The 288,358-nt window shown below is 37.3% G+C and overlaps 5 protein-coding genes across 5 annotated transcripts; 3 read left to right on the top strand and 2 right to left on the bottom strand.

Annotated features, from left to right (window-relative positions):
* The first annotated feature begins 37,123 nt into the window (after positions 1–37,123).
* LOC140245296 (uncharacterized) lies at positions 37,124–45,748 on the top strand. Its single transcript, XM_072324880.1, has 5 exons — positions 37,124–37,274; positions 39,108–39,174; positions 41,327–41,487; positions 42,404–42,643; positions 43,362–45,748. Exons 1-5 carry the CDS (start codon positions 37,124–37,126, stop codon positions 45,746–45,748), a joined length of 3,006 nt encoding a protein of 1,001 aa, XP_072180981.1.
* Positions 45,749–64,537: 18,789 nt separating this feature from the next.
* Positions 64,538–69,891, top strand: LOC140245328 (uncharacterized). Its single transcript, XM_072324908.1, has 2 exons — positions 64,538–64,762; positions 67,616–69,891. The coding sequence occupies exons 1-2, from the start codon at positions 64,756–64,758 to the stop codon at positions 67,987–67,989; spliced, it is 381 nt and encodes a 126-aa protein (XP_072181009.1). The 5' UTR covers positions 64,538–64,755; the 3' UTR covers positions 67,990–69,891.
* A 6,972-nt stretch (positions 69,892–76,863) lies between these two features.
* On the top strand, positions 76,864–99,251 carry LOC140245021 (myosin light chain kinase, smooth muscle-like). Its single transcript, XM_072324611.1, has 12 exons — positions 76,864–76,942; positions 82,589–82,618; positions 83,082–83,381; positions 88,028–88,057; positions 89,345–89,429; positions 90,247–90,346; positions 90,850–90,953; positions 91,441–91,582; positions 92,276–92,469; positions 93,067–93,219; positions 93,689–93,809; positions 95,994–99,251. The coding sequence occupies exons 2-12, from the start codon at positions 82,609–82,611 to the stop codon at positions 96,042–96,044; spliced, it is 1,290 nt and encodes a 429-aa protein (XP_072180712.1). The 5' UTR covers positions 76,864–76,942; positions 82,589–82,608; the 3' UTR covers positions 96,045–99,251.
* Positions 99,252–104,447: 5,196 nt separating this feature from the next.
* On the bottom strand, positions 104,448–235,607 carry LOC140245295 (protein Obscurin-like). Its single transcript, XM_072324879.1, is given in 28 exon segments — positions 104,448–104,708; positions 105,908–106,057; positions 106,583–106,661; positions 107,145–107,331; positions 108,143–108,425; positions 109,078–109,276; positions 109,730–109,894; positions 111,810–111,941; positions 115,236–115,529; positions 125,571–125,832; positions 127,153–127,230; positions 128,826–128,871; positions 129,466–129,618; positions 131,552–131,751; positions 133,059–133,197; positions 143,107–143,307; positions 144,804–144,888; positions 145,605–145,886; positions 147,056–147,340; positions 152,094–152,387; positions 168,527–168,607; positions 182,222–183,044; positions 185,773–185,900; positions 188,451–188,596; positions 206,269–206,380; positions 207,457–207,626; positions 215,746–215,998; positions 235,595–235,607. Coding segments are annotated over 28 exon segments (5,445 nt in total). The 3' UTR covers positions 104,448–104,503.
* A 27,402-nt stretch (positions 235,608–263,009) lies between these two features.
* Positions 263,010–265,044, bottom strand: LOC140245293 (uncharacterized). Its single transcript, XM_072324878.1, has 2 exons — positions 265,002–265,044; positions 263,010–264,469 (listed from the first exon to the last, which is right to left on the bottom strand). The coding sequence occupies exons 1-2, from the start codon at positions 265,042–265,044 to the stop codon at positions 263,010–263,012; spliced, it is 1,503 nt and encodes a 500-aa protein (XP_072180979.1).
* Between the last annotated feature and the right edge of the window lie 23,314 nt (positions 265,045–288,358).

Raw genomic sequence — 288,358 nt, 5'->3', positions numbered from 1 at the left:
AGGATTCTAACAAGAAAGCAAAGTGAAGAGTCACGGTTTTGAAACAGGTTGGGTGAAATCTCTGTTTGTTTGTTTTTTATTTTTATCATTCATAAGGCATTAACGTGACAACATAACAGCGAATTGAATTTTGTGAGTGAGCCAATGAAAAGACTGGAATGGTAAGGAGTGTAAATAGTTTGATACAAGGACCATATCTGAATGCGAGTTGGTGTGCGTTTGTGTCATGTGACCACTTCTTTTTCCGATCACTGTAAACACTTGCCGACTGGACATAAAAGTGCCCTTGATAAGCTATTTCGTAGTTCCACTTTGCGCATGAGCAGAAAGAGGTCATTTGTACCAACAGACATTTTGGATTTTAAACTCACTGAAATAAGCAGTTTTGATATACCAATAATGTAATCCATAATAATGCTAGCCAGCACATCCACTTGACAAGAAGTCTGGTATTTGACAATATTATCAGACAAAACATTATTTGTACATTCAATGCAAAATAATAAAATGGATGCTTCTCCAAGTGTTAATTGATAGACCATTATGGTCACATGGTATACGCAAGTTCATTCTGGTTGATGATTTCCATAAGTTGTTAAAACGGGCAAGCTTATGTATCATGTCACTTTGGAAACGAGTGAAGCGCCTTGAGAAAAAGGAGAGATCATTCCAATGTGCACATAAGCTACAAGCCCCGAACTGACTTATTCATTATGTGGAGAAACATTTCCTTGTTTTGAAAGCTTTGTGCAGTATTCTTGGTCTACTGTCATCTGCTATTCTCTGTGTCTCTGTAGTCAATGTCCCCTCTCTATTCTCTTGTTGATCGCAGCAAGTGGTATCCTAGTAAAAACGACCCTACAATGGTCAACATGTCGAGAGAAAATGAGTGCACCTGTTATCTTAAAGGGACTGTACAGTACTGGTTGAGGTGGGGATTCATGTTTTAAACATTCCTAAGTGAGATAATGAAAAGCCTCTTATGAAATATGAAAGAGCATGTAATTTTAAGAAGGATTCAACCTTTATTTGATGAAAATTGGTTTGCAAATGGCTGAGATATTCAAAAAAGTGCATAATAAAAGGCGACATGCCACAACTTTATTACGATCTCTTTGTTTCACCTTGTTTTTGGATATCTCAGCCATTTCAAAACCGATTTTCATCGAATAAACTTTTGATACCCCTTAGAACTGTATGGTCTTTGACATCTCATAGAGTGGTTTCTGAATATCTCGTAAAACGTTAAAAGCTAAATCCTCACCTCGACCAGAACTGTACACACCCTTTAAGTGTAATAGGCTGAATGAGGGGGCATAATCAGTATGGCTTTCATAATTTAGACTCCGCTTTGGTTGCCATGGCAATAGTGTACCCTAGCAACAGCATCATTCTCCCCGGAGACCAGGAATCCGCTATCCGTACGTAGAGCGATGCTGGGGCATCATTTGGGCTTTCATTATCCGTTTTCGGTTGATCACAGCTGGTAATGTAGCCATGACAACCGTAGTGTTGCTGGCATGGAACATGATTGTTCCGAATACTTCAGTCAATTTAGAAGTACTTTTGCTCGAATTACTTTAGAAATTGTCACGACGGCAGTGCAATCCCGATCATCAGTCGCACTATTAGTGGTTCTGTACATCTTACTTCTGGTCACTTTCATTATCATCATTATTATTGTTTTTGTTATAATTACTATCATTATCATCATTATTTTATAGTTGATTAATGACATTCCAACTCTGTCGCATGTCTGTTACTATCTTGTTACTGTGAGCCACTGCACGGTTACAATCTGAGAATGGGCAGATGTATCGTACTGCAGATGACTTGTTACTAAAAGGCATTTTGAAAAAAAGAAATAGGTCTTTATCAAAACTGTCTTGTAAATACTCATGTATAAAGTATAAAGTAGAAGTTCATACCGGAATGTAGGGGTGACTGTGTACTCTTTTCAATCAAATCAATAATAGCCATTCATGCAGCACTTATACATAAATGCACTTTTTGCTTGGTTGTCTTAAACTGCTCTTCTAATTCAAAGATTAATCTGTCATGTTTGGCATGTTTGGTTCAGAGATCATTCCATTTCTAAATATGAACGGGTCTATTGATTGTAGCGATAGTATTAGTCCTACAGAACTAAATATCCCTCTACTATTACTGCTATACACTACTACTACTACTACTACTACTACTACTACTACTACTACTACTACTACTACTACTACTACTACTACTACTACCAATACTCATATTAAAGGTACAGACATCGATGACGACGATAACATAAGTAGTAACAATTACCGTTGTAGACATTATGAATGTTATCATCACCATGGGTAGAAATAGTAGTAGAAGTATAGACTACCAACTGATTGTTTTCTTTGCCATTACTAATACTGTATTATAGAAGGATATATTCTATCTCTGCTTCACATTATTGTCATCTCTCTATACTTATATTCTGTTTTGTATCTGAGGTTGCTCAGTAATTATCAGATTGACTGACTAGACGATGACTGTTTGGATGTTATGTCATCATTACAATGATCACAGCTGTCACCGTCCTTACACCTGCTATTCATATTTTCTCACGATCGTATACCTCAGATAACACGATGCACTGTTTAAGGCAGTCGTTTATATACCTTATCGCTCTTAACCGACTCTATTGGAGACAAGGATGTGCAATATTAATCAAACTGCCAATAAAGGGAGGCACATAAAAGCGTCTTGGCACTCTCTCTTATTGAAAATACCTCTCTTCTCTGAAAGGTTATCCTACCTCCGATGATACATAAATATTTCTCCCCCTTCACGGTAGCTCTTACATCTCCCCATCTGAGGCTTAAAGGCGCCCTAAAATAATCTCTCTCTTTTTTAGCACTACTAGTTTTCCTTTCATATCCTCAGCATTTCTCTTGTCCAAGGGCTGGCTTTAAGCCCGGATCGTTCTCATTTTGTTATCATCTGCTCGATCTTATAGGTTCATCTAGCCCTCAGGCGAGTTTTTGGCGGTGGCTTTATCTGTCTTGCTTTGAGATTTCATTACCTACCTGGGTTGTGACAATAATAAAACAACATTATCATCATTTCACTATGACCCCTTCTTCATTGGACTGTACGTGTTGGTTTGTTTTTTGTGCATGTGTGTGTGTGTGTGCACATGGCGATAGAAAGGATTTACCTTCCCTTTATATGTTTATCATGAGAGTGTAGTTGTTCATTTCATCAAACTGTGGCATATTGGATAAGACTCCCGTCTCCCAATTGGGGGACCCGAGTTCGATTTCCGCCCCAGTGTACATGTCCTCGGACAAGATGTTTTTATACCCACCACGTCCCTCTCAACCCAGGTGTATAAATGGGTACCTGGTAAGACTAGGGTAATGATATAATGGTAGGGCCCTCTGGTAGAGTAGTGACAACACTGAAGAGACTACCCTGGATAAAAAAGACCTTGTTATTATTACTCAAGAGTTATCCATTCTATATCTTAAAAGCGTCAGCTCAGTTTGGTAACACGAATGTCACGTGTTCATGATTCTGAATTTAAGTTTGATGCTAAATGAAAAAGCCATTTGAAGCTCATTGTGCTAATTTAAAGCCATTTAGGCAAAAAAAAAAAACTTTTGGGGAAAACAAAAAATGGTTGGGCAAGTAATACTGTTTTGGGGTGGTGATAGGATTAATCATGTGATTATATGTGTATGTAACTTCATTACATTGTTCTTGTTTCAAATCAAATCGAAATTGATTTCCACTATTCACAGTAAACTGAATACATAGGCCTACATGCTTGGAACCTGTGTTCGTCATTGCATTTTAATGAGAATTTGGAAATAAATGAAATGAAATGAAATTACAGGTAACTATTGTGAAAGGAAATACAGTGACGAAAATGTGAAACAATTAAATTAACGAGATTGAGTACAATAGTTAAGAAGCGAATATACAATCTACTAGATACAGTCTGATAAGCTACATGACTTTAAATATAACGCATCCGTAGGAGGAAAAAGGTGTCTATGCAGTCCAAAGGAACTTACTCCTATTTTTGAGAGAAACCTAATGAAAACTAATAGCTTGTATAGAACAGTCTATGGTACATTACTTTCAATGTAAGATAGCCACGGAAAGAATTTTTTTTTTTTTCTGTACGAAGAAACTTACCTCTTTTTGTTAGAGAAACCTGGTGAAAAACTAATAGGTTGTGTAGAACATGGAACATGACTTTTCATACCCTTGGACTTTTTGTTGGAAGGACTTTTATTCTGTAGGAAGGAAATTACTTCTTTTTGTGAGAAAAACCTAATGAAAACTATGATAGCTTGTATAGAACAGTCCATGGTACATGTCTTTCAATGTAGGATAGCCATGGAAGGAAATATTTTTTTTTTCTGTAAGAAGGAACTTACTCCTTTTTGTGAGAGAAACCTAGTGAAAAATTAATAGCGTGTATTTAATGGCCCCTCATGAGATAAAGAGGAAAATACCAGATAGACAGAGTAGATGGTGAAAAGGTAAATCCGACATGTCAATACAGACACACACACACAAAACAAAAAACAAAACAAAACACACACACACATTGGAGTACACACTTGAACTTGGAGTACACACTTGAACTAGTTGGAGTCAAAAGGGGCCTGAACTTTCGATCCTAGCAGAATCTTCGTCAGAAGCAAAATGACAAACAGGCAGGGAAAGCAATCACATATGGACTACACACAACAAGAGCAGTCAGGGGAGGGCTAGGGCCACAGAACAAGGAGAAACAAAAGGGAAGGGTTGGAGGTCATGGGCAAGGAGCCAAACAGGTAAAGTGAGGGGGTTAAAGCAGGAGGGTGGACAGAGTTCACACATCTAGTATACACAGTACACACAGTAATGATATTATGCTTCGCTCGTCTACATTTTCATTTATTCAAAGCATAAAAGTTGCATAGTGAATAAGAAATATGGAAATAATGTGTAAGGGAAGGCGGGGAGGAGGAAAAAGTCTGATTTTTCTTCCTCTCTTTTTTTTTTTTTTGGGGGGGGGGGGAGGGGGGCAAACGCAGGGGCGGATCCAGGCAGGGGTGCACTGGGCGCGCGCCCCCTTTATTTCTTGTTAAAACAAAGGAAATAAAAAGAAAAAACGGGGTGGGGGGGGCGTGCGCCTCCCCTTTAATTTTGTAAAGGCGCCCCCTCTTTACGGAATTCCTGGATCCGCCCCTGCAAAACGGGGATGATTGCATTATGTAATTGATTACAGACACACAGACACACAGACACACGGACACACGGACACACAGACACACAGACACACAGACACACAGACACAAAATAACAAATAGGCATGTATTCGTACATAGACATGACAAAGACATGACTGAGAGATCTAACAAGAAAGATGGTAAGATGGAACTATGGAGAGAGAGAAAGAGGGGGGGGGGTGGGGGAGAGGGAAAGACACCGTAAAGGGATTGGTGGAGATGACGATTGGGCTTTTGATTTTTTATGAGATACCAAGAAACCACACTTGTGATGATACACAGCACACCGTTCTAAGAGGAATTCAAAGTTTATTAGATGAAAATCAGTTTTGGAATGGCTGAGACATCCAAAAACAAAGTAAAACAAAGTGATCCTAATAAAAGTTGGGTCCCACCTTTTATTTCGATTGCTCTGTTTTGGACATCTCAGTCATTTCAAAACCGATTTTCATCAAATGAACGTTGAATCCCTCTTACATGCTCTTTCATATTTCATAAGAGATTTCTCACTATCTCACCACAAAAAAAAAAAAAAATGTCAGAAAGCTGAAGTTAGGTCTCAACCAAAACTATACGATGCCTTTAAAGCAATCAATTACTGACATTGAAACACTCTTTAATAAATTTCAGCTACCATTGGCTACCATTGTTATCGCAGGAGCGCGCTTCACGAGACTTCACCTTTCGACGCCCTTCAAAATGCGATCGATGAACTTCAACCGCTCAATCTCCTGTCGATCGAATATATCGCAGGCGAACCAGTGGCTGCGATCTGATTTTTGTACGATAGCGATACATCCGCTCTCTGTCGCCTGGATGCATTTCCCGTCATTCCTCGTCGCGTCTATCGTACACGTTGACTGACATCCCCGCTCTTCCCGCACCCGCCTGTGCGGACTTTGTGTCATCAGCTCGCAGCGCGCCGTGTACGTGAACTCGCTGCCACCACTGATATGATAATTCTATGACTTTCATAATCAAACAGATGACAGGGCGTCGAGTCACGAAATTGTTGATCTTGTTACACACCGGTTATGAATAGGGTTTCTGACACTCTTAGTTCCTATGGATTGGAGCGCAGTATTGGTGGAAGCTACTCTATTTCGAGATGAATCAAACTACTCATCAAGTGTGTGAAGGGAAGTGGTAGACATGTCATCATGGCGTCTCGTCGCCTGGGAAACCCTGGAGGACACGGCTGAAAACAAGGTTCGAGATGATAGTGGTGGTGGAACACCAAATTATACTGGAATTGTGACTCTGTAACAAGGGTCTCTCATCATTCGCAGAAGGTCATCGTAGATTATACACTTTTCGGATTCATGGTTTGCAAGGATTGAACACCTGGAACCATTCAAGACATGTAATAGCGGTATGTATACAATTTGCACAAATTATTGGTACTATTTAGCAGAAGCGTATAATGATACATTAAACTGTACACGGCACTGTTCTTACGTTGACTACGATTAAAAATGATATGATAGTTTTCACCTTTAACCTTGCCTTAGCGTAGTTTTAATGAACCTTGAACAGCTATGTCTGACGGAATAACTCGCCCTGATCGTTGCGGTATGGTAAAGTAAACGTGTGTCATCACAGAAAAACATCTCTCTGACATTGAATGGGACTGATAATCCTAAAGTGAGCATAATGACACCATAAAAATTAAGTTGACTACAGAGAAGTATTGTTCTGATATACTTGGGCGGGGAAAAAAACGACTTCGTTTGCCAAGTCTGAAGAGAAAATTTACAGAGTGCAACTTAACGGAGCTATATCAATAAGGAGAATGTCGCTTGCAGTGAAGCGCTTATCATGTGTTTGCACATGTAAGATTACACGTGCAGAGAATGACTTATGTGCAAAGACATGGTAATGGCCTGATGCTGAGTGGACTTTATCCTGTCATTCTCCCGGAAAAACGAAACCACTAAAGTTCCATGGAGTCTCTGAACTCCTTTATCAGAATAGAATGATTGCAAGGGTAAAGTGGACCCATTTCTCTTTTTTTTTTTTTACTCTAACTCCATGTATCATATTAAATGGCGATGATTAACTTCTTAAGGTCGAATGTTAGGTGAACATCAATTTTGCGATTCACAACTATTCAATTCAATTCAATTCAATTTATTAAAATTATTGAATAATAAGTACATTCTGTACACAATTAAACCCCCCCCCCCCAAAAAAAAAAAAAAAAAAAAATGCGTATACATGCACATGCTTACCAATCAACACCCAGGACCCATTTGAAGCAACTCGAGCTTGCTAGTGGGGCCCAAAACAAAATTAATCTTATACAAGGTATATTTTCTATATTCTATATTCATTCGTCGGAAAGAATACAGTATAAGCTGGCAAAAAAAAAAAAACATGTGAGAAATGGAAGTTTCTGCGTCTTTTCTCACATGGTAGATAAGATAATTTGAGAACGCTTGAGGGATGCTCACAATGAAACATTATGTACACATAATAATACTTCCCTATATGTATATACGTGTATGGAAAAATCACTTTATTTGTTTCTACATAATCATGTATACGCATTTTTGACATTTTCTTTTAAAATCTGTCTCAAAGATCGGAGACCCTAGATTAGTGTCAATTGATTTAAAAGGAAAAGATTATAATCACAAATGACGATGATGAAAAAGCAGTTAAGCGACTCATCGAAACACAGAGATATAGCACCCGAAACCTCCTTCCAGTAAATCTGAAGTGCAGTTTTGCATCAGGTCTAAGTTGTGACTTGAGCAAATAGAGTCAGGTCAAACAAACGGAGTCATGGGAATACTTGTGGTATAAGTTCAACGAAAGCGGACGGAAACGGTAAGGAGGTTTCACATGCTTTTAGCAATCGTGTTTTTTGGTCGCCAACTGTAAATTTACTGACTCGATGATGTCATCAGCATTCAACTGTTTATTTGAGTGTATATACAAGTATGTTAATTAAAACATCATATTGATAAAGCAACTACAATTTTCGTCTCCGAATAAAAAGAACCAACAACAACGACAAACAAACAGAAACAGTCATTAGATTGGAAGGACAAGAATTTATTTTTTATATCTCTCATACCGTAAAGGAGATCTCATAGTGTGTAGGCTAGTGTGAGACTTGCGAGGGCATGCTGTCATGTATAGTCTTCCTTTTGATTTTAATTTCGCTATTGATATCACGAGATTATTTAAAATCATGGACCTTTCTCTGTTTCTTATTTCAGGTCTGACCTGAACCATCCAACCATTCTGTTTGGTTCACGTTCACTAAAGCCGACTTGAACATGGTGTGGTGCCGTCCATTGTGCTAAGCTTGTGAGTACATTGATCATGTTGGCGTCAATACCATCTATATACATACGAGCGCAAACGCACAGATTGATTTATTAATTTCTCGAATCATCCTATCATCATATTTCATCATTCATCTTATCTATTAATATGATAGTTTCTTTATATATATTTATCAATTTATTCGTTTTCATATATTCTATATTTGTTTGTGAATATATTCTTTCATCTGTCTATTTCGTTCAGTTATATATTAGTTCACTTTATCCTTATCCATTCTTTATGTCCTATATCAATGATTCTAATTCTATCTATTAATCTATCTATTTATTCGATCTCCATCGATCTGTCTCTCTATTTATTTTCTTTCATCGATAAATCACTCAGGTCTTACAGGGATTGTTTAATTTTCCTTTCAGCTTGGCAGGTTCACAAATAGTGCACTCATACACACACATGAAACAATGTAATTATTATAAGCATGTATCGCGCATTCCATCATGACACAGAACGCATGTGATGATACAAAATAACATACAGCATGATTTTACTTCCATCATTGTGTATTGAGGGCAACGTTGAATTTCACATCAAACAACTGCTTTCCAAGGCTTCCTCTGCGATAAAATCCCCACTAATTAGCGAAAGAGAGACCTGTCATACCACTAATAGAGAGTGATTTATTTTCAATTTCTTCACGTCTGCGCTGTTGTTCAATGTACCCTCTAGCCGAGAGAAAAACTCATGCGTCATTCTTTAGTCATTTGTGAATGATCATACCCAATATACTGACAAAGCGTTGTGACTATTATAGCAGTCATGCAATATCTTTAAATGTTTATTATCACTTATTTATGGGTCTTTTTATGTTTGGATGATTGATGTTGAATTAGTGATCCGATCTGCTCTCGGTAGCTGATGCAGGAAATTTTCATCATCATACTTCTTGTCCATCAAATCTAGCCACAAATAGGGATAAGTACCAACCCACGTGACAAAGATAACCTGCTGCATTTCCTATTGTCATTATGACAATATGTTCTTTGTTGCCATATTTTACTCTCGTTCGTTAAATTGACGAGCTCGCAAATTATGTTGATATTGAAACTGACAGTCGAAGAGCTAATTAGCATGGGCGTCAATGGTGTTCCTACTTTGGCTTGTGATTCCTCTCTCATTTGACACCTTCATCTATTAGTGAATGGAGAGATGCACACGTGTCTTATTTGATTAACAAAGCTTGCGTTATGCACATGATTTCTCCATTACAATGCCCAGATACTCGTGTTTTTATTTCCTGGCAACTCTTCCCAACAGCATGTTAAGAGCGCGTAGACCTGTTGATGTACTTCAGTGAGGTACATATTATTGCTGTAGATGTTCTCGTCGCTGTTGTCATAATTCTAAAAAAAAAAAAAAGCAGAAACAACTGAAGGATTCATTTTTCTTTATTGTAATAAATCCATGTCATGGATATTTTATGTCTTTCCTTGGAGTTTCTACGAAAAGTGGCTTCCAATAGTGACTTTGATGTTACACAACAATGAGTCTGTTGTCGCAAAGCACATATATGGCAGCTTCCAAGAAGAAGTGATAGTTTTCCTGCCAAAACGTGTTTGATACATTAGTAATACACAGACTGTTTGCGCGATTTTGAGCTTAATGTACAGTGCACTCTTCAGTCAAAAATCACATTAATTCTACCACCTTACTGTTTAATCAACGAACTGTAATAGGAACATGAAACTTGTTAATTCAATATTCTCAGTTTTTGATGAACTTGAAATTCTAGCATGCAAACTGTAAATTAAGCGTTTCAAATCTAATCCATAACCCTACAGCGGCGTCGGATTTATATCATGATACAGAAACGTAAGAAGTGGGATGACTTAACTTCATTTGACTTTCTTTGATAACAATTAGTCTTAATCAAGCCTGCATGCAACAGGTTCATGCTGAGGCCACTGAAAGTCGTCTCATGTGAAAGTTATAAAGCAATTATTTCGTGTTGTTGTGATATCGGAGCTTGGGCAAATTTCGGATTCCAGTCATATGTTCAGTCTGAAAAAAAAAAAATATATATATATATAGATGATATACCCAATCCACAGATTAAAAAAAAAAATACTATAGAATGTATAGATAGGTAGATGCAGAGAGAGAACTGGTGGAATCCACTGGTATCAAACAAGTCTATCTAAATCAGTGTGCCAAATACCTGTAGAAAAATAATGAATTTTTCAAATTCATGAAATTCTTCCGTCGAGATGTTTTCATTGCAACTGATTGACAAATTGCCCTACATCGACGTAAATAAGCACTGAATTGATCAGTGTTTTAGTAGTAGCCATGATAAAAAATCATGGGCGTACATACTCGAGCTGGATAATGAATTTTCTCACCGTAGGCGTGCGACCTAAGAAATAGTGTCCCACTCCTGACTAAACCACACGCACATCATAGTTGCTTAAATGTTTACAGCTAATAATTTGCTAATCTGTTAAGCCTGCCGCACACTATACGACTCACGACTATAGGACTGATAGACTTTGGATCCGAAATAAATCACAATAGCCTCAGAATAAACACCGCTTGTTTATTTCAGATCAAAAGTCTCTCCTATTATCCCCCTAACCCACGAGCATCATGTTGGACCCCCTTCTTTTATTGCATTAACGTATTGTATCATCGGTTGCCAAAGGGTCAAGCTTATAGCTTATTATTGGCGACCGTTCTGTATGGTAATTCGTATCACATGTATCGTGATGTTGTCTTAAATGATTTGTAATTAAAATTGTTTAAATTGTTGAAACTAGCTGTAATGAGTTTCATATTTGTATATCATTATGTTTGATTATGTTGAAAAAAATTGTAAATTATGCCATACGGAGAATAAATAAATCAAATCAAATCAAATCAAATCAAATCAAATCAAATCAAATCAAATCAAATCAAATCAAATCAAAGTCTGTCAGTCGTATAGTCGTGAGTCGTACAGTCTGCGGCGGGCTTATTATACACACCATGGCTAAATACGATGCTCAATGACTATAAATGTACAGGGTGTTAGACATTTTATTCAGGTTAGTACGAAATATCGTACACTGCAAAAAGTCCGGTGTTAAGTAGTGAACACCGAGCTGGTGTTAAATTTTCGGTGCTCATTTATGGTGTTAAATTAACACCTCCGGGTGTCATTTCCAAATATAAAACCGTTTTTTGAAGAGTTTCTTAGTAACTGCACTTCTTGTTGAATTTGATTTAAAAAAGACGATCAAGAATTTTACATTAAAATACTAGATTGTTGAAAAAATGTGAAAATAAATTTACACCACAGTAACACCAGCTGGTGTGGTCTCTTATTGAAGCTGGACGGGTGTTAAACCATTGATATTAACACCAGCAATATCAAATCAACACCATGTGGTGTCATTTTTGAATTAACACCAGTACAGTGTCAAAATATCACCAGGTACAGTGTCAAATTAACACCACGAAGTGTCAGGTGAACACTTTTCAACACCATCACAGTGCATTTTCTACACCTGTGGGTGTGGTCCTCTATCAACACTTGATCGGTGTTAAATTTAACACCCATGGTGTTAAATCTAACACCGATGTTTTTACAGTGTAGCTGTTATTATTTTCTTTTCTACAGCAATTAAATGCTGGAACATGGTTGAGTCCTGCGGAGAAGGAAGTGGGAAGATTTCTTTATGGAAGATAGCAGGAATTCATCCTTATGCCATGAGATTGAGTGTTTTGATGACTTTAATTCGTAGTTTTATTGATGTGCGCTTTATCAAGCTCGGCAAACAATGCAAGTCTGAATTGATTTCTGATCTGAGGGAATTTTGTTCCTCACCGATCAATTTTCTGGTCAGACCTTACGCTTGCTAGAAAGCATCAAAGCGGGTTTGTTTTTGGTTGTTGTTGTTGTTGTTTTTTTTTTTGGTGGGCTCTATAACGATATAAATTGGACGCAGTAATGAATTTGCATTCAGCTCTATCATAGACAACCAGTTGATCACGTTTCCTTTGACCACCTGCGTTAGGTCTCTATATCCAGTGATAGAAGAAAAAGGTTTCTATTTGCACGGTAATTTGAATGTAATCAGTTTAAAATGAAATTTCTTGATGAAGGTCAAACAAGTGAGGTCGTCTCTACCGCCATCCTGATTATACGGTGGAATTTACATCTGATATGACTTTCATACCAGCATACAATAAAGCAGCAAGCTATAGACCGCAGATAGTGTGATAATGTGATGAAGTGTCCAAGCTTTTCAACCGTTATGATCTTAAATGCGCGAAACTCATCGTCAGAGCTAAAAACCCTCTAAAAAAGCGCTGTGATGGTGAAATTCGTTCCCACAAAATCTCTTGGATTACTCGTTTTTAATGGGAGCAGGAAGCCGCGGATTTGTCGCGGCTTGTAATCGATGAGGGAGTAATCCTTTGGTCTTTAGGCCCATCCACTAGACAAACATGGCTGACTATGAATTTCTGAAATGTATGATCCTAGGGTAGCCAATCTGTAGCGCCATTATTCTGTCACGCTACAATATCAAATATCAAACTCATCAACAAGTCGAATACTGTAATACGCGCGGACGTCATGTAGCTCACTTTGATAGGGTGACCTACGGACAAATATTCTAAGCTAAATTCAAGGTGATGAGCTATTCTTTCTGCCATATCTGTCATTGCTGCTTCTGCTTGTTGAATTGGTCTTGCATAAACTACTAGTCGTCAGATCAGGCAACTCAAAGACAAACTTCTGGAATGGCAATTGAGATAGATTGAGATGGAGACATCATACATAGTTTTGACACTTTGGTAATTTGGCATATGTGTCTATGGAGGCTGATACCTTAAAATGTTGGGTAAACTTCCCCGGGAATTTAATACAAACAAATCCTGCACACAAGTTCAAAAACTAATTACAGCAATGATGTTTGTGTTAGGTAAAATTTCTTTCTTTCTATCAGCCGTTCTTATCTGGTTGGTGGCCATTACGAAATTGATTTGATTTGATTTGATTTATTGGTTCCTGCATTATCATCGCACATGCACATATATACATACACATGTATATTATTATATATAATTTTTGATACATTTTTTCAGTGCAAATTATAATACCTCTTCTGTGATTTTACTTGTCCATGCAAGATATGACAAAAGTTTAAAACCACGTCATGTCAGTCCATATATCATTTGGTTAAGTACCACACTGTAAAAACATCGGTGTTAGATTTAACACCATGGGTGTGAAATCTAACACCGATCAATCTTCAATAGAGGACCACACCCACAGGTGTAGAAAATGTATTGTGACGGTGTTGAAAAGTGTTCACCTGGCACTTCGTGGCGTTAATTTGACACTGTAGCTGGTGATATTTTTGACACTGCGCTAGAGTTAATTCATTAATGACACCGCATGGTGTTGATTTAATATTGGTGGTGTTAATTTCAATGGTATAACACCCGTCTAGCTTCAATAGGAGACCACACCAACTGGTGTTGCTGTGGTGTAAATGTATTTGCACATTTTTTCAAAAGTCAAGTACTTTATCGGAAAATTCTTTATCGTCTTGTTGAAGTTCAGAATTTACAAGAAATTCAGTAACTAAAAAACTGTTTAAAAAAAAAAATTATATTTTGAAATGACACCCGGAGGTGTTAATCTAACACCATGAATGAGCACCGGAAATTGAACACCAGCTCGGTGTTTCATATCTAACACCATACTTTTTGCAGTGTACCTGTCCCGGAATCAGGACACTGATTGTATAAGAGATAAAAGAGTCAGACACCCATAAATGTCATCTTGAGGCGATTTAGTCAGAATTGAGGACACAAGAAGGAGCAGGGGTCAAATTTTCAGAGCTGTCGCCTCTTAGATGACGTCATGACAAATGATACTTCAATAGCTCTAGAGGTATAATCAATTGATAAAATCACAATTATGCAAGCCACTAGAGAGGGGGATTTATCTTGTTTCATATCAAAACGACATTATTTCAACACCCACCAAATGCAGGTGAATATCACCAAGAGATATTTTACTTTAGATAATTTTACTTTAAGAGTCAACATAGGTATGTTGACTCTAAAGTAAAATTGTCTGCAACACCAACGTGTTTACGTTATACATTAGGATTCTTGCAAATTTGTGCCCTGCCGCTTTCCATTAATGGGGATGAACTTTGGAAATTACCCATTTCATTCAGGCATTCCATACATTATCTTTGTGCCTTTGGCTGATTTTATGATGTGGTGTGGAAGTGAAAAACAACAAAAGCCTTTTGCTGTCGAATTTTTCAAATGATAAGGGAAGATTCGGGAAAAGTTGGAAGTGGAAAGGTGTATAGAACCGCTCATTTATAGTATGCAGTGTGAAATGTACTATTCACATTAGACAATGATACGTAGATGATTTTGACAGACCTTCTCAAACCTTGTTTTGTTTTGTTTGTTTGTTTGTTTGTTTGTTGTGTTTTTGTTTTGTTGTTGTTGTTGTTGCTGTTGTTGTTGTTGTTTTTTTTTTGGGGGGGGGGTCAAATTCGTTGACTTTTTATGGGGATATGTTTGTGATGCACATTGGTCCGTGATAGTGAAAAGGCCTACTAGGCACAAATAAGCTTAATTGATCATTCTGGAATTGAAAAGGCAGTGTGGAGAGTGAAGGATGCTAACTAATTAAGCCGAATGATCTAAAAAGGTCTGATTGTGTGAAAGAGATTAGTTTAGTTGGGAAAAGCCATGGTTTCAATCTAATGATAACCGCCCTTCTGGGACTAGATAGATGCCTGTGTATCCTTGGGCGATAATTATTTCAATGAATGTATCCTGAATAGATGAGTTGTGAGGCCAAGCTATAATGTAACTGGTTTCCTCAAGTTCGGCACCGACATTGAATATTGCTGTTCATAGAAGTGTATGAATTCTAAAGAACAAGGATTTCTGAGGTGAACGTGTGCCCCCTGATATAGTGTGTAAACGGAAAGTTAGATATCGCTCCTTCTCGCACAGTGTACTGCAGGGTGTACCGTCTTCACTGATACTGTGATATGTCTTGATATTTGTCGCACCTGCTTAGTGTGCTGTGAAGGATTCAGACAGACACGTCTCTTGTTTGAACATCTGACGATCTTCTGTTGGGGTCCCCAACCAAGCAGAAGAAAATGTACTCGAAGCTTAATGATGATAACAAAAGAACAAGCTAGAGCAAGACACGCAGGAGTTCGTAGCAATTACCCATGAATTTCAATGCATGCGAGTGCTTCGCAGGGATTGTGTACAAGCGTGCAGTGCTATAGCGCGAAGATTATGATTATATAAAGGAATCATTACATTGTCCATGACAATCAAGACTTGGTATTATCCATTTCATGCACTCATTGTTTTTATTCATATCAGATTTTATTCGTAAATCCGCTCATAGGACCTATGTCATGGCCAATATTCCATAATCATTCCTATTATCAATATGCTCAAACAGGAATATAGTTTAAAGTAGTAATAGACTTCACTTCCAGTAGCCATACTGAAATCCAATAGACTATCTTGAAAAATGTCTATACACTTGGAAACCGAGCTATTGTAAACAAATATTTTCATTGTCACCGGCTTTTTTTTTTTAAAATATATCTCTTGCAGGGTTTTTTTCTGCATTGATTTCAAAATAAATGTTAACAGATTGAAATGATAGGATCGACAAAATGAAATATCAATCAAGTGATAAAGAACAAAGAATATAGTGAACATGAATATATTTGATATACACAGTACCTTGTTTGATAAGATAAATACAGGTTTGATTGATGCAGACATAATCATTAGGTGGTAGAGTGTGAGACTATCAGAAGCAATTGCTCAAAGCAATAGTAGCCAAAATACATTGGGGACCTGTGTATGGGTATAGAGGGTTCAGCAAAATAAAGGTTATTATGACAATTTTGCACTTTTCTAATTTCTAAAAAAAAATTTTTTAGCTGTGATGTAAATGAATTGTACGGTGTACATATTGGTAGGATTTTTTTTTTTATCCTTGTGGAGTAACATTGCCAATAATTTTGCACTTTGTTTAATTTCTAAAAAATATTTTAGCTGTGATGTAAGTGTAATTGCGGTATAACTATTGGAAGGATTCTTTTAACCCTTGTGGAGTAACATTGCCATTGTTCAGAGGGGTTTCATTTGTTTTTGTTTAAAAAGAAAAAAAAAGGAGAAAGCGTAATTGGGTTTCATATTCAAATCAATATTCGAGTCAGGGCAATTAATTTCATTGTTGCATTTCCAACTTAAAAAGGAAAGAACGCTATATGGTGGAAAAGAAGAAAGAACACACACACACACACACACACACACGCACACACGCACACACACACACACACACACACACACACACACACACACACACACACACACTCCGGAGTTGCTTGCCAAAATGAATTCACTATTAACCTATACTGAGTTTTATCTGATAGATACGATGATACAAAAAGCAATCGCGTAGTAACCATGGCAACAAATGGTAATGGTGTTTGAAGGACGAGTTTATAGCGATGCCGATCTTAGTAGATACAAAAGATATCATGATCTATTCAATTGCTGCTGAGCAATGAACCAGGAAAGTTGCCTCGTACTCTGCCGCGGTACCTAGCTGTATGGGAACGTACCTCGTTTGTTTTCAAGGTCTCGTTCTTTCTTGATTGATCAAGATATGAAAAGACTAAAACATATCGACCTCAGGCAAACATTGAGGTCGCCACCGAAGCGCCATTTCATGCTTTGCGAGAAATAAATGAGATTTAGAGTAAAATTAGTGTACCAAAGGAAATAGTATTTTCAGTATTATTCGCCTGACCTTTAAGTCTCGTAGTAATGACTTCTGCGACTATCCTATTATGCTCCTACTTCTACCGGTAACAAATAATGATATTTAAAAGCAAGAATGACAGACACAGAGCTAGATTCTGAACATGCAATGGGTGCATGGTACAGCTACATCTGTAACTCACCTACTTGTAATCATTCACACGTTGGCATCACAGCCATGTTGTCTCAGAAAACATATACACAGTCAATATAAATGTGTAAACGTACACTGTGTTATGTGTACTTACAAGAACAGCTGGTCTGACAGACCCATGTTTAATCAGTGGAAGGACTTGCCAATCATTAGACAGCTGTCACTTAAAGCTCATTGTATCCGCATGACCATTGTGATTGTGACGTTTGTGAATGTAATACGATTGCATTGTTCTTTTATTTCACGGGATTTGTTATTCCGGGGATTATTTCACACTGGTTTGCCTCGTTTGTAAGTGTATATTGTTTATGTAATGATCTGATGCAGTTTTGTGCATTAAGGGCTTACTTTGATTACGTCAAATAACTACAATAAAAAAGTCGTATCGTCTGTTTATCTTACACTCTGTTACTATATATATATATATATATATATGTAGATTATATACAGACATGATGTATTGAAAGATACAGAAGGAAAGAGAAAGAAAGAGAGAGAGAGAGAGAGAGGGAGAGAGAAGAGAAAGAGGAGGAGGGGAGGGGGAGGGGGAGGGAGAGGGAGAGAACTCATAATTATCATTAAGAGATCATTAAATCTTTTTGTTTCTCTCCTCTCCCAAAATATACTTGCAGTAAGCAGGAGATCAATAGCTTTGACAGTATTCTATATGTTTGATGTCCTTGACATATGTGCTATCTTATTATGAAGTTAGTTGCGGGGTTATTTTGAAGTTGGAACACAGACCCAGTATAATGACAAACGATTGATTTTCAGAAGTTATCATTGTTCCGTTTGAGCTTCATAACTCCGTTGTCACTTAAATGACTCAAGATAGGCAAGAGACGTACAACACAAAATGTGTTTACCCGTCATCACAGAATGTCAACGTGGCGAGCTATGTATGATGAGTTCTCTCGTCAACACATTCAAGAGATGAAGCCACATCAACCTGCAAACAAGGACGCGCGCTCTGCATGAGAAATCTAAGGTTACCATAGCAACAGCAGAACGTATTGTTGCCATAGTTGTTGATGGATACTGCGTGGAGCCCGCGCAACCATTTCAGAGGATGCTATGTGCCATGATTCACAATCAATAGCTCTTGTTTTCAAATCTTCTCACCCATATGTAAGTCGATGGTGAATGTATACTGTAGAACATATTCAGCGAGAAAATATTGTGATATCTTGGCAGAATAAGACCAGTCATGTCAACAACGCAATTTACGCGGGAAGGAATTGTAGTGCGTAATACACTCATAGATCGATAAAGACTACGAACAGTCGCTGTTTTTAACTTAACGGCATGTTGCTTTGATATGCGATAAACATAATTGTTCAACTCCTACATTACACCCTGCTAGTCTTCATATATATATATATATATATATATATATATATATATATATATATATATATATATATATATATATGTATATACAAATATATACATACATACATACATACATACATACATACATACATAGACACGTATACAAGGGAGGGATTTAGATAGATATAGAGAAATAAGAATGTGGAAAACTGCCATGCTGACAGAATGAGGGAGAGAAAAAAATGTCCATGTCTCGTAAATACATTGACGCTTTCTACAATACTGTGCTCATTCTTTGGCCTCTATAGGCTATGACGTAGTTAATTAGATATCTGTTAGTGCATGTTATCGAGTATTTGCCATTGGGTCATGGGTCAAAGGATTTGGGGAAAACCCGCATAAAAGGGATGATCTATATTTGTTGTTTGTTTGTTGTTGTTTTTTTCAGATGGGGCTTCCGATTTCCAACTTTTTTTGTGAAATGATGAGAAACTTCTAATAGCATATAGCATATAATTCTAAGAGGAATTCAAAGTTTATATGATAGAAATTGGGTTTGAATGGCTGAGATATCCAAAACAAGGTAATCCAAATGAAAGATACATGAAGGTCTGTTAATAGGATCACTTTGTTTTTGGATATCTCAGCCATTCCAAAAATCGATTCTCATTCAATAATCTTTGATCTCATTATGCTCTTTAACAGTTCACAGAGTGGTGTCTAAGTATCTCGCAAAAAGTCAAAAGCTGAATTCTTATCTCAACCAATACCATATCACCTCAATAAAGATTGTGATGTATGACAGCATTCTTAATGATAGCTCTATTTACGGAGCTACAGCTCCAAGCTCTATTCAAACTTTGTCTATCTCTTTGCGCAACAGAACAGTAGGAAAACCACATTGACTCTCTGCCTCCGGAAATCCCTTTGACATGTTTGAGACCTCCTAGTGGATTGCAGAATAATGTTGGAACTACATTGTTCATATGACTCATTACTGATTAAGTGACAGTTTGTAAATTGATATTGTGGTTCACATAATTTCGATGCGGTAAAAAGGTGTTGGGTCGCGATATGTTACGAATAGAATCATGTCTTGACAAGACATTGCATTTACATTATCTTACCTGTAAAAGAATCGCCACTCTGTGGCCTGGGTTTGACTTAAAAGATGGCGTGAGGATATCCACTCATGTAAACACAGATCTATGTTCGTGTTGCCGATTTGGTATTTCCATGTGATTGGCAGATGGTGAAGCGATGTCTGACTGTGCTACCAGCTGGGTTTAACATGCCTATCATAGTTCGGTTGCTGCTCCTAACCATAGTCACCTAGCTTGACGATCCACTAACTATTTCTTCATCATTCGTTTTGCTTGTTCTGTCATCTCTCACCTTTCTTATCTTGTGTATCAAAAACAAGGGAAGAACTTGCAAGAAAATGACAGAAACGCCACTCTGTATCATTCTTGTAGGTGTGAATAATCAGTAGGATCTTTGTCCATCAATATTCCTTACCATACTCACAAACAATCCTCATAAACGTTATTCATGATAACCTGTGATAAGAAATTATGATCATGCACATAGTCTCGGGATATAAAATTGTGGAACGCGCATTCCTTGAACACGCGGTAACAGTTGGATTTTCCCTCTATATTGGTAGCCAAAATCAATGTGATATTATGTTCTGCCAAATTACTTGTTACAAAAAGGTGTAATGTAGCGGTAATTCTTCATTATGAATCGCCAATTATGTGTCATTATGGAGCAGCTTTAGATCTGCAACGCCGTAATATTTAGGACCCGACTCCTCACGCATGCGTAGAACAGCATTATTTTCCTCATAGCTGCGTCGCAAGATTAGTGTCGCAACTCGCTATCTAATACACACCCAATTGTAAGGATCATATCTAAAAGGTGAGCAAACAGCCATTTTCAGTCTTAATATAGATACCCATGTGTATTCGTCATGACGTAATAATGACGTCAGTTCATCAATTACCATGTTTGACTCGAGAGTTTTTGGTGCTCAATATTGTAACGAAATCCACCTTTCATGGATTCCACATTCATGTGGTTCCTTGTAGGCAGTTCTAATTCTGCTTCGATGAAAGCACTCAGTAAAAATGAAACACCGTTCGTCCTTTATAGCACGATCTTGTAAATCTTTGAAGAAAAGGTTTATGTGGACGACTTAATTAAGGCCGAACAAGGAAAAAAAGAAGAATCTTGGTGACGAGTGTCTCAAGAAGAAACTGGTATGATTCTGATGAGACAGCCTTAGGGAAACACGAACATTATGATATTGTGTTACATCATGTTCGTAAGTTACTATCATCTTATATCAATTTTTCATGTTATTTTGATTAAAAAGGTTTGATAAGATTTCAATATTTGATTCGTGAGCAAAAAAAAAAAAAACCCACAAAAAACAAAAACAAAAAACAGAATTCAGAAGACCACCAGGGTCCTGGAATGGCATGACCTGATTCTACAATGGTATGATAAATATGATATAACATGATATGTGATGTATTATGTGCATCTCAACGTGATATTTGATATGAGAGCAAAATAGAAATACAAATAGTTTTGTGGTGCTCGACATGATATCGCAGTTACTCACTCGCCGTCATTTAAAAAGAGTAATTTCTTTTCGTTTTATGGTAATGAGTACTACGATTTACTAGTTTAATGATAAGACACAACGTCCTATACATTGCTATATGTGATGTGCTGTGGCATCTGCAGAGCTCTTCGTTTAGAATCAGTTTAGTCTTGGTGATTGTGACGTAAGGGTAACTGACTTCCACTGTTTGATTCACTGAATACAGTCATCTAACCTAAACTCAGACATGCGTTGATGTACATATCAGTACAATGGCACCCAAGATCAAAGGGTAATTGTTCATATTTCACAGTCGCCATTCTTTTCCTCATACACATTTGAGGCTCGTTGTTTTGGCTTTTAGACTTATGACGGGTATAAAGTTCATCATCGTGACTGTCTTTCTTTTTTTCCCTCCCGACGCAAGCCGATGTTAATAGAGTGGAATTATTGGATTGTCATGGTGACGCCTTTCTGCAGTATAATCGACATGACAAATTTATGGCTTCTGAAATCCACCCGCCTCCCGCGCTTTCCACATACAACCGTTCACTGCACCGAAACACTTCATCTCTCCAGGCGTGCAAAGTTTAGGTTAGGAAGATTAATTCATCTCGCTTTTTGGTGGTTTCTTGGACTTGGAAAGAAGGCGTAATATCTACCATCTATATCGGTTTGAATTTGTCAGTGCGATTAATTTGATAGGGGGGGGGGTGGATTGGAATGCTCTGGCAAAGAAATATTAAATATCTGCCTTAATTATCGTTGTTCATAAGAATGTTTAATTCTTTGCTTGGTTTGCAGTGTTTTAGATTCACTAAATACCGTGAAAGGTCTGGTTTGATTTGATTTGATTTGATTTGATTTATTCCGTATGTCATTTTTTTTTTTCGAATACATCAATTTTCTGCAATTTCATTAACATAGTACAAAATAAAAGTAGTATACTAATCATTTTCATCTATTATACAATACATCTGTAATACAATTACATGAGTTACATCTTCGTTTAGGTCAGAAATTACTTCATTTGCTCCGTCGACCATTGCTATGTAATCTTTCCAATTAAGGCTTTGAAAAGAATTACATCAAATGAGTTACAGAGTCAAGACACGGTAATGCAACGTAGTTTATGTTTTCTTATCCACGTGTTTCATCAGCAATGAAAAAATAAGATCTTGGTTGAAATCCCTTTTCTCCGAAGACTGGTGGTTTTATGATATGCCATCTAGAGTGTTATTTTGAGACTGAATGATTTGTATTCTACCTTGATAGATGATGCCCTTCGGAAATAGCATTATTAAGCAATTATATTAATACATATAGGCCCGAATTCACGAAGGTGGTACAAATGAAACCATGGTTTAAACCATGGACAAAAACCATGGAGCGCCAAGTGTCGCACGGAATATTTCGCTACGAAATTGGTCATTTCGTCGACAAATTGACCGCTTCGTTAACTAAATTATCATTTCGTGGACGAAATGTTCATTTAGTTACAAAATGTTGTTATTTCGTTACAAAATAATCATTTCATCGACGAAATGACTGATTTCGTAACGAAATATTCCATGCGACACCTGGCGCTCCATGGTTTTTGTCCATGGTTTAAACCATGGTTTCATTTGTACCACCTTCGTGAATTCGGGCCATAATCTTTTATGCACAACAAAGTAAAGCTTCATGTGGCGATCATCGACCCATGGACCCTACCATATTCAAACAATGTATGATTTCCATCAAAATTGCTTAATCATAGTATTCACAAATATATAATTTTAAATCGACAAAACATCTTGAGGAGATCACTGTCATTTTACCATCTATGCCTGTCCTCGAGATTGAAATAACACGAGTTAAGGATTTAGGGAAAAGCCATGGAACTTTTTGTTTCGTCCACTGCTAGGAAATATGGATTTTATTTTTCCGGAAATAAGGCTTTTTATTCTTCCGCCTTTTCTACAAATGAGCGTTGTGTTTTTAATGTGCGCTTATTCTTTGCTAAGTCCAGTAACACCAAAATGTGAGTGGAATTACAGTATTTGTGATTTTCTTCAGAGGTAAGAGTCAGATACCTTGCAGGAATAAAAACCCCACCTATAGTAAACTGAATTCAGATATTAATGCTCTAACTATTGCATGTATGCGAATGGATAGTCAAAACACAGAAAACTGGACTTAAATGTGTTACAGGTTCGCACTTATACAGCAGCATCTTAATTGATGTCATTTCTTCCTGTGAAATTCACGATGCTGGAAAGTATGACTGTGAAAATTTTAATACTGCTTTCAGTGACCTGCCCAGGGATAAGAAGAGTGTTAGGCGTTGGGTGGGAACGTCGGATAAGGGCTTTAATCACTTGGCTGCGAGATGAGGGCATATCATCGCCACCGCCCTCAATCGTGGGGAAGTTAGCTCGAAAGAGCCGAGATTTCCTCGTTGGCGCTGCCACATGAATCTCTCTGAGTGGTTGGGAAAGGAGCGCGATTTCCCGTGAATTAGAGTTAGCGCGAACCAAGGCTAAGGCGTCTATCTTCTGTGTGGTGCTTGAAGATTTTCAAAAAATCTCATATCATGTTTTTTTTTTTTTTTTTTTTCTCGGTAGATTGAAGATGTTGTCAGTTGCAGCCATGTCATGTTATTTTAAGCGCAACCCCTCCCCCTGCACGCATGGATTATTTTCTTAAAAAATAGAACGAAAAGAAAAAAATATTGCCTCTTATAGTCCAACACAAAACTCCATGGTTCTTTAGTTATTTGAAACTATTCCGTGAGTCTACCTCTCTTAATTCTCTTTATTTGGTTGTTTACATCTTCATGGAGAAAATCGTGAGAATTTGGGACAAATGTTGACAAAAAATCAGGCTGGGCGTGAAGTTTGCACACGTCAAAAGCGTGAAGAAGCTAATGTATCCTCGTAAGTTGGCAAAGACATGATTTATGTCAACATGGTGTACCGATCCACCGCCACGCAGTGAGCGTAGTAATAATATTTATCACGGTATTCATGAACCCTTGTAGAAACTTTCCATGTCCACGTTCACCATTCCATTGAAAGATTGTGCACACTTTCTAATTTGCTTCTGAGGAGCAGGGCAGCTCTTTCGAGCAAAATGACCATTTTTCTTCTTCAGAGGCGCACTGTGTTTATCAGCAGTCTGTACGTGATACCTGGGCATCTTGTTTAAAACACTCTTTGGAGGAAAAGTCACGTACTGCTGAAAAAGGGGGAAATACAAAACCTAGATCCTAATTCGAATCAAGTAATAATGATATAAGTCCAGCTCTAGACAAGTTTCTTTCCTAAAAGTATACATTGCATCAGCAAAATAGAAAAGATGAAAAAAAATCATCTGCGAGAGAATGTAATAGTGGGAAATTTGATGTGTAATTTGGTGTATAAGAACAAGAGTGTGTCTATGGTTACCAGCAACACCAAGTCTTCCTCTCTTTTATGAATATTCATTTAACCTTTGACCTCTATAGTGACCAACAGTGACATATATTCCAGTCCTTAAATTTCTTTTGATATCTCATAAGTTATATGCAGCGTAATTACTTTAACACATCACACAGAAAGGTCGTTTCAGTAATGTCAATTCTTTTTCAGTCAGCAACAAAATTAGCAACAATTAATACATTCGCTGCTGCTACTATTGCTACCACCATCACTACTACTCTTACTACCACCACTTTTATACTGAAACTACAATGAAAGCAAGAGATTATTAAGCAGAGTGGTGACGGATGACGTAAGAGCTTTCTTTAATTTGTCTCCCTCTTCAAATGAAATCTACAAATGAAATCTAATTACAATTCTTTTTCTTCTTCTTCTTCTTCTTCTTCTTCTTCTTCTTCCTCTTCTTATTCGTGTAAAAGTTTATAATTCACATTACGTTTTGATTCTTGGCACGCGACATACGGTTCGCCCACATCCTTTCTAGGATTTAGCATTATTATGTGAAAATACTTGCATACTCTTAAAGGAGACCTCCGGATGATTTTCAGAAGTATAAAAGAACTATAAATTGGTTAAACTGGGTGCAGAATTTCATAATGTATAGTGATTTGGATGAGGAAATACGAGTGTTTTCAAAATTTATAAAAAATCACAATGAACAAGGATAATGACATGGCAGCCTCACTATAAGAATGCATGAGTAGCGGCTCAAGGAAGTAGAACAAAAGAAGAAAGCATGCATAAATTCTACACAGTTGAACTTGTTAAGCACGTGTTATTGCAATGGAATTATATTGCCTGACAGCTGAATCTATTGTTATGTAACACCTTGCTAGTAGTTTTTTTTTTGGAGAACATATATATATATAAATATATGTGTATATATATATTGTAAAATATGAGAAAGGAAGAAGAAATTGGTGCGTAGCTTTGACATCATTATTCCTCTCACTGTTCCTCCTTTGTTATATATATATATATATATATATATATATATATATATATATAAGATAAAGAAGTAGAGTGGTAATGCATTACCACTCTACTTCTTCATTTTTTCTATACTGGTACAGTATCATTATTTATATATATATCTATATATCTCTCTCTCTCTCTCTATATATATATATATATATATAGATAGATAGATAAATACAGATAAATATATTGGAACCAGAGCTGAAGAAAAAAAAAATCTTGTAATCAATATCTGTGTCCATAATCCAAGAACATCATGTACTACATTTGAGCCCTGAATAATGTATCTTTCTCAATTATTTCTATCCAGGAAGCTGTATGGCGTCCTGCTTTCCCAGGAGTACCAGCATGGAGGCAAGACAATCATTGTTACCGGCGAACACCTCGCCTGTCTCCATCGAGCTCACTTTCAATGGTGGGAAGAAAAGTAAGTTGGAAGTATGTTTGGATGTTTTCATTTGTTTTTCACATCTAAAGTTACTGCCTTCATCTGTAAAAGTAAATGCAAGTCGAGTTGAGTCTAGCAAGACTACTATCAGGAGGAATTTATCATCCCCTCCCCTCTTCTTCTTAATCTTCTTCTTCTCTCTCTCTCTCTCTAACCCGTATTCCACGAGCATCATGTTAGACCCCCTTGTTTTTCTTCATTTCAATGCTATTCGTTATTGGTTGCCAAACAGTCAAGCTTTGTGCTTATTCTTGGCAATCGTTCTGTATGCAAATAAGATGTAGCTCATATAATCATATTAGAGATGTATTGTATAATTGATGAAAATGATGATAATTGTTGAAAATATTCATACTACTGCAATTTTGTACGTTAATGAAATTCCAGAAAATTGATGTATTTGAAAAAAAATGGCATACAGAGAATAAATCAAATCAAATCAAATCAAATCAAATCAAACAAAGGGGGTGATTGAAGTTGCTGTAACTAAACATTCTATGCCAAGTGCCAGAAAGATATTCGACTGCGTTACAATCATAGTTTACGACATTAAATTTTACGACAATAATTAATCACATTAAAAGTGTCTATTGCCAGCATCAGCTATTGTGCTATAAAGGAGGTACAATCATGTGATACCTCTGCGGTAATATTCAGTGTGACCACCGAGTAATGTTGAACGTTTCCTAACGTCATCCTGTATGACAACTTAAAACATTTACCTTTTTTTTTGGAACGTTCATACACATGTGCATTTCCTTAAATTAGTTTTACTGTTGTCATAATATAGAATGCAATTAAACAGCCAAGATATTTAAGTTAATTTTCATTGTGACGAAAGCATTACCGAATCCTCAAATGTCGACTGTGAGACGGCTCCATGAATAGATGTTTTCTTTGTTGTGTCTTTCTCTGAAGGTCTCTCAAGACGTGACGCAATTTCTGCCATACAAGTCAAACACGACTCAACTGTATCACTGAAACTCATTGCTCCTAGACAACCCCGTTACCGATCCGAAGTATTCATCGTGCTTGATTCGAACTCTTCTTCAATATCCGGCCCAGTCACTCCTTCCACCGATCATAACAACCAAGTTCCTAACGAGACAGTTGTAACTACACCATTTCCCGAACGTGATCACCCTCTTGCAACCGAATGTCACGTTCTAGAATCATCAGAAACATTAAACTTTTCGTCAGAAAGTGATGGTAGTTCAACTTTGAAAAATCTGTCAGTACAAGATACCAATGAACAACGAGAGCACACAGCGAATACAATCACCAAAAAAGCGCGCGGTGGAAACTTGCTACGAAGACAGAAACACGTTAAAAGTGATGACGATGATCATATGACCAGCCATACATTCCATCCATGTAGTTCACAGACAGTGGAGGATTCGTCGACCACGCCTAGCAACCAAGCTGTGGACGAGTCAGAATATGTTTGGGATGCACAGGGAGCAACAAGTGCAGTGAGTATTGCTTCGATCGGAAAGCATAGCTCTTTTGATCAACTCCGAAAGTTGATACATGAGGAAAAGGAATGGCAGAGCACAGGTCGGCAAGATTCTACAAAATCAGAAGGAGTCATAGAGGACATAACGGTTGATGCAACCTCTCTTCAAGTACTTGATACAATTGCGAATAAAATCGAAAGCTTTCATACGTCAAAACACATTAGTGAGCCTCCTTATGTTTCAAATAGTGATGACTTATACTCTTCGGATATTTGCCAGCAAAATTCACATGAGAGAGAACATATGGACGAAAAGGGAGCACAGCATAATGTATCAAAAGACGATAGGAGACTGGATGTGAAGTTTGCACAACGTGATGGGTCGTCTGATCTCAGTGATGATAAAGGATCGTTTGGTTTCGAACCACAGTACAACGAGGATTTCAGCGGATACATCGAAGGCAAGGAATATTTCAAAAATCTCCCAACGTTTCACAATCTGTTGAAAAGCGTGGAGGAAACATCGCCTTCCGTGACATCTGGCCGCCAAAAAAGTGGAGACCAAGAACCTGTACCTCTAAATCAGACGACACAGATGACAGACCTGCAGACGTTAAGTGAGTATGCTGCTGATGCCAATACTTTGCGTTCTGAGCAGTGGGCGTGTCCGTTTCCTAGAACCAGCGATTCCGAGGATGTCCCGACTTGCATTGAGGACCAGAACAAGGTGTTAGAAAACATGAGGAAAAAAGTGAAAGCACGATTTAGGAAACCAGTAATTTCCAGCAGTGACAGTGGTTGCCAAGACACGGATGTTGATCACAGCTCACTTGATGAACCAGAAGTGAAACATCCGAATGCGGTGCGGAAGGCAAAGAGCTCTGAAGAATACACGGCAGGGAAGCATCGTAATCACTTTAGTCGAGCACGCACCACTGAGCCTAAACCTTCACTCGAAGAGCCAACCATGGAAAGACGTCAAGTTCTGGCAGGTTTTGTCAGACTTTGTTCTTCTTCCAAAGAGCTATTTAGTGCCCCAATAGGAATTGAAGAAACTCTACAAGCAATAATGAAAGATGAGTGCTTGAAACCCATTAGAAAAGAAATAAAGTCCGAATTAACAGACTCTAATGCAGGACAGGTCGAAAGGTATTGCGCAGATGAACTCGTTCACGAAGACCGAACCAGTGACTCTAAAATAGAACCGAAAGTACAAAGAATTGAGCTGTCAGAAATGGAAAGTGACCGACAATCTTTGTGCGCAAAGGGATCAGATGAAGATATAGGAACTCTTTGCACACCTGCAACGGACAGTGACATTGCTAGAACTGACCAGGCTGGGATAGAGTTGGCCATGCCGACAGCCAGCTCACCGCACGAAAAATCAGATCATCTCGTTCTTCATCATCGCTCAAAATCAGAGGATTCTGGAAGACTTGGGAATGAACGAAGCTTAAGATTTAAGAATAGCACGGCCGAGACCACTTCACAAGGTTTTGGAGCATTAGTAGACGGATTAGCGTTCAGTGACCCCCGGCTTTCAGGGAAGATGCAGTCGGGTTTTCGCCGAAGAAAGCTATCGAGCAAAAGGAGTATGGGGTCTGTCGAGGAGAAGGCTAACAGGAGAATCCACAGACATAGACTCTCAGTTGATTCTTCTCTCCCTCCTATATCCACAAACAGTGACAAAGATTTAGACTCTTTCAGAAAGAGTTGTCCGCCCATTTTAAACGTAGGACCACACTCTGATGAACATTTAACTCAGAATGATGCTCAGACAAGGACAGAAATCGAAACGGGGAAAGGTGAACTAAGATTTCCAGATATTTCTTCTTCTCAGGATATTTATGAACCTACGGAGAGCCTCACACAATCGGCTGTCAATGAAAGTGCATCAAAGTGTTCCGAAAATACTCATAGTTCCTTAGACCATCATCCTTCCTCAATTCTTTCATCGACGTCAAAAACGAACAAAAAGGACAGTGTCGTCTTAAGTAATTACACAGAACCACAGGAAAGTGCGTTGCAGAAAAAGGAAAAAGTACAAACAAATAAAGACGTATGTGACAGTAAACAATTTACACCGCCAGATGTTGATATCGATTTACTCAATTCTGAAGTGCAGACTGTTACAAAGAAGCTTCAGTCCGTGTTTCGCGCCAAAAGAAGCTCGTCTAAGTCGAGCTCTTCCACCAGTCATCAAAAGAGCTTGTCATCAGAAAAAGACCAACATAGTTTGCCTAAGAAAGATACATTGATATCAACCGTCAGAGGCAAGGATGAAAATGGAACCAAAGCGTCATCCCCATCAGCATCCGTCTCTGGAGTAGCAGTGGATGACGCAGATATCGATTTGGCTGACCCGGAAGTGCAAAAAGTGACATCAAAGTTACAGAAAATGTTTCGCATGAAGAGGGCCCCAGCTAAACCTTCAAACTCATGTCAAGCTAAACGTCCAGGTTACGTGCAAAGAAATGACCAAAGTTACCATGACGAAGACGTCAACATGTTGACAAATCATGCGTCAAATAAAATTGAAGCGAAGAATGTTTCAAACACACCCTGTAAGGACGCTCCAAATGTTCACGAGACAACCACACCAATGAATGCTAAACCACAAAGTCAACATACTTACCCGGGAGTGACGTATGCAGGAAATGGCAGGACAGCTCCAGTTCAGACTGATGCTACCAGAGCCGCCATAAGCTCTGATTCGGCTGGAAACAATACGAGTACGCAGACGACTTTGAAAAACACACCAAAGCTCAGTGATACTGTGAGTGAGCAAACATCAGAAATCCGTAACCCATCACAGCCTGAATGGCTGACTGCCGACAATGATTCCGTCGATGCAAGAGGTCAAGACACTTCGACATCTGAGCGAGACGAAATGAAGGAAGGTCGAAAGGAAAGCAAACCAACGAGTCTGAGATCGCGAAGAGAATTACAAGCTATCATGGGTAACACAGATTCGCAAATTAAGGACTCGGCAACAATGAATCAGTTCTTCTCCGAGGATGCACATATTCGGGGAAAAGATAAAAATGTCGTAAAACAGGTTGAGGACTCCTCCAAACAGACAGCATCATCTAATACTTACGAAAACCTCATTGTAGTGAAGTCAAGTGAGAAAGAAGTGCGGAAAAACGCAAATTGCTTGGACACGAGACATCAGGCCCTGACTGAATCTGATGTGTTTGGAGTCAGATGTTTGACAGCTGGGGGCGAAACAACGATTTCTACGGTGAGTAATAGCAAGCTGAACTAACTGCAGATGAGTTTCAAATAAAAGCATGATTAAACAACTAACATACGTTAATGTATGATATTGATTGCAAAACTACAGTTATTAGCTGAGTCCGAGCCATGTCAAATTGAAACATTAGGACTACATACCATATTGTGATATTTCACCAACTTATGAGATATATCACTTATCCTCACTACCATAAGACAGATGTTGAAGAAGCAATAACGATAAACGCACCTGTTTTTTTTTTTCTTCTTCATATTACCTTACTACCATGACTACCTTTTCTAGTACATGCAACAGTGTCAATGCGGCAACTCTCGGTATATTGTACTATATTACAGTCATCTTTGCAATTCTACCGCTATTCCTATTGCAATTTTCTACTCTTTTTTTCACAAGCACCACTTGAATTTCTAATTGCTTCTTCATAATAGCTATATAACAATATTGAGAAGTAGGAAGGAGCGTCAGGTTTTCAACAGGAATTGTATCTGTCGAGCTTTTTGATCAGCTGGGGACATTTCATGAAGCGTTTTGTCAGATATTTTGTTAAAAGCTACTGAAATCTTTGCATCTGATTGGCTGAGAGCAAATTTGTCCGACAAAGTTGTCGGACAAAATGCTTCATGAATTGTCCTCCAGGGCTGCATTAACACAAAAAAGAAAACGATTTCTTACAGCACTATTCTGCTTAAAACAATGCTTATGGGTATATAAATTGTGTGTGTGTGTGTGTGTCTGTGAAGGAGAGTTCTACGTTAGTTTTGATCGTCCACACAAGTTAAAAGAGAGGATAATATGAAGACTATAGTTTTGTTATTTCAAATTTTTCGGCAATAAGTCTGTGTCAAGGAATGACTTAACGATTTCAGTAATGCGGCACGGTGAATCACAGTGCTCCACAAAACTTGGGTGCAACTAAGTCTTGTTCTCTTCCGCTCCCTCTCTCCCTCTCTATCTCCCCCACTCTTTCTTCCTTTCTCCTTTTCTCTGTTTCCATGTATGCTGAAATTGATCGAATTAAAAAAAGAGTACATGTACTACAATCAGACGTAATCCGTTATTGAGCAAAATTTTAAGTTGATAAGTATTAATGGTGTAAAAATATATATATGAAGATTCAAGAGCATGATTTTAGTAGTAACAAATATATGTGGATACATAAATTAATAACATAACTGTAATATGAAAATATATACGTCTTTAGAATGTTATACGGCTTACTTGGTCAATCTAACTTTTTCGTTAAGGAGCGTACAGACCCATGTAAAGAGGAACTTGAACTCTGTGACCCGGTAAGCCAGAAGTCGGCCGAGTCATACGGACTGTGTCTTCAAAACCTGCGTGACCAATCCGGGACTAAAGTTGACTCAACTCATGACGTCACAAAGAAGTGTCATACTCGGACGAATCACCCAGACGACAAGGGAGGTATGCCTAAGCAACTGTTGTATGATTCGCGCCAAAGGAAGTTGCAGAATTTGTGCTAAAAAGAACGTTGTCATCATAGGGCCGTCGAATAGACCTAGACATTTATCGTTTCACCTTTCTCTGCAGAGAAAACGGGGATTAAGTATTCTCTTAATCAATCCACTTCAAAAGGTTAAAATGAACAGCCTAATTACGAGGGAAGCACTATGGGAAGTGCCACAATATCATATATTTGGTGAAGTCGATGCTCAGTGGTGTCCCTGAGCAAAAAATAAAAACACTGAGGGCTCGTGTGATTCAGTCCATCCCTAACCTGCACTCTTGGGGCATATCTCCCCACCGATGACGGGTGCTTACAGCAAAGAGCTTCCTTGCTTACAGGCTGTAAAGCAAGTTAAGAGCGTATTCAAGTTTCACGAAGAGTATTGTGATATGACATTTATATTCATCTATTTAACCGCATGCAAGTAACATATGATAAGATGCTTATTCAACTCCGATTGTTGTCGATGATGAAAAAGTTCGTCTAGTCGCAAAAATTGTCCCTGGAATAATTAAACGATGTGTATGCTTGTTTTGTGTTAAGTGTTTGTTGGTCTGTCCTTATAAGCACATTTGTGCAGTGTTGATGTGCTTGTGATATGGCTAGGTACATGAATTAACTTGTGACTTAGGGGCTGTTTAAGCATTTTGCATAATCCCCTATTCAAAATTACTGCAGACCTCCACGACTGAAAGGAAATCTGAATTACATAAAAAAGGCACATGCATAATCTGCAATGTGTGTCGCGAAAATTTATGTTTATGTCCTAAGATTGAAGTCTCCTGTAGCAGTACATGTGTAAACATGGACACACATTATACCGTATAATGATCGGTTACAGTTCGTTATTCCGAAGGTTCGTTATGCCGAAGGTTCTTTAGTCCGAAAGTTCGTTATTCCGAAGGTTCGTTAATCCGAAAATGTGATATGGTTTGTTATTCCGAAGGTTCATTGATCCGAAAATGAAATAAGGTTCGTTACTCCGAAGGTCCGTTAATCCGAAAATGACACAAAGCTCGTAATTCCGAAGGTTCATTACGGACCCTTTTTCATTTCGAATCAACGAACCTTCGGAACAACGAACCCTATTTCATTTTCGGATTAACGGACCTTCGGAATAACGACCCCTTTTTAATTTTCGGATAAACGAGCCTTCGGAATAGCGAACCCCATTTCATTTTCGGATTAACGAACCTTCGGAATAACGAACCTTCGGAATAACGCCACAAAATGTTCGGATTAACGAACCTTTTTTCATTTTCGAATTAACGAACCTCTGGGTAAAGGGAATTTGTGTGTTTCGGATTAACGAACCTTCGGAATAACGAACCTTCGGAATAACGAACAGCACCCTAATGATCTTACTTTTATCCAGGGACCTTCTCATCAGTGTAAGCACTGGTCTCCCTAGGAGCCTGCCCAAACATGGGAGTGGCCATTCAGCTGCATCGTTTGGCGTTCTCGAAACTGTGTTCGTAACTTGTCCATTTCCGCATGAACTCTTCGGAAATATGAAATGCTTAAAATATTATACACTTCGTTCAGACCTGATTATCACATATGATACGATGTATTTATCGATGTAGAACTCGGTAGTTTACCTATTGTGTGGATGAATAAACTATTCTGGGCAAAAACAAACCCCCTTAATTTACTTTAATAATCATAATAACATTGTATTTCCTGCACTATTTCTATTGTGGTCCATTCATATAAGGCCCTTCAAAAGGCTGTCAGAATTTCTGCACTATATTGTCTGTCAATGAAGATAGAAATCAAAACTAGTTGTGACAGATCTTTTGCTCAAACCAGCATTTTAGCAAGCCGTTGTGACAACTGCAATGATATATAATTTTCTTAGGGTGATTAGGACGCCCTCAGGTCACTTCAGTATTAGGCTGACTTATGCCATAGCGTTTACAAGTGGAAAGTTTGCTGCAACCACAAGCTATTATCTGGTTTTAAATTAGAACGAACCTGTTCTCTTCTCAAGGTCTCCCCTCGTCTCCACCCCAACTCAGTTTATCGAGAATGAGGATTACCTATCTAATAATGGTCACTGGTCTTGCTGGTAGTTATAGTAAGCATGCTGAGTGTTGTTACGAGAAAGAACCTGACGTTGAAACTTTCAGGCACAAGGCACAATATGAATCAGAGAGTGTCCTTGGCAGTCCAAATAAATCTGATCACAAAGTCTCCACTGTGACCACAGACGAAGTGTCTGTCCGGAGGAAAGGAAATACTCTGCCCCCTTCTCGCTCCCCTTTCTGTGAATGAAATATTGGAATACTGGGGCTTTCCTGACCGATCGCTGAGTAGCTTTCCGTGATACACTGACGGACTCTTTTCACTCAGATCCAAGGAGATCAAAAGCAAGGATTCACACCACACAGCGAACAGAGATTTTCACGTGAACAGATGCAGACGGCAGCTGTGATTTTCTCACCATTCGCTGTTGATCTGTGAATAACACGCAAATAGAAGCGCTGTTAGACCGGCAACCATAACAATGTGAAGAGTCCATCAGGCGTCCATCATACATACACGGTTTCTGTCGATTAAATCGAAAGAAACGTTTATCTATGCGCCCTGTACAACAAATACAGTGCCCGATTTGCTCGTGAGGGCATGAGGACCAATTCGATATGTGTCTTTGTGTGTTTGAGGAATGATCAAGCGTGCCTGGAAAGCGAGGGAAGGGCTTTGGCTGAGATGCGAGGAAAATGGGGTCGGCTTGCTGCACCGCAGGTAGGAATGCAGATCAAATCGAATTTACGCGGTATCAGCGCTCTGATTGCATTTACTCTCTCACGAGACACGTCTAAACATAGCATCGCCAATTCAAGACCTGTGGCAACACGGGGATGGAGATACAGCTCCGATGAGATTCATTTGTGTTGACATGATAGAGATCTTCATTGGATATCCTTCGGAGAAACAGATCCCCCCCACCACCGACAAAATACTATTAGTGAAAGATGATTTTGTCCACGGGGTTTTTGTTGAATTATTATAATGTCGATACTGTTAGAAATTGGGGAATTGATTGATAGACCCCTTTGTGTTCATGAAGAAAGTAATTCTTTGGACTTTTACGTTTTCAGTATGTGTGTGTGTGTGTGTGATTTTTTTTTTTTTTTTTAAATAAGGCTAACCAGAAACGTCAACATTAGAACGCCATGTGGAATCTGATTCAGATGAATACCCAAAGGACTACCATTAAACATATACCGGGTTTCCAGCTTTAAAAAATAATAGCCTCGTCAAGTTTTCTTCTCGTCGGTCTCGAGAGATAGACTATCCCTGATCAGTTGCCTCAAAGCTAGAATTCATGTAGACTATAGGTTCCAGACAGCACAACGATTCAAATCTTATTTTAGCTGATTTAATGCATTTGTAAAAATTATAACAAAGTAATTTAATCAAAAGAAAAAAAATGAGGTCAGTGTCTTATTCTGCCTCGTACGTGACGATACTCCATTCAAAACTCTGAACAGTTGTGGAGTAGACGCTAAATACGTGTGATACTACGGGGTCCACGCAACATCGCCAAATACTCTGTGACCATTACTGAAGCCGCTACTAGATGTTTGTGTGTGTGTTTGTGTGTGTGTTTTCTACGATCAATAACAGACAGATTCAGGTTCATGCGGACACTCAATTCATCTTTCATTAACACTATCGATCATATTTTGTGCACTGTATGTCAGATTGTGATTTGTCCGTGTATTGTTATTGTGGAAGTGTAACGTGTCTCGTGTCTGAGCATTATTGGTGTGTGCTTGCATGTGTGTGGTTTCATCTTTGCGACCCTCATTATTTGTTTACTGGTAAGAATCTTTGAAAAGAATTAAAGCACTCTCGTTGATTTTGTCCTCTCAAGCTGAAGTATTTCACTACGTCATCATGACGTACATTTTGAAAATAGAAGGACTTTTTATTGTTATGTCAATATTGCTTAATATTGTTTATTGAAGATGTTTTGTACTGACGTAAATTGAAATATATTCTCTATTTATGGGTAACTAACATAAAGGCACCATTTCATGAAAACGGCAATCACTATAGGTCACATATATTTGCACGTTGTATGTGTATTCGTATTCATATTAGGTACTGTGCTGGTATGTACTCAAGGTTTGTGTTTCTCTGTCCTGACTGGCTGAAATAAAAGTACGTCAAAAAATGTTTACAGAGTGAAAAAAAAAACGGTTTTATCAGATGAGCATCGACTTGTAACGTCTGTATCTTTATACAGTTTTCGTTTCTGACATTATAATTACGATTGATAAGGAAAGACTTAAATGTTCAATCATGTCTACTGTGTTAATCAGGAACCACACTTTAGTCACGGTTTTTCTTTTTCATCGCCCAGGGGAGAAGATGAAAGTAGAGCATTCTGCCATAACGTCGACGAACTCGAGCATCTACGAGTGTCTGGGACCGTCAATCTCTCGCTCGTCAACCAACGCGTCCCTGCTGTGGCACCACGATGACGACGTCGTCAGCTCGATGTCGAAAAAGAAACCACCACCGCTTCGTAAGCATGGAGATTCCTCATCAATGTCACTTGGGACGTCCTTTCCGAACTCCCCTCCACCAGCGAGAACTCGTTACGTCAATGGGCCGACAATGCTGGCGATGTCGAGTCCGAAGATGACCAGTATGTAACCGTAGTTTGCACATGCAATAGATTTAGATTCTGATTTAGAAAGAAAATTCCAACACAAATCCGCCTAAATGAAAACCAGCCCCCAGCGTTAGACCTCTATCGGACGAGTATCCTTGATTATAGGATTTAACCATTGACTGATCTCCATGGCAACCATTCACTCCTTTTGTCCCTCGCTACCCGCAAAGGAATGCAATGTTCATTTCCTGTGTGCTCACAGGGATGTTTCTCTAACACAACATTTCCGTTTTGCCTCCTTCACTTCATGTTAACAAAAATAACAAAACAGAGGGACGCATGCAAAGAGAGGACATTGTTTCAGCAGCCGATTCTTCTTTTTGTTTATCAGTTAATGATCAGTTAGCAATCTTTATCTACACTCTGTGTCTATCTACACTGTTTGTTTATTCAGGATATACTGACCATGCGTTACAATTATTGGATTAAATATTATCATCGCGTTAAAGTTGATTTAAGCTTTATTATCGTAAAATGTTTCCTTTGCTGTTACTGCTAGCACAGTTCTTGATAATGTCGTTATCTTAACAAAGTTCTGATGGCATAATGATGTTCCCCATCATCGTAATGCAATGATCCTGTAGAAGTAAGTCTTCTTGTGATCTTGGGAAGGAAATATTTTCTCTCGACGGAAATCACCAAGCCCTGGTTTTTACTAACCTGCCAAGCCTGGATTTGACTAACACCCTACATCCTCGATTAAAGTTTCCCCCAAAAGATTCAAAAGTCAAAGTCACGCAGGCTTTAAAGGGATTGTATAGTTTTGGCTCAGATCTAACTTCAGGTTTCTAACATTTTTGGATGAGATACAGCAAAACCTTTTTATGAAATATGAAAGAGAATGTAATTAGAAGAGGAATTCAACGTTTATTTGATGAAAATTGAAATTTTGAAATGGCCAAGATACCCAAAACAGAGCAATCCTAATAAAAAGTTGGATCCGCTTTTATTAGGATTGCTATGTTTTATTTTGTTTTTGGATGTCCTTGCCATTCTAAAATCGATTTTCATCAAATAAAGTTTGAATTCCTCTTAGAATGGTATGCCCTGTACTATTTCACAAGTGGTTTCTTGGTATCTCGCAAAAAGGTAAAAGCCCAATCCTCATCTCCACCAATACCATACCATCCCTTCAAAGGAAGTCAACCTACTTTGCAGACCTATGATAGAATTCTTGAGAGATTTGAATCACTGTAGAGTAGAATTATACATTTGTTATGATCATCAGTGAAATCACTCAACCTCTAATTGAGATAAAGATGTATTATGGTTTGAGATCGAGTCCATAGATTTTTCTTGTACCTATTCAAACAGAACTTACCTATAAAAGATTAAACAAAAACACTTGAAATTCATCTTTTCGTTAATTTTCATACCTAACCTTCAAACATAGAAAGTCTTATCTCACATGTTATGCATATGTTACCAGATTTTATCTAGTAAACATAGAAGGTATATATGAAATATTGTCCTCCTTTAATGTTATATGCGGCTAGTCTTTCATCAAGGACCCAACGATGCATGCGTTCATTTCCCGTCCAATGTTGAGTGACCGCTGGGGAGGTCGAATCTCTGGATGGAGTTAAGATTTAAGTAGGTCGAGGTTTGAAACTACTCACACCTGCATTCTCATTCTCTTCTCCCTGGGAGAAGATGGCAGTGTGAAGACTCTATACGTGACTTTATGGTTCCAGAGATTCGTCTGTCTGTCTTTCTCATTAAATCGTTCTGAGGTTTCCTCCGGGTCAAAGCCAAGGAAATCTGTTTTCTCATCTTCTGGGTTTGTGTTTACGTTTCCTACCATAGGTTTCCCTGATGTTACTTCAGACGACACTGAAGACTATGAGACCGCATGTTCAGAGCTGTCAGACCGGTAAGAAACTTTGACAAGTCTTTCAGTGTTTGTATATCATATTTTCAAAGCCAAGCGTAAATTCCAATTGTGCCAGAATCATCAGGTATCTCAGATATAAAGAGAAACTCGAAGATTTGGACCTTTGGATAATTATGAATTTAGTGGTATCACTCGCCACGCTCGCTACGACACAACTGCTGTGTTGCAGAGTTTAAGTAAAGTTACTAGAGCGCGAGACTGCAATACGGTAACGTGATAGTCCACGATACCTTCTCGGCTTCGTTTTGTTTATTAGTGTGAGCGTTGAGTGCAGGTATGTGTATGTGTGTGATGTTCTCTATGGGCTTATGCATTGGTTTGTGGACGTGTAAGTTTGGTAATTAGTACACAAACTTGTAAATACACGACGTCACAACGGAAAAGAAAATTAGCCTAGAAACAAGTGCAGCTTCACGGGACCTTAAATTAATAGAACCGCATTTTTTGGATAGAGTGGTTGTGAGTATTTTGAGAATGATCTTTAAAGGGAAACGAGGATTGGGCCAAAACAAGTCGTGGATTTCGATATATGCGTAGCACGATCTGATTGTTTGTAAATGTGATGTTCTTCCTCTTTCTAGACCTGTACCATCAACTTATCAACTTTTTTTTTTAAACATGAGGATTGCTCTAAAAACAGAAAATCAATGATATTATCTTTCAACCATATTACTTTGGCCGAGTTTATGTCTTTGACTGAATAATTCGGGAGGGTTCATATAAACATGTATCAGTCCGTCCGTCGAGGCAGACATCCAGCTTAATGGAAAACGTTACGTATTGCATTACATTAATTTTTGCCAATTATTATGTTAAAAGCTTACCCTCCGTCGCGAACAACCCAATCTACAGGCTTGAATTCAGATAAACTAACAAGTTGCTTCCTAAAGCTGTGGGATAGGCGTTACCAGGAGCAACACAATTAATTTCCGGTCTATAAATAACAATAAAGATGATAATTAACAAAACTAAACAAACAACGGCAAAATACACCCTGCACAGAGTATTTTGACAGCAGGGATTTACTCATCAATTTGGAAATTATGAATTTTTCTAATGGATAAATATTTCTTATCAATACGTTGATGGGAAAATATTGAATGAAGAAACCGAGTAATGCCTAATTCTATGTTCGCAATGAAAGAAGTTGTATTCATCGTAGTCTGAATAGAGGTGGGAACTCTTAACATTGCAGATGATACGAATGTGAAATGTGGGAAATGTTGAAACCCCAGAGGCTTTACACAGATCATCGGTTGGGATTAGTTTTACGTCTGTTGCCATTTTTAGACTGTTGGTGATGACCCTGTAATTTATGCATCGAAAGTGTAAGCTACATTTGTAGCGACGGAAGCTCTACTGCTCTGTAAACATGAATGAGATATAAACTGTACTGGAAAGATCTTGAACTAATCTAGACAGTGTAATAAAATCTGGCATTTTCTGTCTTGTTTAATGACTAAAAATAATCATTAGCAATCGACGTATTGGTCATCATTTGCTCCGATGAATTACCAAAAAGATTATTAATGACAGGGTTTGTGGTTATGTACGTCATCTCGCGTAATCGCCCCAATTGTCACTTCTCTGTGAAAAGACCGTAAACATTTGCATCGTCAACGACATTAAAAAACGTAATATCTGACGTCACAGAAAAAAGTCATTAAATTCCAGAGTGGAGACTATAATGTTTATTGTCACATCAGTTTCACTATTGTATTTTTTTCTTTTTGTCGCCAAGATAACGAAATAGAGCCAATTTTTATAATCATTGTAATTTGTTACAAACTGTTTTAAACCGTTCCGACACATTGTTACATAATAGTGAGATGGTTGTCAACAAAGACTCTTTTCATTTTCTTTTCGTTATAAACGCCATCTCTGACGTCACAGATATAGTCTAGAGGCTTGTAAATATATGTCTTTTATCGTCACATTGGTATCACTAATTTTTTTGCCAAGATAACAAAATACAGCCCAATTTTATCATTATTTAAATTTTTGTTTCATTTCGTGAATCAGCGAAGCATTTCAAGCCGTTCCGACACATTGTTACGTAACAATGAGATGGGTGTCAACAAAGATTCCTTACTTTTCTTTTTTCCTCTCTTGTTTTGATACATCCACAAAGAGGACAGGAAGATGTCTTAGAGAGAACCTTTACCTTTGACGACACAATGGCACAGACGGACTTCAGCAATTTACGTCATCATTCGCCTCGATTCATCATTAAGCCACGAAACAACACCTGCCCAGCTGGGGGCGAGGCTAGATTTGTCTGTTGCATAGCCGGTAAGTCGGGCCGAGAAGCGAGTGATAGTGTTAGTCGTCGGGTGCGCAGGGCACGTCCAGCGCCCCTCGTTGCCTTTTAATAGCGAGCGGATTCTACTTGTTAACACATGGTTCGCTTGAAAGGCTTTGCAGCAGTTGTATTTCTGTTTTAACTCGTCAGCTTAATTCGGTTAATAAAGTTTGATCACTCCTGTAATCCATTTCCTATATCAAGGAAGAATGAAACAGAAGGCGAAGGGAGAGGGAAGGATTAAAATTATTCATTCGTCAAAACTTTTACTGAAAACAGTGGAGTTAGGCAATAATTTGAATTTGGTTTAAACATAACATTATCTCCCCAAAGTTTGCCATATATTTTACAATCTCACTGACTTAGGGACATTTGCACATTCTGTGTAAATCTGTCCCTCAGAAGGATTCTTTTTTTTGTTTCTGTGGTTTTTTTATCTTTTCCAGTGGTGACAAATACCGCGTACCCCTTCCATACAACTAGTCCAGATCTAATTCAGAAGTGTTTCAATATTTCTTTTGCCCCACCATGGAACAATTGTCATTATTTACTCTAGAATAGGAAAGAGAGAGAGAGAGAGAGAGAGAGGCGCTTCCTTAATACTGTTATAAACCTCGTGAAAACATGTTAATTCTCATTGTAATGTGATTGTGCCTGCTGGGTGTATGATACATTTCAGATTTTCCATCATACGCAGGCATTAGGTATAAATGAAATACTTGCGGCTTTTCCATGCTGCATTCCCGTGCATCCGAAAATCTTAATACAAACAACAGCTGAAAAATCATTGAAAACCATAGCAAAACTTTTCATCGTCAAAGCTAAGGAGCGCATCATTGCTGTCAGCTATTCACACGGAAACACAGATAAGAAGATGTGAGCTATAATCTATCATTATTGCCTCAGGTTACCCCCTGCCGGAAATTAGCTGGTTCGCTTCAGGGAAAGCCGTCAAACAGGAAGCCTCCTGTCGCATCCGTGTTGCAAACTACGCCGACGGTGGGACCAGCGAAGAATCGGACGCATGCGCACTCGTTTCCATCCTGGATGTTAATGAGACTACAGTCCGTGATGGTGGGGAGTACACGTGTGTGGCAATTAATCCACATGGCCAGGCTTTCTGCTCATGTCTACTTAGAATAGAAGGTATGTCATGACGGTTCTGTGAGATCCTTTTGACTTACCAACGAACAAACAAATAACTGACCACAATATTATAAGAATACTTTCTGTTTGAACTGCAGCATACAATGGCATAATCATATTCAAAATCTGATTAATTGTGCACATTATTACGGATGTATTGCGTACTCAGAGAACGTAATATGTTACTTTCAAAATCCACTTGAAAAAGGAACAACATACATTGGAGATTACTGACTATGTCGAATGAAATGAAACTAGGTGTTTCTACTACGACAGTCTGTAGTAATGAATTATTCATAAAGTGTCTTTGGACGAAACCAGGGTACGAGAATAGACTGATTTGTAAAACATCTTCCTAACATACAAATTTTTAGTGTACGTATACTGTGGGTGTTGTAGCATTCTAGACCACAAGTTTGCCTTTGCCTAAGAGCCCATTTTCGGCCATCAAGTGAAAAAAAAAACAACAACAACCCAGATTGAAACTGACGTATACTCGAAGGTGACAAATAATGCAGAGACAGAAAAAATAGATATTTCAATTTATCCGAAACTATGTTTTGATATAAGATCATAACTGTTTCTCCTTGTTATTTCAAAACCTTGCGAAGGCCATTTCATGTATAAAAAGTACACTTTAATACTTTTGTTTGGTAAATGTCTTTTTAAATACAAGTTATTTAAATCTCCACAATCCACTCAATGTTTCCGTATCTAGGTGAGATCATCGGACCAAGGAGTGCGTCGCTTGTCAGTTCGGGGACACCACTCCCAGAGAGACTTGAAGATGCACCTGTTGAATCTCCATTAGTTATTGAGAGTGACACGGGTATCATCGCAAAAGACTACTTAGACGGCATCGACGACGAGCAGGCTCTAGATGTCGATGATGTCGCTCAGGAAACATCAACGGCCAACTGCAGCATCGCAGTGGATGTCGACACAAATAAAGATACCGAAAAGATGATCGAAGCAGTAATGGTATCCGAGTCGCCAGTAGAGGGAAGCAAATCAATACCCCCTGAAGTAGATCCTGCACAGAGTACGTCAGTGATAGAAGTTAACGGAAACGCTCAAGCGGATATAAACTCAGTGAATGGGGAAACTTGTCATAATGCAAAGAGAAATTCCTCCGAGACTCTACAAACTGACATCGCTTTATCTGAAAGCCTGACGACCCAAGATGCGAATAACTCCGAAGTCTTTATATCAGCTGATGCCAATGCAACTGATAGTTCTCAGAACGACATTAGTAGTTACGATACAAATCATCCGCAAAACATTAAAGCTTGCACAAAAGCACAGGAGACAAATAGTGAGAGGGGACAGAAACGAAGGTTAGTCAGACGTAGCTCAAGGTCTCCTGTAGGACTGAAGCAATCTGCAATGCATGATGAGAATTCCGAAATAAACGAAGATGATGTTAACTTCAGAAAACAATTCTCAAGGCCAAAGTCATCAAAAAGTAGGAAAAAGCGTCAAGCGAGTAGAAAGCGAAAATCTGTGAACCCCAATGAATCGGAAAGAGTGCGTCTAGATTTGGAAAAAGCTCAGGAGCTGACAGAAAAGGTAGACACTTGTTTGGACATCATTGACGACCTTCTCAATCTAACTTCTTACGATGAAAACGAGAACGAGGCAGAGGAGAAGCTGAGACAAAAATTAGACTCTTTGGTCCAGAGATTTCCAAACTCTGATACAGAAGGCAGTTCAAGAATCAGCACTCCGTCCAGGCGACTGAAAGGTAGACCGGCTAGGACAGATCTGATTCAAGTGTCAGACAGCAATGGGGAAGGCTTTGATGGATCAGATATGAACATTAATGCGTCCACTTACCAGGCAGATTCGGGAGTGTGGGGACAATGTAGCTTAGAGGATTCTCTGAAGGTCATGGCGGAACTTGTGGGAAATATCAAAGGTACCGTTCAAGGCAGTGAGACCAATGCAGGCGAAGTTAATCATTCCGTCATCTTGAATTCTTACAATACGACTGAACCAAGCCTCAACGGCAATCAGAACAACAATAACGTGGAAAAACATTCTGCCAGTAGACATATTGATGAAGGCAGCCAAGTCAAACGAACTCCACTTCGCGAACTCCTGAAGACTAGTCTGTTTAGTCAAGAACTCAAAACCCAAAGAACTCGTCGAAGGCCTTTACCAGCCACCAGGTCGTTAGACTTCGGAGGCGAATCCTTTCCAGACAGTGCCACGTGGAGCGTTCCGAAAACACGTGAAGGGACAAGGCGGCATAGCTGCGGTAGCCTTCATCAGCGGACTCGCTCCGGACGTAGCAGACACAGCTTTGCCACCAGGTCAAGATCTCGTATCTCATCTACCGATTCGTCTTCTTGTGACGAAAGTTACCCACCAGAGCTTGAGGGCGTGAGTAACTTGATCAAATCTTACTCAGAGAAAATCGTTTCTTCGCACTCCTTGGATCGTGAAGGCGACTCTTCACCAAGCAAACAGTCTGAAAACCTTCAAGATAAAAGCCAACAATTTCCACCCGGACAGACTTTGAGCTCCTCGTCAGATGACGAAGGGTTTCTGGCTATGAACTCCAAAAGGTATCACTCAGGTAGAGTTTCCCAGTACGATGCTGACTCGCCGCTCGGTCTCCTACAGGATTTGGAGGAGGAAGTGGCTTCTCATTCTCAGTATGGATCGGGCAACGAAGGTCTCGCTTCCTATCTCACAGAAAGGACTGTCAACTTGGAAAGCCAAACGCGAAGTGAATTGTGTCGAAATGAGCGTGCAATGCATGGGAACAGAAACCATGATAAGTGTAAGCATCGTGGTGAACCCACAAAGGGTTCTGTAGCGGAAAGTCAACTCGTTGAAGCAGATGAAAGTGAAGCAGAGCAGACAATGAATGTAGAACTCACCGCCGAAGGAAGCAAAGAAATAACCCTTCTAGTAACCAGCAATATTGCATCCATGGAAAGAAAACACAATGATGTACTCAAGTTTAGTTGCAGCACGTCGGACGAAGACGATGTGCGAACTAATTTACACCTGTCTAGGACTGACAGTGGTTTCAGCTCAGCGCACTGTCCGGGGGTACATGGAAAGAGCAAAGCTTCTGTACTTCAAGAACTTTAACTTTCAATCATCAAACCGTCTCCCTGTTCGTTGACCTGAAATCGTGTAAGGCCATATCTAATTCATCTACTTAATACGTATCTGGCGAGTATTTAAAAAAATAAAAGACAAAAATCATCTTTGTGTAGATGTGGCAATTGCCTGTGCAATACAAAAACATTCCTCGCTGCCTGCAGGTCAGTGCAATAGTTTGTATCATCTTTTATTTTTGAAAATGAGATCAAAGTGCGATTCTGAATTGTGACGCAGAAGATTTATTTCAGCAAAATACTGAGACACTTATTCTTTCTATCCATAAACGGATCATTGTGAAGCCAGATTTTCCAAGGAACTTCATTTTCAAAAGGATGAAAATTCCCTCACGTGTTGTACGTGATTCCTTACTCTGCGATCTTCGACTTAACAATAGTCATGTCCAGCACTGAAAAGGATGACATTTTGTTGAAGCGCATCACCGGAACATGGAACTACACTCTGAATCTTAAGTTTTGCAGTGCATTGTTATCATGTATCTGAGAAATACATGCTGCGGGAGTTACGGCAAATCTTTTCTTGTATTTGGTTATGTTCACGACCACATTCACCTGCCACAACTACATGATCCGAACTCGTTACGAAGACAGGACAGCTGCCGAGGATCCAGCAAACCAACGTCTTAACCTAAACATGGTCTGTCAAAGATAGATAAAAGCTTGTGTATGTGCAAATGCTGTCATTCGAATGGCTTTTTCTTGAGAGGGAAGATGCAGAAGTAGTGTACACGTACACCTGCAGAAACCTTAGTGGAGATGACTGCTACCGTAGAGGGCGTACTGCAAGAATAGCACAAAGACGGAAGAGACTGACGTCGAATGAAACCGTGGCTGTGCTTACAGTGAGTTGAAAAAAAAAAATACTCCTTACCGTTTGCATTTTTGTGTCATGATACACATGTATAGAATCCTGTAGCTTAGCTCCCTGTTTTCTTAATTTAAGAAATTGCGTTTTGTTTAAGGCGTTTGTAACTTTCCTTTTGTCTCTTTCCTGTAATGATCAAACTCCATTCCACTTCACTTATATGGAGCATTCAGCAAAAAGCAACACAGAAAGTTTCATTGAAATCAACATGAAGTGAGAAGATGAAGGAAGATTAACGTTTCACACGTTTTCACGAAACAATGAGGCCTAAAGAGTCACCGCACTTTATAACTCTGAAATTGACATTCTGCAATTACTTCTTTTCTAAAAATGTCATTTTCCATTAGACATACTGCGAATCAAATGACCCAAGAATTGTAATGCTCATACTGTAAAAGCAATATTTATCTGTTATTGGTGATGATTGCTAGATTATTGACGCGTCTTGATGGTTCAAATACAATTATTTTAGCGAGAGTTGCGAGGCGATGACATCTCGGCTTACTTTACTTGCCTACAAACTTGTGACCAATGTCATTCTTTTGTGATGATATTATCATGTGATAATATGAAGCAGCTGCTCTGCTAGTCCAAGACTTTCGTATTCTCACTTTGATCAAACTTCTTTACCCCTGGGGTTCTGCGATTCAGTTGAGGAAAGTGAAGTTGCCCTTGCTGGACTTCTTCCTCTATCGCCTACTTTCTCTCCTTCTGCATATTAGCTAGAAAATGGAGAAAATCGAATAGTGTAGAGACAGTAGAAACACCCCTTGTACTCTCAATTCTAAACGGAAAGTGGTTTCTAAACCCTTTCTAAATTAACGAAAAAAAAAATTCCAGAGTTAATCTCGAGATGGAAATTCCTACCTTAAATGGAAGCTTAGAGTAATTTGCATAAAAAAAGACAAATACATGTATGCTTGCTGGCGATACTACTGAATAGGACGCCCTGCAATATAAATATAGCGTGAACAGGAGACTCAAAAGTCTGCCAAGGGTTTTAAGGTGAGATGAAGACAGGAGACTGAGTTGAGTGGAATGCTGAATACAAAACTTATAAAAATTGCGGTAGATGTAGAAACATGCAGTCATACGCAAAACGTTTTAAAAACATAGCTTTATAACCCAGTCAGGGAGATTCTCACCCACTCAAATAATACATAACCTTCAGTTCGGGTTTGGGAAACGCTCCAGCCAGGTTGCTGCTTTTCATTAGCAACTAATGACGTTCATCTTTCTGTGAGTGGACCCAGCTACCAAACCCTTCACCTCGGGAGATACGAGGATTTAGTCTGTTGGTCAAAAGAGTTACGCCGCCTTAGTGTCATTCCAGCGATTGCACCCGAGTGTACAGAATACATTCTATGAGACCTATGAACCCTGCGTCGTCATTATCACCCTTATTTGACCAGTACAACAATACAATAAAACAATGTAAAGCATGCTCCTTGATAGCTTATTTCTTGTGTTTTTCACAACACACAATGTTGCTATAGATAATGTTGAGGGTGCCTGTGATTTAGCAGTGAGCCCTCTACGTGTGTAGACTGCGCACTAAGTCTTAGGCACTATACTGAGATAAACCCTAGAGGTTCTCGTCCGTTCAAGAGCGATTCAAGAGCATTTTTAAGTGTTTTATGCCAAACGGCATAAGTGCCATTTTTAAATATTTTTTTAAGTACGTCCATGACATAAAGTAAAATCAAACCTTTCCATTGATACCTTACATATCGCATGACATCGAATATTCTTGAGGTTACAATAGAAAAAAAAAATCCAATATGTCCTCTTTTGTTTTTTCCATTTTTTAGCAGGTTTAATCACCAATTTTTCAAATCGACAAGACTGGATTTAACTCATTTTGCGAGTAAACTTTTCATTTATATTTATAGCGACACTCACAGGGGGCTGCCCTGCAGTTTTCTTTTGTTCTATTGGATTCATGAAATATGATAAACAGATATTTTTAGTGAAATCCATCGCACATTCACGCTAATTTTGTGCAATGTCTGTGGAAAGGTAACTCCTTGTAAGTGTATTTTCCTTCCTTTTTTTTTTGAAGGGAAGAGGGTTACGTTCGCAATTTGGCCAGATAATCTAATATTTTGTTGAAATGGTCTCACCTGACCTTTTTGCAGTGTTAATATGATGCTTCATGGACAACTGTCTTTTTCAGCTCTTGTATGCTTTCGAAGGAAGGATGATAACTTCAGTATCGTTTTACTTTTGTAGACTAGTTTTGACTATGCATTCACAACAAAAGCTACTATTGTCATTCAAACAGATATAAAAGTAGATCTCATTGTCTAAGCTTTTAGATGTAAAGATAAAAACAAATCTTTAATAATTTATTACACTATTCAAACTACTTCGTTGTGATTTCACATGACTGGTGAAATAGTTTTCTCCCCTTAGTGGGAATAGATATAATGGTATAAAAGTGTGAATTTTAATACACCATAAAATTGTCTTTTGTAATTTCATAGGCACAGTGGAAATATAAATCAGACTGAAGAATATTTTATTGGAATTCATCGCACTTTTTAATTTTGTTGTATGAGAAAAAAAAAATCATCATAATATTAAGCCCATTTGATCTGAGAAAATATTTCCCGCAACAGAACTCACTATTGCTGTGTCACCGTAATCCGAGATCATAATTCGTTTACCCTTTTGTTCTAGACTTATGTGCTACTTTACCAGAAAAATGCGCACGATGTCTATAATGCGGAAGTAAAGGCAGGTGAAATAGGCTCTACCACGAATAAAGTTTAGACACAGAAGGATAAAAGTAGGACAAGTCCCACTCATTCAAATTCCCGTCTGCTCATGATCGGAGGCTAGTCATGATAATTAATTTCACCGCCAGACTTTGATGGAAAAAACTGTAAACGTGTGCCAAAGATGTCCCCTCCGCTCTGTTTGTTAAGAAAAGGTACACAAAAGTGACATGATTTAATCTATGACCGGCATATTCCGACAGACACAGCTCTGGCAATGTGGTCATATCGCCTGCTAGGTTAGTCAGGAAACGCTCCCTAATCTGCAAATGCTAGCCCTCTGGGCATATGCCATTTTGCGGAAATGCTCCTTCATTAATCAGTGATATGCCGCTTTAATGTCCCCCTGCACATTGAGAATAATGTTGTTGCAGACGAGCTGGCTCGTAATGTGAAATGGTATGATGATTACAGTATGTGGATTTCGATGGGAAACGAAACATGTAGAAAGCGGAATAAGTCGAAACACATTTTATCGTCTATGAATCTAAGTTGCAGGTGATCGATGTCTTTATTGGGTGATGGAAAACCATTGTCATAGGTTTTTCCTTTTCTTGTCATGTTATTGATTTCATTGTCAAATATGTAAATCACTATAAAATCAGCAGTGTTGACATCTAGTAGTTGTATGGTTATCATTATCGGCGCTATTACCATGACTGCAATTATTACAATAAGTGTTTTCTTGGTTCAAAGTCTGACTTTCTTATGATATAAATCCCAGTAGAGATGATGTAGAGGCAGAAGCCATTCAGACCGTGCTAACCTTTGAACAAGCTCCATGAATTAACTGAGGAGAGTGCCGCAGTCATTGGACGTTCTCTAAACTCGTCATGGCTCTCCTCGTATTTCAGCACCCGTTTAGATGAACGCTTAACCAGCGCATCTCATCCAGGGGTGCGAAGTCGAGAACAGTTGCGTCGCCTCCGCAGAAAATGGTACCCGCGGGGAGGATATGAGTGACACCCCTCACTCTAATTGATAAGTTCTGGGCGCGGTAACGCCAGCAGCGCGACAGTCTTCGCTCACAACGTTGTTATCGACGGGTCCCTCGCTCGGTGCGTGGATCGGAGTGGGACTCGGATCGCCCCTGAGGAGTCTCTTGCTTGTAGCGAACACGGAGAGAGCCTTCGTGAAAGGGATGCGCGGGCGGAGAGCCCATTGATAGCTAAATAAGGAAATGGCGTTTCATCACCACAGAGCGCGATACCCGTCGAGAGGCGTGATGGAGGACATATTTGGTTGTGGTTTGGCTCCGGAGTGCATCCTCTTCGAACCCTGGATGCAGCCAGCACCAGGGATCTCTCTTAATGCGCGTCCTCCATGTGCCTTAGGGGTCTTCTCATAAGTGTTTGGCCGAAATCGTATTTCGCATTGACAAGTTTATCCTGTGTCACTGCTGTTCCCATTAATGAGCCAGCTAAATGAAGAAAACAGTTCAGATGTTCTTCAATTGTTCGGAAGCTCACTCGTCTTGTTTTTCAGGATTGATATATGACTAGACACCTCTCCTTCTTTCATAGTGCGATGTAACTGACAAACCAAACACGTCTTTGGAGAACGAATTTAGGAGTGAAAAGAATGCGCTGTCACACATGTCAAATATTGATTAGGAATATACAAGACAGAATAAAAAACCTATGTGATATGTTAGCTTAAGATCAAGTTTATACAGACTAATGTGTCATTGGTCATTTGTAAAGCGCTGAATTCTACAGAAACGCCAGAAACTCCCTTCAAATTCCAGTCTAGCTTTTTAAAGATAGAAAGCACTTAGAAACATAATGATTTACGCGTGCAGGGATTGTGATACTGCCAGTTATCAACACAAATTCAGACTTACGGCTCTGAAATAACATATCGTCGGCTGAGAATGAGAAGGGGTTAAGTTGTATCGAACACTATTGGATGGCTTTAGTGTCAACTTAAGGCCCTTATCATACGAGAGATAAAAAAACACACAACGAAACAGTGATTTCTACTCATAAAGAATTCTTCAACAGACTCACAGTCAATAACGTTTTACCTTACTTTTTATATACTCTCAAATTACATTTATTCATATTCCAAACAACAATAACATCAAAATGTTTGTTTACATGTGTTATCAGGAAAAAATCAAACAAAATCGAATAACTATTTAATTGGGAAGATCGATATTAATGATAATAATAAAAATGATGATGATGGTGATGATGATGATAATAATAATAATAATAATAATAATAATAATAATAATAATAATAATAATAATGATAATACTGATAATGATAATAAGATCTTCTTTATCCAGGGTAGCGTCTTCAGTGTTTCCACTGCTCTACGAGAGGGCCCTGCCATTATTATTACCCCAGCGTTGTCAGGTACCCATTTATACACCAGGGTCGAGAGGGACATCATATAGTAGGTAAAAACATCTTGTCCAAGGACGTACGCACTGGGAGGGAATCGAACTCGAGACCTCCGATTATAGGAGTCGGCTGTCTTATCCACTAAACACCCCTACAAGATTAAACAAAGATCTGCCGAAACAAAACTTGTTTACCTCAGCCTTTTCCACGGTTCGGATACGAACGTCTCACTCTACACTCTCTATGGCCACCATCTTTATGATTGCGTAACACTATCAATTTATGAACACCCCCCCCCCAAAAAAAAAGAGGTATAAATAAAAGTAATCGTGTATTCCTTTTCCTCATTGCCGTGTAGCTAATGTGCAATATTGATGTTTTCATGAAAATGAAAAATTTGTTTGATTAACCAGGAGATATAATTCCAAACGCTCCTATTTCATCTCACATGTGACGAGGGTATGTCTTATATCCTCATCCGTTTGACAAACATTACATTCGTGATTATTTTCGACTTAAAAGATTTTTTTGTTTGTTTTTTAATCACCGATAACAAATTATACAACACTTTGAAACCGAATTCTTGTGAGAATTCCTTTTTAGTCTGGCAAGTTGAGTATATATGAAAAAAAAATCACTCCAGGTACATTTCCCCAAAGAAACAATACACTGTACTAGGTATATCCTCTTGATTTATCAAATCATTGTGAAAATATGTGGGTGTTACATCATAGTCTCATTACATTTTCCCATTTCTATGTGTAGAACAGTTATCAATAAAGCATTCTGTTCTCTGTCAATGGATATTTTGAGTAAACCAGACTTTCGGTATAACTTGGCGAAGTTTCGAATAATCAACAATTATTGCATACCTTTTGGTAATACCGGATGGATTTCCATACTTACATGACTAATAGGATTTCTTCCACCGTTTTAAATCCCTTAAAAACGTGTTCCAGCCTGATAATACCACTTTCAAACCATTCTTGTAAAACAGAGGCTTCTTATTGAAAACAATATTATGATTGTGCCATAAAAAAAGTATTTTCTGCAAGGAGGTTTTTTTTTCTCCAATGATCCATTTGTCATTCAAGGACCATACACGTATCATTTTGACATAGAACAGAGGCATGTTTCAGCCGGAAATGGACGTGACCTTACAGACTTAAAAATATCCCTATTCAATGGTCAAGATTAACTAACACTTTAGATAAATTCATTAATTTGAAGTAATAACAAAATATTAAATGCTGCTTACATTTTAGGCATTCTCTGCAGTGTGAATGGTATCATATCTTACGTAGATAACTATGCTGAAATTAACCAGTCTTACCTATGAATGCACACTATCTATGTTTGATAACCATTATGAATATGTAATATGTACACTGTCTTAATTAAAACATGTCTAAACTGAGAAGTTTGTTTAAACTTATTCAATTCAAATGAATTAACTTTCACAGTCATGTCAGTTCTTGACATTTCAATATCCAAAAAAAACAAGTTATTTTTCTTAATCTACACGAAATACGATTTTAATTATCATCAGACTCAGAGTCACTTTATCTCAAATCCTCGCCAGATGATGATGAATATGTCCAGGGTTACGTGTGTCATTTTCCTCCTCCTCTTCCTCTTCCTCCTCCTCATCGCTGTCACATTTATCACACCAATATCAACATCAGTAACATCTTTATCATTGAGGTTTGAATTTTCTTCAATATGTCTCCCTTTAACATTTGTTAGAGGGAAACAAATTGGAGAAAATTCAAACCTCAACCTTCACAACCTATTCTCTTGCATCATTAACATTATGATCATTATCATTCTCACATAGCTACCGTCACATTCATCATCACCACCACCGCTAACACCAAGACCACAAATTGAAGAAAATTCAAACTTCAACCTTCACCCTTCCCCTTAATATTCTCTTGCATCATTATCATTACGTTCATTATCATTCTCACCAAAGCTACCACCACATTCATCATCATCATCATCGTCACCGCTAACACCAAGACCACCAACATCACATGCAAGCTTGTCTGCATCTTGTCTTTCCTTTCTGCCCAATTTCGTTTCATCTCCATCACACCACTTTCCCCCGCGAGTACTCTCACCAGGAAATGTCGTTAACGTCCTTCCACTGAGATTCGAATATTTATCAACAGACATAATGCTTGCTTGCCTATGGGGGATTCCTCCCCACCAGTCAGTATGATGTCTTCTACCCCACCCCCTGTGTGAGAGGAGGGGGGGGGGGTGGGGATGAAAGCTAGCACCATTTACCTATTGTGTGAAAAACGACAAGCGCCGTTTTGAGTGAATTTCCAAGTCTCAAATGGCTAAGCTTCCAAAGTACTGGATACCATTATCAGCATAATGTTGTCAATATAAGAATGCATATTTTTCATTATTTACAAACCAAAGTCAGACAAAAATTCAACAGATATTGTTTCAGGCGGTATCTGGATTGTTTTGGTAAATTTTGATGTTTTGTTCTCCACCAGTCAAAAAGCCTTTTGATAATCAGATCACATTGACATATTGCTCGTCAACAAAGACCCACCAAGGAAGTTTGAGGTGTGTGAAGCTTTGAGGGGGATTAGATTATATGAATAGTATAATAGGGATGGTGTTTCTTTCGCTAGTGATGATTATATTGATTCTTTTATTAGCAGAGAGAGTTCAAGTATACGGAAACAACGTGACAGATATATGTTGTTGTGCCTTTGCAATCATATTGGTAGAAAAGAATTAGATACTCATTGTCTACGAGCCATATAATTTACCAGGGACTTGTGCATGATCACGCTATAATACGTTTTCATTCATTGTTCCGTAATACCCTTAAAGTAAATGCAATTACGCTGTGTGAATTGAAACGGATGATGATCATTCTTAGAACTGAAAGGCTGTGTGACATCCCTGGCATACACAAGAGTAAATCAAAGTGTTATGTTCATCAGAGAAAAGAGAGAGAAAGTACATGACCCATTTCTCTTCGAGAAGCCTTTAGCTGAGTAGCATTAGTTTATTCTGTAGAGAGGATCAGGGCTGATATCGTTTTTAATCAATCAAAGTATCATCCCGGTATACAGACAATGACGTGTGTTTACCCAAGCTGGCCACACCGTCTCCTCCGGAAAGGGCAGGCGATGGTTCGAGAACTTCCCTGCACCACGTTTCACCTCGCTCTCAAACTCCGTGCCCACCGCCCTGGTATTCGTGGTCGGTCGCCTGGCAGAACGTTTCCTTGTGACCCAGTAATGGGCTTTCTATACGCGCACTGCGAAAAAAAAAAGTATTAGCTTAAGAAAGAGACATGATCGCCCCGAAAGAGAAACTCTGTCGCATGTCTCAAGTCGACGTTGACAAAAGCAGTAAAATTAGACACGCAGATGAAGAGAAAATTTATACAAATTGGACAAAATGAATAAGAGAGTTGCAAAGTCTGAAAATTTCTCATATTTTGTCGAAGCAGAAACATGGACAACAAAAAAATAACAACGACAACATATACCATATTATTATGACTAGTGAGTAATGCAATGAGGAGAATATAATCGCCTGCTCTTAATCTCTCTGTTAGTGATAAGCCAAAGAAAATTTTATGAAGAAATGTCATCAAAATCGCATAATCCTTTTATCTTTTTTTTTCATTAAAAAGAACGAAATTTGCAAATTCTGTACTTTTGTGAGCTGTAGTCCATCTGGCATTACTGAAACGTATATGATCTTCTTTTATTTTACTCAGTTATTACGATTAACTTAATACGTTGTGTGCCTTGAGTGCCGATTGGCATACACACACACACACACACACACACACATACACACACACACACACACACACACACACACACACACACACACAAAGAAACCATAGCACAAACAACACACACTGGCCCAAGTCTCTGGCACAGAAAGAGATATACGAGGCCACGGACAGAAATTCTCTGTAAGTTGCAATGAACACTTTTTGAGAGATACGATGCCTTTTGAAAACGAGTTTGAATTAATCCGTACTCGACATGCTGCTGAGTATTTAAGAGTTCAAAATGTTATGTCGTGTGAGGGAGTGGACGACCAAGCTTAAAGATTTATAACACTTTTGAGTCATTGGTATTGACATATGCATGAATTGTATATTCTCACTTCCCAATTGGATAGTCATTGCTACACTACTAGCTCTTCACTGTTGTTATATCTATGATATCTCATATCATTTCACTGCGTTCTTATTTGTTTGTTGAATATGAACATGCTATGCTAGGTATTTTCTTTAAACATAGTTTGTTCGAGAGAGACTATCTAACTTGTATCTGTGGGATGCTCTCTCTCTCTCTCTCTTGAATATTATTGGGTTTTTTCCCCGACTTAGAACTATAGGTGTACGGTTTTGCGAATTATTCATTCACAATGAATGAAATGCCGTTTTCTCAGTTCACGTGTTTTTTTTTTTCTTCATTTCGTCAAGAACTTTACATGCGATACCAGGCTTCAGCATAATAGGACTTAATGAACAGAAATCCACAACTCGGTGCCTCGTATTCTCGAACCCAATTTAACACACATAGTTTATATAATATCAAACGATGGCTGATTCGGTTAGGTATGCTACGATGTGCAGAGGCATTCCAAGGACATGATTATTCAAACCAAATCATTTTGAACAAGACGTTAGTTCTCCATCTTGTTCATATTAGCACGAATTTGATGTTCGTTAAAAAGGAATGAATATAAGGGTATTTTTATTGGGTAACATCCATAGCAGCCCGGAGGTTGAATTGCAGACATTTTATACGAGTCAGTATGACAACATTGAAATATATAGAAAAAATAAAAGATGCATAGGACAAAAAAAAAAAAAGAGCTCAAAAAGATTAACTTGTGGGGACTCCACTGCACAACAGTGTCTTGAATTGTGACTCGATTCTTTTTTACCCTCTGCAATCACTGAAGCACAAGTTGGTGATTTTTAGGCGGATTCTGAAAAAATATGTGTGCTTTCATACAAGCTATCGAATGGTTCCCCGATCTATTAGCTCGATCATCAATTAAATTCTAGATTTATTCTACATTAGGGTATATATTCGGGTGCACGTCACGAGACCGACATCCACGAGTCATACAGCCCATGAGTTACTGCTCACGAGTCATACACTTCTTTAGTTCGACACTAAACTAACAAGGCCCACGAGCCGACACATTGTGTTGTATCTGTCGAACTTGTGGGCTGTTTTACCTTGTGTCGGTCTCATGAACTTTATTTGCCTAGTGTCGAACTCGTGGGCTGTAGGACTCGTGGGCTGTATGACTCATGGGTGTCGGTCTTGTGGGATGACCCCGTATATTCTTCCTCTAGCTCTTTAATCAACGGGAGTAAGAAGAGTTGAAAAGACGTGATAAGTCTCATGAAGGATCACTTCAAGCAATCACCAGTCAGTCAATGGTCTAGCTCCCTGGGCTTTGGCTATGGTTCAGCTGCTATATCGCCTGCCAAGGAATTTGTGGTGGCGGCGAGTCAACTCAAAACAGTTACGTGTCTGTTGTCACACTGGCTTGTGAACCGTTTCAATCCCCACTGCTGTCTTTACCCTTAGACCCTTTGAATACAAGATGATTTACAAATGAACCACAGTCGCATACATGTATTAACGTTTTTTGATTAAGAGTGAACTGACATTTTATAAAACAGTGCTACAAAGTTTAGACAAGTTAAGTTTTTTTTTTTTTTTCGGAGAGATGAGCGTTGTGCTTGATGTTCTCCCTCAGTTAATTGCCGAAAGAAACGAGATAATGACAAGGTGTGAAATTAATCGATAACAGCAGTAACATAAAACAACAAAGGGTCCATTAGATCTAGAAACATGCTCTCGATTGAAAAATGAAACGTGAGTTTGAAACGATACACAGTAAAAGAAGAAGGGCGTACAAAAGTGGTCTGTTTGTCATTAGTTTTTTTTTTTTTCTACAGTGGCTTTGTGAAATTAGATCCTTATTTGGAAATAAACATTCTTTAGCGCTACACAATGAATCTGATAGAGCCTGAAGAGTGTCTAAAACGAGGTTCCTTCGTACTAACCCTATGGGTGGCTTCCCAGTTCTCGTTGCGTGAGGTAGGGTGAGTCAAATTGAACTCGACGCGAAGCTATTAGCGTGCAAACTCATGCTGACGTACACGTACGCGTTGAAACGAGGTGAACAGATTTGAAACTCTGGGTCGTGTTAACATTGCCTTCCCGAACCACGATTTATGCCAGTCACAATATTATATCTATCTATAAAAAGGGTGCATGTACAAGAGAAGCAGCCCTTGTAGCATATTAGGTTTCCCTGCAGTTACTTCTGGGCTTTTTACGATAAAATTCTCAGCCATTGTACAGCAAATTAAAATGCCAAGGGAATTCAATCTAACTTTTTTTTATTTCTTGGTCTAATGAAACTAGGGATTATATGTTGCTTTAAAGTTTTGTTTGTAGAGGGAATTAACTCTGTATGGTTGAATTGACAGCATTTAGATCTCATAGTGTAATACTGGTGGCGAGAAAAATGTATTACAAATAACTGGAAAAGTTTATTCTGAATGGTTGATAATGTAATTTATAATTTCTCACATCGCAAAGTGTGCAGATGACGTTTCCTCAAACGATACATTTAAAAAGTATACCAAACCTTATATTGTGTTATGTAACACTAAAAAAAGACATAGATACATTACTTAAGTGTTTTAGATTTGGTCCAGAAGCAGAATTCTACTGTTATACAAAATTTTGATTTCACATGATATGAAGCCTTCTACCACAGCTTAGAAAACAGAAAAGAAAATATAACGTAATGAAATTTGAAAATTTGAAATTTGAAATTTGAATTTGAGATTCCAGGTGCGTTTGCATTGAAAGGAACACCACGCAAGTTTAACAAAAGTTTGGAATGTGAGGCAAATTCAGAAAGAATAATAATTTCATGCTTCAAGCTCATGAAAAGAAAAGGGTAATGTGTAGTCACTTTAAAACTGGGTATTTATGGTCTGTGTGAACGCAGCAAGGTTAACCGACTAGTGAACTCATCCACCGTGAGTCTGGCGAGAGGGTGTAACGTTCTCACTGGGCAGCAAACTGGGCTGGAGTGCGGTTACTACGAGGGAGGTTGCGGTTTTCTGCCAACTAATTATGGCTGATTGATAGGTGATTTACAATGCCTGGTTCATATGCACGTATATATATATATATATATATATATATATATATATATATATATATATATATACATATATATATATATATATATATATATATATATATATATATATAAATCATATAAGAAGAGTTTGATTGCAAAAAACAGATAAAAGCCATTTTCAATATTTTTCAGTAAGGTCATCATTAAAATGGAGAAAAATAAAATCCTTTCAATGATAATGCACTATATACACGATATATGTTACATGACGAAATTGTTTCAAAACATGGAAATGATCGTGTATTATACAGTATAATTCTTTTCTTTGTTCTTCATCAGCTTTAAATAATAATGTATATGTCTGGTGTTTTGTGGGTTTTTTTTTGGGGGGGGATTTAAATTCGTATATGCATATATAATCATATATACATACCAAGAACATTATAAATCCCCGTCGATCAACATCAAACAGCTGATCAAAATGCCAGATATATAACTTTTCCTGATAGAAAAGCCATCAAAGTAATGACGATCTGATACGCAATTTTGCTCTGAAATGTCACATAATGCATAACGGTACAGTATATCAATAGTACGAGCACTTCAGAGAAATATCGCTAGGCTCTCTTACATAACAAGCTGTATTACGCATGAATCGAACTTCAAATCAAGGATCATTTTCTAGACATTGCATCGTGCTGTGTTAAACGCCCATCTTTGTGTAATTGAAACATCCCATCAAATCGATTCTACTTTGGAGATCCTGACTTCGTTTAGTAACTTTCTGTGCACTATTTTTCTGCTTTGTCAAATTTGTTTTTAAAGCAGATCTTTCACTTTTGATAAAGCAAAGGTAATTCTTAGGTTTTGAGAGTAAGAAATATTGATATATATTTGCTTTATTGATCACCATCTACAAAACAGAATCCGTGACGTCATCAATTGAGAAAAATAATCATTGAACACGTCCCAGCGATGCCCCTCAACCTGTCCACCCAAATGACATGAGCCGATTGGTCCCAACGGCTGATCGCTACACCTTGTGGCATTTCTTATCAACAGCATACATAGCGGGTCTATTTACCCAGCGATGCGTGGTATCTTCTTAAAATGATAAACCCCCGCCGGACGTGGGTTGAAGCCTAAATAAAGGTGTTGTATATTTGTGCAATGTTGATTTTTGCTGCAAAAACATGGTTCTAATGCACGTCGTTAGCTGACAAATAACTTCTCCGCGACCTGCCGATAATGTTCATAATGACAAATATGTAGAGATTGTCATGAATGGCTTATTTTTCCATAGGCCAATCTTAGCAAGTGATACAGAATACTTACCTGAAAATCACAATTTAAACAAGGAGATATAAGAACGCAGTCTACAATGCCGACTCACAGGAATACTTCATGGACCAGAACAAGAAAGCGCAAAATGCTAATAAAATGATAAAGGTCACAACGAATCATGAAAATAGTAATGAAATGACGGCAATAACAATATTAGTATTACAATGATAAAAATTCTATCATGATATAATGATTATACGATTCCAATGAAACACATACTTATACAAGATAATCATAGTGTTCTTACACACAAATAATGACAAAGAAAACGTCAATGACAGACGTTGTTTTACATTAGCTATTGCCACGTTAAAATTACACAAGTTTCCATCTTTTTGTAACTGATTTTTAACTGAGCAATGAAAGAAAGCGTTTTATTCTTCCACTTTGATATAATCATAGAATAATAAATGACATAGTCATGAATTACTATGGTAAAGGGGTCTCTCAACAAACATTAGAAAAGCCAGCCACAACTGGCAGCTTAATGTTTACGGTGTAAGACTAGTGTTTGTGTGTTGCAGACGTTTCCAGTCTCATATCGATGGGTTTAGCTGATAGAAACCTACAAACAGCAGATACACAGTGAATGTGCGTGCAAGTTGATATCCTAAGAATGCGTCAAGGGAATTTTATGTTATTTCAGTGAATGTAGTCAAGGTATGAGCAGGCAGTACCACGGGGTGTTTTGAATAGTTTTAACGTTCATATGCCGACACTGTTACAGATACCGTATTTCAAGATCACATGCACTGGCATGTCAATTCGAGTGTCCATCTTTTCATATCAAACTTTGAACAATCATCTTAGGGTTAAGGGAGCTTCTGTGTCCCGATGATAATTCAGTGTGTGATCCGTGTTATGAATTCTTATTTCGTTATCTCTTTTGGTATTTATAGTCATACTGCATGATTGTGATATTTTTCATCTAATTCATTATGATATCAAATATATGAGGTATAAAATTCGTCTGTTGTTTAATAATCAACCGATACCCTCATAAGCATGAAGGCATATGAAGAAGCATAATCAAAATATGACTAGAATATGATTTTCTGAACTCCACTGAACATTTCAGTAAATCACTAACATTCGTGATCAACCTTCCTTAACTGTTGATCAATTGTTGACACATTGTTTGTTTGTTTTTATGTGGTGCCGGAGGCATTATGTTTTTCAGGTTGTCCGTCCGCCCGTCCTTCCGTCCTTCCGTCCGTCTGTCCGTCCTTCCGGTGGACAGCGTAACTAAAAAACCGTTTGAGGTATCCTAATGAAACTTGGCATGTATTATGTATGAGTGGACGAAGTTGTGCCTATCAATATTTAGGCCCACATGCTCAAGGTCAAAGGTCAAAAGGTCAAGGTCAAATGCTCAAAATTTTACTATTTTCCCCATATCATGCAATGCCTGAAGGTATTTTCTTGAAACGTAGTATATATATATATGTAAAGAATATAATTAAAAACAACAACAACAACAACGGGCAACATTACACATGTACGCCAAATGTACCTATTCGATGCTAAGAAAGACGAACAGCAGGAAAGAGGAATTGATTCAATTGATTTCTTTCAGCCAAGTCCATATGATGTGATATCACTAACTCTGACAGACATGTCTTTGAAATAGTTTGGATGAATTTAGCAAAATCTTCTAACAAACAGGTATGCAACGACCTAATCGTCGCATTTTAAATACAGCGAACTGCAATTCTGTTTTCTGAAGATGTATGCCTTTTCACTATGTCCACAAAATGGTCTCTGAAAAGACATCTCAAGAACTGTAAAATGAAAATACCCCTTGAGACCAAACTCATACACTAGGGCTTACTAACTGGAAACATGATTTTTATTAGATTTTTTTAGCGAGAGCATGATAGAATGTTAATTGTCACGTGACAATGAAAATAATCGAGTATTTCAATTGAGTAAACCTGCCATCGGCCAGCCATCAAAGATTTTGAAACGGCACATAGGTTTCCTTTGTCCTTTGCCTCCACCAAGAACAGACGTACTATTCACTCTCGTTTCATAGTTTGCTTGATTGCTTTAGTATGTCTGCGATTCTCGCGGTATTGCATTTCTTACTAATCACTATTTTCTCCAATCGTACAAAGTCTTTGGAGATACTAGATAACAGATAGCAGATTACAAATGAAACAAAAACGTAGTAATATCCGTTACTAATCATGATTTAATGTTTCATAAGGACAGTGGCAAAATTACACAATATACTCTCGGTGTCATCACTATTTCATATCATTGTATGTGCCTTATTTCTATCAATATTGATTATATTTTAGTTTCTTTATATAATATCATAAAAGTCCTAACGTTATCATCAAAAACATAAATCTGAATTTCAATTTATATTATCATCATCATCAGCTTTCGTCACTGACTTAAGTCCTATGCTGTTGCTGTTGGTGGAGCTGTAACTCTGCACGTTTATTAATCATTGAAGAAATATATGGGGGGGGGGGAGTTGGCAAAAGTTTACACATTCTCTCATTGACTTTGAAGCTTAAATATCCATTCCCGATGATATAAGAGGCACAAACAGTCATTACATGTAGGTCAAAGGTTATCAAATTACGGCCAATTAAAGCGAATCCTACTGCGCACATGTTACTGGTCAGATTGACAGGGATTGATGTCCATACCACAAACTATAGTGTAATACGGCCGTTTGTTGGAAAACATCCAGGGCTCCATTAATCATAGTTTTTTCTCCGTTTCAGAGAAAATATTAATTCATTGAGTCCCGAAATGGGAATATATCTTCTGAGTTACCTGACATATCAGTTTATTTTCTTCTACTTCGTTTAATGTCATGGATTTCATTTATACACCCTTTATGCAACCTACCAGCTTGAAGAGTTAAGATACTGAAATGAAAACATGTGCCACCAAATCTTCCGGATACAATGTCAAAGACAGGTAACAAAATAAGGAGGCAGATATACCAAGATAACACTTAAAAAAAAAAAATCTGCGTTGACTTTCGGTGCCTGGTTGGAATATAGTGATACCAAACATTCATCAATGATATCGGCCATAAACTCAGTAAATGAATTAGGATTTTTTTTTTTTTTTGCTTTGCCTTTCCTTGTTTACAAATCTATTTGACTGTGCAGATGCCATTATTCAACTTCCTATCCTTTGTGTTCGCAATGTGTAACAGATTGCCCAGAGCGCGAATTTAATATCGTTTTTCATAAATAACATCTGATTGTTTCAAATACAAGTGTACTATTAAAGAGAGAAGCTTAGAATAAGTGGTGCCTTCTCCGGTTCATTGATTAGTATACGTGCTTCATAAACTAGTATTTAATTCCGAGTTAGTTATTTGGTAGGCCATGTTGACCCCTCAAACAACGTTATACACAATTCGGTTCGACTTCAGATTTCCATGTACAGATACACCGATATTATGACTTGACCCACCATCACAATCTTCAAAAGCAGTATAGTTTTCGATAAATACATGCAGGCCAGAGGGATGACGAACTTTAAGTTTTGAATAAATTCAAACCTAATCTAAAGCCTGATCTAAACTCTATAATCAAGACGTTGTATGGTGACCTTCATGTTTGTGTACTTTGTTTTGGTCCAAGCGAAGAATGCACAAATATGGAAAGGTAGTCGATAAGAATTATCAACACAAGAGAGCTATTTATTAAATCCATTTTGTAAACTAGCAGGTAATGCCCATCGCACGCACAGCTTGAAAGCAGATGAACAGATGAACGAACGCGTCTCTTTGACCAATCGGCTTACTCGAAAGTAATGCTTGGAGCAAGCTTCCGACTCTCTGATTGGTTTGGCTAACGACTTTTTCTGTTTTCTTTCACTCCCCGTCTGTCCCCGCGTGTTTGGGATTCCTAAGCCTACCCGGGTATCGTGTACGTGTGCTTGTCTTTGTATCCGACAAGTGTGTGTATGTGTGTGTGTGTGAGGAAGAAGCTGATATGTGTATTGTGTGTGTGTGAGATAAAGTGCTCGTTGGTGTGTGCGTGTGTGTTGACTAAGTGTGCGTTTGAGAGTCGAGTGTGTCTCGAAACTTCGATAAGCGCCATACCTGTGCGCGTCTGTGCATGCCTCTATGTAGTATGTGAGTGTGTGTGCGTGTGTGTGTCTGTGTATAAAGGTGACCTTTAACCTTCGTTAAGATTTCAGTCTTCTCTCGCCTCCCTCCCCTCCTCCCTTCTCTCTCTGGCTGTCGGATCGACTGATGCCCTCCAACATACCTATTTCCATCACTGAGTGTCTGCCCAAACTTGAGTTCGCCACTCCGTCCGCTCGGCTCGGTCTCTCTACCAAGGGTTAGTGTAGTTCCATCGGTCGGGATTTTGCTTCAAATCCGTGTGGAGATCGCAGAGAAACCCATTTTCACTCTCAACATTCTTCATTTTGCAGATCATTACCGTAGATACATCAACCAAAAATGAGTGGTAAGATGCTTATTTTTTCCTCTCACCATTTTCTCATGTTCGTCACGCGTGCCGATCCTGCATGGTGTCGTCGTGCGCTAGGAGCTTAACTTAATCTTCACCATAATCCCTCCGGTTTGACCGTGACTAGCTACGTATTATGCCAAACAAGTCATTATCGTACGTTGTTCGCAGAAAATGTGGAAATTGATATTGCATTTGATTCAATGAGTTGATTTCAAAGTATTTAAAAGGAACAGTTTGAACTATTTGAATGGATGATTATTAATCTGGTGAAAGCAGGCGGAGAGCGAGAGGGGTGCGCGACCCCTCACTGGAATTCCTTTTATGGATCTTCGGCATTCGCCTTGCTCCTCCACTCCCTATCACGTTGCTTTCAGCTCGCAGCTGGAATGTTCAAATTTTGCATATCTTCGTCATTTCTTCTACTCTTTGCAAAAATTTAACATGGATACAAACACTAGGGTCACCTACTTCATCATAATATATATAAATCTATTTTCTTCGAGTAATATACCAGTTGTACTTTCTTTGCCACGCCTATGGTTTCAATCGCCTGACTTGTGTGGACGAGCTCCGGTATTTAGAACAACTGTTGTCACATTGGAATTCTTAGTCAAAATACCTTCAATTTGCCCCATTTGTCACCACCTACCGTTCCAGGCATCAACACTCATGTGTCTTATTCATTGTTGAAATGGAAGATTAATAGCTTTTATTCATCTGAGTCTTCATGTCTTCGTAGGTCAAAGGTCAAAAGGTCACTGAACTTATCAATTCAAATTGAATTATTTCATACACCCGTAACTCTTGAGTCATTGAATGTTAGTAAGCAGATGTCACTTCTGTGTAAGAACTTCTTTGTTTCTCGTTTTCTCATGTCGCTTTGTATTTCACTTCAACTGATCAACTGATTTTTGTTGGAAGCTGACGTAATTACGTATGACCCGATGATCGCGCGTTTTCCGGCAACACTGAATCTAGGAGTGATTCACGGTCATTCCGCGCTGCAGTAATACTTACTGCTTATTGTTATAATCTTTAATAGATGTTTTGATCAGTCCTTCTAGGATGTCACAGCAAGTGATTATTTCACTTGATACTGGCGTCATATGAAAAGAAATACTCACATAAATAAGTGTTATCCTGTCGTGCGAACTCCTTATGCAAAGGTTAGCTATCTTTTTTATTTTCTGTCGATGGCCATTCTGTGTCCATGTGTCATAATATTACAAAAGCGGAACAGGTGTCTTTTTGGAGGAGAGCAAGAAGAAGTTTGTATATCAGTCCTTGCAGGTTGATTTTTTGGTTTGGGAATAACATTCTGATTCGTACATTTATGATATTTGAACACTTTATCACATTATCTTTCCAAAATGTGAAGTTACGATAGCGCGCACGATGTCAAGAACCTTTGCACCTCAACATTTGACTTGCATGTTTTTGGTCTGCTTTGTTTCTATCTGCTTTCTCTTGAAGAGAATTTGCATTCTTGGCCAAACATACGATCTTTTGCGTCGAATGGATCCTGTCCTTACATCACCACGGTCGTCAATCATCAGATTATCAATTGTCGAATTATCTACACTCTATGCTATTTAGAGAACTGATGGTGGCTTTGTCCTATTCTTTTTTATTGTAAATCTATGAGATGACGTGTTATTTTCCGTTCAATGTATTTGATTCTTGTCGAAAGCTGTCGAAAGCTGTCGATGACATTCTTTCATACATCTTGTGATATTATCACCCGGACTCAAAGATTTGCGTCCTAGCTCATAGTTGATTTTGTGTATATTTCATTCACGATGAGATAAAGCACAAACGCGTTTACGGATGGCACCCCATGCTCAAGATTCTCTTCGAATAGTCCTATTGGAATGCCATATAAACATATGCAGAGAAAATCATCCTTGTCGTGTCTGTCTTAACCTTAGTTGATAAAGTGAACCTTTTGTGAACGATGCAGTAGAACACTGGTAGATTTATAGTTTCTGCGCTGAAAAAAAATTAATCATCATAATTATTTCTTTATTACTATAATTATCGTTAGCATTATCATTATTGTTGTTATTATTATTATCATCATTATTATTATCATTAGTAGTAGTCGTAGTAGTAGTAGTACAATGTAGCAGTAGTAGTAGTAATAGTAGTAGTATTTTTATTATTATCAGTATTATTATTGTTAGATTTTCCAAAGTTCAGGATTCTCTTTGCGTGGGTGAAAATGGTTTTGATACTTAAATCTGATTAGTCGCTCGTCCCCTCTTTTTATGTGATGCCCAGCCAGGCATATTTGCTGTGTAAGAGGGGTTTACAGGTTTGCATGTAACTCATTTTTTCTTGTTATAAGTGGTTTAACAAAAAACGACTGCAAATAACAACTGGGCCTATAATCGTGAAATAGTTACAGAGAAATTCTATGAAGTCATTAATAATTCAGCGTGCGTAAACTTTATATTACCCGCTATAAGAGGAAAGAAAAACGAAAGGAGTGAACATGATTATTCATGGCTTTAATATTATAGCTATAAGTACATGAGCTATTATGAAATTTTCTTCTCTTTTTATGTGTTCATAATAATGTTTATGTATTTTTTTGTGTGTTTACGTACATAAAAAATGAACGTATCTGTCTGTATATATATATATATATATATATATATATATATATATATATATGTGTGTGTGTGTGTCTGTGTCTGTGTGTGTGTGTGTGTGTGTGTGAGGATGTGTATGTATAGATGGAATGGTGCATAGAGAGAGAGAGAGAGAGAGAGAATATGTCTATGTATATATTTTTTATGATATCAGCTTGAAAAAGGTGCATTTTCTTTTCTCTTTTCCCCCCAGTGGTCTTCGCCCGTGCACTTCCTGACTCCACGCAGGTCATCGAGGAGAGCGGTGAGCGACTGGAGGTAGAGGTCGAGAATCCTGCCGAGGTCGGGAGCGTAGTTTGGAAGCATGCCGTCATCGACGAAGATGGCGACTACGGCGAAGAAACCCCAGTCAAATTCGACGGCGTTCGAGTGACACAAGAAGATTCAGCCGAAACCGGCATCTACGCCATCGTCTTTCAAGAGCTCAACATGTCAGACGACGGGAAGTACATTTGCATTGCCACAGACAAAAAAGGCGGGGAAACGAGAGTGGAGGGTGATCTAGTCATCGAGCCACTCCCAGACACCGCACGCAATCTAATCAAGAAGACGGAGCACAAAGCTTAATTTCTCCTCCCCCAAGTAGGTTTAATCATAACAGGAAAACAAATGCAAGTTCGTTATTCGTTTTAAGGGAAGCCGCAAAGACATGGGTATTCACGCTTCGCAAATTGGTTTTGAGAGTCACGCAATGGAGTAATTCCATCACTTGGGAGAACATGCCTCCCTCTCTCTAAATTCCACCCACTTACGAAATCTTTAAAAAAAATGTATGTGACGCTCAGAAAGAAACTACAGATTTGCAAAGCGTGGATCGAGATGAAGCCAAACCACAGAACTATAATACTGGGTTGTGTGTACTTGTTTACAATGTCATGTTATCCTAAGATAATGCTCGTATGTACACGTGCTGGAAAGTTCTGCAGGTATCTTTAAAAGCTGGTATTCATGGAGAAGCCTCTGAGCGTCATTCTCACACTAACCACTTACACCCAGACCGCAGGAGTACAATTCACCTTCTTTCTTTTGTATAATATTTCACTCAGAGCTCGATAAAACGTGTACATTTGCTGCTTCTTGGTAGTTTAGTATAAATATGGTCAGACAAAAATCGTTGAAAAGGTCTCACATGTCTAGACTTTGCTTTCTGAACAAAAGAAAAAAAAAAGACAATGCCATACATTCTCAGTGCCTTGTACAGATGAGAGATAAGAGGTGTCTTCATTTTTGTGTCCAGTAAGCAGAAAAGTGTGTTACTCAGCTTACAAAGGGACCGGTGCTTCACAAGGATTTACTACAGGTATTATCTTTCGTAAGGCAGGTGAAATTCATACCAATGTTAATAACATCAGAAGAACCACGCCCAATTTCCACGTGGTTCGTCTTAAAGGGCCGTGCTAGGTTATTGAATGGGGAGACACGTGTATTTTGTACAAAGACAAAACGAATGTCTTCCAGTATTTCTCAATGCTAGCACTCGTGATGTGATTTTCACCATGTCAGATACAAAAGTTTGAAAATTTCTATCAAATGTTTTAAGTATGTTCATGTGTGTAAAAATTGCAAAGTTCTTGTGCGAGCTATATGTCTGTTCACAATTTGATTTTTTCTTATTTCTACACTTTTTTATTTCAGGAGATGTCGGTTTGTACGAATCTATACAAATCATATTTTCAGGTTTTCAAACATAGACGGAGACGACTAGATTAAGAAATGAGAATCTATTTGGTTTCATATATTAAATGCTTTGCGTTCCAATAATTTTTCTGAACATAAAATGAATTAGCAATGAAATAATCCATCACGACTATTTGAAGTCAAATTAAACATTAACCCATACTGCACAATGAGAACGGAGATTGTGCAATTACAAAGCTGATACCATAGTTTACCTTCTCTGTATGGTTACAACTCAATAGGTGATTGGGATGAGGAAGTACATTAATTTCTGGTAGAGTATATGAGTAAAGTTGAATCGGTTTGCATCTCTTTATTTGTTTAATGTTGTCATTTTTTGAAGGTAGAAGAGAGCTAATGCTGATTTTGTTTTATTCTTAGTCGATACAAGTACAATTGTTTCTTTTCTAATCTATCTTGTGTTCTTGGTTAAGAATTTTTATTGTGTGTGCCCATATCATGAAAACAGTTTTAACCTTTAAATCTTAAAGCACCTTTTAATTTCAAATTAGCTTGCAGTTATACGACGCAAATATTAAAAATTCAGAAATGAACTCCACAATCATGATCGTAGTTATTCTTTTGATAAATGCGGTATTTCTAGTCATGTACTGACGTACAATCATCAATAATGGTTATGATATATGTCCGATAAAAGAATTTAGCAACACTAGGCCTTACACTCGTGTTGTTGTAAGATTTATTCCATTGTATGAGCCCCACATAGTAAAATAAAGTTTAGATAGACCGTGATATTCAATAAACAGGCCTTGAGTCACTCTGTAAATATGATATTCCGCTTCCTTCATGCATATTCTATTTCATACCCTCTAACCCTAACAGTCGAAAAGTAAATTTGGTTTAAAACATATAGCTATACCTACATAAAATTAGATCAAATCATGTTTTATCGATTTAAGCATGCAAATACAATGTATTCAATTATGTCCTTCTTTCATTTTGTGGTTGACGAAAGAACGCTTTTTATTGATTTCACACTGCGTCTAGTAATATCTACTCCATTTGAAGTCAAAAGGAAGAAAATTATGATAGGTGAGAATTTAAAATGGTTATGAAATTTGGCTACATAATCTAAATCGACTGAGATTGTGACTATCAATCAAATACTGCAGTTGACTGTTAGCAAGGTTAGAGTTCCAATATTAATTTCCGTTTACTGTAGTGCTGGTAGACCTGTATCTGTGTGTGCGCGCGTGTGCTTATGTTGAAAGTCTGCTGTCGATGTGAATGTTATGATTCATTGTTACCATGGTTACAATGAACCATGTGATAACCAATGATTTATGACGTAAGAGAGTTATTTAGTTGTTTTTTCCATCAAAACAAAAGTACACGCACTTACATACACGCACATACATTATATATAGGCTATGTATATATATATATATATATATATATATATATATATATATATATATATATAACATATATACTTACACAAACGTAAATACATACACACACACACACACAAATTTTTGAGCGATTCGCGCTTTCTTAAGTGTTCTTGATTAACTGTCGGAGATTACACTTCAGTTTTATTTTTGATGATAATGATGATTTATATATTTATATATATATAATTATATATATATATATATACATATATATATATGTATATATATATATATATATATATATATATATATATATATATATATATATATATATATGTATATATATATATATATATATATATATATATATATATATATAATGATGTTTGTAGTCAGCGTGTTGGTACCAATACAGAAAAGATGACGTTGTAGGGTAGTATCAAACGCATTTTAGTCCAACAGTGCTACTTATTCATGTCGACCCTGAAGAAGACGTGTATGCGTCGTAAATTTCTTTTGATTAAATGACACTGTTGTAATAAAATGCATTTCTGCCCTGCTTCGTCATCATTTATATATATATATATATATATATATACATGAAGAGTTTGTTTGCAAAAACCGATAAGTCCATTTTTGAAGATTTTGAATTACGGTCTCTGTCATAAAGTACAAAATAATACCTTTTAAATGATATATTGGTCACTACATATAAAGGTATATTTTTGAAGTTATGGTCAAAAGAAGCAAAAATTTTCTTATTATTCTCTTTATTTTTCTTGACCTATAATTGCAAATATCTCCATTTGACAAATATGGACTTATCGGTTTTTGCAAACAAACTCTTTATTGCAAAACGAGCTATCTCCATTCTTGTTAAGTTGAGATATTTGTGACTAAAGCTGCTAAAAAAAACGAAGAAAACAATAAAATACAGATATTAATCATAACTTCAAGAATATTCCTTGTTATGTCACAAGTGAGGTATTACTGGAAAGGTTTAATTTTGTTCTATCTGATGACAGACTTACTGTGAAATGTTCAAAATGGCGTTTAGCTCATTTTGCAATAAAATCTTCATATGTATTTTTATGAATGCATTTATATGCATGTAAAAGTAAAGTCACATATATATAACTACAAAATTGTCAGTTACCTCACTTGGAACCATAATAATGCAAACCTTAATTCATATTCACATTCACTCGTTTTTGTGTAAATACTTTCTTCTGCTGATAAAAGTACAGATAAGACAGTCACATTAAATTGTGTGAATGAATGATAAATGACTATGATAACAAAACGTCGTCAAATTAACCATATTCTTCATTTTTACACTGTATAAACACCGTTGGCAGGGTGCTGGTGTAACATTTGTTTTAGATTGTTAAAATATGAACGATATCGGATGTAAGATCTGATAAGTTGATCTGATTTTTTCTTCAATTCAATTCAAATTTCATCTCATTTCCATCAAATCAACAGAGAAAATTAAATACATTCTTGTACAATGTATAAGCAAGACATATTCGTAATGATTGCAAATCTTAACTTAAACACAAAATGAAGAAAACATATCTGTATGTTTTTAATATATGCATAATAATGCATAGTACACATTGAATAAGGATGGGAATGGAAATGGAACGTCCCTTAAAAGGAAAAGCTTGTACGGTATGGGACCCTCAAAGTTTATTCGATGGTGTTTGCTTTAGGAAAAATTAAGGACATGAGGGTCGCATGAAGACTAGCAAAAATTATACCCAGTCAGAAACTTGTCAGAAAGTATACAGGCTGATATCTACTGACACAGGTATAAGTGACTGGGGCAAGTTAGAAATCATGTGTGTGTGTGTGTGTGTGTGTGTGTGTGTGTGAGTGTGTGCGTGCGTGGGTGTGTCTGTTTGTGTGTGCATATTCTGGGGGGGGGGGGTGCAAGTGTATGCATGTGCATGCTATTTTTTGTGTATGTTTCAGGATACAAAATATGAATGTTAACATCAAACTGCCAGTGATGTTATCTAAGCCTTATTAACGCACAGCTATCTTGATGATTTTAGTGATAATGCTTTTGTATTAGTGTATTACCAAAAAGTGGCACGTATTTGTGCTAAATTTGATTGGATTTCGATGGCTGTTATATATGCGTAAAGCTCAAAATTTTATATATAAATCTACAAAACGCATGAAGTCACACAAGTCTGCGTAATATATACTTCGTGGATGTAAGATGCGCTCCTTGAAGAAACTTACATTTCAAAACTTAACGAAGGAAAACAAAATCATTGGTACATGGAAGAAAAAGTGAGACTTCAAGGGATTTTATAGTTTTGGTTGAGAACTAACTTCAGATTTCTAATATTCTATGGTGAGATAATGAGAAACCTACCCTCTTATGAAATGTGTAAGAGCTTGTAACTCTAAGAGGAATTCAATGTTGATGTGTGTGTTTTGTTTTTTTTTAAATTGGTTGTGAAATGGCCGAGATATACAAACAGAGCAATCCTAATAAAAGGTGGGACCCACCTTTTATTAGGATCGCTTTGTTTTACTTTGCTTTTGGATGTCTCCACAACTGATTTTCATCAAAGAAACTTTGAATTCCTCTAAGAATGGTATATTTTGTCGTATTTCATAAGTGGTTTCTTGGTATCTTGCAAAACGTTAGAATCCCAATCCTCATCTCCACCAATACTATACCACCCCTTTAAAGCACGTCTGTTTTTCTCACCTCCATTATTCTTCGGGAGCGAGACATCCAGTGTGGTACTGACCCTAACCAAAACTGAAACATCTAGAATATGATTTAGCTGGTCTACAATTTTGATCCACGTAAGTCACAATTTATATAATGTCTTCTCCACAATCTGACCCATACCTAAAAGCAAAGAAGCAAACAGACCTAAAAAGGCGATGACTCCGAGAAATGTTCGAAATGGTTGTGGGAGTCATTTACTTTGTCATTATCTTAAAATCTATGCGATGTTGAGTCACAAAAGATTTCTGCAAGTAAGGTTTCTCATTCTAATCAGCTTCGTCTCACTCAGCACAAACCACTATCCAACAATAATTACTACAGTCATCGCCCGCCTAACGTCATTAACTACCTATCCTCGAAAATTTAAAGGAGACCTCCGGATGATTTTCAGAATTTTACATATAAACAACTATGAAGTGGTTATGCTGGGTAGTGAGTTTCAGAATTTGCAGTGATTGGGATGGGGAATAGGAGTGTTTTCAAAATTTATAGCAAATCACATTGAACAGGGATGATGACATGGCAGACTCACAATGCATGAGTATATGCTCAAGTAAGTAGAACAAAAGAAGAAAGTATGCATAAATTCTACACAGGTGAACTTGTTAAGCACGTGGTATGTTAGTGGAATTACATTGCTACATTTCTATATAATGAGGCTCCTATGTCATCATCTTTGTCAGTGTAATTTGTTTTGGGCTTTTCGAGTATTGATTTCCCTGCTTAAGGACCACAATAAATTCCACAAATCTATACATGGATCTGTCGGTTTATGTACCACATGATGTGAAAAAAAAAACTGTCTGTAATGCCCCTTTAATGTCCCCAAGTTTGAGATGCCTTCCATTATGTATTGTAAGTAAATGCAGGGCAATTTGCTTCTTTATTTGTATTGTACTGTATCGTGTTTATTTTCACATAAAATCGGCACAGCAAGAATACACAAGTGATAATCAAACCAATCAAAGTCCAGGAAAATGATGTAAACAGCAACATTAATATACAAAAAATCCCTAAATTTCAGAAAATATCATGCAACCATAATAATTAGAAGGAGATATTACATGCAATAAAAATGTATTTATAAAATACTACATCCCTTCCCCTCGCAAACTGCCACCTAACAAAGATAAAGTTGAACAAAAAGTGCTGTGGATTGGTCAATCATTGATGAAAATATTGTTGAATAATCACAAAAACACGGAATAAGATAATTTATCACTTTGTTGAAAACGGTCAAACTGGAACAAGATTGCATTCTTGCCGTAAACCATTGTACCTGCAAGTTCTCCTGTACATAAACATTCTACGGTTCGGTCTTGTGACAGTTTCTTAGTAAAGAGAGAGAGAGGTAAAAAACTAACGATTAGGATGATAACAATAATGACAGTGATAACAAAACTGATACGGGTACTAGTTCTACTCTAATTCTAATTCTGCTACTGACACAATACTACCACTATACCACTCCCATCACTACTACTACTACTACTACTACTACTACTACTACTACTACTACTACTTCTGCTTCTGCTTCTTCTACTACAACTACTTTTACTTCTGCTACTACTACCACTACTTCTACTATTAACACCACAACTACTACTACTACTACTTCTATTTATGCAACAACAACATGTACTACTACTGCTGCTACTACTACTACTACTACTACTACTACTACTACTACTACTACTACTACTACTACTACTTCTACCTTTAGATGACCGCTATCAAATTTTTGATCAGAAATGAATCCCCTAATGATTGGTTGAAATACCTTCACGCGATTATATGTATTTTCAACTATTCCAGAATGTTGGTCTGTTTGACACTCCATGGCACACTATTTGGAAAATGGCGTCACTATCTATGATGACATTTTCCAAATAGTGCACGATTTGTGAAATGATGTCACAAAGCAATTCTGACATCGTGCCCTGCTTGGTTCAGCCACTTCGTAAAATGTAGCAGAGCAATTGTGACATCACAAAGCAATTCTGACAGCGCGCGCTGCTTCGTACGGTTACTTTTTGTTTTAACTTTTTGTTTTTAATAGTTTTAACCAGATTCTCTCAAGGCGAAATAATTATATTTGTATACTAGTAGTACAGTATTGCAAACGTACCAATGCTATATGGTCGTTATGACGATTAGACGTATGTAGAATAATATCAATATTCCATACCAGAGGAAATGTGAGAAATCATACTAAAAAAAAAAAAAAAAAAAAAAAATGCAAGCCCAGCACTCTCACCGTGGTCGGTTGGAACCTACTGTGGTAAGCTAAGTGTGGTTTGATTGATGCTTCTTAGGCAATAATCATAGGAGATAGATGTTATGAACATGTCAATGCACTCCTTGGCCATCCACACGGACCCACTGGAGTCAGGGTCATACAAATGTTGCGGTTAATATTCTCAGCCATGGACGATTATCTTGGGAATAATGACAGGGGCAAGGGGAGAGGATGACCTGGGCCCCGTTGCAAGAAAGTTGCAATCAATTGCAAATAATTGCTAATTTTGAAACAACCATTGTGATTGGCTCAGGGTCTGCTCTATTAAGAAGACATGCATGCAACAATGATTTTGATTGGCCGGTGGCAATCAGTTGCAAGTTGCGTTTAAACGCAAAGTTTCTAGCAACGGGGCCCTGGTCAAACAATAAGGGTTGAACCCCCGGTTAGTTACCCTGCCATCCGCGCTACGGACTACAGTGGGTCCGTGCGATTGGTTGGAAGTGCGCCCGCTCATTACCATACATGGACATGCATATCTTGCATACCAGCATTTAGGGATCATCGCCAACAGTTTCCCTCCGTGCACACAGAGACCCACGGCCTAGCCAGGTCCATGTACATACAATGTTGTTATCATTCTTAATGATAATGACAGGTTCGGAGTGGGTGAAGCATCACTGGTTTTAGTCTATGCTAAGTCTATGCTACACCACCATGATAAATGAAAATCAAACATTAGATTTTGCTTATGAATAACACATTGTGAATAATATCAAATTCAAAACTACAGAGTTGCACGATTCAGGAGGGACCACAATTTATTGTCGAGAAAGCAATGTTAGATGATCATATGAGAAATAAATTAAAAAGGCAATACAATTTTCAGGAAAAGGTAAGGTTAATGATGTTGGTGTGTCAGAATATTGAAGTGAAAGCTAGTCGTGGGAATATGTAGAGAAAAATAGACGTTTTGGGACAACATTAAATAGTTTTATTTCTAACGATGCAGCTAACTCGTCGTCCATCTCCTGAAGGAGACTCGGACATGTTTTAGAGGACTGAAGTAACGGTATAGTGCTGGTGTATAGCTGAAGAGGTTGGTAGGAGAAACTCGCTAGACTGAGGGACTACTCTCAGCCCATTCAATACACATAACAAAGTTTCACGCACACACACCAATACATAATCTACAAACACATCCTAACATCGTTCTTAGCATACACACACACAAACACACACATATATACACTCACGTACACTTACGCAGCCAGGGACAGAGACTCTCCAAACTCTATTGTATCGTCTTGACTACATCGTCGACTGCCATTTTAGCTCCTCCCATCATCCCTGGCTCGCAAAGCATTGTGGGATTGCCCGTATCTCTGACCAGCCGAAGCGAGCTCCGCGAAGTCAGCTTCAGTCGAAGGTAAGGGATCTAACTTCGGCTAAGGCCCGACGTTATCAACTGGCTCCTTTTCCCCTCAACTGGTAAGAAAATTCAGTTTATTTGCAATTTTATTCGTCTTTTTGCTTAAATATGTATTTTCAAGAATGACAAGTTTGTGTGAATGTGAGAGTGAAATTCTTTAAAGCGAGACAAAACTTGCGAATCAATAAGTGACTAGCAGCCATGACTACTCGATAACTCTACGACGGATACCTCGCTTCGCCATGTCCGCATCCCTATTTGGAATTTTAGGAATGTCTGCGCAAGAAACCATATATCTACTCGGACAGAACGTCAGCAATGTGGGGCAAGTGTATGGCCCAGTTCAGAAGCAAGCTTTACTTTATACATCAATTTACCTGTCCTTATATTAATTGTTATAATGGTAGAATTTCTTCATGGCGTCGGATACAATATTGCTATTTCAGAGCAAGCCTTTCGTTCTTGTATTTCTTTTTTTTTTGTACGTTTGTAAACAAGATATTAATCCCTCCGACCATTGTTGTCTGTATAGCAAAATTAACGTTTTATTTTGAATTGCTGAAATATAGATTTGATACCTATAGTGAGTTCGTGCAACTTTTCCGCATTGCATTGTTTAAACCGTTGGTAAAAACTCTCTTTTCGATACTTATTATCTTATCATAAAGTTGTCTGAGTTTGTCTGCTTTTGACATTTCTTTTCTTTCTTGCTTGATGCAGTCTTTTTTTCACAGTGTTGTTTCTTTCTTTGAATTGGTAATTTGATATGCAAGTGTAATCCGATACCGTCTTTGCTTTCCCAAATGTCACTTGTTGACCGATGGCAGTGACCATAGCGATTTTCTAGGCGCCTTCATTAACTTTCTGCTCTGTTACTTTCTCTCTCTCGATGCATCAAACAATTATTCATGTTGTGTTTTGTTGTTGTTTGTTATAGCAAGTGACACTTTCATACTTTCATACCTTGATGTTGTTTGTTTTAGCACTGCGCCACACTGTAATCTTATATGACCTATCAATCATTGTTTAACTCTGGGATTAGAGAGGAGTAGTTCATCACACCTGTCGGCTGTTTCAGACTTCTTGTCCAGATATCTTCTCAGACACGAAACGTGTTATATATATATATATATATATATATATATATATATATATATATATATGAACTGATTTGTTTCTTTGTTTTCATTTAAGGTCACACAATATCCAATTCTAACATCAACATCTTTAGTGTTGGTTTGAAATAGTTTTTAGAAATGGCATGGAATATTAGGTATCAATCTCTAAGCTTCCCTTTGAATTAGCACTAGACATACACGAATTTGTTTTGAATATTTCCTTTATCCCTTTCTATGGTTTTTTTCTTTGTTGGGGTGATACTTTTAAACGTTAGCCTCTTCAGGCACACCTCTGATGTTACACAGACCTTTAAATTAAATCTTTTTAAAAATAATTTTGGTGTGTGTGTGGGGGAGGGGGGGGGGGCACATATCTGTTAAACATTCCAAATAAGATTGCCAAGTCGACAGAAGAGGCAATCGCATCTCTCTCTGTGTTCAATTCTTTGACACTACATCTGAGTCTATATTGATAATATCCTATCTAATATAGCTGCTGAATGAAATCACTTTTACAGCTTTAAGAAACGACACAAAATAGTCTCTGTTTCCATTTCTTGTAGAAATTTCTAAGGGCATTGTTTACCATTACCAGGTGAACAAAAACCCAGCTTTAGTGATTCAAAATAGTTCTAAAATGTTAGTAAGGGATAAAAATAACCAATGTAAAAATGTTAATCAGTATAATCAATGTTAAAATATTGTTGAATATACAAAAAGTGAGCAATAGTTATAATAAAATTGAGTCTGGAATAAACAATCTACGCTTATTGTTTATTGAGAAAAATAATATCTCCTTATATTTAAGGTTTTATTGTGAAATATTTATATCGTAAGATATTTTGTGCAGTACAACTGACCTACACATCCATCAAATGTGATAACTCGAACATTTTTCAATTCGCAGCTCCCAATTGTGAACAGTACCTTTTAAGACACCTTTGACGCAACTGTGCTTATACTAGCCCAAGTATCTAAAATGACGTGAGTCATTATGGTATCAGCAGCAAAACCTGTGCTAGATCGACGATACAACTCGTTAATGAAGAAAATCAGAACATTGGCTTATTTCTCTTTATTCAGATTTTGGTATCAAGCTCCTCTGCCTGTTTGTTGACCCTCCCTCACTTCTCACAGTTCAAACACTTACAAAACCATGGCATTCTTATCCCATTCTTTCGCCAACTGGGGAACATAATAACATCACTTTAGTTCCTCCATTTGGTATCATTTGAATTAGTATTTCATTCACACTGTTGCTGCTTACTCTTCATCTCGTATAAAATTTTGCATGTAACTGTAACATCATGTTGAAACAAAATATAATTCTGCAACATCTCTGTTGGTATCTAAATAATATTAATTGACTTGAAGCACTATGGAGTAAATCGTCATGGGGGCATCTTATAAAATGAATTTCTCAACAAAGTTCAGCTGTTGAATCTGTCCGCATCCGACTGAACCGAGCGTGTTTAATCTTGTCTCAACTATAATACGTTATCTGTTATTGTCCGTCATTATCATTAAGTTGAATATCTATCTATAGCGTCCCTTTCGTTCGGAAATTGCAACACAACAGGGGGAATCTATTGAAGATGGTTTCAATTACCGTCCCCAAACCATGTAAAAAGTAACATCTGAAAATTTTATTCCGAAAGAGATCTTATTTTATCAACTGTTTTACAATAACGATCATAAGACACAATTAACAAACTATATATAAAATGACTGAGGAATATTCATACCTAGAAGGAAAAAATAAAGAAATTCTTACTGCAGGGATCTGTTAAAATATCACATCCTTCGATCTAACTTTAACTGATCGTCGTCAATGTCCGAAGTCATTAAATTTTGCACGACACTTTCATGGCCCCGTCAATGATTGGATGGGTAAGGTTAGACGTGGATTTCATCAAGACTCCGACACGATATCTTATCCTTCAGATGCATAGCTACGGATGTGACGTTTTAGAATGCTTTCTAAAACCACAGGAATTCCTGCAATGCGGTCACTTGCACCTTAAGAAGCTTTGAAAAAGTAAAGAGCTAAATACAATACAAAGAGAGAGAGAGAGATAGAAAGATAGAGAGAAGGGATGGATAGATAGGCAGAAAGAGAGCGAGAGAGACAGAATGACAGACAGAGAGAGAGGAGGAGGAGAGAGAGTGAAGGACTGAATGTGCACGTTGCGTGTATGCGTTTTTATACATGTGTGTGAGTGTGTGTGTGTGTGGGGAGGGGGATAGCCTATTAAGAGTTGACCAGCTATCTTAGTCCACTTTAAGCAAAGATGATTATCATTTTTCTCTTATCTTAAATGTAACCGGTTTCCACCAAGTCGGCGCAATATCAACTATGCTGATCTTGCCCATTTTGACTGGGTGATCATATTTGTATGTTTTCATGTTGTTGTTTTTGTTATTAATATCATTATTTGGTAGGGACAATGGTATCATGTATGGAAATGAAAAGAGTAAATAGTGAAACTACTAAGTTCGAATTAACAGTGAAAATGACAGAAATGACTCAGTATTTTCTATAATTTCTATGATGCAAAAAAGAAAAAAAAAAAGCTTTTAAAGCAGTACTCATTTTTCCAGAGTGATTCTTTTTTGCTCTAATATTTCCTGCTATTAAAATATACACTGGTAATGGGTACATGTATGCTGATATCTTGAAATATCATCATTCAATAGTGTTTGAAATGAAAGATTCGGTTCGTATACCTTTGTGTCTGTGCGTGTTTTTTTTTTTTGTTTGTTTGTGTGTGTATGTGTGTTTCTGTTAGCGTGTTCGTAAGTGTGTGTTTGTGTGCGTGTCTTTTTTATGTGTGTGCAGATTGTAATCGAGTGCAATACGACTTTCATTTCCCGGGAAAGAGGTCGGGGGAAGAGATGTTGTGTTTACGTGTTCATGATAATCTCCCATTACCATTAGACAACGTGACGTCACAGCCCTGTTGGAGTCGTTTCATTTGACCTTCCAATATCTAAAGCCTTGTATACCAATATGTTAGAGGAGGAATGTCACGTCATAGAAGAGACAGCGAGAGAGGGAGAGAGAGAGACAGACAGACAGACTGACTGACTGAGTGTAAGAGACACATCTCCATGATGTGATGGAGAACACTTCATCCTCACTTCTTGAGCACACCGTCCATTGACGAAGTTTTCTCGCGTGCACCAGTTTGGAAAGTCTTATGCATTTCCTATTGAAAACCGGGATTAGTTGTTCATGTCAATACACTGGTTTAACTCATCTGGTCATATTTCAGTGGTTTTTTGGTGTTGAAGGTTTTGAAATTTGGAACTTAATTCGCCAATAGCAACTGGAGACATTCTCGGACCAGCAGACAGGTAACGCCTTCTCTAACAAACAATAATACATCCGTTGGCATTGTTTTAGTAAAGTGTTTGAACGATGGCAAAGAAACATGTATTATTCTGACAAATTTATATGTTTAAACCTCTTATTTCTCCATCTTTTGAGATTATCGATATATGATACAAAGTTATGATGTGCTGTTAAAAAAAATTAACTATCAAATTTGGGGTAAATCACACTATATTGCTCCAAAACATGTTAATTTGAAAGGCGCTATCAGATTGATCGTCAAACTTATGTTGAAAGTTTAATGTGACATCTGGCACATTATGTTTGACATTGGCTTTTTTCATTGTTTTATTTTCCACTATGATATAGAATGGGGATAATCACCATTCATTCACTAACTTCCATATTCATAACATGTCTGTGTTTCAGACCTCGTGCATTGAACCTTTAGGAGTTGTGTTATATGATACAAAGTAGAAGCGGACGTGTATGTTGTGGAGGTACAGAAACTAGTTCGACAAAAGGTCAAGCACAATATGCTTCCATATCTTCTGCTTGTGTCATATTACGTTACTGAGATGACCCGATAAAGAGCCCTTAATCTGCGCTCTGTTGTGTCAGGTGCATAGAAGTTGACGTGGAGGAATAACAAACTGTGGACAACGTGACACCCACGGTACTTACTTCAGGGCATCTCGAAACGTCTTTATCCCCTCAGTACAAAACTTTCTGTCGTGTTTTTCTACTTCAGAAAAACTCTAAAATGATTGCAATGATCTTTCGTGATTACAAATATGAAACTCTTGAAACATACTTTGATTCTATGCCGTTTTGCCTCTTCTTTACCGCAATATGTTTTTATATTTCATGTACTACTAAAATTACTGTGTGTCACTCAAATTTGACTGTATATGCAAGTGTATGTGCGTGTGTGTATGTGTGTGTACATTGGTGCTTGTGTGCGTGCGTGCGTTGTTTGTAAATGTGTGAGTGTGCAATCAAATAGACATGTACCTCTATCATTGGACATACATTTTTCTTTCTCTTTTATTCTGTCTTTATCCCAACCCAAGGTCTTAAAAGACTGAAGATATCTTCTTTTTTTTTACACCGTCGACAGCGTGATGGACAGAGTCAACTGATTAAATGATCTGAATTATATTTTTGTATTGGTAATTCCTTGATGGCTTTTTTTTTCCCCCGAAATCATAGTAGGGCTTATTTATGATCCGCTGTTTTTCTATTTCTTCTAGAACTTTAACATCAGCTGAAGATGCCTGCCGGTGAGTGTTTTTTCAACTCCTTCCTCTATTAACGTTTTTGATAAACTATTATAATCCCGAGTTAATCTTGTATTTCAATGTGAACTCAAGCAAGACATTCTGACTCGAAAATTCCTGCAGTAAAAAAGTTTCATGAGAGCGTACATGCGTTAGATTTGTTTTGTTTGTTTGTTTGTTTTTTGAATAACATGGTTGTGTTACCTTCTCGAACAACTACATTGTCTTACCACGCTTAATTCGGTAACCTTTGGTGAAACTTGCCGGCTACATGAATTGGAACATATCACTCCTTACTCGTATATCAAACATGATATCTCGGGCACTCTAGCTTAAAAACCTCAATTTTGCGTTAGTATGTTTCCTTAATTCTGTTTTGTTCTTAATATATCTGCCACCATCTTATAGCAAAAGGTCATTGTACTTGTCATTACGTAATCTTTCTTTTGGTGCCCATCTCTCCCAGAGCCACCCGAGCCTCCAGCAGACAAGCCTTTTGCCGCCAAGTGCTCGTCGGACACCATCAACCTGGTCTGGGCTGGAACTACGTACGATGGCGGCAGCATCGTCACGGGTTACGAAGTCGAGATCAGTGAAGACGGCAAAAAGTGGAAGGTGGTCGCCGACAACGTATTTAGCACGAGCTATGCCTGCACAGGCCTGAATTCCGATAAGAAGTACCAGTTCAGGGTTAGCTGCATCAACGCCGTCGGCAAGTCGAAGCCAAGCGCCATCTCAGAGCCAATCCAACCCAGCGCGGATGCAGGTAAGACGAATTTCTTTCCTCAGTACCACAGGGAAAATGTTTGGTTGTGTGTACAAATATTGTCCTATGCTGTGTGGAATCAGTAGAGTTTTTCGATTTTTACTGTTTTCTTATGACTTTCTATTTCAGAAAAAAAAACACGAAAATTACAGTAATATGTTTATGGTTCGTTAGTTACAAAGTTACTTACAAAAAAAAAAAAAACTAACAAAAATATTCAAAAGTCTTTAGTTGTTAAACTGAACATCGCAGCTGTGACGTTACCACAATTCTTTTTTTTTTATTGAGTGACAAATTTTCTGCATTTTATTGAAGAATTGATCCAATAAAATAACTGTCAAAGAGACAATAGTTGTGTATGTGTGTGAGGGAGAGAGAGAGAGAGAAAGAGAGAGAGAGAGAAAGAGAAAGAGAGCGAGACCAACAGACAGACAAACAAGAGAAGATAGACACAGTCAACCGATGACCTATGTCTTAACGGGAGGGCACAGCGGAGGCCTGGGATGGACCGGGAGTTCGAGGCAGACGTATTAAGTGTCTGAAGAGTAGGAACAGATGACTTGATGCAAACTCAAAGAAAGGTGTAAACAACTGGCCGCCTCTCCCACTTCATCCATGCTTTCTTTGTTCGATCTGTCTTAAAGAACTGGTCTGAGGACGAGTTGAAGGCCAGGAGAGGTTGTTTAACCCACATGTATCTCTAGCTGATAACTGCTAACCCGGTTTTTAGGGTTCCCGTCCTTTCGATCATCTTCTGTCGGATATCTGATTCCCTCAAGGTTCACCTGACCTCTGTTTCTTTCCTTCAGCCTTTCCTTCCTTTCTTTTTAATTAGTTTGCTTTGTTACTTTTATCTTTTAAACATATCCTTTCCCTTTTTGTCGTTGAACTTTTTAGTCTATCGCAATGTTTTCTCATATCCATTCAGCAATCCTTTATATCATCAACATTCGTATTATCTTGACCTTTGTTTTGGTAAATGTTTACACTTTTCAAAGAACACTTTGCTTGAATTAAAGTAATTGAACCGTGGTCGAACTATCAGTGATTCAAGCTTCGAGGTTTAATGCATCTTTTACATTCATGCCAAATAACACATTTACTATCTCATGTTTATGTCATCAAAGTTTCCTTGCTGTTTAACTGATCATTCTTTCCGATTATTGAAGTTTCTGACGTCAGACGAAGGGGCGGGGAGGGCTCTAAATTTAGACCGCGCTAAATGTCAAGCAGGTTCTCTTGACGACTTCTACATGTCAGTTGTTTAGCTGCTCACGCATCGCCACCAGCTCCTCGACTGGAGCGAAGTATTCCGCGCAATGGCATAAATTTAGCTACGCGGAATGCGAATTTAAGTGACGATACAGACGTCGGTATGCTTCTTGCTAATCAAATGCAACCCATTGATATTCATTATGAAACCACGAAGTTCCTATCTGCGATCTAGCCGCAGTCAGGGAGGGTATAGGAATGCGTTCCAGGACTTGTCAGCATGAAACTCGGATGGGACTTTTCACGACTGGCATGCATAAATAAACTCTACCATTCCTTTTCAGATTTAGCTGACGACCTTCTTAACGTGGTTTCATAATTTTATGAATAGAATGTGTGAAGGATTTTTTTTTTTTGGTTGCTTTGAAATCAAGAAAGGAGGTTACACAAGAGAAGGAAAAGATGAAGGTTTGAGAGGCTTGTGTAATAGTTAGGGGTTCACAAAAATGCGTCCGGGGGCAAGGTTGCTAGAAACTCAAATTGCGTTTAATCGCAATTTCACATCCAACGCAAGTATCGCCCGCAAATTGCGTTCCTGCGTTCCATTGCTAGAAGAGACTTGCGTTTGATTTTTGGAATTGCGTTTAAACGCAAAGTTTTAGCAACGGGGCCCTGATATCATGTTACCTCTATGAAAAGAGAAAAATCAGCGAGGCAGATCGTTGGCATTTTGGGGAAAACGTACACATCAGAAAATTTTCACTCTAAAAATTAATAAAGTGAGACAACTCGGCAACTCTGTGTGTTCTAAGTATTAGACAGCTCTCCAATCGGTTTGTGCAAGATATTTCACCTATTTCCATTTTTCTCCTGAGATAAAATTTCTCCGCATCTGTTCTTAGTATGGGATAAGAGAAATACCTTTTTTTCGTATCCTGCTCAGCGATAAGTTCTGTGTACGCCCTGTTAATATTTGAGGAAATGAGCAAATGACGATTCGACAACAGACTGACTGATTCTATGGACGCAAGGATAGTCATAGCGTTATTGATAGGAAATGCATAAGATACTTGCAAATACATTCATTTATCTGTCAAGAATGTTTGTCAACCTTTTATATAGCAATTTATCAATGAATTGATAATGAAGCATTAATTAGATATTTTTCAAACAAATAATGGAGACAATTGTCATTGACATTTCAATTCAATTCAATTCAATTCAATTCAAACGTTATTTCACTTTTCGAAAAGAACATAAAATTTCATTTCTTCTGTAACAGAGGTAACATTATGCCATATTACATCCTAATAATCCTTTGACGCTTTTAACAGCCTGGGTATAATAGCATTGTCTGCCTAAGCATTGCCGTACATTGTCTATAGAGTTCGGAAAGCAAAAACGATAAAGATACACTCATCCCTCGAGAAGCAGACGAAAGACCCACAGCGTTGGATCTAAGCAGAGTGCGCCAGGGCTCTGGCCTTACAAGGCGGGATATGGAAGATGCTCCGACATTTGACTTGGTTGGAAGGGGGGCTCAGTGATGTTAACGATGACACCATCTGGGATCCGTGAAGCCTCCGTCCCCTATGTTATTTGGGACCAATGCTTCTCATCAGCTCCAGACACGAGAGCGTGATGAGGGCAAGGATGGGAGAGATCGGGGGACTAAGAGATAATTGAAAGGAATACGAGCGTCTGGAAAGGACAAGCATCTTTATTGCTGCAAGGCATGTACTAGTTAGATGTATCTACATTTATTATTTGTGTAGGTGTTTTTATTAGAGGGAGGGAGAATAAAAATGAACACAAATGAACATTGATTGAGTAAACGTCATCGTCATGCCTGATACTAATGTATTTCAAAGGATGATTTTAGAGTCTTCATAGGACTTACTCTGAATAGTTTATTTATTTCTCTACTATTATAGATACTGTCAGAATAATCGAATGAGGGACATTGCTCTTATCGAAAAGAAAATGAATACATAGGGACGGTGATAAGTGGAGTTATCAAAACCACCCACTGTTGGAATGACATTATCTATAAATACAGATTGAAGGGATATTCGTGAAACATGGTTTTTATTTTTTTTTCTCGTGTTCAAAGAATAAGCTTTCTTCAGACTTTCCAGAGTGATATTCGAAAGCTTTAATTGTAAGTAGCAACAGCTCACATCGTTACAACCAGCGCACTAATTTCACATCATGTAGCATACATAGCCTAATATGTTTATTAAAGAAAGATGGATTTTCCATATGGCGTATGTTACATTGAATATGCCTTGATGGTATATCTAATATATATATATATATATATATATATATATATATACATATAAATATATGCATATATATATATATATATATATATATATATACATATAAATATATGCATATATATATATATATATATATATATACATATAAATATATGCATATATATATATATATATACATATAAATATATGCATATATATATATATATATATGTATTAAGACACAAACGCCAAACACAAACAAAACGACAACATAACTGAGTTCTTAGTCTCATGAACAAAGTACAAGCCAAATTACAAAATAGTAGCATGACATAAGATTTCGAGGGAATGAATAGCGTCATCCTGCATACTGATGATTTATGACATTATCTTTTGGTGTTTTTGGACGAAGTAATGATTTCTGAAAATCATTTACTGATTGTAGATGAAATATTCTCTTTGAGCTTGTCTCATCTTTTATTCATTAACAGGATTCGTGAACAGTCATGTCCATGTGGAGATTAGCTGCAAATGTGAACTTTGATAAAGTAAAGCCGCGAACGATGGGTGGTATTTTTGTCTCAGCTTCTTCTCCACGAATCGTCTAAGTGACATCACGTGAAAATCACGTGACACTAGCGTGGTAGGATGGTGGTTTATTTTCCGACCGACTGGATGACCCTACTCCTGGATTCTACGTCACGGGCGATGACATGTTTTCGCATACTTGCCATACTCTTCCACAGGACATGAGCCCTTTTAGCCTTGGAAGAAGATCCGAACTTGATGAATGGATAAATTAGGCGTTTGTCCGCAAAGGGTACCTTCTCAGAAGAGATCATGCAGTTATGATTTACCCCACTAAACGGCGTAGTTATAATATTCGTTAACCAGACAGTAACAAATTGGATACATTCACAATGCAGTAGATTTTTTAAATGATAAAGCAGGTAATTATAAAACGCCAAATAACCCTCACGACCATTCTAATCTTATGCGAATAAGACTTAGGATGTTGAAGTATTTGTTCGAGTTTTTTTTTTACCCTATGATATCTATGTTCGAAATGAAGGATGTATATGTCTAAACTGATATTAATCAATGCAGTAGTGTGTATTTAAAGCCACTGTGCTTTAAGATGATCTGATCTTTTTTTTTTCTTTACCACAGGTGATGACGTTGACGAGGAAGAGGTGCCAGGTGAGTGGGAAAGGTCATGTCTGATATCGAATCAACTTCGAATTCTTGTCATTAAAGAGGAAATGCAGATACAATAATAGATGTACATAGTAACAACAACAACAACAGCAGCAGCAGCAGCAGCAGCAACAACAACAACAACAACAACACATTAACAAGACCAAGAGAGTATTGAAGAAGTTAAGGAAGAATAAAATTATGTAGCAAGGAAACACCAATAAACATGACGAGTAAAATTTTCAGTGAAAATCAATGGAACAGATTGCTTAACAGTGCGAGTTTTGTTTACCCCTGCCTTAATGGAGAGACCGATAGAAACGTGTAATAGAAACGCACAAGAGCAATGCTTTCATTGCCAGTCACATAGATGAAAACTTCATTGGCAATCACATGGATGAACATACAATAATAGATGCATATGGATAACCGGATATTGAATGCTAAAAAAATATGAGAAATAAATCCATTTATGTGTTACCCCTGCCCTAATGGAGGGACTGGTAGAGAGATGTGCAATAGAAGCGCACGAGAATATTTCTTTCATTGCCAATCATATATGAAAAATGATTTTGCACAGAAATTGAAATATGATTACTATACGTGCAAGTATGTGTCTCTGGTCCTTTCGTTGCTCCTTGTCACTCTCGGTAAACGTCTTGTGCTAGACTATTTCCACCCAGTGTTGCCAGGTCCCAACAGAGCAAAATCACCAAAAGGCATGTGAAAAATCACCAAAAGCCATATAAATTAATCATCAAATTTGGAAAATCGTAGGTAAGGCTTCAATTTCAAGAAAAAAAAAACATAATGTCAATAAACCTTTATCAAACACTCTGCACGAGTCTCGGTGCAATTTACGGCGCGCCGTAGTCACACACAAAATGCAAAATGTGTACGATGTGTATGGATATATGTGTGTTTGTGTGTGTTGAGTGACAAAAACGGGGGCACATGTTATGTTTCTACAGGAAATGAGGGGAAAAATTTGGGCAAAATGCATTTTCTTTTTCAGTTAGTGTGATTGTTTTTCATTGGTGTCAAAATAACCAAAAAAAGTTACCAAAAATCACCAGATTTTGATTTGGTTACCAGACTAAATTTTTTTTTTTTCACCAAACAACTTAAAAAACACCAAATTTCGTCCTTTTTGGTTACCAAAATCACCACCTGGCAGCACTGTTTCTACCCACTCTATCAACCCGATACCTGTTTTCGTTTTCCCCCTTCCCATCACGCTCCCCTCATTCTTTTAAAGTCTCCTCCTTTGATCTTCATTGTCTGTATCAGATGAAGCAGCCTTTGAACCTCGCGATGTGAAGGTCAGATCGGAGAATGTTAAAGAATATTACGAAATCAGGGAAGAGTTGGGCAGGTAAGTGAATGGAAAACCTGCAGGTCGTTAGTTTTTGAAACCTTCCAAATAACTTGAGCTATAAATCCCTCACGCTTAACAGTCAGTTTCTCACGCCACTTATCCCATCAATAGCTTGAGGCAATATCGCTCTTGTTATTCGTATTTTCTAGTTTGGAGAAGCAACAAAACCTGATGCAGTTCACTAGATTCAGATTTAAAGCATATTCCTGGTTTGTTTTATAGATTCCATAATTACCGGATTGAATTAAGAACAAATACTATTTCTTTGATACGAGTATTCAATTCAATTCAAAGGTTTTATTTTCACTTCTTTCAACAGAATGTACAAAAAGTATAAATTCGACAAAAATTATGGTCTTCTTCTGACAGTGATCTAAACGCCGCAGTTTATTATCAGACTTTGTGATAATTCAAAAGTTGAAAATAATTATGCGGCAGCAACAGATCTCGCGAAAGTTATAATAATCACGGGTGTTAAATAATCATCGTTGCGTAGTAAAATTTTTATCTATTGTCGACGACCTGAAAACTGGTCATAGTTCGATAAAGTTGCATCAACTGCGTGTTCTCTTGATAGCATCCTGCTATCTTGCCTATATGGTTATCACTGTTTAAACAAAGATGTTAATTGTTAAAAGTTGCTGTTGTTGTTATGATTATAATGATTATTATAACCATTATCATTATAATAATAATGATTATTGTTATTATTATTATCATCATGATTATCATTGTCATTATTATAACATTACTATTTTTATCATTATAATCATTATGATTATCATCTCTTTCTCTCTTCAAATCCTCATACAAGGGGCAAATTTGGTACCGTGAACAAATGTGTTGAAAAGAAGACGAAGAAAATCCTAGCAGCCAAGTTTATCAAGGCAGAGAAACCAGACGACAAGAAAGAGGTATGTCTCCATAGAGACCTGCCAAAACACACTCATCCCCACCAAACACACACACACGCACACACACACACACACACATATATATATATTCACCTTTGCACTTTTGTTGTCAAATTGTTTAGTGTACAGTATAGTGTTCAGGGAATAAAAGCGTATTCAAACGTGCCGTAATTATAGAAAAATGATAAATGCAATTGGCGGTCTTGCAGGCAATTTGCAGTGGAGAGACTTTTCAAAATTGCTTGCTTGAATTAAGGTGGGACCCATGCTTTTGTTGGTGATAAACAACATAAATGTTGGTATGTTTTACATTGTCATGATCTCGCGTTATTGTAAAGCGTTTAATCTTGCCAAAACTAGGGATGATGAGGAATTTTCTTCAATAGATTTCCACTTAAGTTGTTAGTTTGTTAATGGTAGAAATCATATATATTCTGAAAGCAATGTGTTATTTTGCAATGTTTACAGATATGTCCAATGAATGTACTCCCTCTCCCTCTCAGGTCGAGCATGAGATCGAAATTATGATGGTTCTTCAACATCCGAAACTCCTTCAACTTTACGATGCGTTCGCTACTGGCAATAACATGGTCATGATTCTTGAATAGTAAGTGACAAGTAAATTGACTTATAGTATACTTCTTGTAGAGGAAATGCAGCTGTAAAAAGGAAGCGGTCTTGCACATAAGACTTACATGCGCAAAGCCTTGGGCACATTCCAGAGACTATCAACTTTAGTAGGTTTTACTTGCATCCTGGGAATTTTTCTCATCCAATGGGTAGACAGTATGTTTCTGGTCGCTGTTCCGGTATGAAGATTATTGAGTGACTTGTCACAATTAGCCTTGATTTGCATACACCGGGGAAGTCATAATATCATATGTAATAGAATGCTGTGTCCAAGTATATACGTCAATTAGAAAGATGTAAATGTCACAAATGCATCATCAATACCTTTCCACTGACAACGAGGAAATTCATTTAGGAAAAATGCGTAATTAATGCCCAAAGTTATACGTGTAGAACTATTAAAGCAACAGAACCACAATGCTCCTTTCGAAGTCACGTGGTTATCGCATCACGCTTTTCTTCAGCGTTTCAGGAGGAGAGTTATTCGACCGCGTCATCGACGAGGAATTCGAGTTGACGGAAGCTGTAGTCGTGTTTCTCATGAGGCAAATTTGCGAAGGAGTCAAGTTCATGCACCAACAGAAGGTTCTTCATCTAGATATGAAGGTTTGTATCAGAAAATGACTTTACATGAAGCCATTTTGGCCACTATGATTATGCAATTATTGCCATTATATACCAAATTGCTTGCGTCCTGGTTGAAAGGATCATTAATCTCTTCTTGTTTATTCTTATGTTTTATTACAAAAAAGACTTCAATACCAGTATCTGTACACTACTCATCATGCCATACCAACAAAACTGGCTCAAATATTCATATAATGAAAACAGATAATTTTCTGTAGCTACGATGGGATGACAAAAATACAACAACCACAGTATTTACCAAAGATTTTAGCATCATTTGCTTCCGTAATGTAGTTCTGTTAGGGGAAAAAAGTAGCATGCGTCCTGTAAGTCAAGCTCAAATTTGTACGTCATTATCATAATTTTCTTTCTCCATACATTTTCAGCATGTCTTTAAAATTTGGCTCTAGTTTGATGAGTAGCAGTCATTCTGTAATTAGATGAAGGCAGTGGTCTAGAGGACGTCACGAGAATATTAGCTACAGATATTAAGAAGACGGTGTTAACAAAACAATTTGATAAACCTTGTCAGTATCATCATTTACCAAGTTCATTCTGAGAGAGATATGCGGAACATTTAAGCAAATATAACATTTTGTTGTTTAATGAATGCACTTTGCTTCTGCTTTCCTCTTACTTTTTACTTTTTCTCTTCTTTTCAAATTTCCCCAGCCAGAAAACATTCTATGTGTAAGAAAAAATAGTAACAAAATCAAAATCATCGACTTCGGTCTGGCGCAGAAGTACACCAAAGACCTGAAAGTCTCGTGCGGAACACCAGAATTTCTTGCCCCGGAAGTGGTTTCCTACGACCCTGTCGCTTTCGGAACGGACATGTGGAGTGTGGGTGTTATCTGCTATATCTTGTAAGTACGGTTTTTGCGAACTCACCACCTCCTTCTTTGAATATGTGCTCAGGTGCTACGCAGTATGATGATTTCCGTGCATAAATGAAAAGAAATGAGTATAAATGAGCAAAATAAAAAAGGGGCACATCCAGCTGAATACTCCAGTTCTGATCTATCTTTCCTCATCACCTTCTTCTTCTTCTCTCCTCCTCCTCCTTTCTTCTTCTTCTTCTCTCCTCCTCCTCCTGCCTCCATCAGAGAATGAGATGGGAAACTATAACACCTGTCTTTACCAATGTTTGACCCTGCGTTCGTTCATATATTTTATGTTTTTATTTTAGGAAACTCGTTTAAAACTTTTGATACCAGCCGGGTTTTTTTTTTCTTTCTGTTTACTCATATTGTATGCCATGTGTAGGTGTTAGGAAAACATTACCCCTACTATCGTATATCTCATTATTCTTGTCTTTCCTATAGTTGTAACCATTTAATATTTATGGAATATGTGTAATATGCATGGTATGAAAAATATGAAAGCACAATTACGAGTTGAAGCTTCTATCAAGTATAAAAAGGAAGTTATCATATTGTCTCTTTTCCCTTTTTCAAATTCAGGTTGAGCGGATTTTCGCCATTCATGGGCGACAACGAAGGTGAGACGATGAGCAACATTCTAAAGGTCGAGTGGGACTTCGACGACGAATGTTTCGATGAGATCAGCGACAACGCGAAGGAGTTCATCGAGAAGCTACTTTTGGAGGAGAAAGAGTAAGTTAAAGTGATTAGGCGTTAACTCAATTTTTACCATGGCAATATAGTGATACATTGCATGTATTGATCAGTGTCATCTAAAATAGTAGATAAGCCTTCTACCAGTAGTCACATTTCTACGATGGATTCTTCTTGCAGGCAAAAGTTAGTCAGATAAGGTGCAGAAAATGGAAGGATTCTAAGTTTATCCCAGGGTTGCTGTAAATTGCAAAACGGGTTAAGCATTATTTTTAGACATTTGAAGTAAGTCCATTATCAGATAGAACAAAATAAAACCTTTCCAGTGACACCTTACTTGATACATAACAAGGAATATTCTTTAAGTCATGATAGAAACTCAAATTAATACAAATGGAGTTGACTCGTTTTGGGATCAAACTTTTCATCTAACTTTATGAGCCTTTTCTTTCAACCATTTGGAACATTGCCTTGACGTCTACCTCCCATCTTATCTTCCTTCGTGCAGTGACAGACTAACAGCACAGAACTGCTTAGATCACGACTGGCTGAAGAAGGAGATGAAAGGATCCGGTGCTGCCATCTCCAAGGCTAGGTTGAAGAAATACATCATCAAGAGGCGATGGCAGGTCAGTGGACGTAGACAAAGGAATGGGGTCACCCCACCAGACCGACACCAACGAGTCATACAGCCCACGAGTTCGACATTTTAAACAGGTCCATGAGTCATACAGCTCACGAGTGATACAGCCCATGAGTTTGACGCTAGGCAAATAAAGCCCAGGAGTTCGACACTAGGTAAAAAACAGCCCACGAGTTCGACAGATACAACACGGGGTTTAATGTGTCGGTCTCGTGGGCCTTGTTTGCTTAGTGTCGAACTCATGGGCTGTATGACTCGTGAGCTGTATAACTCATGGGCTATATGACTCATGGGCTGTATGACTCGTGGGCTGTATGACTCATGGGTGTCGGTCTCGTGACGCGCACCCAAAAGGATACAGGTCGTTATTCCGAAAATGAAATAAGGTTCGTTTAATATTTTGCACTTTCATTTCGTTTTGAGATTAACTAACCTTATTTCATTTCGGATAAACGAATTTTCGAAATAACGAGCATCACCCATATAAATATAAATATATAGTATATATAGTATATAGTATAATATCATATATATATATATATATATATATATATATATATACGAAGGAAAATGAATAGGTAGATGGGAACATTTGAATTCATGATATAGTCAGGCCTGTATACCTTTTGATATGAAGAGTTTGTTCGCAAAAACCGATAAGCCCATTTTTGAAGATTTTGAAGTACGGTCTCTGTCATAAAGTACGTAATAATACCTTTTAAATGATATATCGGTCACTACATTATAAAGGTACATTTTTAAAGTTATGGCCTAAAGAAGCAAAATTTTTCTTATTATTCTCTTTATTTTTCTTGACCTTTAATCGCAAATATCTCCATTTGGTAAATATGGACTTATCGGTTTTTGCATACAAACTCTTCATATCTTTCTTAGTTTCTATGTATGACTGCGTAATCGAGGAAGAATCTGTTGAAGGGCTGTATCTCTGTCACCTACGTTGCTTTGTTTTCCTTTTCAAGATCCGCGCTTTATCGCAAACTATTTTCAGGGTAGTCCACAATTTGAAATTTGAGCATGTTGCAAGCTCAGAATCTGAGAATATTGCAGAAATTGTATGTGCGCTGAGCGCACATCACGAGCACGTAGTACGCAGTATTTCGCAGCTTATCCCTCTTTGTGCTGCTTACATTCAATGTTCTCATTCATGTTTTGCACACAAATATCTAGGTACCTGGGCGAGGTAGTTTGATGTTATGTTTTGCACAGGTTTTTCACATATTTCAATACATTTTATTTTGAGTTTGTTGTAAAATCTTGAGGATGTTGCACAACATGTTGCTGGCTTTTGAAGATGTTGCACAAGATTTGAGGATTGCAAGTGATTGACAAATTGCCCTACATCGACGTAAATAAGCACTGAATTGATCAGTGTTTTAGTAGTAGCCATGATAAAAATCACGGGCGTACATACTCGAGCAGAATTCGAACCTACGACCTCCAGATCACCGGACAGGCGTCATCTCCACTAGACCACAGGGCTTTGGTTCTAATCCTTATAGCACGCAGCGGGTACTGCGTAATTATTCAAATTCATGAAATTGAGAACGTTGCAGCGACATGCTGAAACCCTTGTGGACCACCCTGTATATTGAATTATTGTAATAATCACATAATAATTGTACCGCTATTACTACACATAAATCTGCGTGCTTCATGTGTATGAAAATCTAGAGAAATGAATATATATATATATATAATATATATATATATATATATATATATATATATATATATATATATATATATATACATACATATATATATATTAACCATGTCAATCGTTCATCTCAGTAATCATTTTTTTTTTTTTTTTTTTTTTTTTTGGGTGGGGGAGGTTATCCATTGCGTGGAGGATGTACTTCTTTTCATTGCGTTAACTTAGTAGAGCAAGTGAGTGAAAAGGGGAAACATAATGTAATTTGATACAAACAAAGTGAATCCTCTACAAAATTGCAAGGTCAAATTAACGTTATAATTATTGTCTTTTAGACCATCAAACACACATCCTCAACCTAAAACTCAATGAAGACCGCTGAAAGTTTGCGTTTTTAAGCAGGGACTTCTAAACATAGTCTACCCGTGCCGTATGTCTTTAATGATTGTCCGATGACACGATTTTGCTGTGACATTCTTCTTGTTTCACCTGCAGAAAGCGTTCAACGCAGTAAGAGCCATGATACGTGTCAAACGCATTGTCTAAGACCAACATCCCAATCAGGAGGAGTATCGGATGTACATTACTCTAGGGGTGGTTTACAGTGGCTGTCGTGGGAACGAGCTGAAATTAGCACCCTACCATTCAGAACACCTGACTAGATGAAGAAATCAAGGAGTCGGGATGACATTGGACTCGTCCCATTCGGCCACTTTGATGTCTTTTGATTTTATTCTTATCATTTATTAAATAGTTCTGTTCAATAGCTCATCATTCATGTCTACAAACCGCGGATATGGTATCATTCATTGGTGTAGTCACAAAGATTTCAGTTTCCTAGTAGATATTTCACAAACTAACGTGAATACAGAATTGTAAGTTTTAAAAACATAGTAGTTGTAAGCGGAGGAATAAACACTTAAGTTAATTATAATATATTTGAATGATTATGATCAGCCTTTACGATTTTCTCAGTCAAATTATAATGTTTGAAAGGCAGGCGTAACAAATTCGGCTCATAAGTGATATTTATCATTACTGTGATAGTTAATAAATAAAGGTTTGTTTTTGATTGAAGTGGCGAGGATTTTTTTTCATTATGATGTACCACTCTCTACAATGATTTCTATGAAGATAATTCTTAAACTCAGATTTTCGACTACAAGTGCAAAGCAAATAGGTGACAAGATTTTCATGAACAGTACTCCAAGTTTAAAGTCCAAAGGAGAGCGAACAATGAAAAAGGAAATAGCTACTTTTGCAATAAAATGTCATTTTGAAATTAAGTGAAAGATGCTTACAATAATTATTCACATTTATCTACCAACAGGTGCATTTTTATTTCTATCACATCTGTTCAATGTGATGCTTACCGTGCAGAAAAGGCTTCAAAAAGAAGAAGATATTATATCTCTTAGTCGAGGCTTCTATCTCCTTACATGCTGGTACTGGAAATTGGTGGAAAAATAGTACATAGAATGTTACTAATTTCCATCCTTTGATTTATTGATTGATTTTGATTTTAACCGAGTCATTACCATCCATTATGACGGGATAAACTTACCGGGGCTTTGTTTGTGACGTAAGAGCAGGATATCAGTGTTATATACTATTGAGATGAATGATTCCTAGCACAAATGATAATACACATACACACACTACAGCTTGTATTCTGTAATAAGTAACACTCTCTTTTATTTTCGCTTCCTTTGCATAATTTTGACATGCCGCGTCAATGCCGGTATAATTCTTGTTTTGGAATGTGGAAAGCAAAGAATTGCGTTCTTCGGGTTTCAAGAATCTTTTAGGGTTTGTTCGTTTTCGCAAATGCTTCTTAAAAGTCAGTGTTTGGTGAGAGAGACATGTTAAGAGCATAAATTCGGAAGCATCCCGTCATTGTACAAATGATGTTTGAGTTTATTCGTTAAGAGTGAAGGGACATTTAAATGCAAGTGTTTGAAGACGGCTACGTCTCTTTTTCCAGTGTACTAATGTTTTCTTTCTTTCATCTTCTGTGCTGTATTGTATTATTTTTTCATGTAAAAGCTATAAAAATCATGAAGGAACAAAGTGATACTTTTTTATGTGAATCTGTGGTTTTGTAGAAAATTTGGAGTCTGCTAAAACTCTAGTATAAAGTACAGTTGTATCATTGAGTGTAAAGAATCGGATGAACAGTCTTACAGTGCAAATGGCACAGACGAGTTCGAGTCAGTCTTTAGGTTGTAGTTGTGCGAGGTAGTTATCTGAATATTGCGAAATATACCATATACAAAAATACATAAAAAACGAAAAAATGGGCAAAACTAAAAAAAAAAAAAAAAAAAAAGAAAACTAAAGGTGATGCACATGCTGTGTAGTTAGATTTATTTTCCCGGAACTTGCACAGATGCACGTAGCTGGAGATTATAGTGGGTGGGATACACGCGGAGTATATAGTACTTTGCTCCGATAATACTAGCGAGTACGATAGAATATCTCATTCCAACAGAATGCTGTATGAAATAACGAGTCAATGTTTGCTAGCAGGTTTTAACACTCCACTTCTACTTTGTATCTGATGTTTGGGACTGCTGTGCTTCATATAAAGAGAACAATGAGTCTTAGAGGCTAACTATGCGCATACTATTCTTGTTTATTTTAGTGTTTTATTCAAAATATGATTAGAACAAGAGCAAAGAAGTGATATCATGCCCAAATTCACAGGTGGAATCAGAGGTCTGGTATAAACTCTTCATAATAGGTACCGTGGGATTATTCTGATCAACAAAGTCAAAACTAGAAATGTTTAATCTCAGTTGTCTTTGAAAAATATGTAGTAAAATCTATGTTGTGTTTGTTTAAAAAGAGAAAAAATTAACTAGCGAACAAACCAGAACGAAAGGGGTTACAAGTGTCAAAATTTGATTATGCCAGGGTGAAATATAGAGGTAAAACACATATACTTCGTTGTGAGATTGGGTTGATGTAGAATAACATTTTATGGTACAGGCACCTGCCGTGGATGGCGTCAAGCGGAGCGCTGCTATGTTCAAGCGCCGTCTTGGGTTGACCCCCAAGGTCTCGCCTTGACCCCCAAGCCCTCGGCTATGACAAATCTACCTGTCGCGGTTGTATAGTCATCTTTATACTTGTATACATTCAATATGTGCCTATTTATTAGATAGAAATGTAATTTTGAAAATACTGTGTATATTATATCCAGTTTGGAATAAATGTCTATTTAGACATTTTGTAACGTCGTACCTATTTCTTTTCATGTGATATCATATCTACATCCGACTGAAAGTAGATAATGATAGGATGGGAGGGGGGTGGGGAGGAGCAGACTTTGATTATTGTCCGTTCTGTTTAACAGCATCATTTCGAGAAAAAAAAAACCCCTCAAAAACATACAGTCTTTATAATGGTTGATATGTACCGCAAAGTTAAATTACCCTCACCTAGTCAAGATTAACATTATCAAAATCTCAGACCGTAATGGAAGTTTAAAGGGAAATTAAGCATGTTTTAATTGTAGAAATATACTTTTCTCGAATCATTCTTATAACACACATGTAAATTTCAATTCAAACACTGGATGTTTTGATGATAGAATTTAACATGTGATAGAATAATATACAGATATACGTGGAGGAACGAAACAATTGGTGACATGCGTCTTTATTCATGCATGCAAAATAAAAAAAAAAACAATGTGGAAGGAACACACAATTGTCTTACAAAAAAATTACCATTACATTTTTGATGTAACATTAAATTCCGTGAAAATTACTCAAGCCAAATTTCAAGTTTTGTTCGAAATCGATAAAAGGAACAAAAGGAACGACAAAGTGCATTTTGTCAGGCCATGATTACAGCTCTTTGTGTGTAATCTAGAAAGTCAGTTGTGTGTATGCTGTTGCAGCTTGAGGAACGTTGTGTGTGTGTGTGTGTGTGTGTGTGTGTGTGTGTGTGTGAGTGTGTGTGTGTGTGTGTGAGTGTCTGTGTGTTTGTGTGTGTGTTTGGTCTTTTTTATGAGTGAAGGTGCATAATTATGTTGTGTGCTTATGGCATAATAACACTATCATATCACTGGTGTGATGGTTTGTATAGGTATTGATATATAACCTTTGATCAAGGCGCTCTTAGCTATTTGTTTCTCTCTGAGCATTGGTGTCTCATCCTGTCGGCATTTTCTTTGACGATCCACCATTTGCCCATTTCAATAGCTCCTTGCATTTGGATGGTGGGTATATCACGGCTCGAGAAGACAAGATCCAAAGAGCGCCTTGACAAAAGGCTACAGTTCACAGTGCTTAAACATAATTATTTGACACTAGACGAAGAATAGACAATTTACAGTTTCTGCGTTTCTTGAAGAGTCAAATTTATTAGACCTCAACAATCTCTTACGAATCTCATTTAATTAACTGTAACAAGAGGCAAAAAATTCTAGTCATGTCTTGGCAGAAGCTTAGACTGTCTCACAAAAAAAAAAAAAAAAAATGACTATGGTGTATTGACTACATATTCAAAGAGAAGAAAAATCATATCCATTGACCTAATTCTTCCCCCCGTTTAAATGAAACTGCTTTCTCTATATTCAAAATCCATATTAAGCCTTTAGAATGACAAAAGCAAAGTAAAATCTAGAAAAAAAAAATGGGTTGACGCATGGCAGCCATTAACAAATGAGAATAAGGTGTGTGCAGAAAATATGAGGGTTATCGTCTCAGTGAAATTCGTTTTGTGAAGTGTCTGACTAAATCAGTGCATCGAGTACCCCGAACATTTGAAATCACTTCCAATACTCAACACCGTCACTGATTAAAGTCAGACTCAGATTTGGAGGTGAAGCTGATCTGATAACTCTACCAGTAACACCTCAATTCTCCATTCCATTCAAATCCAGTCAAATGTGTGTATATAGTATGAACATTGATTGCAAAAGGGTGCCCAGAGATGACAAATACTGTACTCTGTTTCAAAGATTCGAAATCAATCATATGTATATATATAATTATTTTGACATAATATTACATGATCATTGCTCGGTTAAGGAGTTGTTGGTATTCAAGAAATGCCTAAACAGCAATACACATTAAGTTTGGCAAAGGTCCAGGAGTAAATATGGAGCAAAAAAATGAAATGTAGACAAGGAATAGATCAGTCAGAACATATCCACACTGAAGTGAATTACACCTGATTCAGGGGTTCGAAATAAACTGTACGGCAATGGCCGGTGGGGGCACTATTGGTGTGACGGCAACATCCGGCTCTCTGCATATTAATATGCAACCAAAAGGGAAACTCCTTTCTGACAACAGCAATTACAAACTTTTGTACCTGGGATGATTATTATGATATTGTCGTCACAGCCAGCCATCATGTCCGATGATATGAGAACGAATATTCTGGGGCGATATTTTATACACTATAAAAAAATTACGTTCATTACCATGACTAACCTGTATCGAAGCTGTAATTACTATATTCATATCTAAGGTAGCTATGTTACAGAAGTAAGGGTTAAAAAAAAAATGTTCTTTTAAGCGCAAGACGAAAATTCTTGAGTACCTCTTGTGATAATATGAACGTTTCTAATTGCAACCCCCGCATTCGAATATTTCATTATATTTGTTTTTCAAAATGAAAGCATGTATATTAAAGACGAGAAGAAAACAAAGTACCGTATACGGAGAATTGTCAAAATTTGTGTCACCCAATCTAATCAAATCAAGGCTTAGGGACTTCATTCTAATTTGCGCTTTTCAAGAAAACGAGTAGGCCTTACATGTACAATGATTATTTAATCAATAATTCAGCATACAAAGAACAGGAGAATCTGCATAAAAGAATATTTGTTTTCTTCGTTTCGTAAAAAGAAAATGATCACTGAACTTCAGTGCCAACTACTAACTGAAGGTTCTTCTATTGAAACCAGCAAAGTCTGTCTGCCGTAAACATTGAGTACAATTGCTGGACTCTGATGTGTTTATTTTCTACCATGAAGCAATATGTCTCTTCAGTCTTTTCAAATACAAAGCAAAACACATGACAGTTTTCTTTCACATCCTTACATAATCAGAACACGCACTTACCAAATGTTTATATTTCGTTTCTTTATGAAATCATTGGAATAAAATCAAGCTATCATCTGATAACCATGATTACGTTAAAAAAATGAAGAATTAATGGTGAAAATCCTACCGATTCGCTCTTCTCTTAATGTACTACCCCTTGCAGATTAAGAAAAAAAAAAACCCTCAAAGTGCCATAATAACTTGTTGTGAAACATCAACGTATGTCTGTTCTAATGAGTATCATTCACTGTTACGAGAGAAAGTAATTTCATGCTATTATTACGAAGTTTCATGAATTTCAGTCTTTGACGTAATATTGTCCTATAGTAAGTTAGGTAGTAAAGGTGTTGAAAGATACGCAAGCGGAAGAGATAAAACTCTGCTGCAGCATAATTGCAAAGCCAAGGTCATTTGCAACTTTCGTTAAATTATCTGCATTCACACCGAGTCAAGCTTTGGATAACGAAAATTGTTTGCGTTACGATGAAAAAATATTTACACAAATTGCTCTCTTAAAATTACATGAGCTGTACATAATGAATGAAAGCAAATATTCATGACATTTTCAACGGATCTAACCCATCTGCCACTTTATACTAAGCTCAACTAACACATCAGTACTTTCATTTCATTTTGAATTCCAAGAATTTTTGTTTATTCGGTATTGGTGTTACTTTTTCTTATACTTATCCCGACAAGGGGAATGTACACGCAATAAATTCTTCGTGATACCTTGTTACACTTGAATATGAAAAGAAAAACAAAAAAGAAAGAGAACACGCAAAATATATATATACAGATGAATTTTCTCTCCTCCTTATATCTTTTTTTTTGACTTTGGTAAGAATAGTTCCAGTAAATCACATCAATCAAACCCTCAAAGTGAAACAATCATAATTAATAACACAGGGTATATTTTTTCCACAAATCACACCTTTATCACACAGTGCAACATGCGTTGTAAACCGTCATTTCGATACCACTGAAAGAAGGGAATATAGTATCGTTCTTAACCCGTTCCTTTTCTAAGAAAGTGCTAACATGAACCAGGGCCAATAAATGGTAAACTATTCCAGAGGCAATACAGAATTATGCTGGGTTTTGCATAGATGGTAACAATTTTTTTCTCTTCCACACACACACACGCGCTTTGAAAACACATTTGCTAAAGCTGTAATCGGAATTTCGGTGTTGATAATTTCCAAGCGAATATCAGTAAAAAAAAAAATAATGCCCTTTGATAAACTGATTACTGAGTATGTATTCAAATAGGGACGTTGGTTACGAATGCTAACAATTTAGATTTTTAAAACTCGATCTCTGTTGTTTGAGATGATATCATAAAGAATTTATCAACACTGCTGAGCGATGTTCTGGCCATCCTATCTAGCCGTTTTGAAAGTTTATCACACTATATATGTATATGTATATATATATATATATATATATATATATATATGTATATATGTTTTTTAAGGAACTGCCAATAATTACTAATGATCTTATAAAAATGGAAACATGAGATTTAACTTAACAATTGCTTTGTTGCTAATTTTTCTTCTTTCTCCCCTTCCCCCGAGCTTATTCGTATGCTTGTGAATGGTAATATTCTATGTTTATGTCAATGTAAAGAGACGAAGCAGTACCATATGACCCATCATTTAAGATAAATTAATAAGACTAAATGCCTTCACTCTTTTTTTTTTATGTAAACGTAGCTGATTTCAGCAGTTACAGTCTCACCTGCCAGTGCCTGCTATCAAAACTACGAAGGAAATAAGTTATCGACTGCAAACACAATACACTGAAAATGAAAAATATACAATAATCTCCTTCTGACAAGAGCATGTCATTTCTAGAGACAATCTGGTGAAAATAATTATGTCACAGCAAATAAGGTATCTTCCATAAAATACTTGATGAAACATTTTTCACAAAAACAGTCTCCATCGAATCAATATCACCATTGCACAAGTTTCCTACATGTTAAGTTTGGTATCAATTTTCTCAAAGTAAATGATCATGATAACAAAATTAGAGCGAGGAGAAATTCGTTTCAACATTATAATTGTTGATACAGAACTACAAAGGACCTAACTATAAATTATTTTTATTTATTAACTTTTCATTTTTTTTTCTTTGTCTACATATCAATTTTGCTAATAATTATTCTCTACATCGGAAACTTGACATACATGTACAAAATTATGAAAAAGGTCTTAAATAGCATAATTGCTCTAAGAGGAAGCCACATTACCCTCAAACTAAAATTGACACCATAATCCGCCATGTTTTTTTGTTGGCTGATATATTTGTGAATTAACAAAAATACCTAAATTGAATATGCCATAGCTGTAAAACATCGGCATAAACATCGTCATACCTCTTTACATTTCTTGAAAACAAGTGAAATACATATTACTCATTACTCAATAATTTTCAAATGGTTTGTGCCGTATGATTATCGGCATGTGAAGTTCAACAACAACCAACAAGATTTAGATATCAGATGAATGAGGCGGATTTGAGCTATAGTAAAAGCAGGTAACGGTTATAGATCACCAAGATTATCAGTCAGAGAGTAACCAAACTACTTGTGTTTTTCAATATCCTAGTATCCTAAAAATTCATAGCATCAACCTGAAGTATGTTGTATAGACCCGAAACCTGGGAATTTTAGTTTTTAAAACAGCAATTCCGTCTGCCTGTGTATTGCCTATAGTGTTGATGACTAAACTTCAGTCATTTTTGGCACTCATGGAAAGAAATTTTTCCAGTTTGCAACATGAATCTGAGTTATGTCGTCATCCATTTCACTCATTCACTCTCTCATTCACACAACAATGAAAAATAATGTCAGTATGCGTTAGATAGATAATATATTTATGATACACCAAAATATGGGGAAATCAACTATGATACAGTCGGTGTTCACAACCATTACGAATCGTCGGTGTCATCACCGCTGCCGTACGTTCTCAATGTCACGTTGTCCGCTGTACACGTTTGCTGCTGTCTTAGGATGTAGTTGTTGCGGTAGGTGGCCAGTCGCTCACTCGGGAAGGACCGGGACTGGGCGGCACCAGGCCGGTTGATGCTCTTCACCCAGTCGTGCTCAAGACACTGCGCTACTGTCGGGCGATCCCTTGTAACAAAAAGGAGAAATGGTGGACAAAAATCAGTCGTCACACACTACAGTTGACCATGCCTATCGACCTCGCACAAATCGAAATTCTAGCTATCTATATTGAAAGTAAAAGAAACATTTTACCCGGATGAATATTAACATGAGTTCATTCTATTGCGTAAGCCGAAATGCACCTAAGTCGAAGGATTTTCTCCGATCTTTTGACGGTATAGATCCTTATAACACTGTAACTTATGGCGGCAATAACGGAGGTGGGGGGGGGGGGAGGGCTTCCAAAATGAGAAGAGAATATTATTCAATGAATTATGCAATAATTCAGGTGTATCGATATGTAAGTACACAAATCCATTATTGTTAGGCTTACTGAAGTCTCCCTCCCCCCCCCCCTTATGGCTGATCGAAATAGACGTTAACATAAATAACACCCAAACCGATCAGGTCTTTAAAATGAGATGTGTCATATGAAAAAGAACGGATAAGAAAGAACAACGAGGGAAAATCAAAGAAAAAAAAAACAGCTGGAAAGAAACTGAGGAGGAAAGTGACAAGGAGGAAAGAGGAATAATGATGAAAGAAGGAGAAACACTGGAGATAGAGAAATTAAGGAGTAATAACCTGGAAGAAAACAAGGAAGAGATGGAAGAGCAGAAGGTTGACGATGATAAAAGGCAGTGAAAAGTAAACTAAAGGAGAAGGAGTGGATAAGAAGAAGAAAGAAGGTGAGGAAGGAGAAGCAAGAGAAGGAGGAGGAGAAGGAGGAGGAGGAAGAAGAGGAAGAGGGGGAGGAGGAGGAGAAGGAGGAGGGGGAAGAGGAGAAGAAAAGAAGGAGGAGGAGAAGGAAGAGGGGGAGGAGGAGGAGAAGGAGAAGGAGGAGGAGGAGAAGGAGGAGGAGGAGGAGGATTAGGGGAGGAGGGGAGGAGGAGGAGGAAGAAGTGGAGAAGGAGGAGGTAGAGGGAGAAGAGGAGGAGGAGGAGGAAGAGAAGGAGGAGGAGGAGGAGGAGGAGGAAGAAGAGGAGGAGATGGAGGAGGAGGAGGAGAAGGAGGAGGAGAAGGAAGAAGAGGAGGAGGAAGAGGAAGAGGGGGAGGAGGAGGAGTAGAAAAAGAAGGAAGAGGAGGAGAAGGAGAAGGAGGAGGAGAAGGAAGAGGAGGAGGCGGAGGGAGGAGGAAGATGGAAAAGGGAAGACTGAGGAACTCACATGGGTTTCTCCTTGAGGATGGCTTGGACGAATTGCTTGGCTTCCTCGCTGACATTAGGAAAGAGACTGGCTAGGTTGTACTTCACTCTGGTCACGTTATACACCGTCTTCTCATGATTTCTACCCAGGAACGGAGTGACGCCACTCAACCTAAGGCAAGAAGATAATCCAATACTATCTATCATTTGCTGTCTAGAAGAATCTACTCCCTCACTGCTACCTTATCAGTTCGCACGTATATTCACTGTGGGAATGAATGTCAGTTTATTCGATATTATGATACCAATCGTATTTCGATCTCGCGAGTATATTCGGTAGCACAGCATGGCAACGCCTTGAGTAAAGACTATGACTACTTCGGGAGAATACGAGTAGGTCATGATTAAAGGCGCATTTTACAATTGGCATAGTGATAAAAAAAATATATGTGTATCATTTCTGATGCATATGTGTAGGCCAGTTGTATCACAAAACATCTTGCTATATAAACATTTCGCAATAAAGCCTAGAATATAGGGAGATATCACTGTTTTTGTTTGGTTTTTTTTTTTAATAAACCACAACTGTAGATGCCGATACTCGAAAAGATCAGCTTGATCGTCGACTGCACCATGAGGAGACATGGTGTGGCAACGAATTACATGGTTATTCTGACTTTCCTCTCCAAAAACTTACCACGTGAAGACCATAACTCCCAGCGGCCAGAGGTCGGTCTCGTAGTCAATTAACCCTCCTTTTACCACCAGTTCAGGAGCTACAGACAAGCAGGAAAAATAACATGCATGTATCTATCCATCCATGTATTCTGTTCTTGCTGCATATCTATAAATTAAGGATATGCATTTTATCTATTTTTCTTTCAAGCTACCTATCTATCAATTTAATTTTATATCTTTCTTTCTGTCTATCTATATGTCCAACCATTTGTTTATTAATTATTTCTCCCTATATATCTATCAATACAAAATACAAAAATGGACGGATGGAATTGAAATTTGGCCTGAACCAAGTATAGATTTGCAAATTAGTCATTCCTTCTCAAATAAATGCTACGACTGTCATAGGCTGAAACTATATTGCAATATATTCGAATTCATCTATTCCTGTGGTGTGAGTAAGTATTTCATAAGGATTATACTCGGTGAGATATCTTCAATGAAACCCTTTGATGTCAAATAGAGGGTAAAGTATATTGGTCTCTATTTTACGAACAATTAAATTTTTTCTTTTCACTCACCCAGGAATTCCGGCAGCACATCAATATTCTTCATCTTTTGTCCTCCGTCTTTCTTGATCACGCGACACGACCCGAAGTCAATGAGGCGCACGACGTCCTTCCGTCGACTTTCCATCATGACGTTGTCGTGTCGGAGGTCGAGGTAGACCACGTTCATCACGTGTAAATGCTCCAGGGCGTCTAAGATCTGAAATCATCGTCATTCGGTAAGGAGGCAAACAGATACAAATTCGACTGGTTACAACAATTTGCAATGTACCCGTTTAACTAGTAAAAACTGGCACCGAATTAACAATGGGCGAGTTATTCAGATCTCCGTCACAGTTTGTAGTAGCAGCAGCGAACTGCTATTAACATAAAGATGTTAGCAGTAAGCCCGTACATCATCGACCTCTTGTACTATGATATAATTACTTAATCAAAAGAGATATGGCAGAAATGCGAAAATACTAAAAAGCTTGAGAAGCAGATTTTTAAGCTTTTACCTCCTTTTACGTTTGAGGTCAAATTTAGGATGAGAATTTTGTTAACACGAAAGTAGCACAGTATGATGCCGGTTTCATAGCACCTGTGATGTTAGGCAAAAATAGAATTTGTTTCTTATTTCTTGCATGTTTTCAGTGTTATGATGAGTTGCAATTCTTTGTCTCCAAAATAGGCTTTCCATCAGTGATTTTATATCTTTGTAAATGTAAGTAAAACTACTCTATCCGAGAGAATATACTAATTTCTGCTGTGCCATTTTTATATAGTTTGGAGTAGCTGTTCAGCATGTCGCTGTCGAAACTTTCTCAATCGATGCTAGCAGGTACGGAAGATAGGAGGAAGCTAAAAATGTGTTGTGAGAAGGACACTTGGTATAAGCTCGCCGATAGGCTCCTCGTCTAGATCAAGAAGGTGCCTTGGCATTATCATCATCTAAATATTTAGTACCTCAGTATTACTTTAAAAACGTCTTCTCAATACGTCATGTTTAAGGTGGTTATAGGGAGGTTTACCTGTGCGACTATCCTGACGACGGTTGGTTCAGAGTATGATTCGTCTTTGGTGAGATACTTGAGCACGGAGCCTCCGTAGTAGCGCTCTGTGATGAGCATGACGTGTCGGTTGGTGAGGAAGGCATCGCGAAGCTGGAGGATGTGTGGGTGGGAGAGTTCCTTGAGGAGCTCGTACTCGGCTAGGCACTTGTCTTGTGTCTTCTTCGTGTAAGCCAAGATCTTCACAGCGTATTCTTTACACGTGGCTGCCCGCCGGCATCGCATTATCACCGAGTAGCGCCCCCTGTCATTAGAATACAGAGGGGAACGTTCTGACTCAATACATTGTACTACGCGTAGAGATCGTCAGCAGTCCTATCAAGATCACTAAGATACATTATCTTTTGCGAGAATAACGTATTCAGTCGATTTGTCACTATCAAAGTCAACTTTGACAAGCTGAGCGTCTTAAGTTCATGCTATATTCTCTATGTTGTAAATGGCTCATAACGAACAATGGCAATCTCAAATTTTCGTCTTCAAGCAATACCCCAACACATCACTGAAATTATTGGAAAATGATATTAATAAATCACCTTCTCCACGAAAAACAGTTAAAAGAGCGAAAGATTAAACCTATTTGTTTTTGCAATATATATCCGTTAATGATTGAACCAATATATCGATCTGTCAATCATTAATCTATGAATATATCAGTAAAACTCCTTTTACCTTGATACTGTACGAAAAGGAAAACTTAAAGAAATGACCAAGTAATTAACTTCGCCAGCCAATGAATTATCTGATCAAACAATAAATAGAAAAATCAATCAATCAAAATCATCAATCAATAAATTGATCAATCAATCAATCAATCAACCAATCACACGATCAATTCACAAATCAGTCTATCAATCAGTCAATCCATTGATTCACCAATCTATCAATCAGCCCACCTGCCAATTTCCTCCTGCATCTCGTAAATCTTCTGAGGCATGACGGATGTCTTGAGAGACAGGTCCAGCGGTCCCAGGTCCTCGTCGTCGATGAGATCCGAGAGGACCAGGTCCCGCGAATTGTGCCTCTCTCGCGACAAGGACCTGGTTCTTGAATGCTGGAGCTTCGTGATCGACTCCATGTTGAGAGGTTCGGCTCCTGCAGTTAAACAAGAGCAAAAATTGTGATGAAATTGCGAATATTGAACATTTTCTCGTTGCTGCGCCCCTCCGCCAGTTTTGATACAGGTGAAATCGATCCTCTGACAAAGAAAATAAACGATTTGTCCAGTATGGGACATTATATACCATGTCGTCTAATATAAGTGATACTAGACAACATTATATGAACAAAAATGTCCTTGATGTATATTGTTTCGAATGAATCATTGGCTTATCGTTTAGTCGCTTTAACTCTCAAAAAAAAGGACAGCGGAAGGGGGGGGGGGATTGACCCTTAACCATCCCCTTCCCCGCCCCCACACAAACACTAAAAAACAGACATCACATGACCCTGGTAAAATGATACTACGACACTCTGTCCAGTTCATTACTTATATACATCATCTATTAACGCTAGTACGATCAATTTTAGAAAACACACTGTATTTACCCTCAGGGAGTGTTTTGAATTGCACGGAAGATTTGCTGAACGGTCCGGGGCCGTGCGGGCTGCGACACGCCACACGAAAGCGGTACTCATTCTCGGGGCTCAATGACTTAACATGGAAGTTGCACTCCTTGATCACGTCCGATACCACTAGCCATTGCTTGTCACCTGTGTGTATGGTAAGGATTGTTATGATCATTACGATAATTAGTCAAACCTTCAAAAACAAATCAAGACTCAGTACTTGTATTGAGAAGGATGAACATCTATTGTCTTTCGACGGGACTTAAAGGGGCATTTCAGACGATTTTCATATTTTCACATAAATCTACAGGTCCATATATAGATTTGTGTAATTCATTGTGGTCCTTGAGCAGAGAAACCAATACTCTGAAAAAAATCATAAACAAATTATACTGAACAATGTTGATGACATAGGAGCCTCAAATATTTCAGAAATGTAGCAATGTAATTCCATTACAATACTACTTGCTTAACAAGTTCACCTGTCGTGCCTGTGTAGAATCTATAGTATTATGCAAGCCTTCTTCTTTTGTTCTGCTTCCTTGAGCCCCAACTCATGCATTCTTATGGTGAGGCTGCCATGTCATCATCCTTTGTTCATTGCCATTTGTTATAAATTTTGAAAAATTCTCATTCCTTACCCCAATCACTATAAATCCTGAAACTCTTTACTCAGTATGACCAATTTATAGTTGTTCAAGTGCAAAAGTATGAAAATCATTCGGACGTCTCCTTTAAAGTCATCGGTCCCTTGGCTGTGGCTGTAAGTTAGTTATACTTCCTTAGCGATCACAAATCAAATCAAATCAAATCAAATCGATATGCACATGAGCAACATTCAAAAACTCAATATCATTCATTATAATGCGCTTCATCATAGCTTTAAATTGTTGCCGCATTCCCTGACCCCTGTCCTAGGCACCGTTTCATGAAGTCATCACATTAAAGTCTATATATAAATCTCAGAATGGCCAAAGTCGCTTATAATGTAGCTATGAGAGACTTTCAGAGATAAGTAAAATTCATTTTATGAATTTTCTCATAAGTGTGTCGTATGAGGGGAAAAGTCTCTTATAAGACTCTCATGAAACAGACCGCTGCTTTCCCGGAATGCACTTTATTGTGAAAAGAAAGCATATTCTCTACATTCATTTTTTTAAACAGTCATGACAGATAATATGCGTATATTTAGTTAGGAATGGTCTTCAGCTTCATGAAAGGATAATGGATGCATGAACACCAAGCACTGCTAGGCGTGTAAGACTGCAGTTGTTTACTCGTCCTACTATTATTCCTATTTTCATAGTGCATATTCGGTCATTACTCCGGCAAAGGCAACTGAACGTGTAAACTTTAATATCATTATCATATTGTATTTATCATCATTACTATTATTGTAAAGTAGTTGGAGTGGTACACATACACTCTGTAACTTTCCCTCTTCCCCTACCCTTCCCCATTTCTCTCTTTCTCTATTCCCTATTCTACTCAGAGTAGGTAAGCATATAGTCTCCATACCGTCAAGCCTTGGCTTATTGTGGAGACCCTTCTGTGTAAGTTCCATAAGCTGTTTGTATTTGTCTTGTATAATTGTACTAAAAACTATGTGTCGATATACTGTTTGTCATAAATGACATGTACAAAATCATATCTGATGTAACGGAATTAAGCAGATGAAGAGTTCCGAATTGTTGGGGTGTTTACATCCTAAGAAATCAGGCATCACCAGGGGAAGCCTAGCATCTTACACACTTGTACCACGCTTGTGCTTTTGTGACTATTGTATCGTCCTCCGGTAATGCCGGAGAAAAAAGATTGTGATAAAAGCTATTATCTCATTTTCAATCATTGAAGTAAGACATCGAAACTGAAAGGAAACTGGAATGTCGTTGATATCCAAGTTTTGAAAATTGAAGACTGAACAATCGGGTATCATAACCATGGATATTCCATAGTAGTACACATACGATCACGTTCAACGCTTGTAAATCATACATGGTAATTGTATATCATAGAAACTTGATATTATGTGATGAAAAGAAGGCTACGAAACTCTGACCTGCTTTCCTACACTGCAATAAATATCCCTCGAGATCATCCTTCTTGGGCGGGTTGCTCATCTTCCAGGTGACGAAAGCTTCATGGGCCGAGACAAGTGGGATTTTGGGCCGAGATGGAGCATCAGGCACAGCTACGCGAGAGCAGCAGAATGTCAACAAAGCAAATACATGTAGTTTGTAAGACACATGATGGACACATACCCATTTGCATTAAACATACATCAATTAGAGAAATGGACACATACAAACATATACGGGTACAAACAAACATACATAACAAGACAAAGGGAAATAATTGATGAATACAAAATGTTTAGAAAAGAACTCAAGAGGCTGCAAAATACGCAATCAAAATAACCTGTAAGAGACTGCCAAGATTAACGATTAATAATGTTAAATCAATACACATCCGACGATTAGAACATGTCGCTGATTATTCGATTATTTCTCTTTCTCAATTCACTCTTATTATTCAAGAAAGGACCCAGAACTTTGCGTATTGAACAAACATGACCATAAAACGTACATTCTCTATCACACACACATGGAACTCATCGTATCACAAACTCCCAACACTTTTGCACTATGCTATATAGACACCACGGCATATTTTCCCACTCGGTAAATGGTGACTTGATTATCCATTTACTCTGCCACATGTCTGCCGTATTATCAGTGTCTTTCTGAGGCCATTATCTTCATCAAGCATCTGTTTATGATAACAGTCTCCTGCATTCTATTAGTATTACACATAGATTTGCTCAATTTGTTTCTTGAACAGCAGGTACATAAAATCTTAAAGTTTGTATTTAAATGACGGTCTGCTCGTCTTGAATTTGTCTTTTCATGAAACAATGTTGTACATTTAAATCAATCATTCATATCTTTTCAAGTATTATCAACGTTAGATTCATATAGATATATAACTTTGTTTGTTGACTTTATGTTATACATTTATGAATAAAACGGAAATGCAGAAAAAGAGTCAATGAATCGATTGGTGAAAGCGAGGAATCACATACAAATGAGTACAAAATTTAATGAATACAAATAAGAGTAGAGGCTGAGGACATTAAACGGTGGTATAAGAACGGGAAAGCTACCTGGAATTTTACATTCTTGAATATAACATTATTCATGTTCATTTTTATCTGCAGGGGACTGTGTATTGTCTTGCTCTTTGGGTTCAAAATTACCTTTTATGATTGTGATTCTATATTTCATGTACGACTGATACTAAATACTAAATAACTCGTCTTTATGCAGCATTAACAATTTGCCTAAATAACTCTGCCATTCGTTTGTTTCGTTATTCAACGAGTCCATGAAATTATTTGCTTTACATATAAGTAACACTTACATCAATTTTTAGTAAAAGCAACCGGTACAACATTTTGTTCTCCAGGTATACTTCGGAATTAGACTGTTTTCAAAGAAAAATCTTCGTGTCTCTTCTGGGACTAGAGATAATTAATGTAGTACTTAGGATTCGAAAGTGCTATACTCAAAACCTAGGGAGAATTGTAAGTACCTGTCAGGTATCGGATTAATGTGACATGGTATCAATAAATGGTGTGCACCTTATTGGTTACAGACACGTTCAGTACTGTAAGAAATTAACTTTCTATTATATTCATCGTATAAGATATGTTATAGTGCAGACTGCAGATATCGGTGCAAATAGCTCAATGTGTTGACTGAATAAATCATGCTCCGTGTCAGTGTCTATTACAAGTACGTATAGAGTCAAGGAGGAGAAAAAAAAAACACATCATATACCAAATATAAAACAAAATAGGATCGCAAATAAACGATTAGCATTCATTAGATTTGTTAGACCGTGTGTCAATTCGTTAAAATTATGCAAGATAGGCGTGGAATTCTTACTGAGTAAAACAACTACACATTGCAGAAGTGAATGTTAGGTGTTGTTACAATAAAACTCATCTGATGCAAAAATCAATGTATAAATCAGTGTAAGATAACAGCGTTTAGTGGATCAGGGATGCAGCGCGGCGCTCTATTAAAGTGGTACATTCAAGGTAATTACGGTTCTGAAATCCCATTTCTTGTATAACAAACTTGACGTATCCGGTTAGGGAATTTGCTGCGTTTGTAATGCGTCATGCTGTTGATATCTATGTAAACGCAACGCGACAATATACAAAACAAAACAAAACAAAACAAAACAGAACAGAACATCGATCCAAACCAATCAGGGAGCACGAGAAATTCACATAAATACTACAAGCTTTGTGTCCTGGTAATCCAATACAAGTGGTACAAGGATGTTGAACAGACGAGGAATTCCTGCTGGAAAGAACAGTGTTCCACAGTGTGAAGCAAAATGTGAAACACAGTGTGAATTCTCTTCAAATTGTGAATTCTCTTCAAATTGTTAAATTCGAGCATTTTAACACATCGTGAATCATCAATTCACAGTGTGAAACAAAACATTTCATGTGAACTCTTTGTGAAAAAAAAAAACACACCACAGTGTGAAATCATCTTCACACTGTTAAATTCGAGCGATTTCACATAGTCACTATGTGAACACACTGTTTTTTTTTTTTGGGGTTGTTTGTTTATTTCCATCTGAGAAGATGACTGGATAGCCCATATTCAGCTATGCTAAGCTGGTCTTCCATGGGGTCCAGTTGGATGTGAGGTGGGACCACTTCACCGGGTTAAACACCCTGCTCTTTGCGATGAATGAATGAATGAAGCGGGATCTTTTACGTGCATGAACTGTGACTCTCTCATACACGGGACCTCCATTTTATGTCCTATCCGAGGGACAGAGTGTTTTGCCTCTTGCTAGAGGGGACGGTATGTTTACACACAACATAGCTCAGTCCAAACTCGGGTTCGAACCCGGGTCCTTAGGATCGTGATGCAGACGCGCTACCGACTGAGCCAACTCACCGCCCTTAACACATTGTGGAATACTTTGTCCTTTCCAGCAGGGAATGAACTCGACTCAACTGTTTTCCGTTTTTAATCTGATGTCACTAATTTGTCTCAATTTAGCAAGTCAGGATCAAAGGCACGAGCTTTCCGTTTATATGGAGCCAAACAACACTTCTTTTACTTTGATACTAACAAAAATATTCTACAAAATGTAAACTTTAATTTTGTCACACAATTTTTTATTCATTCTAAATACTTTCTATAAAATTTAGAACTGAGGGAGTGTGCGGCTCATTTTGAGGTACTGCTCGACAAAGCGAGAGAGCTTGTCACATTTCTGTGTCTTGCTAAAATCTCAGTGACTCACACGTGTGATATAATACACCAAACATCAAGTTCTATCATGTGTGCAGTATACCAAGACCTTACACTGTGTGATAGAAGTCACGGGCAGGTCCAATGGGCGGATCCCGGGTCGGTTTGACAGAACATACCAAGATATGTGATGAACTTACCAGCCACGCTAAGGGTTGCAGTTGATTCCACAGTGCCGACCTTGTTGGTCGCAACGCACTTGTACAGTCCCGCGTCTGTCTTGCTGATCCGCGGTATCCTCAGAAAAGCCTTACCCTTCTCCAAGCCGATTTGGAGCCGACGGGCCCCGCCCCCTGCCTTGGTCAGTTTGGTTTCCTCGTGATACCAAGTCATTGTGGGCTTGGGCGTGGCCGTCACCTGGCAGGTCAATTCCAGTTCACTCATTTCCATCACCGTGATGTCCTTCAGCTCAACCTCGAACACTGGAGCTTGGTCTACGCGGTGCGATGCAGGTGTTTGGATTGGCGTGGCAGAGGTGAGGCATGATGGGCGTGGTTTGAATGAGATGGGGTTGACCGTGGCAGAAAAGGAGCGTGGCATGGATGGGGTGATATTACGCGTGCCACAGATGGGCGGGATGGGATGGTGTTCCACATGTGTGGTCGCAATGATTATACGCATGAACATTCAAAATCCGTACACACCGATTCGACAGGAAAGAAGAATGAAGTACGATGGTACAGAGAATATAGCACACGGGAAACAGATGAGGAAATACGAAAATCTCATAACAAGATAGAAGACAAAAGACAATGAAAAATAATGAAGAATTGACGAAGAGAGATCATGTGCGTGTGAGTGTGTGTGTGAGAGAGAGAGAGAGAGAGGTGTAAAAGTTTGGAACAAAGAAAGAGAATATGGAAAAGAGGACACGGAGGACACAATAGAAAAGACCAAGGTTGCCACGGCGATGACGACAGAGTAAAACATTCGGGACGGTGTCAAAGTTAAGGTGGAATTGCCGCGGGATGACGAATGACACGATATTTGGATGCAGGTGTATTGGTTGAGATGTAACAGTCAATGATTACGAAGGCGGCGTCGACGAGGATGTCGATCATGATAAACAAAGCGATACGACATTTATAATGATATTGATAAAAGTTGAATAGCGACGGTGGTAGTGATGATAGCGGTTATGATATTCATTTTGATGAAGATAAATATGGTGATGGAATATTTTCAAAGAAACGGTGAGAGAAAGCAGATGAAACACATCGTGATAAGGTAATTTTTGCACAATTCCAGATTAAAGGGAATGAACACGTATCATACGCAACAATTATTGAGAAAGGTAGAATCAAAATATAGCATATGTCACTGAACCATTACACCTTGAGAAAAGTACAAGCTTGGCAAGAGATGATATATATAACTTAAATTATTGCCCAGCGAGTCTGGAATTGTACACAAGTTGTAAATTAGTTTGAATGGTATGTGTCATCGGTACATAAAGTGGTAGTATAAAGAACAAATGAGATAAATATGCGTACATAAACTACCTCTAGAAAGCTATTACAAGTAACTCTATCTGTGTCGTGACATCCGGTACGAGATGAAGTAAGTTTATCAATATTCAAACACTTACACCAGATAGGGAGTATAATGACGACTAAACGATCCAATGGCTAATCATGTTGAGGTAATTGAAACTATTTGTATACAACGAAGTTTAACTAGAATGAGTAAAACTAATGGATGTGATGGTAAATGCACAAGAGTGTTACATGATGACCTCACGATGAAGAATCTTGATGCAGGTTCACCACGTTCAAAAAAAAAATGAATAAAAAAAAAAAACCCATTGTGGATTCAGTGAGAAAAAAAAAAAAAAACTTCAGGACAGTGAGCTCTTTGGTGTTGTTATTTGTTAATGTTTTGAAGTACATATTGGTTCGAGTATGGTCACTGTACGGTTAAACCATTCATCGATCTCTGAAGAGTTGGCTTTGCCCTTTTGAGAGTGAAAACGTTATACACCTGTCTAATCTGTTACAAACCAATCCCCCTGATTTGTACTCTAATTCAGGGTGCTGTCATCACTGTTAAGCCTTTTTTTTCTGGGGATGGGGAAATAAGTTTTGTGTTAGAATTCCATCAACATGGATAAGTTGGAAAACATTTTATCTGTCATTATACTCTTCAAATATTTGTAGGTCAAGGTCGTGTTTGGGTCAAAAGTTCATCTGCTCACTTTCTTGAAGAGGAAGAGGGGGTACGAAGTTGCAATGGAATAAACTGGAGTGGTAGATACATCTTGATTGTTGTCATCCATGCATGGCAGTTTACGGACTATTATTCTTCAGTTTTAACATAACTGGTAGAATACCTTGGATGGGGTTGCAGTCCGTTACTCTGAAATTTTGCTATTCTGGAATTTATTACAGTGCACTCCCGTTATAACGAACATGGTTATAACGAAAATACGGCTATAACAAAATAAAAATTCAAGACCCAGTACACGTATTATCTACTCTAAGTTTTTTATTGTTCACTTGTTCGGTTATAGCGAAATTTCGATATAACAAAAGAAAACTGCCGGGCCCGAGGACTTCGTTATAACGGGAGTTCACTGTAGTCTGAAAGTGAAACAAGGTTTGTTATTCTGAACGTTCATTAGTCCAAAAATTAAAAGAAAGTTTGTAATTCTTAAGATTCGTGAGTTCGAAAATGAAATGAAATTAGTTATTCTGAAGGTTTGTTATTCCATACCTTCTATCATTTTTGAACATTTTGAACCTTTGGAATGACAAACATTACTGTATTTTTCAATCAATGAATCTTTGGAATCAGAATAATGGACCATCGGAGTAATGAAACAAAAGTTCAGGTTAACAAACTCTATTCTACTTTCAGACTCACGAACATGTTGGTCTATGTTTCAGAATAACAAATCTTCGGTATAACGAACATCACCTCTGCGATGGCAGAGACAAAAAGCTGACTACTGCAGAGAATCAGTCACGACCTGACGAAGACCTTTGGTAGTGGAATATGTGTGTGTGTGTGGGGGGGGGGGAGGGGGACGGGAGGGAGGGGGTACGATTTACACTCATGCTTGACACCAGAGGAAAAGGCCACGGAATCATGCTTGTCACGTGTTTCGGAAACCATATATCATATAACTTTGTTTATTTTCGATACTGTTTTACAATTCACTGTCGTAATCAATTCAAATTCAATGCACAGCATTAATCAACAGAATTCCAGGCTCTAACCTGCAGCTTATGATGTCAAATGGATTTTTCAGTCTTCACTTTTCTTACCCTTCTTACACTAAAACACACATCAGAGTATGTGCTCGTCATCTTTTCTGGCTGAATGAATACCAATTTTCTTTAAAACTAATGCATGCTTCTCAACTTTACATATCATAAGCCAACATTCGGCATGCTTCTTCAAATGAATTTGTTTTTGATATCTCACAGAGACAATTGCACTTGTGGAGAGTATAGCTAATTTATTTCTACAATGAGCTGTGACACAAACTATCTTGAGAAAACATTAATCACAACCAGTCTGTCAAAACTACTCTATACAGGCAGTGACGGAAATCATCAGACATACAAGTACCTGTTATCACAACCGAAAGTGAGCGTGACAATTACAAAGTGTACACTGAGTAAAGCATTTTTCAAGTCTTTGCCTGCACGAGAGGTTCTCTGAATTTAAACATTATTTCTTGTAACACAATGTCCAAATCTTTTCTCATTTTTGTTCATTCTTCTTCCAGAAAAGTACAGTTCACCTCCTGGTGTATTACATACTGATTCTTCAAAAACAAGCTTTTTAAATGGTTTGAAATATTCAAAATATCTAACCTGATGCAAACAACAAACCTCAAATTCTTATTTCAACCTTATTTCAAAAATACCACCATCAAAAGATTGTAGTCTTACTCTCATTAAGTTAAACTGAAAATTTCATAAATGATAGCCATACACATCACATCAAACTATGTGTCCTTGCATTGAGTTACCTATGAGATATCCTATGTGTTAAACCACTGTGCAACTACAAGTAAGCATCGAGGTTAAAAGAAAGAGGAAAATCCACACACACAAAGAAATCTCGCTCATTAAAAGCCTTGATACAATTTATACAAATTTGAAAGCACGGTGCTAATGGCATTATCAAAAAGGAAATCTTAAAAAAAGAACAAACTAAAACTAAATTGCAAAAGGGTTTCACCTCCAAAGCCAAACGATAATTCTTCAAAACCTTGCAAGATTGTAATTTACATTTACGAAGACCTTTGGTAATTACGATTTTCAACAATTGCTTTGAAACACAATTATGAGCAATAAATGACTTCAAATTTCACTTTTGACTGGAAACAGCACTACCAAATACACAGAATCGTGCAAAACACTCACATCCATGTAAATGGTATTTTTGGTAGATTTCTTCAAAATTCCACAGATTTGACACACATGCTTATATTTCATATATAAGATGTAGTTGAAGATTTGACCTTTACTACTTCATCATTCCGTTACAACACATATCATGACTTTTCGGCCAGACCCTTTGTTCTACTTCGTTTGTTAACATTAGGTCTTCCAGCCTTAATTCTGAGAGGTTTTGATTCATTTTGATCCATCTAAACTCTTGTACACCTGTGGTACATCAAACAAATCAAAAATAAAGTAACCTCCTTTACAAAGCTTTGCATCCCGTAGTCATTCTCTTATCTGTATTCGAAAGTTAGAGACCACCTGATGATGCATATAAAATGCAGCTATCAATGAGTTAGTGGAAAGAAAAAACAACGAACAACCCATTTTCACATCACAAATTTACATTAGACTCTCCTTCTTTCCTATCACTGGATGGATCAGAGCAAGGAGCTTCAAACACAGAAGCTCCTTGATCAGAGAGTCTACAGCTGTGTCAAACTGCCATCAACATTCCATTCCAACACTCTTTTGCCAAGTCAAGGGAGCAAAGGTGAAAGTATGCGCTTACAATCCAACACAGTTTACATGTACCTTTCTCTGTCACAATAAACTGTGACAATGAATACTTGTGTGTATATGGTAACCAACTGCTTGTTTAAACTTAATATAACATATGTAAGGTCCAGCCCCCACTCTTTTGCACCATACAAAGGAATAAATGGGGTGTCACCACTTTGCCCCCTCCCCCTTTTTTTTTAACCCCAGAAGTGACATTAGAAAAAAAAAATAGAATGAAACCTTTAAGCCCTGTAAGGCCTTTGTACAGGTCTGCCAACATTCCCACATCCAAATCAGGGAGATTCCACACAGCAATCAGGGAGATATCTGTGTGTTACATGCATTTCAATGGGCGAAAATAATTCCCAATTAAATCAGGGAGATTTTAACATTCTCTTATTCAGACATGAACAGATTTTGACATTTTCAGGGAGACTCCTGCAGAATCAGGGAGACTTGGCAGCTCTGCTTTGTATTTGCCAAAGACACATTTTTTTTTTTTATTCATTTATTTTTTTTTTTGCTTGCTTGCTTGTCAGCTGAAGAAATCCAAAAGTGGCACCAGAAGTTCCGCTGAAGACCATTTTTTAATCTTTATTATTATTATTATTATTTTTTGCATGTTAGCTCATGAAACCCCGGAAGTGGGCCCCCTCCCCACTTTTGAAAACATGGTGCTAGCGGTGAGATCTATGTGGATTTATCACTTCTGAGAGGTAACAAGTTAATCCTTTTTGTGCCTACTAATGGGGTTTTCTGTGTCAGTAGGCACTCAAATCACACAAAGGGTAATCACTAATACATCTGTCATCACTTTTCACCTCTCAGCTTGTAGCAAATATCACCAAAAAAAAAGAAGAATATTGTAACAATCCTGGCTGAAAATCGTGTGAAATCTTGTACCTGCGTTTTATACAGCATGTACGACACAGCTATCTTTTATCAATAGAGAACTGTCATTACTACTTGAGGTAATTTATTCATGTCATACATCTCATGATTCTAGTGAAACAAAGAGAACAAAAAGCAGTTTCATTTTTCATCCATGAGTACTGAAATATCTCTTTTTGATATATCATCACTGATTTCTTGGTCAAATTATAATTTGTCCGTCATGCACTGTGCATACAACTTTGTGAACTCATACATTCAAACAAATTAAAAAATGAATATCAATGTAACAATTCCAGGAGTCGACAGTGTCAAGAAATAACTGATAAACAATCTACATATGTCTGCAACAATCCTCAATAAAATGCCAATTTATGAGCGATTTCAGGCACATTAGATTACACTTCACTGCTTTATTCCTCATTTTAAGAGTGTAATTACAGTAGTAAAAGGGCAGATATTTTTAACATTATCCACTTGCATTATCATACAATGAAAATTATTACATAATTCATCTTAGAGCAACAACTCTTCCATCACTATCACTGAATGACCTAATCAATTACTGAACTCTTATGCTTAATGCATTCTGTAAAAGTGGAAATTTTCTCATGAATGATTTGTCAAGCTCAGTTGGGTAGAGTTAATTTTGCATTTTAATTCCATGGGATGAAAGAGATAAAATGTTATTACATAATAAAAGCCCAAAACATTTGCATGCTTTAATTTTCATGCTATTTTCATGCTGTGCTTTAATTTTTGCACTAGTTTTGTGCTGCACGAAATTTGCAAAAATTTCCACACCATAAAAATTTCCACTTTTTTAGTAATAATGGATGTTTTCCCACATATATCACTCTTATTCATTGCATCTTAAAGAAAAAAATCTCATCAAAAGAGAATTATCTGGCCAATATAACATGATAGTGACCTTTCATAATCTAATATGATTGTTGATATACATAAAGAGTGAATATCATCCTTGTTGATATATTGATATATCTGTTAATGCTATTCCTCATGTACTAGACTTTTCAACCTCATTACTCTTTTTCATTGTGTTCAATGTTCAATGTTTAAGCTCAAGTTATGCAACAGTGGATCAAAGAGGTTGCATTAAGCTGTCCATTCTAGATTGTTTGTTTGTTTGTTTGTTTTTAAGCAAACAAAGTAATTTTTTCCTCCATTCATCAATTTCTTTAATCTAATACCAACAATGGTGTCCATGGGTCACAGCAGCATTAACCCATTGAGGACGAGTCCCGAGTACACTCGGGCAGGGGTTTATGAGAAATGTGTGTTGTAGCAAAATCAGCCCGTCCTCAATGGGTTAATGTACTCTCAAATACCAGTTGGAAGTTCAGTTTAGGGTGTTTTGGTATCCACACTGAGCAGTTCTCACATAACAAAAAAAACAGTCAGCGGTTTTGATTTTCTGTGCAAATGAAAAGAAAAACTGAAAAGGAGATTCTGCCTTTACCAAAACAAAAATTCTGTATGATGGGGAAGGTCATGCACCTCCATAAAATGTCAAGGTTGTTCACACAAGAAACAAATACAGCTTTTCATGAAATGACAAAAAATAGAAATGTTTTGCTTCAATAAGATTTGCAGTCATGCAAGTAGCAAGGAAACAACTGTTTTTCAACCATTATGACTCATAAAATATGTATTCCATCTATTGAGAAAATGGACTGCTTGGATGTTAATTTACTGTCACAATGGCTAGGGATGCAGTCAAATGCTCAAATTAAACTAACGTTGGGACCAGCAGCTAAAGGCCCCTCTCTGAATATCCTTCCAAGTGGCACTGCATTTAAAATAATGGATTTGAACCTGCGACCTTGTAATGGAGAGTTTGTGGGCTTGTCCACAGGGCCACAATAGCTTTTTGTTAATTGGCTAAAATGCTATGTCAGGTCAGATTTATGTCATTCAGAAGTTTCATAATATGGAGTGTGGAAAATATAAAGAAATCAAGCAAGTTCTTTGGCATAATAATTATTTCAATCAAAGTGGTAACTTGTCAACTCGCGAAAGTATAATAACACAGAGCAAGCAACAATCTTAAACAAAGAGCGATCAACATTCCAAGAATGATCCACGCAACAAATCTACCCCACCTTTCGTACCACAATAGAGTTATTTTCTCTTGCAGGGTCAAGTCCAATCTTTTATCGCAATCAACACGCAGGAACTTTAAATCCTCCTCTATTTCAAAGCTCGTCATTTTCCGCAGCCCTACTAAACTGAATTTCTCAGCGGTTGAGACTCCATCACTCAAACCATCAAAGTTTCCTGCATATTGACTGGTCCTCTGTGAGCTTTTCTGATTGTTATCATCAGGACCAAGATCTTTACTCCCGTCTCCCTTTTGGGTGTCTGCATGAAGCTTCAGCATCATCTCTGCCACTGAGAGCATCTTGGGACTTTGGTGACCATCATGTGTGTTGACGAAAGCATTGGCCGGTACTTCCTGGTCACCGAAATGAAAAGCAAAGCCAGATCGCCTGCTACGGGTAAGGCTGCGACTGGCTGCCATCACATCAGTGTCTCTGTTGGCAGCCATGATGTCAGGACTACGAGATGGAACCACAGCGGGAGGCATCTCGTCCGTTTCATCAAAGGAGTCTGTGGACATCAGGGATAAGTTTCTTGCAAAGCGAGGGGTGCGCGGGCTTAAAATATGAGAGCCACTGCCATCTGATAGGTTTCTCTCATAAATATCTCTTTCTATCTCCTTTTCCTCCAACCAATCTTTCGTGTGATTCAACTCCTCCTCCTCCTCCTCATTTGCATAGATGTCTTCATGTATGGGTCCCAAACTGGTCATAAAATTTGTCCTACTCCCATGGCTCATTGGATGCGATCCATGACTGATTATCTTGTTGTTGAAGTTTTCGTCACCATTCAACATGGCTGCTCTGTCCAATTCCATTGTGCTTGGTTTGTCCTTAGCTACCACTGCTCAGAAATTCATGAATCTGTAACCCTGACTATCGACTAGCAGGCATATAAGATATGTTTGATATCTAATGGTGACTGATCATTTCTGTGTTTTATCCTCTCAAAATCCTGAAACATAAAAGCAAAGTTCTCCAAGGCATAGATCACAAATGTTTTCATGAATGTTCTAGTATTTATAGAAAGTCTATTTCCATAGATTTATGTATGGACCAGGCACACACAAATGATAAGCAGGTGTACCTATAAAAAGCCGACACTGCTCTGCGAGGCAGTAAATCATAATATGCGCACTTTTGATCTCCGACACTGTCAAGGCAATACAACTTCACGTTCCTAGTGCATGACACAGCGTTGCCTTCAAATCCAAAGAAATTGCAGTCTTATCCTAGAGACGAAGTGTTGCAAAAACTGCTGTTTCCATGAAAAAGTGATATATCCACAAACAGAAAGAGAAAAATCCAAAGGCACTAATATCTTCCCAGCAGATGATGCAAATCACATCACAAAACTTGTTTCATCTGATGAAGTTGAGGTCCTTTTGAATCAGTAGCAATATTGTCACACTAATGCTCCTTGTTCTCTTTATATCCACAAGAACTTTTTCATCTCTGTATTTGTAACTGTGCACAGTGGTAAGTGGAAACCTATGAACTTTCTCCTTTTTGTTAGTTGTGCGTCTACTCTATCACATGACCAAATCAATCATCAATTCATGTCAAATTGAGCACTCTAAACTACAAAAGACAAAATATTTGAAGTGTATCCCCTTTCGAGTGAAAAAGTTTGAAGGCGAAAAGGTGAACTCCCAGCACCCTTTTCAGCACACAACAGGGAATTCAACCAACACTCTCTGTAATTGAATACATCTCAAATGTGTTTTCATAGGGGATAAAACGTCTTTGGTTTCAAGTGGCTCATTTCCCATACAAGCATATATCTTCAAAGCTCATTTCTCAAATAGCACATCAGTCTATAGGGTATACAATGTGTAGCAGACAACCACTGCAGTTTATAATGTGTCTGCAGATACTGGCTGATTTGACAACACAATGAAAGAAGTATCCCAAAACACACGAAGTACTTCTAGGTATATGTCACCAACAAAAATATCAAGACAAGAAGAGGAGAGGAGAGGAGAATTCTTCCAAGTTTGTTATTATATAGCTTTTACAGTTCTGGTTTGTGGTACTTAGATGCATGTAGAGGTCCACAGTCACTGTTGAAATGAGATGCTACTGATGGTACAATATATCAGTCATTCCAATTGATTGTTAGTAAGCAAAGGGGACGAAAAGATACAATATCTTGAGAAGAAGCGGTAGCAAGGCTTGAGATGAGCGCTGCATGCGACTGGTGCCAAGTCCTCTTTGGGTCATGCTCAGCACTGGACACCAGCCCCTGTAGCTAGGATCGAGGAAAGGCTCACTCAATGCCGCGAAAGTCAGTCCTTCTCTTGCACTGCTATGCCCTCTACGTGGATGACTCGGTTAGCGAACGGACACGAGCACAGAGACGTTATGAGGTACGCAACGTGGAGCAAACAGCGTCAAAGACATGGAAGAGAGTGCAACATTCCGTTTGGCATGCTATATGGCAAGATGAGGCACACTCTTGCTGGGTATAGAGTTGGTGAGAGAGATCATGCATCAAGCCAAGTACCTGAGTCCTTCTCCGCCCCGCCCACTGCTCCGCCTTCCAGCAGACTCTCTGCGATGGTCTCACAGCTGGTCGGAGACAGGAAGTTGCCGTACTTTGGGCCGCTGTCGTCGGAGAAGACGTCGGAGGATGGCGAGTCCGGTGAGATGGGGGACGATGGGGACTGCTGCTGTGAGGTGTGCTCTATAGCGGCTTTCTTCAGATTGCTTCCCAGGCTAGAGAGACGGCGAAGCCTCATTGCTGACTTCACGGCTGTTAAGGCTTTCTGCAGGATTCACAACAGACCAAACAAACCCAAGACAATTGTTATATGATGTTCAAGTTGCTGAAATATCTTGTTTGCTTCATAATTCTTGAAACTTCATCTCATGAAACAGTCTCTTGTGCAAGAAACAGATTCGAAAGGATTTAAGACTGACTCATTCTATCAAGAAAAAAATGTTATCTGAAATCTTCAGGCTACATTTTTCGTAACATGGGCCTATCAGTCAACAACAAACTCCATTTTCATTATGTTACGCAGTATGGCGTACTCAGAGTCTACACAAATTGTGGTCAAAGAATCTTATCGGCCAAAGGCTAATTCACAGCTCAATCTCGACTGAACAATGCAGTACACTGACCTCATGAAATGCCTTTTAAAATTCCTTCAAGGACTTTTTGAGGAGGGAACAAGTAATTCATCCTGTTTTAGTCATCCCACATACAGTACACAGTACCTAAAGTATTATGTCTACCAGTCCATATCAGCTTAAGAGATTCTGTAAGAAAAAAACACGTCCTTTCCTTTAACCAATCCTCTTTAAGTAAATCATGCTTACTAATCCAACCAAAATGGTTTTGTGTCAGTGGCTAAGGTCTTAATTCTCCCTCTCTGTCCCGTCCCCCTCCCTCTCTCTCTCTCCCTCTTTATACTTTCTCTTATATTACAGTGGTCAACACATCATGCTCACAAGACCAAGTAAACTAAAAGGAAATTCATGACAGAAGCTATTATTCACTTTTGAAGCACAAAAATTGAAAAATTTCATAAAATTGAGGAAATCATGAAATTTTTGAAGTTATGCTAATTATCTACAGAACAATGCTTGAACTGTTAATATGAATATGTAAAAAGTGAAGTAATGGTGTTATCCCCTTACAGTTTACCACATTAGTTTGTAAACAAAATTTTGAAATTTTAAGCGTTTTCATTCAATCATGATTACGCCCCATCCTCAAATCCTGACATATCTGACTGATCATTATTTTGAAGTAATTTGACCGGAATAACATGTTTTATACTTTTGTGACAGAAAAAAAATTGAATTTTGTATGCAATCAATAGAAAATTGATCATCATCTTACCTCACTCATTCACATATTCATACTAACTGTTCAAGAACTGTTATGAAAAATTAAGTAAATCTTTTAAATTTCATAACTTCCTTCTTTTACACTTAACTGCTTGTTACTCTTTCTTCTCAGACTAACTTAAGACTGGCCTGGAATTCCCCTTTAAAAGATTGTGTGACTACTTTCTGTTATGGTTCAATGTCCATTGTACTGTGCTCATGAAAGGTTTCCTTGGAAACCATAAACTCACCCTCCACTTTCTTCTGGAGTTGAATGTCCTTAGCCTGTCCAGACTGATCTTGGCTCCCAGGTCCTGACGCTCATCAAACTGACAGGAAGTGATGCAAAGAGCAAAATATCCCCAAAATTAACCCACTATGCAGAGCCTGACATTAAATTTTTCTTCCACTTGCTCATCAAGATTCAAGATTCAAGATCCAAATTTATTTTCATTTCCTTAAAATAAACAGAGAAATTATACACAATGTATAGGCAGAATATATTTGTAATAATTGCAAACACGTAATTGACAAAATTCAAGTGAAAATGAGTAATGATAAAGAAAACACAACTGTTTTCTTTTTTTTTTCAAATATATAGATATGCATAATCATAGTATAAGCTCATCAGGCAAATGAAAGCATCAATTTCAAATTTTTACTTGCCCCCCCCCCCCCAAAAAAAAAAGCACTTGGCCCCAAAGAGCAATGTATTACTTTTGAGGAACTTCTAAACCTCATAATAAAGTCAAAATTTTACTTGCCAAATTGGGCAAGCCACTTGCCCAATTTACAATATTGCTTGCCTCAAGCATATGAAACACATTTGAAAGTGATCCAATGGCAATATTCAAATTGACTTGGTTTAAAGTGACTTTCTCTATGTGAAGATGAGGATGAAGTGTACATGCTGGTATATTTCCCAGTTGATAAGACATTTTTGTGACCACTATTTTTTTTTTCACCTTGTGGTCTTCTCATGGTCATATCATTCATGATGATAGCAAAACAAAAACAAGAACAAAAATTACAGAAATCTTCTGAAGAAAGTATGCCTTCTCAATAAACTAAAAAAAAAATACTACTTGAAAAGAGATCAAATCTCTCAGAAAAAAAGAAGGCCTAACTTTACTGGTATTCCAAGGATTTGCTTTTCTGCTCCTTGAGTTTAAAATTTGAGCCTTTCAATTTGTCAGGTCATTGTGTCTTATCCTAGAGATGTTGAGAACTGATAGCAGGACATCGGAGCTCTGATACAAGTAGTCATTTGATACTGCAATGTTAGTGTGCTGGTGTACATATCATGTGACATCATAAACCATAGTAGTCTTCTCATCCAGCAAAGGCTACACAGAAACTTTAAAAATTCATAACTTTCAAATGGATTGTCCGAGATAATCCTCATACTTTCACAGATGTGTTCTACTAATATTGCAGCATTCACTCAATCCAAATACACACATATTTGGATGAACCTGTCCTTTAACTTGATTTCAACTGACTCAACACATCAAGACAAGATACAACATAGAATATAAGAGGCCAGTAAATGGCAATTATCATCTCACTGAAAATGTCAGCTGGCTAATACATTTATCATCATTTGGCCAGCTATGTGATAAACTTCATGTTTCAAGCTTTATGTGAGAACTGGTATATGAATCACAGTAACATGGCAATATTGTTCACATCCAATTAAAAGCTGGAAATAATACTAGAGTTGACCATTTCACTTTAACTCTGATATTACTAAACTAACATACCAGGATTTACACACAAAGAGTAGTCAAAGGAACTTCAATAGCTTATACTTTGTATTTTTAGTCTTATACTGGAAGTCACAGGACTTGACTTACATGTACTATCTTAATGTGCTTTCAATGATATACTTTATACTTTATTACACCTATTACAAGAGACTTACCTTCAACCAGGGATGTTCCAAGCACTCTCGTAAACTTGGCCGTTTCCTAGCGATGGGCAAAAGTGTGGAAGAAAGACAAGAAGATACAGTGTATGGTGAGATACCATTGTTTTTCTCTACACCACAAGGAGTTTTCGAGAGCACAGTGCGAAGCAAGTCTGCATGAATTATGAAGCAAGACCCTTATCTAATCACTACACAGTAACACAACACACCTGAGCTGTCTAGGTACACTTACAGATCAGCTATCATATTACACAACCAGCACTTCTCTCTTGTGCATGGATACAATGGCCAACTTTGCCCTATGCTATAAAATGTTTATGAGAGAAAGCGATATAAGAACATTAACTCTTTATGTGCCATGGTGGAAACCCCCTGTGTGCCACATTATTTTGAGACACCAATGTAGTCATATGATGTACGGATATCAGAGCATTCAGACACGCATAAACATCATACGGATGTATGAATATGTAATTTCTTGAAACAATGCTGAAACTATCATATCAATATGCGACATATCCATGTAACATATCAAAAATAAAGCTAACAGACACATAAAAACATTGTATATCCATTAAATTATGTCTTAACTTGAGTTTTCTCTAGTCTGAAAGTGGGATAAAACACTACTTACTCATCATTCATCTCAAACATGAGCCAGATGAAATCCTGGGCCTCATCGGAGATGTCATCCCACACCTCATCATCAAAGTCCCACTGACCACCTCGGACATTCAGCAGCGTCTGGCGGTCATCTTCCCCAGCAAATGGTGAGATTCCACTTAGCCTGCAGGCATGGAGGTTAAGGGGACAAGGAATTACTAGGGGGTCAGACTATAAACCTGTGAAGTACGTGAATGCTTAATTTACTGATTTATATTTCTACAATTGTAAAAAACGAAAGAAAGATGTAGATTCACTTTGTAGAAATATAAACAGATACATCGTAAAACATCATCATTGGCAAACAGATAAATATTTAGAAATAACAGATAGCCAAACAGGTAAAAAGTCATATAAACAGATACATCGTAAAACATCATCATTGGCAAACAGATAAATATTTAGAAATAACAGATAGCCAAACAGGTAAAAAAGTCATATAGATAGACAGATAGAAAAATACATAGATAGAGACAGAAAGAGAAAGAGAGAGAGGGAAACAGATAAAGAGATAGATGGACAGAAAGATACAAAGCTACAGAGATAACATGTGTGACTGTGCATCACAAAACGAACAAAAAGTCACATTGATTAGGTGTGTCTTTAGTGTCCCCCTTTCATTTCTTAAAAAACCCTGTACACACTCTTCACTTTCAACTCTAATAACTTTAGAAAAAATGATGCTAATGCTTTGAAAGTTGGTATTTATTATGGACAGAATGTGTTAATAGAACATATTCAATTTCAGCTTAATCTGATAATCCCTTCATTGTGGTTAAAACGGTGGTTTTTGTCCTATTTCTTTGACCCATTCATTGCACAGGTAGCACAGCTTGGTGAAGACTAAACGCTTGAATAGACCGTGTGCTTCATAACCTCTTTTCTCAGTTCATACTTTTCATGAGTGTGTGCTTTCTTTCCAATATTAAGATAGGTTAGGAGAGTCCATTTGATTTGAGTTATACATCATTTTAAAGCTTGAAGTCTGCTCTTTCAGAATATGCTCTTAACTAAAAATCCATGTCTGGCGACTTTTTGTTGGTTTTGTGGTGCAGGGTCACATATTAACAGAAAAGAAGATAGACACACATGGTAGGCAGAGAGACAAAGGGACAAATAGGCATGAAGTTAGACAAATCATATCATCATCAGAGAGGTAATCATATCATCAGACAGGTAAAATGCCTTGAGTACAGGTGAATACAGAGAGGAAAACATAGACAATTTGGGAAAATAAATTACAAGGCAAGCACAAAGGAGGGGTACAATGGACAAATATTGTAAGTTAGAAAAACAAAATTCAAAGGTCTCTGAAATGGAAGCTCCACAGATAAGACAAGTAAGACATTTGGGAGAATAACAGAAGAGACAAGAAAACATGATATGTGACCTGCTACAACAAAAGGATCCTAAAGTCGTTGACGGGTGAGCCGAGCATGGCCCAGAAAAATGCTATTTTCAGGCCTTTCCTTTGATCATTTAGCTTCGAAATTTGGGCAGATGATAGAAGATACATTAGACTACAAAATTATGTTAAAACAGAAATCCGAACGTTTTGACAGATTTTGGTGATCTGACTTCAAACTTGATTTTCTCGGCTCACCCATCAGCGACTTTAGGATCCTTTTGTTGTAGCGGGTCACATATAATAACATAAATATAAAAACATGACAAACTAATATAAGATTAATTTCTGTAGACAATAAGACTTAATGAAACATAGATGACTAAGTCATATATGACTACCTTGCAAAGCTTAAGAATACTTTGGTTGGAAAAAATAATGTGAAAGGAAATGGCTACAGTTCGTCCAAAATCGATGCCTTCTAATCAGTATAATGATTCACACACTTTCCTAACAGGAATCATTATTTTGAATGCAATTTGACTAAACAAAAATTATGTCAATTGAGCCACCATATCATCCTGAACTCAAGAGAGCAATCAACCCATTCAGGATGGTTTGATTTTACTACAACAAGCATTTCCCATAGACACCTGCCCGAGTATACTCAGGACTGGTCCTCAAGGGGTTAATGGCAAAGGAAGTTACTTACAAAATGTAAGCAATGACTCCAACACCCCAAACATCAGCAGCAGTGGAGACTGGCTGCTTGTTGACCACTTCCGGAGCCACAAACTCTGGGGTGCCAAACTTACAGCGAACCTCCTCTCCTTCCTTCAGCACTGCAGCCAGACCGAAGTCAATGAGTTTGATGTCATCTGACTCTGGTGTTACCAGCAGGATGTTTTCAGGCTGAAGACAATTGAAAACAGAATAAAACCTTGATCACATGTCTGCAGTAAAGCCTCCTAGATTTGAACAATTCTTTGAATGACTGAAACTTGACATCAGATATGGTTTTAGAAGAGCATGTTAATTCCAATTTTCTACATCACCTGTTGCAGTGTGTGCATGAAATGGGTGAGGTATGACTTAAAAGAAAATCTATTTGTACTTTCAGACCACTGCAGGTCATACCACTAGTCAAGGACATTGATTCAGTTGTTTTAATTGAGAAAAGGATATACTAAAGTGTTTGTTCAAAGTGAAAAATATGCTGCCTTTTCATTTGTTCCTTTATACAATTAACATGTCCCTTGGCAATTAGCTAAAAAAGGAAAAGATTACAGATCTTGACAATCAGCAGACTAAACAAGTTCTCAGGTTACTACAGCAACCCCTCCACTCTTTGAAAACTGACCACCACTGACCATCACAGTCTAGTGACCCTGGGAATTGAGAGACACAAATCTACCATGTAGAGGCTATCTTTGGCCCTGTGAGGTCAGCTAGCACGGTTAAAATGCAACAATTAACAAAACAACTGTCCAGGAAACAAGATATATAGGAAATCAGTACGTCTGACGGAATCAAAGGAAAGAAGAAAGACCTGGATTGTTCATGCTTTTGAATTAAACTGAAAATGAAACTGGTTATACAAAGCTGGTATTACACACTGATGTATTGAGCGAGAGCATGATACTTTTAATGACATAACAATAGCGATGCCATACATTAATATTCTGGTATACTGATGTGTACAGTAAAATTGACCATAACTGAACCTGCAGCAAAATGTTACAGCACTACAAAGCTGTTTAAAGATGAAGTGTTTGTAAAGAAACAAAAAGTGTTTTCATATGGCTGCTGAGAAATAAAGCAATAGCTATTGTATGGAGTTTTGACCTGAATGAGATATCGTGAAAACTATTTTAATTCAATTATCAACTTATCTCTAAGTAAAGTGTGATGTGGGACAGTGAAGTAGCTGCTTTGATTGACAGATTAAAATGTATAAAAACTAGAAAGAAATTAATATCCTGTATGCAAAAATATAATTTGGCAAATATATTTTGTTGATTTTCATATCTGCAAATCAAATTTTCTATCAAACAAAATTATGGTATATTCAACTTTGAATCTTGGGAAGAGTTACATACATATCAACGTAAAATTCCTTGAAGAGTAATGACATTCATTGTTTAAATTGGACAAAATTGCAATTTTGAAATCTTTGCCAGATTATTATTATAAAGAAATGAAAATTGTAATATTGCCACCTTAAGATCTAAGTGGACAATATTCCTGTCGTGCATGTAGATGAGTCCATCCATGATCTGTTTGAGGAAGGCGACAGCCTCACTCTCAGAGAAGGAATCCCGAGTGACGATCCTCTCAAACAGCTCTCCTCCCGTCACACTGGTCACTCATTGGTCAAGGAAAGCTACAATACTCACTCAAGATTTGGACACTTACCATCATTCATGGACTGGTCAATACTTCCATTTTTTCTTTATGACAAAATAAGAAATTAAAGTTTGACCTCATGCAATAGCATATAGATTTAAAACTCCTCAAAAAGGTATTTATATAATTATATTTATCTACCTTCTCTTTATCATTCTAGCTACATATATATTTAGATTAAAAAATGAGAGAAAGAGAGACAGAAATCTATATAAATAGATCATCAAATGGAGATATAATTGCTGTCAAACTCATGATGGTATGAACAAAATTATTTTGATAGAGTAGTTCTGTTTTTTTTTTTTTTTTTTTTTTTTTGATTTACTGATGTTTTAGGTATGTGTAACTTGACTGATCTTATAACATGCATGGGAAATGCACACAGCTCCACTGGTACACAACATGTATTCTAGAGAATGCCCATGATACACATACATTATATGTACCTTCAAATACATTCTTGCACTATATGAAATTACTACACATTAAGGACGAAATTCGATCGAGAAAAACCATTTCACTCTTTGGGGATGAGTTGATTTTCCTATAACACACATTTTCCATAGACACCTGCCCAAGAATACTCGCGACTAGTCTTCAACGGCTTGATTGTTTGAATGTCACTTTGTGTATGTGAGGTTTGTGTATGTGTATATGTGCATATGTACAATGTACATGTATGTGAAAATGTGTGCATGCGTTTTTTTATTTATTGTGTTACAATGAAGGAATGTAAGCTTCTGCTTAGTTACCATGACTACAAGTAAATTGCTACGAGTACCTAACATATAATATAGACAAACATGGTATCACAGATATCAATGATGCTGTGTAATGATATAAAAAGTTATGCCATACGAAGTCCATACCAGGTTAAAATATTGTAAGGAAAGTTTAAAGTCAATCAGTGCTATTAATTAAAAACAGAATGAAGGAACAGGGAGCACTGATATATTCTATTTCTGTGTATGAGGTCAATTATCTAATATCAAAACCATTTCATTTATCAATATTTTATTGAGGTCAGTACACAGAAATCACAAACTTTCATCACAATTTGTTTTTCGTAAAAACTTTATCAGAAGAAAAATAGAGAAATGTTACCCTGAACTGCTTTTCTTGATGAGCAAGAACTGAATCAATGTCAGAAAGAAATTATACAAATGAAATTTGAGTGATATCTCAATAGTGGTGGCAGAGCAGAGAGCTGAATTCTGTCACCATGGTGAAGTCAGTGAAGCTAATCAAGAACTTGTGCTTCTCAGAAAATGACTACTTGACCCTCAATCACTCCACAAAACAAATATTTTGTTCCTAGCAACCACACAAGCTAACAATGGTTGGGCATTGCTAGGATTGTAGAAGGACTTTAAAAGCATGACACCACTTATTCAAAAGGAGAACCCTGCATTAAAGGAATAGTACAGGGGGATTTGTGATGTTAAAAAAGCAATCTAGAGTATCCTTTTTGCAAACATCACAACATTTTCTGTGGCTGAAGAATACTGTCTCCCAATATCATGTATAAAATCTTACCATGATACACCACAAAGTTTTTGAAAAAGAATGAAAAACTAATAGATGTCACCTGAGAATATGCTCCCCTTTTGCATCAGAAATAATGTTTGGAATTTCTATTTATTTTATTTATTTATTTTCTTTCTTTTTTTTTTTGGGGGGGGGGGGGGGTGATCCAAAAAAAAATTCACTGGAAATCTTTAGTATTCCTTCCTCCTCTGTCACAAAGAAGTTTCCAGTTTTATTATTTTGAGGGCATGTCTGAAGTACCTACATCTGCTTACCAGCTTCTAAAAGGAATCTACTTTATAATTTCCAGTGTGGACACATGAACTATAAATATGTTTATAAAGTTCAATCACAATTTATACTCCTAATAGAACTATGGTTATTACATTCTGCAGAGAATATAACAAAGCAGTCCTAAAAGAAGATTAGTCAATTTGCCATTCCTCTGTGTAGGCTGTTGAATAGAGCAATTTAAGTCCTTGCCTACATGCTTACAAAGAAAGATCATCTTTCATGTTTCTACACCTGAGCTGGATCCCCACAGTAGTCATATAGAGTGCATAGATCAACTTTGGAATGTCATACAATTCAGATTCAGGTGGATGTGTAGCATTTATAGTCCTTCTACTTCTCGGGTAGCTTCTAGGGAAAATTCTTGCAAACTTGACTGATATGATAAAAAAAGGTGATCAGCATATACTGTAGTCATACTTCATTGAAACACAAATAAAACAAACACATATCCCCCTTTACTTTCAATACTGATACACTCAACTCTAATAATTGGACTAGTGATTGGAGGCCCAAAACAAGGAAGTACATTGTATTGTACTTTCATAATATAGTCACAACACTTATCATATTTTGGTTTGAACATTTACCTAAAAGGAATTAGACTTCTATGATTTTGACTGTGTATCAATAGATACAAGAATAACCAGCTTCATCTATCTACATGTACCTATCTACCTATCTATCTATCTATCTTTCTATCTATCTACATATCATATCTATCAATCTATCTATACATTTGCGAGGGTGACTATACTACAAATGTAATTACAAAAATAATGGAGTTACACCGACGGAATACTTACTCCTCAGAGTTTTGATAGTCCATCCATTATTGGCACAAAGTAATATATCCCAAATAAATGGTCCTATATCATTCTTACATGCAGTTGAAACACATACACTTAGGGGCTGGAAACCAATACTGATATAGTCTTCTCTAGAACCAGCACATATAGGAAACCAGACATCACTGAAAAAGCTACTGAATAAAGCCACTCCTGACAAGCCTCCTATAGATTGGTAGTAATAGGGATCAAAGATTAGAAGTGTATACACACACTACTCACACACACATCCCTATTTAACGTATTAGCCAATCACTGGTGAGACCAAAACTATCAGAGCTTAGTCTATTATCCTAGACCTTAATACGTCTTCTACTTATTGTCACCCAGCAAGTGAGCCTCAAACGTTTAAAGCCAATAATGAGAACTGTGGGGATGTTCCATTGTTCTTTTTACTATTTATATATAGTTCATGCATTTTAAACAGACTGTGCATAACCCCTTCATCAGGAAAAAGTGTTATTAACAGGAGAGAACTGTTGAGTAGTGTAAAGTCAGGACAGGAAAACAATTACCCTCCTCAGCCCTTCCATATCAGGCTCCTGTCTACCGGTCTTTAACCCCATTGTCAACACTGTGGTATTGACTGATGATCAGACCCGAAATACCTGTGTTGTTCCTGTGAATCATAGGGACAAAAGTCAACCCTCCTTGGGACCACAGCCAACTGAGGTGTTTCTCCGGCAATACATCAATACATTAACAGGTATTATATGTCTATGGTTGACCACAAAAATATTTCATGCTACCGTCAAGGACTGGTACAAACATGTGTATAGCTCACAAATTACTCTGTAGCAAGTGTTTGAGGTAAAGCCAGACTCTGAAAAAAAAAGTCATGGGACTATCTGAAAAAAAAAAAAACCCATAAAAGACGTAAAACATTTCATTATTTGACCCGTTTCAGACTAGATTGGAATATCTCCATAGACATTGTGTAGGACTTACCACAGTCCACAAACCAATAGGTTAATTCTGAAGGCTACTAGAGCACAAATTCATTATGTATACTTTCTCTTTTGCATCTTACATGTTTATAAGAATGGATTGAGCAGTGCAAGTCTATTCTATAATTGTTTTTTTTTTAATTCAATAGATTGCATTCTACAGTTCCACATTACTGTGTGCAGAAAATAAATCTATGATATATATTTGTGATGTCAACTAAAAAAGATCCTTTCAATCTAGCCTACTGTAAATGCATAAGAAACTTTGAAGAGATTCTGTTAAATTGGTATCTTTTAGTAAAAATGCATTTAAAGTCGGTAATGTGCTACTGATATCTCAGTAAAGAATTACAATGAGATGAAAAGTGTGCAAAATATTAAACTGACTTCCATACTGCAGCAAATGTGGTGCCATGACTAATATTAATCTCATTGCATACAGAAACCTGGTGGATCATGTGCAAAGTCTATATACTTGTATGTAACAGAGCTACCAAGTCTCACGCATTCTGAGTGAGACTCAAGCATTTAGGGGTCATCTCACGATCTCACGCAGGGCACCTATTTTTCTCACGCATCGGGCAAAGTCTGTAATTTGGGCCCATATAAAATAAGGAGCATAGCTCAAAGGATTAAAGTGATAGTTACAATTGAAGGTATATTTTCCTTTTGTCTTTCAAAATAAGTAAAAAATAGTCACTTAAGTATGCACCTGATCGCACCATTAAGAGCTAAAAATTGAAAAAGCTCCCCACAGTGGGAGGCCACAGGGGGAAAAACCCCTCCCACACCCTCGCTCGCGCGCACATTCGCATGCCGAGATGCCGAGTCATGAAAATCTCACTCATAAAAATTTTTTGAACTTGGCATCCCTGATGTAAGGGGGGTTTATATAGAATAGAGTCCCTTGTCAGGATGGCTCATTCTCACCCCGAATACATAATTTCATCCAAATGGATATAACACACAAAAAACATTAAACAAACCAAATATGTGGGCGTCAAAGCAGTGACAAAGACAATGTGGTACACATTGGATTACGTGTACTAAGAGTATGCAAAAAAAAAATAGATAAAAATATGTACGCATCACAGGGGAAGTGAATATATGAGGTAAAACGAAGCTCCACCTCCCCAACTGCATTCACACACACAGGAGTTATCGGTGTTTGCAAAATTGCACAAATCAATTTTATTTGCCACCATGTTCACACATGGCCAGACATAGAAGAAAAAGAAAACACTTGGCTGCAAAATGGCGTAAGCACTGTGAATATCCAAACTGTGCATGCCTAAATAATGACCAGAGCATGTGACACTGGGCACCCATTTTTGAAGACCTACAATAGAGCAGCAATTAGTTGCATAATGGAGTGAGAGTTTCAAAAATGAAACAAAGCGAGACCAAACTTTCATTGAAATGTTTATCGCAAGGTGATAAATTTTTTTTCGTGCCCACACACAAAAATCAGATAATATGACAAAAAAAACAAAACAAAAAACAAACAAACAGATATTCAATAACAACTTGTGAATTTCCAGTGTGTGTGAACAGGAATTTCATTGTGTTTCAGAGGTCCAGACATTCCCATCAATCCTGAGGTATACTTTGGATCACAAATAGTTAAACATGTTCACAAATTACTTAAAAGATGTGTTTGCATAAAAGTGATCCCTGTTTGCTTCAAGATTTCTTTAAAAAATGATTTAAAACATGTTCATCAACGAGTACCTAAGTATGAGACTAGTCTGACAATGGGGACAGAACAGATCAAAGTTTAGATCAAAGATTAGCCTGATAAAGTGAGTAAAGTCTGATCTACATTCTGCTTGCGGTAATGTTATACGCTAAAACAAATTGTTCTCCCTCAAAGCAAACTAATTATACTCTTCTTCTATCAAGAGACAAAACTGGTGATAAGGTAGAAATCATGAATAAAAAAGGTAGAAGGTTGGGATATTTGTTGTTGTTGTTTTTCCTTTAGCAAACTTCGACAAGTTTAACAACATTGCCACATATTAGTTGATAATGTATCACACTGTGATAAAAAGAGGGAAACAGAACATATGGAATATCATTATTGCTGTGCCTTGAAGCATTACACATGATTTGTCCACTCAGATATCGATAAACCTATGAAGGACCACAATATGTTTTTAGACCAGTCACTGAATGTTACCAAAGATGCACCTGTAAGCCTATCCTATAATCACAGTTAATTGAAGGTATCCTTTTAACCTGCTTCAGGAGAAAATTAACAAATTGCACATAAGCCCACTGTGGTATACAGGTCTTCCTCTGTCATTCTATGGAAAACAGTGTTATCATGAGCAACTTGTTATACTGTAAAATACAATATTTTCACGGCATGAAATTTTCGCGAATTGGAGCTGATGGCCTTTTTCGCGAGTTGCCTCTAACATTCAATGCATATAGCATAGACAAGAACTTTCGCGTGCGTTTAAATTTCGCGAATCTTGGCTCTCGCGAAATTCCTCATTTTTCAGTATCCCATGTCTTTCTTGTTATTGTTATGTAAATCCATGTTCACATCCCAATCAATGTCAATGTTCATATACTGTAAAAGTGGACATTTTTGCAGTGTTGAAATTTTTGCGCATTTTGCGCAACCCGAAACTAGCGCGAAAATAAAGGCACGCAAATATTTTTGCTTACCATATGTTCCAGTAGTTGATATCTTGATTCCATGGAGTTCAAAACGCACGAAACTCTTCTTACCCTGCCGAGCGTGAAAAATTAGTTGCGCGAAAATATCCACTTTTACGGTACAGTGGGCTCCCATTATATCAACGCCCTCAGGATCCATCCGGCACTCTTCTTTCGTTATGTCAAAATTTTGTTATAACCGACCAAGCAAACAATAAAATACAGAGTGGATAACGTTGCTGCCTGAAGTTTTACTTTGTTGTAACCGGAAATTTGTTCCAACCGCGTTCATTATAACGGGAGTGCACTGTATATCTTTGTCTCTGTCCTTGTCCTAAACCCGGCCTATTTCTGTTTTGGTATCTTCATAAATCCTGATATTTTGTGTATTAAAAGTACTGCATATCTAATACTAGTCTATGTTATAGGGCACAGGAGCACCACAAGTCTATTATTACTTCTGAAGATGTACATCTAACAAGTTAAAAATGATTGCATTTCCATTGGTACTTACAATGTATGTGTACTGTTTGTAGAAATTGAATGTCATTGAAATGAATCCTGGAACTGAACTGTATATCAGATAAACATCCCTACTGAACTTGCAGCCCATATCAACTTCAAATTTAAAAACAGGTAGGCTATGATATAATGTAGATTTGTGGATGTAGAAAGATCAGGTTGCAAAATGCGATACTCCAAGGATTATAGTGGCAGTATAATTATGTGTAATAAAAAAATTTCAGCAAGGTTTAACTCTTTCAGAGCCAGAGATGATACGTTTAAATACTCATTGTTGATTAGGATCTTATGCTGGTGGGTTTGAGAGGATTATCAAAGACTATGCTGTCTTATGATGCAACCATGAAGCTATTGCACTAGATGTGGGTACCAGTATATTGTGATATTACCATGTACCAATAAGGTGGGTCACTATGTGGGTGGTACCATTCTCTTAAAACCCCTTAAAGACCAGTACTGAGTGTGCATGTGCAGGTGTCTATGGTATCAAAATGCCTGTCATAGCAAAGTCAGCTCATCCTCAATGGGTTAAATTCCTTTGGCTACATCTTTTGAGAAGTAGACTATTGCAGTATAAGTAATTCAAAGATTGTACTCAGCAGAAATAATTATATGTTACATAATTTCATAATTAGTGTACGTTCGAAATGGAAGTCCATAATTTTCTGAAAATTACATTCTACACACTTTCAACACCATGCATTGATCTGGCAGCCTATAAGTTGTAGACTTCTTATACCTCATGAAATATGTTAATTGTTACCTCAGTTGCCATGCATTGCATTTTTCATAATGTGTACAGACTTACATCTGGATTTTAATTTGTTCATAATTATATTCATAACTATGTCAATGATCATTATCAATATATGATGACATAATGAGCTAAATAATTTTCCAATCTCAGACAATAACGAAATTAACCCAAACCGAATACTGAATCATGAACACTTCAAGAGCAATAAATGGAAACCCTGACTAATACCATGACTAATTGATTGACTTTAGAATTGGCATGAAATCCATCAATTAGTGCAGCCCTAGAGGGTCAATATAGAAATCAAATATTTGCTCTCATGCCAGCCACAATAAGTCATTCTCAATGACATATTCCTGACAGCCATCATCCATTACCATTCAGCATTGGAGTCAACCCATTCCATACTGAATTTTGAAATGCCCATAGACTTGATACGCAGGCCAATAGGCTCCTGTACACTTGAGAATAGGTTAATTGTTGACATCATTACACCTGTTTTGTTTTTACAGACCCAGCTATTGACAATGATTTGTGCACATGTTTGCTGTAATTGCACCACTCTTCATCACACTGACAATGCAAATTTTGTTCTTTGATTATTAATTTTTAATCTTATGTTCCCATTTTATTATAACAGATATAATGGCTAGTGCTGTTATTGCACTTCTTTGAATTGATCAGTTTTGTCATGAGTTTTATGAAAGAATATTATCATGAAAGTGAAGTGTCCATGACAGAGCACCTCCAGAGTAATAACCACAATGATTTTTGTATCCAATATGAACTTGAATAATACATTTTCTGTCATTTACCTCGTATTAACTCGCTGAAGATAAGTCCCGAGAATACTGGGGCAGGTGTCTATGGGAAATGTGTGATATAGCAAAATTAGTCTGTCCGTAGTGGGTTAAAATTTTTATCACTGATTGGTCAACAGTATATCATGTGACATGGTGCAGTTCCGTCTATCATTTCCTCAGGATTTTGACTTTCTATCTCTCGATCTTAGGTCAAATGATAAAAAACAAACACCCTTTGATGGAATACACAAACCCTCCATAACTTTTTTTGTGTTGGGTGACCACAGTCTACACTAAATTTACTTGCGAGTTTCCACGGACACTACTTTATGCTATCAGTTACAATGTAACTATCATACATACGTGCAGTGCACAGGAATATTTCAACTTGGCAAGTGTCAGTGAAACTTCAAGCTCTGAAACATATTATATGCTGAGGATTTGGAGCGGTACTAACTCAAGGAAGCAGATAGTACAAACACAAAGAAACAAATCAAGTATTCGGTGTCTGTCTTTGAGGATTAGCCTACTGCTCAACGTGCAATGTTGAAAACATCAAACGCATAAGCGATGTCGAATTGAATTATCTTCTATTGAGATTTCATGCAGAAGCTTGTAATAAGGCCAGTGAGTTGTACTCAGATAGCTCTGTATTCAGATGGGGCTGAAATCATCACTCCCTTGGTGCTTATCATACCAGACCCTTCTATCACCCCTCGGCCAAGGCCTTGGGGTGATAGAAGGGTCGGTATGAAAAGCACCTTGGGAGTGATAATTTCCACCATCATCCTCATGAGCTGCCAATATTTGTATATGATGAGTTCTCTTGGTCTAGTTGACACAGAAGCATGCCATTGAATATACTGTGTAGTATACCTCCAACCCTGAAATTCATAAAATAGAAATAACAGAGAGAAATAATGCAATAATTACTCATCTCCATTTTAACAGATAATACTCTAAGCACGAATTGACAAAACTGGAGACACAATGCTGAATTAAGCTTCTTCTTTCCTAAGAAATAAGAATGCTTCTATTGAGAATGGAAACAGTTGGAAGGTAATACATACAGTGATCAAAGCACACACAAAAAGAATTGGTCCTGAATGCAGGGAATGAGAAGGTAATTACATAACAATGGGACAAGTCATTAGCACCGCTGTTCTGCCAAGCACATACAGGGTAAAAACAACCTGTGAGGTAGAAACAAGATTATATTCTACCACGAAGCCAAATGTTTGATGTACACCATGAATTCAAGAAGTAACTCCTTGTATAAACCTCTTCGGTAGATGATTCAAAGGGTTAAGCAATGAATCAGGACTATCTGTACATTGCTATATCAATGATTCAATTTACTATTGTCAGAATTACAGTCCCCCCCCCCCCTTATATGGCTGAAATAGACATCAACATAAAAAAAACAGCACCCAAATGGAACAGCTAGGTCTACTGACAAAGGAAAGATAACAAAGTCTGTTTGGTATTGTCAAGGATACATCTCCATGGCCATGATGACTTCTCTTTTAGTCTCGTAGGCATCAAAGAGTTTGATGAGGCGTTTGTGGTCCAGCATTCCCATGACGGCGATCTCATTCCGAACTTCTTCCCACATCCCAGCCTTGACTCGGATTGTCTTCACTGCACACTCGCCTCCGTCAGCCTTAGACACTGCCTTGTGAACCACACCATAAGCTCCTCTGAAAGCAAATTGATAAATTCATTATTTTTCACTTTGCCATGTTTTCAATTATTTTATCAGTGCTTAAACAAAATTATCTATGCCTGCAATGAAATCTTGACGATTATGAATTCACTCGAATGTGTGAAAATGTTTTAATGTAGGCCTATTACTCAAGAAGAATTACCAGAAATATAAGATACAAACAGAATGCTTTAATGGAATCCTTTCATGCCATAGCCATAACATTACAGTAAAAAATCATGCATCGCACATTGCATACAGCATCTACTAAACTCTGTAAACATCATAAATCAATAAGAATAAGTTATAAGGCCAGAAATAAAGACAAATATTAGTCAAAAAGTAACTTTGATCAATTGTGAAATAAAATGAAATTACACTAAATAATTCAAAATTAGAGTCCATTTGTTTAGCATCAGTGTCAACACTCTAAAAAGAGGAGGTGACAGGAGTGTTTGGCAGATACAGTGCACTGAAAAGTACTGATAATACAGTTTTTTTTTACCAAACAAGTATGTAGACTATGTCTTTGATACTGACATATACGTTTTTGGAGTCCCCATGAGATTTGTTATGAGTATGATATATCTGAAAGATATGGCTAAAAAAAAATCCTCTGAGTTGCACCCTCCCATTCTAGATGTCAATTATTAAGCTAGCAGTGACTGAAATGCATGCAATACTTGTCCTCTGCCACATCTTTATCTTGGCTTTCACTAGCTACAGTCAACAGAGGGCCCACTCCAATTACATGACTTGGAACATCCTTGACTGATACAACTACTTGCTGGTTTAGGTCACATCCTCTGCTAAAGTTCCTAGATCAATATAAATGTGAGAGATGTTCCTGCCCAAACCTCCTTTTGGTTCCTTTCTAGCAGATCATTATTATCATTACCATTGTTATTGTCTTTCTACAGAAATTCCATTCTTCAAAGAAATTAAAGAGAAATCCCTTGCAATTTCAGGTGGGATGGATTTCTAAGAGCAAGAGTCATCCTCATCATGCACAATAACTAGACATTGTCAAACTGGCATCCCCCTATTCAAAACCATCATACTGTAATTTCCCTAATTCACTTTGGTATCTTCAATAGCTGAGACAACCTGATAGGGCTCAAAAAAAAGTCAAACAAATCTTGAGGATGAGAGGGTGAGATGGGAACAAATTTCAGTTACAATCTATAGAGGGCTCACTTCATATTCTTGTAATCTGCATCATTGCCCCTCATTCCAGCTCTTTAAGCTTTGTGGCCTTCCCCTTTTTCCATATTAATATTTAATGACTAAAAGACTTGAAAACTATCCATTCAGGAATTTTGTACTGCTCATTATGAATTTCTCTTTTTTTCATGTGTTTTTATGCTATCTTTCATTTTATTTGCTTCAACATGTAGAAGAATGAAATGAAACCAATCTATCAATCAATTAGCTGTGCAACCTGCTGAGGATGATTAAGTGGAAAGCTGAATAAAGTCTGGGGGATATTACCTTCCCAGTTCGGTAAGGAGTTCATAGTCATCCTCGACTTTGATGTCTTTCTTGATGAACACTCTCCGATAGCCATCAGGGCCAGCTAAGGACAGAGAAACAACAAGCTCATTCAAGCTTTGCAACAGCATTTTTTTTTTCGAAGAATACTAAGTTAAAGTCACTTAAAAGAAACAAACAAAAAATGGCCATGATCATTCCTTTTCTCCATTGTGCCACTTAAGTGAGTTAGAGGGACAGTGTAGAGAGCTTGAAAGATATCTTTTATATAACAGCCAAGTTATACAGACATTCATGAAATAAATTAAAAAGGAAGTGACTATGTTATATAAGGGGTCACAATGCAGTCCATACAGTCACATGTAAATTGATTTGTTTGCTCTACGTAGTGTTCAAAATTTGATTCACTGAAAATAAACTGTTAGAAAATCAACCTTGAAGTGTGACAAAGTGATATCTTGCTTATGACCTTTCATACAGCAAAGACTCATATCTAGGTAACATCATTTTTATGACACCTAGCACGTCAAAATTGTAGTTCACATTACTTTCATCAGCATTAATATTTCTTCTGCGTCTAATAGCAATGCTTGGTTGAGTGCAGCGGTTTCCATGTGTGTTCAGCTCATAATTAGTAATTAGGATTGGGTGATGTGAATGCCTACAGCATCTTACTGACAAAATTATCAGTATGATACTTGTGATTGATTTGTCTAGACCTTGCAGATGCGATATTTGCCCAGCTATTTTACTAATACTTGAAGCATGTAGTATACATGTAACTATTCTTATAGTACTTACATGTGATGTAAACTTCACTGGCATGGGTTGCACTGCCTGCGATGTTGGTGGCCTCAACCGCATAAACGCCACAATCCTCCTTGTCAAAATTTGAGATCTCAAGGGCAAAGCCATCCTCTCCCTCATAGAAAAACTGGTATCGCTCGAAGTCATCAATTACCTTTCCATTCTTCGTCCAGATCACCTCTGGCTCAGGAATGCCATCGATGTTGCAGTTAAGGCGGATGGTCTGACCTATAGTGGCTTCCGTGTCGCGGAAAGCTTCCACAAAGTGAGGAGGTTCTATGGGTAGAAGTCATATCCAAACATATGAAGAGTTTTACCACAAAATGAACTACCTCCATGCTTTTTAATTTGAGATATTTGTGATTAAAGCTGCTAAAAAACAAACAAAATAATAAGAAAATATGGAATACTTCCAATCATAACTTCTAGAATATTCCTTGTTCTGTTACAAGTGAGGTATTACAGAAAAGGTTATATCTTGTTCTATCTGATGATGGACTTACTTTGAAATGTTTAAAAATGGTGCTTTGCCCATTTTGCAATGAATCTCTTCATATTATTCAACTTATTTTAGGATTGTGATGAATATTTCAGAAACTCTACATAATTATCAAAAGGGAAAAATATGAGATAGCTAGGAATATTATGTTTGGTCATATCTTCATGGGTATGACATTTTCATTTCCACTAGTCCTTAATGAAACAAGATGTATTATATGTTACAAGAATATACTATCATTTTGATGTTTGTATTACCAATGTATATTGTTTGGAAATGAAAATAAAACATGAATGAATGAATGACTCCACTATCCTGTAGAAAGGCACTTTGTAGATTGTGATTCTTCCATGACATTTGCAACAACTCCATACATACCAGGTACACCTATTAGTTGATAGGAGTGTGTGTGTGTGGGGGGGGGGGAGGGGATACTCTTTCAATAACCACACACGAGTCATGATTACACGGTATTCGTACTTCTACAAACTTATTTTCTTGTCCATTACATCTAGCATTCATTACATCATGAGAGGAACCAAGAACCAGAACTCGTTAGTTATTGATTTAGCCATGAGGAGAACTAGCTTTGTATTTCAACATATGACATCCTGTCCATGGAATATCAGATAGTGATGTACAATGTACCTTTTCATTTACGGCTGCTCTTTAAAAGAGTAACTCTTAATGTGATTTAAAGTGAAAATCTCTTGAAACGATTTTAATCCTATAAGGTGCTATTTCATACCAAACAGCATGTTTTTAATTATATCAAATAACGGTGTTATCTTATTCTTATTTCATGGAAAGATGTCTTCAAAACACTAATTCAATATAGCCCATATCTTTGCAGTTGATTCTAAAATATATTCACTTTGTAAATCTTGCTCGATAATGTTACATTTGACATAAGAAAACTGAAAATTTCTATTTTTGCTATCATTACCTGCTACATCAAGGTACAACCTGCAGCTTGTTTCACCATGTTCATTGGTGGCAATGCAGCGGTATTCCCCAATGTCGTTACTTGTGACCTTCTGCACTTCAAGAGTGCAGACTCCATTTGGCTGGGCGGAGATCTTGAAGACATCGTTGGTCTTGAGGATTTCTTCCTCTCTCATCCAAGTGACCTTTGGTTTAGGGTCACCGGTCACTGTGCAGGACAATGTGGCTTTGCCCTCCTTGACCGTGAACACCTCCTCTGTAGTGTTCACAAAGAGGGGCTTGTTTCCTGTTTGACAAGAGATAATGAACTTGAATTAGCACACTTTATACTAATTATCTACCGTACAGGATGAGAACATGGAGAATGCTTTCCTGCCATATGCACTGAAGTCACAAATTACTCACAGAATTTCTTAAATGGTTCAGGGGGTGTTTCCTATTAAGGTGTACTTGAAGTTACGAACGACTTAAGAATAACTGGTGATCAGTTCTGATGTGCTATACTTATCAGAATTTCAATAATTCAGCACAAGAACTGATCACTAGTCATTCTTAAGTCGTTTATAACTTTAAGAACAGCTTTATGAAACACCACCTGGGTTGGATTTAATCTTTAATACATCAGACTCAGACTCCTCCTCCATATAACCCCTGTTCTTTGTAAGAATTTATCAATCATATAGGATTTAAATGAAGTGTCAGGCTTCCAAAACAAACTAGAAGCTTATTCAATAAAGAGTTATCAATTTCATAATCACATTCACACTACTGGAGCTTCACAGTTAATCACTTTCAAATATGTCAGAGTTTGTATACATGAAATGTTGGAATAAAAGATTTACAATTCTGTCTAATTCTCTTTCTTTTTCAAATTCTGTTCATTTGTTTCTGTCGGAAGGGCATGAATGGCCGGGATTGAGGGATAATTAAACCTTAGAAATCAAATGCACATTACAGAGTCTTCACAATAGCAAACCAGTGATGTGGAACAGATACCCGACTCCTTTCCTTTTTCATTTTTTTTTTCTCTAAACATCACATATCATGAAAATCACCTGGGTGAAGTAAATGACAGCTATTCGGATATAAAATGATGATTTCTATTCACCAGATATGATCATATCTTCATATTACAGATATAAATGACAAGATTTTGGCTACAGGCTGTGACCAAAACCAATATGGAACCTCAAAAAGAGCCAAGGGTGAAATATTTGCATATGCATTGCACAAATGTATGATCAGTGAGGCATATGACACATTCAAATTGAAAAGCAATGGAAAATTGAATCATTCACCAAGTATATTATTATTGTTGAGAAAGGTACAAAGTTTTTTTATGAGAGCTGTAACAGAATCATAAAGTCATATCTCCGCTTAAAGTGGTTGTGAGGGGGGCCATAAGCTGATAGGCCAACATTCCCCACATCAGAACCAAACCTGATCTGGCAATTGTTTTATTTTTCCTTTTTTTTAAGTGAATCTTTTCAAGTATCAAGATTCTGAACACATTACTGTGCATCGTCATAATGCACCTCACACAAACCTTTTGAAATCAATTAGGAAAAAACATATTTCTCATCTGTATATAGTCATAAGATTCATTTTCCGCAATTATTTGGTCTACAGTAGATATGTATCAGTGCTCAGACCTACAACTCTAATTAGCTTGCTTTTATGTAGGCCCTAAAATACTTCTCCTACTGGGTAAGATTGTAGTCCAATACTACTGTAAACAGACAATTATGCTTGTTTCATATTGAAACAGTTGTACATTCAGATGAAGGTTTCACCTAATTTGAACTTTTCCACAATTTGCATGTACAGCTCAACAGAGCAAATAAAAAAGAAAATGTGATTTTCAATTACTTAAAGAATTTAGTTCTAAATTCTTCTTTCCATTTAAACAATTGATAACCTCAAGAAATTTCTCGCATTTGCAACTACATAAAGGTGACCTGCATTCATGAAAAACCTTCTTTTATATGAACATGACATTGCAGTCAGTATGGAACAAATTAAAAGGTAAGAATAAAGAGGAATAAAACACAAAAATAAAATCATGAGCTAAAAAAAATCCCTACATCATGCACATCTCAACAAATCACATCAATATTGGCATTCTATACCTTGAATGACTCTTTTCCCTCAAAGTGAAAAAGCATTCCATGCCTTATTTTCTCTTTAAATTCCTGGAACCCACAAGAAAACAAGCTTTTCTCTATTGCTACCCTCAAACTGACTACTTTTCTTTCTACATTAATCACCCAGAGTTCAAAATGAATGGTGCACAATTACTTGCTGAAAAGTTTTATTGAATTTGACATTATTATGGGTCCATGATATTCTACTTTCCTTATGAAGTTGTCTCAGAGTAAAATTGAGATCAATTGATTTAATCAAACAAGTTTCAAACAAGACAAAGCTTGTAAGTGATCCTTAAGAATATTTCAAATGCCTTAGAATGATTTAAGCAAAAGTTTTGTGAAAAAAAAATTTATTACCTTCTTTCAATAACATATAATCATTGATAATGATGTGTTATTGAATTAATAATCTTGGATCACAGGAATACACAGAGAGTTAAAAGGATAGTAACAGTACAAGAAGTGTAAAGGAAGAGAGAAATTGAGAATGAATCCCAAATTTGTAAGTACAGGATCAACATGCACAAGGACTGTACCGTTGACTAAATACAAACACAAACATCAATCTCACAGACACATTTTAACACAATCTTTTTTGAACAAGCTACATGCAAACAATAAAACAAACCAAAAAAAAGATGCACAACAAACATTAATGGAAAAAATGATGATGAGAAGAAGATACAAGAGATGAGCAGTGACTCAGAAAAGATGAGTATAAAGACAAGAAAGAAGAAAAAAAAAATTTAGAACAAATAGAAAATGGTTATAAATGAGAACAGAAGGAATGAGGAAAAAGTGGACTGGACAAGACAGTTTGAAAAAAATTCTTTCTGATTAGAGAACATGAATATTTCTACATATTGGGTTGTCACATCGAGTGGGGGGAATATGATTATTCTTCTTTGTTTGTTTGTTTATATTCTACACCTCCTGAGGGGTAAAGTAATAGCTTTGACAGTTTTTTTTAATTCAAAAGAAACATAAAGCAGAAATATAGTTGCTATGATCTCACTGCTCACAGGAAAACTTTATGAAATAAAGAAAAATAAAAACTCCAAGAAAAAAAAAAGAAGTAAAAGAGCTCAAGAAGTGAAAGAATGACAGAAGTGGAGTGAAATGCACATCACAACACAAGAAAAAAAATGGAATGAATTTCATGATGAATCTGACTTCTTGAAAACATTCCAGAGATGCAGCCATGTGCAACACGTGGCAAGCTTTTGCAAAATGAAAGGTAACCTTTTTCCGCCGAGTTGAGAGATTGTGAGGGAACATGTCTTCCTTTCTGGCCTACAGGGGTGGGATAGAGAGAAAGGGGGTCTTCAATTATTTAAAAAAGGCAAAATCATGCTCAATTTTGTTTGCCTATAGTACATGCAAGAAAATGTAAAAATCAAGGACAATGGGGAGATACGTTTACAGGTGTTTCAAAAAATGGTGACTTTTATGACAGGGGATCAAATACATGATCAAAATTAACAATTATTGACACACGTCCACAAAACAACATTAAAAACCAAGAACAATCTAGACAGACACAGCTAACTCCTTAATTCTTTAAAACATTTAATTTATGTACAAAAACAAATGCAGTAACCTGCCACATATTGTGAATACACAATATTGACTTCTATATCAACATGGTATTAACAACAGCTCTGTTTTATATTAGACTATTCAATGTTTAATGTATTCTTGCTGCCCTACTTCCATCCATTTGTGTAAAAAAAAAGGTTTGCTGGAGGCTAGATGTTTAAGGAATTAAATGTAAACTAGAACTGCATATTCAGCTACTGCCTGAAACCCTCTTTTCTTCTGGGGGTAGAAGACTACCATTGCAGCTGAAAAGAATTAAAACGGATATAATATCAAATTCCATAACATTACATTACTTCAGAATGCTTCACATTGATATTGGGAAAGAGAGCAGACAATATCAAAGGTTACATTCTTGACACAAAATCCGCATGAGCAAAAAGTACCTGCCAAAGTAGCCAAATCCCTTTATGGCTAAAGGTAGGGGAGTGGTGAGGAAGAAGATGTCGTAATGAATAGCTGGTTCTAAAACAAAGGGAAGATTGAGGGACCTAGCTAGACTCATGTCTAGATAAATTTACCAAATTATCATTGGGATTGATCAGAGTAACACAGATGCACAATTTTGTGAATTTAACATGAGCGAATCTCTTCTGAATAAAATTTATCCTCATCCATCACAAATGGCTGTCTAAAGTTTGAGGTACACAAGGGGAGAGAAGATATGGAATGATCATGAAAAGTGGTATTTCCTAAGAGAGCTAAACTGTGCATGAGAAGTATCCGCTAACTGAAAAAGGCGTTTGTCCCACATGGACCAGATAGACCAACCCGCACCTGTAACGAATGATTAAGGTAGGCCAAAGGAGGACATAAAATAGTGAGGGGTTTACATTAGCCGTAGCCCAGTGGCCCAGGGCCATTGAAAATGTCCAAAAAAGTTATCTCTTGGTGGCCCTTATGGGGCAGCTAAAATTCAAGATGAATTTTTTTTACCTCCTTTTATTTTGGCCCACTACATTCTTTTTCGGTGATCAAAATTTTCAAATTAAAATATCTCAGCAGTCCAAATGGGCTACCTGAGAAAAAAAAATAGTATTAAGCCCTGATATACCTGATCTGGGGGATGTTTCATAAAGCTGTTATTAAAGTTGTGAACGACTTATGAACGACTGGAACACGTTCTGATGTGCTGTACTTATCAGAATTTCAATAATACAGCACAAGAACTGATCACCAGTCGTTCTTAAGTTGAACGTAACTTTAAGAACATCTTTATGAAACACCCCCCAGATCTGATGTCCCCATACAAAAATCCTCACAAGAAGAGTTTGTCATGTACGATGGACTCACCGACATCCTTGAGGCGGATGAGGTCCGACTCCTCCCCGGGTTCGCTGATACCACTCTCACTCTCGGCCCGAACCCGAAACATGTAGGAACCCTCTGGATCCAACTCCTCAATGCAAAACTTAGTGTCCAGGATATCAGTAGCTAGGAGGGTCCACTGCTTGCTGTGGCTGTCCCGAGCCTCAAGGATGTAGGAGAGTTGGGAGGATGACTTCTTGACCGGAGCAGGGCTCCAAGACAGTGTGATCCCGTTCTGGTGGATGTCGGAGATACGAGGTTTGCTACCCAACCATCCACCTGTATCATGTGAGGGTCAAGAGAAGAGAAAAGTTGTTGATCAATTATTGCAGGAATATAATTACAAAACAAAACAAACCTAATGTGGTAAAGCTGCAAAAGGAGCTATGTGAATATTTCATGTGTGCTATGTCTGGTATCTTTTGCAGCATTGTACAATGAGAGTAGAAAACTATTCAATATATTTGAAATCTACCATCAGCTTCAACACAAGTTTAATAGTGCCATTGATAAATAAGTCCAGACGTTTGTTTGTGCATGTTGTTTGGGGTTTTTCTCACCTCAAGACAATGAAAAGGCATTTCTAGCACAAACCAGTTAGCTTCCAGAAAAAAATACATACAGTCATCACTTTGAAATATATGATAGCAAACACCCATAACATGCATGCCAGAACTCATTTTCATTTTATCATAATGACTGCCATGCATTACTGTTTCAAAATTACATTCTTAAGTTGGTAAATTGTCCTTGATCAATTTCATATAATGCATACATTACACTTTTTATGTGATTACTCACATTTTTTTCATTTCTTTTATTTTTCATTTTCATTTGTCCAAAGTGTGTGTGAAGTGTGGGATGGTGCGGCTTCCCTGACCCCTGTGATAACCTGCAGTTTTATTATGTCCCATGGGGTAAAGGGGGGGGGGGTGCATATGACATGGTGAAAAAGGATTGTCATCTGCAATGAATTAACGAGTCCCTTGAGTTATTACAATGGGCTTCCAATTAAGCCCTATCTTCATGATAAGGCTGGGTCGCTGTAGTCACAGACAAGAGGTCATCCCAGATTTACTGCACACTCTTCTTCCTACTGACAGACAGATCCTTTGCTTTCTGGCCCACTTCAAAAATAGCTTTAAAGGAATGAAACAGCTTCCACAAACAGCACAGGAAAAGGAAATAACTCTACAAGCATTCTTCTTGTGAGCAATCATCAACACAGATCTGATTGGATTGACAAGGATATGTCGAGTATTAAATACCATTTTCTTCCATATTTCCCTACACTAGCTCATAATTTGCTCAGAAAACCTTTCAATCCATGAAAAATTGTTCTCCTTAAGCGAAGGGTTTGAACTTGATCTGAGAGTTTACATGTCATGTAATGACACTTCTAATTTTAGCAGCAGCAGATCTATACATTCATTTGCTCATCCAATAATGCTTGATTCACTGTAGCAATCTAGCCTGTTAACAGCTGCACAGTTTGACCATAATTTATTCACACATTCCAAGTGCAAATGTAATTATTGCGTCCAACCTAATCATGGCCGGCAGAACCGTGGGGGCCGTGGGGGCTCGGGCCCCCACACTTTTTGTGCACCATACAAAGGAATACATAGAGGACCCTTTTTTTTTCTTTTTTTTCTCATTAGCTCATGAAACCCGGAAGTGGGCCCCCACACTTTTGAAAACGCTCTGCCGGCCCTCCTAATCACATTAGTACTTACACGCAGATACTTGGACGCAAACTTACAGCATATTGGTGTTGAACACAAATCATTTTGACCTTATCCTGCTCACTATGACAAGTTAGGTTCCCTTTCTACAGACTGAGAGCTATAAATGCCAATTGAAGCATGTCTGAATTATGTCAAAATGTGGTGCATTCATACTTTGAATTTTTTTTTTTTTTTTTTTTTTTTTTTTTTTAAAGATGGTTAGTCCCTAAAATATATCTTAAAATAAAATCTCCTGACTGGCTCTGAATAACATCAACCCATGATTTAATTGTCTGAACCATCAAGGGTACTTTAACTGAAGTTTATTTTGCATCAATTCGAAGCAATAAAACAATTCAATAAGAACATAACCATATAGAGCATACACCTTTTCTGCACTTAGTTAAATGACAATTGATGTTTGACATACAGTAGAAAAAATTATAGCACAGTTTGTAGATACAAAATATGACATGATAGAAAAAACAAACAAACACAAAAACACATTTGCCATCATAATTTTCACTTTTGATTAAGATATACAAACACAAATAAAAAACAAAAACAATAATGTGGATGAATTAACTTAATATATCAACTTTTCCATTCATCCTAAGCCATACAACTCAGTTATAAACATCCTTTGAAAGTCCTGTTTACCTTTGGGAGCAGTGATTTAAAAGATGTTCATGATATCACTTTTGAAACATATGTGTAGGTCTTTTGTATCACAAAATATCCTACTATATATATATATATATATATATATATATATATATATATATATATATATATATATAATTTTTTTTTTGTAACAATGAAGCCTAAAATATATGGAGATATCAGTATTTTTCATGATACAACATAACTGTTTAATCTGGAAACATATCAGTTTAATCTGGAAGCATTCTCATTATAACTATTGTTCACATTTTGTGTATTTTACAATACTTAATATCGATTATATGGATTCTAATTTTTACAGTGATTGTTTCTATCCCTAACTCACATTTTAGAACTATTTTAAAGCACTAACGACGGGTTTTTGTTTCATATTTGCAAATGGTAAATTATGCCTTTAAGGTCTACTGGCAAAGATTCATCACAAGACAAACACTAGCCTGCAGCTGTTCTCAGCAGTCATCAGAGAACTAACCACAAGGAATTCTTCTTGCAATACATCCTACTCCTCAACCTTCCTCCATCACCCCAATCAATAAACACCCTCCTCCCTCAACCAACATCCCTCCTAATTCCTCCTGTTTTTACTGGCCCCTACTACCACTCCCTTCCAACAAACCCTACTGAGATGTCATATCTATCCCCCATCTCCCCTTCCTGGCTTCCTTCTACAGTCCTATTCTTCAGCTCCCTCCTACTCTTTTTAGCTTAACCAATCCTTTCATATACGCAGAAAAAAAAAATGTTAATGTGTTCTTAAAAACTGTATCTATCTTACTCTCACATAATCTACAAATGTGCCTAGAAAATCAACTCCTTTGAAAGTTTGTTCCTAAGCCATCTTAACGGTCAACCTCCATGAAACAGATTCAAATTCAACCTACTTTGATCAAATCACATTTGAATTTAGAGTAACTTTTACCTCAACTTTAAATTCCCTGATCCACTATCCATACAGGTACAACAGTACTCCATATGTTATAACAAAAGTTAAATCAGTGTAAATATACAAAATTCACCTATGTCTGTTGTGACAGTCTAAATCAATTACACTAAATAACTCTTATTTTCAATTGGAAGTACTACATGTAAATATCACATGCATGTATTTGAAAACAAACAATAACATTTGATTGGTTAAATTCATTAGATCTGTGCCGAGTCAGCATAACAAGCACAAACAAGGAAAAGTAGAAATTACGCGGTGCGTAATATATGTCCCCGCCGGAAGTAGCATTTTGTAACAAAATGTGCAATATAGGTAAAAAATCAAGGTCAAAGGTGAAAGAAGTCAAAGGTCAAAATTCTGTGTAGAAGTTTTGAAGCCCTCACCTAGTGCCATCACATAAAGCAAATGGAATCGAAATTGGGTTAGAAATGGCGAAGGAGTAGCATTTTGTAGCCAATGTACAATATAGGTCAAAAATCAAGGTCAAAGGTCAAAGAATACAAAGGTCAAAATTCTGTGTAGAAGTTTGAAGCCCTCACCTAGTGCTATCACATAAAGCAATGCGGAATCGAAATCGGGTTAGAAATGGCGAAGGAGTAGCATTTTGTGGCAAAATGCACAATATAGGTCAAAAATCAAGGTCAAAGGTCAAAGAAGTCAAAGGTCAAAATTCTGTGTAGAAGTTTTGAAGCCCTCAACTAGTGCCATCATATAAAGCAAATGGAATCGAAATCGGGTTAGAAATGGTGAAGGAGTAGCATTTTGTAGCAAAATGTACAATACAGGTCAAAAATCAAGGTCAAAGGTCAAAGAAGTCAAAGGTCAAAATTCTGTGTAGAAGTTTTGAAGCCCTCACCTAGTGCCATCACATAAAGCAAACGGAATCGAAATCGGGTTAGAAATGGCGAAGGAGTAGCATTTTGTAGCAAAATGTATAATATAGGTCAAACGTCAAGGTCAAAGGTCACAACTGAAATTCTGTGTAGAAGTTTTAAAGCTCCCATGTAGTGCTATCATATAAAGCAAACAGAATCAAAATTGGCTCATAAATGACAGAGAAGTAGCAAATTGAACATTTTGATCACACACGGACGCACACACGGACGGACGGACGGACGGACGGACGGACGGACGCACGGACGCACGGACACACACACGTACGGAGCCCGTTTCATATAGTCCCCTGCTCAAACTCGTTCGGCGGGGACAATTACCAATTTGAGACAGAAACATAAACTGTCATCTTGTCTAGTGCATTGCCAGTTCAAGGATCAGTTACAGATTTAGTGATTTGAGGATTTGCATAGTTCTGCAATAGAAATAAACAACAGATAATCACAAAACCAGGTCTCAAATCAAAAAGAAATGTATATCATACCTCGCAATGGATGTTAAAATTGTCATCAGAAATCAATACCAAAACCATGAAGTGTGGTTTCTCAGACAAAATGGATTACAAGGTATTGTCAATCACTGCTTTAATAATCAGCATTCTAGTGAGGATCTGACTCCCTGGCCAGAAATATATCCTGGCTTTGACCCGTTGAGGACGAGTTCCGAGTATACTCTGGCAAGTGCTTACAGGAAAAGCATGCTGTAGCAAAATCAGCCCATCCTAAATGGGTTAATGTACTTGGGAATGAAGACTTTGCAGTGGCAGTGCATGGGTGTCATCACTTCTTTCTGGCTTATCAGCAGTCACCCTTGATCGCAACCCAGCATTACAAGACGTCAGCACTTTGCGATTTGCAAGGATCATTACCATTTTGTACGTCTTATGAAATTAATTTCATGGAGTGTATGATCTGTTAAGATCTACTGGAGATTGCACATGATGGCTGCTGGATGTAAACATGACTGACGTATGATCTACAAGCCTGCACGTCACTGGAGGTTATTGCCTTTGCCAAGGAGGTTAGGCGTTTTTGTCAGCATAGGTTTGTCTATTTGTTTGTTTGCCCGTTTGCAAAATAACTCAAAAAGTTGATTCGAATGAAATTTACAGGAAAATCTGATAATGACACAGGGAACAAATAACTGAATTTTGGTAATGATCTGGATCACTATGTGGATCCAGGAATTTCACATTTCATATACTTAATGCAAATAATTTTTTGCAGTATCTCAATTTTTGCAATTTTTATTTTCAAAATTAACAACTTACTAAAAATTTGCTGCTTGTAGCACATATGTAGTCAATTCATATGATTAATTTGAATATAGCATACAATGTAAATCGTATCTAAGGGTGGAAATTGCAAAATTTTCTCTTAAAAAGGAATTTACTTATTTTCATTTTTGTCAGTCTGTTTCTCAATCACAAATTCAATCACTATCTACTAATCTAGGTCCCACTTTTGTGGGCGTTGAGCTGAGCAGTTACATTCGATGAGAGCAGTAGGTCAGGTGTAAATCTTATATCAAGGGTCTGCTATGAGTGGAGCATCCAGAAGGTAAGTAGAGTTTACAATGTAAAGAGCAATTACCCGTTCAGGACAAGTCCCGAGTATACTTGAGCAGATGTCTATTGGAAATCTGTGCTGTAGCAAAATCAGTCTGTCCTCAACGGGTAAAGAAGTTTAACATAAGCAAAGTAATAATAGACCAGAGGGGTGTTTCATAAAGCTGTTCGTAAAGTTACGAACAACTTACGAGTGACTGGTGATGAGTTCTGATGTGCTATACTTATATACTTCAGCACAAGAACTGATCAACAGTCGCTCGTAAGTCGTTCGGAACTATACGAACATCTTTTTGAAACAAGGCCCTGGTGGTGTTACCTGCATACAGTCCTACCACTGTGTGATGGCACCTTGTGAAGAAATATCCTGGTATTACTACCCTCCCCTTCCCCCTTAAAATCCATAGAGAAACAGGATGTACATTAATAGTATGTTACAGTGTGAAGACTACTATGCCTTGGATTATCTATTCTATGTCATTTTGTGTCAGTTTGTCTCATTGATATCACTTTTAGTATGTGCACATTTTATTTGCTTGGGTAGAAATAATAATGACAATATCTGTCACTGTAGCTGCTGTTTCCACAGTGACATTTTTCTAAAGCATTATCTTCATTTATTTCTGGTCCCTTGTAAGAAACAAACATATACACCTGCGTATACCCGGCAAAATTGTATGTGACAGCTAATATTGCAACTGTTGTGCCTAGTTTGACTTTGCATTTTGGCTGTAGTAAGAATTACAAATCTGTATTCCAATGGCTTCTGTTTCCAAAACAAGAAATAGATTAACATTTTAAATGCAAGGGTGATTGAAAACAGGCTTTAGAGACTCAAATATACTGGCATTAGCTGTAGCAGCATCATTAATTTATACTTCTATTAGTTTAGACTGATAAGAATTTAGGGAATGAAAAGCAGGCACTGTATATATATATTTGCATTGAAACCCACACAGGAGGGAGTTAACCCTTTGAATGTCAAATTTTCTATCCATACCAAGAGATATCAACATTTCATCATGCACTCCAAGTATTCTTGCATATTGGCAGCCAAAGCTGGATGCGATTTGTCTTGCTTCCCAAACACACCCTCCTAACATTAACGACGAGGGGAGTGAATGAAGGCCTGCACGGCTGTACGCTTGATGTGTTACATCCTGCCGGCTTTGGTATGTCTCAATCACATCCTGGGATAGTCCTCCTACAGCCTCCCCTGTTTACTTACGTGATAACCTCAACTTGGCTCCCACAGCCATACCAAGACTGCAGTCTGGATGAGCTGACTCCCTTCAACTTCATGTTCTATTACCGATCCTTTGGTGCGTTCACATTGATGGTAAAATACTGTGGTATTCCATAATGTCAACACAAATACACTACTAAAATCACTGTGAAATGCATTGCAAAACGATGAGGCATTCAGGGTGGTAATTCAAACTTTGCAAGAAATGTGAGATTTGAGTGTGAATTGCACCACCATTATAGAGTGGTGTATTTCTGACATGACCTGACACACTTTATGCCTTTTCCCATTGGCATAATTATACAATGCTTTCCAGAAATAACATATTTCTTGAATGAGATTGGTACCAAAGGGATTACTGCAGTGCCTATTAAAGGTCCAGTTTACCTTTGGGAGCAGTGATTCCAAAATGTTTGAGATATCACATTTAATGCACACATGTAGGTCAGTTGTATCACAACACATCCTACCATGTAAACATTTCACAATACAGTCTAGAATATAAGGAGATTTATATGGATTCAAATTTTTACTTTCGTTGTTTCTATTCCCAACTCACATTTCAGAAGTATTTTGAAGCACTAAAGCCGGGTTTTTGTTTTATCTGCAAATGGTAAGTTATGCCTTTAAAATAGTATTTCATGGGTGCTAGCACATTACTTTGGTACAGTTGTATTTGATGCCATGGTCATAATGTAAATGCACCTTTGGATGGTGCTTTTTGATGGTCTAAACCCATCCACATAACACTATACCTCCTAGTATCTGTCCATCTCTGCCCATTTTCCTGTCTGTCTCCATATCAGCCTTCATATGTCTGCTTTCTGCCAAGTGCTATCTGCCTGTCTGTATCTACATTTTGTATTCATTCAGTCATGTACTTGTGTATTTATATTCTACTTTCCTGTTTTGATGGGCTTTTTCTACTCTTTTCAGCTTCAAGTTTGGTATTTTTTCTCTTTATTTTTTAACTCTTCATGTGCCATGGTGGAAACCCCCTTTGTGCCACGTTATTCTGAGACACTAATGGTTTCATGCTTTGAGAAAACAGTCTGTTTTTCAAGTCTATGTAACTTCTATAGATTTCTGTTGATCTGGACGAATTGTGAGTGAAGTTACAGAGAAAATGCCATGCTTTGCTTTGATGTATTATTGTATGACAAATCTATGATTCTATGATTGTTTTTCTTTCACATGACCAGTAGTTACATTACTGCAAAGGCATGACTTTTGCACACAAAACAATGACAAAAACTTAGAAATTACTCTCAAATCCTTTAGAGAACACCTCTTGATAATCAATCACTACATGAAATGCAAGCTATATGTTAGTGGAACGGAAATGCGAGAAACGCTTTCATTGTACCGCAGCATTTGGCCATTTATCGATCGGATTGGGCGGATTGGTGCGTTTGAGCAGAATATGCGAAGTTGGCACGCAGTCGACTGAGTCAGACGTGCGAACGTGGCACATAAAGAGTTAACCAATTGCATACTACTAACTAGAAATGTCGCTACGGCGACTGATGCCTCCGCCATAATGCATGATTCTCCCAATAGGTGTATAGTACAATGTCTTGACAATGTGTGATGACAGTTTCACATAAGTGGCAAAATATCGAAATAACAGGTTAATATGTCAGAAATATCTTGAATGTTCACTTTCCACGAACTGGGTTTGCTATAATTGTCTATTAAAGAGTGCAGGTACACATATTTGGGGAATTGAAAATTTTTACTTGACTTCTGACCGACCTTATTATAAGTTTATGCATTGAGTATAATTTTCAAGGTTTGAAGAAAGAGTGTAATTACAGTACAAAATATTTTTTTTTTAATTTAAACCTGACCTTTGACCCTTAACCTTTGACCTTTGACCTTCTGGCTGGAAATTTCCAAGAGAATCTCCATCAAGTAATACATGTACATATATCAAACACTTTTAAAACTAATAATGCAATCATTGCATATACTAGTATACATGTATGAGGGAAATACAGTAGTAACATTTTGAGGAGTTGACCTTGACCTTTGAACCCCTGACTATTGACCCATGACCCCTAAATTCCCTAGATAATCCCTGCCAGTCAGTACATGCATACGTACCATGTTCCATGAAGATACATTGAACCATTTGCGAGAAAAGTGATATTGCAACATTTTCACCTAACCTTTGACCTTTTGACCTTTGACCTTATGACATGAAACTCTCTCTGGAGAATCCTTACGCAGTAGTACATGTCTACACTAAGTTTCAAGAAAATAACTGCGGGCATTGCATAGATATGGGGGAAATAGCAACATTTTTAGCATTTGACCTTGACCTTTTGACCTTTGACCTCTTGTCAATGTCACTAGAATCTACTCAACTAATTGTCCCATCATACATCATCCTTGGACCAAGTTTGGTGAAAGCTGCTTCATCCAGTTTTGAGTTATCACATAAACAGATAAATTTTAGGATTTGACCTTGATCTTTGACCTTTGACCTCTGTCCAATTTCACTGAAAAACTAATCAAGTAATTGTCCCATCATACATCATCCTCCACCAAAGTCTGGTGAAATTTGCTCCATACAGTCTTGAGTTATCGCATAAACGGATACAATTTCATGATTTGACCTTGACCTTTGACCTTTGACCTTTACCCGATTTCACCCAAAATCTTATCAAATCGTTGCCCCATCATACTTCATACTTGGACCAAGTTTGGTAAAATTCCAGTAAATATTACTCAAGTTATCGCGTAAACAAAAGCGGACGGACGTACGGACGTACGTACGGACGGACGGACAACCCGAAAACATAATGCCTCCGGCACCACTTCGTGGCGGAGGCATAAAAATGTGGTGAATTTAGGATCATATAGGGGGTGGGTTAATCTGCCAACTGTCTGTACTTCACTATGAATCTTGTCTCTCTGCCATTATTCTCTTGGTAATTTCCAATGTGGCTCTCTTCATCAGGCTGACATGACATTTGCTCCTGCGACAATTGTTCCTGTTCTATTTTCTCCAAGGACTTAGGGTTAGGGTTGTGATAGGATTTTAGGTCTAGTTTGATGTGAGGATTGGGATTGGGGTTAGGTTTATGTTTGTTGGTAGAATGTATGTTTGGCTTACCAAGCTGATATTTCATAGGAGCAACTGTCGCAGGAGCAAATGTAATAGAACCCTTCATAAGAGCTGTGACTGCTAGAGCTACTTACTTTACAGTAAATGTTGAAACATTTACTGACCAAGCATCAAAGGTAAATAACACACTTGTGAAAGACACCTTCAAATCAGAGCCAAAGTGTTTCAGCATTCCCAAAGTGGGTTTAATTTTGATCTAACAAATATTGAAAGAAAGGAAGATGAGATAAACTTTTGTCACAAATTTCTGCTAAGAGCTTGATGCAAAAAGTAAATGATTTGAAATATCATTGACAATAGAATGGAATGTATTAACTACATATGAAGAGTTTGTTTGCAAAAACCGATAAGTCCATATTTGTCAAATGGAGATATTTGTGATTAAAGGTCAAGAAAAATAAAGAGAATAATAAGAAAATTTTTGCTTCTTTTGACCATAACTTCAAAAATATACCTTTATATGTAGTGACCAATATATCATTTAAAAGGTATTATTTTGTACTTTATGACAGAGACCGTACTTCAAAATCTTCAAAAATGGACTTATCGGTTTTTGCAAACAAACTCTTCATAACTCAGAACTGAACGGATGAAGGTACCATCTGTTCTCAAAAGTTGAAACCTCTTCTCCTACTACAAGCCTGCATGCACTATTCCAATTATACCAGCTCCATCCATCTCACAGCTATCTTATCTTTCACTACAGCATTAGCTACCAGCCCCGTCTAACGGGCCATGAGAGATATTGGTTTCATTGTCAATCATACAGGGTGCGATTAAAGCATAACATGTATGTCTCCTTCATGTCACATCCCCCACTAGGTTCGCTATGGAGCTTCTCTTCCCATCTCCTCATCTCATCTCCTTTCCCTCTCTCCATCTCTTTCTCCCCCTCCCCTCTTTCTCTCTCACTTTTTTTGTCTCTCTCATCTCTCCTCTCTTTCTCTTCTCTTTCTCTTGTTTTTTTCCTCCTCTCTCTCTCTCTCTGTCTTGTTTTCTCTTTGGTACTTTCTAGTCTCTCTCATCTAATCTGAACAGTCTGTAAAATCTCAGTCCCATTTTTTAATGAAAATTTAACATTCCATTAACTTGATACTTATATATGTTAAGGGTAGCAATTATTTCCCCAGCTTTCTGAAAGCGGTTAGTCAAGTGCTTTTTCATTATGCTAGAAAAGTGAATTCTTACTTTTATATTTTCTTTATATTGTTGTCCACACATACATCATATTCTCTAGTAGTCTCTTGTATGTGTGTATCATAAAAAGTGGTTCTAACACCAAAACTTTAATAATTCATAACTTTTGGCTCATTTTAATATATCCATTGATTTTGTAAGACTGCAATCATCACCAGCAGTCCTCTTTTTTTTGTTTTTTTGGTTGCATCAGTTGTCATGGTGTGTGAAATAATTTACTCATCCTCTGTGCTGTTTGTGGCAAAAATTCACTGTTGTATCAGACAATGTATCACAAACTGTAACAGTGGCCATGCAGTCTTCCCAGGTAATCACTATTTCATGTTTCATAGTTGTTCAGCTACAATAGTAGTTAACACCTTAGATTTTCAAAGCATCATCCTCAGTTGCAACTGTTTGACAAGAATTTCATGAATTTGAATCATCCTCAGTTGTTATCGAAATGACTTCAATACACAGTTACCTACAATCTCCTTGTAATATTCATAACTTTTGCTTAAAAATGAGAACCTTTGCTTAAAAATGAGAACCTTTGTACTACCATCACTACACAACTGTGCTCTCAAACTTTTTCATCCTCTTGCGCATTAACGGTGGAAGCTAGTGTTATCATTGTCTGAGATGGCAGTCAAATTACTTATTTGCTAGATAAAGCTGAGCATTAAAACTTTTCATATTTGATTTGGTTCCTCAGCACTTCCTCATCTACAGATGAGATGATCATGACATCATTTTAATGCAACATTGGTAGTATGATTCTCACCATTGCAGACATACATTAAAGATACACATTGCAGGAATAGGAGGGGACCTTTGGCCTCCAGATTAACCTGGATGTCTTCAGGGCATCACTCCTACCAGAGATTGGTATGTCCATCCCCCATCCTCCTCCTCCAGCCATCCTCCCATCCAAACTTCATCCTATCTCCATGTCACTTTGTTTATAGCTACACTTGAATGCATTCATCACAGAGCTCCGGGAGGATCAGCTTACGCACACTGGTATTTACGGGTGCAAAAGAATGTGACCCCATTCAAAATGCGCTGCTCCACGGGAGGGGGGAAGTGATGGGGGAGGGGATCCAGCTCCAAGCATTTCCATACATTACATCTAGGTTGATGGCAGCCAACATTTACAATCTGTTTGTTGACTAAGAGGTAAAATTAATCACTGCCGGCCTGAACAGTGACTTAAATTGACTTGTGACTCTAAGAAAGAAAGTTCAGCAGAGCAGTAAAAGCCTTGAAATCAACTTTACAGTTTGCTCTGTGTGGTCTACACTTCCATATGGACGTGGCAAAGGTATTTCATCAGTAGGACCATTGACTGCCAAACAATGCTTCATTCTGTGTCATACAGTATTTGCTTTTGTCTATATTTCAAACCTTACCAGCAAATTGATATTGAATAATTGTTTCAGTTGATATGATAGCACGATTTGATCACTTTTAAGCAGAACTTTTTATGATACACACTGCAACTTGTATGTACATAATGCATAACCACATATATAGACAAATATATACATCTGTGTGTTCACCTTCAAAACCAGACACATATGTCTCAAGCACTTTTCTTGCAGGCCCCCATTCATAATACATAAAAACTGTCATATTTAGAACTTTGATTTTTCATGGAGATCAACATGTCTGTTGGTTCATTGAAGACTAGTAATGAGTATACTTGGGTAGTTATCACTGGAAAATGTGTTTTGTAAATAGCAAAATCATCTTGTCCTCAAAGGGTTGTATTTTTAACTGGCCACAATACCAAACTAGAAATGTCGCTACAGTGACTGGTTATACCCCCACCAAACAACATTTCATAAGCTTTGGTCAAAACAACATTTCATAAGCTTTGGTCAAAAAACTGAGGAAGTAGTTAAATCCGCAAGATCTTTCCTTGATCTTCTGCCATTAATATGCCGTTACCATGGCAACGTACTTTCGGGTACTGTCGAAAAATGCGTCTTGCACATCTACAACCAAAGGCACACATCTGTACCAAGTTTCATGGAAATTGGGCAAAAACTGAGGAAGTAGTTTGCAACACAAAATTTTCCATCATTTTGGCTCATAATATGTGAGCTGTTACCATGGCAACATACTTTTTGTCACTATCAAGAAATGTGTCATGCTGACCTATATCCTAAGACAAACATTCAATATGAATTCCATGAGAATTGGAAGAACACTGATGAAGCAGTTTTGCCATGAAGCATTTTGCCCTATATTTTACCAATAACATGCCGTTACCATGGCAACTCACTTTTTGCCACTGCGGAAATATGTGTCTTACACATTAACATATTCAGATGAACATCTGTACCTAATTTCATAAAAATTGATCAAAAACTGTGGGAGGAGTTCGCGATGCAAGATTTGTACCCATTTTTGCCCATAATATGCCGTTACCATGGCAACGTACTTTTGGGTACTGTCAAAAATACGTTTTGCACATCTACAACCCAAGGCACACATCTGTGCCAAGTTTTATGGGAATCGGTTGAAAACTGAGGAAGTAGTTCGCGACGCAAGATTTGCAACGGACCGACCGCCCGACCGCCCGACCGACCGCCCGACCGTCCGCTGATTCCTATATACCCCCTTCAAACTTCGTTTGGCGGGGGTATAATTAGTTTAAGATTCAATAGATGTATTTTGATAAATTCACAAGATCTCCCATGAGCATAACTATTACCCTGTTCCTCCCGCGATTCTCTGAGAGCCTTCAATGCCCTAAAACGAGATTCTTTTTTGCAGGTTGATGGAGATGAGACAGGTTGGTAATCCACCTAAATGAAAACAGTCAAGCTGTGCATGTTTCCCCTTTGCAAGGTCAACTAAGCTACATGTGCCAATGAAAATATTTATCAGTTGAGAGGTATTGCAAAGGTTTGACTTCCTTTGTCAAGAAATATAGGTGTACAAGTAGGGCTACAAGCCCATGAAATGTAAAAAGTTCTGGCCTGTTTGTCTAGAAGTTAAAATCATGGCAAATAACAAGGAATAGATTTAGATATGTATTCTGTTTATTTGTATTCTTGCTGGCAAAGAACTAATTAATATCAATGTATTTGTGATCTTATGAGGATATCAACTTTACATCAGAGTGTGCATGCAGCAATGGCATGTAAACCTGGTGGTGACATCAATGTCCTAATGGACTCAGGGTCTTAAAGATGTTTTACAGCCTTGGTAATTATCAGCATCTGTATGAACTAGATACTGCAGTTATCAACATATTAATATCTATAGTAGATGCAAAGTTACAGCATGACTTCAATTCACACAAAATACAGTATGCCTCAATTGCACTGTACACTAATAGGTGACTGAATTGCATATCAACTTCTAATCACCGGACAACTCCCCACCCCCCCCCCCCCAACACACACACACACACACACACACACACACACACACACACACACCTTATGATCCATGATCCTGGTAAAGCTTTGTTCATGAGCTTCTCAACTAGTTGAGGACAAGGTGATTTTGCTATTTACACACATTTTCCATGGGCACCTGCCCCAGTATGATTGGGACTAGTCTTCAACTGATTAATTGGAGTACTTCAGCAAACCAGTTGACTTATTATCAAAATTCTGGCTGTAGATCTTGCTGTAAAACTATGATTGCTCACAACAAAACCACCAAAAAGCAACAACAGCAGTTTCCACCAACAAGCCATTTTTCAAGTAAACATGTACAAAATGTGCTCTGGTGTGGAATGGTTATTTTTTTTTTTTTTTTTTGGTTTAGGGCAATCTTTGAATTGATGAACAGTTATATAATTTCTGTATTTGATGTTTTTTTGAAGGGATCAGAGGTGAAACAGAAATGTTTATTTTCAGTGCAGATATTATACACTATGGCTACACTTTATAGTGTTTCAATAATGAGGATCAGTGGAAGATTATTTTGATTCCAAAGTTATGACATTAAACAACCTCATGTAGTTTTACTAGCCTTACTAAGGAGGATGACACCACACATTGCATTCACAAACTTTGTATAATTAAATTAACCCATTAGTAACTGAACTGCATGAAACCGCCTGGCTTATTACTCCATCAAACGCCTGAAACTGCCCATCCGCTTTTCTATTTGTTTTTTTTTTATAGTTTTCTTATAGAATATATAATTACATAATTTGAAAATTTAGGTCATAGGTCAACAGAAATATCTCAGAATAACTTCTGTGACACACCAGTCTCTTTGTAGAGTCTTAATAGGCTTTCAAATAAACATTACTTATAATAGACAAAAATAAACATGCAGTGAGCTATTTTATATAATTTAGATAGTTTTCAAAATGAAAGTTATATTGCCTAGTAGCTTCTAGTTGCTAAAGGGTTAACTAATCAAACTCTAGTCACAGGGATACACCACTTGCATGAGTCTTTACCTAATGTCTCCTCATGCATACAAATGAATCACAGAACCAAACATTTTACCCCACCCCCACCAATAAACAAAGAAAAACAAAACACATTGCTCCTATCTTCTCCTTGCCTCATAATTACAGTAGATTGTCATGCCTACATAAATGAATATTAGCAAATGTATGTTTTGTACCATGTTATTGCCTCCCTGCTCCTTTACACTACCATGTAAAGGGATGGTACAGTATTGGAGGAGATGAGGATTGGGCTTTCAACTTTTTGCAAGATACCAAGAAGCTACTCATGAAATAGTACAAAGCATACCATTCTAAGAGGAATTCAAATTTTATGTGATGAAAATCGGTTTTGGAATGGCTGAGGCATCCAAAAAAAAGGTAAAATAAAGCAATCTTAATCAAATGTGGGTTTCAACTTTTATTCGAATCACTCTGTTTTGGATATTTCGGCCATTTCAAAATCAATTTCCATCAAATGAACATTGAATTCCTTTCGGAATTACATGCTCTTTCATATTTCATAAGAGGTTTTACAATATTTCACCAAAAAAAATGTTGGAAACCTGAAGTTAGGTCTCAACCAAAACTATACAATGTAATCAACTTTCCTACTCACCTGATGACTGACCAAACTGCTCTATGTACTTGCTCTCCTTGCTCCCAGAGCCCCGATGTACCGATGGAAGATCCTCTGAACCTGTCAAAAATCATTACAAGAAGACTCCTATGTCAGGGGCAAGGATAGAAACAATTTTACTCTAACAGAGGCAAATAGCATACTATATTCCTACATCGACTTTTACAAAGTTTGAATAGTCTATTTCACAATTCACTATACTTAAAACAATCAAATTATGATTTCTCTTATAATTGTATCATATTTCTATCATTTGCATTTTATCAATGCACATGCAGATATTCCACCAATAGAAAATGGAAATTGTATTTTTCATGCAAATCTACTGCATATGCTTCTGTTTTGTATTTTGTTGTATATGATGAATTCTCAAGGAGTGGCTGAAAATGAATCATAATTATGCAGACAAGTAAACATTTATAAGCAAACTATGAATGAGTTAATGATAGTAATAATAATAATAATAATAATAATAGTAATAATAATAATAATAATAATAATAATAGAGAGATTCTCATAAAGTGCTCATTCTACCTAAATTATAATGTTAATGTATAGGCTGGAATGGATATGCAGTATACTGTATACAATGTCATCGGTATCTCTCATTGATGAAAGATGTGTCACTTTGGAAGCTGTACATTTCACTAAGGAGTTATCAGGAGAAATGAATAAAGACCAGGCAACTAGCTAATATGTTCTGCTTTTACAGTCTAAGACACTAATCAGTTATACTGCCTTGACTGTTAGGATTTTGTCCATGAAGTTTATTGTAAAATGACTAATGCTTGCTTGCATTTTAATCTCATGAATTTTGCGAGATCAAAGATTCATGAAATAAAAATGCATTGACTGCCAGAGGTACTTCACGAAGATTTGATGCCGTGAAAAACTCTATCGGCTCCAATTCGCAAAAATTTCATGCTGCTAAGATATCATGTTTTAGAGTTGAGTTAAGTTGGAGTCAATCATGTCAGAAATTATTTAAACACAGTAGGTCAAATGAAAACTCCATGGATAATATGCTTCATAAAATATCCAGTGGTACTGCATTTCCAAATATTTTTCAATTCTAAAATTTGAACTTTTAGATGTTGAGACATTAAATTGTAGATTTTCGCACAAACATGAAGTTAAAAGCATATTTCATCTAACGATTTTAAATATTTTTTATTCAGCTTTAGGTTTAATAACTTGATCAAAGTGGTTTGGTGATTTGGGGTATGTATACATTGTGCTATGAATACTCAGAAATCCAATGTTAATTGCAATAATTGCATGAAAACTCACATTAGATCTCAGATTCCCAGTGCTGCACATACAGTTTAGGTCATATCATACAAAGAACCCACCTTCATACTTTCCGCATGGACATATTCTAGCAACTTAGATAGCAGATAACTTGTCAGGAAGCCATTCTTGCAAACCAAACATTCAAGGAAACATATGATTCTTAACAAATGAAAAATAAAACATGAAACAATACAAATGTTTTTATTATATGAATATTATATATAGAAGTTATATATAAAAAAAAACTTAAAGCACAATCTAGTTTACAGGCCTGTAGATAGGCTATGACTGCAATGATTGATGCTGCTAATGGTTTATAGAGTATTTAGAATAAATACTGTAAAACCAGACATACTTACATCCATGAAACTTTTGCAATTTTGCAAGTCAAGATTCGTGAAAGTCAAGAGCACACAGAGGTTATTTTTTTAAACACAATTTATTGAATGAAAGGCAATTCAGACAAGTTGTATAATGTGAAGAAGGCTGTTGGTGCAAATTGCAAAGGTTTCATGTCATGAATGTTTCTGGTTTTTACAATACATATTAACACATTCTACACCTATAGTACTTCTCCATGATGAAAGTTATCAAGCTCACAAACAGTTTGCTTGAGCCGTAGCCTTTATACACCTGTAACAAGTTAGTAGAGGAACTGCAGAGAGCTATCAACAGCAAGCTACAGCTTCATAGGTCAATCTCAGAAATAGACTGGTGATCAGATTTCTGAATCGCAAGTTCTTGTTAGGAGAGAGCTCTGGATGGAACTTGATCAGCAGGGGGCTTATCAACATAGCTGTGGTAGAGGCCAGCCACGGCACGGCTTGTCGAGTCTCGACGGGGCGGAGTGATTTACCCCGCTCAATCAATTAATGGCTTTGTGAACTGATAAGCGGTATTCAAGAGTTGATTCACATTGGCAATCACCAGTGAAGTGAACGCTGCTTCAATTAACAATCTATGATAACACAAAATCATATTTATCAAGAGCTACCATTAAAGAGTTATCAAGGATCACAATAACAATGAACATTTTTCAAAGAGCACATATCACAATAATCATACCGTCCCCATGTGTTCTAGGAATAGAATGAAAAAAAAAATAGAAAAAAGGACAGGCTCATGGACAAAACTCTATCATTCAATCATAAAACATGAAAACAGTATGTTTTGACTGGTACGACAGGCTAGAAGAAAATGAAATTGAGACCACAAAATCTTCTCAATGACTTTTAGCATGAGTCTGACATAGAGTGTTAGCAGTGTCCACACACAGACATTGATAAGATTATAACAATATATAAAGACTTTGATCACAAAAAGGAGTTAACTCAATTCTTGTCAATTTGAGATATTTTCTATTAAACCTGCTAACAAAAGATTATAAGAATATTTTGGATGTTTTTAATTATAAATTCAAAAATATTTCTTGTTATGTAACATATGAGGTATCATTGGATATGTTTCATTTTGCACTCTCTTATAATGGACTTACTTTAAAATGTTCAAAAATGGCACTTCACTCAGTTTGTGCTCAAGCTCTTCACATGCATCACATGGGCTCCACCCCCAATGAGGCCCATGCACATATTTTTCAGCCTTTCATCTTCAAAATATATACAATAGTAAACTGAAAGTGCATTAATGTCATTGCACCATGAATTATGATTCAAAAATCAAGCGCTAGGAATACTCTGCTACAACCTTCAATGGACCCCATCTATTTTATCATTCTCTTTATTTCATACTCTGACTCTGCTTCACACACAGATTGTCACATCCTTTGGAGCGCTTTCTTCACCAATTGGTACAGATGTCTAGAAACTAATTGTCAATGAATAGAGATTAACTAATCCCTCTAATCCCTACTGTGTCACCATGGCCTGTTGGACTGAGACACATTGCTACACCTGAGTGGGCTTGCTAATTCACAACTAGGACAATTTTGGAAGAATTAACTGAATGCTGATAACAAACAAAGCAGGTTGCAGCTACTCACCAAGGCAAATGAAGGGCTAAGTATTCTGATGCAATACACTACATACCATATTTAAGAAAAATGTGTCATTCTATTTTTGAAATTTCCAGTATTACAAATTGAAGAAAGTAAAAACATTGCAACCACTGCTATATTCCTCAATTTCTTTAAAAAGAAATATTTGTATTCCAAACACAGCACAGGCAAATTCCAGTAGAAGAAAAAGAAGAGTAAATTGAAATAATGTTAAAGTGATATTTCAACAGTAGTATGGCTGAACAGAAAAAAAAAAAAAAAATCACCCACAATATTATGAATGTACTCACCGCACAAGGTTGTCAGCTTTCAAACACTCAAACGTAATGAATGGTATATTTCGGGCACTAGTAGATATCCTTTATAATCCTACAATATCCAGCCAAGATCACTTTAATCCAATTTGTAGAACTGCAAATCCTATAAAGTATGCAACCCAAACTCCTTCCCCTCCATCATATCCAAAAGATGATGCCTGTAGCTGTCTCCTTGGTGATGATCACCAGTCCTGGGAGGATTTGACTTCACGCTCATCACTGCATCCCCCTTACCCTATCAAGGCACAGTATATCAAGACATTCTCGAGGCGTGTCGGGGGGCACACGTCACAATCTGCTATGTAACTGTTCGTGTTCTCCTCTATACACAGCCCGCCTCACCTATCACCACTAGGCTCCATGATATGAAATTGCTAACCAGGTGTGTTCACACCTGAGTCTAACACGCTGGGACCTCTGAGCAGATTGTCCAATCAAACATCACAGGACTATATATGCTCAGTGCCAGTCTGAACATCATCTGCTTAATATTGACATGAATTGTAATAAAACAATTATCTCACCTGGCTGTGCCTACACATACCTGACAATCTGAAATACTAATATTTGTACGACTGTAATTCTTTTGATAGTAAATGAAATTTCCTTTCTTTTGACAAAAAAATGCTGTAAAAATTTTATAGCAAATTTTAGTACTACCTAGATAGTATTGTGGTATTCATTTTACAGACAATAAGCTGTGTTCACACTCCGTGAATGTCTGTCCAATAATGCACTGGTGTGCAATTTGCAAGAAAGGTTCTTTCAAATACATTTCTCAAAACAATGAACTATTTAATGCAGTTTAATGATGGAATGATATCATACTTTTTTTTTTTTTTTGGGGGGGGGGGGTATGTATTATTTTGGATTTAGTATTGATTTTCCAGTAAACTGTGCGCTTAGAAACATCCGTATTAAGTGCCTAATAAATGTATTGTATTATTATCATCTTCTCTAGGGTTTGCACCAGTGATATGTGCATGCACCTTGTCTGCCACTTACCCTGCAATGTTTACCCCTTGGGTATCACTGCACATATCAAGGATAACAGTAAATAAAGTACACCTCAACTGGAACATTAAAAGGGCAAGACTGTCCATAGTTATCACTGCAAATTATCATCATATTAATGTTTACATTATACGTCACTCAGATGTGTTTCCACTTGCTGCACATGCATGTGAAAGGTGATTTAAATCTAAAACAAATATCTTCCTTACCATCTGCTTCACTTTTGTCTTCTCATTTAACTTACCTCAACCTTCAATATCCTCCTTCTCTCTTCTTAACCCATTAAGGACGGACTGATTTTGCTACAACATGCATTTCCCATAGACACCTGCCCAAATATACTCGGGACACAGGTTATTAGTTAACTTCCTTTTCATTTTGCCAATGTGGCTGTATAAGTACCAGAAGTATTTAAAGCTTGAGACAAATAACTACTTTGCAGTAAATTCCAAATAAGACTACAATTGTATTCAATACCAGTTAGTGGAAAAATGAGCAAAGAAAATGGAATTCCATCGGGACTAATTAAATAAGTAAAATATGTGACCCTGCACCTCAAAACAAACAAAAAGTTGCCAGACATGAACTTTTAGTAAAGACCAAATTCTGAAAGAGCAGACTTTAAGCTTTAAAATGATGTATAACTCAAACCAAATGGACTCTCCTAACCTATCTAAATATTGGAAAGAAAGAAAAAAACTCAGGAAAAGTGTGAACTGAGAAAAGAGGCTCTGAAGTACAGTGTCTATTCAAGCGCTTAATCTTTACCAAACCGTGCTGGCTGTGCGATGAACGGGACAAAAAAACAGGAAGTAAACCACCAGAGTAACAACAATGAAGAGATTATAAGGTTAAACTGAAATTAAGCATGACTCATTAACACATTCTGTCCATAATTAATGCCAACTTTCAAAGCAGTAGCGCTTTCCTTTCGAAAGTTATTAGAGTTGAAAGTGAAGAGTGTGGACAAGGTTTTTCAGAAATGAAAAAGGGATTCTAGAGACACACCTAATCACACTATTCTACCAAAAATGTTCGAGATAAACTGCTGAAAAAACACATTTTCCTGCCCGTTTTATGATACCAAATTTTAGCATAATGTAAAAGAAGACCTGATCTTTCAGAAAATATGAAAAAGTCAAGTTCGGCTAGGTTGACCCATTTCACTTATTTTCAGTCCTCACGCAAAATCAGTGTGTGCGACTTTATGTTCGTTTTGAGGTGCACCGTCACATATGTAAGATACATCCTGTAGCTAATGTGAATCTATAGCCCCTCACATAGAATTTTGCTGTTTGATGACTTTTCTTTTCCTTCTGATGTCATCAAGACTTCTGATGTTGGGATATCTCATAATACAAAACTGTACATCAGTGTGCAGTAGTTTGTTGACTTATGTCAAGTACTCAGGGTCATGCAATGCTTAACGCACTAACACTGGTGGACTTCTCATGCTGTGTTCACATCTACCACACACCTAACAAGACCTAGTTCACACTTTCTGGGAATCCAGTTGTTCTGACTGTAGTACCGAACATAACACTAATATGATTATGAAAACATATGACTATGATTATCTTTCATTTTTGGGGTAACTTTCTGAAATAGTTTGACATAAAGTCTTCTAATGATGATGTGATCTGTCATCATTTATAAATCTAAGAAACTCAACAGACATTGAATTCCTATAGTGTTATTTTTTTTTTCATTTTCTCTCTCATTTGTAAAAAAAAAACAAAAAAACAACAAACCCTGCCATAGACATTATTAGACAGCTGCTTCCAGATAAACACAGCCTTACCAGACAATTTAACCCTCACTGTACTTTGTTCGCCAATTGGCATACACACAGGAGTGCTTTCTTTGCAGATTGGTACAGATATCTGAATGCTAATCGTCTGTTAATAGAGATTAGCTAATCACTATTGCACCACCATAGCTGTCAATTGTTGGACAAAGGGACATTGCTACACCTTAGTGGGTTTATCATTTGGATGGAGTAGTGAATGCTAGTGAAAAAGATTTGCAATTTAAAGCTAAGTGCATGGCACAAAATGGGTTGAGGGATCGGTAATGTATAAAAGTATGGGTGCGTCTGAGTGCTCTCCTAAAGCAAACTGTACTGTACATATCCGTGCCAGATGAGCGCTCAAACGCTCCTATAGTGTACCATACCATAATGAACCACTTCTTGATGTGCTCCAAAAGGATACGAAAAGCATACATAAAGTTTACATGTGAAGAAAGCGTGTAACATGCACGTACGTCGCAATGCAAAGAGTTCATTCTTTTTGTTCTGGACAATTGTAAGTAGTTTAAGTGCATCAGGTGAATGACTCTTTTACTACAAAATAACTCAAATATGTGCTTAAAAATAACTCAAATATGAGAAGCTTGAACTCCTACAAAGTTCACTGACCCTGTTTGCAAAAAGATAAAAAAAATCCTTTAAAAAATCCATAAACTCACAGGATCACTACCAAACGTTAGTCATCTGTTCCTTGTATCATTATTGACTTCTCCTGCAAGTTTCATTTAAATGCCTTCATAACTTTTGAGTTATTTTGCAAAAAGACAAACCAACCAACATCGGTAAAAACATAACCTTGAACCTGCCCTGGTGGAGGTAATGAATACACCTTCCCTTGACTCTAACCGAAAATCTTGCAAATTTATTTGCTGTTGCCAGATGCAGCTGATATCAGTGTTAAGTTCTAACAGTTAACATATTTCTATTTAGATCAAACAATTTCCAGGTTTATGTGAGTAACTTACCCATAGCAACACCTTCCCAGCTTCTCTAGTTCTTGCAGATTTCTATTCTGGCAAAGTATGGTGCATAACATACAATCAGCTGAGACTGAACTCAACAATACTCATCATCAACATTCAAGTCCTGAGCATTCCAAACAAAAGCACACTAAAGGGTGGTAAAACAACAACAACAACAAACCCAGGAGCCACTGAAGCTATTTGCTTGTCAGATTACCGGCTGTAAAGAAGCAATCCCAACTCTCAGGAATTTGAATTGCTCTGGACAATGACTACTCTGCCTCATTAAAATGCTAATTACAGTCAACCCTGGTCATTTGCTCTGTGATGGTCACTTCACACTGGTCAAGTGGCACATTACTTTTTTTTTTTAGAACTGTCAAACAAAATTCATGAGCAGATAGTTTTGTATGGACACAAACTATACTCTAACTATCACTGCAAAATGACAGCTGTGCACATTAAATATCTTATCAGAAGACTTGAACAGATAAAACATACACACAAACAAACTTCCAGTAAATGTTAACCAAATATCAAGTTTTTAAGAGACTTTTACTTCTACATAAGTCCAGTATAAACAAAACTTTATCCTGGTTGCTGATGTTTTCTTGAAAGATTCCTGTATTTACTTTGTGAACAAAGAATTCACTCCAACTGCGGATCAACACATGCACCAAACCACTTTTAACAGTACCCTTTTTCTTTAGAACCCTTTGGAGTATACAACTGAAGTCTGACACAGCACATTCCTGAGTAAAGTGTTTTCTACCATTTTGCTGTAAATCATGAAAATAGATCTAGCATAGAATCTTTATGAAACTAGTCACACTCACTACAAATCTTCTTATTTGTTACACATTGGTCTCCAGAAGATCATTAAGAAGATACACTGTAATTCAATATGAACTCCCTCATGGAGACTTTAAGAGCTGCCTCGTGGAGACATCGTTTTGGTATTTCTTATATTCTTGTTTGATACTTTTAAGATTTACTATGTTTGATTTATGTCAGTATTGTCTGGGGCAAATTATTTGCTGTATAGGCCCCATTTTTTTGCTCTCTCTTCTTTCTTGAAAACACAACAACTGTAATTCATACTGGGATAGTCTTATCCTATATTGAGTGGAAGAAAAAGTTGACAATACCACAGTGTATCTCCTTGACTGTTTCGGTATCCTATCTTACCTTAACTCTCTTTACCCCTTTCTGTTCCAGGGAGTTTGGACAGCATATACAATAATAGGGGGGGGGGGGATTCTATGCTGACTCAAAGCACACAAAGGGTTTAAGTTCATAGAAACTCCCTGTAAGGTACCAATAATTTTTCTTATGTTACTACTGTTATCAGGATTCAAGAATATGGTAGCCTTTTAAATTCAAGAAGTCATGACTTGATATTGATCCCTTCTTAAAGGACAAGTCCACCTTCATATACATGTGAATTGAGTGAATGCAGCAATATTTGTAGAACACATCAGTGAAAGTTTGGGGAAAATCGGATAATCCGTTTAAAAGTTATGAATTTTTAAAATATCTGCATAGTCACTACTGGATGAGAAGACTTCTACAGTGTATGATGTCACACGCACACAACAATATAAGGAAAATATAAAGAGAATTTCACAAAATTTCACTTTTTGAAAAAAGTGTACATTTCCTTGACTCGTCCCTGACGTATGTTAAGGGTAATATCATTCCCCCTTGCCTTCTGAAAGAGGGAAGTCAAGTGTTCTTTTATTATGCAAGAAAAGTGAAAGTATCTTGAATTTTCTTTATATTTTCTTCATATCGTTGTACACATATGACATCACAAGCTGTAGTAGTCTTCTCATCCAGCAGTGACTAAGCACAAAATTAAAAAATTCATGACTTTTAAATGGATTGTCTGATTTTCCTCAAACTGTTGCTGATGTGTTCTATTAATATTGCTGCATTCACTCAATCCACATGTCTACGAAGGTGAACTTGTCCTTTGATAAATTACATATTACAGAAACACAAATGTTGATAATTCAAGAGTTCAAAGGAGTTCTTAAAAAAAATGAAATCTTTAAAGAGAAAGAGAAGGCAAAAATATACAAGCAGGACTTGAAAATTACGTACATATAACATTTTTATGCCTCTGCCTTGAAGTGGTGTCGGAGGCATTATGTTTTCAGGTTGTCCGTCCGTCCGTCCGTACGTCTGTCCGCATTCGTTTACGCAATAACTTGAGTAATGTTGACTGGAATTTTACCAAACTTGGTCCAAGTATAAAGTATGATGGGGCAATTACTTGATTAAATTTTGGGTGCAATCAGCCAAAGGCCAAAGGTCAAAGGTCAAGGTCAAATCATGAAATTGTATTCGTTTACGTGATAACTCAAGACTGGATGAAGAAATTTCACCAAATTTTGTCTGAGGATGATGTATGATGGGACACTCACTTGATTAGTTTTTGAGTAAAATTGGACAGAGGTCAAAGGTCAAAGATCAAGGTCAAATCCTAAAATTTATCTGTTCATATGATAACTCAAAACTGGACGAAGCAGCTTTCACCAAACTTGGTCCAAGGATGATGTATGATGGGGCAATTAGTTGAGTAGATTTTAGTGACATTGGCAAGAGGTCAAAAGTCAAAAGGTCAAGTTCAAATGCTAAAAAGGTTGCTATTGCCCCCATATCCATGCAATGCCTGAAGGTATTTTCTTGAAACTTAGTGTAGACATGAACTACTGCATAAAGATTCTCCAGAGAGAGTTTCATGTCATAAGGTTAAAAGGTCAAAGGTTAGGTAAAAATGTTACAATTTCACTTTTCTCGCAAATGGTTCAATGTATCTTCATGGAACTTGGTACATACGCATGTACTGACTGGCAGGGATTATGTAGGGAATGTATGGGTCATGGGTCAATGTCAGGGGGTCAAAGGTCAAGGTCAACTCCTCAAAATTTTACTATTTCCCTCATATACTAGTATATGCAATGCTTGCATTATTATTTTAAAAACTTGATTCATACATGTATTACCTAATGGAGATTCTCTGGGAAATTTATAGCCAGAAGGTCAAAGGTTAAGGGTCAAAGGCCAGGTTTAAATGCCAAAAAAAAACTATTTTATACTGTAATTACACTCTTTCTTCATACCTTGAAAATTATTCAATGCATAAACTTATTAAAGAGTAGGTCAGAAGTCAAGTAAAATCCTCAATTCCCCAAATACATACACAGTCTGCACTCTTAAGACAATTATAGCAAACCTAGTTCAAGAAAAGTGAACATCCAAGATATTTCTGACAAACCTGTCATTTCAGTATTTTTTGCCAGTTATGTGAAACTGTCATCACACATTGTGAAACCATTGTACCATACACCTATTGGGAGAATCATGCATTATGGCGGAGGCATCAGTCGCCATAGCGACATTTCTAGTTTAATATACTTTTTTTATATAATCCTTATAGGGCACTCCTTTTCCAACAGCCTATTAGATGTGAAAGCCACATCCAGGCTAGTGCATTCATAAGGCAGAGGGTGAAGTTTGATGAATGGCCTCAAAACAAATCATCCCAGGTCCAGATTCAGCAGACTGGAACATACGTCACTCTAGTGCAATAAATCTCCACGGGGAAGATATACATATATCTACTTCACTCTATCTCATATCTTCCCACCCTGAAACCTAATCTCAAAGCCCTTAGACAGCTACAGCAATGTATTCTTCTCTAAGAAATGACAGCATGCAGCTGTGTCATGTTATCCATGAGAATCATCCACACAAAGTTCATTTTGTGTGTCAAGTCCAATACATTTTGAGTTGTATGTGTTAGTAATAAAAGTATTTAAAGGAGAGTAAAAATATACCACAGATCACATAAATTGTAAAGGAAAAGTTGTCATAACTAATAAAGAGAACATGGGCCAAGGGGATACAGTGCACTCCCATTATAACGAAGGTGGTTATAATGAAATTCTGGTTACAACAAAACAAAAATTCAGGCTGTAACATTATCTGTGCTATGTATTCTTGTTGTTTATTGGTTCGGTTATAATAAAATTTCGATATAAGTAATGAAAGAAAACTGCTGGTTCCGAGCATTTCGTTATAATGGGAGTCCACTGTATAAGAATGTGTGTCTGCCATTACTGAGATTCATGTAACCTGCTTTACTAATTAGCATCTTATCTTCCTTTCTGAAGAACATATCTGGTTTCAACATACTTAATAGCTAATTAATGGCTTTCATTGCATGCAACACAGTCTATTGCATATCTAGAAAAGAAATTTTGATGCTGAGTGCAGTGGTCTTCAGCGCACAAAACTTTTAACCTGATATTTGGGGGAAGTCATCATTACACATTTGTATTTACAGTAACACACATACACCATCTGCTAATAATTGTCTGCAAGAACATCTACTAAGTGTAATTACAACAGATCAAACTAATGTGCACAAACAACTAAACCAGCATTGAGCACCCAACAGGCTGTGCATTTAAATGCAATTTATGCTGCATATCATGCACTGAAAGGCATGTTTACATGTATTCTCCCTTTGCCAATTTTAATTGGCATAAAATGCTCTCAAAACATTAGACAGGACTATAATATCATCCCTCTAATTCCCACTAGTTTTACCTTTAATATACTTGAGGGAGCATTTCCACAAAGTCTGGCAAAATGGCAGGAAAATTAAAATGACCAAATGCCAATTAAAACAGCTCAGCAAATAAATGGCTGAGTACATGTGCACTATACCATTGATCCTACATGTAGGTCTGTCCTATTCTGTAATTTCACCATAGAGGGCAGCAAACATATTAGGCAGGGAAGATTGAATGGCATAATACCTCTCGTGTATGGCAAAGAAGTCTCCATAGAGAAACATTTGAAAATGCTTTTTGAGACTTGACACCCATATTGAGCACACTCAAATAACACACTTCAAAGTATCAATGTATCTGCTGACTGTTTTCACAACTTTTTGTAAGCTCTCTAGACGTTTATTCTCATAAGCATAATGGGCAAAACATGTTGAACCACACAAACACAACAAAAAAAAAAGGAAAATAAAAAACACCACTTTTGCTCCAGTTTATGCTTTCAAGCCGAAAGTTTTGATACAAGAATTGCTTTCATTAAAAAACTAGATATATCGCTACGGCTACTGATATGCCTCCGCCACAATGCATGGTTCTCCTAATAGGTCTATAGTACAATGTCTTGACAATGTGTGATGACAGTTTCACACAATTGGCAAAATATTAACATGACAGGTTTGACACAAATGTGCTGAATGTTCACTTTCCTAGAACTAGGTTCAATTGGATGAATGATTAAAATGTCAGAGTGCAGGTATTTGGGGAACTGATGATTTTTACTTGACTTTTGACCCTTTTATAAGTTTATGCATTGAGTAATTTTCAAGGTATTGAGAAAAAGTATAATTTCAGTATCAAATGGGAAAATAGCATTATCTAAACCTGGCCTTTGACCTTTGACCTCACAGTTCCACAGAGAATCACTGTTAGGTTGAACATGCAAAAATATGTAAGTTTCATGATGATACCTTGAGTTACTTTCGAGATATGGAGGAAAAAGTGCAATTTAGCACTTTCACTTGACCTTTTGACCTTTGACCTTTTGGCAAGAAACTTCCCCCAAAATATATATTGGGTAATACATGCAATACATCAAGTTAAAAAAAAAAAAACCTTCAGGCATATTGCATTTTAAGGAAAGTAGTGATATTTTGAGGAGTTGACCTTGACCTTTGACCACCTGACCTTTGACCCATGACCCCCAACTTCCCTAGATAATCACTGCCCATCGGTACAAGCATATATACTAAGTTCCATGAAGATACCTTGAACCATTTGCGAGATATGGAGAAAAACATGAAATTTCATTTTTTTTCACAAAATAACCTTTGACCTTTGACCCTGTGACCCTAAAATCCACACAAAGTATTATCCCCCAAGGATATACCCTCATACCAAGTTTGATGTAAAACCACCACACGGTTCTTGAGATATTGACAAAAACAAAACGGGACGGACGGACGTACGGACGTACAGACGTACGGACGTACGGACGTACGGACGGACGGACGGACGGACGGACGGACGGACGGACGGACGACCCGAAAACATAATGCCTCCGGCCACTTCGTAGCGGAGGCATAAAAAAACAATAGCAATAAACAAAGCTGACTGATATATTGATTGTTATCAGGGCATTGAACTGCTGGGGTACTTCATATGAACCTCTGGTGTTACCTACCTTCAAGGACCACAAGTTCAGCAATGCTATGTGCCGTACCCAGGTTGCTTTTTGCTATGCAGGCATACTCCCCAGCATCTGCTACTGTGGCATGGGGGATAACCAGCATGCAGTTGCCTGCGTTGCTCCTGTCGATGATGTAGTGACCCTGGTTGGTATCTTCGATCTCCTTGCCATCATGGTACCACTGGACCTCAGGCTCCGGAAGACCAGTAACCTTACAGTCAAAGGTTGCCCCGTTCCCCTCCCAGCACTTTGCATCCTCAACGTGGATGAGAAAGGATGGTTTGGCGAAGGACTGTGGTCCTTTGTTGATGGTGGTTGTGGTCTGTTCTTCAACAAAGAGTTCAGCGCTGACCTGTTTCTCTCCAAGTGAGTTGACAGCCTTACAGGTGTATTCGCCTTCGTCTTCAGGAAACACCTCCACGATTTGCAACCTGTGGGTGAAGTTCTCATGGTGGAACTTGAAATCCCCGCTCTCGTGGATGGGCCGTTGGTTGTAAAGCCACATCACCTTGGGAAGAGGATTGCCGCGCACCTTGCACACAAAGCTAACCTCTTGGCCCTCACAAACCAACTGATCCTTGAAGCTCTCAACAAACTCAGGGGGACGTCCAGTGGCCTTCTTGTTTTTGTCTGGTTGTACGGTCAGCTTGGCACTGCTGGTCTTCTTCTCACCGACACCATTGTAGATTTCACAGGCGTACTCCCCCATGTCAGTGAGAAGGGCAGAGAAGATTGTGAGGGTGGTGGTATAACCGTCCTCTTGGATCCTGGGGTCATGGGTGGAGTGCAGCACCTTGTTGTTATGTAACCATTTCACCTGTCATTGGAAGATGAATGATATTAACAGTCTTTTGCATGAGTTTGATTGATCCAATTACAAGTTATAATTTTACTGTAACTTGTATTTGAGACATACCTGGCAAAACTACGCATATTACCAACACCTCATCTGATGTATAATAAAGATAATGAGAGTTAACCGCATCTCCATCATCCTAGTAAGTCCCAGATATCACACTTGTATGGTTTGGGGCTGAACTTTTTTATGCCTCTGTCACGAAGTGTTTCCAGAGGCACTATTTTATCATGATTTCATCATCTATTTTTTATACATCATTCATTGGTTGATTTAAAGTCTCTTTTGTTGATGATATATGTAATTGCTTGTTTCTGTTGCAGACTCTGCAAATAGCCTCTGCTGAATTTAACATACATTCTTAGATTGGCAACAAATTTGAGAAGATGACAGTTTCTGTCTCTCTTTCAAAGTTGCTAATTTGTGAATGGTTCTTTGATATTATTTTGTACACATTAACTGAATTTAACCATTCCTTTTAGTCATTCTCTCATATAAAAATATGTGGGGAATGCCAGAGTTGCCAATCAAATGATGACAAGATAATGATTTCTGTAGCAAAATTCCTGAAGGACTCGATGCTTCAGTACTGTCATAATTGTTAAAGATGAAAATACATTTGAAGAAATGTGGAAATGTCATACTCAGTGGAACAAAAATATCACATCTAATTAATCCAACTGATGTTCCATATTTTCATACATAAAGATAGTTTTATCCCAAATTTGATACATGGTATATAGTGTCAGATTCCGCTTGTCTGAAAGTGCAATTTCAGCCTCATTATGACAGATGAATGACCAAATATGGAAGACAGTGAGAGTGGAATCAGCAATAAAGGTGGAGCTGGAAGAGGGTGAGGTTGGTAGATCGACCTATCTGTCATGGAGATGAGGTCATCGGAAATGTGATTTTCAAAAACAGGCAGGCTCTGGCCAGATGGGGTTAAAGTGGTATGTCAGCATATAGCAGACAACCAGAAGAAGAGACAGATACTGGAATATAGCAGGTATATGATAACATGGATTCAACTACATTTAAAATGTGATATAAGATATCATGGTTTGAACTGTGTTTAAACTGTGATACAAGATATTACCTAAAGATGTTTTGAGAGAAACTCTTCTAATTTCCAAATAATTTGTATTTTGAACAGCATCCTTATAAAATTTCTCTTCCACTTTGACAAGAAGTGATGTATTCTTCACATTTCCACCAGTCACTGCCAGTGCTAAGAGAATATTCTAAGCCAAAACAACAAATAGTGAAAGTGAAAAATAATTGCAGCCTCTTCCCATACCATTAAGAGAAGAAGAAAAAGAAATCAGCTCCATTCAAATGCCACATTGTTCCAATGTGTCACAAATATACATATATGTATTAGTTGTACATATATGTACATGTAACATTATATTTCACTATATGTCACTAGAAAATCTATGACAATCAGTATAACTGATATATACGTACGTATCAGCTATGTTTAAATCATCATCTCTCAAAACTATAGCTTTTTGCTGTTTGAGATAAAATGTGTCAGTATTGTGTGAAAAGACGTGAAAAAGATACTATTCTGATATGTGGTTTATATACATATGAAAAGCACTGGCTCATAACAGTTTCTTGAAAAAATCTTAAATGCATTTTTTTTTTAATCAAATAGTCATAATCTTTTCTTATCACTGGATGAGTAGTCCCTAATTCAACCATCTGCACTGGTTTGGAAAAGTTTTTATGACCAGGCCAACAATATTTTCTTGGATGTGTTTTCTACTACCCAATGAGTTATAGGTTTGTGTTTATTGTGATCCTAGCCAGTATTGGTATATCAGTACACTGAGTCATCCTTAGGAATGCAAATTTATCCCCTCAGCATCTTTGTCTTTACCATGGCCCAGATTGAAGTGGTAGAAGATAGAAGGTCAACAGAGGGAGATCTAAATGTATGTCAGCTGATCAGAACATCTGGGACGGAGAAAGACAGGAAGTACACCCAAGGGATGATGGGAAGGAAGCAAGGGCAAAGCTGTGTGCCAATTTACATTCTGCACTGTGCATGTGTGCACTGTGAGTTGGAGCTTAACCCCACCCCCGGTCCTGAAATGCCTTAGGGTGTCTTTTCTTAATACCATGACACTATGATTACGTGTGGCAAACATTAGTTCAAACAATCACTACTACCTTTGTAACATCACATGCCATTATAAAACAGTCATCTACATCTGGATTGCTTTGAGTTACCCTTCACCAAATGAACATTGTTCGGAGATGGACAACCAGTTACAATAGTTACGGTTTAAGCAATCTTTATTATGCTCAAGCAACATAAACTGCCGGCCAGAAAAAGGGCGAAAGTCGTACAACAGCAATATAACATACTGCTCAAACACTGCCTGTAAGAGGGCAGTATAACACACTGGCACTTGATTTCTTTATGAAAACAAGTAACTAACACATACTTAATAGATACACATTGAATATTGTATAAATATGCTAATATGATGTTAAAATGCTTTGCTAAAAAACAACACTTACTTTTAACAAAGAAATTGTATGCTTCATATTAATTAAAACACTTCTATCAGTCATAATTAGATTGCCTGTTCCATCCCTTTTGCATAAAAAGACAACATGCATTCCATCTTGATGTAATGCTAAACTAGGAAGAAGGCAAGGAAAGTTGACTGACCTGTGGCTTGGGGTCACCAGAGATATGACACATGAAGCGAACCTCGTTTCCTTCCTTGATCATGACATCTCTGATCTGAGAGAGAAACGAGGCTGGTGTCTGGGAGAGCTCCTTGGTTGACTTCCTCTCTATTTCAAGCAAAAATCACAAGAACATAAAACATTAAAAATATTGACCATCTAGAGGTGTAATATAACACTTGACATCCCTGCAGAAGTTATATTTTTATTACATTGTCTGTTTAGAGGTGTAATATAACACTTGACTTCACTGTAGGAGTTATATTTTTCCCCAAAGAATATATTTTCCTGGATAGCGTAGCACTGAGGGAAAATAGTGTCTTCAGGGGAAAATACAACCCTCAAGGTACTGTCAAGAGTTATATTACATGGATACACAGGGCAATATTTGTTATACATATTTTATGGTAAAAAGAAACACACATCCTTTCATTCTTGTCCCGTTGGCAGGCAGTCAAATATTGGAATTATATCACATCACTGCTCGCAATATAATCTTGATCCCCACTGCATTAGTCACCTGACTGCATAATGACCAATCACAGACCAGTCATATATATATATGTATGCATACCATATTAATATTCCATGCACAGCAGCAGGGCAGGAACCTCATAAATATTTTACTCTGAAGCCTTCAGCAAAGGTCTATTTACAGTATCCTACATTCTCAGATTGATGCTCCCTTAAGCAAACATTTTGTCAATCTCCTTAAAACAATGTTTGCTTAAGGGAGCAATCTCCTCAAAATGCACTTAAACTTAACCTGCTCATATCTACATGCCTGCCATTTCGCTGAACTGGACAGATTGTCTTGTTAGGTTGAATTATCATACTCTACAGTGTTATGTTTTCATCAATATAATTTCATTATTACATGTACCATTACCACCAATGTGCATAAAATCTTACTACTGCTGTCATCATCATTATTTCTTCCATTGTAAACATTTCATGTAGATGATCCTGCAAGGCTTCTTAATACCATTGATGCATTCTCTGAAGGGTACTACCATTGACTAATTAAAATAGATCTGACTGAAAAAAAAGAAGAAACAAAAATGAATTCCTTCAGTCTTTACTGTTGTGGACACAGACAGCAAATACATTAGATAAGTCATGTGTCTTTATTGGAAAAGTCATATGTCTCTATCTATCTCTTTCATTTGCTTCCATATACATATACATACACACCCCCTTGAATAATGTGCCCAACCAACCAAGATGCCAAAAGAAAAAAACACTAAGCACACAGCAGATTAATATTCTCTGCAGTTGGTGAAGATAAACAAAGAGACGCTGTTGGCTTCTACTGTTTTTGTTTGGGTGTGTCTTATTATATCCAGCTGGTGCCATCACTGCAGGACGGTGCACAGTGACTGCATTCCAAACCCAAAACAACAGTGTGCCCTCTGTGGTGGCTGGTGGAACATGCTGCCTACTCTCAGATACAGGTCATGGGACAAATTGATTTCTTCATTTCTTGCATTGCCAAATCTACAGGAACAATATCCTCCAGCATTCCATAACTGATGTATTGACAGGATCACAGGCAAAGCTCCGCCATCCATCTAGGCTTTCTTTGAAGTTATGACTTTGCTTTCTCCTCTAATGTGACATATTGCACTTGTGTAGATATGAAAATCAGCTAATATTTTATTGTATGTAAAGAAAATGAATTCAACCAAGGTCAGTGTACTTTCTTAAACCAAAAGTAACATGATCTTTGACTTGTGTTTATGTTTGTGAAAGTTATAAATCTGAATTTGTCCCACTGCTTTTGACACATATGTCAGTCTCCTGGCCTATTTCCTGTATAATAAGTTTGTTGTGCAATCTTCCAAAAACGTCATATAAGGAAAATTTACAAAGAAGGGGCTGTTTTGATCTGTAAACAGTTTAAAAAAAAAGGAATTACTTGACCTCAGCAAAACCCCCTCAAAAAAAAAAAAAAAAAAAAAACACCTTTAAATGAATGACTGCCTACCCACATATCAACTTCTTCAGCATACCAAGGGTCCTGCTATACATTTGTTTGGCAATTAGATTGTGATTCTTTTAAAAATAATGCTATTCTGCCTTGTGCCCAACAGGAATCTAAAATTACTTAAGAATTTCACATGGCAAATGGCTTCTTTCCCCGAGTTTGCATTCATGATTGACAAATCATGCATCCTTGAAGGGATAGTATAGTTTTTGTTGAGATATAATATGGGAGATTCAGATGTTTACTTTTTGTACAATAATAAGAAAAAAAAATTAAATATCAAATTAGATTTGAAATGGCAGAGATATAAAAAAAAAAAAAAAAAACCCAAAGTAGAACAAAGTGTTCGTGATAAAAGGTGGGTCCCTTCAATTAGGACTTCTTTGTTTTTGGATATCTCAGCCATTTCAAAATCAATTTTCCTAAAATAAACTTTGAATTCCCCTTTATATGTGTGCCTTTTTATATTTAATAAGAGGTTTCCCATTACCTCACACAAATGGTGAAAACCTGAAACCCAATCTCAACCAAAACTATACCATCCCTCTAACCCATTGAGAACGGACTAATTTTGCTACAACATGCATTTCCCAAAGACCCCTGCCTGAGTATACTCGGGACTCATCCTCAAAGGGCTAAAGAACAACAGACAAGGCTCCAAGGGTTGATACCTTTCATCTTGTTATCTTTCTGTTTCTCGTCTCCTACTGATGTATCATCATCCATCTCCATGGAGTAGACTCCACTGTCGCCATGGCGAATCTTGTGCCGCTCTGTTGTCTTGGCAGGACCGGAGGATTTATTGCTTGCTTTGGTGCTTGAATAAAGAAAACATCACATAAAAAGACAGTATTGATAGTTATAACTACAGTATTGTTGAATATTTGGAATACCTGAGTGGATACAACTTCATGATCAATTTATCTCTACTGGAAGGAGATCACAAGAACAAAATTACATGCTTTTTGATAAAATTGCACATAAAGTACAAATCTTGATCCTATGTCTTGTGCAATGGTAGTATTGCTCACAACCTCGAAGAAAAATTAGCTGTTGCCCAAAAAACCTCCTCCTGAGAGTTAAAGTGCATTTTTTCCATCTTAACCAATTTAAACCCTGAAACCGTACTTCTGTGGTTTGGTGCCGTATGCTTATTTCATAGTTTTTCACTTTTTAATGTCAATGTTTTTGAAGGTAGATTAGAATTTTTTTTTCTCATTGGTTTCCTTAGATACTCCTATATAATAATTTGTTTTCATTGCAAAATTTTCAAAAGCCTCACAATTATTTTGATTATATAGATGAATCTTAAGTTGCCAACAAATTCTTGAAGACTGCAAGTATAACGAATTTAATCAGTTTTATGCAATCATTTTCCAATGTGAAATATGAAGTAGATTTCAGCATTGCCAATTTAATGACCTGCAGATGATATAAGTTTTGAGGCAAAATTCCTCCACAACTGGATGGGTAAACGAAGGCAATGATGCATGGGTATCTTTCACACCTCATAATTTTACAATTCACATGACATGAAATAAACTGTTCATATTTGCGAGCCTGACCTCCCCCCATGAGACCTTCTTCAGCAAAACCAGACTTCCATTTCAGTCTTTATTTGTTAACATTCCATTTCAGTCTTTATTTATAAACATTCTAATTAATATCTCTCTGAGCACTTAGATACATCAGGGCTGATTGACTGACACTAGGTTGAAAAGAAAATCCTTCACATTTTTCATGACAGGTTCACATCTAAAGAAGACGTAAGGCTGTAATACTTGTGATCTATAAACAGTATAGCTGTGAAGTCCCTGGGCTAATTTCTGACACCTAAACTCAAGATGATGATGAATGGGTGGAGATAGAGGAATCAACTTGAGATAAGCTCTTCCAATGCCACATTTGACCCCAGTGAACTGCCCCTTTGCGTCACTACAAGCCCAGGCTTCATCTGAAGCCCATGTAGCCCCATACAATGCATTCAAATACAGTGCAGTGCCTACTGAATGGAGATTTCTCATTGGCTGACATTCAGATAGATTTGTTTATATTACAACCTGATACAGACACACACACACAAAAATAGGGAGATAAAAGTTTGAGAGGTCTACAATGATGACTGCAAAACTAAGTTGACAACAAATTTGTGAAAGCAGGAGATATTCAAATTCCTTGGGCTGATCATAATCTATGGTTAATACAATAATCCAAAGACTTATTTGAGTGAACTGAAATTAACTTTTACAAGTTGGCAAAAACTAAACAAAGAAATAGGTGAAACTGAACTGGAAAAAAATACACTGTACTGTTATTGCTAATACATGTTAAAAGAAAGGAACATTATGGAATATTTCATACAATTCCCGAAAAGCAGATGATTTTATGTCTATACAGATGCTTTAATGCATGACAGCAAAGCCAGTGAAACACCAAAGAGCATTTAATTGAGTGAAGTGTTAATGGAGTTTGTCTCTATCCTATCTTCCATTTACTCACTTGACATTGGAGTAGTAAACCAAACTCTTACTGCAGGATACCACTCAACTCTTTCCCCTTTCCCAATCCAATGGAACCCAAGGTCCCCTGTATGGCATTTTAATGGCTGGCTGTGAGATGTGTTTTTATCCTATGACGAATGACCTTGTTCGTTACAAAACTCAATGGCAGGACAATTAAAGGCTTCTGTAGTCTACTGTGTGATTACATCCAGTCATGCCAACATACGGAGGGAAAAGTGAGCACTATACAAAAACAAATCAAGGTTAATTAGATATAAAGCACCAACACACTTCAGAAAAACAAACAATTGACAAATTGTACAGCAGAACTGCAGAATTTCAGCCTGATCTGCAACAATGATTTTTCCTTGGATCAATACAATATTAATATTTAATCCTTTCTATACCAGGGACTTTGGATAACACATGAAGAGTTTGTTTGCAAAAACCGATAAGTCCTTATTTGTCAAATGGAGATATTTGCGACTAAAAGTCAAGAAAAATAAAGAGAATAATAAGAAAATTTTTGCTTCTTTTGACCATAACTTCAAAAATGTACCTTTATATGTAGTAACCAATATATCATTTAAAAGGTATTATTTTGTACTTAAAGATAGAGACTGTACTTCAAAATCTTCAAAAATGGACTTATCGGTTTTTGCAAACAAACTCTTCACATACAACATGAAGAGGTTCTTTTTGTTGTTGTTGTTGTTGTTGTGCCAATCTGCACTCAAGGCACACAAAGGGTTGAGGAGATAATTTGATATGTGTTTTTCTACCACTTAAAAGAATTGCTGATGATAAGCAGTACATGTATATTATACAAATAATGAATGTTTATGAGTGCAATGGACAGAATATTTCATGAGGGGAAAGATGAAATGATCCATTCAACGAGGCACAGCCGAGTTGAATGGATCTACATTTCATCTTTCACCAAATGAAATATTCTGTCCATAGCACCAATGAAAAACATTTGTTATTTGTTTTATATAACGCCTAAAATAGATCCTTCTCATTTGATGTTTTATTAATCTACAAACAAGAGAGAATCTGAGATCGCGAGAGTGCTCACTGAGCGCTTGTTACACTAGCGTGCTGTCGCATACACACACTGCAAACGCAAGCGTTCAACACGCGTAGTGTGCCGGGCTCTCAGCGAGCGTGCAATGGAGCAAATCGTATGGATCCAAATGGAGTCACAATTGCACAGGTGATGACGTCATAGTGAAATGGGCCGAATGATCAATGTCAAACAACCAATCAAATGACAAGGATCTCTTCAGGCATTGTATAATATATTCTGATGATGCAATAAAAATTGCTATCTTGGAACTATCTTGCATAGAAAACTTACTGTGTAAAGTATGATTTATTTACACATAATTTGTATAGCGTACAGTGAATATTTTCAGCTGTATAACAAGATAAAAAGCCGGTAGACAGACAAGATGAATATTATACAGCATTATACCATGGATAACAAATGAATTATAAAGAAAACCTGGCATGCTGACTGACATCATTTAGCTACAGAAAAACAAAGTAAGGGTACCATACTGCATAGTTTTATGGCCTGGATATTACATTCGCTTTAACATAGAAAATATATTAGATAAACAAAAAAATTGCTAAGGCAAATGATGCTATCACTTCTGTTAGAGTTTTCAGTTATTTTTGTATTAAGCAAACAAAAAACAACAACAAATGAATGAATATCAAGTTATTACAGTACATCTATTAATGATTGCTTATTCTTTTAGAAAGGGACCAATCAGTTTTGCATCTTGTTTGGGTAGATAATTTGGCAGAAGGGTTAGGATCCACTCAAACTTTCCCTATTCAAACAAAATTTGCAATAAAAGGTATTAAACAAATATCACAACAGCAAAATATCGGTCCTTTCATCTTGGAAAAAGTAAATGGGTCATGTTTTTATTTGTTTTTATAAACATAGATCTTCTCTTAGCATCTTAGCTACATAACAGGTTAGTGACAAACAGCTGGGTGTTTCATAATTTCAATGCTATAAATTTAAGCGCAAAGCATTTTGTATCCAATTTATGATTATTAACCAGTTTATAATAGTGATCAGCTAATAGACCCTGTTAGCTGTTCCAACTTAAAAAGATCCAATTTACCAATGTGTCCAGAAAGATGAAAACGTTAAAGATGGGTGAAAAAGAGAAATGAAATGCTGTGTTTACACTGGCATGGATGATCAGAATTTGGTTTTTTACCTTTAAAGGCATAGTTTACCATTTGCAGATGAAACAAAAACCCAGCATTAAAATAGTTCTAAAATATGAGTAAGGAATAGAAATAACCACTGCAAAAAAATTGAATCAGTAAAATTGATGTTAAGTATTGTTAAATATACAAAATGTGCACAATAATTATAATGAACATGTTTCCAGACTACACCGTCTACAGTTACATTCTATGCCAAAAATGATGATATATCATTGTATTTTAGGCTTTATTGCAAAAATTGTATATGGTAGGATGTTTTGTGATACAACTGACCTACATATATGCATCAAATGTGATATTTAAAAAATTTTTTTTAATCACTGCTCCCAAAGGTAAACAGGACCTTTAAGACATGAAGTAGCAGTGACAACACTGGGGCACTCCTGTTCTACCTCGCTCAATTATGTCTACAATCCTCCCTGACAGCCAGGCTGCTGTAGGCCCCCCCCCCCCCCCTCAGGATTGTGTGTCTACACAGTATGTGTGTTAAACACACAGGCAGGCAGGGACTGTTTTAGTAGGCAAAGTTTTCACGAGGTAACCCAGAAATGTCCAGAAATATTTGTGCAAGATGGAACAGCTAGGAACACATAAGGATGTTGTACCTTTCAGTGAAGTAAACTGTTGCTGACATTAAAGCCATAGTACTTGTGGTAACAGAATCATTTCTTTTACTTGCTTTTTTGAATACAGTTATTTCTACTTATTTCTATCTTGTGTCTTTGTGTCTATCATGCTGTGTTTTGGTAAACCAATTAACATGATATAATTACTTGTACATGTAATAAATCTTGTTTCCCATCACTGAATATGGAGAGTTTGTTTGCAAAAACCGATAAGTCCATTTTTGAAGATTTTGAAGTACGGTCTCTGTCATAAAGTACAAAATAATACTTTTAAATGATATATTGTGCACTACATATAGAGGTACATTTTTGAAGTTATGGTCATGAGAATAAAAAATTTTCTTATCAATCTCTTTAATTTTTCTTGACCTTTAATTGCAAATATCTCCATTTGGCAAATATGGACTTATCGGTTTTTGCGAACAAACTCTTCATATTATCAAAGACTACGGCATCCAAACGGGTATGGGAGATACGATAGTAAAATGCAACAACAAAACTCAACTTCTTCACAGTGCTTTTCATATTAACTTATCAAATCAAATCAAATCAAAGCATTGTATTGTATTATGTGGTGACTACTATGGAGTCTTTATCAATGTGATAGAGGGTCTAATTTTCCTGCTTGTAAATACCTTTAGCAAAGTATTTGAGCATCATCTCTGTGCCTTGCCATCTCTTGGAAGTGGGGCAATAGCCATACCTTAACAAATTAACCACAAAGCCTGATTTAAAAAGGTTAGTCATGCATGATATAAAAGTGCATATGGGAGAATAATAACTGCAGAAACCTAATAGAGTCAGAGAATATTACATTTCCAGTTGTGATGTTTGACATTTTTATGATTCTCGGCCATCTCATGGAGAATAAATGTTTTATGTACAAATGGTAAATTCAAAATACCAAAGCAATAAAACAATCACAAGCGTTGAATCTCAAAACATTTAAGGATTTAAAATTTGTACAGGATGTACAGCATAATGTGGTTGGGATGTTGGAACTTATTATTTTGGCTCAAATACTAGATCTCTCAGGAACTGGCATAGTTATTTCAAAACAAGTCTCAGCAGGTGCATTCAAAATTTAAACTTGAATAGACTAAATAAGAAACATTACTCAAAAGTATTGATAATCAATTTTTTTTCTCGCACAGCATATAGTTGATGCAACAGTCTCCAAAGTGCCTACAGGAGTAAATCACAGAATCAAGCTACTTGTATAGACAGCTGCAAGGTCTATAAAGGATTATATTACATGCATCATAATGTTCACAAATGCATTGCTACCATGCCAATCAACCTTTTTTGAAGCTACACAAACTTGATACATGTGTATCAGACCATGCAGGTATGGATACTGATAGAAGAGACCTACTTTCAGCAGGTAATGTAAATACATCATCAAATAAACATAGCTTACTCTCTGGCACAGGTCTCCAGGCACTGGCTGAGTTAACATTGGTATCACTCAGTCCCAACGATCCAATCCAGGTGTTATCAAACCCAGTGCATGATCTTCTCTTTCCGCCTCAAATATCTCCACCGGTATTAACCCCCGGTATCCTGCACCCCTCACAATCCCACAAAGATGGCAGGTGAAATCGAATCCTACTAGACGGGAGGCTGAAGAAGCAATACCAAGCACCTGTCCACCATCCTCATGTAAGCGTGTCCAGCAAGAGAAAAGCAGTCCAGATGGAATGGCTTAACCTGACTTATACCGGTATAATGAGCACCCCTCTCTCTGAGCACCCTTCACAATCCCCGCCTACTCTGGTCTTGTGAATCCACAAGGTCACTGCCCACAAGTCAAATCACATAATTTGAGTCTTCGAGATGAGCAGCACTCAGGAACACAGAAAATTAGTATCAGAGGGGATTGAGACAGAGAGAGAGAGGTGGAGGTAGGAATGGAAATCAAAGCACAGAGAGAGAATGACTAAGGGGCCTAGGAGAAGGGAGACAAGAAATAGAATGGAATAACGTGAGACTGGAGAAGACAAGAGAATAAAAGAGAATGAAACAATAGCAAAGAGGAAACAAGATTCATACCAAGAGATACTGCCATAGTCATTGATATTGAAAGGTGGAGAATTATATAAACAAGGAGAAGAAAATTTGAACAAAATATATAATACAGCCTACACTGTTTTCTTCAGTCGATTTGCAGCAAATTCATAGATCAAAGTTTGATGTAGAAACATTCCATGAGTAAAATCCTCTTGGGTGATATTGTTTGCTGCACAGAGTAGGGAAGAACGTTGTGTGTGTTTTAATTGGCCATACCAGCACCTAGCCGCCATGTGCACACAATGAACCGTATACGAACTTGTTCCGCCTGTCACTGAGACCAGGTCGTGTCAGCTAGGGATGCCTGGAATAGCGGAGGGCATACCACCGTACTCTCAAGCCTGGAGTGTCCCATGGGCGGAGGGGCCCTCCATCACCGGTGGAACACTGGTCTGGCAATCAACTGGAAGATCTGCCAAGATGGAGTTGATGGCTTTAAAAACTGTCATGTACTTAAGCCTTCCCGGGAAAAGAAAAGCACTGGGGGTCGGAACGATAACCGCGTCATCAAAAGCTGAAAGACAAATTTATAAAGCTGGGGTTGTTTGTATGTGTGTCAAGGGGAATTATGGGCAGAATTGACCTCATTTAGTTTATCAATAGCTGTTTTCTGTGAAGCTCAGAGTTTGAAAGACAGACCTGGTACACAATTGTCAAGCTGATATCTCCTGGCACTGTAAAACTGGATGTCTTCGAATATCTTTATTTTCATCACTGAATGAGATGGTAATGAAAGTACCTTTAAAGGCATAATCTAAAATTTGCAGATGAAACAAAAACCCAGCATTAAGGCTTCAAAATAGTTCTAAAATGTGAGTTAGATATAGGAACAACCAATGTAAAAACTTGAACGAGTATTATCGATGTTAAGTATTGATAAATACAAAATGTGAGCAATAGTTATGATAGAAATTTTTCCAGATGAAACCATCTACAGTTAAGGTTTAATGAGAAAAATAGTGATATCTCCTCATATTTTAGGCTTTATTGCAAAAATTTTATATGGAAGGATGTTTTGTGATACAACTAACCTACATATACGCATCAAAAGTGATATCTTGAACACTTTTGAAATCACTGCTCCCAAAGGTAAACAGGATCTTTAAAGTGATTCTTCATTGTCACTGAACTCACAATCCTTCATCCATGACAGAAAGCAAGGAAGAAATCAGTTTGTTTCATATATCATCATGACTTCTTTTATGTGACTAATAGCAAAAGTAGCCTAATGTAAGTGACTTTATAATGGCTCCACATTGACACACGTACCACTGCATCCCACATAACTATGGCAGACAGGCCTTGTAAACACGAAACCTGCCAGAGAATATTTGGATTCTGATCATGATGCAATTTGTGGAGTGTTAAAGCCTTGACATGATACATTCCCTCTTTTTTTTTTACCCAAAGAAATGCACTATTCTGGTGACATACTGTATGAGGTGTTATTTTTTCAAGGGCTTAATTTTCATGAGTTTCGCAAATCACAATGGACCATGAATTGAACAACATGCGAAAATGTCACCACGTGCTAAAATAGTGCACTTTATATGAAGGCCTCTGTGTCAATTCGCAAAAACAGCATCTCACAAAAATGTCTGTGAACTCCTCATTTGTGAAAATATCTTTACGTAAAAACAACAGCATACACAGTAATTGCAAGAAAATCTGATGAAAAGTCAAGCTTTAGAAACTGCTAAAAATAAGTGGCATTTCTTTCTTAATATTTGAAACAATCATTCTTTACAACATGTGGAACACGCAAAGGCACCCATTACAATCCACGCATGGCTCTAATGTTGATTTTTGTTTTCATGACTGTAACATAGTTTGGTCAAGATAATGGTATATAGAAATTTTGTAGAGATTTGCATATTATGCCACATATCAGCTGAAGAAAATATCAATAAGCATTGAGATGAGACTATATGTGATGTCATTAAAAAGCTAGTGATGAACTATTTCCTCACTTGCAATACACACATTCCTGAGCCACATTTACTGCTTGGAGCTACATCCTACCTACATTGGCTGACACCGTTTCACATTGCGTCAAATTAGAGCTTTGAAATCCAATTACTGATAAGCATCCGACCAGACTGCGTACACCTCTCTGCTTGTCCTAGATTAACCCACTCAATTCTGACAACATTCTTGGCAGACTCTCAGATAATTTTCTGCTCATATGAGTGCCATCTGTCCAATGATGTGATTCAATCTGCAGCCCATATAGTGAAAAAGACATTTCATACAGTGCTCATCCAATGATCAGGGACCGCTTGGCACGAACAGTGCTCAATGTCCAAGATACCTGTAATGTAAAATAATATATTTTATGTGTTATTTTCACTTGCATGATTGAAATCACATGCTTCTGGGGCCATTTTTCAGTGGCAACAGTTCACTTCTCCCTCACCATTACATGTTTAAAGTTATTACTAAATGGAGAGAAATAATAATTACCTGTAGGGATTTTATTTGTTTTCCAGAGCAGTTACTTTCCACAAAGTCCAAGATGGATTCTGCATATTGTGCAGACAATAACATCATGTATTTACCAATTGGCCATAGGCCACTCCCTTATTTAGTGATTGAAATTATTACTAAATGGAGAGAAATGATTACCCTTGGGTACTTCCTTTATTTTCCAGAGCAGTTGCTTTATTACTAAGTCCAAAATGGATTCTGCTGATTGTGCATATGAAATATTTACCAATTGGCCATAGGAGGTAGTTAATGGGACTACACAATAGGGTGGCATGTGATGGAAATGTCAAAAAGCTTCTTCTCACATGTGCACTCCATTTCTGATACCATTTTGTGTCTCTCTGTGTTATCACATGTGTGTACAGTGCACTCCCGTTATAACGAACACGGTTATAACGAAATTCCGGTTACAACGAAATAAAATTTAGGGCCGCAACATTGTCAACTCTATGTATTTTTATTGTTTATTCATTCGGTTATAACGAAATTTCGTTATAACGAAAGAAAACTGCCAGTCCCGAGGACTTCGTTATAACGGGAGTCCACTGTATTTCATAATGTTGATATCAATTGGCACGATGGCTAGTAAGTTTAGTGATTTGCAAGGGTCTACTCCCGCCATTTTATTAAAGGTCTGGTCCCACTTGCGTTTAGGAATATTTGCACATGAATTACACACAAAGTTGGTTCATATTCACTAAACATCCTCAATATTTGTGAAACATGCTTGCATGATTCAGCCGACATCCGCAAACGTCAGCAATTATCCGCAGAGGCACGTTTTTCCATTGCCAGGATTTTTGAGCTGCACAAAATTTTGGTTGTGGATGTTTTCCTAAATGGCAGTGGGGCCGGGCCCTAAGCAAGGAGACGTGCTTAAATGAGCATATACAAAAATCTATAAAAAGTTACATAAATTTGAGAAAACATAATATTTTGCTAACTATGTTGCTGTCTCAGAATAATGTGGCACACATGGGGTTTACAATGTGGCACATAAAGAGTTAATTGCCAATGAATAGAGATTACATAATTCCTATGGTGTCACCATGGCCTTTATTTTTCAACTGAGACACACTGCTACACCTGAGTGGGCTTACAAATCAAGTTATACTTACACTTATTAACTAAATGCTGTAAAAGAAAAAGATATCAAATTATAGAGCTTGGCACAAAAAGAATTGAAAGTAAACAATAAATCTGCATCAGTCTGTAGACAAGACTATGGCAGCATGGTTTAATTTGCTGACTGCTGATGAATACAACTGTTATCAGCATTGCACATCTTTTTGTCATCATCAGGACTTGTCTTTTCTGTTGTCCATGTTTGTTATTAAAGCCAAGCCTGTGAGCTGACCAACACATTCAATATAAGGTGAGCTTCTAACTCCTCATGCTGCACAAACTATGCATTCAAACCATTGTTCTTTCCAAGTAAATATTTTTTTGGCAACATACACCTGTGTAAGTGATGATCAGGGTATTATAAATCAATACAAGTCAACAAGCATTTGTATTGCACAGTCACTTTGATGGACAGCACAGAAATCAATATCAGAATTCATCCTAGTCCTGCTCCGTCCCCCTTCCACAATGTGGGTCAATAGTCATGTTGTACCAGTATGACGTGATTATTGTTGTTATATATGACTTGCATTTGATCAAATGTCTTAGAAGATAATAAAGACTTAAAGGAAAAGCTATACAAGCAAATTAAAATTGGACTATTCAGCAGGTTGATACTGTAAAACCAAAAACATTGGCTGCATAAAACTTTTGTAACTTAGAGCAGATTGTTTTTTTTCATGGCAGGAAGATTTTGCAAATTGCCAACCATGAAAAATTATGAGTTTACTACATGAACTGGATTGTGTAGACAAAAACTTTTGCATGCATTTTGCTTTTGCACATAGTGGCTCCTCATGAAATTTGACAAAAAGTTTCATGCATATGAAAATATCTGTTATCTGTTTATCTGTATATATCTGTTATCAGATATCAGAAATTATCAGAATATCAGAACCATTAGTCAACTCATTATGCTCTTTTGTGATGCTTCTTTAAATAAAAATATGAAATCAGTTTATCATCATTATATGGTGTATATTATTGCAGCTAACATTGGTATGTACAAACATTAGACACATCTTGGAAGGACAGCTAACAAGTCAGGTAAACATTGTCTGATTAAAAACAAGCACTATCAAACACATGTAATACTGAGAACCATAGTGCATTTAGAATCATAAAGATTGCACCAAGTCCTTATATTGCTTTATGTATGTTCAAAACAAGCCAGATCCAATGATATGATATAACCAAGGTAATACAAACTGCCCTATAATGTCTGTGACTTGAAAATACATATTGCAGTATCGCAGACAAATATATCAGAAGTTGTCTACCTCCTTTGTTTCTCTGCCTTACTGGTCATAAAGCCTGTCCCCCTTTTTACTTGCTATTTATGTTGTGGCATTTTGGAAGCCTATGCAGTCTATTACTTTCCATAACTATATATGACTTGTTCTATTCTTCAGCAACAGAGATGTTGTCTGTAGCAAAGACCTGACTACACAACTGCCAACTGGAGATCCAAAAAGTTGACTGAATCGACAATCATAATCAGATATTACAATCATGGCAGCATTTTCCTCTTTTTGACAGTAAATCACACAAAATTGAGGCATCCAAGTATAAGAAAGAGACAGAGACCTAAATTCAATAATGGGCCTTGAATTAACCAGTTGAAGACTAGACCCTGAGTATACTTGGGCAGGTGTCTATGGGAAATGTGTGTTATAGCAAAATCGGCTCAACTTATCTGATTGTGCTCAAACATGTTTCCCATAGACACCTGTGTAACTATACTTTGGTCTATTTATTAAACATCAATGGTTTGGATGCATACTATGAGAAGCATACCAAAACTATTTAAGTTGCATTGTTTAGCCATGTAGGAAGCTGAGATTTTACAACTCTGATGGAATATTTGTTTATTTCATTTGCCTTTTGCATTGTGTAAATATTACACCAGATTATCAGAGTTTTGATGTCAAAAGCACAAAAACACATGCAACAGATCAGATAGTATACGCACATGTTAACTTAGAATCCAATAACATCTAAAACATGAAAGATGACAAAATTCCTTCCTTTTTTTTTATTCTGACAGAAAGAATATCATTGCTCAAATGGTTATGGAATTGGTATACATTGAATCAAATTTTACACTTATCAAAGATAACAGTTATAACAGATAACATTTTTCAATTGTTTATGATGATTATCATTATATATGTATTACAATAAATTCCATAACCAATAATATAATAATAATCACAGGCAATCTTGAAAGTTAGAAGTTTGAGCAGAACTGGTAGACTAAGTCTTGCAGATGACACACATGATATGTCTACCTTTGTTATTTCTGAACAGAGGTAATCTCTGTAACATCTGTTTAAGCAGACTAAGTTTATGTCTGACCTAGTCTCTACATATTATGTGGCATAAAACACTGTTACAAGTGCTACAGACACTCTACTGGCTGTTTGCCACATACCTTGTCACCATGACAACATGAGGTTTAGTTTTTAAAGGGATACATAGAGAAGTCTTTATTTGCTCTGTTTGATTCATACAACTAAAATCCACATTCAGAGTCTATCATATCAAAATGATGCATAGTATCAAAATAATTCTTTCAACATTAACTGCCAATTAACTATAATATGAAAGAAAATGTCATAACTTATCTCATATCTACTGTTGATAGCAAGATGTTTGTAATAGCTACATTTAAGCTACATTTTTTTTTTTTATCAATGAGTAGAAATGACAGTAGATTCCATTGTAAAAGTGAATGTTTACAAATGCATATATTCATGTATATATCACACACTCACACATAGGACTATGCATACAGACATACATACACATAAATATGTAAAACATATGCATGATAAACACACAGTATACATATTATATCACAGCCATGTAGAAATGGCACCTTTTTTTGTGATGACTTTTAAAATTTTTGACAATTACTTCATAATCAGTCTTACCTTCTTCTTTTTTTTTTTTTTGCATATTCACTCACAAATTAGTTTTTCACTGACATGATTTCTCTTTCAAGTTGCCCAAATGTGCATGAGAAAATTTGCTCATTGCAGCATTCTCACATTTCACTTTAAACAGTTTACTGTATCTCGCTGACAAATCATGAAAATTGTCTTGAATCTTTCCTCTGATTTATCTTTCTTTCATTTATCTTCTTTAATACAAGAGGTGCAGGTGCATGTCCAGTGAGGGGCTAGGACATGGGGAGGGGGAGTGCTCAGACCTTGAAATGTGTTTTAAAACCTTTTTATTGGGCTTAGAATTGAAAGAATTAAACATAATTACAATTATTCAAATTCGCGAAATTTTTCCGTTGAGATGTTTTCATTGCGACTGATTGACAAAGTGCCCTACAGCAACGTAAATAAGCACCAAATTGATTCATCAATTCAGTGCTTATTTTTGTCAATGTAGGGCAATTTGTCAATCAGTTGCAATAATTACAATTACTCAGTATACAATATAATAATCTAATATATATCCAAATCACTGCATATAGAGTTAAAAGAATTTCTTTAAATTTCTTTAAAAGAGAGCAAGGAGGTTGATATGTTTGAGGGGACTTGGTATAGATTGCCATATGACAGGTCTATGATTTCTGAGGGTTTTATGTGTTCATGTTATCCTATGATTATCTAGATGGATATTGGTGATGTATATGTTGCATATTTACTGGAAATGCAAGCTTGATTTTTTTTTTTTTTCAAAAGTTTAAAACTGAGGGAAGCATTTTATAATGATAGACACAAAGATTCCTGTCTGTTGAAGCATTTGTATCAAGTATCTTTCAAATAATTAAATAGAGGACCAGTGTGTGAGAGATATGACAATTTTGTGCAAATCCTAACTGCTTTCTTATATGTAATTAAAGTGTATGATCTAGTTTGCTCTTAGAACAAAGACCTCAAATCAGGTTAGAATGAGATACATTTTATATTTCTTTCATGTAGGTAGGGTCCTTTAAGCTGTAATGTAGGATTAATTCATACACGTGTAAATCTATACTCAGGTTGGCCGGTGTCTCTTGAAACGCCCTTTCCTCTCGGAATGCAAGCCCTCGACCAGCCCTGGTATAAATGGCAGCGCGTTGCTTACCGTACCCCACGTCATCGTAATGAGTTCAGCACATGGCCTCGCGGCCTTGCTGGGGTAACGGGACGGAGGGTGTATGCTTAACGGGAGCTAACTCTCCATGGTGCGGTCTGCCCAGATCACAGAGGCATGGCTTAAAGACTCTCAGCTCTCTGACTTATCAAAGGTTTATGTGGGATTGGTCGGTTCTCTTCACTGGGACTAACAGACCTAAAAATAGACTGAATAGCATTCCAATATTGATTATCATGTCATCTGACATTCTTTTATAGTTTTCTTTCCCAGACACGTCTTGATCATAAATTGAAATGTGAGATATCTTTTACAATACCAGTGTGATAGGTACACAAAATAAGTGACTGAATGTGTGTACTCCTAAATGTCACTTAAGCAGTGTGTATACAGGCATGCCACTCATTTATAAGATTTTATTAACTTAATAAAGAGAGTTATAATGCAACAGATGGGATTACATTTTCAGTAACATTCTGCTCTAAATTTGTAAGTCCTTTTAAATATTACACACAGGGGACAGTCTTGCATCACAGTACGAATACAATTTGTACCCAAAACATCCTGTCTATACCAGGCTTGCTAGCCATCTAATTATTACAATTAGCCTCACAATTTACTTACACTAAAACCTCTCTTGTTTAGGTGCAAAAAAAAAAACAACAACCCAAAATCAGATATCAAATTAATGCAATCACCTGGATGCTCATTGCTAACATGTACTTATCACCTATATCTATAAATAAAAATGATGAAGTTATTTGGTGAAATGTAGTAAACATTGGACACACTTAAATGGCTATCTATCTATGACAGTTTAGTGACTCTTCAGTTATGCATACAAACAAATCATGTAGGCATAGTAATGAGGCATAGTGACAATATTTTGTATAATGTTTGTGTACATAAATGTATACTTTACATCTACTAGATGTCCCCATCAAGCTTTGAATAGCCTATAACAATTCACTCATAAATGTATTATGACATATACAGTAAATGATTACTAAATGTGCATGCCACATGTTTGTATGTAAGTCTATGCCTTTTGTGAATGAATTAAAGAAAATCAAAACAGTTGCCCAAAACACCTGGGGACTGTAACATAAAACATTTAACATGAGAAAAATTCTGGTAGGAACTAAAAACTCAGGTTAGTATGATGCTGCCATTGACTTTAACATGGGAAATGTTCGTTCAAAATTTAACCTGAGTTTTTCTCAGGTAAAAAGTTTTATGCAACAGGCCCCTGATTGCAAAGACACACTTTGGGACTTCCTGTTAGGATTACTATTCAGTCAGTTAACCCATTGTCGACTAAGCTATAATATCCAGACACAGACGTCAGCAGAGAATGAGTGTTATGTCAGAGGTAAATGGTCTTCATAGGATTAAAGAGCTGGCTGTTGATGCTGAGTCTACGTGATCCAATGCCACAGACAGAAAGCGAAAATGTCAGTAAAAGGTTACACTCACGTTAGCGCCCCTTGTCAAGTGATATCAAATCTAAAGAGTACGGGCAGCCTGGAGAAAGGCCACATTGTGTACAGACACATTAAAGAGAATATACCTAGGCTAGATCGACAGACAGTTCTTACAACTATTGATATGTCTGTCTACCAAAGCAAATTAAGAATGATACATTGGGAACATATCACTAAGAATGATTAAGGCTCAAGTGTTTAATTTTCTACTGTTTTTCCTGGCAATTAAAGTCAGTTGACTTTTTATATTTGACCCATTCCATACCCGATTCTGAAATCCTCATACACTTAGTAACACAGGCCACCAGGTTCCCGTATGGAACGGGTTAATAGCATTGTTCCTGTATCTTTGTGTACATGAAAACAAAGTTTTACAAGAGATTAAAAAAAAAATGCTTTTTGAACTAAATATTGCAGTACTAGATGGTGGTGAGATATCATACAAGACTATTTAAAACAAATAACAGATGTCAAGAGTTCACAAAAAAGAAAAAAAAGAAACCTGACTTTGTGAATCATGGTTGGAACATAACAGTCAATATAATAGCAAGTACTGATGCTTCTTTCCAGCTAAATTCTTTGCTGCAGGTTTCATGTTTCTTCTCTTTTCCTGTTCTATCAAAATAAACTTGGTCTTTAACTATTATGTGGCATGCTCGCATGCCCAACAGTGTGCCAAGTTGGCATACTTTGCTCAAACTCACAAACCTGCCCAAACCGATCAATAAATTCCCAAATGCCACCATATGATGAAAGCTTCAGTCGAGATTCCATTCCTCACACATGAAGCTTGCACTTCCTTGTGATTGCATAGCGGTGCTCGATAGGAGTTTTTGAGTAAATTCTAGTTTTCTTTCATGGTTGTGTCTGTAAAAGTCATGCCTCCCAGACCTGGACAAAAACTGCTTCAGTAATGCTACAGTTACAGAATGTGTATTCCCACAACATTCATTTCATTTCATTTCATTTCATTTCTCTTTATTGTCCAAATTATGTATAAAAACATGGCATGGAAATTTGATTTTGTCACACATTCATAAACACATATTGACAACAGATAAATAGCAACTAATATTACATTACATATAAGACATCAAATGAATACTAAAAAAAAAATACAGGGAACAGGGAACAGGGAACAGGGAACAGGGAACAGGGAACCAAAACCTCAAAACCCCGTATTTAACTTTGGCAAGTCTTTCTTTTTGCCATTCAATGATACTGGAGGGAAAGATCAGAAATTACTTACCACATTTTGCACAGATCAATCAAATGAGGCAACTTTTCCTTCTTATTAAGTTTAACATATCATGTGCTGAACTGGAATTGGGATTGTTGCTGGAGATTGCTCAAATTTGGCCACCATAATAGCAATGTGTAAATGCTTGGATCACCTAACTATCATATATATATATATATATATATATCTATCTATATATATATATATATATATATATATATATATACATATATATATATCATATATATATATATATCTATATCTATATATATATATATATATATATATATATATATATATATATATATATATATAAATATATATATATATATATATTTTTTTTAATTTTTTTTTTTTAGGGATGGCGCTTCACAACGCTATAACCTGGAGTATGGCAGTACCTCTGGTTATGGAATGCCACATCAATTATATCTATTCATAAATGAATCAATGTCCATCTAACCTGTTACTTCTGGGTGGAAGGGAGCAATGTATCTATCAAACTTGATCTGCTGAAGGGACAAATGTAAGAAGCACTGAAGGGATTTGAATCCATGACTCCCCTCAGTTTGAAGATGGAATTTCATGGTCAGATCACACGGCACCTGCTTGGTACTCACCATGGAGCTTGCATCTTGTCAGCTGATGTAGCCCTGCTTCCCTTGGTATCGGCTGAATTGTCTCCAGTGAGGTCAGTTGGGGTGATCACAATGTCACCTGTTATGTATAGGCAATAGTTTGGATGTGATTGCATTAAAGACATAATTTACCATTTGTAGATGAAACAAAAACCCACCATTAGTGCTTCAAAATAGTACTAAAATTTGAGTTAGAGATAGAAACAACCAATGTAAAAATTTGAATCAGTATGACTGATGTTAAGTATTGTTAAATATACAAAATGTGAATAAAAGTCATGATAAAAATGTTTCCAGACTAAAATGTATACAGTTATGGCTTATCAAGTTTATAAAGTAAAATAGCGATATCTCTTTAAATTGCAGGCTTTATTGCAAAAATTCTGTGTGGTAGGATGTTTTGTGATACAACTGACCTACACATATGCATCAAATGTAATATCTTGAACTTTTTTTAAATCACTGCTCCCAAAATGTGAACAGGACCTTTAACTTCAAATGAAACAGGGCAATGTCTCCTCACCAAATGAAATGTCAATGATGCATACATCACATAAATTGGTGGGAGTCATTACATTCATAAATTTGAGGACATACAAGTATTATACAAGGAGTAATTTTGGACTAAGGCAGTTAGTACACTGTATTTAACAAGGTATGCTCTATCTCCTGGACGCGGTCTTAAAGGATAATATTACACTACCGCAAAAACATTATAAATGATATGAAAAGTGAAACCAAAATGATAGTATTACTGGACTTAACTAGTAGAATCTACGACCAGTTTTGATCTTGAAGGGTTTTGGCCAAAATCCAGCTGGCACATTTAGACCTCGTAGCATACCATAGCCAGACACCAAATATATTCATTTGATGGGTTTCCTCAAATAACAAGAAAACAAATGAGAGGGACTGAACAGGACCATTACATGTGCTAAGTGGGACTTGGCCTACCAAGCGAATCTCATGCAATGTATGATTTGCTCCATTGATGGACTGCACTCTCATAACAGGGTACATGTAACACGTAGGGAGTTCTTTCCAGTTAAGATAGCCTGACAAAGTGATGTCAGATAACTCTGTGTATTAACAGTAGTCCAATTTTGTTATAGTAAGCACTTTTAATAGCTCCAATAAACCACCAGACAGCCTCACCTTCTTGTACTGAAAAGTCGTTAGCATACTCTTCACCCTGTACTGTGTCTGGAGTCTTCTCAGTTATGATAATTTCTGCCCCACAATGAACCACGCCCTCAGAGTTCACTGCCCTCACAATGTACAGTCCTTTATCTTCTGGTAGAGTAGATGGTATGGTCAAGGAGTGTCTGGAATGGAAGGAGAAAATATCCTAATCTCAATTTGTGCATCAACAATTTATATTTACAAGTACATGCACTAGAGCCATGAACTAAATTGTTGCATATATCAAGTATACAGAACAGATTTCAAATATATTATGAAGAGATTGATGGCTAAATGGGTTAGGTGCCATTTTTACATCAGGTTTCAAGCAAAATAAAACCTTTACAATAACACCTCGCTTGTTACATTGTACATAACAAGAATATTCTTGCAATTATGATTAAAACTCACCCCATATTATCTTATCATTTTCTTTGTTTTTTAGCAGGTTTGGTTGTAAATATCTCATATTCACAAGAATGGAGTTAAATCAATTTGAAATCAAACTCTTCATATTCACCCAGTTATCACACAACTTAACCTGTTCCATACTGAATTCTGAAATGCCCAAAGACTTAATACGCAGGTCACTAGGTTCCCGTATGGAACAGGTTAACTTCAGTGACAAGGGAGATGAAATATTGAGATCTGGCAGCTTAGATGCAAGACAAGACTATCAACAATAAAAAGTAGCAGACCATAAAAAAAAAATGTCATCACATGGCAACTGATGCATTGGAGGCAGACGCTGAATTAAAACAAAAGCGACGTCTGACATCACATACCACGGCCATGAATCATTCCAGCTATACTCTAAGCCAATCCAGATATATCCACAGCCGGAGATTTGGAACAAAAATAGAGCCAAACTTGTCAAAACAGGGGATGTCAGGTTTGGAGGAGAAAAAAACAGAACAGTAATTTTCTGCCTCTCAGATGTACATATATTATACATGAATTTATATACATCTCCATTATACATCTACATTTACGTTGATGTGAGGCAATTTGTCAATCACTTGCAATTATATACATCTATTGTACATGTACATAACCTGCTAAGAAATTTTAGAATCTGAACAGATAATAATTGCAATTGCAAGATCAATGCATGTAGAAGTAATCTGCCATCTGACATATTATGCAGGGAGAAAAAAATATGATCTGTTGCAGGCCATAGCAAAATATACTATATCTTGAATAGTCCTTGTAATAGTGGCATAATCCACAACATGCTACATTCATGTGTTCTTATACCACTGTCAAAACACTGCATTCATGATTTCTTACATCAGCATACAGTTTCTTTCTAACTATTGAACTTTGGAGATCTACAACTGTAAGTGCATCATACAACGTAAGCATTCGTGACTGACTCCATTACTTAACCCATTGAGGACGGCCTGATTTTGCTACAACATGCATTTCCCATAGACACTTACCCAAGTATACTCAGGACTCATCCTCAACGGGTTAAGCAGTTCATTGTTAGTGTTAATATATCATCAGTTTTACTTGCTCTGTGGTTATGGGTCTTTGTTTGTTGTGCTGTTTAGTCTTGACTGCAGACAAATTGTTGTTCTTTTCGCCTCGGTCTCAAAATTAATGACATTTGTAAAGGATTAATAGCATTTAGGCCCTGACTAAAGTCTCAGTGAGGCACATAGCACTGGGGCCTGTTTCATAAAGATTGAGCGTAAGTTGCAATCAATCAAAAATTGTATTTCATAAACAACTTTGTGATTGATCGCAAGTAATGCTCAATCTACAGAAATTTACGCTTGATTTTTCTTGAAATCAAGTGTAGGTGTCTTTATGAAACAAAACTTACACTCAATATTGAACGTATGCTCGATTCAACAAGTTATGCTCAATTAATTGAGCGTAAGATTAATCACAACTCTTCATGAAACTAATATCTCAGTATCTCATTTTCTGAACGGCAGTCCTTTCAGTTTTCTCCCTGTAGTGAAGGCTTCCATCAACCAGATTTGGGTAGGTTAGTATCTACCTTAGATTACTCATTTTAGACCTTCAGTATTTAGTTAGATATATACATGAATTCCATATTACATTTAGTTTATCTTTCTATTAAGAATGAATTTTTATGACTTTGTTAGCAAGCTGTCAAAGTGTATTAGGTCTTAACTGACATTTAGTGAGAATAGATTTCTCATTAATGTGCAAATACTTACAAGCTGTACTACTTTTGTGTTTTATTTGCTTGCTTACACAACATACCATCATATTCCCAGTATATCATATTTTCTGCAGTTATGGTGTACTAACAATTAAATGGCATTCACTTTCTTTGTCTCATTATATGCTATGACTTACTAGTAGTAGGATATATTGACATTATTTTGTTGAGTATGATATCAAAGATATCAACACACATAGCAGCAATGCTGATATCTCTAACACTCCATCCCCAACAAAGGATCTGTCTACACATGAGTAAAACTTCATTTTTCTCTTTTATTCCTACAAAATTTTTGCTGGTTTTATTTGTATGACCAGTTTCTATCAGGTGATGTCCTGCTTGGATGAAAGTAAAGAGCAAAGAATAAACAAGAACAAAAACAAAAGAAATATAAAACATATGATCCATCATTCATGACAGCCTGACTTTAAGAATTATCTTCACCGGACCACGAGATGGACATGAGCTGGAGAGAAGTCCGGTAGATTGTCGGTGATGAATTCATCTGAGAAAGGACAGTGACAGTTTAGATCTCTCTCCACTGTTAATTGTGCCTGTGGTATGCCACCCCATTAACCCCACAGCCAAAAATGTCAGCCCAAAACAGGCCACTTGGACAATGTACTTTCTATTTACTACTTTTATTCTTTACTACAAATGACTGATTGAAAATATAGGGAGGGGTGAAGGATACAGGAGTAAACAAAGTTATGGGTGTTGGCAAAAAGATGGATGTGATAAAAGAGTCCATAGGAATTCTTGGAGGAAGCAGAGGGTTTGAAGCACTATGGGCTATAAATACCACAGGAGAGTGTGAATGGGGTAGATCTTTGTATTAGTGGGGATGTGATTTGTGCAGTTAAGCTAGGGTGGGGGTGTGCGCATTGGCCATTGAAAAAAAAAAGCTGATAAAAGAGCTGAGGGGAAATGCTGATTATTTGAAGTCATTCATTACTTTGATACTCTATGTTCTACATTACACTACTAGACCGATAATGCTAATAACTGTTCATTCTTCTTGCTTTTTAAATTTTATCATCATATCTCAATACTGTAAGCTACAGTCACATCTTTGATGCTTGAATTCATGAATTAATAAAATGTGAATTAATTTTTATCATGGCTGCTACAAAAACACCGAATAATTGCTGCTTGTCACATGTTAATGAAGGGCAATTTGTCAATCAGTTGCAACTTTGATACTTTTTACTATGATATTTGTTCTACGCTACAATTTTTCTTTCTTCAATAAATTGATTCCACCATATGTTATGGGGAGTTTGTTGAAATTCAATGAAAAAAAAAAACAAATGGGATCAAACTTAATTTTTCTCATGTTGCAATCCTCCATGATGACACAAATGAACATGTAGGAGGAGAAACTACTGATAGTCTGGTCATTGTAAAAGCATGTCTTATTCTGAGTGTTTATTTTGATGGGAAGCACAGCCTACCTCTGGTGAAGGCAGGGAGTCTTCGGCTAGACACATTGAGTATGCCTCATAGAAGTGAACTTGCCAACGTCTGGGATCAGTACGAATAGCTTGGGGGCAGTTAGAAGAAAGCTGGCCTGAAATCCCTATCCAAATAAAATGCTTTCTCAAAGCACAAGAAGATCACATAGTCTGCGGTTTCAGACCATGAGCAGTAATAGGAAACGTTCATAAGATCTTGAATTATTCTGTGTCAACACTAACAACCACAAAACACAGAATACCTAATTTACTCAATTTACTTTGAAACCACTAAATTAGCCAAAGCAGCATACTGTCCTATGAGAGCAGCTACGTTCTCTGACTTTACAGTATTGATGATACGAGATCCAAAATGCCTCCTCTCGCTAAATATAATACTCATCACCAACATACTTCTCCCAGAACACTCTTTTTTTTTCCATGTTGATTTTTGCTGTGGTGTAAGTCTTCCATGAAGACCTGGCGATCCTATCCAATTCCTCTATCAACTCACACCACACCATTTGCTCTTCAGACAAGAGATGACTTCACTGTGAAATCTCTTTTTATTTTAAGAAATATAAATCATTCAATAAGATTAGTATGCCTTACTGGTTACCCTTTCTATAGATGTATCACCATCTATTTTTCTTTGCATTATTTCTACTCACTTTCCTTTCCTGTACCTTTCCATCTTTATGTAAACTCAAGTCATTGAAAAAAAAAAAATGGTTAAAATGACTGTAGCTATGAGACTTAAACACACAAGATATCACATTTTGTGACTGTTTATCAAGCCCTTTCAATGCATTCTTTGATGATAATAATAACAAATATTATTAATAAAGAGCTTATTACTAAAGTTTCTAAGCACTAAGCATCTCGTAGTGGAGAAAAATTAGAAAGGAGAAATTCAATCATGAAGTAGGTAGTAAGATGAAACAAAATACAGAATACATATTACACACATTGTAAATTATAACTTAAGGAACGAACATAATATACAAATCAATCCAAATTACATTACTTTGATGATCTTTGACCTTTGCTGTATTTTATCTTATGAATGGCATAATATCTATTGACATTCTTTCTACATCAGTCAGTGCAGATATTATGTAATTTCCCTTTATTCATTTGGCATCACTAGTGCCCCTAAAGTTAGAATTAGTATGCTTTCTATACAGTACCTTAAATGGGGCCTACAATAAAATAGCCTTGCAGCTTGCAGGGAATTATGGGCACACAAAGTGACAAGAAAATGTGATGAGACTCTACACTTGGTGACAGTGTGATTGTAATCACTGAAAAATATACAGAATGAGGACATGAATCATTTCTAAATCTATTATTATATTGCATTATTCAACATGTCTCATTCTGAACAATGTTTGGCTAGTTTATAAAATCCAGCTGAGAGGGCAGCCTTTATATTTTCTTTGATCAATGTCATTGTTTCAATATTCATCTTTTAATTTCTAGGATGATTGATGATGTGCAATGTGGCTATGAATGAAAGGTATGTTGCAATAATAAGATCACCCAAGTCACGTAACTATTTCAGCTTCTCAGACTGTAGTTTCTGTAACATAGAGGGCAGCAGTCCATTCCAGTGAATGCTGTGCAGTAAGCCCTATAATTGTTGCACCTGTCTCACATTGCAATCAAAGTCAAGACCTAAATGTCAAAAAGATAACCAGCACCAGTAGACGAGCACATCTGTGTCAACATGAATTTTTATAAAATAGATAATGGCTGCTTTGTCCTCTTGTCCAGTACATGTAGCAATTCCAAGAAACTGATCTCCTAAGGCCAGATGGCCATTTCTTCTTACAAACGCATGTTAATGTTGGATTTTATGGTGCACAACCTCACTTCAGTTTTGTTTGTAAACTCAGAACTTTCTTTCTCACTGTTTCGTTGACATATGTACGTTCATCACAATGGTTTGGTTTACTATGCATGGTATGCATGTCTCTTTGTTTCTTGAAACAATCTTTGCTTGATTTTGTTCTCAATTGGTTAATGAAACTGTATAATTAACTGTATTAAAAATTGAACATTTCTGCATGAGCAATTATTCACACTCACACTGGTTAAAAGTTAAAATATAGAATAGCATTACATACACAACAAGCAAAAAATTCGCATTTCTTATTTGCACTACTTTCACGACAATTGATAAATGCAAAAATTTCCACGTTGCAATTTAATGTCTACTTCTACAGTTGTTTTGTCCATACATGGACACATAGAATAGCTATTAGCTGAGGCAGGTACAATGTACCACAATTAAAACTTAAATTATGTAGTATCACACCAGATGTGTACACTATCTGCCGCTGTACAACATTTGACAGGTCTGTCATGCAATCAAGGCTATACTGAAAGTACTCAATATCATGGCACTGCCGTAATGGATATAGGATACGAAAGCAGTGATTTCTAATGTGGTAATTCTATCAAAGCTGCAATAAACATTTCATAACAATTTCTTTAAAATTTCTTTAAGATGTCATTAATCTTTTTTTTTTTTTTATAAAAGAATTTTTTTTTTTGAAAGGCAGCTTCTGGATCAACAGTGTCAGTGCATTGTTATGAAAATAAAACAAAAACAAAACAAAACAAAAACTTTTGAGACGTGCAAGTTTCCTTACAAATCAATGTAAGACACAGATCCATGCATTTATTTCTGATAATCATGTGATTTTTTTTTTTCAGCAGAGGTCAGTGACGTTTTAGTCATGTGAGAGATGACATACAAATTAATTACCAACATACAAACTCTCAATGGCTACACTGAACAATGGTACTAATGATGATGATTCTGACCAAAGAGCAGACATGGGATGGTATTACAGCACTTAATTTGAGTACCTACACAGCCTTACACAGGATGCAGGGCAGATCCAGGAATTCCGTAAAAGGGGGGCGCCATAACAATATTAAAGGGGGGGGGGGTGCTCGTGCCCCCATTTTTTTTATTTCTTTTGTTTTCACAAAAGTTAAAGGGGGGCACACCAGGCACGCCCCCCCCCCCTTTAACATCCACTGGGATGGATTTTTCAACTGCATGTACATCAAACATAGTGTTCATACATGTCGAATATTTTCTTTAACTGGGTCTTGAAGAGTAATTACACAAGTGGTTTAGCATAGAATGCTAGAAAGATCACATATTACAAATTTTAAGAGAAAAATTAGTGATTTCTCACTTTGGATACCATGATGCATTTGTTGTACATGGGAAACATATTTTTGCAAGTTATTAATTTTGCAAATCTTGGTCACCTCTGAAAAAATATACATACACAATGCAATCAAAGCATTATAAACTCCCTCAATCAGAAGATCAGTCAATAGAGCAGAGAATTTACTTTAGGGCTTTAGTGGGTAACAGATTGTACTCATTGTATACAGTGTTTAATTTTAGGAAAAATAAGGGTTGGCTGATACCAACTTCAACAAAACTGTATTTATACTAGACTGAAAATGTATCATTACTTGTACAAAAAAAAAGATGAAAATATTTCCTATGCTTCTCAACCACAGCTGGCAACATGTTTTTTATGGGGGGGGGGGGGGGGGGGGCAGAGGGGTGCAGTCTATATTCTCTGGTGCCACTTCCAAGTTTCATCAGCTAACTGGAAAAAAAAAAAAAATGGCCTTCACTGCAGCTTTCTGATTCCACTTCTGGATTTCTTCAGCTGAAAAGCAAAATGAAAATAAGGCCTTACCTGTACTCTCACTTAAAGGTACAGCTTGCAAATCAAGCAGTTTTAGCCAGATACATAAGTGCATATATCTCGCAGTCACAGAAAAATAATAAGTACATTATTATAAGCTCTGCAGTTACAGCACTTTATATTGCAAAAGAGACAGAAGTACGCAGTAATATCTAAATGTTGATTATGATGGCTGTTGGCTGAATAAATAGTAATAGTAATAGTAATAATAATAATAATAGTAATAACAACAACAATAATAATAACAATAATAATAGTGATGATAATAATGATAATAATAGTAATAATAATACTAATAATAATAACAATAATAATAAGTGATAATAATAATAATAATAATAATAACAATAATATCATCAGTGGATATATAGTGAATTTGCATATTGATATTTAGTGGATATTTTACTGAACATACCTTTGTCTTGTTTTTCTCTCTTATTATGAGATGCAGTTGATATAACTGATAGAAATACCATCACCATAATTTATATCAATCATAAACATCATCACAGTCTACTGCCATCATCATTGTAGACCATCACACATCAGCAGGGAACCAGTAGTTTGCGACTGCAGGCCTACCGATACTACTACTGCAACATCTTGGTAAGCCTATATCATATCACGTTCATTATCATCTGAACATCCATGAATAGATTGGTAATTGAATTGGTAATACTACATCTTCACATCTCTGCTAGGGTACATACAGGATTTCCTTCAGGAGGTAATACGATAGGGAACGAATGGATTATGCAAGTGCTACGACCAAATTCTAGAGACATAGTCACTGCTGTTGGACATTTTACGCAAACAAGAAAGGAAAACGGATATGAACATATCAATCATAAAAACTTACTTCTTTCTCCTGGACTGAATTTGGAGTGAGCCTTTCCTGTCCACTAGTCTCTTGCCATTATGGAACCACTTCACGCTGGGTTTCGGGTTGCCAAAGACAACACATTCCAGGTTTAAGCTCTCCCCTTCTTGCACTCGTTTGTCACCGATGTGCCTCTGAAACACTGGCGGGAATGACTCGTCCGCCTGCCTCAGCGACAGTTGGCGGCACGGTTTCGGCCGGGCTTGCCCCTTCGAGGCACTCTTGTCTGCTACTGTACGGAAACAACGAGAAACAACGGAGACGCACACTAAGTGAATAGACCCACAACTTTTACTGCGTAATTAGCATAGCTAGCGCTCTCCTTCAACCCAGATAACTCGGTGTTAATGCCTTACAGATGTCACGCTTTGTCTGAAGTGTGATTAAAGGTAAACATGAACATTGATATAAACTATTTGTGACTGACGGCAATGGAAGCACAACGTGTAGCCCTGGGCTCAAGTCTCGAGGCTGTAAACCTGTAGAGGAACCGCCTGAAGTCGGGGGATGCCCGATAGATCGTTTCTCGTGGTCGTATGACACAAGTTACTGTTTCAGACAGTATAGCTATATTCGTGAGAATGTAAAACATTGAAATGTCCATGAGCTATGAACATCCAGTAGGCAAAACAGAAAATAGTTTTTACGAAACAACGACACTTACGAGGTGAAATAATTTACATTGACACAGGCAAATAGATTAATAAAATTGCTTTCTGCAGCTTCTGTATGACGATAGTTTCTTTCCGTGCTTGTATACAGGTGTAAATGTCAATGTTCTGATAAAATATAATTGTTCAGTCGATGGGGCCGGCGTCCTAAGATATGAGCATAATGTGGGTGATTGTTTTCAGGGTAGCATTTTGAGACTTTTTCAAGAGACCTACTTATGAAATGTATCTGTTAACTGGTTTGATAGTTTCAGTCAGGCTTAATATACTAGTAGAGGGGAACAGCAGAAAACGTGTGAAGAAAGCGGACGTGAACAAAAAGAACACGCTTCAGAATGCTAATACGTGTAGAATAGCCACGGACAAGCGTGCCGGAACACTTGTGTTTTTGTTTGTTTCTGATGTGTTTTTGTTTTTTGTTTTTGTTTTTTGTTTGTTTGTTTTTTTTTTTGTTTTTTTTTTTTTTGGGGGGGGAGCAAAATCTCGATTGGGGCACATTATGTGACGGTGTGAGAACCTCGACGAGGGAGAGTGTGGGAGGGGGATATCATCCCCCCTCCCGGGACTTTTTTGTAAAAAAAAAATAAAAGGATAAAAGTCGCGTTTACAGAGCATTTAAGAACAAATTTCTAGGGAATGAAACAGTACAAAAAAAAATTACTGCGAAGGGCTAGGATTATAACTTACGGGGCACATTTATGTGACGGTGTGAGATCCTCGGCGAGGGTGTGGGAAGGGGGATACCCCTCTCCCACGGTAGGGACATTTTGTGAAAATACAGTATAAAAGTTGCATTTATAGAACATTTAAAAACAAATTTCGTGGGAATTAAACATAGTAAAAAAAAATACTGCGAAGGGCTATGATTATAAATTACGGGGCACATTTACGGTGACGGAGTGAGATCCTCGGCGAGGGAGCGAAGCGACAGAGCGGGGGGAGGATGTGGGAAGGGGGATATCCGCCTCCCACGGTAGGGACTTTTTGTGAAAACAGAGTATAAAAGTTGCGTTTATAGAGCATTTAAAAACAAATTTCTAGGGAATTAAACATAGTAAAAAAAAAATCACAGCGCAGGAGTATGATTATAACTTAAGGGGCACACTTTTATGTGACGGTGTGAGATCTTCGGCGAGGAAGCGAAGTGACCGAGCGGGGGAGGGTGAGGGACGGGGATACCCCCGTCCTACGGTAGGGACTTTTTGTAAGAACAGAGTATAAAAGTCGCGTTTATAGAGCATTTAAAAACAAATTTCTCCGGAATTAAAAATAGGAAAAAAAAATCACTGAGACTTGAAGGAGTATGACTATAACTTACGGGGGCACATTTTTATGTGACGGTGTGAGATCCTCGATGATGATCATAACTTATGAAAACTATTCATATTACTAAGTACGGGCAGAGCGAGCGAGCTCTTCGGAATGTCTTGATACTTTCACGTCTGATCAACTAAATTTTGTATTTGCTATTATTGACTCAAAATAACAGAAGTCACATTTGTCATGCAATACTAGTATCCTTTCAGAAACATTTTATGCGCGAATGACGCGAGCGAGAGCTCAGAATCTTCGTAAATTTTCGTTTCTCATGAACGTACGTACGCTGATAGCTGCTTCTAACTATAATACATTATTAATGAGCCGAAACTGTTGAAAATGTTCATGGTAAAGCCACTAAAGAGTTACTTGTTCACCATCTTGGGGGTGGCAAAAACTAGTTCCCCCCCCCCAACATTTTATTGGGGGGGGGGGGGGCAATTGCCCCCTCTTCCACCCCCCCCCCCCCAAACCGGGAGAGCGGTTTTTTTTTTTTTTTTTTTTTTTCGGCGGGTCAGCGCATCCGAAGCGAAGAGAGAGGGGGAGGGGGTGGCTCAAGAGGGGCATTGTCCCCCTCCCGTGATGTAGCACTATTAAAAGACAATTGTTATTGCGATCGAATATTCTTGCTTATTCTGATAGTTAAAAAAAAGTCTTAAAATGGCGGTTGAACATTCATATCTGTTTGTTTGTTGTTGTTTTTTTGATTGTTTGTTTGTTTGTTTGTTTTTCTTCTTTTTGGTGTTTGGTGTTTGTTGTGAGAAGTGAGAACAAAAAAATAATCAGGTGTGTAAGGGTGGGAAAGACTCATGGGGCGTGAGTATCACGTCTAAGGCGTGAGACTTGGTAGGTTTGACAGCGGACTGGAAAACGAAGATGATGAAAATGTAAAATGTAGAGGAGGAATTTTAAGGCGAAAAGTCACAATACAAGTATTATCATAGTCAAATAATGGGCCTAGGTACTGGTAAAAGTAAATCAAATACAAATTTCAACACAAGTTCAAAGACACAATGTACAGTGTATGACAAAAATGACAACTGCTCGAAAACATGAGAAAAACAGTATCCCGAATGGATTTATGGGGGCTATCAGATACATTCGAAAAAAAGGTTAGCTAATCAATCTGAATTGATGAATGAAGATTTATTCTGATGGGTTTATCAATAATCGGAAAGAAACCATGAGTAAATTACTGCATAAAATCAGAGGTGTTGCTGTTGTGAGATGAGGGAGAGAAATTGATGCAAATATCATCATTTTTTTTAAATTTCCTATTCTATTAAGCTGTAAATCTACTGATTTATCACACAATAATTCTTTATTAAAATTAGTGTAGTAGCAGTATAGTAGAAGTATAATCTTGTTTTACTTATAGTAATTGGCAGTAAAATGATAAAAGTATATAGTTAAAGTCCCATTAGAAGTGGAAGTGGGATTGACGACAGAGAAAGTGAAGAAGGGACCGTCAACCAATGAATGATACATATCTTAACATTCTGAGTAAAATAATGATTCATATTCCGATCGTGATATAAATACCGGAAGTGTAAAATGATTAAACAAAACCAATAATACACGCAGGGCTTAACGTCCAAGCCATGCAGGGTTGCCATGACAACAATGTATCCAGCACCATGAGTAAGAGGAAGCAGTCAGAGGAAAGAGAGGGAGGGACAAGAAGGAAAGGAGGTAAGAAATTAAGGAAGTAAGGGAAAAAAGTTGAGAGAGAAAAACTAGATCATTATACTAGGAGGAGCTGCATGGGGCTGGTGAACAATAGTTAAAATGATGATGACGATGATGATGATGAAGATGATGATGATGATGATGATGATGATGGTGATGATGATGATGATGATTGTTATAGTAATGAAGGAGGAGAATTAGCAGAAAGATGAGGAGTATTAAGAAGTTTATGGATATGTGTATGTATGTGTGTGCTTGTGTCCAGATGTTAGTCCGTAACATGACGTGATTGGTTTCGATTCATCAAAATTTCAAATATACATAATTGGACAAGAATAGACAAAAGTATAATTGATTATTAAACATAAATTCAAAAGCATCATTGGTCATTCTAGAAGATCCGCAAAGATGCGCAATTATAGATTGGATATATAGTTTGAGAATATAAAATTTCGCAAGAACCCTCATTCCTGTGTTGTAAATGTTTGTACTAACTTTGGCTCACGCCATGTATGTCTTTCACGCTGAGAAATGAAAGTATTAATTTGACACGAATGCTATGACCAGCATTGAACGCGTATAGAAAGAAAAATAGATGATACTGCCCAACACCAGCTACATCCGGCTTACCCTGTGTGAACGAGACTGTCCAATTGAAATCTTATCACTTATCACACCACTCTGTCTAAGTTCTTTCTCTCTCTTTCTTATATATATATATATATATATATATATATATATATATATATATATATATATATATATATATATATATATTGAAGAAATCATGTTTTGCAGCGAACGTTGATCTCTATTTATACTTTTCCCTTTAATCAAACTTTCGACATGTCATGGCCTTAATCAAGATCTACCAAGAAAACACATTAATATGATTATCTATAGATAGGATGTGTTATGATATAGTTGGTGCAATATCATGCAGTGCAACATTCTGATTGTATAATTTAATGAGTTATAATTCTTCTGAAAGAAATATTACCTTTTCACAAATTAATCAAAGTGCAATCTAAAATTATCTCGTCAACAGAAATGCGTGTGTTGTGTTGTGTTGTGTATCATATAAAAATAGATTCTATTCAATCATGTATATAATGTATAAAATGTATATATGTGTATTATAGTACAAATAACGTGTGCCCTTTCAATCTAGTGGTGGTCACGTGATACATTGTAATGACAAGTCATATGTGATTGTTTAGACTTTTGAACGGTTCTTTGAAAACCTTTTTGCAAGTCAGTTCAATTCAATTCAAATTTATTTCATTTCAGCAGCACATAAACAAAGAATAAAAGTTCACGAAAATTCATCAAAACAAAGCGTGAACAAACAACTTTAGACAGTTGTTAGAAGAGATTACAATGTGGTTAGAAAATATATACGAATATTAAATAAAACGTTTTCGAATTTGTCAATCAATCTTGATTATATGCTGGAATATTGAATAATGGGATGTCAACATAATACACAACAATTATGTATATGTCGGCACGTAAAAAAAAAAGAAAACGAAAAAACAATGAGTACATTCTACCGGTCCTCATGAGGAGAAGAAACGTTTGCATCATTGATGCCAGACTTTGTCATAGCAAGAACATATAAAAATGCACTTAATATTTTTTTTTTATTTGGCAATTAAATGACGACAGTTCTTGAAGCTCAAAAGCCATGTATCCATTGGGCGTGCGAAGCATAAGTTTAAGTTAAGTTGTCGCTAACTTGGTGCGTGTCCAACAAAATGTTGCCCTCCCCATGTCTATGATGTCATAACTTTCCCCTCCCCGCCCGGGCCCCGCCCCACTTCATCCCTTGACCCCTTCACTTCTCCTTTCGGGTTGTTTCAGCCATCACCTGCGACGCGCTGTATCGTTTTAGGAAGGCTACAAGATATCTTTAACCATTGTGATGTCACAGACCAGTGTCACTTTCTCTGACGTAGTGAAATCAGTGAGTAGCATGCCAGCAGGCAGCAGCATACATTCGACGACGATAGACGCACGCCTAATCGACGTCGCCAAAGACCGAGTCCTTTGTTCGTCAAAGTAGGCCAGCACCGCGAACCCAATAATATAGGTTGGAGCTCTAGACAGAGGCCCGTTCTCGCTACGTGTGGAAAGCCACAATACATCTATTATACATTAAAGTAAGAACAGAAGAGTAACGGTACAAGATATGTTCCCTCTCAATCAAACAGGGTTGGTATATCACTTGTTTTATATGCCGCTGCTCTTCTTTTTCTATTTACCCCAAGAATTCTACTACCGGACTTCGATCATTACATATATAAACAGAATATATAAGAGATAAAATTCACATAAAGGCATGAAAAAATATATAGCTGACAGAAGCTGACTTCTAACTAGATAACAAATTAAAAACATTCAATTGGATAGCAGATGGACAAATGTTTTAACATGTTTCTTCCTGTATTAATGTCAAAGCAAACTATAATGGATTGTGAACACAATAGATAAACACTCGAAGACATTGTACACAGTGTGTACTAGTTTCGTCTGGAAAAACACGAAAAAAAACCCTTTATTTACGGTGATTGGAAATCATCCTGGCCTCTCCATCCAAGATAAAAAAAGAAAAAGAAGATGGACTAAATATGGAATGAGGACATTAAATGCAAATCGTCATTTCCTATTTCTTCGTGCTCAGGAAGTCTCTACTTCTTGAAAGTCATGGTTGCGCAATCAACTGTTCTCTCTTGCGTAGCCACGTGCTTTAGAGTATAGTGTGAAATGACATCATGATGCTACTTTGTCCTTTATTGCCATTTAAAGTTTTTTTGAATAAATTATTTCACATCATGTAGAACATACATCGACAGCTCCATGTATAGATTTGTGGGATTTATTCTGGTCCTTGAGCAGATGAACAAGTACTTTGAAAACCCAAACAAATTACGCTGAACAAGGATGATGACACAGGATGCTCAAATATTGCAGTAATGTTGCAATGTAATTCCATTACCATACCACTTGCTTAACAACTCCACGTGTGAATGATTTATGCAGGCTTTCTTTTTTTTTTTGCGCTTCCTTCAGCATCCCATGTATTTTTCAATGAAGATGCTGTGTAATCCCTGCTGGAAAGTACACATTGTTCCACAGTATGACACAATGTGAAACAGATTGTAAACACAGTGTGAACACATTGTGAACACATTGTGAGACACTGCGTTCTTTCCAGCAGGGATCCTTATCGTTCACTGTGACTTTTTTAATGAATTTTGAAAACGTTCTTATTCCTCATCGCTATCACTATAGATTCTGAAACTTTGTACCCAGTACATGTACTAGGTGTTACAAAAAAATTTCTCACTTTTGATCCTTAATAGTTTCAAAACTACATATCAGATAACACTGACATTGATATGAGCAATGGCTGAATAGTGTACAATTTTGTTGGAGGTAATGTAAAAATGATAGCATAAATCAGTTTCATTAAACTAAAGATTTAATTTTGATTTAGGTTTCATATTTTGCTCTGTTTTCAACCCTCCGTACAAAATTTTAGTTTTGCACATGTGTCAATTGGTGTGTATGGGAGTGTGTGGTTATCACGCTGACAATGGTCCTGAACAATGGTCAGGATTGGAATGCTCTATTACATATGCATGAGAAATTCCACTATCAAAGCTAGTCTTTATTCATCCTGAAATGTAGAGTATGTAAGCACATGAAAACAATGTGCTTACTTTTTCATGTGCATACATTTCACCCTTTGCCATGAATTTAGACTATTACTGCCCAGGGCAATCCACCCTGAATTATTAATAAAGCATTCATGTGATTTGGAGCAAGAGACCAGAAGCCTAGTCAGCATGAGCTCTGAAAAGATGGTATTCGTGGTATTCATGTCTATTGTCCAGGGTCATTGTAAGCACACACTCACACACACATCATTGGTTCCTGTGTAAAGTTAAGTTTTGTACAGAGGGTTGAAATTTGATCAAAATCTTGAACTTAACTTTAAGATTAATCATGGGTTTAATTAAACTGATTCATGCTCTCATATTCAAATCACCTCCAAATAAATTGTACACTATTCAGCTATTGCTCATATTAATGACAGCGCTTTCTGATGTACAGTTTTCGAACTATCAAGGATCAAAAATGGGAAATGTTTTTTGTAACACCTAGTATAACCAATTTATAAGTGATTGTTCAAGTGCTATAAAGTCAGGAAATCAGCTCCTTGTGAAATGAAAACTTACTTTTTTCTGAACAACTAGGAATCAGAACTACAACAACAACTACAACAATGATAATTGACTGTCGATGTATTCATAAAGAATCCAGTAAAACACTAATCGTGGATACTAACGTCTGCTTATTCTTTTTTTTTATCAAACAATCAAAAGTCTTCTGAATAGCCTCTTCCCCTATACGCCAACAACTACAACAATGATAATTGACTGTCGATGTATTCATAACGAATCCAGTAAAACACTAATCGTGGATACTAACGTCTGCTTATTCTTTTTTTTTTATCAAACAATCAAAAGTCTTCTGAATAGCCTCTTCCCCTATACGCAGTTACTTAAACAACGAATGAACATACGTTACACAAGGGGCCTGTTTCATATAGACTGAGGGTAAGTTACAATCAATCGCAAATTGTGTTTCATAAACAACTTCGCGATTGATCGCAAGTAACGCTCAATCTACTGAAATTCACGCTTGATTTTCCTTGAAATCAAGCATAAGTGTTTGTATGAAACATGACTTAGGGTCAATATTGAACTTACGCTCGATTCAACGGGTTACGATCAATAAATCGAGCGTAAGATCAATCGCAAGTCTTTATGAAATAGGCCCAAGGTTTTATAGCCGCAGCTACCATTGGAAGCATACATTAGTATGCATGTAGTGTTTGGAAATATACTTATTGGATACGAAGATAGACTGTTTTCTATTTCCATTTTACGACACTGTTTATAGGCCTACAACATGTCATGAAGGATGGCTATCGACACAACTCTACACTTTTCCTTCCTAGCCTATAAGGTGGCATCCCTACCGATCATAACCGTTACCCGGGTGCACCATGCATCCGGTGCAGTATCGTCATTCTTACTGTCTGGCGACATTTTCATTAGTGTCATCCAGGTCGGTGTCACGGTCGGTATGTTCATACCCCCACAAAAACTATTTGCACAAATAAGACGGAAGGTGTTTCTTTATTAGTTGTAATATTCTCTGCCTTGGAACATGGGTTGAGTGTGAACCATGCCCAGAGAAAACGGTAGTAATGCTTCCCCGAAAATAGCCCAAGATTGCGTCAAGTATCATGACGTGTGTTCGACGTCACAGTGGCAGGGCTTGAAATACGAGCGTCTTCGATTTGCGAGCTATGTCTGTACGTTGCCAATCATAGGTCGCTGGGAGAGAACTTATACACTTACGGTAATATGAAGAAGTTTATGACTTCCAGATACAGTCAAATGCTCCGAAGAGGGGCAAGTTATATATAGAGCTTCCGGCCACTACGATAGCGATGTCTTGAAGTGTCATTCGTTTATCAACTTCCTCTGTCTATCATAAATGCTACTGTTAATTGCTTTTATAATCAAAATAGTATCATGTGCAGTAGAACTAGATAGAAGTAGACATTAATCAATTTGTATAATTCATATTGATTTCTTGATTGCAGTTATTGTTTTTTTTTTTAACAGCAGGAATAGTCAGCGTAACATCCCCATTAATTATTAGCTCCTTTATTGTCGTTATAATCATATTTTGTACATTACTCTCACAATCACTAATGCATAAGATAAGTTTCTGTGTGTGTGACAATGCTTTTGTGTGACTGCTGCACCACGAGTGTGGAATGATCTGCCACGGTTCATCCATATTTCCCCATCCCTTGATGTCTTCAAGAAGAATCATACGACTTTTATTTTTAATGCCAATCTGTGATTGAATTTTGATGTAAAGTGCTGTGAAACCAGTCACGGACTGTGTAAGAGCGCTATATAAATGATCTGATCATAATTTATTGTAATAATTGTATTGTATTGTATTGTATTGTATTGTATTGTATTGTATTGTATTGTATTGTATTGTTTGCGTGTGTGTGTGTATGTTTGTAATCATGAAACGATAATTGTAATAGGCAGTTATTTACTTATATAGTTTGATCATATGAAATACCAAAGAAAAAGGGGCACCAACTGGGTGGACTTCATAAACGGTTGTTTGCATTAAAAAAAAACCGCCATGCAGTTCATAGAGAAGTTCAAATTTTATTCTTCTCACGTAACAAAATGACAAGATGACAGAAATCAGAAGATCATCCCTCACTCCTATTCTTCCGATACGTACTACGTACGACGGCTTCATGCAAATCAAGCTACGCTTAAGCTGTAGCCCTTCTGTATTATTCATTGTTTCGCTGATACGTTTTGCCTTACATTGTAAAGGCAATAAGGAAAAACCACTTTGTTAAAGACTGATGTTTATGTATACGGTATGTATAAATGACACCAACCATGTATACATACATGTATGTGCATGTACAATGATAACGCAGGAACCAATAAATCAAATCAAATCAAGATGATTTCTTCTTTTGTTTTTTGTGTTTTTTTTTTTGCTTACAAGTGCACGTGGAAAGATAAACTTAGTCAAAACAGACAGTTAAACATTTATTAACCTTAACGAGTTCATCATGATATAATACATGTGCTGCACTCAATTCTATATGTAAAATATCATACTGTAATACTTTTGATAGAAATGAAATGAATGAAGTGAAATGAATAAAATAAAGCTAAAATAGAAAACTAAATAGAATAGAACGACCGGAAACTTTAGCTGGCAATAAAAATTATTGCAATTATCTTTGGTTAATAGGCTTAATGAGTCAAGATTATTATCGGATTCAACATGGAATTACAGGAGGAAACGTAATGTCTCATATAATAACATCCGTGGTGGTTATATGATACCAACTGGGGTTCTCCCTTTCTTATAGTAATGTTTCCCCCTTTTTTTCCCATAAGAGAGAGGGAGAGAGGGAGACAGCGGGGGAGAGATTGGGGGATCACCTCGAAATCCGATCGGGTGATTCCGGGTTGTGAAATACGAGACTCTGTCTCGTTTATTGGTTCTATATCCTGTAGACAATTTTGATTTGCCAGGACTATAATTTCTTTTATTCTTGTGAGTGTACGTGGGTGTATATAATGCTTTAGACATGAAGCTACAACAGACTCTTGTATAGCTCCATGTTTTAAAGATGGACAGATCACTTCCGACTAATTCTATTAGCCCAGCCCTTTTCATCCACTCTTTTGATTGGGAATAGCTTTCTAAGGCAGTGGCGGATCCGGGGGGTTCACCTGGCGTGCACCCCTTTTATTTTGTTTTCTTGAAAAAGAAATACCAAGAAAAAATGAAAGAGGGTGAGTGCGCCCCCCCCCCTTTAGCAATCTTTTTTTTTATTTTTTTATTTTTTTTTTATTTTTTTTTTTTGCTTGTCAGCTGATGAAACTCTGAAGTGGTTCGAGAAACGAGGAAATTTGCAAATATTTGCACTTTTTTTTTTTGCTTTACAGCTGATCAAAACCGGAAAGTGGCATCAGAAATACAAACTGCTTTGCGTCCCCTCCTCCCCCCCCCCCCTTTACGTAATTCCTGGATCCTCCCTTGTAAGGGTCTTGGTAGTCCTCTCCTTGACAGAAAAAAAAAAAAAACCCGCTCTCATTCCCATCCCCTGTCTCACCAAATTGTCTTCTTCGCGTTACTCTTTTACCTATCTTTTCTTCTCTCACACAGTGGGATACAGACACCCATCAGGTAACGGCATTTAAAATATGCAAGAACGCTTGCCATAATGATGACTTTTAACATTATTGAACATCGACTTATCTCCTTTTGTACATTAAGATTGCCTACCGTGATTGAAAGAATGCAATATATTTGCTGGTGTAATCTATCCTTGTATGTTCCCACTTGGCACCAAGAAATACAAGAGGGTAAAATGTTTTTCATCCGTCAGTATCTCCACCAATGTTTGGATGGATCCTGAAATATGTTCACTGGAGAAAATTTCTGTCACAAGAATGACTCGTACCTTGCTGCTGTCAGTTATCACTTAATGAGATATTTTTGAAGGATGGTTTTGAAGTAGTGATAAGCATGGCAGTAAATCTCTCGTCTCAAATATTAATTTGCAGACTGCCTGACGTATGGCCGTAAACAAACCATCCTTTTCACCGAAGTTCCACACTAGTCTGGATTTATCAAGCATATCTCCCAATGTTTTTTGTTCGGTAGTGACTTATTGTCGGAAGAAAAGAAAATGATATCACGCAAAACATTGTCATAGTGTTTATCAGCGGGTATACTAAAGATAGTTGAAGAATTTATTTCACACTATTTCTTAGACGTCTTTTGTGGTCGTCTTCGTAAATTGTATTTCCATTTCGGTTGAAAGTGTGTGTGTGAAATAATGTGTGTGAGTGCGAATATGTTCGTGTAGGCCCTATGCAGAGAGTACAGGGATAGGAGGGGCAACTTCGGAGAGCTGCAGCAGAGTCATACGGCAAACGAATTCGACATTTAATACAGCTTAATGTGTCGGTCTCGTGGACCTCATGGGCTGTATGACTCGTGGGCTGTATGACTCGTGGTTGTCGAACTCGTGACGTGCATGCACCCGCTGCAACAGGGGGAATGGGCTATAGATAATATAGAATGGGTTATGAATGCATTTTTTTACGCTGTACATTTTTTTTAATTGATTGTTATCAATTTGATGAGTGAAATGCCAGGTATTAAATTTCAAGATTTGATTTCCATTTCAAAAGTCGTAGCCCCCAGAAGTGGTTTAATTCCATTTGTTACTTGTGTCAAAGATATGTGATTATTTTGTTACTTTGTACAGTACCAGTATATGATTATATACATCACTGTATTTGTATTATTTGTATTCTTTTTCGGATTAACGAACCTCGGGGAAAACTACTTACAACCATAATACGCAGACCTAAGTTATGATATGATTTACGTATCCTGAAGGCTCATTGAAGAGAGTAGTGGCCGTGTGAGGGCAGTATTACACCTTGTTTGACTCCCCCCTCCTCGCTCACATATCAGTTTCCATTCAGGTACACACTCCATTTCAATCAGCCCATTATTTTCGAGTATTTACACTGGCATGGACTCCGCTTCTCAATTATTACATCCACCCTTTCGTTCCTGACGAAATGTGAAGAAAATCGAGTTGTTTATTGCCTTTATTTCTTCAGGTCATATAAAGTGTAGAATATTGGAGGGCCTTATTCCTACCTTGAAAATGAATAAAAAAAAAAAACCCAAAACGACGAACTTTTGCGGTGAGCAGAGTAGGGCCATATACTTCCACGAGTGAGGCTCTGTCGCAGCTATACTAAAGAATACATATAGCCAGTCCATGTAGATAGTATATTTTATGCCACGTTAATAGCGCATTTAGCATTCAATTATTGATTGGCAACACGAAACATACTATAGGCAAGTACTGGCGAATAGTTAGTTTCTATTGGCTTCGAAACGCTTAAAATGACCTTCACAAATAATATGTAAATTATTGTCATCGACGGTTACAAAACCAGTCAATTTTGAAAGTGATTATGATATCTATCTATCCATGATATCTATTAATATATATTTTTTATTATTATCATTATTGTTATTCTTATTGTCATAATTAACATCATCATCATCATCATCATTTATCTTAGGCTTTTATCATCCACTGCTGCCGTGAATAAAGAAGTATTTGACACCATATTCAGAGATGACAAGGACTTTCTTGATTTCTAATAATTATAGAGTCTTTGTTTCAAAACAGACTTGTTAACAATGTAACTTACTGTTATTGCCATCACAACAGCCAAAATCGTCAGAGAATCAAAACAGTTCAAACTTTTGATTTGCAAAAGTTATTATTGACTGTAACCTTGGCTTCTATGTTTATTTGAGCTATGTTGTTCTTATTTCCAGGAAATGAACAAAAATGTAGAAGACTAATATTTGAACTTTCTAAAAAAAGAGAGAAGTTTTTGATTTCATAGTTCCCCGAAGAGATATCAGAATAAAAACAGTGAGCATAAAAGCCTTTCCTTTTTCTTTTCTTGGCAAGGTATTCATCTCAGTTAGGCTTTGCTTACCATCTACATAAACTCTTCGTATGATCATAATAGTATAGTTTCTACATGTAAATTCATTTCCTCCTTTCTATAACTCAATATAATTCTAAAACTCATGACTATTACTCAAAGTTGATACACATTTGTGAAACATAATTTCCAGGTTATTAGTATCAAACACCACAATATGTGAGTGTGTGTGCGTAAGTGTGTATGTGGCGGTATGTGATGGCGTAATGATGATGACGTTTGTGTCTGTGTGTTTAAAGTATTATACTGCTGATACTGTACTGTGCGATGCCTTGAGTGAATAAAACAGTGCACGTTTCATGTTTTCATTGTTATTCATTAGTATTAATGTTATATTCATTGTGATTACTTTCAAGATGACACTTCCATTTCTACTACCAATATTGCTACTACTTCTTCTACTTCTAATGCTACTACTGCTGCTGCTACTTCTACTTCTATACTATTCTTAATATCAAGCATGTTAAGTTTTAGTTCAAGTTCAAGTTAATTTCCTTTCAACATAACTTCAACAAACAGAAGCTTCAAAATAATTGTTGTGATTCTTGTTTACATTCTCATCTCCACCGATGCATGCGTATACAAGCAAGCGCGCCGGAACACTTTTGGTTTGGAGGGTGGGGGGGGGGGGGGCAAAAATCTCGACGGGGGCACATTAAGTGACGGTGTGAAATCCTCCGCGAGGGAGCGAAGCGAGGGTACCACGGTAGGGACTTTTCGTAAAAACAGAGTACAAAAGTCGCATTTATAAAGCATTTAAAAGCAAATTTCTAGGAAATTACTCATAGTGGAAAAAAATAGTGCGAAGGACTATGATTATAACATACGGGGGTACATTAATGTGGCGGTGTAAGATCCTCGGCGAGGGAGCGAAGCGACCGAGCAGGGGGGGGGGGTGTTGGAGGGGGTATCACGGTAGGGACTTTCAAAAAAAAAAAAAACAGAGTGTAAAAGTCGCCTTTACAGAACATTTTAATTCAAATTTCTAGGGAATTAAACGTAGTGAAACAAACATCACTGCGAAGGACTATCACCATAACTTATGGAAATTGTTCATTTTACTATATATGTACGGGCAGAGCGAGCGAGCCACTTTCACTTTGTCATTCGTCTGAAATGTATTCATTAAAAGCTTAAACATGATCGCATTGTTTGAGCAATAAAAATTATTCTTATATTGCTAAAAAACATAGAAGAAAGGGAAAATGTAAGGTTTACTAAAGGTATGTTTCAGGGGCACACTCGAGGACGCGAGGCTACCATCTATGCACTAAATTTACTCATAAGTAAATATTAGTGTATAGATGTTATAATGTATATCAATAATGAATTATGACTTTCACCCCTTTAGGGGCGAAACTTTTGCATTTTCAGTTATGAAATTAACAACTTTTAGACAAGAAAAGTGCCTTTATTGTTCATTTTGGTCTTTAAATAATTGATTAATTATTTGTTAAAGGGCCCCCCCCCCCCCCGCTTCCGGTGCCCTTGTAACAAGTCTTTTTGATATTGCTAAAAAGCATAGAAGAGAGGGAAAATGTAAGGTTTACTAAAGGTATGTTTTAGGAGGCACACTCGAGGACGCCCCCCTTTCAAGTTAAGAGCACCTCCGCACTTTTCACTATCACATACCTTAAGAGACTCGCGGAGTGAATGAGAGAGAGGGGAACGGTGTTAGTCCGTAATCGACACGTCACACGGGTAACGTGTCATTCTTATAGCAACCATCTTAGCTAGTCTCAGACATCCCAGACTGTCGGACTGATATAGAAATCATGAATTTACTGTCAGTCCTCCCTCAACTCAAGCGTACATGTTTTTAATGTTAACTATAAAGCTGAAGTAAACAACATGAATATGAACATAAATAAACATACATTAAAAAAAGAATAATGCAAAAACTGACATATCCATTTGATTAATTTGAGATATTATGGGATTGAATCTGGAGAAAAAACAAAGGAATTCTCATAATATCATGAAAAATATTTCTTGTCATGTAACAAGCATAGTATCAATAAAAAAAGGTTATTTTTTCTCTATTTTGATGATGACCTTATATGTATATATATATATATATATATATATATATAACTTTGAAAATGGCGTTTATCTGTTTTTGCATTCAGACTTTTGTATTCAAACACATTATTTTTTATATATTAAGTAGCCCTACATAAATAGATGGAGAGAAAAGAATCTGATAACTCTACATGCATATATAGGTGTAAGATGTACATACATTTATGTAATGTTCTTATGTTAGCATGGATACTATCATACTATTGAGTGGTTTACAATATACATGCTTGCTTTTTAGTGGACCTCTCAATTTTTTTTTTCTCAACTGAAGCATAACTTTGTATTTTTTGCTAGTATGCATGCACATCTTTATCTGTATCATTTATCCATTGCAAAGTAGAACGTTTATGTTTATAATATATTTCCTGATTTATTCTGTGTTATGTTTTGTTGGAAAAAGAAGGATGAAAATAATTGAACTAAATTGAATTGAATTGAATCAAATTAAATTGAATTGAATTGAATCAAATTAAATTGAATTGAATTAAATTGAATTGAATTGAATTGAACTGAATTGAATTGAAATGAATTGAATTGAATTGAAATGAATTGAATTGAATTGAATTGAATTGAATTGAATTGAACTGAATCATCGTCATCCTTTCTGCATCTCAATCAGTCTTCGAGAATGCATGGCAATGATCACGACTTTCAAAGCTTCTATTTAAGTTATTGATGTCTGGAGTACAGACTAGGCGATGCTATTGATTGCGCTATATCAGGACGTGACGTCATAAGAAGCTCGATACTACTCCGAGCCATCTCTCTATAAGGTGGCTTACCTCTGAAAAGGTCTTGAGACACTGATCGAGCCCCCTCCCCTCCCCCTTCCCCGCCCCCTACTCCTCAACACAGATCACAAAGTTTATGATCATACTGTATAATAACGCATTCTGTGTTTCTATGACTGTATGGGTGTTAACATGTATGACAACACACTGTCAATGGCTTTAGAGTGCGAAGTTGCCAAGTTTTGTGTTACAGCCATATACCCCTATGTAACAATGGGGAGTAGCTGAAAAGGGCTTACAAATGTAGTTTCTGTTTATTTCCTCCTTTTTTTTTTCATTTCGATTCTAGTTAAAGAACACCGGGGAAAGGGGATCATAGGGCTCTATAGAGTGGGCTTCGGAAAGTATTGCGTTATAGAGGAAGATGCTTTAAGTCATAATCCACTTGAGGCAATCGCTTGTGGTAAAATGCTATCATTTTACTGATGTACAAAGCTGTACAAAGGATTGAATATGCAAAAAGCTTAGATTTCCTTTAACTTCAGTGATGAGAAAGATTATGATACATCATCATCTGTGAAAAATAATTCTAACAGTGCTGAAATACATGCCTGGTCATAAAGCGGTATAAAATTATATAGAAACATATCAATGCAGAAATATTTTCAGCAAGCTTCAAAACACTGTTATAGAGATTGCAACATAACATTGAATAAGAGAAATAGCTGAATTCCTTGTATAATCACGTTCATAGGCATAATATGATTGTGTTACTTAATTTAAAGAAGAAATTTATGATCCACCGAGAGAATCGTGTTTTTGGTAATAAAAATCGTAAGTTGCTTATTCTCCCATACCTCTGGACCATATCTGCAGCAGTGTCACAGGCTTTTGCTTCAGAGACTGATAGGCCCGAATTCACGAAGGTGGTACAAATGAAACCATGGTTTAAACTGTGAACAAAAAAAAAAAACAAAAAAAACATGGAGCGCCAAGTGTCGCAAGAAATGTTTCGTTACGGAATTGGTCATTTCGTCGACAAAATGACCATTTTTCGTTAACGAAATTATCATTTCGTGGACGAAATGTTAATTTAGTTACAAAATGTTGTCATTTTGTTATAAATAGTCATTTCATCGACGAAATGACTGATTTCGTAACGAAATATTCCATGCGACACTTGGCGCTCCATGATTGCTGTCCATGGTTTAAACCATGGTTTCATTTGTACCACTTTCGTGAATTCGGGCCATAGTGAGTGTGGAACCATCACATACAACCCCAGTACCAAATGTCTCCAGTTGTCCCTGTGTTTAGTCTAGTTTTTTTTTTTCTTTTTAAACTGCGCCCATGTTGTCCATCTTTGCGTTTGTCAGTGCGCATTCTTTTTAATTTTCAGTTGTTATACTGGAGCTGAGGCGCTTTAAAAGATACATTGGAATCTTTTTTTTTTATAATTATTATTATTATCATGGAGTCAAAGACAGGAATAAAGAATATACCGAACATTAGATCTTTTACTACCTTACCCCCCCCCCCCCTCTTTTCCAATATTCTGCCTGAACGATTTAAAAGAAAAGAGAAAAAAATATTAGAAATACAGAGTATGTCATAATTCTATATTGAATCAATAGAGCGTTTTTGCAGTGTAGTGGCTGTACTTTAAAGTACAAAAATACCATAATGGAGATTGTGTTATATAATGCTCAGTGTGTTTTATATCAAATATATATTTGAAGAGCTTGGTTCGAAAACGCGCCAAAGCCATCATTTTTTCAAAGGATTTAGCGCCTTTTGGAAGCAAGCCCTTCAATTCTCTGTGTTTTGTTTTTGTCCTGCGTGTTTGTGTTTTGCTTGTTTGTTTGTTTGTTTGTTTTAATGGGGGGGGGGGGCGCTCCGGGCTACTGAAGAGCTTATAGCATGTAATGTTTAAGTCCCGAAAGAACAGCTGACAAAATCAAACAATCAACGAACATTTTCTTAACAGATCATCTCTTGGGTCTGCTGTTTTAGATAGCGAGAAACGTCGTGATAATCAAACTCATCCTCATCAGTTTGTGTTCATTCACATTCATATAAAGTATATTATGACATGTATGTATGTATGTACATATTCATTCGTTTATATACACAGACAGATACATACACATATATCTAGGCAAAGGATAAACACTCCAGAGGTACGTGTGTGTGCTCTGATGTTTGCGTGTTCTAAATATTTGGAACAGAATTGTAGAGCATTTAATCTTCTTTATTCTTTCATTCGTGTAAACGATATACCTGAGGACATAAGGTATACCACTAAAGTTATCAGAGGTGCGTAACTGTAGCTGTGAAAGAAACCAGGTGCACGTACTCACGCTATCTATGCCACTTACACCATGCCAGCTATGTTGCGCTGAAGAGTTGCGCACAAAATTTTGATTGCATTGATCAAATTAGGAATATAGTCATAACTCATAACTATAATAGGTGACAAATTTACATCTAAAGTAGATATGAATTCCGTTTGACGTGACACTTTGAACAATAATATGACATACTAAATTTTTGTCTCCCCTTGTTAAACATGATCTCTATCTTTGCCTTATTTACCTATTTCAAGTAATTACTGCCTTATAATGTCTGAAGAGTATGAGCATGAAGTTAGATGTTCCTATTTTGCGATTACGTTACACTTTAAGCCCTTAAAACAAGGAGACGTTCCAGACATATATATTTTTTTTTGTGCCACTTTGCTCACACAATGTATTCAGGTTCATCACATACTATAGTGGTACATGAAGGAATAAAATCGCCAGTATTGAAAGCCGCAGTAATGCTCAAATGCAACTGAGAGAGCTCACTGCTATCAAACAATCAACTTTCAACGAAGATTTGCACACATGTTTACATGTCTAATGTATCGGACACATGAAGGGGAGACGATCGCAATGACATCATATCTCCCAGACACTATACAAAGATATTGTGCATTCTGCTAGCATCATGTCTAACGCATTGAAAAACCCGGCTCCACATAAATGTATTGTCGAATCTCTTTAGTGGGGAAAAGCAACAACAGCAGCACATCAGATAAAAGTAAATCCAAATTGAAAACCTGCAGCATGAAAGCAAAAGCATTATGACGTCATCTACTTACCTTTGCCGGACATGCCGAATCATTTGTCAAGCCGCATTCACTTAATGTAATATTTCCCGAGGTCTCCGCAATGAAACCAGTTGATAGTAGATTCCAATAAGCGATCATAGTCAATAGGCAATGGTAGGTCCACAGTCCCGTGGAGCAGTCGATAAATTAGAAGACCTGATCCAGTTACCGAACAGTGGCCAAACATAAACCAATCAGTGTCCGCCTAACTAATGTCAAAGGTCAAAAAGAATGATGATACTGAACTATCACTGTCATGTTTGGATAGAAATTCCTGTCTCCTCTCTAACGGCATTTACCACCCCGGTGCAGTTTAGTACCAGCGGTCTCTTACACATCGCTTAGCCCCACTGAAAGTAGTCTTCCATCAGGCAAGGGAATAGCATAGTTTGCCTCTAGATCTTCCAAAAATAAATGCGCAATATTTCATGTCAGATGCGGTAGAACTACCGAGGGACAGCGGAGAGTACCCAATCCATCTCTTCCGCACTTTCTGCGATGCATTCTACCCTAGTCTTTTATTCCCGCGCTTTTGTCTTCCAGCGCGCCAAACCTCAAACTGCTTTACTACGGGGGAACTCTACAGGCTGTGGCGTATGCACGCTGTAACAAATGAAATATCTCCTAGACAAATCTTTGACTGACTTCTTTTGGGCTTACATGATATATCTGAAGCCCTTTACAAGCAAACAGACTGTGGTCATGAGCATTTCATTTAACCAGAATCCGACACAATATAGAAAATGTCATGAACTGTCGCAGAGAGCGACTGTTTGTTGAACAGTTTTGAAGTTTGGAGTACCAGTCAGTTGTAAACTTTCTCACATTTTGTTTTGCTATGTACACGATGATCAACTTCAAAATGTATGAATTTAAAGCTTACTCCTTACCTTAAGATCTAAAGCTTTTTAAAATCAATGCCAATTAATCATATCAATATGTGTAGGTCTTAGTTTGGTTTCATTGCAGGGGATTGCTGTTGTTCAAAACAAAATAACTTTTAGTTTAAATGCACAATCAATCCTCTATCAAAAGATTCTTGAATTGATTTTCTTATTCGCAATACGTATTTCACGCGTGATTTTACATGTAGGGGTAGTCATGACACATGTGTACTTCCACACACAAACACACACACCCACAAAAACACACACACGTACACACACAAACACACTCACTCACACACAGACAATCATATAGACCCTGATGTGTGTACATCTCATAGGAGGTGTATAAGAGACGGGGGAAAGCAGAAGGAAGTTTACTTCACCTCTTCACGATGTGCGACGAGGAGCGATCATATTGCCCCTGGGCTATGCTAGTCACGCAGCTAACTCTTTTGGGAAAGGAAGAGCTGGGGAGACTGAGGGTGGGGCTACAAGGAGGGGGAGGGGACTTCTCGTTACATGGACTATACATGAATGAATCAATTCTTAGATGGCGGCACTGATGTATCTTGGTATAATTTGCCGTTATCTCGGTATGATTTGCTTGAAGTGTATTGGAACAACAAATATAATATCAGTATTTGATCAATCTGTATTCATATCTCTCAAATGAAGATAAAGCGAAATAACAACTACAATACATCTGTCGTCTCTTGCTGGAAGTAGATACAAACGAATGAATTGCTAAACAAATAGAAATATTGGGAATCAAAGGCAATGGGGAAAGTTATTGGGCCCACATAAAAGTACTCTTGTTTAACTGCATTTTCCAGGACTTTTGTTCTGAACTTTACGTGGTATGGTATGTTAGCGCGCAAACATAATATAAGTTTATAGTGATGGTAATATACTGAATGCAACCATGATAGCAATCAGTTTTTAGATTTTCAACACTGACAGAAAATGTAAGTTTCCAGCATTGAATCAACTGTTGTAACATTAGCTATCATTATGATATCCATCTGAAATCCCATCTATTACGCAGTGATATATATATATATATATATATATATATATATATATATATATATATATATATATATATGTATAATTAGCGTGAAAGCATATTATGTATAGGCCTACATAATGATGACAATACAAAAGAATGGTAGTATGGTGACAGGTGTACCACCGTGTGACAAATAAATCTTTTGACTCACATAGAGATGAAATTCAAATCCTGCCTAAAGTGTGAATATCCCTTGCTTTAATAGCCGTTTTACCTCTGATGTGTAAAATATCTTCCTCGTACTCTTTGGCATGTTGATATATAATGTTACGGTCCTTGTGGACCTCAGTGCTTACACAATAAAAATTACCTTTCCAAAATAATTCCCTATAATAATGGCTTTCCCAATTAAAACAATGATTATAATGATAATTATAATAACCGTCACGACTACTGTCATTATTATTGCAGGTGTATCATCATCATTATCATCATCATCATCAGTAGTAGTAGTAGTAGTAGTAATAATAATGGTAATAATGATAATAATAATAATAATAATAATAATAATAATAATGATAATATCGATATTACAATTATTGCAACTTTTTGCATTTCTAATTATTCCTGTAATGATATCAATCATCAAAATGGTTTCTTGATATACACGTTAGATAAACACTGGTTTTGCTTTTAGGATGTTTAACTGTTATCATCAATAACATTGTAATTGGTGAGATATTATAACTCTAATGTGTAACTATCAATCAAATGCAACCATGATAACAATCATATCTTAGTCACCACAGACTATATCGGTCATAAACAGTATAATAATAACTATGATAACATCAGCAATCATTGTGTTATCCATCTCCTATCATCCCAGTGCGGTCGCCTCTGTCATCACACTGACAGAGTTAGATGACATTGATATCGAGTCCCGCACAGTTCATCTGCTCTCGCTGCTTTAAAGGCTTGATACAGTTTCGGTTGAGATGGGGCTCCAGGGTTTCCAATGTTTTTGATGATGATTTTTTGAGATGATGAAAAACCTGTTATGTAATATGAAAGAGTATTTAACTCTAAAACGGGTTCAAAGATTATTTGATGAAAGTTGGTTTTGAAATTACATGTATGACATATCCCTAACTAAGCGATGCTTATATTAAAGGTAGGACCTACCTTTTATCAGAATTACTTTGTTTTACTTTTTAATATCTCAGCCATTTCAAAACTGATTTTTCATCAAATGAAGGGGAAAACCCACTCTAGCTTCGAGTTTTCTTTAAAGCACAAGAAATGATGCAAAACATTAAATAACAAGCAGAAAGGCTCAAACTTGATTGTTTTAATTTTTGTTGTAAAACTTATTTTCAATTTGTGTTTTCATCCAAGAAGGGTCATTTAATAAAACATTAATTAAAGATTATTGTATTAACAAAACAGTGGTATTAATCACAGTGGAATTCACATTACACAAATCAAACGACTATTTCACGGTTTCAAGACTCTCCTGGTGGCTTACGCCTATAAATCTTTTATGACATCATCGTTGCTGCTATCAGGGAGCATGTCAACCATCCATTTAAAAAAATCATCAGTTGCTCCTAACAACATTAATTGCGCAATGCGCTGGTGTAAAGGATATAAGAGCTTGATGCAAAAACAGATTCACCCAATTTCATAAATTTGAAATACTTCAGATTTAATCTCCTAAAAAAAAAAAAAAAAAAAATTCAAATGTATGGTTAATAACTTATTTTAATATCTTATTACTAATATCTTGTTACATTAAAAGAGTTCAGTGTCAGTACAAAGATTGTATTTTTCTCTATTTGAAGATGACCTTACATAAAAAAGAGAAATAGCTTGTATTTGTTTCTGCATTCAAGCTCTTCATATTTTAAAATTTACACACACACACACACATACACATATATATATATATATATATATATATATATATATATATATATATATATATCATGGCACATTATGCCATTTAGACAATATTATTGTTCTTTTGGTAGATCCTGATGAACACCTGATGGCACCAGGTCGAAAGCTCGATTAAAAGGGAGAACAAGATCGAGAGCAACGTCCGTCTCAAGTCTAATTTCTTTACTATATATATATATATACATATATATATATATATATATATATATATATATATATATATCCCTAGTTGGCACCTTAGCAGGCGCGGTGGAGCACCCCAATTATCTCGCAGAAATCCATCGGCAGCCGAGCCTCATTTGCATAAAGTAAACAACATGTACTCGCGTAGTTGAGAAAAAGTAAACAACTTCTCAAGCTAATAACAATTTAAGGAAACCTATTTTCGGATTAAAATTGAGTTAGCTTGAATTTGAAAACATGTCCGAATATGCACATATAACATATTAAAGGATTTGACAATGATAAAATGTGAAATTTTAGCGGAAACCTGGCGAGCAAAATCACCAAAAATATGCCTCGAAAATCATCCTAAAATTCACAAAGTGTGATTGCGGAACCAAAGCGCCATTCGAACAAAGTACACCGAAATTTATTTATCGGCTTGCATTTTAGATTTCATACCGTAATATTCCCGGCCATGGCTGTGTCGGAAAAAAACAGAAGGTGATGTCAAAAATGACATGAACGCAAAGCGTACAGGTCGGTCCCATGTATATTTAATCGCGTCACTGCGCGCGTTGCATGTCACAGCACACCATATGTAGAGCTGTATTTACATATCGTTAGAGCTCTATGCAGCACACACAACGCATTGCTGCATGCAGCGTGCGCGGCAGCAGCTCAGCAGTCACCGTACCGCCGTGCGACACTCAGCAAAATTGACTGCGTCACATGCAAACCAACAATGAGCACGAAATCCTGAATCTCACGTACCACGCATGCCCAATATTACGGGAAAAGAAATGACGTCATTTTCAATTGTTTCGCTGACTATAATTTTCTATTCCAAACCCTGTAGAAACAAGTTGATTTCTCAAAAAGTACAGGTGGAACCAAGCGAAAAGTTTCACCATATATGGATTGAGGCCTGAAGAACTTATGTTGCCCATTTCGGACACATTGGAGCCCGGCCATAGTCCAGTCGGAAAAAAACAGAGAGCATGTTTTGCGAGAGGTGATTTTCAAAACGTTTTCATATCTCAAGTTCTAGTGCAGCAAATTTCATAATTTTTTCATCAAAAGGAAGGTTTTTAAAAACTTAGATAGTGTGGGAAGTTTGAGTTTACTAGCGGCACGCATAGCGGCACAAGGAGAAGGTAAAGATTTGACTTTTTCATGGACACAGTTTCGGGCAGCCGTGGATGCCCGTTGGAAATTCAAATAGAACGGGGCGATAATGAGATGCAAATTGGGGTGCTCCACCGCGCCTGTTAGGGAGACATATTGGGGGGAAGTGTCTTCATTAGGGAGACAACTGGTCATTAAGGAGACAATTTTCGTGTCTCCATTGCGTAAACTGCCATTGAACATGTAATAATAAATTTGCATATAAAACAAATGGAAATGTCTTCCAAATGACCCATCTAGGAGTATATATATATATATATATATATATATGTGTGTGTGTGTGTGTGTGTGTGTGTGTGGGCGTGTATAAGAGAGAAATGTGATAACAATCAACCGTATGCGAACACAATGAGAGTGAAACCATGCAGAGTGAATGTATAATGTGATTTAGTGCGTTATGACCATATCGCATTTGTATAGATACGTTGAGACGGTGACCGTTAACCTCGAGGATGGCTATCTTCGAGGATAGACTCATAGTTAAACACCGTGTAGACGCACTCGTTGATAGCTAACTTCGAGTTAACTCGAAGATAACTATCCACATCCACGAAGTATCTCAGTATTAGCGCTCTATCAACAAACTGCGGGGGTGGGGGAACCCGACACGTACGTAGTTAAGCATCGAGTGGACAGAATTTGTTGATATGAACTTGAAGATAAGCGTATATAACGGGATGCACTGGGCCTGTTTTGTTGTTTTGTTGTTGATAATAATGATGTTTGCAAATGCGTTTCTGCATTTAATTTCATGCAGATATTAACAACAATGTTAATGACAAAACAATCGAATGATAATTACACAAATATCAGACTCTACATAAATATAATAAATACATGAATACTATTTTATTAATGCAAAATGCGAGACTATCATAAGAAACTGCTGAAATCTATAACAACCCCCAAAATGCATAAATATGGATATGGAGGGTTAAGAAAATAAATGTTATCATGATAATAGTAATAATGACAAGCAAGTTGGTAAATGATATGTCAGACTATAAAAAAATACTATTTCAAACAACGGCGTCAAGAAATTTATGACAAAGAGTTTAAGTGTGGTCATTGAGATGACGATGTTAGCAATTACAATGATGATGATAATGTTAGTGGCGCCAAAGTGGTAGATGATTTATGTCAGACTACTAAAGTTTCAGACCATTCATAATGATGGACAATGAATACGGCGGTGGTAACGTTTGGATGGTGATGTTAATGGGGCTATAACGATATGACATTTTTAGCGATATGACATTTTTACTTTGCTTACTTCAAAATGGATGTGCGTATCGCTCCTGCCATTGCATTCATCACCTCACTGCTTAGCAACAGCGTTGCCACGCATTGCGCATAAAGTAATTATGGGGCTTGAAATAGAGTGGTGGTTTTTTATTGGTGTGTTAATAGAATGGGCAAAGCATTCCTCGATAATTTAGAGGGCTCAGATTGGATGCGTCATTTGGATTGATTAAACTATTGCTCGATGGCTTAGTTTTCATTGAAGAAGAAGTATCAGCTTAGAAGCTACAATCATGTTTTTGAAGGTAAAGACAAAATACTTTCCTTGTTTGTTTGCAGACTGAACTGATATATTACGATAATATTATATTTGTCTTTCAAATTTGACTCTTTGTTCATTATGGCATCCGCTGATCAATATAACACTTCAACTGAGGGTATATCTTATATAATGTCCATGCATCGTAATTAGCTTGATACTTATTTTCCTCGTCGTAATAAAATCATGAATGCGAATAGGATGATAATCGTTGCCACGTGTTAAGCGAGCTTCTTATTGTAATGCACAACGGTTTTATGATTTGAATGCCCCATGTCTCATTCGACTCTTGCATTGAGACTATATACAAGTTTCCTCACTCGTGGATGTAATTTGCATCAAGTAACTTAATAATAACATTCACGTTTATATCAAATCTAATCTGTAACGTCATAAAGCGTCATTTTGACTGATATTTCTTTAATAATTCCCACAGGGGTTTCTTTTTTTAATTTTTTCTAGCATAGTCCCACATCATAAGTCTACAACAAAACATCTCATTGTTCGATCTTCCCCTGCCCATCAGAAATATGAATGAGTCCCTTCAAGAAAGTCTAGAAAGATATTGTATAATAAGTTAATAAATGATATTCTGTGATATTCAATTTCAATGAATCCACTATATGATTTCAAAATGAAAAAAAAAAACTCTTTCTTTCCATATAGGTCTATACTTCAATTGTAGGAGAGAGTACTAGTAATCATATTGCCGTCGCCTACCCGACAGAAGGGCCCTAATGTTTGCATGCTCTAAAACTTGCTATGACAGGACCCAGGTTCGCATTCTCTAAAGCTTATTAGGACCCTTCTACCGGGCAGGCGACGTTGTATTATTATATTTCTACCTGTTTCCTTCCTTCCTTTTTCCTCAGACTATTAAAGTCGTTGCTGTGATATTAATGCTGTTAAGAGGTAAGATTCACTCAAATCGCAAACATCGTTCGTAGTCTATAACAGTATTCTTTTCAATATTAAAACTTCAAGTAAACCCAGATCACAAATGAAAATTGATCGAATCCTGGAACAAGGGGAATGAATTCTGCTTGTCGTTTTTCCTTTTCCGTCTAGTGACTTTGTTTTCTGGCGGCACTATCTATAATTATTGTATCATCTTGATTCACTTACTCTTCCCTATAATAAGAAACAATTATGGACATATTGATATCGGCTCGTATCATATGTTTTAAAACCAAGTTTATTTGGTAACACATCTTCCCGAACAGTCGGCAAGACCACAGGCTCTGTGTGTGTGTGTGTGTGTAGTGTGTGTGTGTGTGTGTGTGTGTGTGTGTATGTGTGCGTGTGTGTGTGTGTGTGTGTGTGTGTGTGTGAGTGTGCCTATGTGCTTCCGTATAATTCAATTCACAACCTGCACTCCGCCACGCTTCGATATTTCTGGTAATTGATAGATCAATGTCGAACTGATAATTCTGATTTGAAAGTGATTGACACTTTACTGTTGTTTTGAATAATTTTTGTACCGAGCTGATGTTAATTGAATCATTTTTTTTTTATTTCATAAAAAGTATTATTGAATAACAAAAATATTGATCACATTGATATCTTCGTATGAGGATAAATGAGTTTTCTTTATCACTTCTAGTCGCATTTATACATAGAGTGCACTCCCGTTATAATGAACACGGTTATAACGAATCTCTCTTTACAACAAAGTACACATTCAGGTCCCAAAGTTATTGTCTATAATACCTGCATACTTAATTGGACGGCTATAACGAAATTTCAATATAACGAATGAAAACTGCCTGTCCAGAGGACTTCGTTGCAACGGGACCCTCCCGTAGTGATAAAAATAACATTTTCCATATAATCGAATCTGACAAGTTTACTGAATGAACGATGTGCCAGGAACAGCTCCAGCACATTTTTTATTTTACCATGCCGCTGTATTTTCTTAACATTCGTCAATATCGATAGATATCTTGTTAACCTTGACAATATAATTGTATATAATTACATGTATACTAATATAGGAATGAATTAATAAAAATCTAAACTCAACCCAATCCATCTCTTACTATTTCTGTATTACCGCCCATGTAGCATTGTGATTAAAGCAGGGAGATGGTAAAACATGTCAAAAGCACTAACATGCGGCGTCGGGAGGGATGATACAGCACTCCCCAATGAAATATTTACCAAAATCTGCCTTTTCCCCTACGCTCTTTGTCCATTAAGTGCAGTCGTTTGTCAATCATTAAGGACTTTTAGATTTCGCGTCCACAACGTGGACTTCAACGTGATGACGTCATTTCATGATACTGCGCATGCTCCACGTTCTCTGGCGCGTCCAGCGCCAGAATCAAGAAGGCGTCCTCCAAGGATTTCACATCTTTACAGATACTAAGTAGTGAACGGGAGTGACGAAGGCAGCGTGTATTTGGCGCGACGATTATGACGTCACCACACTGTCGACTCGTACTCACTGTCGACTGAAATCTAAAATGGTATTACTCTGGCGTCGACGAGAGTTGCCGAGAACGTTGGCTCGCACTTTCGGGCGGCATGAAAACCGTCGTGTCCACACAATCTAAATGTCCCTTTTGATTGTAGTCGGCTGTCACGCGAAGCGGTGAGACCGTCCTGGGATTGTGAGATTGTTTGGCCATTTTTCTCAGATATTATTATGAATAACATCCTGCCTGATATATCACGAGGTAACATGCTCGATTCGATAAAAAAAAAAAAAAGACCAAGTGGACGATTAGCTTGGCTGCCTGTAAGTTTACCATTATTTAACACATCGAAAGTCCAACGTAAAGCTGCAAAAAAGAATATATATATATATATATATATATATATATATATATATATAGTAGCGGCTAAAATATGCCGGAAACTCCTGAAATATTACGCAACTTGTTCCACGTTTGACGCTAAGCTTTCGCGGAGTTCGAGTTGAATGATCAAGATTTTAGCCATTTTATATTGACCAGGTAAAACACTTGAATATTTCACTGGAAATATGAGTGTATGTACATCTACTTTCTATACACTGATATGCTTTCCATGAATATCTTACAGTACCTGTACATTCCGGAAAATGCAGTCATTTGAGCCTCAGCTTCGAACACAATGATACCATCAAAGAACTAAGACACGAGTTTTGTATTTCAACAATATCTGAGGCGGGGTTTCTATTCTCGAGATTTGTTTCAGTGATCATTTACATCTAACTGCGTGTGGATCCTGATGGTTTATGATGACGATGAAACAGTAAAAGTAATAAACCGATACCAAGCAGATGCTTAGGCTTTGAAGAGCTTACTAATTATGATATGCATGGGTCCGCATTCAACGGGATTTCTTGATTTCGAATCCTGCCCAAGGCAGTGTGTACATCCATTGACAAGGTACTTTAGCCATTAAATGGCCCACTTGAGTCTGGTGTTAAATAACTCGCATGGCAATGCTATCATTACACCATGACAAAGTCCCCTCAACAGAATGTACCCAGGTTAATCGAGACTATAACTGATTTGTTTTTTTTCTTGATAACATCAAGTAGATAATAATAAGTGAACATAAAATACGTTCACTTCTGCAGTGTCGGATGGTTTATCATTATGATTTCTCTGTATTTCCTTTTGTTGTGGGGGTTAAGGGTCAACCGGAAGTGACATCACTACACCCATGTCAGTGTCATCAATAATTGGCTGCCATGTCAAAAATCTCTGCCAGACACTGACGTTCAGGGACAGGGATGGAGCAATAAAATATATACGGTTGACGGCCAAACTGATTCGGGGAGAAAAGGAAGGCGTACTTGGCAAATCTCTTACACAGCTACTGACATTTGAACACTATCAGTGCCAGCTGCCAGGTAGGGATGTCTTTTCGTCGTCAAGATTAAGTTTACAGTCTCTAGTGTAAACCATTTGCTTTATATATATATATATATATATATATATATATATATATATTTCTGATAATATTTTCTGTTAAACGTATTGATCTATCAACTGGATACATTACATGGTGTTTATTAAATTGATTTACTTGCACCAATGGCAATTTATTATTCTATGGCCTCAAGTAATGATCATATTTTCCACTGAAATTACGTAATTGAAATCAACAGATTACTTGGATCTGTTGATGAGAGGCAAATATGAAATAAGTTAATTGAAAATGGACATAATCACATGAACATATTACATAGATATTTAGGTTGATTACCCAGCGCCAACGTTCATCTATCGATAATGTGATGTTAGAGATTGCAGAGTGACTATGTTTCCTGTAGGTCGGTCTTCGAGAAAAGTAAAGTGTGCATTCTGCTGTTTGCAGCCTCAAATATTCTCATTCGATATCGATTATTCACCATATCACAATAATGACGATGTGATTAAATAAACTATTGAATTGAATTGAGTTGAATTGAATGATTGAATTGTCGATACATGCAATGTTTTCATATTGATAGATATACGTTCCAGCATCCTTTTAAGTCAAAGGAGGATTTAGCTGTAAGTAAGTGTGAATATCATCTTAATTCATAATATGAATTTGTCAGTTTATTTTGCTCAGAGCTGGGTCCTGTTTCATAAAGCTTGTTATTGGTAACAATTGCCACATTTCTATGACAAATTTGCTCACAGTCAATCAGAGGCAAGGATTTCAGTAGTTTATAACAACGATCGTAACTTGTTATTGATAGCAAGTTTTATTTTTCATCTGTTTCAGTTAATCCAGAATGCTTCACTGAAGATGATGCCTCTGACTACCGAGGGTTTGTTAACGAGACGGTGAACGGGAGAACGTGTCAAAAATGGACAGCTCAGAACCCCCATAGTCACAATAGATCGCCAGAAATGTACCCAAACAGTGGTGTGGGTGAACACAACTACTGCCGGAACCCAGACCGAGAGCCTTGGGCGTGGTGTTACACCACAGACCCGTTAGTGCGATGGGAGATTTGCGCCATCGGATCAGCCTCTCCTCATTGCGACTACATACAAGCCACTACTCTCAGCCGCAATGGCAATTAATTATTGATTGTTCGTGATATTAAAAACATACAGGCCTACAATGAAAACCTTTCAAATTAATGGAATTCTTGCGTCGAGTTGTTTTCATTGCATCTGATTGAAAAATTACCCTACATCGACGTATATGTATCGACGATGATTGTTTTTATCATGGCTACTACTAAAACATTGATTAATTTGGGGCATCATTATGTCGATATAGGGCAATTAATTTGTCGATCAGTTGCAATGAAAATCTTCTTGAATATTTGCCTAGCCTAATTTTGATTACGGGTAATGGATACGTACGCAGTGTGAAGAAAAGAACGTTATATTCATTCTGTATTCACAAGATTGGTGTGACCCTTCATGTTCACTCCTCCTCCTCATCCCCCGGTTTTTTCGCTATACGACGGGAGGACCGAGAATACGCGGAAGCAATCAGCTGTGACAGTCCCCGTACTCTGATTCCCGTCCCCACATCTGAACAGTTTCGCTCTCCTTTTAGGACGGATGCCGAAGCAGTCCATTATGCCCTGGTTCGTGGGGACAAGATCGTTGATTGGCTGGCTGGCTTGCTCCTGTCCAGCATCGGGACCGAACGCTATTTTGGCCGAGCACCGTACTCGTTTTCCCGAGGACAGGAAGTTTCTCGAATTTGATCATGCGCAGAAGCAAATTGTGCACACGGCACGCTCAACTCCCGGCCTCGTCGTACTTGCGAAAACTCCCTAATCTCATTATTGCCAGACGGAAGCCATGAACGCGCATTACAAAAACTAAAAAAAAATTGGCGCGCCCCGATTATTAGCGAGGACTGAAAATAAGTGAAAGGGTTCAACCAAGTCAATCTTGTGTTTTTCATGTTTTCTGAAAGATCAGTTCTTCTTCTATCATTCCAAAGTTTGGGATCATAAAGCAAACGGGAAATTGCTTTTTAGCAGTTTTTCTAGAACATTTATCTTGTAGAATGGTGTGGTACAAATTGTAGGGTATGTTTCAGAGGCCCCTTTCGTTTTCTTAAAATTCTTCACACACCCTTCATTTTCATGATTTTTTAAGGAAAAAAATGTTGTTGCTGTGATGTTTCATATCCTTTTCTTTTTTGTGGTCCCACTCATTACAAAGGTAGCATGCATATTTAGTCAAGATTAATCGCTTGAATAGACCCTACACACTTTGCTATACTTCGAAGCTTCTTTTCTCAGTAACTACACACCTTTTGTTTTTTTCAGCGGGTGTATATTTTCTTTCCAGTATTTAGATATTTGTGCATAGGTTCTTCCCGTCTGGAGGGGGGATCCGATGACCACCCCCTCCCATCTTAAAAGAAATCCCAGATACATACATAAGATAAGGTTGAAAATAAAGATAAAAAAGCAAAGCAATGTCTTGTTGAGTTTACAGTACAAGGGGACCACTTTACAGTAAAGTTTACAGAAATACTTGAAATGCGGTTAATCATCTTCAGAAGCATAGTTTGGCAATGATAGGTAAATGGAACCTTGTAATGTTTCTACTAAAATGAAACATCTCTGTCGCATATGGTACATTATGAATCCTGCCACTCATTGAATGCACAGTGCATGAGGCGTGCTGTGAATTAAGGTATGTGAGTGCTCTAATGATATTGCACTATACATGATATTTGCACTGTATACAGTTCTACGTAATATGTATTGTTGGTATGTCATGTGGGAAACGTATTGTAATACTCAAGTCGAATATGATGCCATGACAAATCTCTATTTTCTGTTTTGTTCACTAGCATAGCTGTAGACCGAAGGGAGTTCATGGTTAGCGCATGTCTCATTTGAACCCTACACCACAGACTTTGAAATAACATGGACATGTGTTGTGATCAAGAATTCCTTGTTGAAGCATGGCATCTTCTATTAAATCAATGTTGATAAAAGGCATGGAGAGATTTTGCTAAACAGTGTTGATGAATGACTTACACCTGTACATTCCAATTTAGTCTGAAACACATACATTGTACTGATTCAGATTCAGATTCTCATAGTTGCTCGAGACTTCTTTACATTTTAAAGTCAGTGGCAAATTACACAGACATTCTCATTTGACCTTTTTTTTTTGCACATGCGCAAATCACAACCATGAACTCCCTTATTGTGGTAGAGAAAAATGGACAAGGGAAAATCAACCTCTTATCATTTCTAACCGTGCCTTTCTTTCTCCTTTGTCTCTTTTGCCGTATCTATAAGCCAGTTCGGGGTTCCACTTTGAGCATGAGCAGGAAAAGGTAATCTGTACCAGCAGAGCATGTTGGTTTTTAAATTCACTGAGATAAGCATCTGTGACGTAATGATTATTCAAGTGATCCTTGTAAGTAGTGCTTGCCAGCACATCCACCTGACAGCAAAAGCGGTATTTTACAATATCAACAGAAAAAGATTGTTGATACATTCAATGCAAAATAATAGAATAACTGATACTTTCCAAAGAGCTAATTGTGTATCATTCTGGTCACCTGTTCTTCACAACTTCATCCATTGTTTGAGCATGACTGATGAATTCCATAAATTGTTACGTCGGGCAAGCTCACGCCTTCTGTCGCTTGAAAACTAGTTGAGTGCCTGGCAAACTGAGGAAGAATAAAGGTCATGTGCCCATGAGCTAACCCCGAGCTGGCTTATTCAGAACTGCTTAGCCAGCTATAGTTAATATAATATGATCTGTACTTTTCATGTCCATGTTTGATTCGAAACAACTGCCTCACATAATTCTAGTGAATCGAAAGGTAATCATCTGCCGTGAAGAAGAAGAAGAAGAAGAAGAAGAAGAAGAAGAAGAAGAAGAAGAAGAAGAAGAAGAAGAAGAAGAAAACTCGTTTGTAGCGTGGATGCTATAACTTTAGCTCATTTCCATGTATGTAAACTAGTGTATTTTATGTGAATTGATTATGCACAAAAACATGAATTATCAATTGATTTTTTTTTTCGGACTGAATGAATGATTTTGCCCCATCTAAGTACTCCCCAAAAACATATAAAGAAATGATACTCCTAAAAAAGAAGGATGATCGTTCCTGAAGAAACTAGAAATTAGAATATACAAATGTAAACATGAGCATGAATATCGGTATTTGTATCTCTCCCTTCGTTATACACACACACACACACACACACACACACACACACACGCACACACACACACACACGCACGCACACATACACACCAACGGCGTAAATCTATACTGAGGAGTGGGGGGGATGATCGGCGATAGTCACCATCACCACGATTACAAGCCCACAACCGAACCTGCGCAGCCTTGAGGGGGACGGGGGGGGGGGGGGGGTGAGAGAAGCTTGGTAACCCCCCCCCCCCACACACACACACACACTTTACAGGGATCGGATGTCTCACTCTTTTGCATGAAATATAAAGTGGGAGGAGAGTGATATATTTCTGACAAACTGTTACAAGCGAGCTTGAATATTGTGACATTTTACAGTCCCAAAACTGCAGTTTGTGACTGTATTTTGTCCGCTTTGGAAATTAAGGGGGGCACCGGGTGAAACTGCTGGCAATTACTACTGACAGCAACATCAAGAGAATGGCATAACAATTAAATGCGAGCGAGCGAAGCGAGCGAGCTTTAAAATTTTGACATTTTACAGTAAAAAAAAAAACTGCCGATTTGGGCTGTATGTTTTTCGCTTTGGAAATTAAGGGGGGCGCACAGGGCGCAACTGCTGGCAGTTCGTACTGGCAGCAACATCAGGAGAATGGCATAACGATTAAATGCGAGCGAGCGAAGCGAGTGAGCTTGAAAATTTTGACATTTTACAGTCCCAAAACAGCCGTTTGTAGCTTTATTTTTAGCTTTGGAAATTAAGGAGGAGCACCGGGCGAAAACTGGTGGCAATTACTGGCAGCAACATCACGAGAATGGCATAATGATTAAACCAAAAAAATGCGAGTGTGCGAAGCGACCGAGCTTGAAAATTTTGACATCTTACAGTCCCCAAAACTGCCATTTGTAGTTATATTTTTCGCTTTGGAAATTAAAGGGGACGCACCGGGCACAACTGCTGTCAATCACTGGCAGCAACATCAGGAGAATGCCATAGCGATTAGATGCGAGCAAGCGGAGCAAGCGAGCCTTAAAATTTTGACATTTTGCAATCCCAGACAAAGTCGTTTGTAGCTGCATTTTTTCGCTTTGGAAATTAAGGGGAGGCACACCGGGCGAAAACTGCTGGCAATTACTGGCAGCAACATCAGGAGAATGGCATAATGATTGAGCGAGTGAGCGGAGCGAGCGAGCTTCAAAATTTTTGACTTATTACAGTCCCAAAACTGCCGTTTGTAGCTTTATTTTTAGCTTTGGAAATTAAGGGAGGGGGCACCGGGTGAAACTGCTGGCAATTACTGACAGCAACATCAAGAGAATGGCATAACAATAAAATGCGAGCGAGCGAAGCGAGCGAGCTTGAAAATTTTGGCATTTTACAGTAAAAAACTGCCGTTTTGGGATGTATTTTTTCGCTTTGGAAATTAAGGGGGCGCACAGGGCGCAACTGCTGGCAGTTCGTACTGGCAGCAACATCAGGAGAATGGCATAACGATTAAATGCGAGCGAGCGAAGCGAGTGAGCTTGAAAATTTTGACATTTTACAGTCCCCCAAACTGTCGTTTGTGGCTGTATTTTGTCGCTTTGGAAATTAAGGGGGAGCACCGGGCGAAAACTGGTGGCAATTACTGGCAGCAACATCAGGAGAATGGCATAATGATTAAATGCGAGCGAGCGAAGCGAGCGAGCTTCAAAATTTTGACTTATTACAGTCCCAAAACTGCCGTTTGTAGCTATATTTTTCGCTTTGGAAATTAAGGGGGGAGCACCGGGCGAAAACTGCTGGCAATAACTGGCAGCAACATCAGGAGAATGGCATAATGATTAAATGCGAGCGAGCGAAGCGAGCGAGCTTCAAAATTTTGACTTATTACAGTCCCAAAACTGCCGTTTGTAGCTATATTTTTCGCTTTGGAAATTAAGGGGGGGGGGGGGAGCACCGGGCGAAAACTGCTGGCAATAACTGGCAGCAACATCAGGAGAATGGCATAATGATTAAATGCGAGTGAGTGAAGCGAGCTTCAAATTTTTGACATCTTACAGTCCCAAAACTGCCGTTTGTAGCTATGTTTTTCGCTGTGGAGATTAAGGGGGGAGCACCGGGCGAAAACTGCTGGCAATTACTGGCAGCAACATCATGAGAATGGCATAATGATTAAATGCGAGTGTGCGAAGCGACCGAGCTTGAAAATTTTGACATCTTACAGTCCCCGAAACTGCCATTTGTAGCTATATTTTTTCGCTTTGGAAATTAAAGGGGACGCACCAGGCACAACTGCTGTCAATCACTGGCAGCAACCTCTGGAGAATGCCATAGCGATTAAATGCGAGCGAGCGGAGCAAGCGAGCCTTAAAATTTTGACATTTTGCAATCCCAGAAAATGTCGTTTGTAGCTGTATTTTTTCGCTTTGGAAATTAAGGGGAGGCACACCGGGCGAAAACTGCTGGCAATTACTGGCAGCAACATCAGGAGAATGGCATAATGATTAAATCCGAGCGAGCTTCAAAATTTCGACTTATTACAGTCCCAAAACTGCCGTTTGTAGCTTTATTTTTAGCTTTGGAAATTAAGGGGGAGCACCTGGCGAAAAGTGCTGGCAATTTAGTTTTATGACAGCAACATCATGAGAATGGCATAATGATTAAATGCGAGTGTGCGAAGCGAGCGAGCTTGAAAAATTTTGACATCTTACAGTCCCCCAAACTGCCATTTGTAGCTATATTTTTTGCTTTGGAGATTAGGGGGGGGGGGGGGCGCACCGGGCGCAACTGCTGTCAATCACTGGTAGCAACATCAGGGGAATGGCCTAGCGCTTAAATGCGAGCGAGCGGAGCGAGCGAGCTTTAAAATTTTGACATTTTACACCCTAAAAACTGCCGTTTTTAGCTATATTTTTGCAATTTGGTTTGTCCCACTTTTATGGGGGAACCATCCCCCCCCCCCCCCCCATCGACGCCTCTGCATATTATGAGGGACCTTTTGTTAAGTGAAAGATATGCTGCACACTCTTTGACAAATCAGGGAAATATACGTCAATCTCAACAGTGTACTTATCGAAAGGGATCCAGTATAGCGGAGCTTTTGCATGTTTATGATTGCAATTCAACGATTTGGTGCATAGTTCTGGCGGTATTTGGACAATAATTCCATTAAGAAAGTTCGAAATTTGTCCTCATCTCGGAAATTGCTTGGGGGATAAATGATTTGCCTGCCTAAACACTTTCGTAGGGGCGGGGCAAATGCCCTTTGCCCCCCCCCCCCAGATATTTTCGACGCCCCTGATCTTCCCTGGGTATACCCATGGCCATAGATGTATCTTGACTGAATTATCAGTCACTGTCGTTCCTCATGAATGATTCAGGAAATGGAGGGGGTTCGATTATGGCAATATAGTTTTGTTATTGTTTGTTTGTTTGTTTTCGTACATATTTTGCAGATGGTCCCAAGTTATGTTTACATGTAGGCCTACACTATTTGACGTTGTCAACGTCTGAGCCATACCTTACAGTGTATGTCCATGTCCGCGAGCGAGCGAAGCGAGCGAGCGCTTGAGAAAATTATGCATTCGATTTCCTACAAGATAGAATACTGTTCAGCTCTGTTACCTGTCTGAAGGCCGGCGTACAAACGTCATGCAATATGCCAAAATTGATACAATCACATTTCTGCTTCCTCCATTGTTTTTTTCTTCAAAATTCAGGGGGGGGGGGATGATTGTACAGGCCATCCCCCCCTCCTCCATTTCAGGGGGGGATATATCCCCCCCATCCCCCCCGGGATTTACGCCCATGATATAACACACATACACGCATGTCTATATGTCAAGAGTAAAAACAGTCGTATAAACACCGCAGGAGCCAAAAAATTGGACTCATGGACTCAATTTGAGTCCAATTTTTTGGCTCCTGCGGTGTTTATACGACTGTTTTTAATATTGAGTCCAATTTTTTGGCTCCTGCGGTGTTTATACGACTGTTTTTACTCTTGACATCTATTTACTACACACCGACGCAGAACTTCCATATTTTGATTTATATATATATATATATATATATATATATATATATATATATATATATATATATGTATTTGCATATCATATTAGTACATTGTATGTGTTATGTCTTATCTTTCTGGGAGGGGGTGGGGAGTTATCATCCAACGCTCATTATAATGTCCCCCTGAGCTATAAAAGGAAAGTGATCACTTGACGCTAGAGGGGTCATTCATCACAGTGAAAGATGACAGCTTGCTGTATATGTTTCGTTTCCTCCTTTCACAACCCCTTATAGACTTCTCTCATCTTATCTCAATGAGTTATCGATGGGTTGATGATGGTACATCGAATTCGTTTGAAATAGCTCAACAAGATTTTTCTTTTCAAGCCCGTCCTTTAGAAATTTCAAACGATTATAGAAAGTTCGCGTGACTCTCTGTGTCATGCTTCGTCTGATTGTTTCTCTTACAAGGCTGAGTTTCTATTCTATTACTTTTTGTCGCCAATGAAAAGACCCGAAACCAAATTATCTTCCCTCTATATGGACAGAAAAGAAAGTCTGTGCCATCTTTTGTCTCACTGTCTCACTTATTTCAGATACTGTACGACCTAAATTGATTCAGGGTGACAATGCTATACATGTATCAATATAAGGAGACGAACGGGAGCTTCTTCAAAGATCTCACATTATAGGCAATGGGGAAAGGACAGTTGATTCACATCTTCTCGAAAAAAAAGTGTTACTAGTCTTAGACCGAGGCTAGAAAAAGATGACCATCAATGAAGAAGTATTTCTTTCAACAACAGCAGCAGCAACAACAACAACAACAACAACAACAACAGCAACAACAACAACACAACAAATATAGCTGTCCCAAGATTTTTGCTATCGTTACGTTTTCCAAATCAAGTTAAACGCCACTTTTCTGGTTTTTATTTCATTTGTTTCTTTTTCGTGATTTGATTGGGCAAATTTGCAAGGTTTATTGATAAAAACAAACCCCGTAAATACCATTTCTGCTAAGTATTCATGTATATATGCATGAAAGTATATAATGTCCATTGTATTTGTCAATGTAGTAATGAAAAGTGAAATACATACATTTTCGGGGAAAATGGCTTGGTAAAACCGCGCCACTTGAAATAAGATGTCACTCGACGAACTCTTCAAAACCACTCCGACATGTTTCGGACACTATATAATGGCCTTCAATGAATAGATTCGAGGATGATGCATGTGACACTGAAATTCTTTCGGCTATTACTTCCGCCCCTTCCCCCTTCAACACTAGAGGATATAATGACGTCTCAGAATGCACACTATCTATCTTGTCCCCATCATATTTTATAAACCAAATTGCTAAGTCGGTTCTCATTCGATACCATGTTGATACTAGTATCTGCACGTCATATACGGACGAACGGTGAAATATCCCAAACTTTTCAGCTAGGATTGTGAGCAACATTGTGACGATAATCTGTGTAAATGACATCAGCTTGCCTTCTATCTGGATAAAACATATCAATGTTCAGGGGAAACTAAATTTCGTCAATCGGCGTTACAGTGAATGTACGAACAATTTCCACCATGCTTGGGGCTTCTCTTGTCGTGTTCTCTTATATCCTGCTTGCTTCTGAGAAAGGCATGGCAGGAATTGGCATAAACTGCCGGAATGCCTGCTCCCATCCTAAAGGTAAGCTCTTTATCACTGACTAACGTGATTTTAATTAATTATCCTTCACTGTATAACTATCGTGGTTGAAAGAACTTAACAACGTTCGAAGCTTAAATTTCGCAATCACAGAATAATGTCAGTACTCTTCTGAATCACATGCTAATCAAATGTTTACTCTTCAAACAATAAACTCTATTTCCTGTGTTTACTTAGTCGACATTGCAAATGGCAGCGCAACCTAATTTCAATAATGAAAATACAAATTTCTTATCATTCATAAGAATCATTCAAGATTTCTTTTCATTCTGTTTAGGAGTCGTACAACGAGCTGATATGACTACAAGACTATTAATATGTTCTTTGCCCGGGAAGTTAGTGGTAATGGTAGTAAGAATCTATGTACAGTGGACTCTCGTTATAACGAAGTCCTCGGAACCGGCAGTTTTCTTTCGTTATATCAAAATTTCACTATAACCGTTTTCGTTATAACGGTAGTGCGCTGTATCGAAATTTCGTAATAACCAAACAATTTAATAATCAATGAAAATAGATAGAGTAGATAATGTTGCGGCCGGAATTTTACTTACGGAATTTCCTTATAACCGGAGTGTAATATATAGGACTTTGATATATATAGATATATTTTACTCAGGAAGGAACAATGCACGTTAAGCCTAAAACTATTACCAATCTGACAATGTGGAGAGACAGATTGAATTCCAATCCAATACACAGGGCAATGATGATAGGTTATCTTGCGTTTAAGGGCACACGCAACCGCAGCTGCAATCGGACTAGAACAATTAAGGGGCCTCACGATTGAGAATCCATATAGACTTACTGTCACATACGCTGTACTGCTCCTCAAATTTAAACTACAATGTTCATGTTTAGATAGTGTGTAAATGTGGAACCTGCATTTTCCTCTCAAAAGGAATGTACAATCTATTTTTCTTCTATTTTAATTGGTGATGTTTATTTCAATTCTTAATTGAAAGCAACAATAAAATGAAAGTCATAACATCGATACTTAAACTAATGTAACATTTTCTTTTTAGTGGTCATGCGCCATGGAGGAAGTCTGAGCTACATAGGTAAAAAAAAAAAAGAAAAATGATGAAAAACGAAAACCCTCTATTTGCATGATAGGGGAGAGTGGGGTAAATTGGGACGCGGGAGAACTGGGACACCTCTCATATCTCAAAGGAGTTTTGAACTAATCAGCTTTCAAGTCTTTTGAAATAATCACCAGTTAGGCATTTGGCATCAGAATATAAGCATATGGTAACTGCTCTGCAGCAACTCTGCGGGAAAGTTTAATTTCGAATTATTCTTTTCGGACACTTTTTTTTTTTATTTATTTATTTATTTATTATTTTTTTTTTTTGGGGGGGGGGGCATTTGGTGTGAAGTGCTTTCTGAATTCATCACACGGCTTTAGCAGGCACTTAGCATGCTATATGTAGGCCTTATGACTTTCAATATTTGGCATTAAGAGATTTTGCAAAAATTAGCAAAATTGTGATGTTAGCCGCCATTTTTTTTTTCGGGGGGTGGTTTCAAGTTTCAAGTTTGTAAAACATTTATTTCCCATCTTTTTCATATTGTACATCACATACGTAAGATTGTACAAGGAAGGCAGAACCTCAAAAAGCAGAGCTTGTGGTGAGCTGCCTAACAAAAATACATTACATCACAAACACAAGAAACAACAAAAACATAATAGTTCCCATGGCAATATGAAAATGAGATGTTTCTCAAAGAGAAGCATTGCAGTCTAACAGAGGGGCTACAGTAAAGCTAGTATCTCATCAACGGAGACGTCTCCGCGACATCTTCAACTTATCAGTCGCAGCAGTCGCGGAGACGTCTCCAACATAAAAATGTCTCGCGGTCTCACCAAGGAGACGTCTCTGAGACGAGTAATGGCAGGTGTCAAAAAATTTCAAATATGAGGGAGCCGTTGCAGGATCACCTGACTTGATCTAGGCAGGATGTCAGCACGCAGATAGGTCACGTGGTTTTTAAGTAGGTCAAACAGCGTCAAATAGAGTCGCGGAGACGTCGCGGAGACGTCTCCGCGATCTCTCACCAGTTTTTCTGGCCTCCAGCAGGTCTCGGCGACGTCTCTGAGACGTCTTTGAGACATCGCGGAGACGTCGCGGAGACGTCTCAGCAGTCGCGGACATGATTAGTCTCCGCGACGTCTCCGCAACTGACGGAGACGTCTCGGAAACGTCGTGGAGACTTCGCGAAAAATCAATTTTCTTGCGACTAACTGGCGACTAATCGGAGACTCTGTAATTTTCAGGAGACGTCTCGGAGACGTCGCGGAGACGTCTCTGTAACTAGCAAAATCTAGAGTCGCGAACTAGTCGCGAACTAGTTTCAAGCCCGGTGAGATACCCCCTTAAGTATGAAAATATGTGACGAGCTGCAGCCTAGCAAAAGTTGCACATATCAAAGTTAAACATTACATATTTATAAATGCTAATAATGTGAAACCTCTGCACAGATGTAAGCGAGACAATGAGTGAAATGCACTGTCTCCAACTGGATTGTGAGTTAACACCCTTACCGATATATTCAAATTTTATGCATGTCATTTTAACAAAGGTTATTCCTGGCAACCTGAATGCTCGCACGAGGCCTGCCCGACACAGCAACAACTAGTGTATGCAAAGCGGATTCCAAGTATTGAAATGCCGTTATAATGTACAGGTTACTTAGGTAACTCGTCACCAGGCCCCGAGAGAAGAAACATCAGCAAACTTGATCATATCGGCAAAAAGGTCTATCATTTCAAAAGAAGAAAGACGATTTATAACGGCATTTAAATAAACTCAAAGAAGATGCAGATTTTAAATGGGCTGGGAGATTATTCCAGACCTTGGGACCAGAAAAGTGCACTGTGTGTTGGAGTGAGACTTTTGTATGTTTTGAAACGTTTGGAATGTGAATTAGTGAAGATGATCTGGTTTCATACTTATGGTATTCTGAGTTTTCTTCGAATAAGTGACATAAGTGATCAGGGAGAAAATTATTTGTACACTTATACATAAATAAACCCAATTGGAATGTATTGATATCTTTTAAACACAGCAGCTTTAACTCGTTAAACAATGTATCTTTTCGAACACCACCAGGACCTATGTTTCGTACATTACATAAATATCGAATAATATGATTTTGATAAACCTGTAATCTTTTCAAATTTGATTCAAATGTATTTCCCCAGACAATGTTACAATATGACAGGTGAGGTAATATAAGTGTGCAATAAAGCATACGTTGTATGTTTACAGGCAAAAAAAATGCAAATTTACGAATAATACCAATATTTTAGACACTTCTCGCTCAACCCTCTGCAATATGAAATTTCCAAGATAACTTGGAATCAATAAATACACCTAAAAACTTTGTTTTATCAGCTTTTGGGATTTCATAATTGTTTAAGTGAATATTAACATTCCTACCATCATCTTTTTTTCCTGTTATTAAAGAGAATATTTACATTTTTTTTTTACCATTGGGATGAACTGTGACAGCATCACTGTCCCACTTCTCCCTGTATTCAAAGTTATGATAAGATATCAAAGATTTTCTTGTTATTTTCTTTAAAATCTGGATGCTTTTAATGCAACTGTCTCTAATGGACCATAATGGATATATCACGTTTTGCGATGAAACTCTTCATGTCTGGATATTCAAACACACACACATAGGGCCTACGCACGCACACACAGTATTTAATGATATGCTTGTAATATTGTCTAGCCTATATTTACTGTTTGTCCCACTTTACCCCAACCAATGTCCCACTTCTCCCAGGGGGTGGCCCACTTCACCCCGATCAGAAGCCTTTTCATTAATCAATAATAACATAAATATGAGACTTTTAGGAATATGAAGTAACAACCCATCATGTGGCTTAGCATCAGTAGTCTTTGGGTCCGAGACATGAGAGCCCCATTCTGAATATCAGAAAAGTTATATGAGAAAATTCATCAAATCACAATTTTTGTCCCACTTCTCCCCACTCTCCCTTACCGCGCAACAGAGATCAATCTTGGAGTCAACGAGATCAAAAAAATACGACCAGAAACACCTCCCAATTCTCCTCGTTGCTGGAAGGTGTACGGACCTCCTGGTCACCAAGTAAGGATCCATTTTTTGAAGTTCAATCTCACATCAGGCTTCCAATCCCTCGAGATAGGTGACTTGTGGTCTTCGGAGATCAACCAAGGGAGCTGTCTGGCTAAGTTTGGGTGAGGATTGTTTGTTATATCTTTTAGCGACAAAGTGTTTGAATCTTTATCGGCAGTCATATACTGTGGAATAAAGTTTATGATGTGCACATTCTTTGTTCAAGCCAATGTCAATTTTAAACCCAGTCTCTGACGTTAAACTCCTAATTTCATGTAGGGTAAGTAGCGAAAGAAATGAGTGACAGATAATACATGTTGCTTTGCTTTTTCGCTTTTGATTTCTAGATCTTTCATTTATGATAACGCATGGCGTATGACAGTCCTCCCCTAGAACATATTTGTTGGATATTTATGTTCACATAAAGATACACCTACCTTCTTCTTATAGTATGCGATCAATTCCTCTTAAATACAACTCATTTTCATGTTTATTTTCCCCAATATTATTTAACATTTATCGCTAAATATACTTTTGATTTTGTGGAATGTAAAGTCATATTTAAGGCCATCACTGGTCATGATAATACCTATTACTGTGTCTCCCACTTCACCAGTGTTCACATAGAGTACACGCTTCTACGGATACAAGTACACCCGTCCTCACGGCACGACCTCTGCACTGCTGTTAACCCGTAAGTGGCACAATTACATTGCCCTTATAGCGTAAGTTTACCTGGTGCAATCTTCCTGGGGGGGGGGGGCATTTCATGAAGGAACTTGTCGGATAAAATATCTGACAAGTCAATTAAATCCGACAAGTTTTGAGAAATTCTTTCGTCTGATTGGCTGATTTCTCTGAACTTGTCGGATATAATTGACTTGTCAGATATTTTATCCGACAAGTTCCTTCATGAAATGCCCCCTGGTCGCTCTGTTCATGAAGATGGTCACCTGCATTCTAGCTACCGTTTTGCCAAACTTTTTGTTTTCGAAGTTTTCCCTCAGTTACAGTGTTCCTTCAATGTACCGTTTCTGTAATTTATTTCAATTTATGGATGTTTTATTTCAAATTCACGACCTATAGTTACGAAGCATGTTTCATTCACCTCCTCCATCCCATTAAGTTACCCAGGCAGGAATTCACTTTTACCGTTGTTTCTAGGTCGGGCAAGCCTCTGGCAAGCTTTGTGATTGTTAAGGCTAAATTTTGTGAACAAAGCATTAAATCTGAATACGTTACAGAACCGGTCTTTGAGACATATCTTTCATAGTTTACTTTCAATTTGATTATTCTATAAAATTATGTCTGATATTAATGCATTAAAATAAGGGTTAAGGTCCTGTCACACCTTTCCGGGCAAGCCTTGCGTGGGACTTGCAAAGAACAGTTTTTAACTACCCGGAGGTCCCCGCAGATGACCAGCACATGATAGTACCGAGCACGTATCTCACCCGTAGTTACCTGGAGTTGCTCACGCAAGTCCTATTCACCCGCAACCAAGTTTAGGCCCTGTCACACCTTTCCGGGCTAGCTAGGCGGGCCGGGCTTGTTGCGTGTGGGGATTTTCAAGCACGCAGGACAATTTTTGTACGCGAAGGATATGGGCAAGTTTCGCATGCGTCTTACCTGCTGGACCCGTGCTTACTTAACTCTTGACTTAAAGGCGTAGGACGGTGTGTCCCTTTGCACTCCTCCGGGTGAGCTCACTCCAACCTCTCCTGTCCTTTGCCTGGTGTTCAAGGCTCAGTAGGGTTGATCCTGTATCACCGCGAAGTTGGTCTCTCCATCTGAGGGGAGGACGACCAGGTGGTCGTGCTGTGTGGAAGTCATTATAGTAAGCTTCACGTGGCAGCCGATTCTCTGGCATGCGGATGACATGCCCAAACCATTTCATTCTGCGTGAGGTGATTTCTTGGCTGATGGATCTTGTGGCGTTCAGAGACTTCCTGATGTCCTCATTCCTGATGCGGTCTAGAAGTTGAACGCCTGCAATGGTCCTGAGGCATCTCATTTCAAAGGATTCCAGTCTGCTTGTGTCTGCCTTCCTTAGGGTCCATGTTTCAGCACCATAAGTGGCGATTGGTCGGATGAGAGCTTTATATATTCTCACTTTTAAGGTTCTCGAGATGTTTTGGTTTGACCATATTGTTCCTTTGAGACGGCCGAAAGCCCAGGCTGCAAGGGTGGTCCTTCGTTTAACATCATTTGTAACTGATGGGACAGTGCTGCCAAGGAAGACAAATTTGTCTGTCTTTTCTATCGCTTCATCATCTATTATGATGTCACCTTGTTCACTTGACATTATTCGGCACTTTTAGATGTTAATTTTCATTCCCCATGCTTTACATGCTTCTTCCAGTTTTTGTGTAGAAATCTGTAGCTTATCAAATACCAGGTCTAACAGCGTGGTGTCGTCGGCATAACGTATGTTATTGATATTCATTCTGCCCATGTGGATTCCACCATCTGATGTCTTGATGTCATCCATTACAAATTCGAGAAAGAGGTTGAAAAATCTGGGGGAGAGGAGACATCCCTGCCTTACACCTGTGAGGACATCAAACCATTCAGTGATCTTTCCATTCACAAGTACTGCACATTTCGATTGAGAGTAAATACTTTCAATCAGGTCCACCAATACACTGTCAACTCCAATGGAACGGAGACACTTCCACAATGCATCCCTCCAGATAGTGTCGAACGCTGCCTTGAAATCTATGAAGTTCTAGTGAATCGGGATCCGCCTCTCTCTTGCTTTTTCCATGATTTGGCGTACTACAAATATGGCATCTGTCGTTCCTCTGGAAGTTCGGAAGCCGCATTGTTCTTCTGAGAGGTAACTGTCGATGGTCTGTTGTATTCTGTTCAGCACCATCTTGCATAGTACTTTCCCTGGTGTGGATAGTAGAGTAATAGCCCTGTAGTTTGCTGGGTCAAGCCTATCACCTTTCTTGTGTACTGGGGTGATGAGTCCCTTGCTCCAGTCTTCCGGTGTTTTACGTTCAGCCCACGCCGTATTGATGATCTTAAGGAGAAGTTGATTCATACAGGGTCCTCCGGACTTCAGAGTTTCTGCAGCTATCTTATCCAAACCGCAGGCTTTATTGTTCTTCATTGCTTTGACAGCTTTTTCAACTTCTTCAGTGGAGAATGGCTCACTAGGTGAAACTGCAGGAGGAGGCTCCGGTATAGTCTGGAGAATGTTTTCATCTCTTGGGAACTTCACATTTAGATGAGAGCTGAAATGAGATTTCCAGCAGTCTAGGACTTCAGCAGGAACAGTTCTTAATTCTCCATCCTTATTCTTAGCAGCTGGTTGAAGTCTTTCTTTTTCTCCAGCTAATCGTCTGACCCTTTTGAATAACTCATGACTGTCATTTTTTGCATATGCTAATTCCATTTCTTGAACTTCTGAGTTGAGCAGATTCTTCTTCCACCGTTTCACATCCCGCTTTACTTTCTGGTTCAGACATTTATATTTCTTCTTATTTTCTGAATTTGGATGGTTTAAAACTGTGATCCTTGCCTTCCTTCTTTCTTCACAAGCGTTACGTACGTCTTCAGGCAGACCTCTTACACGTTTACCAATATTAAACCCGACAACTTTGTCTTTGAACTTCGTCCATAAGGTCTCAACATCTCTGTCCTCAAGCTGAAGTAGCGGTTCAAAGGCTCCTCCAATCCTTACTCTAAACTCTTCTGCGATGGCAGGATCCTTAAATCTGCTCACATCATACGTTTTTGGAAGGCTCTTCATTCGTTTTGGCTTTGTTGGTTGTATCTTCATGTTTGCCAAAACTAAAAGGTGATCTGAACCAATTTCTGCTGATGAGAATGATCTGCAATTGTGGAAGAGTTTCAGACTTTCTTGTTTTGTAACCATAAAGTCGATCTGGTTTTTGTAGGTTCCACATGGGGAGATCCAGGTTGTCCTCCTACAGTCTTTGTGTTGGAAGTGTGTGTTGCATAGGACAAGCTTATGAAGTGTGCAGAACTCCAAGAGTTTTTCTCCCCTGTCGTTCCTCTGGCCCAGACCAAACTTGCCTAGGGTAGGTGCCCATGTGCTGACATCAGATCCTACTTTTGCGTTAAAGTCGCCCATGACTATGAGCTCCTCTTTCTTTGGGACTTTTTGGATGTGATGGAGTAGAATGTCGTAGAACTTGCGTTCTACTTCCGTGTGACCTGCGTGTCAGGCGCATGGGTGGTGAGTGAGGGCTTGCAACTCGGTGAAGGAATCCCTCTTAAGGAATGGCAGAAATCCCACAAAATGTCATTATCTTGGCCGCAAATGGGGACTGCGAAGTACCCGGCTGCGTTACAGCTGCGAAGTACCTGCGTGGGAGTTGCCTGCGATGTGCTGCCGCTAAGGGCCTCCGCCTGGCGTTCTGCGTGGACCCCAACTTACCCAGAAACTTGGCTGCGGGTAAATCGGACTTGCGTGCGCACCTCCAGGCAACTAAGGGCGAGATATGTGCTAGGTACTGTCAGGTGCGGATCAACTGCTGGGAGGTCCGGGGCCCTGTTTCATAAAGCTGTTCGTAAAGTTACGAACAACTTACGAGCGACTGGTGATCAGTTCCGATGTGCTATACCTATCATAATTTCAATAATTCAGCACAAGATCTGATCACCAGTCGCTCGTAAGTTGTTCGTAACTTTACGAACAGCTTTATGAAACAGGGCCCGGGTAGCAAACATTTCCCCGCAAGTCAACCCGCAAGGCTTCCCCAGACACGGTGTGAAAAGGCCTTCAGCATGGTGAGTCGCCGCCAGGGGGGGGGGGGGGGTTGCCCGCAGAGGTCCACGCAGAACACCAGTTGGGGGCCCGTAGCGGCAGCACCTCGCAGGCAACTCCCACGCAGGTACTTCGTAGTCCCCGTATGTCGCTCGTAGCTGAAAATTGATCGGTTTCAAAGCTCTCACGCAGGTCACACGAAATACACGCAAGTAGTAGCTAAATAGCACGCGTCTATCAGTAAGACGCAAGTACGGAACTCGCCAACACCCTTGTCTGCCGGCAGAAAATTCTCCTGCGTGCTGGAATGTCCCTACTTGCAACAAGCCCGCGTTGATTACACGGAAAGGTGTGCCAGGGGCACAGGACCTTTATGCAGGCACTGATTCTGTTATGCTGTGATGAAAATTGAATACAGAAATACAAGTTAGCAGAAGTTAACGGGACGGGTGAACCCCTTATTGCAATAGCAGACAATCCACATGCTGACTGGTCTACAGTAACTTTATGATGAAGATATAATACATTATAATATTATCAATCAAAATGGTTGTTTGGTTACTGATACCCTACCAATAGAAAGAGGATAAATTGTCTCCACCCTTAGCATGTTTAGACCGATATAATCACTATAATATATGTTATTACTCTTGGTAGGATCATTATTCATAAGAGATGACAAATAGAGTCCATCAAGTTCTGTTTATCATTATTATTTGTTGTTGTTGTTGTTCATTTCATATTGGTTACTCAGAGGAACTAAGCTTCCGGGTAACGTGACGTCACTGAGCTATGGGGCGTGGTTAAGTCTTGCCACGTCACCGAACCACGGCCGTCCTCCTCCACGTTTCGTCATACAGGTCACTAGTGTGGTGGTAAAAGGTAATTGAGATTAGGATTTTGCTTATCTACATGCACCTTGAAGACATTGATTTTTCCTTTCTTTCCTATTTATAGTTTTGGGCTTCTTGTTTAAATACTTGTGTTTTTCAAAATATCAAAAATGGAAATGCACTAGCATGACTAAACAAAAGATTGTTATTGATTTGTTTTCCAAAATGGCAAAATGACATCCTCTCCCCATTTGATAAACTCTTGTTTTATTGTTATTCTTCGACGGTTAGGCCTATCATTCATGTATTCACAAACCTTTAAGTAGAATTGAGTGTGACGCTGATATGTGTGATCTTAATTAGTATAAAACAGTAGTAACATGAATTCTATGATGAATGTTGAGAGCTAAATTATGATATCACGTTCATGCACTCTGTCCAACAGACTGATGCATGTCGGTTTCATCATGTTCATACTCTTCCTTTTGCCTTGTTGTAGCACACGCGACTCTTCATCCTGGCAAACAAATGTGCAACATCTCCTCAGACCCAAGCCCATACCACGACAACCAATTCCATTATTGGTATCTAAAAGCTCCATCCGGCTACACAATAAATCTGACGGTCTTTTTCCTGGACACTGAAAGTGGATATGACACGGTGTTTGTTGGTGAGAACGTTACAGGTCCGTTTCAGTCCGACAAATGGCACGACTTAGATGGACGTATCACAGGAACCGCCGCACTGCAAAAGTTTTCATATCATTCAAGATCCAACCACCTCGCTATCATATTTACTGCTGATCAATCAAAAACCTATGATGGTTTCAATATTTGTGTAGAGGCTTCGTCAGAGATAAAGACATTCGGTGAGTTGATTCAGTGAATTAAGATTCCCCGTTCCCTTTATAACCTTTATAACTAATAATTAGACGTACATTCTTTAAATTTACAATAATTTAGTTTCATATTTCGAAATAAAGATAGATCAAACTATATGTGATACAAATCAATAAGCTCATTGCACAATAAAAATTGACAGATGGTGACGATAAAGCTGGGTACATTACAACGATAGTAAGTTTGATTGATCGCAGGTCCTTTGGAATCTTTCTGAGATCTTGTTAAGCATTAATTAGTTTCACGTTAGCGCCTTTCGCTGCATGAGTCGTTTAGTGTGTTTACATGCTGCTTATAACATGGATAATCCTTTAACACACCGTATATGGCTGCTTCTAACTTACAAGGGTTATACTTTTATGTATAAGGTGCAGTCAATCAAAGCAGAAAGTTACAGGGGCCCAATTTTACGTTTGTTTGTGTTTTGGGGTTTTATGTATTGAAGGAGTAGAATGATTCTTGAAATCAGACCAAAATGAACCAATTCACCGTAGAGCCTTTAAATGGAATTGGGATTTCTTGCCCATTGTATGCGATGTGAGTTCTCAATGTTGCATTTGTCTCAGTACATCATGTGAACGTTCAGCTCATATTTAGAAGAGTTCCAACAGTCTGACAGTTTACAAAGACTTAAGTTAGAAAAAAAAAAGAGCGATCAGAAAAGCAAATTGAGTTAAGAGGATATAGTCATCAGGCCATGAGGGCGGAGCTGAGTTGGGACATCCAGCCCCAGTTTCATGCACTTTTGTGATTTTTTTTTTTTTGTATTATTCAATAAGAAGTTATGTACATGTTTTATTTTGCGGAAATAAGATCAATCAGTCTATCAATCTTTGATATAATAATCACTTTTGAGAAATTCTGAGTATTAAAAATGTGAATGATTCTGATGATTTACAGACATGACGACCACACTACCTACAGACATGACGACCACACTACCAACACGACCAACAACGAGTAGATCGTCCCCCACAGCGGAGCATCCAGCGCAGTATACCTCCGAGGAGCATGCAGGAATCCCAGGGAGGACCAGAGGGCCGAGGGAAAGTTCACGCCAGGACTATGTTTTATTAGTGATTGTTGGTTGGACCGCTCTAGGCCTGGTCATTTTCACTATTTCCCTGCTGACGACGATTCGCTGCCTTGTAAAACGGCCTCGATCAGAGGCTTGGCTGAAGAACCCTCCATACTTCGAGAGGGAAGAATTTGAAAGCACATCGCCAGTAAGTATGTGTATAAATATGAATATGAATATATATATATATATATATATATATATATATATATATATATATATATTATGTGATCCAGTGGATCCAAACAATGGATGACAAAACAACAGCAACAACAATTACACACTATCCAGAGACAGGCTGCTTCACCCCGACTTGCGTGACAATTGTGTCTTTAATGTGTGCTCATTTATGCATGACTGAACAGAGAATTTTCGTTTTCAGCAAGAATATAAATCACCCCGTCAGATTATTTTGCTCAAAATCATTGAAGTTAGAAAGCTAGTCTGTTTTGATTAAGGGGGTTTACTTTTTGTTGTTTATATAATGCATCTTTGGCCTGTATGTCATTTTCGATTTGGCTGTATAAGAGAAGTACTTAATTCAACTAAACAGAGAAATGCAAGCTTCGTTGAAATTTTATCAAACTATTACAACAAAGGTATGCAACAGTCAAACTGAATCTTTCTCCCCTCCCCCTCCCCACAAGCGGAAATTCGGCAAAGCAGTATACATAATAAATGCCTTTTCTCGTTTTGTCTACACAGTCATGAACCACTCTTCAAACTATTGTTTTAGTACTTCAATGAATAGAACAGTTACTCTTTACAAGGTCATTAGCGTTGGTATGCCATCAAATTCTTTATCGTTTTGATACAAAGAATGTGAATTTTTGTCTTAACAATAAAATCTAATGGAAATATGTGAGGAAGGGAACAGTTAATTCGTGAGACCAGAACGTGTCCTAAAAATGCATCTGTGACAAAAACTGTTCATGGAAAACATGTGAACAGTACAAATTTCATTGACTTGGTCTATTTGCATGACTTTAGTCTGTGTATTAGAATTAAATTTGACTTGAGATGACCATTCCTCTTTGATCTTTACACAATACGACGTCATCTTAGGAACTAGTCTTTAACCAAGTTTTCTACCGACAAATATCCAAAGAGAGAGAGAGAAAAAAAAGAGAAATGTTCTATTATGATTTACCGCCGTTCAGCGTTTGTTGAATGAACGAGCACATTCTTACGCCGAAGTAACATGATGATACAAACTTGGAAGGACAATTTTGTTTCTAATGAAGATAAGAATTGAATCACTTTAAGCAAGTAATATCAATACCAAACTTGGTTAACATCGCTCTCAGAACGATTCTAACACGTTGTTATCAAGATTAAACGTTGTAATGACATGATATGAAAAAAAGACAGTAATAAATGATTTCAAAAATAATTTGTTGTCTTGATAAACTACCGTGATAAATTCGAGATTTTAAAATCGAGATCTACAATGTGTAATGAGATTTCTTAATGTGTTTAACTTGATGTCCTTTTCACAGCGCAGCACACTAAATCGGGTTGCTTCAGTTTTTCACTTCCCGAGAGGCACTCTTACTAACTCGTATTCGTCATGTACACGTTCTTCGTACAGCGAGACTTACACAGGAAGTTCATTTTCTAATTGGTCAGCCGATGGCTACTCCCGGTCATCGGGGACGTATCAGTCTACTCAGGGTTCTCTCGAGAGAAGCTTTTGGTCCTCTCGGCCACAGAGTATCTCTTCCGGTTATCTTTGGAGGAACGGAAGCAGAGGTAAATCATTCCTCTCGACCTTCCGCAACTTGGTCAGCCATCAACCCGACAACGGTGTGGGAACTGTGGACGGAGTTATATACCACAATCCCGACTCACAGCCCGCTGCTGTACAACACGCTTCCTCTTCATCAGCCCCTCTTCGACCGCTACCACCCATACCACGAGAACCCGTCTGCGACTCCAATGGGTATATTACATTAGAAGACAAAGATGATTATTCCTATGGCGGCGCCCTCGAGAGTGAGAGTGGTACGTCTAACACCCTTCGGAGCGAAAACGAACGCAGTAACGCGAGGCACTACCTTCGCCAACGGTCCGGATCTGGCAGAAATTCGGAGCGTTCGAACGTCCTTCAAGGGCACAAGAATTCTCCTGGACCCTTCGCTTCCTTACCGTTCTTCAGGCGCAGTCGACTATCCAGTCGAGATACTTCTGTGGACAACAGCTACCTCACACCAAAGTCGGTTGATGACGACAGTAATGATGGGTCGTCTTTATACGATGACACAGTTACTCTCATGCAACGAGAAGATGATCTATATATGCCAGCAGGGTCTTTGTACAGCGATATCAAAGACATTTCTAAGATGGATCGCAGCGTACTGGATGTCTCGTCTAAAAATGCTGATTCTGGCCTTCCGGAAGGGAGGAACAAGTCGAAAATTATTCACATCTACTTCGAGAAACTGGCCGAACAGTGATTCTTGAAGCACAGTAATATTTCACTCCATGTCCAACTTTGAAAGAAAACGTCACAGCAAACAAACTAAATAGAAGCCCTCCACTTGAATGGCATTAGATTTATTTCAAATGTACATTATACGCACAAAATACATCGATTGCATAATGTTCTTATTAAGCTTAAACAGTTTGTTACACTCTTGAAAGTACATTACTTAACACTTGATATCTGCGTTGCAACACAAGAAAACTAGGTACATGTATTATACAAAAAAAAATACAAGTCGTTCTTTTTTATTCCATGTACAAAACAAGAGTGAGTGAAGATTTGTATGGAGGGCTATTGGAGATATGTGATTTTATGATGTCATCACCTTATGTAATTCTCCCTATCGCATATAGCCGATATCAAGCGATATCAGCTTGTGATACCGATATCTGATCGATTGCTTTTGGGACGTATACTTCCGGTTTTGCGGTTCTGGAAAATCGTACCAAAGTAGTGTAGAATCTTTGATCGTACATTCAAACGCACAGAACTCGTCATGCACAAGCAAACATGGATCGACCTGGTGACCAGTTTCGGAGAATGTCTGTGTCGCGATTAAAAGACTTTCTACCTAATGAAAGAAATGTTCCTTCGACAGTAAACGAAGGAATGAACTAAAAACTCTCGCCAGGAAAGCCGCGAATGTTTACTCTGTGAGAGAGGAATGCAATTGGACCGCTTCGCAGATGAATCCCATTATTAAAATGTAAAGTTACAGATTAAGAAATAACTCTATTATTTGCGAGATTATAAGACAGATTTTGATACCATCTATGAATACTATTACTTGGGCGTTCAATGTGCATAAAAGCAAACATTTGCACATCGCGCGTTCATAACCGGAAGTTTATACCCGAGAATTAAAGATTTAAAAAAAAATAATAATAATTGAGCGCCACACGCGTTCAGATTTGGAGAGCTTTGTGCGATAGGGAGAATTGAACGACATTGTAGAAAGATATCTGTCGTCTCTGGTGGATCATTTGTGGCTCATTACTTGTAATTCCATGTTTGTCGTCCACGCAGACACGTGTATACCTTGGTAGCTCATTGAACTGTTTCGTCACAATATCTAACTTCCTCATTTTATATCAAATTTATGAAAGTCAATACGATGTACGTGTATAATGTGGTACCACTTAATAATACTTTTACCTTTAAGTGGTCCGGCTGAGCCGACAACTGAAAGTAACTGCATTTGAAACATTAAAATCCTGTAACTTCCTCATTTTATATCAAATTTATAAAAGTCAATACGATGTATAAAGTGGTACCACTTAAAGGTAATACTATTACCTCTAAGTGGTCCGGCTGAGCCGGCAACTGAAAGTAACTGCATACAATGCCGACTTACCATGTTGGCTCGGTGATATACCGAAGCCGTCCTGTGCGTTGATCGAAACACACTTCAACAGACTTTTCGAATAGATGATGACTGTAAAGAATGTGAACGGCTTAAGAGGTGTAACATTAGTGTGGGAACACTGTAGTATAGTACGTAGGTTTCTATGCAATAAAGCAAGGGAATCTCAGTAATAGTCTATACGTGTGTGATTCTGTACATACTGTATCCACCATGCTCCTTTTCATGTAGGTAAAATGTGTATAGAAAATTATAGATAAGATGTATATCACTGACTTACATAGGTAGTATTTCATTCATATCATATTGATCTATCTGTTAGTAAGTTTACGGTAATTTAAAAAAAAAAAGAGTTTTGTACTGGCTATATAGGTTAAACCAGTGATATAGTACAGTAACTGTTGTGTTATCATTATTACTGTAGATAGCGTTTTCCCAATCAACATCTCTGCTTCTTTTCAGACCAGAATGAATCAAACAAATGACAAACGATCCAAATTATTGAAATTTATTATTTTGGATACTTTTCATTTTCAAGAAGTGTTTTGAACAAAGAAAGGACAAAAATCACCCTTTCTACAACATACAAATGGTACTGAAATAATGTATAGAAAATACGTAATAAAATTTGATTCAACAAATTGATTACAATGGAGACTGTATGCCAGAATTACTTGACGCGTTCAAAAATAGTAATAATCTACCATATATTATTCAATTTGAGTGACATGAAATCAAAATATTTGTATACGTCTAGCAAGGAAACCAAGAATCAAATAAAATTTGTCTTTTCAATCTAAATGGTACAACTTAGTGTATTGTAGGCAATTTTCAATAATATGTCACTTTGAATATTCGAAGAACATACTGAATTGTATGAGCACATACATGCTCAACGAATGTGTTTGTATATATTGTGATAAATAAGTTGGTGGTTTTGTCTTTTTCCCATTTCTAATGATCGTTTACACTTTGTAAATTTCACCACATACTACTGATTTCTATGATCACGTGAACTATTCTATGATCACGTGAACTGCAGAATGGCTCACAATGGATATATGCAAATAAATTGTCACTGAATATTGAGAAGACAAAGTATATGTTTTTCAGTAATTCTTTAGATAGATTACCAGGTAATGTTATATTTGACACTACTCCCCTAGAAGAGGTTTCGTCTATTAAATTCTTAGGTGTTTGTGTTGATAATAAGTTTTCATGGAGGTGTCACATATACAATATTTGTAATGTGATTGCACGTAACATAGGCATAATGAATAGATTGAAATACTATCTTCCTTCTTCGGCTTTGATTACGCTTTATTCAAGTTTGGTATTGCCGTACTTGAATTACGGAATTCTTGCTTGGGGGAATACATATTCGACATTGCTAGATAAACTAAAGTACTGTGTCTTTTTCTTCTGCAAAAGATGGCGCTCAGAATTGTTTTTAACCTTCATATCCGAGCACATACTGACAAGCTGTTCCTTGAACACAATATTCTGAAAATAAAAGAGTTGTATTTGTTTCAACTTGGTCAATTTATGTTTAATTACAACTGCAACCATCTACCCAAAATATTTTATTCTTTATTTCACTGTAACAGACAATCTAAAGAATTTCATCTTCCCTTAGTGAGAACTGTACACACTAAAAATACATTGTTTATACCGGACTCAGATTTTGGAATAGCTTAGATAATGATCTATAAGAATCTGTGAAGTTAATTACATTTAAGTATAAACTCAAAAAAAATATTTGTTTTCTAAATATACCAGTTAATTCCGTTCAATGAAAAAACCCGTCATGTTTCACTTTTCCTCGAGATTTTGTAGTGTGTCCACAGACCTTTTCCATCCCTCTCCTTTTCCCTCTCCTTTTCGTTCTCTATTCTTCCCTGCTCCTTTTTCCTCGTTCTTCGTTGTCCAGTATCTGTTTGAGTGCATTTCCTCAAGTTCTGTTATTTCTGTGTTTTGTGTTACTGTTGTTGTTGTCGTCGTTATGTTTTTTGTGGCCGATTGCATATTTTCCTTTCCGTTCAATTTTCCTGGCATACCTGGCCCTATAGTGTCTGTGCCACAAATGTGATATGTTACATAGTTTATACGTTTACATTCTAAAAATCCTAGTAAGTATTGTTCATAGTATCAGCATCGTTATATCAATGAGTAAAATGCACACTAGTATATAGAAGAATTTAAAATGAATATGTTCTATTGGTATAACAAATTGGTGCTGTTGTTGTTTTGTTCCAGTGTTCCACGTCTTACAAACTTGGCTTTTTTAGTGGAACACTGTTTTCCATCATTGTGATTATTTACTATTTTTGTTGCCATGGCAAAGTGCATTGTTTCTTTTTTACGACATCATTCGTGTATATACTTTATATTGTATTTGAAAAAAAAAATCCTTTATCAGACGAGTGTAAGAGAAATGAAAAAAAAAAACTGTATCTCTTTGGATCATGTCAACTTTTCTTTTGTTTTCTTTTTGATGATGGAAATAAATAAACTATTGAATTGAATTGAATTGAATTGAATTGAATTGAATTGAACTACCACTTACTTCTAGGCCTCCTGTCAAGTTTTCCTTCTTTTATAACTTGTTCATTTATAAGATTTAAGAATATTACAATTTTAAATTTCATGTATTCATTTACGTATCTTCAAGTACATTTCATGTGTATACATTATTTCTATGAAGAGCGAAAATAAAGTTACTTTTACCTTACTGACCTGTCTACGTACGATTCTCCAATTGCGTGTGTGTATTGTTGGGTTTTTTTTTATACTTGTTTCGCTACTAGGACTTAACAGTAGGGATATAAAATGTGTAGTCTATACTAGTATATCATTTCCATTCAACAATCGAAGTTGTTCATTTCTCTGGAGACATATTGTATGTGATTTTAATCCAATTGTCGATAGGCGCTAACGTCAAAAATATATATCCAAAGTATGAATGTGTGATGAACTATGTATAGTGGGGGGCGCTGTGGCATAGTGGATGAGACTCTCGACTCCCAACCGGAGGACCCGAGTTCGAATCCCGCCAGTGCTTACGTCCTTGGACAAGATGTGTTTACCCACAATGTCCCTCTCGACCCAGGTGTATTAATGGGTACCTGGCAACGCTGGGGTAATAATAATGGCAGGGCCCTCTGGTAGAGCAGTGGCAACACTGAAGAGGCTACCCTGGATAAATAAGACCTTATTATTATTATAACTGTTGTTATAACATGTAATCACTATTTTTCGACAAATTTGGAACATAGATATAAACCAGTTCGCTCATGTGCACATGGATACAAATGACCTTTCTGTTTTTCTCAGTTGGTAAGGCACGTCACTTATTTTCAAAACGAAAAGAATGCAACTATTTGTAGCTTGCCGGACATAACAATACGTGGAATTTTTCAATCATGTTCGAACAAAGGCTGAACTTGCGTAGACCAGGTGACCAGAAAAGTCCATGATTAACACTTGGGAAAGCATCTATTGCATTATTTTGCATTGAATGTATTAATCTTTCTGTATTGATATTGCCAAATACGACTTTTGCTGTCAGGTAGATGTGCTGGTCATTGCACCATTTATAAGAATTACTTGAATAATCATTACATCACAGATGCTATCTCAGAGAATTTCAAAACCAACATGCCCTGTTGGTAAATGACCCTTTTCTTCTCATGCGCAAAGTGGAATTCCGAACTGGTTTATTGACATTCGACAGAGGGCGCCTGTATCGGGATGGTCACGTGGTATGTTTGGACATCCTAAGTGAACAGCGACAACTATGCCCCGCAGTTTGTATCGATCCGCTTTGGTGTCTTTATCTGAAAGGACGAGAATCAAGAATCAAACAGTGTCAAATAAAAAAACCGACAACAAGAATAAACATCTTCTGCACACGACAGCCCCTAGACCACCAACAAATTTTGCACTGTTTCAGAGGGGAAAAAAGTGAACTTGTTTATTTGGGTGACACAAGTTTTCTCTACTTTAATGTAATCCTTAACTTTAAGGAGGTTGCCTTACACTTCGTTGGAAAAGGTGCAACCGTCCATGGGATCTCACATAGTTTGGCGTATTTTACGGTAAATTGATAAGTGCTATGTGTGCACACTGTTTCTCCAACCCTTCCAGTATACTTTATGCCTCTATAAGTCCTTATACATACCTGAGAGAATTTATTTCATACAAGGCTCAAGGCTTTTCTCTAGTTCTCTTTTTCATTTCCATGAACTGTTTGGTATGGCAAAATATGTAAGCTCTAATTTTGTTTGTCTGCATTATGTCATTGATTATGTCATTGATCTCATTTTGATTGATTTTTGTTTGTGTTCTTTGTAACCACTGAACTTTTATTATGAAATGAACGAACGGACGAACGAACGAACGAACGAACGAACGAACTTTCCCCTCCCGCTGTCAGTGTATAGCTTCCTGATGAGCTGCTAATGGCAATACACCATCGACTACCAATAATTATGGTGTGGCTACCAAGTTTACATTCTCACGTGATAAAAACTGAACAAGCTCACAACAGAAATTATGAAGTCTTTTGTCTCATCGTGTTTTTTGTTCTTACGAAAGAAATTGATGGGCACACGACGCAATGAAGTAAATACACATTGTCTGCTTAGTACCCAGAAGCTTCTTACTTTCACTTCCGGCATTAAAGAGACCGCTTATCTGTTGTAAAGCACTTAAGTCATTCATTTTGGCCTCTCAAGCTAAAATATACTCGCTAGTGTGTGAACGCCAGCTTGGCCGATACACGAAGAGGATGAATGTTTTCTTTCGGTTTCACTTTGCATAGAACATACATTATAAATCTTAACACAACAGTCATGAAGCAAGTTTGCAACAACTTAGGTATGTGATGTGCCTGATATAAGGAACCATTACCTCATTTCACATGACAGTAAGGTTATGGAAAGCCAAATGGGAAGGGGGAGGGGGATGACGATGGATTGATAGAATAACAAACATTTCATAATGCCGAAACTCTTTAAAAAGTCTATCGAGGATGAAGACTTTGCTGCAAATTTCCCCCAAAGCTGAGAAACTCTATTTAAGTTCCTTCCGGAAGAAGATGTGGGTATATTTTTCTACCTGTTCGTAGGAACTGTCGTGCGTCATGCTCATCGTGTGTTTATTTTTCATATTGATACGTATTTGTAAAGAAACACATTTCGACTGTGGTGAACTCTAGATTATGGTTTATTGTTAATTATAATCCTTCAGGCATCAACCAGGAATGATAACATTTCATAGAAAAAAAATCGCATTTCATAGGGGAAAAAAAAAATCAGTGTCACTAAAATTACATGTGAAAAGTTGTAATTACATGTATATGATATACCAGGGCTTAACATTAGCAGTGATCCGCTGAAAATTGATGTTGGGCGAGTAGTTGGTGGCCCGCTGAGGTATCTAAACTTCAAAAATAATTTTCATATTTCTTTTCCAGTTCGAACCGCTTCATTTCTTTTTCGGGTCACCAGGATCTCATATCCGAAGAATCGTTTAAAAAAAAAAAAATTAGTGTTAACCCCTTTAATTATATAGGTATGTATATAATATGTATATATATATATAATATATATATATGACCATTAAGAAGTCAATATTACGGCATTGATCCATACTGGTCTCAGTTGTACATCTTCGTATGCAGCGTCATAGATTCTCAATGATCAATAACGGATTCAATCATCATTACTACCAAACTTTAAATGTGCTTCTCATCACCGTGCTAGAATTGCCTTATTCTAAAAACTGTTTCCAAATAACAAGTTGTGTTGATATGAAATGGAATAATTGGTTTGCAAGCAACTCGATCTCCTTTACGTAAAGAGGAGGATATGGAAAAATGTGGAAAATTGTGATTTGATTAGGTGAGAGGAGGTAACACATTGAGGTAAAAAATGAGTATGGGAGGAAAATGTAACTATCATAACCAAATGATTAGCTGGTAATAACAAGGATTGTAGTAACACAACCAATAAAAATCCCATCATGAAGGAAAAAGATGTGTGTGTGTGTGTGTGTGTTTTCAAATTCAATTTTACTGGAACCCTCATCCAACAAAAGAGTGAAACAAACTACGAAACATGGATCACACAAATCATGTTTTATCAATTTGTAAGAAATACGTAATGCAGTGTGGATCATGAAGTATACAATAGAATGCAAGAATGTGTGCCATTGAGTAGAATGTCAAACAGATTAGTAAAACATACTTTCATGCATTATGTGAGATGTTTCAGCGTAAAACACTTAGACACACACCATCCAAGGAACGAAAGGTAGTTCTAAGAAATTTACAAGCATTAGTTACAAGAGCTATACAATCGATTAGGTTTCATTGATAAAGTATCATTAAATGACATAACTTTACCATTAGCCATTGATTTCATTTCATTTCATTTATTCCACATCCTGATAAAAAGCATTTACAAAGAAAACTGGGAACGATACATACACAGTAGAACATTGGAACAATAAAGGAAATGTTGAACTTATTACAATTTCACTACAGACAAACACAGCAGCATAAAGCAGTAATTTCAGTTTGTGGGGATCAACATAGACCGTTGGTCTTTCTATGGCTGATCCCAAGTATTACAGCTAAAATAGTTACATTAATACAATACAAACAGGAGAACTATACTACAGAGAGAACACTATACATCAGAAGGCAGGAGTCATCAAAATGTCGTGCTTATGCAATGAATAAAACTTGAAATTTATCTTATCTCTTTATGAACAAGAAAGAATTTATAACTTCTTTTAAATATTGAAAGTCTATTAGACAACTTTATTGCATTTGGCAAATCATTCCATAAAACAGGTCCCGTATATTTGAAAGTGTATCTTGAAATACAGTATTTAAAATTTGGGCACTGATCGAATTCAATAATACTTCCCTCTGTATCAAGGTTGTTGTAACCGATGGTATTATAGTACGGCTACTAACCACAGAGCAAGTTGGTTTCAAGCCAAATTACTGTGGGAAGTGTATGCTGGAGGTAACGTTGCAAAGTCCATGACACTTATGTCTACCCATTCTTTCTTCATTTCATAATCATATGTTTGAATTTGAATTAATTCTACGTGTTCGTGTTTCCATCCGACGTATCAAAATGAATTGCTGTTGCATTTCTTGCAATGTAGACTCGCAATATGGCTACTTTGTTTTATTTAAATGTGTTTCAGACTCTTTCCTTGTTATCCGTTGTTTAATTGATATAATTAATTCTCGTTTACAATTGCTCTTTTCACATGCAGCTGTGCATATGTGTGTGTGTGTGTGTGTGTGTGCGTGTGTGTGTGTGTGATAAATAAATATACAATAGCTGAAGTTTATCTTTGTGTACTGTTTGCAGAATGGGAAGTATGCTAGTCTAACAAGCTGGTTCTTTCTTGACTTTGTGGAATGTTTAGACCCAGTTAATCATGAGGCGTATATCTTATGATACAACGATTGAATTGTTTTCAGATTTCTAGCTTTTATATCATGTTCTTTGGTTAATCTGCTTTGTTTCTTCCTATATGTCCAACTCTCACACTCACTCTCACCTTTCTGACCGCCCCTTGTCTTTCTTTGAATTTCCATCAGAAAATTCAGCCCGTACTTTCTTTTTAGCACGTAACCGAATGTAAAGTAGCCTCAAAGTTTTCCCTAAAAAGGCAAAGTCTTGACCAGAGCTGCTGCGAGACAACCCGGAACTAGCTTGACGTAAACAATGGTCTTCAAATCTATTCAGTCATTAAGTCCGTTTACTTTCACTTTCGGATTGTGAATACTGCTTGCTTTAAAGATAACATCCTAGAAGCACAGCTATAAGATAACTCTGCTTACGGCGCCAAGCTGTACTGGACATCGTTTCATGCTGATAATGTTTGGTCCACTTCTAAGCCATCTTAGCTCCGGTTACTGTCACAAATATCGTCACACTGATGACGTTCGATTCTTAAACTGATAAATCCAATATCATATTTCTGTTAGGAATAATTGACCATGCAATTGACCAATCAACGGCATAGTTTCACTTACTGGACAATGTGCTGAGGTGTGACAAAGTAAAAAAAAAGAAAAGAAAAGAAGAACAATGAAACGAAGAGAACATAAAAACAACAAAAGCTCACTCCACAACTACCCGAAAACGTCGCCATTATTATCATAAGTCGATATAGATTGTATCATGAAAGTAATTCGATATCATCATATGACATTTATTAATATGATACTATCCCCTAACACAAGCGATACTCCGTCATTGGTACTTCTCGTTAACCTCTGGTTCTATTTTTAATTCACTCTCTCGAGGTCATATGGTTTGTAAGTTTGTAATCACTTCCTGTTATTAATTGCCTTTCGCTGGTAGTATATAACACCCAGTGTGGATCAACCTTGCTATTCACTTCATCAAGAATTCTGAGACGAGTCGTTTGTTACTTCTGTCTGATATTTAATAATTTTTCCATTAGTTGCAGTGACATTGAGTTTAGACTTCAGAAACGCCTTAAGGTGCCGAGGACTATATTTTTCTCTCTGATATACAATGATGTACAACTCATCAGAGGCATTTGAATGAAAAGCAAGCTGAAAAGAAAGTTCAGATCTTTTGAGACAAACACCTTAGAAGAATAACATACACTCTTTGAGAAAAACTGCCGCCATATCTACCACGGACGTTATCTGCCACATATTACCACCATGTACTTCGGATTGGTAGTATACTTCTGCACACTGTTTTCTATGGGACTTGGAAACTACCAGGACGGTTTGTCCGCCTGCCACAGTACTGATGAAGATGTCTGCTCAAGTGAGTTTAACTTTTTCAGCACCAACATCTAAAATGCCATTGACTGTATGTATCAACAAGTTAGAAATGCTATCAAGAGCCTTAATGTTTTTCCATCGTGTTGGCCTCTCTGAGAGTCCGACAGTTAACCCTCTTTTTATTCAATAAATAACGCGTCCAACTCAAAATCATCAACCCTAAGATGTATTGCGCTCTTCCTTGCTCATAATATTGTCTATAAATAAATCAACTTTCTATAAATCTAAGTACATAAGACAGATTGTAGGAAGGTAAGTAGTAGGTACGATACACAGAACTGTGAATAATTAATTGTATAGAACTTGAGGTGTGTGGTAGGACAGCTTCAATATAATTACGAACGTCCAAAAATCTCGAGCAGGTGTTTGTGTTGTGGCATACTTTTGGATACAGATTCAGTTTGAAATTGAGGGGAGGGGCTTGGTTTGGCTACATAGATCATTCTGTGCGCTACATTTTTTCGAAAGTTAAAACAACCGTTATAAAAGGGACAACATGGTAGGCGAAAGTGAAGAGTGTTTTGGGTTAAATACATTTATTTTCTTTTTGCATTTGAATGTATTTACACTTTCTCTTGTCATCCTTTCTTGCTTCTTTCTCTTTCTAAATTTGCAAAGCTTATAGGGAGTACATCTGGTGTGATATGCGATAAAATATATGAATTTGATTCACTGTAATTGTTATTATCTTTTAGCATATCCTCCCTTAAGTATTTTCATCGGTCTCCGGGACATAATGTTTGACAGTGATTTTGTTATAACTGAAGGCACCCTTAAGTTTGACTAGAAGAAGAAACTGGGACTTGTATTTGATATTTTGTCTGTTTGTGTAGTGTTATTATAATTGTTTTTATGTATCTATTCATTTGTTCATGTACTTATTCATCTAATAATTCATTCATATGATTATATTATCGTATTTGGCCTGACTCAGAACAGTTAATCTTTAAAGTATTGAGGTAAACTGTAGGTTATGATTACAAATCAGAGCGGCGACCAACCAGTTTGCCAGCAGCCTACCCGGGCTGCTGCCGCTGGTTGCCCGGGCGAGATCGGCTGAAAACTTGCTGCCCAGCTGCCAAGCAGGCTGATTTCGAGGGGGGGGGGGGGGAGAGTTTGAGAGAAAGTGGGGGTACATAGCTTTACGACGATGAATGAGTGATGCATGCATCCTTTAATGAACTCATGTAAAATATATGATATGCTATTGAACAAATTTGTAGTTTCCAGTACAGTGACTTGCTTTGTCTTGTTTTCATCTCAGATGCATTGACACTAAAATTATCCCGCTGTTATAATGTTGTTGGTTCTTTTTTTACTGAAATGTATCTCAGTAAAATAGGTATTCCTACTCAGAACTCGACATTCTAGTGATTTATTTCCTGCGAAATTATAAAATACCTTTAGACTTTGCCCATGCCTCACCAGATAACTGTGGGCAGTGACTTAAACTTTGATCAACCTACCCCAAAATCATAAGGAACATTGACTGTATATTCTAAGAAAAATAGGTTCAACTTTGTACCTTTTTTTGTTGTTTTTTTTTCTTTTTTTTTGGTGACACAGTAATAATTGTAGCATCTGTGCCGGCGTAACTCTCCACCTTTCAGAGTAGGAAGAACCTTTAAAGGTGTAACTTTGTACCTCTCTGGTCTGAAAGGTTCGAAATTGCACCCGTAAAGGTGCAATGTTGGACCATTTTTTTCTTAGAGTGTAATAGGTGATTTGCATCTTGCTCCATTTTGACTACGGAAGGGCAGAAATATGTGTCAGGATAATAAATCGTCCAATAAACCTGTATTTACATACATCAGTTACATGTTTTCTTGCGACACACAGTGTTCAATGTAACAAAAATACAACCAAAAAAGCTTTATACATCTTCATCTTTACGCGTTAACCTTCGTGTAATACAGTGCTATATGTTGTGAATAGACTCTCTTGACTTTTTTGTTTTCTGTCTACAGGATAATGGTCATTGAATCTGTAATTTAATATGTAGGGGGCCTACTACATATCATTCAAAGACTTACAAATATCTCACTGCTTATTCCTCTTGCTTTTATCTAGATGCCAGAAAAACTATAACCCTTAACGAAAATAATCCACGCATGGTGATAGACACCCCATCGGCTTCATACTGCTGGAAGGTAAAAGTCCCCACCGGTCATCGAGTTCGAGTTCACTTTCGACGTTTTAATTTGACCAGGGGATATGACTTCCTAGCTGTGGGTGACTTATGGCATGGAGAAAATCGTATCATCTCTGAAAGCTGTTTGGCTGAGTTTAGGTGAGTTACTGGGTTGTGGTGGAAAGAGTTGTACATCAATCAATTCAATTCAATTCAATTCATTTTTATTTGTCCAATAATGTGGTATACATAAAGATTTCTTTTTTTTTTAATCAGCAAGAGAACAAAATAAAAATCAGTGTTCTTTGACCTTATAACCCCTCCCAAATAACGCATGTTATGCTGTTGTATATTTTGTCTGTACATAGTTCATAATTAATGTATACTTAAATTATTTCACATGTTTGTCATTTTGCCCATGACACATACCTCAGCTTTCTTCTGAAAAAAAAAAAAAACTTCACTGGCTGTTTTTACATTTATCTATTTATTTATTCATTTTTTACTTTTGGATCTGTCAAGCTATAATTATATAACATATTGATGATTACAGTATTTGGACGATATTGACAAGAATACAGACTTTATGAAATCGTTGTATTAAAGAAATCACGGCGTTTATTTTATACCCACCTGCACCAAATAAGTCATGCGAGAGTATTGGTCAATGCTATATCTATAAGCATCAATCAACACTCAATCGATAATAAATCGATGCTTTGTGGTAAGAGAAATAAACGCGGAAATACTGACAGTCTTGTTCAGGGAAGTTTCAATCGTTTTACCATGCAGCATCCGTGTCTTTTTATTTCACAGTGGGGACAAACTTCCCAGCGACGTTGTCTCGTTAAGCACGGGGGCGTGGATCCAATTCCGAATTGATCCTCACAGTCCCTTGCCCCACAGGCGAATAATCGACTTGCAAGTCAGCTACGAGTTGGCTTCAGGTAAGCTTACATTTTAAGATAGGTTTGATGAGAATATAAAACGAAAAGACGATAACTTGTACTCTACAAGCCAGACCTATTTTCATTCATTATCATGGTATTATTTTGTATGTCCGTTTCATTCTGTCAGCAGTCGGTGGTCACACTCTGATAATCACCATTATAAAGTATCAGTATGTCCATAAAATGTGTAACTTAATTCACCTATTACGGGTTCTAAATCTCATTTTTTCTCTCGTGAATGTGTCTTAATTTTTAAATTCCATAAAGGGTTGCACCATTGTAAGAGTTTTCCTATTTCATAACCATGTTTTAAGATAAATCCACATTGAAATCATCTTTCAGGTTTTTTCCGGCTTTTCTTTTTTTTTTCAGATAACGGTGATGAGGAGGAAATAGTCTTGAGTGATAATCAACCGAACTACACAATAACAAAACATTCCTATGGCAACAACGAGTTCCATCACTGGCTCGTGAAAGCTCCGCCGACCTTCACCATCGCGTTCACCGTCCTCTCGCTCGACATCGAGGGGGCAGGCGATTTCGCTTTCGTCGGCGAGGAAGTTACAGGTCCTTTTCGTGCGGTTTTCCCCCACTGGCGCATGCTCACTGGAAACAGAACAGCGGAAGTCATCAAGGACTACTCCTACACTTCAGCTGCCAATCAACTGGTCATCTTTTTCACCTCAAATTATGAGAGAACAAAAACTGGATTTCAGTTTCACGTCCAGGCTCTACCTAGTCAAGATTCGGCAGGTAAAACGATGTTATACTCTCGTCTTTTACCCATTTCACTGAAACGCTTTGATCATGGGATTGCCATAATCATAGTATCTTTTATAACCGGCCTATTCTTTCATTGTTTAAACCAGGTGATGTTCACTGACCTTTTTCTTTTCTAATTCGGAGTAATTTCTTCTTGTCCTTTTTTTTTTTTTTGGTCTTTTGCCAACTCTCTTCACGAAGTAAATGAATGGCTGAAACTATAAACAAGCATCACTCTACAAAACCTAGATCATTGTTTGGAATCGCTAATGTTATTATAGTCAGTAACTACAACCCCAACACAGTGAATGTCGGCCCTTTTAGCAGCATGTTTTTGTTGATCTTTGTGGTGGTAGCAGCGATGCTTACAGTCATAATTTATTGTTCCAGAAGCACGTTTCTTAATCTTCGTCACTTAAAGCATTTACATAGACTATGAACGAATGCTGCATGATGTTTGACCGTAACACCACACCAACGTAACGATTTATTAGAAGTGTTCTTTGTCTACGATTAAAATCAGGAAAAAAAAAATCAAAAAAATCTTGCGATGGACATGTGATGATATCGTTGATGTAACATTCAGCTAGATAATTTTCAAAAGAAGACCCAGTGGTTCATCACATGGAATAGATTTTATCCAGCGGACACAGCAGGAACACATTTCCAATGCTTAATATAATCTTTCCCCTTGACATCTTTTGATAATATTTTTGTTTTGTTTTGTTCACGGTGATCATATCATAATGTTTGATATGTTGAGTGATTTTTTTTTTTGTGTGTGTGTGTGTGTGTGTGTAAATGTAATTTGTATTTATTCAACTCCCTTATTTTGTTTTTCCTTTTCAGTTGACACAGCCACAGTTGATAGAGTAACATACGTCGAAAGTACGGTATCGTCATATCCGGATCTCAATACAACATCTGAGCGACGTGGGGATGTCCTCTCACGACTCGTTTTCATCGTAGGACTAACCGTCACAGGTTTGCTCATGTGCATCGTCCTTTCCTCCATGGCGATTCGCTGCCTCAAGAAGAGACGTCGATTCAAACTACAGTTGAATTACTACGACCAGTTTCATAGAGATGACGATCGCATCTCAACGGCCGACGAGTCTGACCTCTCAGTGAGTGATTATATCCATTGCTTGTTTGTTTTTTTATTCAATTAGATTTGATTAGATATTTCCATCCAACAAAAAGAAATACATACTATTCCATTGGACTTTATTTCCACCCAACAAAAAGGAATACATAATACAAAGCACACATTTGGCAAATTGTATTGTTTAACAATCCGTAAGAAGTGCAAGTCATAACGTGCAATAGAGAATATACGCATGAATAAACATGTAATGAAACAAACAATGCATATTTTTGCAAGGACAATAAAAAAGCAAAACAGCGATGGAAAAGAGTGATCTGCTGAAAATCTAGCTTGTAAGACGAAGACCACTCGATAAGCAATATTTAGGATGCATTTATCCGATACTCATCTAGTGAGTGATGGTTCAGGTTTCAGGTATATAATGATTAATCTCGGATTTTATAGGAACAGATAAATGTGAACGGGGCGTTTCAGTTGATGGTTATTACTGAAATTATCATCTCACATCCATACATGAGAACAAGGATTTCATGACTCTCATATATTTTGTACTTTATGCAACTTCTTTCGTGTGAGAATTATTTTTATAAAGAGATGTAAATAGGTCTACATACTGTTACATCAAATTGGGTAGGATGACCGCGTTGAGTTAAACATATTATCAATGAATCTACGAACACCTGATGGTTCGAACCACAATTCTTGTTAACTCTTTCTGTGTCGTGAAGTTTACACAGTCGGATTTGACAATGCAATGGGATTTTCTGGGTCTGTCAGCACTAAAGGCACACAAAGGGTTTTAGGTCTTAAACATAATGCAGTCACAGCTGTACTCCAACTCTCCCTACCGACGGTGTAATGTGTCTTTTCGCCAAAAGTCAGATCTGCTGTCAGTAGCACCATACCCGTTTTAAGAACTACTATTAAGTAATGTCATATTCATGTACTACAATGTATGTAGTGAGTCACAGAGTTTTTTTGAACAAGTGGTCAGAGAGCAGTGGTTAAATTTATTGTACGCTTTGTCTTCTTTTTTACGAACAGTCCGCCTTACCAGTCCGGATGTTCCGACACTATCATCATCATCCTCCCAGTGAATCTCGTACCGAATTATTTTCGTCTGAGTTATCCTCCGCATGGTCCTCTCCAAACATTGCTACATATCCACATGGTGATTGGTCAGCATTCAACGATAACACTACAAATTCAGAGCAAACAACCGTGCCAATGCAGGCAAGCTGCGGCAATCTTTTCGCCATTCATCGGCCGCAAATCAGTCGAGCGCCACCTACGTCGGGACGCTCCCATCAGTTCTTGATCACCCTCCCCCTTGAAATTCAGCGTTCCCAGTTATTTCACGCCATGTCGTGTCACAGTGTTCTTGACAACGAAACTGACAACGCGGATGGACAGAGCACTGCCGACAGAACAAATCGTTCGTCTTTCAGTGACGTCAGCACTGAAATGAGTTCGAGAGATTTCATCACAACTGCATGTCAAACAGACTCATTCACACATGACCACGCTCATAGAAGTCATGCATCAACTGGGAACGCTATGCAAGGAGGTGAAGAGGCTGATGAAAGGGAACGTGAATGTGAGGCGAATGACAATGGAGTTGAAAATGAGAGTGAACAGTCATCAATGAGTTCCAGGCAGGAGGGGGCAAACATAACGACTATCATGCCAGAAGCTCCAGCATCGTTGACAGATACCGATACAGTGTGTGCCACTGGATCAGCGAGCGCTTCTAATCAACCACCACGGGGAAGTGTGCAACGAAAAGTGTCTCACATCTATTTCAAAGGAACCAGAGTTCAACGGCCCGAACCGGAAAGTGATCCAGAAAATCCCGGTGAACCCCTCAGCGCTGGAGTTACATCCCCTATTCAAAGCATTGTCCAGTGGTTTGAGGGGAAAATGGAAGACTCTAATTCACAAATAGTCCATACTTACTACAAGGGATCTCAAGTTCAACATCCGAAGAGACCTGAAACGTCACCGAATCCACCTCATGCCACCTTATTGTACGAAGATGCATCATCCCTAAGACTGTCTTAAGACACTGGGACGATGTTTGCGTTTAGCTGATATGGTCGAGTTGACCTCAGGTTAATGATAATATAATATGGGATAATATGGGACATGTATGCATCAGACACTTTCGATGCTTCTTATGACTATTGCTTAGAATATTGAAAAAGGATTTAGGCTTCCTTAAACAGAGTTAAACGAAGCGTGTTAGAAGCGACGAGTGATTTTATTACAATAACACTGTACTGTTTAAATCACCATTTTAAAATAATGAATATCTAACGGGTTTAACCAAACAATAGAGATTCCCCTTAAATCGGGGCTAAAATGGTAAATAGGTAGTGCGATTTATTTTTTTTTTTTCACGAAAAAGTGATATCCGTTAAGGCCACATTGATTATGGATATAAGATGAAACGATGAGATCACTTCATATTTTCGTTGACGAAATATTGTAAAATATATGTTTTCGGGGTCGAATTTCAACAATAATCGCACTCCATCTCTCCATTGTCATCTAGACGGGGTAATTGCAACATTACAGTATTTTATTTTTCCTTGAAGGAAAAAGGAAATTATTTTATATTTTGTTTATTTGACTTCTTAGAAGAAAATAATTTTAGAAGGCTTGTGTTCACATTCAATACAACTTGTCTGATCATTATGTTTATATTGATATAATATATAACATTTCAATAGATATGATATAATATAATGCATGAATAAATATATAAAGAAAATAGATATAAATTTATTTGAAGAACGCTTCTGTCTTGCAATTCTGCACATCCTAAAGAAGCTCAAACTTTCTGCTTGGATGATATAAACTGTATGTCTTGT

This window comes from Diadema setosum, chromosome 22 (genome assembly GCF_964275005.1).
Source record: "Diadema setosum chromosome 22, eeDiaSeto1, whole genome shotgun sequence".
NCBI classification, from domain to species: Eukaryota; Metazoa; Echinodermata; class Echinoidea; order Diadematoida; family Diadematidae; genus Diadema; species Diadema setosum.
This window is presented reverse-complemented; position numbering and strand designations above follow the sequence as displayed.

Bases quoted from the DNA above. Each gene is read 5' to 3' on its own strand.
- LOC140245021 (XM_072324611.1), top strand. The intron at 90,954-91,440 runs GTAAGTGACAAG...GCTTTTCTTCAG, and splicing joins ATGGTCATGATTCTTGAATA to CGTTTCAGGAGGAGAGTTAT. The intron at 92,470-93,066 runs GTAAGTACGGTT...TTTCAAATTCAG, and splicing joins GGTGTTATCTGCTATATCTT to GTTGAGCGGATTTTCGCCAT.
- LOC140245293 (XM_072324878.1), bottom strand. From the start codon at position 265,044: ATGCTGAAGGCCTTTTCACACCGTGTCTGGGGAAGCCTTGCGG. The intron at 264,470-265,001 runs GTTGACTTGCGG...CCTGACACGCAG, and splicing joins TGTCTGGGGAAGCCTTGCGG to GTCACACGGAAGTAGAACGC.
- LOC140245296 (XM_072324880.1), top strand. From the start codon at position 37,124: ATGTCGAAAAAGAAACCACCACCGCTTCGTAAGCATGGAGATTCCTCA. The intron at 37,275-39,107 runs GTATGTAACCGT...TTCCTACCATAG, and splicing joins GTCGAGTCCGAAGATGACCA to GTTTCCCTGATGTTACTTCA. The intron at 39,175-41,326 runs GTAAGAAACTTT...ACATCCACAAAG, and splicing joins TGTTCAGAGCTGTCAGACCG to AGGACAGGAAGATGTCTTAG.